The sequence below is a fragment of the Eleutherodactylus coqui genome, chromosome 1 (genome assembly GCF_035609145.1).
Source record: "Eleutherodactylus coqui strain aEleCoq1 chromosome 1, aEleCoq1.hap1, whole genome shotgun sequence".
In the NCBI taxonomy this organism is placed as follows: Eukaryota; Metazoa; Chordata; class Amphibia; order Anura; family Eleutherodactylidae; genus Eleutherodactylus; species Eleutherodactylus coqui.
Window position 1 is genome coordinate 389,355,402 of NC_089837.1, and position 288,358 is coordinate 389,643,759.

A 288,358-nucleotide genomic window follows, 5' to 3' on the forward strand; every position below is an offset into this window, starting at 1 on the left:
TTCCGCTGCAGAATTTAATCTTGCAGTTTTGAAGAAGCACCGATTTTAAAGGTTCGGAATTTAAGCCCCATAACACTAACATTACAACGCAGAAATGTCCGTGCAGACTAATTCCATCCCGTGTGAAAGGTCCCTAACGCACTACATCTACTGGGATTCATCAGCCACCGTGAATTTACTATAGTGTGCATCATCAGAGATACTAGAAACAGAAGACTGACGCAGAAAGAGGCAATGTGGTCCATCTAGTCTGAAAAAAATTGTAATTGCACTAAAGGGGATGTCTGGTGAAAAATACTGTCTTTAAGGCCTCATGTCTACGTGGAAAATAAGAATTAAAATCTGCAGCGTTTTTCCCGCACGCGGATCCGCGCCCCTTAGGAATGCATTGACCACCCGCAGGTAGATAAATACCCGCGGATGGTAATTAAAAAATTTCTGGAGGATGAAAAAAAGTGGACATGCTCCATTTTAGTGCGGATCACGCGTGCGGGAGCTCATAGAGCACATAGCTCAATTGATCTCCCGCATGAAAAATAAAAGACAATTACAGTGCATCCGCAGCCCAAATCCGCGTTACAAATCCGCAGCGGATCTAATTTTCCCCGTGGACATGAGGCCTAAATAACTCCAGTCCATAATCATAAGTTTTTTTTGTATTTACATTCATTAAAATGTTTCTCTCCACAGATATTCCAGAACTAATGTTACATTAGCGCCACCTACTGTTTCTATTCTGTGTCCACCTCAGTAATTGCTTCCCATGCTCAGCCAGCTTCCCTCTCTGCTCCGCTGGGTATTTGGAGGGATCCCTGCTGTGGTGAGTGGCTGCTTCTGAGGTTGTTGTGTCTTCTCTGATGTCAGAAGAGATGTTGGGCAAGTGGTGAGTGAGACAGCATTACTGCAGAGTATGTGTGACCACCTTGAAACGTCTACTGTGGTGGAGCGGACAAAGAAAGGCTCTTCAATACTAACAGCAGATGGCGCTATTCTAACATTAGTCTTGGAATATCTGGGATAGAAACATTTTTTTATGAGTGGGAATGTAAAAATTGTTTATAATTATGGTCTGGATTTATTAGAAACAGTATTTTTCATGAGACAATCCCTATAAGGTTAGTTCACACATTTCCTTGTACTGTAATCGATAACATTAGCTGTAAAAATGAAACTCCATCATTTCGGTCAAGTCAAGGTAAGGCTAAATTTATATCTATGTCAGAAGCTCCAGCACAGATCCGGCATAAATCCCAGATGTCATTTCATCATAGTGGAGGGCAGAACAGCGTCAATGAGATACTTATGGCGCCGCTTGTTTCCATTATTGTTTTCTGCTCTCTCGCTGGAGCATAATACCTACTGGTGGTGTGAACTAGCCTAACAGAAATGATGTGCATAATGCGATAGATGACAACATATGCCATTTAACACCCGCATTTCTGCTTATGTACTGCAGTCCCATTAACTCTAATGTAGGAAAAAATATTGGTGAAGAAATGTACTTTTTCCAATTTATCCTACATCATTAATAAATCTTGAATGGCAAAGAAGATCCTACAGAAAGTAAAGGGGCGTCCATCATCAGATGTTTATTAGGTTGGAGGCCATTAATAGAAAGTATATAAAACATAAACCCACAGAAAGACATCTCAAAATAGAATGTTGAAAGTAGAATTCACAGCTATCACCATCTATCCTCGGAATCAGCGGTCTCTTCTGTTCTGCACTTGGTCTTATGAGAATCAGTAATACAGTATTGTACAGTTGTGTTAGGAAAAATACCGGTCCTTCTGGTTCATTGGTTACCCGATTAAAAGCATAGTGCCACTTCCCCACAGGGGCGACACGAGAAGTGCGAGTATTTCCGGGGAGGGAGGTGGGTTGAAATATAAGCCCTCTCCCGAGAAGAAGCTCTAGGCGTGGTAAAAAAAACAAAAAACATCACCTAAGAAGCACCGTCAGCTCCGGCGCAGGTCTACTCTTCACCTCCAGCACTCATCTTCAGTCTTCTGCCAGCCCTTCCTGGACTGGAAGATCAAAATCCCTGTCTCCAGGAAGGGCTGGCTGTCATTGGTTCGCCCATGTAGAAGTGGCCTCAAACAGCAATCGCACTCCTGGTGTTGATGACGCCATCAGCCATGTTTCTATACATTCTCTTCCTCTAACTCAGTAATTCTCCAAATTTTAAACATACTCTATAAAAAGTTTTGATCAGTGGAGGTCCGAGTGCGGAGACCCACACTTATTGCTGAAATGAAGGAGCAGAAGTGTTCTTCCAAGGGCTGCACCTCTTTGATCATCATCATTCCTTGGCAGCTGAAGACAGATGCATCCATCTTCAGCTGCAGAGAAGAGCTGGAAAGGAATGATGTCAGCCAAAGGGGCACTGCTCTCAGTTGAGCTCTTCTGCCCCTTTATGTCAGCGATCAGTAAGGGTCTTGGCATCTGGACCTCTATTAATCAAAAGTATTTTCAGAAAAAATACAATTATTTTCTGCCACCATCTTCTGACCTCGAGAACGTTTTAATTGTTATGTCAACGTAGTTGTGTGAGGGCTCGTCTTGTTGCAGGACGTCCTGTAGGTTCTATTGGTACCATTTTGGAGTACAAATTACTTTTTGACTGCGTTTTATTACATTTTTTCTCAGAGATGGGGTGACCAAAAAAAGTTTTCCGTTTTTTTTTTTGCTTTTGCTTTCTTTTATTTTTTCTAATAATTTAAAAAGTTTAGCTTTCTTTTAAATTCATTTTACATTTTTTCAGTCCCCACAAAGGACTTAAACTTGCAATTGTTTGATTGCTCCTGCAGTATGATGTAATACCATAGTATGACAGGCATTCTATCAATCCACACCACAGGCATGGCTTGATAGGCAATCAGCCATGACAGCACTGGAGGCCTTCATTTCAATGGAATGGCACCTCACAATTGCATTGCGGGGGGACTGTTCGGTACAGGCTCCCTTTTAGTTTGGCTCCTAACGGGAAATCCTTGCACCTGAACAGCTTCACATCTGGACGGAACCGAACAGCGCCGGGCAGACCCCATTTACTATAATGGGGTCTGCTCACTTTCCACTCAGCTGCATGCAGTGTTTTTTCTTCTGGTATTTGAAGCCGGATCTGTGACAGCACCTCCGGCCGTTGGAACCAATCGAGATGTGAAACACACTAAATCTGATATGTCCGTTTCAGTGTATTGTATTACCATAAGGCTACATATACACGATCAAAAAGCTGAGCCCAATATCACACGTGGCAATGTGCATTTTACGCGGGTGTGAGGCATTTTCACTGTAAAACTCCGATTGACTTTAATAGGAAACATAGCATTGCACTCGCCTGCGCATTGCACAGCATGTGAGTGCCATGCAATGTCTTTAACCCCTTAATTTTTCCATTTTTGTTTTTTCCTCCCCCCTTTAAAATAATCATAACTCCTTTATTTATCCATGGAGGACACTGTATGAGGGCTTGTTTTTTGCGGGTCGAGTTGTATTTTTCAATGGTGCTATTTCATGTACCATATAATGTACTGAAAAACCTTTAAAAAGTTCTAAGTGGAGTAAAATGAAAAAAAAAAACGACATTCTGCCATCTTTCGGTGCGTCTTGTTTCTACGGCGCCCAAACGCAACAAAAGCGACATGATAACTTTATTCTATGGGTCAGTACGATTACTACGATACCAAACTTGTATAGTTTTTTTCTTACTATACTACTCTTTTTTTCTATTCAAAAGACATTTAATTTTTTAAAATTATTTTCTGCCGTCATCTTGTGCGCGCAATAACTTTTTTATTTTTCCATCGACGTAGTTGTGAGAGGACTCATTTTCTGCGGGACATCCTGTAGTTTGCGTTAGTAGTACTAATTCGGAATGCATACGACTTTTTGATCGCTTTTTATTGCATTTTTTTCTGGGAGACAGGGTGACTGAAAGTGCATTTCTGGCGTTCTTTATTATTTTTTTCAGTCAACGTACACCATGCGGGAAAAATAATGCACTACTTTGATAGATCAGACTTTTACGGACGCAGCGATACCAAATATGTATTTTTATTTTATGATTTCGATTTTTTAATTACAGATATGGCAAAAGGGGGGTGATTTAAACTTTTATTACTTTCTTCTTGCAATTAAAAAAACTTTATTGATCTTTTTTTACTTTACTTTTAAGCCCCCTGGGGGACTACAACATGCGATGCTTTGATCGCTCCTGCAGTATGACGTAATGCTACAGCATGACACCTGCACGGCTCCCCCGATCTCACTTGCACACTCATGTCAGCTGCTGCACCTCAAAACCTCTCCCAAATCCGCCCTCTTATTTTTTTTTTTCTACTGTGAAAATAGATAGAATTGTTATTGTTGCTTTGATTCATTGTCATCTTGATTACTATAACTCATTACTAGTCAATCTTCCCCTCACTAAACTCTCCTCCAACCTATCCTGAATGCAGCAGCTGGACTCATCTTTGTTGTCATATATTATTAGTGCCACCTTCAAGACTTTTTATGTGCTGCACCACCACAAAAGTCTCCCGCGCCCACCGAAAATCAGATTACTTCACCGACATCCAGAGTTTTAAATGTGCCCTTAAAAATGCATCTTTTTGGGAAGGTCTATCACCTTTCATAAACTGACTATTGCCCTTTTATTACTATTATTTTTCACAATCTCATTCCTTCATTCAACATTACCTCCACATTTTGTGCGCCCTAATGCACTTTATATCTGCATACACAGATACTGGCTGGGTGACTAGATCATGCAGCTTTATAGATTGTAAGTTCTTGTGAACAGGGCCCTCACTCCTGTTTGAATTCTGAACTACTTTATTAGGGCACATTCAGACGACCAGATATCGTCTGGGTATTCACGCCGGCCGATATACGGCGTTTCTCTCTGCAGGGGAGGAGGCTGGAAGAGGCGGGAGCAGTGCTCTGAGCTCCCGCCCCCCCCCCCCCTCTGCCTCCTCTCCAGCCCCCTGCACTATTTTCAATGAGGAGAGGTGGGATGGGGCGGAGCTAATTCCCAGAATTTAGCTCCACCCCTGTCCCGCCTCCTCTCATTGCAAATAGTGCAGAGGGGTGGAGAGAGGAGGCAGAGAGGGGTCGGGAGCTCAGAGCACTGCTTCTGGCTCTTCCAGCCTCCTTCCCCTGCAGAGAGACGTCGTATATGGTCGTCTGAATGCACCCTTACTCTGTAATGCCTGATTATTTTTATTTCTGTGAAGCGCTGATAAAAATTTGTGTTCTACCAAGTTAAAATAGCTGAAAACCCATATTTTATTAGAGATGCTGGACCTATGACTGCTGAGTACTGTTAACAAGGACCTTTTTGATCTTCTCATGTCTTGTGAAATAAGATTTACTGTGATAGAATGGATGCTTTCAGATATCAGAATCCCTAATGCACATTACTTTATAAGTTAATGAGTTTCTAAGGTGGCAAAGAATATCTGCACCTATTGCACTACATGTGAACGCACTTCAAGTAGAATTTTTAATTCCTTGAGAAGCAGTACTTCACTCTCGCAGGCTTGTGTTTCCCATCCTCCTCGTCTCAGAGGGAGTTTGGCTTCGGATCAAGGCTCATTAATGTGGAGTTTCCAATAGCAATGTGTTCCGGATAACTTGAAAGTAGTTCTGCTAAAAATGTGAGGCTCTTTTATTTGCTGTCGTCTATTGACATCCTGAGTTAAGATTCAGAGTGCACCTATTAGGTTACGGTTACCCCAGTGCTTGAGACTACCACTAGCACCCATGTTTTCCCGACAATTGCCAGGCGGCATCTGTAAGCGAAGGTTACGCCAAGCAATTAGTGCTATTAAAGGGGTTGTCCCGCGCCGAAACGGGTTTTTTTTTTTTTCAACCCCCCCCCCGTTCGGCGCGAGACAACCCCGATGCAGGGAGGTAAAGAAAGCTCACCGGAGCGCTTACCTGAATCCCCGCGCTCCGGTGACTTCTCTACTCACCGCTGAAGATGGCCTCTTCCTCCGTGGACCGCAGCTCTTCTGTGCGGTCCATTGCCGATTCCAGCCTCCTGATTGGCTGGAATCGGCACGTGACGGGGCGGAGCTACACGGAGCTACACGGAGCCCCATAGAAGACTGCAGAAGACCCGGACTGCGCAAGCGCGGCTAATTTGGCCATCGGAGGGCGAAAATTAGTCGGCACCATGGAGACGAGGACGCCAGCAACGGAACAGGTAAGTATAAAACTTTTTATAACTTCTGCATGGCTCATAATTAATGCACAATGTACATTACAAAGTGCATTATTATGGCCATGCAGAAGTGTACAGACCCACTTGCTGCCTCGGGACAACCCCTTTAACAACTGTCTTGAAAACATGAGTGCCAGCGCTCGTGTAATAGTGGCCTTGCTAATTTTATTTGATATGATCCACTTTTAAAGGGAACCTGTGAGAAGGATTACCTACTCCAAACCGGCATGACTAGCCGTTGGATTAGTTAATACTGTAAAGTAGCAAATTTGAAATAGGATTTTGTAACAAATATAAAGTGGCCAATAAGTTTAACGTTTTCTACGCCTTATCTAACCAATACAATAACTTGATTTATCTTCCCCATTCGGATTATAAATTCTTCAATGCTGCAACTTCCCCATACCTTACCCTGTGAAATGCTTCTTTAAATGCGTTTGTCTACCCATAACATTTGTCTACCCACAGCTATAGTGCTGCAATTCAGAAATACATGGTAATGAAGAATTTAAAAAAGCATGACCCACTAATACAACCTATGGCCATATGTCTTAGTGGGGCTCCCCTTCTTTCAGCCTCCATCTACATGCCAGAACCAAGAGCTGCCAAGTATCAGCAGATCTCACACTGGTATTACAGGATGGTCATTTACTTAAATGTTCGCCATGTCATATTATTTTGTAGAGGTATGCTTGGTATAACTTAGCAGACGGCCACCGGGAGCTCAAAAGTGGCACCTGTGGCCACCAGCTAATCACCAGGTCTGCTTTATTTCGTAGCGGAGTTGTCATCTGGGGACGGCCTCTTGGGCCTGCAGATATGTTTTTATTTACAATACTCTTATAGTATGTTGCAAGTTTCTGTTTAACTGGCAATCTTATACTAAACATGCCATATGCAACAAAACTAGTTCAGATGTTTGCTCTGATACAGGAGATCCAACATGTTTTGTTCTTGTTGCTAACATTTTCCGTAAGCCTCTGTATCAAGTACAGTATCATACCGAATGTAAGTTTTTAAGCGCTGTAGACACAAAAGCAAAGACATCACATCTCCACAGAGCCTAACAAGAATAAGCCTCTCATCTTAAAGAGATTCTGTCACCAGGTTCATGACGTGTGACTTGGACTGTGTCGGCTTTTCCCACCCACATCATGCAGACTGACAGCTCTCTTCTCTTTTGTGTATAGGGAGAAATCTGTCAGTCCGCATGTTGCAGGCGGGGAGAAGCCTGCACAGCCTGCCTCCGTGACTAGGACCTCAGCTTACCATATCAAAAGGAACACACCAAGCATTTCAAGAGACAATACTGTTGTGGTTCCTTCTTTACGGGGTCCTCCTAGGCATTATGAATATGCATACATCTAGTCATGGTGCTATTGTTAATTAAATTGAATATATATATATATAAATTTCTGGTATGTGTGCTATTATTTGTAAATACAATTTCAAATGAAGTGAGTCAGGAATGCTATCTTTTCCCTAGGGAGATCCCCAAGAAGGTGAGTGAGTGAGGAGAGTTATGCAAATAAGGAAGAAGAAACAATACCTCTGCAGCGCCACCTATTGGTAGGCAGCATTCCTGTAAGTCAATGTTAGACTCCTTATTTGCAAATGAAGTGAGAAATAGTGTACTTACTTTACAGAAAGGAATGGTCAACTACAGCAATAGTGGGAATATTCAGCTCAGAATGACAAACTCTAGTAGCTTCTACAAAACTGCAATGAATGATGGACAGACCGGCATGTGCCATGAACCCAGGTACCAGTGTTTCACTGCTGAGAGACTTGAACAAATATTACTTTCCATTAGGCGATATAATGTTTATCATACACATTGGGTCTGCTTATAGTATTAGGCACCAAAAACAGCTTTGGCTCCAATCTTCCACCCAACACAATATTACTTTGGGTCATATAAAGCTTTGTCATCTAAGCCTTCATATGATCACTCCAATTATTATTTTATACTTCATGTCTGTATTCGGTCAGTAAGAAATAGGGCCATAAAATACACCTGGGCCCTTAGTGTCAGAGTTCTGAAGGCCACTGGGTGAGAGAATACCGAGCCAACAGATTCCATTGAGTTCAACGGGAACAACGTCTCTCCGTTTTCAGTGTGGTTGATCTACTGTAGCAGTGACTGTGGGCCACCAGAGGTCAGACATACAAGAATTGGAGCTACAAATAATATACTGAGAAATTATTTCAGAAACTATTTAAGAAATTCTATTGCAATAAGAACTCTTGACCAGGGAACACGCATTACTTATAAGAAATAAATTTCTGTTGGAAAATATTAAGAAATGGTACGAAAAAATTTTCATGAAAAAATATCCATGAAAATACATTTTTATTAAGATGTTGTGAAAAATAATTTTCAGCTGCACAGAAATTACACATCAATTACATCATATCTCTTGTTGTATCTCGGTTTAGTCGCATTAGGGCCAAATATTTAATGCCTAGAACGGTTTTGAATCCTGTTGATATAAAGCATGGAAACCTTCCCCGGAAAAAATCTTTGGAAAAGCTTCCCGTGCTTTGTGCAGAATGGATCCGAGGCTGTCCTCAACACTAAATGTATATTGTAAGGGAGCCAGAATATGGTTGTCTGGATTAAACCAGGGGAGTATTCTGGGGATCTGACAATAAAGGAAATTTAAGAGAGGAAACAAGATGCTTACAATTTCTATATTCCATTGTGCAGATGTAATGTGACGTTAGGGTGGTTTCACATCCGCGCTCGGGGTTCCCTTTTCCTGACCCGTTCAGGGAACAGGAAAGGGGAATCCTCACGGTCAAATGGCTCTGTCATAGGTCAGAACCGAACAGCACCAGACCCACTGACTATAATGGGGTCCGTCCGCTTTCCACCGGCTTTTGATCAGAGTGCTGCATGCAGCGCTTTTTGATCTGGTATTTTGAGCCGGATCTCTGACGGAACCTCCGGCCCGGATTTGGTCCTGAGAGCAGATCCTTGGAGCTCATCCACAGATGTGTGTTTGTGTACACATTACGTTAAGGGCTCATTCACACGACCGTGGGCATAAAATGCTGCGTGGATCATGCAGCATTGTACTGGCCTGTGTGAGCGGGCTATCGCTCCATATGGCGAATGCACTGTGCATGACAGCGTATTTCAGGCATGCTGTCATGTGTAGTGTGACTTGTTTCTCCTAGCGGCGCTGTATACGCATCATTGCCCATATGCAATGTATTGCGTATGGACAGCATTGCACGCATTACCCATACAAAAATATTGGGCTGTCCAAATAGAGCATGCTGCAATTTTTTAATGCGCGTATCTACATGCTAATGTGAATGGATCAATGAAAATCCATGTACTATCATTGACTCTATTCACCACGTATCACGCGATTGTGCATCATATGCGTAATATGTGGTGAAATCACGGGCCTGTAATTCCTTATATCTAGATGTACGTTACATTGTGCAATCAAAAGGACCTTTTGCTTTATTCCCCGTTATCTTGCAGGTATTGTATCCTCTCTACAGATTTAACCTTGTATTGCCCGTAACATATAAGAGGTTCTCACAACATCCGACTGGTTTACTACATACAGTACTACGGTGTGGAGAGGGAAAGTAATAAACTATAGATGTAGCAAGTTGGAAATGGTCATTTAATCCTGGCGTAGCACTGTATTCCCCGAAACCTGACCAATTCACCTCTGCTACATCTTTAAACATAATCCAAATGTATGACTTCAGCGAAGATATTTTTACACAACATGTAAAATGTATTTTGCGCTATATCAGTTTTTTTTCCTTCTTGTATTTTATACAGATGATATGTTTTCAGCAATGTCCCAAAGTAACAGTACTTCTAAATATGCACGGCTAATAAGAAACAGTGGATGACACAGGACACGGCACACATCTTGGAGGTCCTGGGGGAACTAGTGGGAGAACACAGGAATTACATGGACAGATTTGGCAACTTACAATGAAATCAGCATTAGACAGAGTTTCTTGAAAAGAAATGAGCACAAGAGAAACACCAGCATGTTCTTTTGGTACCAGCAGAGGAGAGAAAGAGAAAGGAAGATCTTCAGTTAGATGACGTATTGTGCTCCATCAAATATCAACTTCTTGACTACAATATGTAGTAGAAATAATCCACACTAGTCAGTAGTAGAAAACAATGAAAGCAGACATAAACAATAAACACATAATTCTCTGGACGGGGAAATGTACAATGTATCCGTCACACAGTACCAGACTGTGCTAATTGTTCTTTGCTGCAGGGTTTAAAAAAAATCCCCATGATCCCCATGGGGCAGGAGAGGAGCACTTACTCCTACGAGCAGGGGAGGAGCACTTACTCCTATGGTCAGGGGAGGAGCACTTACTCCTATGGTCAGGCAGCAAGGAGGCTACAGTCTTACTAGACAATCATTTTGCTGCATCTCCCAAAGTACAAAATCAAATCAAATGAGTTTGTAAAGGCTTGCAGTGGTGATGGGTCACACGGATGTTTCCAAGCCTGACCTGCTGAGGTATGAGCCCGTGCTGGAGCTATAGCGGGTATTGGAATAGCCAAAGAGGGATGGGAGTTTGAAATAATCATTGCCTTGCCAGTGAGTGAGCATGACTTTTTTAGAATAATAGTTAGACCTGCTGGCCGCAGCACTGTTGAACTCGTTGCTTTGGTAGTTTGGGCTCTGCATGGAGGCTAGAGGTGTGAACTCAGAAATGTGGTCCTGAGACAGGCTGGAAGCATTCTGTTGAGAAATAGAACAACTTTAAGACACAGTAACTATTCCACAATCATAGTAGGCAATGGAACAGATCAAAGATTAAGACGAGACTGCAAGGGCATAGGCATCAGATTATTAGCCTTTATCATAAAAATTGGGAAAACAGTCAGCAAAATAGTTTTTACCTTGTCCAATAGAGGAAGAAAATTACTACCTCTCCTAGTGATGGATCTCATTCTATCTCTGTTTTGATTCTAGTTCCAGTAGGCACCTAGGACAGCTCAGCTCATTAAAGTGTGAGTAAGTTATGCCCATTAACCCATAGGCATAAAAGTAGATGTACGAGTGCTTAAAGTGACCCTCCGGTCCTGGACAAACAATGATGACCACACTGCTTTTTTGACTACCTGATGCAAACTGTGTAGTCTAAGGCCAATTTAACCCAGGCGAGTGCGACATCAGGCCATGAAACTCAGCCCAATGTGTGATTCCCCCACTGATGTGAGGAGTTTGTGTTAAAAACTCCTTGCATCATTTCAAGTAAGTGGTGATCCTAAAAGCCGCGTCGGAGGATTGTGTAGTTTTTCCCAATTCGAAACCTTGCATCACACTCATGTGCATCTTGCATGCCGTGCGATGCTTTGCCGGCCACATTGAAAACAATGGGCGATGAGAGGCATTCTGAGGGAACACGCAAAGATAAGACGTGCTGTGATTTTTTTTACCAATGCCGCAATGCTCCCGTTCAAAGGAATGGGGTTCATATTAGTGTATCTCACAATGCACAAATCTCACGCCATATTCTCGGCTGCTTGAAAGCAGCGTAAGACATTATATACTGCTGTCCACAAGAGCAATCAAAACAGGTGTGGTGTCTTAGATTAATGATGTATACTAGTGAAAAGTGTGCATCAGGGAGTCAGAGAAGTGATGTGGCCATCTTTGTTTGTCCAGGACTGAAGGGTCGCTTTAAAGAGGTTTTGCCATGAAGAATATTGAGGGAGCTTTATGAAACTGTCTAAAAGAAAAAATGTCTTACTTGCCCCTCGCAACCAATCATGGTGCAGCATTATTTTTTTATTCTGCTCTGGTAAAATGAAGCTGCGATTGATTCAAAGCTGAGCAGATAAGACAGTTTTTCTTTTCGACTTTTTTTCATAAATCTGCCCCATTGTTTCCAGTTAAATCCAGCCCATAAACTTTTTTTGTCTTTACAATTATTAAAATGCATGTTTCCATCCCAGATATTCCAGGACTAACGTTAGAATAGCGCCACCTGCTGTTTCTATTGAGGAGCCCTTCTGTGTCCAGTCCCCCTCAGTAAATATTTCAGGGTTGTCATACCTTTTTAATCTTGCTTTCTTCTCTGCTGCACTGGGTATATGGAGGGAACCTTGGTGTGGTAAGCAGCAGCTCCTGAGGTCGCTGCTGTGATGAGAGTGGGACAAAGGGCTCCTATAATACTTTAGTGGGACTAGTGCATGGGTGTCATAAATGGGTCCCCCTTGTATTGTCACCCCACCAAACGTTTATCAGCCAATCCAGCAAGCTGCACTACCCAAAAGTCTTCTCCTGGACTGGTGATTGGCCGTAGAGGTAACACCCATTGATGGGCATGTGACCACTTGAACGGAGATCACAGGGAATGCAGTGGCAGGGGGCATGCAAGGTGGTGAGTATATCTTGTTTTTTTATTCTTGTCATAGCTCCTACAGGTGATTTCTTCCTGCTCCACAATACTTTTCCACTCTATCCACATCCTGAGGATGCAGATGCAGTTGAAAGTGGTGCTGCTAACAGGCAGGCCAATGCAGATACAACAAATTTCTCTATGGTTATTAAAGTGCCCCGGTTAAGACAGTGATACTGTAATTGCTCAGTATGGCCACCTGCACACAGGCGGGTTGGATTCTGCATGCAGAAGCCGACCCTGTGCCTAGCCTGCATCAGTGCATACCTGCTTTTTCTTTTGCCGGCTGTACTGTAGATGGTCCGCATGGTGAGCCATTGAACATGCACAGTACAGGTTTTTCTTTTTTTTTTTATCCCAGCTTTTCCTGCGTCGTCGCTAAGTGAGGACGCAAAATTTGTGACCTTTCTGCAAGATCATTGCAAAAGGGCCGCCTTCCATCGACTTCAATGGAAGCCGTTCGTGCGGAATCCACACAGAAATGGAGCATGTTGTGATTCCTCCCCCTGTGAGCGGAAAATCGCAATCGATTTCTGCTCATGTAGAGGAAATCGCGTTTTGCCATAGCATACTATGGACGGTATTTGCTGCAGAATCTGGAGGTGGACACTGCAAATCCGCCCATGTGCAGCCGGCCTATCTCTACTGACATCAGGGAAGACACTGAAGCCTCAGAAGCAGCCACTCACCACACAGAGATCCTTCCACATACCCAGTGGATTTTTCAGCGCGCGTTCCATTCATTTATCTTACTCGGCTTTGTCATTGGAGGAACAGTGAGACTTTACATTGGGATCTGCACCACAACCCATAATGCAACCAACTCTTGCAGAGGCACTTGGGGATTTGGCTTTTATGTTACCTCTATGTTAAATTCTGCCGCAGAAATAAGCAGGTAACACAGCTTATACACTACTTATCTGCAACGCTAAAATCCGCTCTGCAAGCACAATTACACAGCGGATATTTCTGATCTGTGTAGACGAAAAATCACCAAAAGTCATTCATTTAGCTGGGACTTCAAAACGCTGTGGATTATGCGCCCAAAATTCTGCGGTGCACGTTCCTCAGCGTATTCGGCCTGCAATATCGGAGGATAAAAACATCTTTTAACGAATGCAAAGTCCATAATTATGGGCTAGATCTAACCATAAACAATATTTTTCATGGTTGATTTGGGTATAGATGTTGAAATGAACTGTGCTACTTCTATATTAAGGGATTAATAGGGAATTAGAAACCCAGGCCATTGAACGCATGGCAGCATTATACATCTCAAGAACTAGATAGTGACAAATGGATCTGTCAACAGCAGCTTTTTGATGGTTTCCAGGTAGGTTTTTACCCAGTTTTTTCTTGACTTATGTATTTTCCCAAAATTTATAAGGTCCATAGGAAGATTTAGTCTAATATTGTGCAAGAGATACACTATACGTGGCCACTTTCTTCTGATTATGGTCAGACACTGAATACACATCATGAAGTAGCATAACATGTTGGTGAATACAGATGGCACTCACAGCAAAACGTTTGGAGGAGAAATGTCCAGTTTTAGCACACCAGAAGGAACATACAGAACGCACCATGGTCACACCTATGTAGAATGGTTACCTAGTCAGAGTTTTTGTTGAACTTATCTGTCAACAGCACTGGAATCTTCCAGAAGCCTCCTTTGTATGTCCACATTTTGTTTCAATATCTTCTGTAAGGATGAGGAAAAACACTAAGATCTGAACATGCATGAGGGTATGCTGTATATTTGTATCCACATGGCTGTATGGACAATCTTATTAACAACTTGCACCAAGCAGATTCTCTTCTGAACCCTACCTGATGCTCTTTAAAGGGCTTTTCCCACAACTTAAAATGACTCCATAACCACTCTGCACTTACTGATTCATGCTGACCAGGACATGTGACTGCAGCAGCCAATCACTGGCTATAGAAGGTTGCAGTTGTGGCCAGTGATTGGCTGCAGCAATCACATGTCCTGGTCAGCAGCAACCAGAAGTACTGAGTGGTTGTGGAGCAATTTTAAGTCCTGGGAAAACGCCTTTAAATCTTGTACATACCAAAAAAAAACCCCTATACTTAATTAGTGTAAATTTTGCCAAAGGGTCAGCATGTAAGGTCCTTGATGATTGGTCCACAGCTACCTTGGTGTTAAGGGTTATTGTTAGTTCTTTTTAATTCTCATATTGAATCAGGTTGATGATTATGCATGTTAAAACTAGGGACATTAGAGTTATGGAAAATAAATATTGGAGGAGGGGTCCCAGCCACCGGGGTCTCATAAGCACTACTGGAATTTTACTTCTGTATATATTCGATATGTCAGCTATATTTTAGTACGGTGTGAAAGCAATATTTTACTATTTTGCAAGAGACGCATTTTTATGTGGCCACTGTCTTCTAGAAACATGGTAGTTAGATGATGTTATAAACACCACACATACACAATGTAATTGCATACGTACAGCATTTATTATGCATCCATAAAGCTATAGGGCTCTATAATGCGTAATATGTGGTCAAATAGAACATGCTGCGTTCATTTACGAGTAAATGCAATAAAAAACGCTAGTGTGAGTGGGTCAATGAAAATCAATGTGCTTTGGGTGACTCCAAATAAGGTAGATAGAACAATACCCCCACAGCGCCACCTATTGGAAGGCAGCAATACCTAAAGTCAATGTTAGACTCTTTATACAAGCCTTGCAATAATGACCATGAATGGACTCCATTTACAGTGTATTACACATGCGTACATCGTGCGCATTATACACAGTGAATTTAAGCTTGTGCAAGCTTGTCCTAAGAATATAAGCTTTTAAAACTAGACTTTAAAAATCTGATTAGATTTGCATGTTCACAGCATATTTAAATGACGGTAATTGTATAGTTTAATGTAAAAAAACATGCAAAAATAACATTTCTCTAGACTACTATATCTTTTTCTATATTTATCTCTCCTTTTTTATCAAACTATCCATGATTTTTCATGAATATCACCCATATAGACCAAACATATGATAGTGGAAGCATTCCTGAATTGGTGGAACATCTACACCAGTGTTCCCCAACTCCAGTCCTCAGGGACCGCCAACAGGTCATGTTTTCAGGATCTCCTTGGTATTGCACAGGTGATGTAATTATTGTCGGTGCCTCAGACATTGCCACAGGTGTTCTTACTATAGGATAGCCTGAAAACATGACCTGTTGGTGGTCCCTGAGGACTGGAGTTGGGGACCCCTGCTCTATATCTAGGTTCAGGATCATAAAGTGCAACTCTGTAGGGTTAATAGTGTTTTGTGCTGTTTAATGAACTTGTTGCAGTGTGAATAAGAGGGAAGACCTGCATATACAGTATATGCACCCCGTGTAACATGGTGCTGTCTTGTCATCTATCCAGCCTTCCTAACCATAACTGCTGCGGCTGTCCATGCTGTACAGTAAGTGAGGGTGGTAGAGCCTGTTGCTGAGTGCAGACACTTGGTTTCCAAAAAAAGTTTTCCCTTTTTTTTTTTTTTTTGGAAAGTGAAATGGAAGCTACAAATTTTAGTGCAACCAAGAGGTCAGCTTAGTGTTGGTGATCTACAGCATGAAGTTAGTTAATTTTTTAAAGCAAGCATGAAAAGTGATATAACTTTAGTGCTTCAGCACATTTTTTGCAAGATAGACACAAAGTCCTAAATAAGGGGTTTCGCAGTAGCAGGGCGAACACCTGGATAATTCTTTATTTCGTCACAGTGAGGGTTCTCAGGTAACTCTAAAACGTAACTTTTAATTACAGTCTTACATAAAAAGGATTCTGTTTAGTCAAAGTCCTAGCTTACAGACACACAAACAAAAAATGTTAAAATGTCTAACCCCTAGCAACTTCTGGGGAAAGAACAGCCAATGAGCCACCCTTGAAAAAAGTGTATAGTTACACAGTATCGGGAAATCAGGAATTCCCGATACTTCTCAAGTTTAATATCGTATACAACTTGAGACAGAGTATTTAAGTTTGGCTCAATGGAACTAGCTAGATTGTTCCCATCATAGTGAACAGATAGTACAGCTATTCAATGAAGATGAATGCTGTCAATTTCATCAACAGGCCGTGGTTGTGTCTCTTGGTTGGGATGAGATACACTTTTTACGGCTAGTCGAAGAAGAAAAAAATTTTTTTTTTTTTAAGCTGACAATCGTCAATCATTATGGCTCAACATGGCGTTCTTATAAGCCAATGTATAGCCACAAAGTGCAGTGCATCAACTGCTGAAAAAATGCTTAACTGGGTTCGACGCGTTTCCGCTACGATAAACGCAGCCTCATCAGGAACCATCAATTATGGATCAATAAGTCAGCTATAAAGAGATCGGTAAGTCCCGAAAACGAGACTCACCCCTCTTTAAATAGAAGGAAAGTGGACTGTTCTACCAATTAATGAGAACAAATAAGTCCGCTTCCTGACAGAAAATAAAACTGCAGGATTGGAGATTGAAAGGTAAGTCCCAAGGTGGGGAGATACCCTGCATTCACTCAGAGGAGATAGACGATCCTATCACTAGGTTAGAAAAGATAAGCCCAGTTTCCCCCAGAAAAGATTTTTCAGGAACAAAATAAAAAAATGGCAGCAACCAGCCTCAGTGGCTGAACAAAGTCCTAAATAAGAAGCAGAAACAAATGAAAGTGATCTGAAAGGCATATAAATCCTCCAAAGATTTTGCTGTTGTTTTCAGCCAAGCCTGCTACTCCCACTGGCAATGGTCATGACCTGATGTATTATACTGGCAGGTAGCCACTAAATACTAACCGACACACACCCAAGTACTGCGTGAATTCAACATGGGGTGCAAAGAATGACAAACTTGGTTCTTTTGTTACAGCTATCATACGCCTTCTAAAATGTACTTTATCTATAATGTACTGATCCGCTGGAACAAAGGGATCAGCAGGTAAAAACAAAATGCTGTGTTGACACAGGGCAGGTTTGAATTGTACGTTACAACAGATTTTTGATTTGGAATCCAAAAGGAAAATCTGCCTTGTGTGAACATAGCCAATTTTTGTGATCCATGTTTTCTTCAATAGCAGACATCCTGGAAGGCCACATTTGTATAAAAAAACTAATGGTAGGTATTAGAGAACCATTGGCTGAACAATCACACTCTACCAGCAATGTATATATCATAATATAAACTTAAGGCCCATTTAGACACTGCGATTATCGCTCAAAATTCGCTCAAAAGCCGTCTTTTGGATGATAATTGTTGTGTCTAACTGCATTGACATTGTGTGGTTTCCGTTAAGCCGTCGCTGATTGTTGTCTTTCAGCATGCTGAAAGACAACGATGAGTCTTATCAGGGCTTCACAGCGGGATACAGCTGATACTATTGTTTCAGCTGTATCCCGCTCCCTGATGACAGGCTGGGTATGAAGAACAAAGCGGCCCAGCTGTATTCTTCATACCCCGCTCAGGGAGCTCGGTTATATAACAGCTGGGCGCTCCGAGCACAGAAGACAAGCGGGGCCACCCCGCTTTTCTTCTGCATCCTCCGCTCAGAGCGCTTGGCTATATAACAGCCAGGCACTCTGAGCGGGGAACAGCTGGATGCAGAAGACAAGTGGCCCCACTTGTCTTCTGCATTCCCCACTCCAAGCGCAAAGTGATCACTCAACGTTTGAGCGATCACCTTGCGCTGTAAATGGACACAACGATTAATGCTCAAAAGTCACTTTAAAAGACATCTTTTGAGCGATAATTGTTGTGTCTAAATGGGCCTTTATATATCTGGGCATTTGCTGAGTGCAGATCAGTACTGCCTATAATGCTGGTCATACACCAAAGACATCTATTGAGCAAATAGCTCTTCATAAGCATTCATATAAATGAAGAGAAAAAAAAACATATTGGATGTTGACCAAGAAAATTGTATAAAGACTTCCATGGAATTTGACCTTTGCGTGAATGGTAAAACAGGGTGGGAATGTGTAAAAGTTGCTATAGATCGTAACTTTCTGTGGCTACTGCGCCATTTTGTGCATTTCCATGGACTGCAACTACCGAGTACCCACAGTTGTTGAACTTGTCGTCTGCCCCTACCTAGGACTGGAGTGTTCCCTCACTACTAATCACTTTATTTCACCTTCTTATGCAAACAGCAGATGGTATAATGCCTCTCTAGCACCACCTATTGGAAGACAACACCCCTACAAGTCATTGTCCGGCCTTTTATCAGGCCTTGTAACATACTAAAAGGGAAAGATAACCATGTACAGACAGCCTGTTTCGGGGGTTTTGTCTGTCTTTATTGTGCAGTGTATATCATAGCTAAACATTTGTGTTCTGGTTTCTATTAGTTACGGCTGAACCTAGCACATATAGTATATAAGATCTCCATATGTATTCTGATAAAGTAAATAACAGTTAACGATCCAGGGTGTTCCTGGTCTGTACAGGTATTTATTGATAAACGGATTGCTATTTCAAAGACTGGTACCTTTAGAAATGAAAACAGAAAAAGTCTGGAAATCCATGCAAAAGTCAGAAAAAAGTATCACCTTTAGGTCCATTAGAAAGTTATATTGGTCGTGGTCTGAGAGAGCATAAAGATGGTGGACTGCTCAACAGAGAGGCACGCTTGTTTAGTCTGTGAGTTCCCCAGTAGGTGGCAGCAGGTGCCCACGTGCAATGTGTAAGCAAGTCAGCAGTTATTTAGGCAAAGCAGGTAGGAGACAGGATAGGGAAGAAGCAGGAGAAAGAAACACAAGGGATGTTTCATTAAACACTAAAGCAATGCTAATGCATGTTAGTCTAATCCAAAATAAAAGCTCAATAACACATGTGAATATACTTGTTCTCATTAGTCTTACGGTGTCATTTACTTTGTACGGCGGGCACTTTTTAAGACCCCCGCAGCACTCTGTTTACAGAGAGACTGTAATGATTTTAGATTATCAGACTACTTGGAATATTATACTATGTGATTGTATTAAATATTGAGCTTTTTCAAAGTACAGACACTGGTCACAAATCACATGATATATAAACTTACCAAGGCTAGAAGCAAGTAACAGTACTTCAGTATCAATTGGCTATAGTGAAACATATAATGCTTTTATAGGGAAGCATGCCTGCTAGCCTACATACTAGAGGTACTAGTAGCAAAACTCACTAAATACAAATCATATGGTAAAAAGGTGTCAGAATAATGTCTGTGAGGTGTAAAAACATGTTCCACACTGACATTTTTGCTGCCATGTTCTTGCACAGGCCTGACATGTATCTAGTTACTACATGGAAGACAATGTAAATCATAAAGTCTGAAATAAAAATAGTTATCAACAATTAAACTACTAGTAAATAGGAAAGGGGAGATTACCTGGATCTTTTCTGTTGCTGTAGGCCACAACTGTCTGCATATGATCTTCTTGAGAAGATCAGGGAGGAGGCTGACTGTAATAAGGAGTACAATGCCCAGCCATGCAGGACCACTGGACAGCATTTGCATGAACACATAATACATCCTCTGATAATTGAGAAAAGGCCTGAAATGGGAAGAAAACACATTAGCCAAACAATAACTAAATCAATGATCTTAAAGACAAAATTAAGTTTCTTGCACAAAGCAACAAGCCACCCAATGGAGCAGATAAAGTCAAGAAAGAGTCAAAAAGTTTTCCAGAACACTAGCTATATAAATTATACCTCGCGGCTCATGTTGGACCAAGTCAGCAGAAATAAATACAATAAACCACATCAAAATGATTCATGTTCATCACCATCCAAAGAAAACACATGCACTTCGATGATATGCCCTTACTGGTTACTAATCCATACTAGGACACTTCCCCTAAGGATGGAATTAAGGGAGTCATCCAAGAGCTGCATCAAGGCTGCTAACAGAAAATAGAATCCAACATAGTGTAACATATGGGATTCTTCATTCATCAAACTTACAAAACAATGTGGTAAAATCTGTATACATATTACCATGGCACCATTAATACTACCATGCTGTCATGGTGCCACTAGTGTCGATTTCCTTCCTGTCTCGGGATCGTGTCCAAGGTTGGGTTGGCTGGCTTGATTGACAGTCCAGTTAGAAACATTCTTCTGATATATAAATGGCTCCTCCTTGCTGAGGACGCTGGTTATACTCCTTGTGTTCTGGCCTGTCAGGACTCTCAGCATACACATCTAATTGCTTGCCTTGTACTTTTTCCATTCCTGTCTGTTGTCAGATTGTCTGTGTCCTGCACTCTGCATCCAGTCTTTTCGTACTCCCCTGTCTGATTCTCTGGTTTGGTTCCTCTCTGACGTCAGACCTTGCCATTTGGAGCAAGTGCTATCAGGGAGAGTCAAGGGGTTCTGTTTTGCCCTGTGACCTGCCTAGTACTGTGTCTATAGTCTGTCTCACAAAGAGAATGCAGCAAATAGCGGTTTAATCGTGTAACTATCTGCTGCATTCTCTCCGTGAAACAGACTATAGCAAACCTAAAGCTGGGATCACACAGGGTGGAATTGCCTCGGAATTTCCATGCAGAAATTCTGCCCAGCAATTCCGCCCGCAGCTCCTAATTCTGGGATTAGCCAGCAAAGTGGACAAGATTTTGCAAAAATCTTGTCCACACTCTGCGGCCCAGCCACATGGAAATGGACATGCGCTGCGGAATTCAAAACCGCGGCATGTCAATTCTTTTCCCTTTACCCGCGGCGGCCTCTCTCCTCTCTACGGGGGAAGAAAGCAGTCGGAGAATGCCGACGGCGAACCCACTCCAAAATCTGTGGTATAGGTCTGCGGGTTTTAAAGCTACGCTTATCCCACAGGAATCTCACGTTTTTTCGGTGTGGTCATTCCACGGGATTTCGGTCCTGTGTGACCCCAGCCTAAGTCTTTATTATATACATCATCTGGTCTGCTCCTGTGTCTAGTCCTAGATAGGTTTTTCCCTTTTTATTGACAGTCCTGGACAGACATGACACGTCACACAAAATGTTGACCCAGAGTATCATCTCTCAGTTTCTTCTTGGGCATATAGGCACGTATCTCATACATGTTTATGTGGTTTATGGCACATATTCCTGCTCACTGACTTGGAGCAGTGAGGTACATTATACATTTAAATATGCAATTAATTTTATCCCTTTACATTTTTTGAATGTTTGGTTTCCAAAATCGTGATTTGCAAAAGAAAAAAGGCTGCAATTTTCTGGTGTTTTTCAAGACTTCTTTGTAACAACGGTCTCTAGTGGAGTCAGTGACTTATTTCAAAATGCAGCATGCTCTTGGCATAGTGTTTTTTCAGGTGTTTTTCCTATAGGCTTCTCTACAAGACTTGAAAAACACCAGGACAAATGCATGAGGCCACCTGCAGACGGCCGGGTCGGATCCCGCTGCGAGAATTCTCGACCCGACCCGAGCCCCTGCAGGGACCAGTACGGTGCTCACCTCTCCTGCAGCTCCGTCTCTTTAATGTGCCGGCGCATGCGCAGAGCGGAGCCGGCGGCCCGGGAGTGACATTTCTGTACGGGCCTCTGCGAGAACCGCACAGAAATAGAGCATACCGCAATTTGTTTTCCACGTGTGATTTCACGCGGACAAATCGCGGTCGTCTGCATAGGATTGTGTTTTGTAATGCAATCCTATGCAGGCGTGCACGGGCGGAAATTCTGCGGGAAATCCCGCCGCAGAATTTCCGCTTGTGTGCAGGGGGCCTGACTCTAGAAAAATCACTATTAACAATGGCATAAAAAAATACAGGTTACATATTTAGAAAACATGCTAAATATACTTCAGTGTTCTTATATGTTTGGTGTAATAACAATATATTTTACACCAGCACCACCATCTCCATTATATATGAGGTGGATTGCAGGCTGAAGGCTATGAAAAGTTTAGTCTCTATCTTTGTATGAGAATAAAGTACACAAAGTCTTTGCAGCAGGTTTCAGACGGTGAGAATACACAATTTGAACCACCTGTAACACAATACTGGTTTACAATAATAGCACGCCAGCTAAAGTACAGCATTAATAATTAAAATATGGCCCTCCAGCATTTTATTGAAACCCAGACATCAAATGTAACTTTACTGCCAAAATAATGCCATGCTTGAAGCAGTAAACATATCTTCGCCAAATGATAGCACTGGAGAAGAATGGAGATTTCTGCCACACTAGTTTTCAGAATGTTCTAGTGTGAGGGTATATATATATTGCCATATGTTTTTTTATGTTTTATACCTATATGCAAGTTTTATTCAATTCCAAATAAGAAAAAAAACTTAATCTATCGCCTTAACATCAGATATTCCAAGGCTTTAGAAGGCTGAGAGAGATGTTCTAGAAATTCAGAGAAGATACGGAACCAGACACAAGGCCGCGTGTACTTAGCCGATTTTCCAGAAGCGCTGGAACAAGATATCAAGATGTTCAACCATGTACATAATTTTCACTGTCTCAGGCCGAAAATCCGGACTGCCCATATATGGTTATGAGCCCATCACCCCCTGGTTGGGGATGGGACAAAGGGTATAAGATCTCATGTAATCTGTAATAAAGCACGTCGGCACAGCCGAGAGCCATGTCCCGTGTGAGGAATGATACCAGATCCCTGTGTGGTGTCTCTTCTTACCGCCGGCAACGGGGCAAGTGGGGTGGGCCCGATTGGTGCTGTACTTAGAATATATTTTATTACCCTGATACTAGATAAGCAAAATCCATAGCCGAATGAGAAGCACATTTTTGGAAATGCTAGTTCTGTATAAGTAGACTTACCAGACAATTCCTCCCCAAAGCAAAGAAAAAACAATATAGAAAACCAGTGATCCCCAAATGACAAAGTGGTTTATCCACGTCCAGTATTGTGTATCCAGTGCAAGCTGAAAGCAACAAAACACACATTATTCGAATGGTATGCAAACCAAATTTAATGCATTTAAGGCAATAGTTGTAATGATAGAACTCTTAATTAAGTCACAATATATGATGGGGTACACCAAAAAACCCAGAAATCTTCTTCTGGTGGGCAGGATGTTGGTAGTACCGGCTTCTGTTGCTAGGTGAATGTCTGTGAACCCTTCTGAGTGGGTACACCAGCCAATGTTGTTGGGGAAGGGTGCGATCGGCTCCAGTGATTTATGTTTCAACAAGTTGTTCAGTTTTTCCCCTATAAAGCTTGATGTATGGCGGGTACCATACTACAGTCTATAGAACAACATTTTACACATCCTAAACCCATGATATCCAATATTGACTCTTTGCTTCATAGAACATTTTGACGTTTTCTAAACATTTTAAGGGATTGTCTGCTTTTGACGTCCCCATTTGTTAACGTCCTGTTGTGGTGTGCTCAGCCTCATTTGAGAGGACCTGCAATCACAGCCAGGTATGTCAAGACTGGAAAACTTCCTTTAAAGAACAGATCAAAGTGCTATAGCCCCAAACATTTATCACTCCTTCATAGAGCACTCTCATATTCTTTTTACCACCCTGACCTTCTGAAGCTATAACACATGTGGAAATTCAAAGTTACCAAGACACTAAAATATAACCCACAGTCATGTCAAGATGAATAGTTTTGAAAAAGCTGTCTCACTGCCAACAGGCCCAACTGTACTATATTTCATTTGACTGACCTTTAGTTAATTAACCAATCTCGCACATTACCTTAAGTGTCACTGTAAACACGAGGACAGTAAAGACCAGTGTTCCAAAGGTCCAGTTTCCCAGCATCTAGTGAATATGACACAAAAGAAAGACGTTACTAAAGGAGTTTAGGCTCTGTATCTGATAAAAGCTGCTGCATGCAAACCTCACTCATCATTGCAGACCACACAAGTAATCATTACACTATTATAGATTTCAGGATTCAGAGTCTGTTTACTGAAATTTGATTTGTCTGGTAATAGAAAAAAATTGTTACACAACTTGGCTTTAATATCAAGAGAGATCAGCAACTTACAGTATTAAAGGATTGCTAAATATAAAATCCAAAGTGCTGTTATTGTGAAATGGAAACCAAAAACATCCCTGGAGGTCCCTTCCAACTCTACCATTCTATCTCAGCTTTATAAGTGGTGGGCAAAACACCTGGGAGGTGACCACCAAATGCTAAACATAGCATGTGAAAATTGTCTGTCCTCAGCTGGAACGCTCAGTTCCACGTGCCTTAGGAAGCAATGCTATAACAAGAAATATTCCATGGGTTTCATGCATTGGGTTTCAATGTATGAGCAGCAACACACAAGCCTGAGAAAACCATGAAGGAAACATCCAAAGCATTGGACATAGTAACATACATAGTTACATAGTATGTAAGGCCGAATGAAGACAATGTCCATCTAGTTCAGCCTGTTAACCTCCTTGCTGATCCAGAGGAAGGCAAAAACCCCAAGAGGCAGGAGCCAATTAGCCCATTTGGGGGAAAATTCCTTCCCGACTCCCTAATGGCAATCAGACTATTCCCTGGATCAACCCCTAATAGTTCCTACCTGTCTGTATACCCGGATTAACAATTAACCTAAGATTTATATCCTGTAATATCCTTCCTCTCCAGAAAGACATCAAGTCCCCTTTTAAACTCCTCTATGGATTTTGCCATCACCACATCCTCAGGCAGAGAGTTTCACAGTCTAACTGCTCTTACAGTAAAGAACCCCTTTCTATGTTGGTGGTGAAACCTGCTTTCCTCTAGACGTAGCGGATGCCCTCTTGTTACCTTTGCAGTCCTGGGTATAAACAGATCATGGGAGAGATTCTTGTATTGTCCCCTCATGTATTTATACATAGTTATTTGATCACCCCTTAGCCGTCTTTTTTCCAGGGTAAATAATCCCAGTTTTGTTAGCCTTTCTGGGTATTCTAGTCCTCCCATTCCGTTTATTAGTTTAGTTGTCCTTCTTTGAACCCCCTCCAGCACTGTAACATCTTTCCTGAGCTCTGGTGACCAGAACTGTACACAGTATTCCATGTGGGGCCTGACAAGTGCCTTATATAGTGGAAGGATAATGTTCTCGTCCCTCCCTATACCTCTTTTAATGCACCCCAAGACTTTATTAGCTTTTGCAGCAGCTGTCTGGCATTGGTTACTCCAGTTTAATTTACAATCCACTAGTACCCCCAGGTCTTTTTCCATATCACTTTTCCCTAGCAGTACCCCATTTAGTGTAGATTGTTGACATCCGTTTCTCCTGCCCATGTGCATAACCATTTTCCTATCTTCTATCTATGTAAGGTGACCTCAAAATTAAATATCGGACACCACCTAGAAAATTACTGTGTAGGCATGTTGCTTCAAGCAAGAAGTGGATGGAGTATAAAGTCTACACACAATGCGCTGCTCTGTGTCAAAATTAAATGTTTAAAAAATGTTCCCCTATCACCTCACTCTGAGATAGAATGGATCATAGAATGGAAGTTGGAAGGGAGCTCCGGGGTCATCTGGTCCAACCCCCTGCTCAGTACAGAATTCAATAGAGAGCAAAGCTTCCTTGTATTACAGGATGTACTTTGATGCTGCCATGTAATACTACATTTTCCCTGCCTTACTGGCCACGGCTACCCTAGACAAAATCAGCTGTATTCCAGAGTGTTGGGAGTGGGAGCCACCATGATCAGATGATCACTGCGGTGGCTCCCTTTAAAATTATCTATAGATGGATGCACATAAAATCCCAAGACAAATATAAGAAGGCCCATTTAGACGCAAGTATTATTGCTCAAAATTCACTCAAAAGACATCTTTTGAGTGATAATCGTTGTGTCTAAACGCGCAGCCATCGTGCACTTTTTGTGCATTCTTCGCTCATAGTAAGCTAAAAAATAGAGATAAGCCTTATCAGCACCGTGTGGTGAGTTATCAGCGGGATACTGGTGATAGTATTGTTTCAGCTGCTATCCCGCTACGAGAATACAGCAGAAGTATGCAGAAGACAGCACTCCAGCTGTCTTCTGCATACCCCGCTTGGAGTGCTCAGCTGTATACCAGCTGAGCACTCTGAGAACACAGCAGCTGTATACAGAAGACAGCACTACAGCTGTCTTCTGCATCCCCCTTTGAGCGCTCAGCTGGATACTAGCTGAGCGCTCCGAGAACACAGAAGCTGTATACACAAGACAGCACTCCTGCATACAGCGGAAGCCTTCATTTACACACTAATAAGCTCTTAAGTAGCTTTTGAGCGAATTTTGAGCGATAATTGTTTATAGGGAGAAATATTGTAAATATAATCATTCATCCCTATACTGCTATTCCTGGTTGGCTGCACATCTTCCTGTTTACATGGGAAGACCTGCAGCTGACTATCAAGCATTACTATGCTTGCTAAAAAGACTTCATCAGCTGAAAAACAAACAAAGTTTTACCAAGTTGGATTATGAAGAATTTAAATGGTATCTCTTTACACTGCAGACATATGGGCCCTGTTCAGTGGATGGAGGTCTTTTGACCTCTATTCAGCCAGGATCCATCTGGGATAGTTTTTCCCAGGCTGAAACAGTGCAGCAGACTGCGGTATTCCATCTATAGGTGTTCTGTAATTATATTCTTTAACTGATACCATAAGAGACTGAGTGACGATGTTATAAGCAGATGTCTAACAGTAGCTGCTGTCACACATAGGCTATAACAGTATCCATTTTTTTTTTTTTTTTTTAACAGGATGCCATTATGGCCTACAAGTGATGGACACCACTGTTCGGCATCCATCATAGCCTTTGCTAAACATACGCCGGGAGCTTTTCTGAGTGTTTAACTTTAACTGAAGCCATTTAGCACAGTGACAAATGAGCCTAAACCAGGCAGAATAAGGCTTTCCAGAGAAGCACCTAAAAATGTAGTGGTAGAAAAGCACAGCATATCAAAATGCCAGGTTCTTACCATGTACGTGTTGGTTGTCAAGATCTGATGAAAGCAACAGTGGCAAAAGCAAAAGAAACAGAAACATAAAAATGCACAGCACAACAAAAACGAGAAAATAAACCAGAACATGTAAAAACTGGAGGTCTACATATCAATGCAAAACAGGATCCATAAGAAAACTGGCCAGTGGCTGGGACATAACCACGTAGTCTATGTGTGAGGGATTCTGGGTCCCTCTATATTGTCCTGCTTCACCTAATGTAACTGCTTTTTTGTATGGTGCTTTTTTAACGCTATGTTCTGGATTATCTCTAGTAGTTTTATCTCTAGATAAGGGATATTAGAATGGGGATATTTTTGCCAGGGTTATTTTTTTGTGCAGTTTTGCCTCTTGGTAATCACAGTTATTTATTCTCTATTAGTGCAATAGTCTTGGTAACAACTTCTATTCTGTTTTCATGGGTTTGGGTCTTTCATGATAAGTTTGCATTGTATTTTGGTGGTGGTACATAAATTGGTTATTTTTTAATCAAAATGTTTTAGATTACTAGCTTTCCAATCTTTGGGCCACGGGATTTGTAAGGTTATTTATGCTTTTCGCATTTACCTCTTGGTCTTTACATACTTGTAGTTCAGTGTTTCCCAACCAGTGACTTTGAAGATACATATGACTCTTAAAGGGGTTGTACCAGAATCGCACGTTAACCCCTATTCAAGGAATTGGGAATAACTTGCTGATCGGTGGGGCCTCACCGCAGAGAGACCCATCAATCCTGCAAATGAGAGTCCCATTTACCCCGTCCTCTACACTGCAGGTTTACTGCACCCCCCCCCCCCCCCCAGTGAGAGGAGACTGGTCACGTAAGCATGCTGGCACTCCATTAACTTTTAATATGACTTGCTGGAGTTACCCAAGCAGCAAGTGCTTAGGTATTTCCATCAGCCCCATTGAAATGAATGCTCAACCAGCAGTCCCATTCATTCTGATGTCACTGCAGGCAATAGAAGCAACCCCACAGTAACAGCAGAGTGGCACATGGGTCCCCCGTTCTCAGGATCGGGTCAAGACCCCTGGTCAGCAAGTTTTCCCCTATCCTGTAGACAGTAAAGAACTTTTGATCCTGTTCCGACCTCTTTAAGATACATATTAAATAGCTGCCTGTTGAATGCTCATTCAGCTGATGGCTGTCTTGCCTGACACCCACCATAAATATACATATTTGGCCAAGTGTGTAAGTGTTGTGAAAGAGAAGAAGCTCCTGCCAGATGCCTCTTTCAGCAGCTTATCTCCTTGAGAAAAAAGGCATCAGGAGTGTTGAAATTCAACTATCCAATCCTTATCCCCCTGATACCTGGCTATAGGGAAGAGTCTGAGGCCCTAAATCACATTAGATGGTCAGCTGATCCCACTGAAAAATCGTGAATTTCAGCCGATATGCATCTAACATGTATGGCCAACTTAAGACTCCTTGCATGTGGCTCCTCGTCTACAGATACACTAGTTGTACCAGGGATGTCATACTGCTACTGCATTGGCAGTCAACAATTTTAGAATTGGCTCTTGACTTAGGAAACGTTGGGGGCATCTGCTATAGTAGGAACTATTACTGTAGGTTAACAGTAAAATCATTTGGCTTCATTTCATGACCTTCAAAATACTATTTTTCCCCTTTTTGCTTTGACACATAAACCCAGTAAACTGAAAATGGTTTGGAAATAACAAATAAGGCAAACATGTAATGTCCAAAATTACTTATTATCATATTACTAGTTATGATAATAAACAGTAACCTGTGAAACAAGAAGCAGCGACTACATTGCCTCATTATGTTGATACTTTCATTAGTTTAAAGGGGTGGTCTCGCGAAAGCAAGTGGGTCTATACACTTCTGTATGGCCATATTAATGCACTTTGTAATATACATCGTGCATTAAATATGAGCCATACAGAAGTTATTCACTTACCTGCTCCGTTGCTAGCGTCCCCGTTGCCATGGTTCCGTCTAACTTCGGTGTCTTCTTGCTTTTTTAGACGCGCTTGCGCAGATGCATCTTCTCCCTTCGGCTGGTCTTGGAAGCATCGGCGTTTTGGCTCCGCCCCCTTTTCGCGTCATCGCGTAGCTCCGCCCCCCGTCATGTGCCGATTCCAGCCAATCAGGAGGCTGGAACCGGCACACGTCATGGGGCGGAGCTACGCGATGATGCGTACAAGGGGGCGGAGCCAAAATGCCGAGCGGAGCCGAAGGGAGAAGAAGGGAGAAGACGGATCTGCGCAAGCGCGTCTAAAAAGGCAAGAAGACACCGAAATTAGACGGAACCATGGCGACGGGGACGCTAGCAACGGAGCAGGTAAGTGAATAACTTCTGTATGGCTCATATTTAATGCACGATGTATATTACAAAGTGCATTAATATGGCCATACAGAAGTGTATAGACCCACTTGCTTTCGCGAGACCACCCCTTTAAACACAAAGTTATAAAGTAAAAGAAGAAGAAAACTAAAAGTTACTTTCCAATTAAAAATAAAATAAATGCTGAAGACACAATGTAGCGTGCATGTGACACAAAACACGAAGGTCGGAGGTCATATAGTACAGGATATGGATGGAAATATTCCCATATGTTTTCCCACTGTGTCTTGCTTCATAATTGATGCAATATGAATCTACCACCTTAATTTCCCCAGCCCTTACCTGCCCATTGCTAGTCACAGTGGCATTGTCAAACATGAAATAAGCGCCAAAGAAAAATATAACTGCATCAAATAATCCCAGGAAGGTCCAATAAATAAACAGACGCCACCGCAGTAATGCATTCTTTGCAATGTCCCTGTGTAGGATAAAAAGAATAAACGTGTTAATTGCCGGTCATAGCGGTTTTCCTGCTTGACACATACTGTATTCTCACTGATTTATACTGATTTCATTAGGAGATGTAATCACCGTGAAGGCATACAGTATACTGTACACGGACCGGAACACCAATGCAACATAACAACATGATTTCACTCACACCGCACCTTACATATATCATAAAGCGCTTAACCTCCTTGAGAATCCGGTACGTTTGTTTTTCCCACTCTGCCTTTTTTAAGCCAAATCTTACTTATTTTCTTCACTGATAGGCCGGTTTCACATGATGATATTGTAACATATCTGTAACATGAACCCATAATATGGCTGTGTGACAGATAACATTACAACTGTGTCATTTCATCACTATCTGATCTGTATTTGCCTTGGCATTGGCATTCAGGGGTTTTATTTTCTACTGGGAAAATACTGATGTGTAGCTTCCCAGAAGAAAATTATATCGATGAATGCAAATATGAAACCATCAAAACTACAGCATGCTGCTTTTTTAACCCATTAAGGACCAAGCACTGTAAATTTACGGCACTTGGTCCTGGGCTTTAATCCCAGCTGATAGTAAAAATACAGCAAGGGGATTAAAGCTCCTGCTTCTGTAATCAAACAGAAACAGGTCAGTTAGTCAGCTGTTAGTCACAGCTGAGAACCCATGGGAGAAGGCAAGAGGGGTTTTTAACCTTTTCTGACTTCACCTTTCTTTAGCACACATTGCTTAATGAGTGCTATGTGCTAAAAAGTGAAAGTGGAAGTATAACTTCCACTACACCAGCCGGCAGTCACGTGACCACCAGGATTCCCGGTTGCAGCAGAGCTGCAGGGTTGTAGAAGACCCCGATCAGAACTGCTAGTGACTATTGTCACTACAGGGGTTGCTTTCCTCTGTAACTGGGGCTCCTATGGATGGTCCAGCTACAGTGGAAAAGTGGCAAAAAAAAACAAAAAACCAAAACATGTGAATGTCCCCAAGAGGTCTTACATGACTTTAGGGGAAATAAATGGTGAAAAACATAATTACATACACAAATAAAACTAAATTACAGAATAAAATAAACATATATACATAAAGAAAATAACCCAAAGCCGACGCCAACCAAAACAGTCACCGCATGCGCCCTGTAAACCAAAACCATACATATTTATTAATCAAAACGTCCAAAATAAAATGAGGAACCTATTCCCATACTTTATTTTAGAGTAAATACACTAATTTAAAAAAAAAAAAAAAAAACAAACTATAAATGTTAAAAAAATCTTTTATTTTGCTTTTTACCCCAATAAAACTTAAAAAACAGGAAAAAAGTCAGTAGAAAAAAAAGATATAAAAAATATATCACTATATAGCACGGGGAAAAAAACGCATCAAAAATTATTTTGGTAGCTGAAGGAAAAAAAAAAATGAAAAATAGGGCAGTAAAACCACCACATGGGTAAAATCCCTAAAAAGTGTCTGGTCCTTCAGGTACAAAACAGCCTGGTCCTTAAGGGGTTAAAACACAGCCATGTAAATAAATACATAGATTTACATTAGCTCCCTATTATGGTCCATAAAAGACGGATCAAATACAGAGCAAAACTACATTTGTCTGAAAGTGAACTTATACGTCTACAGGCCTTTACCTTACTACTGTTTACAGGACCTTTGTAAGCCCCATTTTCAGGTACATTTCCATTAACATTTAGTTTATATAAAACTTTTCAGGAGGATATAGAAATAAAGCAATACCACTATTGGTTATTGTTGTTTGTCACAAAGAGTACTAGGTTGAGGAGGTTGGGGAAGGAGCTTGCAGCATCCGTGGGAAATCTTGTATGTAATGAAAATAAGCTCTACTAGCATTACTGGCTAGCGGATGAGAGGGTCATCAGTGGAAAAGGGGGGCGCGAAACACTTGCTGTGTGTCTGGCCCAACTGGCCCATGACTCCCTACCCCCTGACCAAGGAAAAATTTGTGTACCCCTAATTAACAGTTTGATAGCGTGCTGTACCCTGCCGGTGGGTTAGCTGTTTGTAGGCAGAGTTTCCCCAGGACGACTGTGAGCTCTATGCAATAATGGTTTCCTTGGGCCACGTATAACATTGCTGTAGGCAAAAGAGTGGGTATGTGTTCAAGGACTCCTTTCCAGTTTACAATTATCTATTGTCACTTTAAAGGGGTTCTCCGGGACTAAGATATTGATAACCTATTCTCAGAATAGCTCATCAATATCAGATCGTTGGGGTCCACTGCTCAGAACCCTCATCAATCAGCTGACTGAAGAGGCCACGTCAGGCATGTGACGTCACATTCATTAGTCATGTGGCCTAAGAGCTGCTCTATCCAAGTATATGAGACTGAGCAGCTATACCCAGCACAGCTGCTATGAAATATATGGTCTGGTGTTTGGTAAGCAAAGAAGTGGTCTCAGCGCCCACTCAAGCGCTGTGGCCACTGGCAGGGGTACCGTGTGGCATACCCCCACAGAGCTTATTTTGATGACCTGTCCTGAGGTCATCAGTAGCTTAATTCCGGAAACCCTTTTAAAAAGGTTTAAATAAAGAATTTTGCTTTATATTGTTATTTATAAGTAGGTTTGTAATATATGTATCTATGATTACAAACATAAAATAACTAATAGATAGATATGAGATAGATAGATATGAGATAGATAGATATGAGATAGATAGATATGAGATAGATAGATATGAGATAGATAGATATGAGATAGATAGATGTGAGATAGATAGATGTGAGATAGATAGATGTGAGATAGATAGATGTGAGATAGATAGATGTGAAATAGATAGATGTGAAATAGATAGATGTGAAATAGATAGATGTGAAATAGATAGATGTGAAATAGATAGATGTGAAATAGATAGATGTGAAATAGATAGATAGATGTGAAATAGATAGATAGATGTGAAATAGATAGATAGATGTGAAATAGATAGATAGATATAATAGTAATAGGAGGCTGATATATGCGGTATAAAGATGTATGCACCTTGTATTAGGGTCCTTTTACAAGGGACAACCTGTCGCTGAGTCAAAGGAGGTGGAGAGGCTGGAGATCGTTCTGGCCCACCACCTCCATTCACAGCAAACAGGCAGTCTTTCATAAATGGCGTTCATGAACGACAATTGTTCAGATTCTCACTGAATGAGGGAATCTGAACAATTTATCGGCCGCTGTAAAAGGGCCCTTACACTGAACAGAAGCTGTATAGTAATTAGGCCCTAGCAGCATCTGGGATTTTTACGGATATGATAGAGGGGGTAAGTATAAGAGTCACATTCAGGTATGGACATCACACTTTGACACTCCGTCCGTATATACTATACCTGTATAAAGTTGGGTCTCTTTTCAGCACCTCCATACTGACATGTTGCTCAATTAGACTATACAAGAGGATAGGTAGTGAAGTGAAGCTGATATTGTACAGTGTCAGATATGCAGTGTCATATAAAGGCTGGAAGACAACAAAAGGGCAGAATGATAAAGACTTGGTTGGAAATCGATGATAAAAATAGTTAATGTGCCAAATATCTACAGGAAGTAACCTGTTGTATCACTGACCTGTTGTGAAAATCCACAGAAGAACTGGTATAAAAACTGAGGGAAAATAAAACAGACATTCTGAAAGACAAGCAGAGAGGGTTATGGCGTGAGCAATGTGCTGCAAGCTGTGCTACATACTTCAGGGCTTATTCACATGAGCGGGTCCGATTTTGGTTAGTGAAAAATGCACCAGTTTTAATCCATGTGCATGTCCATTTTTTGCACAAAAAAAAAAAGAAGGTGGCCCAATTTTTTTCTAGAATTGCGAAGTAATGATCAGTGAAAAACTCATTTTTTCTTTTGCACATCCATTGAATTGAATGGGTAATTGGCATCCGAGAAGTTGAAGCAGAGTAGAAGATCTTGCAACCTTTTTACGTTCCATATAAAAATGGCATGTCTGTACAGACTCGTTGACAGCTATGGGTCAGTATGCAGTCTGCTACAAATACGAACAGCGCACGGATGTGATATTTGCTCATGTGAATAAGCCCTTGTAATCTGTGATGGATTGTTCTCACCTTATAAAAAAAGTATTGAACAAGCTCTGCTATTCTAACGTAATAAAAATGACCATGGACGAGCAGCATCTTTTTTAAATGCTTGAATTTAGGGATTGCATAGTCACTGTTTCTGGCTGCCTGTCGTCCTTCCTTCCCAATGATGCCTGAAACACAAAAAGGTCATACATATAGGCAGGAAATCTGGCATTTTTACACCTGAAGGAGTATTAATGCCAATAAAGTAATTATCCCGGTGGATTATGACATTTATGTAAAGTAGTCTTAAAGGGACAGTTCATTTGAATTGGCAATATACATTAGATGGAGACTGACTGAACCACCAATTTTGGAGGGATTGGCTAAACATCTAATGTGCATAGAAGTGTTCCAACTTCCCCCAGTAGCAGATATCAGCACAAATAATGACCAGGCTGTTGGATTTCAGCAAGTCTAGTTCTTTTGTTCCCAGTGGAGATAATCTGCAGCTAAGAGTGTCTGGTAGTGAGTCATGTCCCTTTTCACAAGCCGATTCTCATTTGAACGAGCGAATGATGTTACTGCTTATTCGTTCGCAGTTGTTCATGTTGGTGCAGAACGTTTAGACAGGTAGACCATCATTGATAAACGCTCACTTCTCGCTCAGTTCTCACATTCTTATGTGAAACACTGAGTGGGGAGTGTTTAAACGTAACAAGGAGTGAGCGAGCAGGCGATGATTTTTATGCTAATGATTTTTCTTACTAGAACCCCCCACCCACCCCCATGCCAAGTCTGGTTATGAGAATAACTTCCTGGAGCAACCACCCTTCTCCAGTGATCTAGTGACTATAATATGAAATATTGTTATGCTCAAGGAAGGTGTCAGACCCCTCTTGAACTTTTTAGTGAGTTCACTATAACCACGTCCTCAGGCAGAGAGTTCCATAGTCTCACTGCTCTTACAGTAAAGAACCCCCTTCTATGTTGGTATACAGTCTCCTTTTAATGTGCTTTAGAGCAATGGATAATGGAAGTAAGATATCTATAGCCATACCAATTCCAACATGTGCTTCAAGGATCATGCTGACATCATTTGCACCATCTCCTACTGCAAGTGTAATTGGATGTTCTCTTGAGGTCTTTATTAATTTAACAATCTGCAACAAAGAAACCAACTTCATAAAACGGATATGTACACATGCTATTCACAAAGCTCATGGCTGTACAAGATAAAGACTACAAGGTGAGACAGCTTAGTGGTACACTTGTTACAGAGTTTAGTGTCTTTGGAGAATGCATGGGTAATATTGACCATAGTGGGCTGTACTGCTCATATAAACAAGATGATATCTACATATCATGCACATTGCTTTACCTGTGAGACCTATATGAGAGCAGCGAACCACATTATAAGGGCTGGACATCATTCTAGTTAAGTCACCAGAGTTGAACTGTAACAAATTCAAAGTTGATTCCTACCTGATAGATCAACTATTTGTTACTGGGCGATTCAAGAAGAATGGGGCCGTTCAACAGCCACAATGACATTAGAAGAGAGAATTCTTCAAGTTTTTAATGCACTTTACAGATGTTCGATGCCGCTAAACCTAGACAACCTAAATAAAAGATCTCCACTGCAGTGCAATTGATAAGAGAGGATATGCTGGGACACATCTGGGCAGAACTGGACTACTGACATGACATCTGTTGGGTCACCATCAACACCCACATCGAACATCTGTAAGTTGCCTTAAAAACTTGAAGAGTTCTTCTATCTTTTTATGTCATTCTGTCTGTTGCATGTCCATTCATGTATGAATAAATCAGCTTTACTATTGCACCATTTTCTTGCCACACTCTTTATATTTCCCACAACTTAATACAGATTCTGCTATCATTAAAGGGTTGTCCCACTTCCAGCGGTTTAGCTGCAGAAAGCAGACAGCCCTGTACATGGCACAGTAGCCCAAATTGGTACTACAGGCTGATTCCTATTGAAGTGAATAGGGGTTAGCCTGCAGTACCAACCTGGGCCACTGTTCAATGTACGAAGCTGTTCACGTCTTGCAGCAAACCTGCTAGAATTTGGAACAGCCCCTTTAAGTGCTTGTGGAAAAATAGGATAAAATAGAACAAATCACAGTAATAGCTGGTAATGCCAAACATTCTACAGAATGTCAATGTTAGTTTTCATCTTATCACTTTGCATGCACATCACACCTCATATCAGTGCTGCATCACCAAGCCATGTATATGGATGAGGAATAATTGGTTTCAATATTTCAACACTATAGCTGCATATATTAATATATGAGCACGAAAAGCAGAAGCTCATGAACACTTTACGTAGTATTAGCTGTGCTTGGGTAAGACTGCAGCTTTTATGGGATAATTACGGTATACAAAAGGTTCATTCATGAAAATGAGAATGTAAATCTGAATGAGCTGAAATGCTGAATTTGAATGGTGAAATGGTTTGTGCTTATGGGTAATACGGTGTCCGGGCAATGCTCTACATAGTATCACACAGGCTTCATGAATATCTAAAAACACACATAGCCTTGAGATCGATAAGTACCTGTGCCTTCTGCAAAGGGGCCATTCGGCAGCACAACACTGCGCTACAGTTCCTGCAGATCTCCAGGAAAACCTCTCGATAATTTGTAGAGCTCCCATCTTCTCTGGGCTTCATTATTAATGAAAGTGCGGCTCCATCAATAATTAATCCGTAATCTTGGAAATCTGTTGAAAACCTACACCATTTAGAAGAAAAACAAACGGTATAAATTGGATCCAGCAGTCATCTATTACAGTCATTTGTCTAATGAAAATTAGACCTGAGCAGCCGGCGACAAAGAAGAGGCTATTCTTAGGCAATTCCACAAAAGCACTGCAGTGCAAGCGGATGAGCATATATCTGGGCACACACTGCTGCGTCTATAGTAGCAACTAGTGATAGAATAGGTGGCTAGAAGAAAGTGCTTGCAATAGTGCTTGCTATAAAAAAAAAGTGGTGTTCATGATCCCATTGACTTATAATGAAGTTATCAGGTTTCCATCTGTTTTTACTTATTACTAGACAGTGCAACATGCTACGCGATGCAGCCCATCAGAGAGCGACAAAGACCTAATAGAAATGAACTAACAGAAATGATTTATGGGATGTGAAAACTGCAATACACACAGTACCGTAAAATTAGGATGAGCACATTCTCATGAGAAATGAGCACACAATTACAATTCGTATCACAATATATTGCAGATTAGTTCAAATTACCCGTCAATCAGCTAAACACTAGAGGAAGAGCTCTTAACCCCTTTAGTGGCACGCCTGGAAAATCTCCGGGGCTTGCTGCACTAACTATGCAGTTAAACCCCAGAAGATTTCTGTGGACAGCTCTAGTGCTGAAATGTGTAGAGCACTGAGCTGTCATCTGAAATCTTCCAGTGTTGTTACTGCATACTTAGTGCAGCAAGCCCCAGAGATTTCCCTGCCATAATACCAACTGTCAAAGCAGTACAGTACTTTCAAATACTTGCGAGATTAAATTGCATTGTTGACTCATTTAGAAAACCTGCCCTGTGAGGCATGACATGGTAATAATAAACCTGCCACTGAAGGGGTTAAAGGTGTGATAATGGGAATCTCTCTACATTTATGACTTGTCTCGGCTGTTTTGGTACTAAAAGGACCAGACACTTTTTAGGGATTTTACCCATGTAGTGGTTTAACTGCCCTATTTTTTTTTCTTTCAGTTACCAAAATAATTTTTGCTGCGTTTTGTTTTTTTTTGACATATGGGGCTATTTTTAATATCTTTTTTCACTAACTTTTTTTTCAGTTTTTTTAGTTTAATTGGGAGCAAAAGGCTAAAAAAAATATATATTTTCAACAGTTATACCTATTGTTATTTAAATTTGTATATTTACACTAAAATAAAGTATGGGAATGGGTTGCTCATTTTGTTTCGGCCATTTTGATATAGGATATATATAGCTTTGGATTACAGGGTCCATACCTTGACAGGTTTGGTTGGCGTCGGGTCATTTTCTTTTTTTTATGTATATATTTTATTCTGCAATTTTTTAAACCTATTTTTGTAACTATTTATTCAACATCTATGTCCCCCATGATGTAAGACCTCTGAGGGTCATTCGCATTGTCTTTTTTTTTTTTAATTTCACATTTTTTCACTGTAGCTGGGGCATCCATAAGAGCCCCAGTTACAGGAGAAGACAATCACTAATAGAGCTGATCAGGGTCTGTAGGACTCTGCAGCTCTGCTGTAACAGGGGGCTCCCGATGGTCACATGATAAATCACTTCTCCTCCGGATTCTGAACTGTGACTAACAGCTCAGAACCCAACCGGCTCCTGCTTCATTGCACCGTATATTTGTGATCGGGCGGGATTAAAGCCCACTTTCACTTTTTAATACATAGTGCTCATTGAGCGCTATGCACCCGGGGAAAGGAGAAGGCAGAAGCAGTTAATAACTGCTTCTCACTTCTCCTCCGGGTTCTTAGCTGGTACTAATAGTTGACAATCCGACTTGCTTCTGCTTGATTGCAGGTGCAGAGGCTTTAATCCTGCACCGTATTTTTGCCATCGGTGGGGATTAAAGCCCAGAGCTACCCAATCCATGTTACAGTTAGAGTGCAAGATGCAATGCGGTCAGAGATCAATGTGATTGATAACAAGGTCTGCAATAGAAATGTCTACAAATAATAAGACAAGCTACTCTTCTTCTCAGCTCTAAACATTGTGGTGTTGCTTCACTTGTACTTTCCGTCTCACGCACCCTGAGAAGTTGTCTCTGGTTAAGCTCTCGCTGTGCCTCAGGACAGTCTTGCTTAACTCAAAGAGCACATCATGTAAACTTTGCTCCTCGATCTTCTTAGTAGTGAGTTCCAGCAGGTGAGTGTTCCGTCTGAACAGTTTGCAGGCATAACAGGTGGCAGCGGCCGTCTCCATTTTGTCTCCTGTCAGTACCCATACTTTGATGCCAGCTTTCTGTAAAGCTTCAATTGTATCCGCTGCTCTTTCCTGGAGCCTGTAGACGATGATAATAAAAAAGGGGGATAGAATTAAATCAGAGTACACTGAATGCCGAGTATGTGCTAGAATTATTACTGCAATAGTCCATTTTTTAATATACTCTAAGAATTATATTTTCCTGTTAGGGGTGCAGCTATAGGGGAGGTAGAGGTAGCAGCTGCACCCAGGCCCCAAGGATCTTCTGCGGCCCCAGTTTTATACATGGCACATACTAGGTGGTGCTCTGTTACAGATTTGACATCATGGCCCTGGAGCTTCAGATTATTCCTATGCTTCCTAGAATTACTTACTGGTTCATACTCAACAACTTCATTTATAAAAAGTTTGGACACACAGTGCTCTCAGTTGCTTCCTTTCTCACACATAGTTGTTGATCAAAAGTTGTCAAAATTAATCTAAGTAATTCTGGCATCCATCATTAAAATTGACTGCTTTCATAGCAATGAAAGAGCCCTCTAATAAAAAAAAATCCCCAGAAAATGTGTCATTTATTTGTCCTTTTGTGTCAATCTATTAATAAATCTATTCAACAATTTCTAGTTTTCGGTTTCTTATCTTGGAGGCTGATGGCTGCTAACACACCTCCCATAGGGGACACCAGCACCTGCTCCATATCACGGCATGCCAATACTGAGATATTTAGGAGTTCGGACAGCTGGGTGTTAAAACCCCTAAGTAAGCGGTTATGGTGGGCATACGTGTGTGCACGCAGATGTCCCAGAAACAGATGTAGCTAAAAATAGTTGAAATGCAGTAAAAAGAAGCAGATGTGTACCTACAACTTACAAAGGCCCATAGCAAAGTCAGGATTGGCCCCGACAGTGAAATGAACTGCAGTAATAAGTACTGCAGCATAGTTATGTCTAATTGAGCAACAGTCAAAAGATGGACAATACGAGTTATTTTAGAATCTCTGTACAAATAAAAACCTACAGAGTTTAAGCCATTCCTACATTTTACAGCCAAAAGAGTGTCCTTTTGGTAGATCTTTGGATGCGCAGCCCCAAATGCATTGAAAAGAGCAGCTGACTTTGCTCTTCAATGCAACAGTATACATAAGTAAAACATGTCCTGCGTGGAACACTATGTGCTCCAACAGAAAGCAGTTATCATTATAGTTATGGGCATGGGAATGGGATCATTTACAGTATGCAAGGAATTGTTTTCCAACATAAAGGTAAGGCCATATTTACATGGGCAGGTTTCACGTAGGTGTTCCATCCGATAGCGATAAGGACGGCCTTGTGCATAAAAATAACACCTTCATTTTAATGTGATTACTTACATAAGTGATTTTTCCCTTGGACTGATGGTCCAAGATAAAAAGAATCGCAGCATGTCCTATTTTGTGGCGATTCTGTTCAAGAATCATCCATTAGCTTTTATGGGGAGGGGGGGGGGATGCATTGCACTCACATGTAAATGCCAGTTTCATGCAAAAGCAATGTGATTTTTCTGTTTTTACTATTAAAACTACATGCTATTTTCATGTGTGTGAAAATTGCAAGTGCAGCGATGAAATGCAGTTTTTTTGCAAAATGCATCAGAATCACAGGAAGAATCGCTGGCTTGCAACTGAGTTTTCTGAAACCAATATCACATTCACCTGTTTAAATACAACATAAGGGCGCATTCAGACGATTGTATATCAGCTGGGTTTTCACGCCCAGCCGATATACGGCGTCCCTCTCTGCAGGGGGAGGAAGCTGAAAGAGTCGGGAGCAGTGCACTGAGCTCCTGCCTCCTTTCCACCCCCTCTCCGCTCCTCGCCACTATTTGCAATGGGAAGGGGCAGGACAGAAGGCGGGGCTATGCTCTGGAACTTAGCTCTGCCCCCGTCCCGCCTCCTCCCATTGCAAATAGTGGTGAGGGGCGGAGAGGAGGTGGGAGCTCAGTGCACTGCTCCCGGCTCTTCCAGTTTCCTCCCCCTGCAGAGAGAAACGCCGTATATCGGCTGGGTGTGAAAACTCAGCCGATATACGGCCGTCTGAATGCGCCCTAAAGGTGCCTATACACATTAGATGTAAATTGTCTGAACATCCAGATTTTGTCACCCAACTCTCCACCATTGGTAGATTTTTTTGGAAAGGTGGTTCAGGAATGTTGGAATAAATGATGGCTAAATGAACATCCAGTTACCATCTATATAAGTGTATGACCACCTTAACCACAGAATATCACGGATTACAATCTGATATTTGCCCCAAACATTAATAATGTGTCAGTGAACCTGTCTTCTACTGCCGTGGCACCCAGTAGGATGAGGTTCTGCTCTATTTGTTCATAGGCCTCCGCCAGCTTCTTCTCTCTGTCTTGCAGGGCTAGCTGTGCACTCTTGAGCAACTTTTCAGCAACTTCATACTCTTCTTGTGAAAACCTTTTATATGCAACACACAAAGTCCTCAAGCCTTCCTGTAGAGATGAAAAGAACAAGAAGAACATGGGTCTATTGTTAGGAGCCCTGTACACAGGTTTGTTTGGTAAACATATAAGAACAATAGAATAACACTGTATGCATGACTTCCTGCTACAGTCTACCCCCCAGCTACACGCAAAGGTTAAAGCAAACCTATAAATCAACACTGAACGGGCTTCCTTCTTTTCATTACTAAACACCATGGCCTCAGGAATCAAAAATGTCTCGGAGAAAAAAAAAAAAAGACACCGTTGCCGATAGCAAGCAGTCAACATTAATGTTGCAATGCGTATTGGAAAATGAAGCATGGACTTGAAGAAATTGCCAAGTACAACTTTTTTGCTATAACGCTCCTGTCAAACACATCCATAGGGTTCTGTTTACCTGATGAATACCAAACAGTGGTATGTGCCGGCATACCTGCTGTGCAAACAAGTGTAGTCGACTATGCTTTTCAACAAGGAGCTATCCTGCAAAGAGGAGATATGGGCAACATATGCAATGGTATGGCATACACTTGCCTACTTTGGGAATATATTTTTGAAAAACACAGCTTTAGCCACTTTTTTATATCTTTTTGAGTCCTTAGGCCTATAACTGTTACACATACTAGCTAACTGCATGAGCAGAATAAATATTGAGATCATAAAATATTAGTAATCTAATAATTGCATCACTTTACAAGCAGCATGAGTAATATGGGTATTACTAATGGTCTCCAAGCTTTCCCTTGCCAACAGCCATATGTTGTGACTATGCAGAACTATAATAGGATGATGTTACATGCAGCGGCTATGAAACCACTGGCCACTTCCCAACAGGAATTGCTTTACAATCTATTTGTGTACTGTTGTGCTCAGATTATTTTCTCAGTCTTTATCTGTATCACTTTCCTAGCCTCTAGAGTTTCATTAATGTGTTTTCCCGTATCAAACACAAAGCCCTATTTCAAAAAGAGATGTAAAATATAATATATGGATAGCAGCAAACTTTACCAACAAATTTTTATGTACACGGCATAGAGACATTTACAGAAATCTTCAAGCACCCAAATATATGTATAGAAGGTTTCTGAGACCCTCGATTGGGTCCCGATTTGGGGTAATAATTGCATCAGGCAATGGGCCAGATTGGAGTGGCTGGTGTTCTATCTATCTGGAAAATTAGATTTCCCCATATTGTACTTCATGGGGAGCGTCTTGGCTGCCAGGTCGAACAATTAAGCAGAGGAGTTAGATATAAAGAACGTCTCTCTCTGGAAGTGCCAGCATGTCTGCGCATTATATGGGTAGTCCATTGGTCATTCCTGCAGGGAATCAACAGTTGCTGCAACATTATAGCGGGTCACATGATGATCAGTTTATTTTCAGAGGGAACCTTCTAACAAAAGGAGATTGTTCAAAGCGGATGACAGTTTGAATAGTCTTTATGCAGGGCCCTTCCTTCTCCTTTCTGCTGTGTACCATCATATCAATCCCTCCTGTCCGCTTTATTAAATGAAAAATTTATTAAAACATGAATTATATATAACACTGTGTAAAGGTATTTTATGCTTTTCAATGGATTTATGAACATGTAATAAGAGAATGCCAGCATTAAACATATATTACCACAGCATTGCGTTCAACTCTGGCTCGAATTTGATCCACTTTGCCTTCTCTGACTCTGGGAAATATAGAAGAATCTGCTCCTTTGCAAAATAACAGTATGTCACCTGGAAACAGAGACAGAAAGTGAGTAATCTTTATTTAGCTGAAAGCCCAATGAATGAGTAAAGTATGAGTATTTACACGCATAGAAAATCTGTCAAATGATTGAAAGATTGAAAGTTTTAGCAATCTTTTTGCATAAAGTGTTAATGGCCAGTAATGCCCATTAACACTTTATCATCTATTTGCATGTAAAAGAGCCTCGGGGAGCTGTTTGCAGAGGCCAGCATAACTAATCCCACGCCTAGCTGTGCACACAGCTGCATTGTTCTTCACACGGCTCCCAGCAGAATACAATGTAATCTCCCGACACCTGCGGTGAATACAGCACGCGGTCCTGTTGAGAGATATTTTATCTCTCTGCAGCTGAACAATGGATTTTAAGTTCACCTTAAAATCATCGTTCAGATGAAAAGTGCCCGATGGCAGCATTTACACATAACGATTATTGATTATTTTAGGTCATATGAACAAATTTTGAGCAATAATCATTACGTGTAAATGGGCCTTAACACTTAGCGAATTGAAAACAATGTACATAAAAAAAACAGTGTTCTATTTTCACACCTCACTGACTAAAGGCCCTTTTACACGGCACAATTTTTGCAGACTTAAAAATCATCATTGGTCTGCCGCGGCATCGTTCTGTCTAAACAGGCAGTTGTTCATAGATGAACATCTGCCTGTTTACTATGAATGGAGGAGGGCAGCCAGAATGGTCCCCAGCCCGCAGCGCCTCCACTCACTGAGCAATCATCGCCAGGACGGCTGTTGGGTGCTATAGCACCCAACTGCTGTCCCATGTAAAAAGGCCTAAACCCTGAATGTCAGTGTATGATCATTGACTGTAAAGTCACAACTCAAAGCTTTTCATTGAATGTAATAACACGCTTTATAGATGGAACAATATGATATTGGCAAACTGCTATAAGATACACAAGAAAACAACAAAGCATCAGGGAAAATGATCAACGGAAGCCAAAGGTATAAAAGCAGGACATCCACATCTCTTACTAATCTGTACTCCAGACAAGAGGAGTAGACGTTTCGCACTAGTAATTACAGTTACATGTCTCTTTAATGAGATGGAGTTAACCACAACCACCATTTTACACAGATAAGCAAACATAATGGATACGTTGGCCCGTATGTTTCCATTAGTCTTAAAAAGTTACAGTAGGAAGAAAAGACTAATACATAATATGGGTCTTAATTCTACAATTAGGTAATTACAGTAGACAGACGATTCAGCCCAAGGGGATAGCAGTATTCAATGTTGTAAGCCTCGGCATATATTGTTACACACAGACCAATAGAATTATGCATGTTAATACTACAGTGAGTGAGAACCTCCTATAGCAATGACGATGATAACGCTACCTGAAGCTGATTTCACTATGACACTCATACGTCTCCTTACAGAATCAAATGTCAAAACTTCTAGTAATTCAAACCTATGAACCCAAAGGGAAAGAAGGTAACAATGTTATTCAATTACGGGATTAATAAAAAAAAAACAAAAACATAAATTGAAACTATATATAAACATTTATTGTGTGGAAAACCATTTATGGCAGAAAAATAATTGTTGGTTATTATCATGTGATATGGAAGCAAGAACCATTTAGTTGATTGACCAGGTGAAATTTTCTACACCTGTTTTAGCGATACATTTTTACTATTCTCCTGGTGTAAATGCAGTGAGTGATGATTGACTTAGCGCCTAGACAACAAATTCAGAACACTTATTTGGTTGCTTCCAGTAATTGTATCATTGTCTGCTGAAATGAATATCTGCTTGTGTAAATGGGCCTATCATGAGCCTCCTCTACATACGGTCCACTGCTCGGGATTCCCTGCCCATCAGCTGATTCTCAATACTGCTGTCACTATAGACAGTGCAGGAAGCAGCTTGCGCTGACTGTATTGCAGTGGACAAGTTTGGTACTGCATACACAGCTCCCACTGAATTCAATGGGACCTGCACCTGCAATACCAACTCAGGCCACTATGCAACAGTCAGCACAATTTGTTTCCCGCGCCGTCCATAATGACAGCAGTACCATGAATCAGCTGATCGGCAGGGGATCCTGAGCGACGGACCGCTACCAATCATCTACTGATGGCCTATCATGAGTACAGGTCATCAATAGCAAAAATCTAAAAAGTCCCAGAAATCCAGTAAAGTAGACAGAGCGATATAATCATTCAAAAAATTGTTCAAACGATTCTCATTCAGCGTCTTACATAGGGGATGTGAACACTAGACAGCCAGAGAATCGTTCACTTTTTGTTCAAACAGACTGCACAAGCGCAAACGAACTGGTGATCACGTCACCAGCTCGTTCGCACGTGCAAACGAAAATCGTGCAGTGTTAACCCTTTCCAATCCACTGTCTGACCTCTGAAGACATTATGATTTAAGGCTGTACAGCTCCGATGTTGGAAGACGTCCGTCGGGGTTCTCCTACTGTATATTGCCAGCCTCTCTGCTGTCAGAGCCTATCCAATGTGGCTTTAGCCAGCAGACAGCGCCGTTGTATAATAGCAGAAAAAGAGTAAGCCCTCTAGGAAAACCAGGATACAAATTGGATTGCAAAGGGTTAAACGCCCCTAAAACGCTACAGTGTGTTTATGGAGCCTTTCTGTAGATAGACTTCGCTCCAATGACATTACAATGAAAATGGTGGTGGGGAGATAAGCAGCCACATCTATACTAACCACTAAGCGGTAACTAACACTGTCCCTTTAATTCTTCAGACTTGATGACTGTGTGGTCAATATACCTTGAAAAGGTCACAGAAAAAAACACTATATATCCATGCTGAATATACACTTAAGTCTCCATTTCAGACCATTCTTCAGTTTAATATAAACCTATAACTTCTCAGTGCCTTTATTATAAAGGATATATGCGTTTCCCTCTGCAACAAAAGTCTGGCTAGCACAGGTCAATGAGCATCCGGCATGAGAATGTATTAATGTCTCTATAGTAAATGCCTCAACAGCTTAACCTAGATTCATGGTTTCTATTTCTGAATGAGTCTCTGACACTTGCTGTATTATTCATGGATCCTGCTGAACATAAGCTGTACCGTCCACTTGGATCAGTGCTAAAGAGCTACGGAACTGTAAAATTAGATGTCCAGCTTGGGCCATGTTATATAGATCGTCATTAGTATTTTATTCCCTAAATGACTGCAGGTAATAATTCACTCGCCATTTCTCATCATGGTGACCGGTGAATTTGCTGACTCAAGTACCATACCTTTCAATGTCATTTTCTCTATTACAGATTTCCATGTAATTGTCCTTTAGTCTCAGAAATGTATAGCCAAGTCTGAAAGGAGAAAGATAGGTCACATACTTCCATGCCCACTAACTTTAGATCTTTAGGATTTAATTCCCATAAGAGTGGTTGAAAATAACAAAATGTGCAAAACATCCTTATGTTATAAAGAAATCATCCCTAACCTCAGGAGAATGCCATTCCATGGGTGTGAAATACTTCCATAGGCTTCTAGGTAGTTAGATCACATGAGGGTAAGTAAATATACTCTTCCCCCACATATAGTACGTGTTTTCTCCTTGCAAAAACAGCAGCACACTTGTCCGTGGGTTGTGCCTAGTACTGCAGTTCAGCTCCATTGGAGTGAATTGGGTTGAGCTGCAGTACCACACACAACCTGTAGGAGTGGTGCTGTTTCTGGAAGAAAGCATGTATGTTTTTCTAATACTAGGCAATCATTTAACATAAGCATATAATGTTAGACAAATGTCGTATAGCCATGCACTATTTCTGGAGAAACACTTTAAACAGTGACTAACCGCACCATGATAGTATTTGTGTTGCACATCACCAGCTATATTTGCACCACAATGAATTTTCACTTGAAATGCAATGGTTATATAGTATGGATACTTTAATCATTATATAATATGCACCATTGGAAACAAATGATGGACTGATTTTTATTTGAGAGTAATTCTATTTTAAAGCGACCCTCCAGGATCCTTCCTATTAAAGTGATTCTGGACAAGATTCTGTCCCAGGACAGGAGGGGCAGGTGGCTATATTACCTACAGTTGTTCTCTGCTGTCCCTCCAATCCTCTGGTTTCAGGTCCTGTTATCGAACATCCAAGATGACTGCAGCAGTTTTCTATGTAATGCACACTGTGCATTTGGCTCTGATTGGCCAGTGTTAATCACAAGAGCAACTCTGGTCAATCAGACAACAGATAGTGTGTAGAGATGAGCGAGCACGCTCGGATAAAGCAGTTACTCGAGCGAGCATCACTCTTCTCGAGTAACTGCTTACTGGTCTGGGCAGGCTCGGAAGGGCGGTAGGGGTGAGTGGGGAACAGTGGGAGGTAGCGGGGGGTGGGGTGGGAGAGTGAGAGAGATCTCTCTCCCCCCACTAACCAACCCCCCCCCCCCCCGAGCCTGTTTGGACCAGTAAGCAGTTACTCGAGAAGAGCGATGCTCCCTCGAGTAACTGCTTTATCTGAGCATGCTCGCTCATCTCTAGTAGTGTGCATTAGTTATTTAACACTACCAAAGCACTGTGGGGGATCAGGTAATCTGAAGATTGCATTGGCCATCTTGAAAGACCGAAAACTGGCAGTTCGAAGGGATGGTGCAGAGGAACAAGTGCATGTAACCCCCTACCATTTTGGTCCGGGGACAGAATTTGTCCTGAAACCAGAGGGTCGCTTAAAGGCTCATTTGCCTCAGGATATTTCTGGCAATTACATGCAAATCACACTGTGGTGGACTAGTATTTATATGCAGAAACCAATCTGAGACCACAGAGCTGCAGGAGCGGGAGAGCAGCAGTCTGTACCAATGATGAGACAGGGGGTGTGTCTCAGACTATCCCAGATACCCTATAGTCCCTGGATATAAACTGTAGTCACAGATCACTGCTCTGCCTCAACAAAACCTAGGCTCCTTTTACATGGAGCGATAAATGACACTCGTTCACTTGTGCAAACTATTTATACAGGAAAATAAATGGCTGAGAATTACTTCGCTGATCTTTTAGTTGTTTACATTCACTGTAACTGTGAACGTGACCAACTGAATGATCGCAGGTTACATATAACAAGCGAATGAGAATGTTTATGCCTGCATAAAATGAAAGACGAAGGATAAGCGAACAAATTGTCATTAGTTGTTTAATCGTTGGCCATGTTTACAGTGAACGGAATCGTCCAAATTTGCATGATCTAATGATTTTTTGAACGATGATCGTTTCGTGTAAAAGGGTAAATCAGAAAAAAGCAACCATTGAAAAAAATAAGTAGAAAATAAGTAATGCCTCACTTTTCAGCTGATGCTTATGTTGACAGATTTTGGTCAGTACAGAATAACCCTTAGATAACAGGATTGGCACAATCGGTGTGTATTTTCTCCCCATTGACAATTGTGTTTTTTCTCTTACCGGATATTTCCAGACTGAAGCATTATTCTAGAATATACTGTCCATTATTTGCCAAATCCAGTGAAGAGCCGATGATCCTCAGTCCTCTAGGAGGACATATATTTAGTAGTATATGAGAGAGCACTTCTTCAGAAATAAGTTCTTACCGTTGTATACCTTCAACAAGGGCTACTTCATCAGGAGAGGAGGAAATGTACACACTGGATTTGCCAGATTGACTAGACTTCCTCTCCCCGTCGGCATGGTCCTCATCTTTGACTTGCACTGTGTGGCATAGGCAGAGCGCACGAAAGAAGAGGTCTTCTCTCTCCTAGGATAAAAAAAAATATGGTGCATGAATTCATGAATGGGTGTGAGTGAGACCTGCCTCTGATTGGCTCAGGCTGAGCCAATCAGGGGCAAGTCTGAGTCACACCCCCTTCACACCCACTGCAGGCCGCCTGCGCTGAACTCTGGCTGCCGGGACAAGGTGAGTATATATATATATTTTTTATTTTAACACATTTCTGGATGAATTGCAGGGAAGGGCTTATTAACCCCTTAACGACCAGCCCATAGTGTTTTTACGTCCTCCCGAAGTGGGCTCTATTCTCTGAGGACGTAAAAACATGCTTCCTGCAGAGAATAGTGCCCCTCGGGCTGTGGACGTGACAGCTCCATGCTGTCGGTGTCCGCAGGTAGCTGACAGCATGGAGCTGTCATCCCGGGCTGTTCGGAGCCCCCCCCGGCATTGCGATCGGCGCTATGCAATGTATAGCGCCGATCGCAAAAAAAGTAAATAAAAGTACATAAAAGTTAAAGATTCAGCTGCTCTGATGGATCGGATCCATCGGAGCAGCTGAAATTACTCACCCAGGTCCTGCACGCTGCTCCCCGCTCTCCTGCCGCTCCGGGGCCCGAAGCCGGTCTTCTGCGCATGCGCGCCAGGCGGCATTACGTCAGCCGCATGCGCAGAAGGCCCGGCGGCGCGGGAGATTTAAAATCTCCTGGCTCCCGGCTCCTGTAGGTAGCCAGGAGGCAGGAGATGTCAGCGGGGACTGCGGTGAGCGGTCCCCGGTACCGCGATCGCCGTTATCCAATGGTTAGCGGCGATCGCGAAAAAGTTAAAAAAAAGTTTTAAAAAAGTCAGTTTCACCTCCCCTCATGGATCCGATCCATGAGGGGAGGTGAAAATACTCACCCCCAGTCCTCAGCGGTGTCCCGATGTCCCGGGACCCGAATCCCCGTCTGCGCATGCGCGCCCGATGATTGACATCGGGCGCGTGCACAGACGGGCTCGAGCCCCGGGGAATTTAAAATCCCTCTGCTTCTGGCTGCCATGTGTAGCTAGGAGCAGAGAGATTATACCGGGGACATGATCACTGTCATCCAATGGATGACAGTGATCATGTAAAGTGAAAAAAAAGTGTAAAAAAGTAAAAAAAAAAAAAAGTAAAAAAAAGTTTTTAAACGTTTAAAAAGCGTATGTTTCATCTCCCCTCATGGATCATATCCGTGAGGGAGGATGAAAGTACGTACCTAAGGCCCCCAGATTTATCCGCGGACCTTACCACAGCTTCTGCACACGCGCCCGTCGCCAAAATGGCGGGCGCATGCGCAAAAGCTGTGGATTGCCAGGATAATTTAAATTCTCCCTGCTCCTGGCTACAAAACGTAGCCAAGAGCATGGAGATTTAATGGGGGTCCGCGGTGAGCGGTTCCTGGTCACGTGTTCGCCATTATCCAATAATGGCGATCACGTAAAAGTAAAAAAAAAAATTTGAAGTTTCATCTCCCCTCACTGATGCGATCGGTGAGAGGAGATGAATCTTTTTACCGGAGGCCTGCGTATTTGAATCCCGACGCGATCTTCCTCCGTGGACCTTCCAGGATTCTGCACATGCGATTGCCGGCAAAAAGCCGGACACATGCGCAGGAGTCAGGGAGCCCAGGAAACTTAAAATCTCCTTGCTCCCAGCGACCAACGGTCACAGAGAGCCTGGAGCAGTGACGGGTGGCCTCGTTGAGCGGTCCCCGGTCACGTGATAAAAAGGTAGCGATCTACCTTAGGCCGGTCTCACATGACCGGATAGGAATGACGGATTCCGCATGCTTCTGATCCGCGGTAATACGCAGATCAATCGCATTGGATTACACAATTCCGCTCACATTAGCGGGTCAGAATTGCGTAATCCACTCGCAGAAAAGAGAACGCAGCAGGTTCTATTTTACTGCGGAATCGGCAACATAGAGCCCATTGTGCTCCATGGTCGCGGATATACCCGCTGCCCATACGCAACTACCTTGTATCCGGGCTGCGGGTACCCGTGTCATCGCTAAGCGACGGTGCGGGAAATACAAACAAAGGTGTACTGTGCATGACCGCCTGTGTGAGTAGGCAGTTATGCGCAGTACATTACGCAGCCGTACGCAGGGTCACAGCCGGGCTCACAGATGGGATCCGCTGTGGGCCTCCGCAAGCGGATTCCGCCTGCACCCGCGTGAACCCGGCGTTATTCAGACAGCTACCTGTGATACGTATTTTACAAGAAGCCCCGGGAACGCTCGCTTTCCTGCAGTTCCAGGAGCACCTTGTTGAGCGCCTTCTGTGTGAGACCGCCGCACCTCATCAAGCTTACGGAGACTCACGGAACGCCACTTTTTACACCCCATACCCGCCACTGAGGTCATGAAATACCCCCAAAAAGCATGAGAGGGGGGGGGGGATACCCGGTTTTATTGCCCCATGGGCCCATTCCAACCAGCCTCCGTAATTACCCCTGTCTTCGGAAATACTACACAGTTCACATTTTTACTTTTATCTAAGATTTGCGAACGCCAAAAAGGGCGTGGAGGGGGAGGGGGGGAATTTTTAGGGAGTCAATCTTTATTCTGTACAAATAAGCAATGGGGCCTGGAATGTATTCAGTTGTGCCCTAAAATCCAACGGATGTTCCGTCCTTTATAGGCCTTGCCATGCGTCCTGTAAGTAGATTAGGGCCACAATGGGTATGTTTCTGAACTCGGGACAAACGGGGGTATCCATTTTGGGGTGAACGTCTTCATTCCTTTGTACACTGTACAAAAAAACTGTTTTTAAATTGAAAAAATTGCCAAAAAAATTGAAAATCGTAACTTTTTCCTTCTGCTTTGCTTAGATTCATTCAAATACTGTGGGGTCAAAATACGCAGTACACCCCTAGATGAATTCGTTAAGGGGTCTAGTTTTCAAAATGGGGTCATTTGAGGGGGTTCTTTATAGTTTTGGCCGCTCAATGGCTCGATAAGTGGGCAATGGGGCCTGAAATTTATTCAGTGGTACCCTGAAATCCAACGGGTATTCCTTTCATTGTAGGCCTAGCCATGGGTCCTGTAAGTCTATTAGGGCCACAATGGGTATGTTTCTGAACACGGGACAAACAGGGGTATCCATTTTGGGGTGAAAGTCTTCATTTATATGTGTGCTGTACAAAAAAAAATGTTTTTAAATTGACACAATAGCCCAAAAAATGAAAATCCTATTTTTTTCCTTTTGCTTTGCTTGAATTTATTCAAAAACTGTGGGGTCAAAATATGCAGTACATCCCTAGATAAATTCGTTAAGGGGTCTAGTTTTCAAAATGGGGTCATTTGTGGGGGTTCTATATGGTTTTGGGCGCTCAAGAACTCTACAAGTGGGCAATGGGGCCTAAAAGGACTTCAAGCAAAATCTATGTTCTGAAAGCCACCGATTACTCCTTTTATTTTGGGCCCCGTTGTGCATGCGGACATAAGATTAGGGCCACAATGGGTATATTTCTGAAAACAGCACAAACAGGGGTATCCATTTTGGGGTGTAAGTCTTCCTTCATATGTGTGCTGTACAAAAAGCGCTGTTTTTAAAATGACAAAATTGCCAAAAAAACAAAAATCCAAATTTTTTCCTTTTGCTTTGCTTGAATTTATTCAAAAACTGTGGGGTCAAAATGCGCAGTACACCCCTAGATAAATTCGTTAAGGAGTCTAGTTTTCAAAATGGGGTCATTTGTGGGGGTTCTCTATGGTTTTGGGCGCTCAAGAACTCTACAAGTGGGCAATGGGGCCTAAAAGGACTTCAAGCAAAATTTGTGTTCCGAAAGCCACCGGTCGCTCCTTTCATTTTGGGCTCCGTTGTGTATCCAGACATAAGATTAGGGCCACAATGGGTATGTCTCTGAACACGGGACAAACAGGGGTATCCATTTTTGGGTGCAAGTCTTCCTTCATATGTGTGCTGTACAAAAAAAGCTGTTTTTAAAATGACAGAATTGCCGAAAAAACGAAAATCACAATTTTTTCCTTTTGCTTGATTTGAATTCATTCAAAAACTGTGGGGTCAAAATATGCAGTACACCCCTAGATAAATTCCTTAAGGGGTCTAGTTTTCAAAATGGGGTCATTTGTGGGGGTTTTCTATGGTTTTGGGCGCTCAAGAACTCTACATGTGTGCTATGGGGCCTAAAAGGACTTCAAGCAAAATTTCTGTTTTGAAAGACACTGACTACTCCTTTCATTTTGGGCCCCGTTGTGGACTCAGATATAACAATAGGGCCACAATGGGTATATTTCTGAACACGGGAGAAATAGGGGTATCCATTTTGGGGTGTAAATCCTGATTTTCATGTAAACTATAGGAAAAAAATATGTCTTTAAAATGACAGATTTGCAAAAATATGAAATTTTACTTTTTCTCCTCTAAATTGAATTAATTCCTGAAAAAAAACTGTGGGGTCAAAATACTCATGACACCCCTCAGTGAATACATTAAGGGGTGTAGTTTTTAAAATGAGGTCATTTGGGGGGGTATCTATTATTCTGACACTCATGAGCCTTTCCAATCTCGGCTTGGTATAGGAAAACAAAGTGTTCCTCAAAATGCTAAAAAGTAATGTTAAATTTGTACGTCTCCTAAATAGTTAAAAAAAAACGAAAGTTTTTCCAATGTGCGCCCAAAATAAAGTAAACGGGTGGAAATATAAATCTTAGCAAAAATTTCTATATTATGTTTGCACATATTTAAGATATTGCAGTTGGAAATGTGAAAAAATGACGATTTTTTCAAAATTTTCCCAATTTTGGCGCTTTTAATAAATAAACACAATTTCTATCGGTCTATTTTTTCCGCCTAAATGAAGCACAACATGTGGCGAAAAAACAATGTCAGAATCGCTTGGATATGCAAAACCTTTCTGGTGTTTTTCCATGTTAAAGTGACACATGTCAGATTTGCAAAATTTGGCCTGGTCATTAAGGCGCAAACAGGCTTGGTCACTAAGGGGTTAAAGCTTATTTAAGCCATTCCCGACAATTCATCCTGCGCTCGCCCGCAGCGCATTGCTTTCAATGGAGGCGGCTGTATTGCCGGCTCCAGTGAATGCAATGCGCTGGACAGCTCCGGCCCGTTTCTAATGAAACGTGGCTAGGAGCAGATTTTCGGGCGATTTTTGGGCATCAGTCACGCGATTTGCGGATGCGCATCCGTCATGCGATCCGCAAATCGCGCGAAAAAACGCCGTGTGACTAAGGCCTTACACATTTTAGGATGATTTTCAGGTAAGTGCTTATATTTTTAATCCCTTACCGAAAATTCATCCCGCGCTTGCCGGCAGCCCATTGCTTTCAATGGAGCCGGCTGTATTGCCGGCTCCATTGAATTCAATGGTTAGTGCTCGTTTAATCGAGACGAGCACCGCGTGGTGCTCATCTCGAGTAACGAGCATCTCGAGCACCCTAATACGCGAACGAGCATCAAGCTCGGACGAGTATGCTCGCTCATCTCTACTTGTGATTGAAGAACAGTTTAGGTCTTTTAATGCTTGAAAACAGGCAGATTACAAGCATATGAACATGCAGATTAACCAATTCCTGACTGCCTACACACTATAAACATGCTGTTGGACTATGACGTTTTACTTTCCTTCATTACCAAGCAGTCCAGAAAGTAGTTAGACACATAAGGGGCTTTTTACACTGAATGATTATTCTTCAGATTCTCACTGGATTACGGGAATCTGGACAAAAAATTGTTCAGTGTAAATACTGCCAGCAACTGAACAAGGAGCGATAATTCATTAGTTTATCCTTCAGTTTCCGCATGCATAAAAAGTAGAGATGAGTGAGCACCCAAATGCTCGGGTCCGCGTTATTCGAGTCGAGCTTTTCGTAAAATTTGAGAGTTCTACTCGAGTAACGAACCCCATTGACTACAATGGAAGACTCGAGCATTTTTGTATGTGGAAGGCAGGGTCCCAAGCTTTTTTTTTTTTCTTGGTTTTTCTTTCTTCCTTTCTCTCCCTCTCCCCCTCCCCCTTCCTGCCACACCAAAAATTTTCAAATGATGCGCGCTGCGTCGTGGCAGGGAGGGGCCAAAACAGGCAAGTCACAGCAGGGAGGAGCCAAAAGCTGGGGCGGGGTCGAACACAATTTGATGCTCGTTCGAGTAACGAGCACCATCGAGTATGCTAATACTCGAACAAGCATCAAGCTCCCAGAGTATGTTCGCTCAACTCTAATAAAAAGCAAACAACGATTGGCCTGTATAAACAGGCAGTCATTCATATTCAAATGGATGCCTGTTCACTGTGAATAGAGGTGGGCGAGAGGAAGTGATCTCTGGCCCATTCTGCCTCTGCTCATTATTGCTTCTTTTTGAAAGCACAGGGTCGATTATTACTGGGACGATTGTTGTCCCAATCATTCCACATAAAAGAACTCTGACTTGCAGAAGGTGTGCATGTGTTAATAAGGCTCAGCTCACAGAAAATTTAAACTATCACAGAAACTGCCTAGATACTCCTATACTAGTTATTGATGATCACACAGCTCCTGTCACACAGTTATTATAGTGGAGATCACAGCTCATCCTCCTGATGGTATACTTATGGTATAGCCTTTAGCTAATACTGTGCTGATGCCTCATGGGATTGACTTGAAAGTGAAAGTAAAAAAATCTAACTCCCAAAATAGTGCCTGATAAGCATCAGACAAGGCACTCGCACTGCATGGAAGTGACTGCAATACACAGAGGAGAACTCCAAAGTGTGACAGGCAAATCAGGTGAGGGGGCAGGGATGGAAAAATGTGTTTTCGTTGGAGTGGCCCTTTAATCATGTGTTGTTCTTTACTAGAACAAGAGTGTAACACTTATTCCACAAAAGGTCTGCCAAGCTTGGCAGCACTAAATGTATTTCAATCCGTAGACAGACATGAGTATATGTGTAATTAGTAAAGAAACATAGTAATACTTTTCCTCCAGATCCCGGTGATGAATCAATCATGTCAATGCCCATGCAGTCAGGAATGATCTGGCCATTGCAGATGACATGTGGTATGTACACATGACCTTCAATGCAGCATTCAATAAACTCCATGTTGTTCTCTGTTAGCGTTCCAGTCTTGTCCGTAAATATATATTCAACCTACAGTTCCATACATGCAGAAAGATAAAGATTACGAACTTAAATATGCTTAAAAGTAATTAGCTGGTAATTAGTAAAGCGTCACTTCGATGTAAATGATCATATTCTATAAGTTATCATTATAGAAGCGCATTTGATGCATATTGTCATAGAAATTAATGCACTATATAATTTCTTGCTTAAAATAGTTGCAGACACAAGTCCAATTACTGTCTGCGACCGCATTGTTTGAGTATATAAAGACCTACTATTAAGATCAGCTAAAGCGATTAGCAACAGTGATGTTATTAGGAAGATCCAGACAGAAGGTGCTAATTATACCCACACACCCGGCGCTTCCTCCGAATCATCGTCCCTGCGTATTTACAAACAGAGCTCACAATGATACGTAAATACAAGCTGCTTTTAACCATGTGGTTATGGAAACACACTAGAAAGCAGATTTATAGTAAAAGCGCGAGTACAACAGCGCAGTATACACTAGTTATGTCGTACTGATTTTAATGCAGCTGTATGGCAAGTGCGACAAATTGCTCTAAAGAGAATGTATTGTCAGAAAATGACCTATTGTTTAAATCTAGTTCTGGTCAAATATTAGATTTTTTAAAATAATTTTCCATGTCACTAAAGTACAGTATATTACCATCAGGATAGACTGGAGATGGGAAAGCACCCAGCTTTCCTGACCTCCAGCCTACTCTGCTACTTCTCAAGCTATTTAAAGGGGGGGGGTTCAAAGATTTTTTTAAAAAATGAAACAGCTGGCCATGCATCAAAATAACAAAATAAACTATACACAGTTCTCTTCTTCCACGATGACTGGTCACCTGCACAGTCAGGTGACTGCTGCAGCCAATCAGAAGTCATAGCGTTCCCACCATTCTCCTAGCATCAGCGCTCACATCCTGAGCACCATGATACTAGGAGTTTGGATCTGTGACATTGCAGCATCTGACTGACTGTAGCGGATACCTGACTTCTGCAGGATCATCACGGGAGCCAGTAAACTGTTTACCTTGCAGAGATGAAGAGGAGAGTATAGGTTTTCTTTTTGTTATTTTGACACATGGCCAGCTGTAGAAACTTTTTTTTAAACTCAGACAACCCATTTGAGTCACCCTCCACCACCGGAGTGTGCTTGAACAATGTAGTTCCTAGTAATCCACATGAAGGTGTTCCAGTATCTGCTTGAATCTTGGTTTGGCACTATTCCTTCATTTACAGCTTTCCCAACTCTGCCTGTCCTGACCTCAACTGATTCTTGACTACGATTTGCCTGTTTGCCGCCTGCCTTGACCTTCTGCCTGTTTATTGTACTGCATGAACTCCACCTCTTCTCACCTCAGCCTACTATACTGACTATACCCTTGCCTGTCTCTTCAATACCACACGTCAGTCCCTTTCATCCACTTGGGTTATCTGTGACTGAACGAAAACCACTCCTGAAGAGGAGATTTGAGGTATCCCTATAGCAAAGACCATATCCCTAAAAAGGGGATTAAAGGGTGAAAATGAGAGAACCCTTAGAGATATTCCTGAGGGTAACTCTAAGGCCGCCTGCACACAAACGGCCTGCACGGCGTCCGCGCATACTGTATTTATCTGTACTGCAGATGGACCCCGGCGGCTCGCCGTTGGACATGCACAGTACAGATTTTTTTTTTTTCAAATCTTTTTTTACCCCCGCTCCGTTGCCAGGCGATGATGCGGAAGCCGCAACCTGTCCACAATTTCAATTGCGGACAGGCCGCGGGTCGGACGCCTTCCATTGACTTCAATGGAAGCAGTCTGTGCAGACACCGCATAAAAACAGAGCATGCTGCGATCTTTCCTCTGCTCGCGGAAATCGCAACTAATTAATAATGTGCAGAAGAAGGGATTTTCCATGGCATGCTATGAACAGTATTTTCTGCAAAACCGCAGTGGGCCTCCGCACCATGGATTCCGCAATGCAAATCTGTTCATGTGTAGGCGGCCAAAAGGCCCATTTAGACACAACGATTACCGCTCAAAAGCCGTCTTTTGAGCGATAATCGTTGTGTGTAATTGCACTGACATCGTGCAGTTTTCGTTAAGCCGTCGCTCATTGTTGACTTTCAGCGTGCTCAAAGACAATGATGAACCTCATCAGGAATTCACAGCGGGATACAGCTGATACTATTGTTTCAGCTGTATCCCGCTCCCTGATGACAGGCGGGGTATGAACAGAGCAGTCCAGCTCTGTTCTCCATACCCCGCACGGACGCTCTGTGCAGAAAACAGCTGGATGCAGAAGACAAGCGGGGACACTCCGCTTGTCTTCTGCATCCTCCGTTTGCAGCGCAAGGTGATCACTCATCTTGAGCGATCATCTTGCGCTGTAAATGACACAACGATGATCGCTCAAAGGACATTGTTTGAGCGATAATCATTATGTGTAATTGGGCCTTATGTCAAATCAGTCAGTGATGCAATGGGTCCACACCCACTGCATGACAAAGGGCTTTTACCTATCATTGTAATGCTATGTGTGAGGATAATGACATGACTATTGAAGGTCTTCTCTACAAAATATGAAGTGTCAGAATAGGACGAGGCTGGAGTGAACTTCTCAAGACATTAGGATTTTCTTTACATATACATATACAGAGTGACATGAAAACTAAAAGAAAAACAACGGATCACTTTCTGATGACATACTGTCTTTAAGGAGTTGCAGACACGTATTTTGGCAGTAGGTGGGCAACCAGCTAATGACAGTTTATGACATGTCACTTTCACATCCGAAAAAATTAGAATGAAGTTCCCCTTTAAATAAACAAGGTAGCTAAACAAATATACCCCTTGTCACACCATGGTTAAGGCTATAATACAGTGAGGTACATATAAAATTCATACATATTCAACATATAAAATAATATTCAACTGTATGCCAAAAACCTATGTAGCTGTATGGTTTTATATTGCATGTGTTTGCCATGGACTGTCAATGTATAAAAGCTATACCAACTATATTAATTACTAAATTACTTATAAGGTTTACAATCCAGATTTTTTTCTTGTCAAATGCATGCTTTAACATTTTGATCATATATCTAGATCATGCATGATCATACATTCATCTTGCTATAGGAGTTTACTCAATAAAACTTAAAAATGATTGAGCAAAAAAAGGGAAGGGGTTCAGATAAACGGGAAGCGCTTACCCTGGCCTCAATTGCACACTGAGCAGTAGCAGACACTTTCTGAAGTGAAGTTCCTCACTTGGGGTGAATTATACAGTACTTTTTGGGGAAATTCACCTTATGGTCCTAGTGAGATTTGAAGTTTTGCAAAAGTGCCATCTGAACAAAATACTTTTTATATCAAAGAGCCTTTCCAGGCAAACACTATTAATGACCTATCCTTAAGACAGGTCATAAATAGCAGATCAGCGGGAGCATGCCGCTCAGGAACCCTGCGAGGGGCTGATAAGGGCTGCCGTCAGCTGTCTGGAAGTGGCCTGGTTTGGTATTGTAGCTCTCTCCCATTCACTTCAGCTGTATGAGCTTTCAGGCAAGCGAACAGCAGTTCTTTTGAGCTGATCAGCAGGGATCCCGAGCGGGGGACCCCTGTTGATATGCTATTCATGACCTATCCCAAGGGATATCTTTGCCTGGAAAATCCCCATAAAAGAAAAATCCACTGAATTATGTATAGAAATAAAAGAACAGTTTTTGGAATAAGCATAAAAGTAAAAAAAAAAAAAGTATAAACTATGGGGATGTATCAATACTGATGCTCAAAAAACGTTGGAATTGTAACTAATAGAAAGTGTTCCAGTTATAGCACTACAACACACAGCCGCTTGAGCCCGGCCTATAAGAGTAAACCGCTAATGCCACAGCATACAGCACAGGTCTAGATGCTACATTTGTACAACTGAAGAGCTCTGTATAAAATTGGAGGCATACAGAGGTACAGTAGATGGCTCAAGGACCTTTAGTGCAGCCCTATTGTGGCTCTGTTCAAAAAAAGCCCCATAACAAGGCCATGTGTATGAGCCCTTATAGATATGCTCGTTTAAATATGTCATAGACTTGAATGTGAAGGAAACAGTAAGAACCCATGGATAGATCAGCTACTATATGTTAGGGAGGAACAGATTTTACTGTATTCATAATCCAGGTGCTTCACCTGTCCAAGCTCTTCATTTAGATCTGATGTGTTCACAAGTGGGCCTTCTCCTGTTGTCTCATCAAACATCTCCTCATCCCAGGTGAGGAAATAAGAACCCAGGAATTTCTGCATTTCCACAGTGACGTACATAGAGACAGGGATAATGTAGTTGAAAAGGACCATGAAAGCCAGAAAGTCTGTAAAAGCCCTGATAAACTGAAAGGCAACAAAACAGACAATGCTTACAACTCAACAATTATTAGAAAAAAAACACATCAAACATTTGGGAGAAGTACGGGTCAAGGGATAATTTTTCTCCTAGTGGAGAGCAACACAATCATATAGAGAGTCTTATATAGGCCAAGCAATGCTTCCTGGGAAAAAGCCATGTGAATGAGTGATGGAATAATCCTCTACAGTGCCACCTCTTAGAAGTTAGCGACCCTATGTGGCAATATCCAACCTTTTAACAGAAACTCTTTTGACTGTGCCTATTAGAGGATAGGAGGCATACACCCCTTTGCAGCTCTCCTGCTGGCGCAGAATACTACAAGTGGAGCCTCCTTATCTTTTCTACGAGCCCACCGGGATTTAGATGTGCTAGTGGAGGTTCCCTATTCGGTGAACCCCACTAGACACTGGGTAAGTCCCCTATCTGTATTGGTTTTTACAACCTTTAACTAAATGTTTTTTGTTCCTTATATTGGGGAGCGCTGTCCTGAATCCTATGTCTTTATTAATGTGACTAGAGATGTGATATAAACGAGAATATCTATGTGCATCCCTAGTCATATTGCAAGGCCTATTAAAAGGTTGGCTATTAACTCATAAAGTAGCTACCATTTGAACAGGTGGTACTGTGGAGGATTATTCTATCACTCATTTGCATAGCTTTTTCCCAGGAAGCATTGCACGGTCTATATAAGACTACCCACACTCTCATGGTGCACCTTCCTGTGGTGCTCTCCACAAGAAGAATCATTACCCCCTGGACTCACATTGTGGTCACTTACCTAGCCAAGCCAGAATCCTAGTGTACACTAAGGAGAGGCAATAACCTTAAAATAACTGTAGTCATACGGATATTCTGGTTTGGCTCCCATCCCTACTTGATATTGACTCATAGGGTCGCTACCAATGCAATAGGTGGTGCTGTGGAGGATTATTCCATCATTCATTGAAGATGGAACTAAAGAATTGAACTGTTGTTCTTAGCAAATAGTCAGGTCTGTGCTTTAATTTTACATATGCTTTGAACCCTAAAGATCATTAGTTATAACTAAATGTGCATTTGGCCAATAAGAATGGGAATGCTGAGGGAGAAGGTGGAAGAAGAGAGCTCTCAACTGAAAGCTATATTATGATTGTAGGAAGCTCGAATTTGGAAACAGTTACTAGTACTGATTTCTTATGTTGACATGTTATTTCATTGAAGCAAACCTAGTAAAGCAAAGACCTTGGTGTTACATTTCTGTAACAAAATCAAAATCAGGCAGGAAAAATCAATGGGCAGAGATCTATGGTGAATGTTTATAACTAAAAGACAGATACAGTATTAATGGGGTTATCCCACCAAAAACATGTACCATCTATCCACAGGATAAATGTATGACCACTGGGGGTCCAACTAATAGGATCCCAGGTTTCAAAACAGCAGTGCACCCCAGGTCCTTCTTAGTGAATTGCATGGCAGTGTCCATGAGTGACTACTGCTCCGTTTACATCTAGATGACTAATGGAGATAACAAAGCTCAGCACTTATAGAAGTACAGTATATGGAGGGATTGTTATGCATGCACATCACTACTCCATTTACCTGTGGGACTCAGGGTGCACCATTCTTACGTTATAGTCAGCCCCCCAGAAATCATACATTTTCACCTATTCTGTGGGTGAATTGAACAGCAGAGTACATGCATGATAACGACTCCATTTACTTCTATAGGACTGATGGAGATAACCAAATGTACCATTCAACTATTTCCATAGACAGTGAATGAATTGTCACCAATGTGACACTGCCACTCCATTCACTTGAAGGGCTGGAGGTATGTCGTTCTCGTGATCCCTGGGAGTTCCAGCGGTAATCACCCAAGCTATAATACATGTATCCTGTGAGAGGTGATAAATACTTTGGTGTAGTAACCCCCTTAAGCCAACTGTACGCAAACGATTTATCGCTCCGTGTAAAAGCAGCCCAAAGTGGTGCATGACAGAGATTTCTCTCTGGTAATTGGAGTGCTCCTTAAAATAAATAAATAAATGATATAATCTATACATACACTTTGTGATTTAGAGCAATATAACAGTGTTGTTACTATTTATTGCATTTCTTATACAGTAAACTTCCTTCATAGTGTTTTAGAAACCATTACAAGAAAGTACACCAATTAACATTAAGAATGGGAGTTAAATATAGAACCAAAAAGCAAAGGAACGCAACAGAGGAGAGAACAAATAGAATAAACAGTAATGAAATGAGAGCGGCACAGGAGGAAAGCAAGAAAACCCGAGGAGGGAAAAGAGCAGAGCGGAGGAAAGGGAGTACGCAGAGTGGAAAGTGGGACAGCTGAGGAGAACTGTGCCAGATGACAGCTCAAAGAAAAACAGAGTGCTGAAGAAAGGCGGGAGTGAGAGATGAAGGGTCGTCTGCTCACCATGGATATGATAAACTATACCTAAAGAACTATTCCAAAACTAGGATCCAAATAACATTTACCTCTAAAATAAAAACCTCCTTGAATAATCCCTTAGGCTCTCTACACACTTGCTGCCTATGATGTGCATTTGGCTTAAACTCAAGAGCAACTCCTGATGTTGTGACGTGACAGACATTTACCAAATGGCATATGTCTGTCCAATGTTTATCAGCATGCCTTTATTTCAACTATATTAAAGCGTTGAACTGCACAAGTAAGAGCATATATGGTGTGGTGTTGCAGAAGTATACAAACTATACAGACATACAAGCTGTGTACACATAGGGCATGTCTTCGATGCTCTCTTCAAATATCCATGTTGACTGTATGCCCCAAATGCAATGTCATAACAGAGGCTACTGTATCTGACATGTTGTTAAAATTCTGTTTGTCTCTTAGATATATCCAGTTCTGGAAACATTGGGCCACAATTCAAATTGGAGCTCTCAGATAGAAGAGTTTTCCAAAAGTTCAGAATGGTGATTATGGTCAGTTTTGCATTATGCCTACAGCAGAATCATGTGTACAGAGCCTGTATGGCGGTGCAGAGTTCCTATAGCTCTGTATGGTGCTGTATGGGACCATACATACAACGGATTCAATAATAAAACCGTATGCATTAAGCTCCAAGGTTACTAGTGAAGGCTCCGCGCAGACTGAATGCCGACTGCTATAAAGATGCATGACATTTACAAGCACAGAATGTTGGATCGAAGACCTTATTCACACAGCAGAATTTGTGTTGGGAAAAACAACTAATGCAGATCTGCCCAATAATCTATGGCAGAAAACCGCAATTTCATATTGGCATACGGAAAAATCCGCGCCGTAAGCACTGCGGTGCAAATCCTCATAAAATGACTAGGACACTTATTTGAATGGGACACTTATTTGTGCAGATTTCATTCTGGGTTTGATATACAAATAATTTGTGGTGAAAAACGCAATATAAACAGGGTCTAAAAATGACGATAAATGTTGTACAAATACACAAATAAGGTGCAGGATTGTATTTTCTGTTTCATGTACTTTTTTTGCTTTTCTAGAATCTAGGATACTATTCAAAGATGCTTCCAGCCACCAGATGAATGGGCACTTCTCAGTAGGTATTGGTATCGGCACGAGCAGCACAATACTTCTACCGTTGCAAAATGCATCTTCCAATGACGCAGATCAATAACACTTAAATGTGGGACTTGAGTGAATACTGTACTACACGACATCCCAGAACATCGCACACAAGTGACTGCAATGATCAGTCCTACAAGGTAATACAAGATCTACAAACCAGTGCAGTTCTTATAGGCCAAGAAGCATAAAATATTAATTACACTGTTTCAACTTCTTTTTACTATAAAGCAGAAGGCCAGCTTCACAGATCATTGCTTGCTGAATAGGAGGCACTTGTAATGGACATGCTGAATGGATATCTATGGGCAGCCACCTGCGTCATAGCTTCATAATGCAGCGGAGAAGGTATTTCTGCTTACATCAGCTAATCTATACAGGTAGAAGCCAGCTAGAATAAGCAGTTAATATCCAATGGCCAAAAAAACGAATGGCAATGATTACCAGATTCCTTTGTCTTTCAGAGTCGGTCTTTTGGTTGTACCAAGGCTCATCGCGGGAAGCTTCGCTCTGCCACACATACTTAAGCACAGTGTTTATTAAGGCTTTGCTGATCAGAATACAGAGGTACACAATGAGAAAAGCATTCATTGACCTACAGGGAAAATGGATTTTTTCATTAGTCAATTAAATGTATGCCAGGTTTTACATATAAACATCCACTCATCGTCAGTACCCCATCCAACAGGGAAGGAAGCTCTAAATAAGAAAAGATTCACAAGTATCAGCTAGATCCTGAGCAGGTGTTTTTATTTTTCTTCCTTGATCTGGTCACAAATCCCCCCCCCCCCCCCCCCCCCTCCCCCCTCTCCAAAATTACTATGTGTTACTTTCAGGCTGTGGGCTCCTTCACATGAACGTATGTGTTTTTACGTTCGCTCGTCTGCGCATAAATGGACAATTTTCCCTGATCCAATTACGAGTTAATTTGCGTTTTCTCATCCACTTACACGACTGGGTGCAATGTATTAGCGAAAAAATACGTCACAGACTGGAGATACCCCGCTCGGCATAAATCCTCGGAATGACTTCAAATGCCTAAATAGAGGCACCTGTAAGCTTTCCGCAGCGTTGGGTGCTGCTAAACTGCCTTCCCTCTCACTTTTTCCTCCGCTCCCATAGGAGTCTATGGGAACCACCAGCATATATCAGTCGAAAGATAGAAGCAGAACTATTTTTTCACCCAACAATAGCAGTCGCTATTTTTTATGGTGCAACGATTTTGCCTCAGATGGTTGCATATATTGGTCGGGCGGGACAACACGGCTACATAGCCACGTGTATACGCTTGTGTGAATAAAGCCTATGAAGGACATTGCAGATCATTACAGGGCAAGATGTGTGATCATTTTTGCTGCAGCATTTTTGTACACAGCTTTTGCAAAATGCAAGAGTAGGACTGTTAATATGTAATGTTGCCCTTGGAGCTTTCTGCGGGTTTTCGCTCTCAAAAAAAAAAAGGATAGTTCACAATTAATAATAGGGTATTGGTCCTGTCAGAAGAATCTCGCTTTTAAGATATACTAATCAGCAAAAAAAATAAAAACCAAACAGGCACATGCATCTACATAGTTAAAGGGGTTGTCTCTATGATGGCCACAGATCATAAGCCAGAATGAAAACTCACTCTAGCAGAATTGCCATGTAGGGCAAACATCTGGCCAGGTAGGGCTTCAACCGAAAATTTGGCTACCCGCTGGGAACCGAACTGACAGCAGTTTTATTCTGAAGGGGATTGTCTAATCAATCAATATACAGAGCTTAAACAACTTTGTTTTAAACCTTCTAAAGGTCGATTCATCGTTTGAAAGAACGAATGATGTCAGAGTTCGCTCATTCAGTCGGGCAACCGTTATATAGGCAGATCCATCGCTGGCTCATCCAAATGAGAAATAGTTCAGTCATTCACATTCACTGTATAAGTGACGGAGAACGGCTGAATGATCGGTATTTAAACTGAACGCTTAGTGAACGAGCTAGCGAAAAGGAGCGAGGAATGAAAGGCGAATGATTTATCATCATTTGGTCGTAAGGCTTTGTTCACATTGAATAATGATCATTCATTTTCATGATTTTTTTTAAACGATAATTGTTCGGTGTAAAAGGCCTTAACCTCGGTTCTGCAGGTAATCTGTGGATTGCTGAGGCCTGTGACTGCAGCAGTATGTGACATCCCATTTACAAACTGACTGCTGGATGTGCAGTGCTGAAGCTGCAGGGTCTTGGCGTGAATGAATATATGCCATATTATACAAATGACAAAAAAATATATGTTCTTTTATTATTTTTTTCAGCATGGCCAGCCTGTTAAAAAAAACAACTACATTTTTCATAAAACGCCTCTAACTAAAAAAAAAAAGAAAAAAAAAAGTCATTTATTTAAAAAGAAAAGTTTACTTATAATTAACTGTCTGTTACTTGATGAAAGAACCAGAAAAGCCATTTATATGAGAGTACAACTATGGAATTCAATATTGTGTCTTGGAGATTTGCTGGGTGTCTTCCTACATTAAATTGTCGCATGTGGCTGCCCTTATAAATAATGGATGGGAACACTTTACTTTTCAACAGCAGATCTTTTCTGTGATTTGGACTGGTAATTTAATGCCATCTTGGTTTCCATCCCAGTATATATAGCAACACCTGGAAGTAGAAAAAAGCGTAATAGGAGATGGTTACTTGAGAGCAATGAAGTCCAAGATCTGCTCAATTAACTCACTACGAAATTGGCAGTGCAGCATCCTATAACTACTTATATGCTGACGATCCCCCTCAACCCTTTATTTTACATACTCCTCCATTTATGATCTATGCAGTCGTCACACAACAGTTTTGCAAGTGTTTTATTCATCTCTTGTCAGAATAACAAAAACAGCAATATTTAATGGTGATTTCACAACTGCGCTGTAACATCTGATGGGAGGTTCTGCCGAAGATCTGGCAATAAATACCGAAAAAAAAAGCATTGCATGCATCTTTATCTTCCAGCTAAAGGCTGGGCAGCTGAATGGAAAGCGAACGGACCCCATTATAGTCAATGAGGTCCATTCGGCGCTGTTCTGTTCAGTCCTAAGACGGAGCTGTTTGGTCATGTGGATTCCCCTTTTCTGCTCCCCAAACTTAGCAGTAAAGCGGAAATACGAGCGCAGATGTGAAACCACCCTAATATATTACTGTACTGTACCAGACGTTGTTTGGTTTATGTTTTATATTGGGAATTCTTTTTTTTTTGTTTGTTTTGATTATTTTCTGCTGGAGCTCAGCTTTTCTGACACAGAACCGGCATAGACATAGCGATACAAGAAAAAAATTCTGCTTTCTGCATACTGAACTCAATAGTAAAACAGTATGCAGTAAGCTTCTAGGCAACTCCTAGTGGAGCCGGCAGGTAGACAGGTTTTGCAGCACTATATAAATTGAAAAACACAAAGCACCAAAAGTTATATGTCTATGTATTAACAAGTTAATCAGCATAGTACGCTGGATGGACACACACTTTTAGACTCCATGTACACAGTTTATTGGCCCAAATTCCAATGTGGATTCTGTGCTAGAATCTATGCTGTTTTTACATTATGTTGAACTCGATGGGAAGGCGCACCTTAGTTCATATGATGCAGTTATTTCCCTATTCGGATTTTAAAACCTGCATCATGGAAAAAAAAAATTGACACGCCAATATAGTATGTAAGGCCGAATGAAGACAATGTCCATCTAGTCCAGCCTGTTTATCCTCCTGTGTTGTTGATCCAGAGGAAGGCAAAAAACCCCAAGAGGCAGGAGCCAATTAGCTCTTTTGGGGGAAAAATTCCTTCCCGACTCCCTAATGGCAATCAGACTAATCCCTGGATCAACCCCTAATATTTTCTACCTGTCTGTATACCCGGATTACCAATTGACCTAAGATTTATATCCTGTAATATCCTTCCGCTCTAGAAAGACATCAAGTCCCCTTTTAAACTCCTCTATGGATTTTGCCATCACCACATCCTCAGGCAGAGAGTTCCACAGTCTCACTGCTCTTACAGTAAAGAACCCTTTTCTGTGTTGGTGATGAAACCTGCTTTCCTCTAGACGTAGCGGATGCACTCTTGTTACCGTCGTAGTCCTGGGTATAAACAGATCCTGGGAGAGATCCTTGTATTGTCCCCTCATGTATTTATACATAGTTATTTGATCACCCCTTAGCCGTCTTTTTTCCAGGGTAAATAATCCCAATTTTGATAGCCTCTCTGGGTATTCCAGTCCTCTCATTCCATGTATTAGTTTAGTTGCCCTTCTTTGAACCCCCTCAAGCATTGTGACATCTGTCCTGAGCACCAGTGACCAGAACTGTACACAGTATTCCATGTGGGGCCTGACAAGTGCCTTATATAGTGGAAGTATAATGTTCTCGTCTCTCGCCCCTATACCTCTTTTAATGCACCCCAAGACTTTATTAGCTTTTGCAGCTTTTGCTTGACAAAGACCTATAATAAGTTGAAACTTCGCGTCTTACTTGCTGGACGAATAAAGATTTTGCTTTTTATTTGAATGAGTTCCTGAGTGCTGATCCACCTTTTTCAATACATGGTAACTACGCCAATTCTTGTCACAGTTCACATGCATATCGCCACGTCAGGTAGCTGCATGCGATTAATCCCTATTGAATGGGGCTCCATTTGTGTGCGCATCTCCATGCAAATGTGTGGCAGAATTCTCAGCCTTGGAAATCTGGCATAGATTATTGTGGCAGATCCACATTGGAAAAAATCCAATACAGATTTGCCGGAATTAAAATATGTCAACATACCCCAAGTCCCGAAGCTAATAAATATCCCCAACATTAACTTATAACCAATGTCCCTTATCATCATCACTTCCCACAAGATTGAATGGGTCAGACCTCTAAGGAGCATATTCTTAAAGTTTGCTACTGTTTACCAAATATTCTTTCTGTGTTCTTCAATGTAGCACCACGAAGTAACAGATTTTCTGACCCCAGAGGCCTAATAAAACCAAGGGAAAAACTATTTTAATACACACACTTGGATGTATTTAGGGAAACAATTCAGAAGAAATGAAGATTTATGAACAAACTACAACAATTTACAGAACTAGAAGAAATCAGCATGAAGGAAAGTACATTATATTAACTAACCTGGCAACCGGGTCTTCGGTTTCATTATAAATGTTGATCCGACCAACAAACCTAAACAATGAAAGTATCAAGTAAAACAAGTAAGCAAAGTAATATGTCTGTAATACTACTGCAGATACTTTATATTAGCGAATATCAACAGTACTTTAGTGCAGCAGCAGCGAGAGCAGGATATGCCAACGTGTGTCTCGGTGATACAAGTCTCTCACATGTCCCAGATTCAATGGGACAATCCTTGATCACTAGCACTATACTGGGCTGACTTCTACTTATGTTTGTACTGTTAGAGGGACAAGACAGATGCACTGTTATGGTGGGCAATGCAGTTTAAGGCGACTTTGTATGGGCACTTTATAGCTGTCACTTAATAAGAGCATTTTGCTAACTTTTCTGACTCTGGGGGCTCAGAGTTGAGGCCCATTTAGACACAACAATTATCCCTCAAAATTTGCTCAAAAGCAGTCTCTTGAGCGATAATCGTTGTGTCTAAATGTGCCCATCTTTCACTGTTCGGCTGAACAACGGTTTTCAGTTCTACTTGAAATCCATAGTTCAGCAGAACAGCAGATAAGCAGGACCGCATGCTGTGTCCGCTATCCATAGTGCTGAATTCTCCATGGCTGAACAATGGAGCTAATTACAGAGCTCAGACCTCCTGCTGAGTTCCACAACAGCTCCCAGAAGCTCATTTGCATACAAAGGAAGCTAATAAAGTACTAATAGCAATTAGTGCCTATTAGTACTTTATGCAAAACAATTGCTGATCTTTCTATCTTTTGAAAGACATCTGTATGTGTAAATGGGCCTTTACAGGTATATAAATCACAATATTCATTTTATTCTGACCCCACTGACCCTTTACAATAAATTTCATATAAAGTCATAGATCTTTCTCTTCTCTCCAACACCTGTCCTTTTAATTCCATCCTCCCGAATCATTGATTTTCAATGATTGTTCCTTTTCTTGTATGTATACTGTTGTAATGTCTACTATACAATCAGTGGTGTTGATATTAATCATTGAAATGAATGCTTACTTGTAAAGATCTGGCTGAGGTTGTTCACATTCTATGGTAGCGTGTAACGTGTCCATTTCTTGTTCATTGTAAAATGCTTTTGTGTCTTGAACAGAAAAATAGGTCTAGTTTGGGGAACAGAAATATACAAGGTATATATGTAATTCAATAGTGTTAGCAACAGTTATGTCACATACAATACTGCAGAAGACATAGGAAGAACACAGTTCTGGTCTCAGCAAATGCACAGCTTGTTACCCTCTGGGATCGTATCTGGTGTGAATCAGCTGTCCACACAGTTAATACTACAAGCCTGTTTTTAGGATTGGCACAAGACTAAATATCTAGATGGAAACCTTATTTAAAGGGGTTGTTGGAGATGCACTCCCTCATTATTACCCTCACACATATATGAAAAGGACTTGGCCATAGGCAACCACACCTGTAGGACACATCAGTGTGACTAATAATACTGCAATGGTTTTTGTCTGTTTATACATTATGCAGATCTAATATTTGATAACTAATGTGTCTTAAAAATGACTAAACACGAATCAGCTGCCACCGCATTTATGGCAAGATCTGTTCAGCAGTTTCTTAATTTAATCTGCTTTAGGAACACTGAGGCAACCAATATGGAGAACGTTATCCCTCCAATTCCCTCCAATTAAGACTGTCACTCGTCTATCCTTCATTGAAAAATTGCCGAGACACATGGATGGAGCGTAAGGAAGGATATTTTTTTCTAAGAAAGCCAACGGGCTACAGCGACTACCACAGGATATATGTTAAGGAGGTTATTTATGACCGGAAATGAGGAACGGTGACAGAAAGGGAAATCACGATGATACCAGGCCTGACTTTCTAAATATTAGCATTTCTTTGAGGTCTCTGTGAAATGGTTATGTATTTAGGAGTAGATGAATAATGCTAATATTTCACTTTCTCCCAATGGGTGTTTCCTGGGGAAAGAAGGATTGGGCATGCTGAATTTCAACATCTGTCCCTTCTGGAATAAGCCGCTGCCAGAGCTGTGTGGCGGTGACCTTTTTCACTGTCTGCATGAACCTTTGGCTGAACCAAGTATTTGTCCATATGGGGAGCTAGAAGAAATAGTCATTAGCCAAACATGCATTCAGCCAACAACTATTGAAGATCTATAGGCACTTTAACTTGTCAGTCTACTGCTAGATTATATGTCACTATGATCTATTTGGCAAAGGTTTAATGAATACCATAGTAAAGAATAAATAATATATAATAATTGAATGTAACCAATACATAATATATATACACAGAAGTCTCTGTATGCATAAAATGAGGTAGGAGTGTCATAGATATATTAAAAAGTCTGTCAAAAATACACAATATAGTATGTTCTAGCCTATTAATATAGTACAGCCACTATCACCCTCACGATACAAGAACAAACATTTTTGCTTACTTTGTGACTGGATTCCCCATCCAAACTTGCTGTTGTAACAAAACACGTGCCATCTTCCCTACTGGAGGAAAGCAGTATCAGGTCACATGGAAAAACGTCATCTTCTTTAACCATTACAACGTCTCCAACCTACAAAGTAGCAGAAAGAAGTATAATGTAGAACATTTACCATGTGGTACAAGTGTGTGCCCATAAAAAACTGTTGTGAAATAGTTTATTTTTTTATCTATCTTGCAATGACAAACAACATAGCTGGCTCTGCCGTCTGTACCTGAGCCCACCAAATACACTCTAAAAAGGATAGACTTTATTCCACATAAATATATATACCAGTCTTTTGGTTCAAAAGTGATATGGCCATTGTCTGCCATATTAACCCTTTCCAATCCAATTTGTAGCCTGGTTTTCCTAGGGGGCTTACTCTTTTTCTGGCGTTATACATTGGGGCTATATGCTGGCTAAAGCCAGTACTGCATGAGGTGACACGTTGGATAGGCTCCAACAGCAGAGAGGCTGGCAATATACAGTAAGAGAACTCCAACGTACGTCTTCCAAAATCGAAGCTGTACAGCCTTAAATCATAATGTCTTCAGAGGTCAGACAGTGGATTGGAAAGGGTTAAAGGGTTGTTCAGTGGTAGATATTGATGGCCTGTTCTTAGAATAGACCATAAATAGTAGATCCCGACGATCAACTGTTCACCAGGCCATTGCGCTCATGCACTGAGCTGATTTTTGGAGGAAGCAGATAGCTCAGTTACTACTGCAGTGGTCAGGCTTGGTATTACAGGCAAAGTTCCCATTAATTTTAGTGGAAACTTAAAGGAGATGTCTCGAGGCAGGAGTGGATTTTTTTTTTTGCCCAGTCCCCCTAATTAAGCACACATTACTAAGCCCCCCTGTAAATGACGTTTCTAGCTGGTCTGTACTTACCGTTCCAGCGTTTCAGCAACTTCTAAAAAGTTTCCCAAGATGGCCGCCGGCTCTTTTCCCTTCGCTTGCTGCAGCCCGACATGCGCGCTCCCGAGACGCTACCAGCTGTGTCTCCATGACAACCAGACGCCCTGCAGCCGCCGACCGGACCCCTGGAGTGAACACGGCCGACCAGTCACCCACCGCCAGGCAGCAGGTAACTGGCGCAGCCCCCCCCCCCCGGCACAGCGGCAGCCCCCCCATCGCAGCGGCAGCCCCCCCATCGCAGCGACAGTCCCCCCCGGCACAGCGACAGCCCCCCCCGGCACAGCGACAGCCCCCCCCATCGCAGCGACAGCCCCCCCCGGCACAGCGACAGCCCCCCCCGGCACAGCGACAGCCCCCCCCATCGCAGCGACAGCCCCCCCCATCGCAGCGACAGCCCCCCCCCGGCCCAGCGACAGCCACCCCATTGCAGCGACAGCCCCCCCCGGCGCAGCGGCAGCCCCCCCCATCGCAGCGACAGCCCCCCCCATCGCAGCGACAGCCCCCCCCCGGCGCAGCGGCAGCCCCCCCGGCCTATCACTTACCAGGACGGCGGGACAGCTGGACGGCGGGACAGCTGGACGGCGGGACAGCTGGACGGCGGCTTCTCCGGACAGCTCGGCAGCTCTGCACCTTCCTCTAACAGAGGATGGTACAGAATGGCCGCTCCAGCACGCTCCCGAGCAGTGACAGCTCGTCTGCGCATGCGCAGAAGAGCTGTAGCGGGGAGCACACTGAAGCGGCTCGTGCTGAAAGGAGAAGACCGGACTGCGCAAGCGCGTCTAAAAAAGCAAGCTGCCGGCGAATTTAGACGGAACCATGGAGACGAGGACGCTAGCAACGGAGCAGGTAAGTGAATAACTTCTGTATGGCTCATATTTAATGCACGATGTACATTACAAAGTGCATTAATATGCCCATACAGAAGTGTATACCCCCACTTGATTTCGCGAGACAACCCCTTTAATCTGCAATACCAAGTCTGCCCACTTTAGTGAGAAAGGAGCTGTCTTCTTCCTGCAGAAATCAGCTCAGTGCACAAACACACCAGCCTGGTGAACAGCTGATCATCGGGATCCCAGGCAGCGGACCACTGACGATCTACTATTGATGGCCTATGACCATGTGAAACCTTTTTTAAACATAAAAAAATTTAATTGATTATTATTATTAAGAAAATGTCATTATATCTATCTATTTATAGCCAAATTTATATGCCCTTCAGAAATACCATCTGTGATCTGAGATCAACAGAAGTCCAAAATTATAAGTGTACATAGTAGTGTAGGCAGAACCCATATAATCAGCATTGTATGGAAAGTGGAACAACAGACTCTTACCCTAAGTTTTCGACTTTGCTTTCGCACCAATTTGCCATGCTGTATAACATGGACAGAATACTGGTTCATAGCATTATCAGCTTTATGCCTTAGCCAGTCTTCATAGCCCTGTGCAGGTAAGAGAAATAAGAAATGTACAGGGCATGGACTTCTCATTTAAAAACAAGAATATAGGAGTTACACGAATTAGTTACCTGTTTAATTGCAGTCACAGTGATGACAAAGAATAGTGGCAAACCACTGGTTATTGGACTGGTTGGGGTATCAATGATAAGCTGCAAGACACCGCAAAATACAAATCAACCAAAATGTGAATCAAAGTGTAAACCTATTTATTTTTATGGCTTGTGAAAGAAACTTGGAAGTGAACAGTAATCAGAGGAAACTAATTGGGGTCACATAAGTAGATTCTCCAAACCAGTCACTGTTACTGGGTGCAGAGTATCTACAAACCAGCACAAGCCCAATGACAGCACAGCTCTTCTTAATCCCTTAATAGGGTTGTCCAGTACTGAACTATTGATGACCTGTTCGCAGGATTTTCGGAGAGCCATAACTTTATGTTTCCATCAATGTGGCTGTATTAAGGGTTGTTTTTTGTGGGCTGAAGAAAGTTTTCACAGAAATTACAAAGTTTTTATCACTTTTTTATTCTACATTTTGGGAGGTGGGATTAATATAAACAGCAATCCTAGCATTGTTTTTCCAACCACATATAGTGAAGTTTATTACTGGCTGCTTGTCAGTGGTAAAGCCTAACAGAATTCTGTGCATAACAGATCTGGAGGTCATTGGTAAGTCTCCAAGTGTCATAGCAATGCAACTGCACCCCGTGATCATGTCCCGTAGGGTGGAGGCGATGGGCTGACAAGGGGAGGCCCCTCATTCTGTCAAACTCTATAGATGCTGCGGTCAATAATGAGTGTGGCATCTTAGGTGTTAAGCGTCCAGGATCAGCATTACCTCTGATCCTGGCTGTTATAGCAGGGGTCTAGTTGTATACTGCAGCTAACTCCTGATATGTTTGTTGCTTAGTCTTAACTACCTTCCTGCTGCACTGTAAATACACAGTGTAGGATGGAAACGGGTTATACATACACAATGTTACTAAAAGTATGTGGACACCTGACCATAACACCTATAAGTGCTGGCTGGACATTCTATTCCAAAACACAAGCATTAATAAGGGATTTGGATTTTCTTTTACAGTTACAACAGCCTCAATTTTTCTAAAAATACTTTTCACAAGATTCCTTGTAATACAAAGATGGCTCAAGTCCTCCAGAAAGGGAACATACAGAGTGACTCCCCATTCTGGCTCCTAAAGGGGGTGTTGTCTTCAAGAGACAACCCCAATAAAAGAGCAGCTCTCATGTTCCTAAATAATTTCTATTGTATTACAATGCTAGAATTGCAAATCAACATTGGTTGCACAATTAATTTCCTAATAATTATGTAACACTGTTACAAAGTAGCATGAATCAGCCTCCGTCTTGTAGGCAAATTACATGCCAAATGTCTATTCTCCTGTACTGAGGAACAAAGCGGAGGGTGTTTTACAGGAATTCCTGACAACATTAATAGAAACAGCATTTGACGCTAAGGAAAAAGCATTCTAGTCGGTTTCCTGCCTACTTCTGGATATAGTGCACTGTTCACAGAAGTGTTTTTTATATTATTATAGTGAGTGTGGTTAAGGCGAAGCAGCAGACACATCAGGTGCTGGCTGCAATATATCAGTTATTACAATTGTGCACCCAGCAATGTTGTCAATAAATATAATACATGTCGAAATATGATGGATTTTGGGTTGCAGGTGGAATGCTATAGGAAAAAAAAAGAAAGGAGGAAGAAAAAGGAAAACAAAGAGGGAGACCACTAAGGACACACAATTGAGGTTTTACTATTGAAACTCTCATCGACAAATTTGATATGACCGAATAAGAAATAGGACCTACGGACTATATGATCCCCACAGAGGATGGCACGATTTTTGAGAGAGAGACCCTGGAGGATGGGAGGGTGGAGGGAGGGGAGAAAAACAGTTGTGTGTTGTTGTATTTGCTTAATGCAAAAACAAAAAAAGCTTTAAAAAATGTTTAATAAAAAGAAAAAAAAAATGTATTCTATATATATATATATATATATATATATATATATATATATAATATAAAAAAATAGGGCCCAATTCTAGCCATTTACTGGTCCACGAGGCTATGCTTCCAACTCTGCTGTTTGTCTTTTATCGGTCATTGTAAAAGGTCCCTTTTCCTTTTGGAAATATCTTATTGGGCCTTCCTCTCCACAGATGCTGTAACATCTCCTAGCTCTGTGTACTATCAGATGGGTGTAGTCTGCCTGTTGATGTTTGAGTCTAGACTCTATGTTCTGCTGGTGTTTGCCTGGATCCAGATTGAAATTCATGTTTTTGTTGTTTGTTCTCCTCTCGTCCGTAGGCACGCAGACGCCCGGATCCCGCTCCCGTCCGTAGGCGCGCGGACGCCCGGATCCCGCTCCCGTCCGTAGGCGCGCGGACGCCTGGATCCCGCTCCCGTCCGTAGGCGCGCAGACGCCCGGATCCCCCTTCCCTCCTTAGACATTATTGCCTCCAGTTCATCAACTTTATTGTTTGGGCTTCTAGCATTAGTCAAAATACAATTCAGAAAGTTTTGGTTAGTTTTTATTTTAGTTGTAGCCCTACTAACTGGTTTTACAGTGCTAACCCCTCCCACCGCTCCACTCCAATTTTCATTACTTAGTCCTAGGTCACTGTTTATAATATCTTCCCCTCTATCTTTCCGGTTGCCCCCCCTACCCCATTCCCTAGTTTAATAACTCCGCTAACCTTCTAGGAATCTTCTTCCCCAGCACAGCTGCATTCTCCCCATGTGTATATAGATGCGTCCTATAAAGTTTTTCTATGGATTGTTGAATATTATTTATCAGGCTGTTTCTATATAATGAAAATTTTTACCACCTTCTTTTCTCTGCAGACTAATTGTCAGTTTTCAGTGAGCTAGAAGGTGATGAGTAGCTGCTATGAGACACAGAGAGAAACACATCCTCAAAGCAGCAAAAGCATGAAGGAAGGGCATTATACAGCAGTACTGAGCAGTGTAGCTGTAAATCCAGCACAGAGATAAAACACTTACTAGATCTTTCAGCGGTGTTTCTCTGTTCCTCTCTGCTTGTCTCTTAGAGCCCTTTTTCATGGGATGACTTGTCGGGCACAGATGTTGATAATCTTTCCTGTGCTTTTACACAGGAACAATCATTGCTAGTGAATAGAGGCAGAGCAGGTCGGGGATTGTTCTCACCTCCATTCACAATAAACAGACACTGACTGATTGAACAATGAACAAGAAGCGAACAAATTCTCATTCTTTGTTGGGGCATGCATTTACACAGAAAGATAATTGTTCAGATTCCCATTGGATGCAGGAAACTGAACAATTTATTGGACTGTGTAAAAAGGCCCTTAAACTTTAGCTGCTACTTCCCCCTCTCCATAAAAATCTATAGACAGAAATATAGAGGTCTACAATGTCCTCACTGAGTCTACAAAACGTACAAGACATTTTAATACAGTATGCAGCAGGCAAATAGTCCATGCAAAGCTGTTTCATAAAGCACAATGGAGCATTAGTTGCTCTTCAGGCAGACAATGCTATGATGCGTCTGTCTTAGAACTGAAAAAACATATGTTAAAGCCCCATTTACATGCAGCGATTGTAGTTTAAACGAAAAAATGAACTTTTTTGCTTCAAAAGCTGAGCGTTTACACGTAAAGATAATCGTTTGGAATTCTCGACATTTTCCTCATTATCTATGTAAACACTGTATATGTTGTTTGCTCAGGTGTGTTTATGCGAAGAATCTCTGGCCAGGAGCTTTTTAATTAGTGTAGTGTAAAGAAAAAGCCATTGTGTTTAACTGGGCAAACAATCCCCCCTTCCCCTCAAGTCATGTGAAAGACTGAATGAATGCCATTTAAACCAAATGACAAGCAAACGAACTAACAACTATATTTATGCAGGCTGAAACTCAGGAATAAATGACAAGTAAACGAATAGTGCATGATGGCCGCGCGTTTACATGTAACAATTATTGCTCAAATTCATTCATTTGAGCGGATTTTGAGCTATAATTAATCATTGCATGTAAAGGTGCAGGCTGTGTATATCTGAGATTGCATTGTTATAGAACTAATGAGTGTATCATACTGCGGTCCCTGGTGAGCAGGCATTCACAAGAAACTGATAACCTTGGGATATTGAAATCCATTATGAAGTCAAACTGCAGGGTTGGAATTCTTTGCAATCAAACTATTGTATGGCCAAATGATATTCTACATCTATGGCAACCTCTGCCCAACCACATGTGCTGGAATTCTGTAGCACTGAACACTAACATTGAGAATACAAACTAAACAATGACCCTCTGAAATTAAGGTCTTTTTCTGAAATATATTAATTTCTGGGAAGAATGTGAAGACATTACATATAAATATGCGAACATTTTCCTTTAACAAAAAAGAGTATTAACTAAAAAAAAAAATTGATAAGAAATGTAGAAATCTTAAATGACAAAAATGTAAACACAAAAAATAAGTTATTACAATTTAATAAATGTTAAACTTTTCCAAAAACTTACCTGTACAAGGAAAATAATTAGGAAGTAAAAATTTGCTATTCTTCTGAACTGCTCAAATAGGTTCTTCGGTATAAAGTTCCAAAATGTGTACTGAAGTAAACAAAAAAAAGATATATACACATATATAGTATTGGGCTTGATACATTTCAGTTAAAAGGAACTGATGAGGTTGATAATTGTCCGCGGGCTGTGGGCACTATAGGATAGTGACAAATACAGAGATTTCAGTGGTCTGTCACTTATAAGGATCAGTTCCATCATTTTTGATTGCTTACATTTTAAAAATTGTGCAGCGCGGGCAGAGGAGTCTGTATAAGTGAACGAGCGAATTGGTGCAAACAATTTCTTGACCTGTGTAAAAGGACCCGTAGGATCAGCTGTTTTGGAAACCTATCAGTATAAGTAATAGATCCGTGAAATCCGTGTCTGCCTGCAGCCCGGGGATAATTAGGGGACTGACAGATTCCCTTTAATGAAATCATAAAGTCAACATCAATAAGCAAGTACAAACAGAATTCAAAATAAGTGCGGTATGGTACAACGTGTTTTGCATTTGCTATAATGTAAATGTTGTACTGCCTTCAGATGTACGCATGTACCTTATACACCATCAGTTTTTCAGAAGTGAACACAAAAAGTTAAATTATGACAAATAGGTATTTATTTAGGCAAATAAATACTGTGACCACTGCTAAGTGTAAGAAGATCTCTTCTGGCCGCCCGCCTCCATTCACAGTAATCAGGTAGTCATGCATAGATAAATGACTGCCTGTTTACATGGGCCAATCACTATTTGACTTTTATGCCTGCCTAGAGTGAATGACAAATGATAAGTGAATGAATTATTGTTTGCCATTCAGCTGCTGGCAGTGTTGACATTGAATCAAAATTGTTCAGTTTTGCACAATCCAGCAATAATCTGAAAAATAAGCCTTCCATGTAAAAGGGCGCTAAAAGCTCATTTACATGCAAATATAATCTTTTAAACAAATGAAAGATTGAAAGTTTTAGCGATCATTCTGTATAAAGCGTTAATGGACACTAATGTCTATTAACACTTTATCATCTTCATTTTCATGTAAAAGGGTCTCTGAAAGAATCAGACCCCCCTAGCGTTCAGGAATGTTTCAATGAGATCTGCATTTTAAATAGTTTTGAAAAAACCAGAAGCATCTAATCAGGAAAAATGGAAAGATACCTTAAAATAAGGACCAAATGGATTGTATTTAGGAATAAATGAATATTTCGCTATATCCATGTCAAATAGCCACACAATATACTTTTTTACTGGAACATAACATCTTTATACTTTTTGTAATAGATCACAAAAGCAGAGTTTTCCCCAATCCTTCCCTCGTTTCGGTTGCCTTTCCCTTCATTCCTGATCATTTGCATTTTCTGTTTAAGATGTAATATAATACCTTGTGAACTGCATTTGCTCCTTTCTCTGATTATTGGAAAATGTAACATTTTTTCCTCCATCCCTTTTTCCTTTCGGTTCCTACCCCATAATTCATAAATAAAGAATTTATACAGAAAATAAACAAACTCAAAAAGGGCCTCTGGGAGCTGTTTGCAGAGCCCAGCATGTGGGCTACATAGCTACATTGTTCTCGTCAGGGCTGCCAGCAGAATACAATGTAATCTCCCATGAAGAACACAGCATGGGGTCTGTTGAGATACTTTATCTCTCTGGGGCTGAAAGATGGATTTTAATCTCACCTTAAAATCATCGTTCAGGTGAGAAGTGCACGAGGGCAGTGTTTACATGCAACGATTATCGCTCATTTGTGATCGTTTGAACGAATTTTGAGCAATAATCGTTACGTGTAAGTGGGCCTTAAGAGTGGATACTTTGATAAGAGAAACATTTAAGGAAATCAAGTCTAGGCTCAATTAATTTATAAACAATGTATATGAGTACAGGTTTCTTTTGTGCTGACTCCTGCCTCTGCGAACAGCCCTCAAAGATGTACTACACATAAATATGAAACAGGACTACAATAAAAGAGTACAAGTAGTCATTGATGTTACATTACTCAGGTTACTCAAAACATATGTCTTTAAGTGAGACAATTTAAAAAATCCTCTTGTGGCTAGATATGGCTGTTCTATACTTGCTATGGTGTCCATTGCTGTCATTTTTGTCTCCCTGCCTGAACATCCACCTAATTTGCTAAAATCTGGTGAGAAACTGCATGGATTTTTATTATCCGGCCTGCACAAAAGTAGGAATAATTTTGCTGCTCATATACAAGAGGATCTAGGTGGCGACACTGAGCACGTGTGACCACTGGCATTGGACAGACACTTTATGAGGAATGAACGGGGACCCCATAGGAAGTATGTAATAGCAATATCTACTCACATGAGCATACAGGCAGATACTGAACTACAGTAGACAATAACTTTGATGGGAGCATTTACATTTTTTTTCCTTGTAAACCGAGTAGGACACCGCTTTGAATTCACCTTCTTTATGAATCAACTCATTTTCGTAGTAGAGCAATCAAATGTCCACTCCTAGTACTTAAAAAAGGAAGAATAATACCCGAATATAATTTTTTAAAATAAATAAAGTTGCATAATGACTTCAAGGCTCTTTGAAATGAAACAGTGAAATTATATTAATAGTTTTTAATAGTTTCATTTATTGAAAGGGATTTAGTTTTCATCTCTGCTAATTTTCCAGTTCAACAAAGGACACTAAATTGTGTTCTGGAAGCACAGACCTGCACCCTCAAGTAGTATCAATGGCAGGACATAGCAGCACTAAGTGTTCTTACAACGTGCTAGACGCTCTTGGAAGGTAAACACTTACATGTATTGGTTCTGAGGAGTATTTGAACTCTTACCGCACAGGACTCATTTATGGTCCAGCAAATGACAAAGAAGGGACACTTTATTGTTTCTACTAAATCTTAAGTGGTAGACTCTTAGTTAATGCAGTTGAAGGGGTTGCTGAAATCTAGGAGGTACAGCTAAGTAGCAGCAATCTGTACTTTTATCTGATGTTCTAGACCCTCTTTGTCCAGTGCAGCCGCGGATCTGTCGCAATGTTACATAGGTGACTTCCGCAGTAAACACAGTCGGACACCACCAGCGGAATATCGCAGCAGAGTCAGACATGGTGCCCCCCCCCCCTCCCCCAAGGACCCCATACTCATCTCTTCGGATCCGCTGTGCGAGTCCCGTCTGGTGAGCCGGCATGCATGTGCAATGTAGCACATGACACGTCGGCAGTGGCGGATGACACTGCCAGCGGTGGCGCGTAATCACGCGATACTTCCACTGTCCTAACAGCTGAAGTATCGTGTGACGGACGTCTTCCATTGACTACAATAGAAGCTGGCCGTGCGTTTTGCCATGGCAATTAGAGCATACCGCGCTTTCTTTCATGCTGCGGAATTCCATGGTGGAATTCCACAGCGTGAACATTGAGCTATTAGGTTCGATAGAACCTAATAGCTATGGCATACCGCTGCGGATTTCTGCTGTGTTTCACGTGGCAGAAATCTGGCCATGGGCATTAGGGCTCATGTCCACGGGCAAAATAAGAATTAAAATCCGCAGCGGATTTTAACTCTTCTTCTGCCCGCGGATCCGCACCCCATAGGGATGCATTGACCACCCGCGGGGTAGATAAATACCCGCGGATGGTCAATAAAAGGGATTTTTTTAAAAATGGAACATGAAAAAATCCGGACCATGCTCCATTTTCATGCGGGTCTCCCGCGGTGACGGCTCCCGCGGGCTTCTATTGAAGCCTATGGAAGCCGTCCGGATCCGCGGGAGACCTAAAATAGGAATTTAAAAGAATTACTCAACCGGAGCGGGCGGGGAAAGCCTTCTCTTCCTCACGGCCGGATCTTTCTTGCTTCGGCTCGGCGGATGTGCGCGGCACGTCGGTGAAGTGCCGGCGACGTGCCGCCGGCGTGACGAATTAATCCGCCGGCCGGAAAAGAAGATCCGGCCGTGAGGAAGAGAAGGCTTTCCCCGCCCGCTACGGATGGGTAAATGCTTTTAAATTCTTATTTTCAGCGCTCATGTCCGTGGGGCAGGAGGGACCCGCTGCAGATTCTACATGGAGAATCTGCAGCGGATCTGATTTTCCCCGTGGACATGAGGCCTTAGCCCTTAAATAGAAAAAAGTGCACCAGTCAAAAAAGCATAAATATCACTGCTGACAGAGCTCAGGCTACGTTTTTGAAAATATCAGATTCAAAATCTAAATAAAAACTGATATTCTGTAACATTTCTCAAAATCTGCTGCACAAAAAGAGAAGCAGCAACAAATGTTAGTGTGAAAACCCATAAAAACATATAATATAAAATGATGAAAAAACATTAGTAACAATATACCCTTACATATAGTAGTAAAATCTCCTCTGCTCATCTAAAGACAATTTTGGTAAAAAAGGAGGAAATCTGATTGAGACTATTGTGCCTTCAGAGACATTTGTGAATGGAATAGCCACAAAAAACATAGTGTGTGTAACGATAACTACCGTAAATCTAGTAGCTGTAAGTACATCAGGTACTTTTAGATGTGATAGTTTTGGGTCACTTGAAATTATGAGAAAAAGCTTCATCATTTAAAGGGGTTGTCTACTTGCAAACTACTGGCTATCCCCAAGAGAAATCATGAACAGAACATTGGCAGGAACTCCTGAAGATTAATTGTTCGCTGAGCTGGTGCGCTCCTCCACTAAGTTGATATCTGAGAGAAGCAGACAGCTCCATTCCCACTGTAGTGGCCAGGCTTGGTATTGCAGGCCAAGTTCCCATTCGTTTCAGTGTGCCTGTAATACAAAGTGGATGCATTGCAGTGGGAAAGGAGCTATCAGTTTCCTGTAGAAATCAGCTCAGTGCTTAAATGTACCAGCCCAGATAACAGCTAATTGATGGAGATCCCTGCTTATAGACCCTCGCAGTTCTACTATTAATGACCAATCCTGAGGATAGGCCATCAGTAGTTTACAATTGGACAACCCCTTTGAGCCCACCATGCCCCAAATTTTTGTTTCAGGCACATTGGTCCCGCACCAAGGCAAGTTACCGCATTTGGAACACCTGCAGCATAAAGTATTTGTCATATGTACTGTAGTTACACAGGTAAATTATTATTTAACTTTTAAAAAAAGGTCCGTGCTTGTTATAAAGATACAATAATTACAACAGGAATAAAGTTTCCAATTCTAGAAGGAAAGAAAAAGTACAGCAAAATACAGTGAATTAATCAAAGCTTAAAGGGAACAGGTCTTCAGAAAATGACCTATTACAAACATCAAGTTTCTATGTTAAACTTATGTCTTAAGAATTTTGGGGGATTTGTTTTTAATTTGGCGATGTCCATACCCTGATGTGACCATCACGTCCGCCCTACCATCACCGAAGCTTCCAGGCACTGTAAGTGTTCCCTATGTCCTCCAGTGTTGCAGGCCAGCACCTGTTACTTTCCCCGCTGCTCTGCCTTCTCCCCTTCTACTCCGCCGCTCTCCATCCTCTGCTGCCATCCCCCAACGGCTGTCAGGCGCTATCTTGAGCCGCTGTCAACGTAGCTGCGCCCCTCTTAGTCTCCCCGTAGGCCACCTGCTGCAAGACGCTATCGGCAAGGTAGCCAATCAAAGCTCACAAGGCACAGTGGTGGAGGGGCTGCATGGAAACCCATCGGCTACAGTGAGAACCTCCTGCAGACAATCAGGAATGGGGGGGCGACACCTGCCTGTCAAGCAGCCTAACCCTTGTCTACACCCATCACTTCCGGTGTAGACAAGATACAACAGTACATGGCACAGAGCATACCTAGAATACTCTCCCAGTGGGTCAGCTCCTGCTCATTGTGTGCTGTATAGCACATCTCTAAATGCTGTTAACTGCAGCTCAGGTAAGAGGGCAGCCTCCTTAGTCATAAAGAGGCAAAAGAATTTTTAAAAAATCTACAAAATCAGAAAAGAAAAACAGATTAGAAAATGGAATATGTTTCATTATGTGGTTTTAATTTGTAAAAAGCACAGGTGATACGTGCGCTTTGAAAGCAGTCTATAATTACCTTTTAATGAAGGTCAATCTTGAAGACAAGCAACAACAACATTGGAAGCGTTTCTAACCATTGTGGCTAAGTCCATTAATTGATTTCAGAGAACACCCATGAAGACAATACAAGGTCAGGAAGGCCATAGATTACCTCAGAATCCAAAAAGCACATTGTACTCAATAAAACTAGCAATTAATCCAAGCCTAGCTACATACTAGAAAATCTCTCATGACCAACCATTCATTTTGATGTCTTACTGGAAGTATCTTTCTGCTGAGTGAGTGGAAGGATAGCATTTTTGCAATCCTCCTATCTGATATACAAGAAAAAAAGTGAACTCTCTTCTTTGTGATCCTGGCTCAAGTCTTGCTTATTGTGTTCCCTTACCTCTAAAAAGAAGTTGTCGCATATGGATAACCTCCCTCTACATACCCTTTTCGGCAATAAGGACATTGAGCAATACCCACTTTGGAAGACTCATTCATTTCATGGCTGTAAGCAGCTACTTGGCTGTAATGGTGGCCACATTGGAGAGTCATCCAGACAGTTGTAATCTAAGAAAGGAGTGAAAGGAATTTATTGAATCACTGAAGAGACGCTGGCTCCATAAAAGAAATCTTTATTTGTATCAAAATATAAAATCCCATAGCAGAGGTACGGCGTGAGACCATGTCGGTGCCAAGACACATTTGAAAGTTCACTTCTTCTTTAATCACAGCTTTTATGGAGCCGTAGTCTCTTCAGTGATTTACGATTTGTGCCGAATGACTCAGGGCTAGCACCCAAGAATCTTCAAGCTGCGATGCCATGGAATATTTCATTTAACCAGCAGGAGAGAGCGCTAAACTTTTGTATTTGGATGAATTTATTGAATACCTCATGGACTTCTATTTACTGTTTCTTGTAGTTTACAATAACTGGCCTCCATTATTCCAGCATAATTTCCAGTTCTGGAAAAGCAAATATTTTTCAACAAATTATAATTTTTCATTCATTCTGACTTTTATTACCGCACATACAGATAGATTCAACTCATCACAATTTTATATTATGGGACGTGTCAAAAATCAGAAAGTAAAAAGGTATATGGTATTCAGGAATTAATTATCAGATCAAGTTACACCTTAGATACAAGCTATATAATAAACAGAAAGCTAACGAAAGCCCTATAAATATAGGTGTTATGAATCATTGTGATATTATATTGGAAATAGGCTATTCAAAAGTAAAGAGGGAAAGGAAACTATTGGAATGGCAATAAGTAGTGTCTGACCATGCCGAATGTCCCCACAGAGCAGTTTTAACCTATAGTGACAGAGCTTTTATTTAATTTTCGTTTTTTTCACCCCCCCCCCCCCTTTAAAAAAATGCTAACTCCTTTTTTTTTAACCTTCGATGTCGCTGTATGAGGGCTTGTTTTTTGCGGGACGAGTTGCACTTTCCAATAGTACTATTTAATTTACCATAAAATGTACTGAAAAAAAATGAAATTCCGCCAACTTTTGTTGCATCCTGTTTCTATCGCGCACAAACTGCACCAAAAAGGACATGAAAACTTTATTCTATGGGTCAGTACGATTAATACGATACCTAGCCTATAGGTTTTTTTTCTTCGCTATACTACGTTTATTTTTTTTCAAAGATATTTATTTTTTACTATTATTGTCTGCCGCCATCTTCTGCACGAAATAATTTTTTTTTCCCGTTGACATAGTTGTGCAATGGCTCATTTTTTTCGGTTACATCCTGTAGTTTGCATTGGTATCATTTTGGAATACACACAAAAAACTTTTTGATTACTTTTTATTGCATTTTTTCTTAGAGACAGGGTAACGAAAAATGCGCATTTTTGGTGTTCTTTTTTTTCTGACGATGTTCACAGTGTGTTGTAAACAATGCATTACTTTGATAGATTGGACTTTTACGAACGCAGTCATACCAAATATGCATTTTATGTTTTATGATTTAGATTCTTTTATTATAAATATGGCAAAAGGTTTTTTTTTAACTTATTACTAGAGATGAGCGAGCATACTCGTCCGAGCTTGATACTCGTTTGAGTATTAGGGTGTTCGAGATGCTCGTTACTCGTGACGAGTACCACGCGATGTTCGGGTTACTTTCACTTTCTTCCCTGAGAAATTTGCGCGCTTTTCTGGCCAATAGAAAGACAGGGAAGGCATTACAACTTCCCCCTGCGACGTTCAAGCCCTATACCACCCCCCTGCAGTGAGTGGCTGGCGAGATTAGGTGTCACCCGAGTATTAAAATCTGCCCCTCCCGCGGCTCGCCACAGATGCATTCTGACATTAGTTCAGGGAAAGTGGTATCTTGGTGGAGCTGCTATAGGGAGAGTGTTAGGAGTATTTTAGGTTTCAAGAACCTCAACGTTCCTTCTTAAGGCCATAGAAATCGCAGATCGCACCTATGTGCGATCTGCGATTTCTGTTCTCTTCTCTATATGCGCTCAATGGGGCTGGCGGCAGCAGCGCCGACCCCATTGAGAACATATAGAAGACAAATCATTCTTCTCTGCCACAGCTGTAACAGCTGTGGCAGAGAAGAACGATGTTTGCCCATTGAATTCAATGGAGCCAGCAATACAGCAGGTTCCACTGAAAGCAATGGGCTGCCAGCGATCGCGGGATGAATTGTCGGGAAGGGCTTAAATATGTAAGCCCTTCCCTGCAATTCATCCAGAAATGTGTTACAATAAAAATATATACCGGCGTATAAGGCGACGGGGCGTATAAGACGACCCCCCAACTGTCACCTTATACGCCGGCAATACAGTGGAGCAAAGAATAAAAATCATTACTCCCTTCTTCTGGCGTTCTGCGGTGCTGCTGCAGGCTGTCGCTCCCTCCTGTTCCACGGCAGAGCATTGCTTTCTCTACGAAGGGCTTTAAATCCCCGCCTCCAGAAACACACGTGCCTTCAGCCAATCACAGCCAATGACAATGATGTCATTGAATGGCTGTGATTGGCTGAAGGCACGTGTGTTTCTGGAGGCGGGGATTTCAAGCCCTGCGTCCAGAAAGCAATGCTCTGCCGGGGACCAGGAGGGAGCGACAGCCTGCAGCAGCACTGCAGAACGCCAGAAGAAGTGAGTAATGATTTTTATTCTTTGCTCCACTGTATTGCCGGCGTATAAGGTGACAGTTGGGGGGTCGTCTTATACGCCCCGTCGCCTTATACGCCGGTATATATTTTTATTGTAACACATTTCTGGATGAATTGCAGGGAAGGGCTTATATATTTAAGCCCTTCCCGACAATTCATCCTGCGATCGCCGGCAGCCCATTGCTTTCAGTGGAACCTGCTGTATTGCTGGCTGCATTGAATTCAATGGGCAAACATCGTTCTTCTCTGCCACAGCTGTTACAGCTGTGACAGAGGAGAACGATCTTTACGCTGACAGTGCGGGGGGGGGGGGGGGGGGGGGAGCCCACTCTTGCCGCTATTGTGGCTTAATAGTGGGACCTGGGAACTTGAGATGCAGCCCAACATGTAGCCCCTCGCCTGCCCTATCCGTTGCTGTGTCGTTCCCATCACTTTCTTGAATTGCCCAGATTTTCACAAACGAAAACCTTAGCGAGCATCGGCGATATACAAAAATGCTCGGGTCGCCCATTGACTTCAATGGGGTTCGTTACTCAAAACGAACCCTCGAGCATTGCGAAAAGTTCGTCCCGAGTAACGAGCACCCGAGCATTTTGGTGCTCGCTCATCTCTACTTATTACTTTTTTTCCAATTATTAGTAAAACTTTATTGTTCTTATTCTTACTTATTTACAACTTGTGATGCTTCGATCGCTCCTGCAGTATGATGTAATGATAGGCATCTTGCCAGAACACTCCCACGGCTCCCTGCAATCTCATCGGGGGCCCGTACGGGACCCACAATCCTCATTCGGGGTATTCAAAAAGTTAACAGCTCCAATAGCTGCGTGGCCGATTAGGGCTGTTGCCACCAGGTGTCAGCTGTGAGAAACAGCCGTTACCTGGGATGTATGAAGGGAGTTCACCCCGCGATCTCTCTTAATACAGAGACTGCCGACACAGGCCATCAAAAGGCGTATCCTCGGACGTTAAGGGAGAGAAAGGGATATACAACATGTTAGGAGGTCTAAGAAGAGAAATTGCAAATGGAGAAGAGAAAATTCATTTCTCTAACTGTAATGAGTTGGGGGTGAGGGACAGAAGGTCATGCTGGATGGCCGAGGACATAATACACTAACTTAATGTAAAATATTAATAGGTCAGTGCACAAATACATTCCAATACACCTGTAGAGAAAGGATAAGAAAATGTAGCATGAATTAAGGAGATAAAGTTAAGGAAAACTAAATATTTTTCTCCACAGAAAACCAGAAGAGTCCGATAGGCCCCAAAGGAGGAAGTAGGAACCAGATGGGCTGTCCATCAGATCACATAGAGTTCAACTAAGATCTTCATTCCAGACTTTAAAAAAAACAGGAAAGTGATTGAAGACAGACATTGCACTAATCAATTGTAATCCATAAGGAGAAATCCCATCAACATGGGATCCTGAAGGCCTGAAGCTTGTTGGTGAGATGCATAAGAAGAGCCCGCTAATGTAAAGTCCATTTGGTCATGTCAGGGAGAACTTTTAGTCAGACACATTGAAATGTGTGAGGGCCACTGATGTAAAGGTCTTTTAACAGAGATGATCTGTCCATAAGACTAGAGAAGTAGCAGAGGTCCTGCTGTACTGTAAAACAAGTGGAGAGGTCTCTGACCAGCTGGGTAACTGTAGATAAGCTGTGATCCAACTTAACTTCATGCAAGCCTGTGGTCTTCATGGTAATCTGATATCGGACTGTGAACAAGGTGAGGTCTGTCTAAAATGCATCCAGACTCTCAAGGAGTCTGAGCCAATACAGACTTTAAAGAAGTTGCTGTAACGTCAAGCTTCTCACAAAGAAGCATGTAGGGTAGTGAGGTGGAATATGGCCATGCCATAGGCCGCTTTCAAATGGGCGACAAAATCGTGCGATTTTGCCGCAATGCAATAGCATGAGAAAACGCATGTATGTGAAGCCCATGCTTTCCAATGGGTTCCTTCACATTAGAGAGGTCTTCTCTGATGCCATCTTGCGAAGGAAAAAAAATGCGTAGTGATCTATATTGATACAATTTGCGATTTTTTTGTAGACCATGTTTCCCTACAAAGCCTTAGTTTTTGTCATATTGCAATGCACGAAATCGTGGTTTGCATGTGATGCAAGTCTACCATTATAAAATAAGCCCTACCCTGAAAATAAGCCCTAGCTGCGCTCCCCGGAAAGGTATACTTACCTAAAAGTCTCAGGCCAGGTCCTCCTGCTGCTCTCCAGAGCTCTGCCATGAGTCCTGCAGTCCTTATTTGCTCACAGAAGATCACTTCCTGGTTGCGGGATTCATAAATCCCATCTTTAGAAAGCGATGGCTCTGATTGGTTCATCCAGCGCTGCATTGTTTGGTTGAGCAACGCTCGAGAACCAATGTGGTGGCTGTGATTGGCTGAGCAGCGGCCAAAGAACCCATCACAGCCATCGCATTGTGGAGGTGGGATTTATTAATTAGCCAATCAATGCCGTGGCTCAGTCAATTCACAAATCCCGCTTCCACAACATGCTGGCTGTTGATTGGTTCTTTGGCCGCTGCTCAGCCAATCACAGCCATCACGTTGGTTCATCCAGCGCTGCATTGGTTGGCTGAGCAGCGCTAGAGAACCAATCAGAGCCATTGCTTCATGGAGACAAGATTTATGAATCCCGCAACCAGGAAATGATCTACTGTGGGTGAATGAGAACTACAAGATGCGTGGCAGAGCGCCAGAGAGCAGCGGGAGGACCCGGACCGAGCCTGCACAGTAAGTATTCCTTTTTCTTTTTTTTTGGAATGCAGCTAGGGTTTATTTAGGGGTAGTGCTTAGCCTCCTCGCTACGCTGACGTTACAAAATTGTGGGGACAAAGCTGCGATATTGCCGTAATTGTGTAGCTTGTGTAGCACACCTTGTGTATGTCTGCTCCCAAGCTCATCTGGCCCTGACTCCGGACTATTTTTTCTATTAGTTAATTGAGCAGTAGTATAAAGTCAAAAGAAAAAAAAACAGAAGAGCAGAATAAACCCTCTTGTAGAAAGTTTTAAAAACTTAAGCTGTTTCCTAACATGACATCTGATGACTATGCTCATATTCAATCATTTAAACCAGCTCTACTATTATTTAATTAGCTAATCATGACCTCTATGCTAGATAATGCTAATACACACAATGCAATGTGAACCATATGGCTATAATGCTTACAAACAAGAAGCATGTGCCAAATCATAGCATTAGCGGATGCCTGGATGAAAGTTCTTAGTAATAAATTAATTATTGTGCAAATGATATTTTTTTTGTTCGAACCAAATGTAATTATCTAATCCAATAAACATTTCCATGCAACAGAGATGAAATAAAGTAAATCGACTAAAGATGGTGATTTTCTGATTACCTATGCACGGCTAGCGGACTTAATAGTAGCGCTGCAATCAGCTGAGCACGCAGCTGTGCCAGTTTTTATTAACTTCAATATGAAAGTATCTCATTAACAAAACACTGGACAACTTATTTTACTTAATCAATAATTGCTCTAATTACAAAGCTTAGAAAGAACATAAAATCAGGGACCCAACATAAACAGATGAGCAAAGAATAAAGCCTTTGCTACAGCGGTTTACCCACCGGACGCTCCATTTCTGTTACTAACCTCAAACCACAAGTTCTCTTTTTATCGTAAATGATACCAACTGGAACGGCATTCAGAAGTACATATACAGAATTCATGAACTATAGCTGATATTATCATCAGTATTTATGCTTATTCAAATTCCTGATAACATGGAACAATGCTGAGAGTTCGACGGGAACAAAAAGTAAGAAAACTTAATGCAGCGTAAAACTCCAGAATCTGGTCATTAAAATATCTATTATAGTATTGAAAATGTTCACAGCATACTTCATATTATATGATGCTTCATTTTAGGTTTATTGTTTGTGTGCGAGTGTGTAGGGTGGTTTTAGTGTGTGTCTGTGTATAGGGTGGTTTTAGTGTGTGTCTGTGTATAGGGTGGTTTTAGTGTGTGTCTGTGTGTAGGGTGGTTTTAGTGTGTGTCTGTGTGTAGGGTGGTTTTAGTGTGTGTCTGTGTATAGGGTGGTTTTAGTGTGTGTCTGTGTATAGGGTGGTTTTAGTGTGTGTCTGTGTATAGGGTGGTTTTAGTGTGTGTCTGTGTATAGGGTGGTTTTAGTGTGTGTCTGTGTATAGGGTGGTTTTAGTGTGTGTCTGTGTATAGGGTGGTTTTAGTGTGTGCCTGTGTATAGGGTGGTTTTAGTGTGTGCCTGTGTATAGGGTGGTTTTAGTGTGTGTCTGTGTATAGGATGGTTTTAGTGTGTGTCTGTGTATAGGATGGTTTTAGTGTGTGTCTGTGTATAGGGTGGTTTTAGTGTGTGTCTGTGTATAGGGTGGTTTTAGTGTGTGTCTGTGTATAGGGTGGTTTTAGTGTGTGTCTGTGTATAGGGTGGTTTTAGTGTGTGTCTGTGTATAGGGTGGTTTTAGTGTGTGCCTGTGTATAGGGTGGTTTTAGTGTGTGCCTGTGTATAGGGTGGTTTTAGTGTGTGCCTGTGTATAGGGTGGTTTTAGTGTGTGCCTGTGTATAGGGTGGTTTTAGTGTGTGTCTGTGTGTAGGGTGGTTTTAGTGTGTGTCTGTGTGTAGGGCGGTTTTAGTGTGTGTCTGTGTGCAGGAGGGTTGTTTAGTGTGTGTGTGTCTGTGTGTAGGGGGATTTTTTAGTGCGTGTGTGTCTGTGTGTAGGAGGGTTGTTTAGTGTGTGTGTCTGTGTGTAGGGGGATTTTTTAGTGCGTGTGTGTCTGTGTGTAGGGGGGTTGTTTAGTGTGTGTCTGTGTGTAGGGGGGTTGTTTAGTGCATGTGTGTCTGTGTGTAGGAGGGTTGTTTAGTGCATGTGTGTCTGTGTGTAGGAGGGTTGTTTAGCGCATGTGTGTCTGTGTGTAGGAGGGTTGTTTAGCGCATGTGTGTCTGTGTGTAGGAGGGTTGTTTAGCGCGTGTGTGTCTGTGTGTAGGAGGGTTGTTTAGTGCGTGTGTGTCTGTGTGTAGGAGGGTTGTTTAGTGCGTGTGTGTCTGTGTGTAGGGGGATTTTTTAGTGCGTGTGTGTCTGTGTGTAGGGGGGTTGTTTAGTGTGTGTGTCTGTGTGTAGGGGGGTTGTTTAGTGCATGTGTGTCTGTGTGTAGGAGGGTTGTTTAGTGCATGTGTGTCTGTGTGTAGGAGGGTTGTTTAGCGCATGTGTGTCTGTGTGTAGGAGGGTTGTTTAGCGCATGTGTGTCTGTGTGTAGGAGGGTTGTTTAGCGCGTGTGTGTCTGTGTGTAGGAGGGTTGTTTAGTGCGTGTGTCTGTGTGTAGGAGGGTTGTTTAGTGCGCGTGTGTCTGTGTGTAGGAGGGTTGTTTAGTGTGTGTGTGTAGGACGGTTGTTTAGTGCATGTGTGTCTGTGTAAAGGGGGTTGTTTAGTGCATGTGTGTCTGTGTGTAGGACGGTTGTTTAGTGCATGTGTGTCTGTGTAAAGGGGGTTGTTTAGTGCATGTGTGTCTGTGTGTAGGAGGGTTGTTTGAATGCATGTGTGTCTGTGTGTAGGGTGGTTGTTTAGTGCGCGTGTGTCTGTGTGTAGGAGGGTTGTTTAGTGCGTGTGTGTGTGTCTGTGTGTAGAGGGGTTGTTTGGTGCGTGTGTGTGTATCTGTGTCTAGGGTGGTTATTTAGTGTATGTGTCTGTGTGTAGGAGGGTTGTTTAGTGTGTGTGTGTGTGTGTGTGTGTGTGTAGGAGGGTTGTTTAGTGCATGTGTGTGTAGGAGGGTTGTTTAGTGCATGTGTGTGTAGGACGGTTGTTTAGTGCATGTGTGTGTAGGACGGTTGTTTAGTGCGTGTGTGTGTAGGACGGTTGTTTAGTGCGTGTGTGTCTGTGTGTAGGGTGGTTGTTTAGCGCGTGTGTCTGTGTGTAGGGTGGTTGTTTAGCGCGTGTGTCTGTGTGTAGGGTGGTTGTTTAGCGCGTGTGTCTGTGTGTAGGGTGGTTGTTTAGCGCGTGTGTGTCTGTGTGTAGGGTGGTTGTTTAGCGCGTGTGTGTCTGTGTGTAGGGTGGTTGTTTAGCGCGTGTGTGTCTGTGTGTAGGGTGGTTGTTTAGCGCGTGTGTGTCTGTGTGTAGGAGGGTTGTTTAGCGAGTGTGTGTCTGTGTGTAGGGTGGTTGTTTAGCGCGTGTGTGTCTGTGTGTAGGGTGGTTGTTTTGTGCGTGTGTCTGTGCGTAGGAAGGTTGTTTAGTGCGTGTGTCTGTGCGTAGGAAGGTTGTTTAGTGCGTGTGTGTGTGTCTGTGCGTAGGAGGGTTGTTTAGTGCGTGTGTCTGTGCATAGGAGGGTTGTTTAGTGCGTGTGTCTGTGCGTAGGAGGGTTGTTTAGTGCGTGTGTCTGTGCGTAGGAAGGTTGTTTAGTGCGTGTGTCTGTGCGTAGGAAGGTTGTTTAGTGCGTGTGTGTGTGTCTGTGCGTAGGAGGGTTGTTTAGTGCGTGTGTCTGTGCATAGGAGGGTTGTTTAGTGCGTGTGTCTGTGCGTAGGAGGGTTGTTTAGTGCGTGTGTCTGTGCGTAGGAGGGTTGTTTAGCGCGTGTGTCTGTGCGTAGGAGGGTTGTTTAGCGCGTGTGTGTCTGTGTGTAGGAGGGTTGTTTAGCGCGTGTGTGTCTGTGTGTAGGGGGGTTGTTTAGTGCGTGTGTGTCTGTGTGTAGGGGGGTTGTTTAGCGCGTGTGTGTCTGTGTAGGGGGGTTGTTTAGTGCGTGTGTGTCTGTGTAGGGGGGTTGTTTAGTGCGTGTGTCTGTGTGTAGGAGGGTTGTTTAGTGTGTGTGTGTGTGTGTGTGTGTGTGTGTGTCTGTGCGTAGGAGGGTTGTTTAGTGCATATGTGTCTGTGTGTAGGAGGATTGTTTAGTGTGTGTGTGTCTGTGCGTAGGAGGGTTCTTTAGTGTGTGTGTAGGATGGTTGTGTAGTCTGTGTGTGCCTGTGTGTAGGAGGGTTGTTTAGTGTGTGTGTGTGTGTGTGTGTGTGTGTAGGAGGGTTGTTTAGTGCATGTGTGTGTAGGAGGGTTGTTTAGTGCATGTGTGTGTAGGACGGTTGTTTAGTGCATGTGTGTGTAGGACGGTTGTTTAGTGCGTGTGTGTGTAGGACGGTTGTTTAGTGCGTGTGTGTCTGTGTGTAGGGTGGTTGTTTAGCGCGTGTGTCTGTGTGTAGGGTGGTTGTTTAGCGCGTGTGTCTGTGTGTAGGGTGGTTGTTTAGCGCGTGTGTCTGTGTGTAGGGTGGTTGTTTAGCGCGTGTGTGTCTGTGTGTAGGGTGGTTGTTTAGCGCGTGTGTGTCTGTGTGTAGGGTGGTTGTTTAGCGCGTGTGTGTCTGTGTGTAGGGTGGTTGTTTAGCGCGTGTGTGTCTGTGTGTAGGAGGGTTGTTTAGCGAGTGTGTGTCTGTGTGTAGGGTGGTTGTTTAGCGCGTGTGTGTCTGTGTGTAGGGTGGTTGTTTTGTGCGTGTGTCTGTGCGTAGGAAGGTTGTTTAGTGCGTGTGTCTGTGCGTAGGAAGGTTGTTTAGTGCGTGTGTGTGTGTCTGTGCGTAGGAGGGTTGTTTAGTGCGTGTGTCTGTGCATAGGAGGGTTGTTTAGTGCGTGTGTCTGTGCGTAGGAGGGTTGTTTAGTGCGTGTGTCTGTGCGTAGGAAGGTTGTTTAGTGCGTGTGTCTGTGCGTAGGAAGGTTGTTTAGTGCGTGTGTGTGTGTCTGTGCGTAGGAGGGTTGTTTAGTGCGTGTGTCTGTGCATAGGAGGGTTGTTTAGTGCGTGTGTCTGTGCGTAGGAGGGTTGTTTAGTGCGTGTGTCTGTGCGTAGGAGGGTTGTTTAGCGCGTGTGTCTGTGCGTAGGAGGGTTGTTTAGCGCGTGTGTGTCTGTGTGTAGGAGGATTGTTTAGCGCGTGTGTGTCTGTGTGTAGGAGGGTTGTTTAGCGCGTGTGTGTCTGTGTGTAGGGGGGTTGTTTAGTGCGTGTGTGTCTGTGTGTAGGGGGGTTGTTTAGCGCGTGTGTGTCTGTGTAGGGGGGTTGTTTAGTGCGTGTGTCTGTGTGTAGGAGGGTTGTTTAGTGTGTGTGTGTGTGTGTGTGTGTGTGTCTGTGCGTAGGAGGGTTGTTTAGTGCATATGTGTCTGTGTGTAGGAGGATTGTTTAGTGTGTGTGTGTCTGTGCGTAGGAGGGTTCTTTAGTGTGTGTGTAGGATGGTTGTGTAGTCTGTGTGTGCCTGTGTGTAGGAGGGTTGTTTAGTGTGTGTGTAGGAGGGTTGTCTTAAATTCATTATTATATTAAACCCTTGCTACTAAGAATCCTGAACATTAAGCAGTGACTGCAGTAAACCCAAATATCCCTCCATCCACATGCACACTGACGGGGGTCCAAGATGCTGAAATATATGGAGTTATTTGGCATAGGCTTCATCATGTGAAACTGTTTTATGCTGCGTTTAGACTGAAAGATTATCAATCAGAAAATCGTTCCAATGACCGAAATTGAACGAGAATCATTCAGTTTAATTGCGGGCTGACAACTGAATAACGAACACGAATCGTTGGCTTCTCATTCGTTGTTCAGTTTCAGCCAGCATAAAATTCAGTGTTGGCTTGTGCACTTATCATGCAGAACCCATAGGAAGATTGTGGAGGATCCTTGTGGCTGCAACTAGACTTGTACTGTCTGGACTGGGGTACAGCGTATTAAAGGATGCCTGGTTTTCACTCTTTAAGCTTCATATGGAAGTGTGGAGTTTGCCGCAGGGAAACCCCAGCTTGTGTTCCCCAAATAGTCACGATCTGACAGCTGAACACAGCAGCTAGGAAATCTATTGGCGACAAATGCTACTCTAAGGCCGCCTGCAGCCGGCCGGGTCGGATCCCCTGCAAGAAACTTTTCGCGGTGGGATCCGACCCGTGCCCCTGTAGAGACCTGCGGCTCACCTGCTTCCACACCTCCTCTGCTCTTTTATGTGCTTTCTGCTGTCCAGCCAGCGCTTGCGCAGAGCGGAGACAGCGCCTCACTAGTGACGTTTCTGTGTGGGCCTCTGCGAGACCCACACAGAAATAGAACATGCCGGAATTTGTTTTCCACGTGTGTTTTCACGTGGACTAAATCACGGCTGTGTGCATACGATTGCATTATGTAATGCAATCCTATGGCAGTGGGCACGGGCGGAAATTCTGCGGTAAATCCCGCCCATCTGCAGAAGGTCTAAGTTTCACCGATGAGTGGGGTGGGGGGCATGGGGGGACTCCACTGATCCCGCCTCCATCACCGATTTGTCACAGATCCAAGCACTCTTGTTGCTATGACCGCTTGGCACAGCAGAGCCTTGATTGATCACTCTAGCAGGATTGCAAGCGTGTAGTCATTAGAATACAGGAGGATCTGAAAACTTCTTCCAATACTTACGGTACTCTCTCCTAGCTTTACCAGTGATGCCTACTTTAATATCATTGTTTCACTAAAGTTAATTGTCAACAAAATAAGAACGAGGGGGAAATAATACGTTCAACACATAAAGGGGAATAGCCTGAAACATTTACTACTGAAAGACTAGTCTGGTATACTTGCATTCTATTGGCCACATTTTTGAACATAGCGTTTAATAGGTCTTCCTTTATTTATTATTATTCATTATGTCAAAAGCACCCTTAATTCTATGGCACTGTGCAAATGAAAAATAGGGGTATACCTACATATAAAGTATATATACTATTAATGATATAACCACACTAGAAATCTAAAACGTCCAGAACGATAAACAGCTACTACAAGGCTAACAAATGGATATGGAAGAAGAGCGGACCCAGCCCGTGAGGGCTCACAGTGTACAGGGCAAGGGAGAGTAGCAGGCGCTCCTGTTGTGGTGGCAGCAGGGTTACTGTAGGTCATAAGCTTTCATTTTCTTTATTTAGATTTATAGCAAATGCAAACCCTGTTGAAAATATTTCTCCATTATTACACAAAATAACCTGAATCTGAGGATTAGAATATCCTGCCATCAACATATGTCTCACTAAAATTTTCCTCAAAGCATAAAATTCTAAAGAAAACGACACAAGATATTTGTGTAACGGAAGAGACTCAGATGCCGAGCCAGGCAGGGCTTAGAGCATAAACAATGAGCACAAGCAACTGTAGCCATGGCAAGCTCCGGCCAGGTAACTACGCAGGTGACTGGATCTAGAAGAGTAAACAGCTTTACCTTTGAGGAGACGATCCTGTTATCTGGATACCTCTGAGGAATGTAAGCTTCAGTGCCCGGAGGAGGCTCTTTGTGACCGACATAAATGGTTCGATTGTCTACCCAATTTTCTTCTCCAGCACACTAGAAAACAACAAGAGTATATTAAATGCAAATACAACATAAGAAAAACAGATTTAATCATAGCAAAGGGGCTTTGATCTCTTGCAGTTTATAGCACCAAGTGCACTGAACCAGAAGTGCTGACTCCAAGGGCTCCTTTGCATGGGCGTGTGGTTACAGCACATTACGCAAGCGGGTTTTGGCCGTGTAATACGCTGTAGCAATCTGCCATAAACTGCAATGTTGATGCTCACTTATATTCCTTAAAACACATGCGATCACAGAATATTCTATCTTGGCGAGTATTACTCGTGCATACACGCCAAGATAGTGCATGGCAGTTGGCGGCATGCAGTGAATTACACCTGTGTGAAGCCACCCTAATACCTACTAATTTTGCCATTTGTACGTTTTTCTTTGAAATTTGGTAGTGTCGAAAGCATTTAGGCAACAATGTCCAGCTCATCTTTTAAAACTCTTCAAAGTAGCCAATACTGAGTGGCTCCACTTCCTAGCACTAAATTGTAACTGTAGTGTGTCAGGTCAAATCTCAACCCTGATTAGTAAAATAAAAAATTACCGACTGCATGTGTATATATATAGGTCAACTATATAGGTCATCCCAAGAAATTCTACATGAGGCTTGAAAGCAACAGTAATTACTCTAAACTTTCATTACAGCTGGAACATGGAATCCTCCATATATAAATAGTAGCAGGAAGGAAGGCAGTGCTATTAGGCTTTGTTCATACTCTATGGTATGTTAATGTAATAACCAATACTCATTGTGAAAAAGGTTTTCCATCCTTCATGGAAGACACAAAGAAAAAATCCTGGAGCACATAACCGAGACCTACTTCTGGGATCTATGCAGAGGAGAACAGTGCAGCAGGTTGCCATTTCCTGTTGGATGATGATGATTTTAATATTTTTACCACTACAAAGACCACTACCACTAGGAGACCTTAGAAGATTTGGGTAATTCACATGAAATATAAGAAAACCCTCGTCCACCAGAATCTCCAGACCCTGGAGTTTACAAGTGGTTTACCACCAAGAGGCTACAGAGTCATGATGGGCCATATTAGTGGTAGGAGAGAAGGGGGCTCCATTGTAGAAGTAGACTATATTAGTAGTGGGAGGGAAGGTGGGTTCTAGATTCAAGGTGGACTATACTAGTGGTGGCAGAGAAGGAGGCTCTAGGGTCAAGGTGAAGCATACCTCAGAAGTAAATGAAACTTCCCAGTGACAGTCCGTCTTTAATATATGTGTCTATGGGAAGCAGAAAAAATTCTGTGTATGCAAACTAAAAATAAAGACTACTTGCTGACAATTTTGCCAAAGATAAAAAGGTAGGTTGATGTAGTGCACTGCACGGTCAATGATTACTACCTCACTCATAATAAATCATATTCTTTGATAGTTGCTCTACCTTTAATTCCAAAGTAGTGCTAGCAAACTGAAGACATGAAGGAAGTCTTTTAATTTGAAGTTGTAAGGTCTGTGAGGCTGCTAAGTGTAGTCTTTTTGGTGAAGCCCAATAAGATTTCAGTTGAGTCTCTCACAGGATCTCCAAATTCAGAATATCAGCACTGACCAATGGAGAGCGCACAAAGTACACAAGACAGATAGATGGATGGGTACAATGGAGTCAGACCAGAGACAGCTAGTCCCCTTTAAATCATAATAAAGGCAAAAAAAATTAGCACTCCAGAAATCCAATTGTTCAACGACCCCAGGATGTTCGCCACGAATCAGAATATAAAACAACTGGTCCGAGATAGGTGTAAGATGCATACATTATTGCAAAATACAGGGGAAAGAAGCTCACATTTAGTTATTATTGAGTTCTGCTAGCGTACTCTATTGTGCCTGCCTACTATTGATAATGAACAGAGTGAAGGCAATGCTTGAGCTAAATACACTGTGCTAGCTATGCAATACAGGGATAGCACGTAATTAACCCTTAGTGATACTACAAAGCCTAGCAATTAATTTTAATTCTTCAGTTACTCTATCAAGGTCAAAATGTCAACACTTTTATTGTTACATTTTTGGATAAATATAGCAGTCATTTTTTATTCAATTCTTTGAGGTCTCGGTATGGCCGGTTTCTCATCTGAGTCACAACCTATGGTTGGAGGTTCCGTCACAGTTGCAGCGCTTTTTCTTGTATTCAAAAGCTGGGCAGCTGGGTGGAAAGTGGGTGTAACCCACTATAGTCAACAGGGTCTGTCCGTTGATGTTCAGTTGTGTCCAGAGACAAAACCGTTTGGGCATTGGGGATTCCGCTTTCCTGCTCCCCGAACACCCTATCTCAGTGACGAAAACATGGAAACAAGCTTAAGCTCGTTCCACATTACATTTGTATGAACACGGTGTGGATTCCATCCTTCATGCAGAAAACTGCATGGTGATGGAAACCAGAACGAAACCTGGTCGGAACCACTGGGGTAAATTTGTGAGGAGACCTCTTTGGTCTCCAATCTCACATAGTTTCCATCCTTATCAGTCTTTTACACTAGACAGAAATGTGTAGAGGATGGCACTTACATGCTCTGCCCCTAATCACATGACTGACTTCATCAAAGATTTTTTATTCCCAGTGAGGAAGTAACATGCTCTGTCCCTTATCACATGACAGTGACGTCATCACAGGTCCTGCATCCTTGTGCAGATTACGGGCGGGCTACAAACCCCCTGCGGCCTCAGTTGCTATGGAATACTAACACACACCTAGCCGGACAGCAGCCGTGTGCGTACAGGACCTGGGGGTGCAGGACCTTTGATGAGGTCAATGTCATGTGATATGGGGTGGAGCATGTAAGTCACTTACAAACCCTCTCGCTACTCACTCATGCACAGACGGACAGGTAGTCGCTAGCATCTTGATGATGTCAACCCGGTTCCATCCCTATCAAGTTTTTTTAAAAAGTAAACGAAAAGTTGGGATGGAGCAAAGGCTGAAATCACATAAACGTGAAAGCAGCCTTAGTTATTATATTCACCTGGAAGTGCAATTATAGTGATCATCTTTTAGAAGTAATCAGTCAGAACTAGGGCAGTTTTCAAAAAATGAAAAAGAATTGATAAAATAGCAATAAAAAGAATGACATTCAGAGCGGCGTGTCCTTGTTTCCATCTATATAGAAGAGATATCACAACCATTATGAAATATATGAATAATTTACATGCACCTTTGTTAAATGCATTATGTTAATGTATAGTCTAGAGCGGTATGACTGACAAAAAGGGCAAAGTTACCTGCCCTGTTAACAAGAGATGTAAGCAGCACGAGCCGTTTCCCATTACCGTATAACATCTTGTCAGTGTACCATAACAATTGGAAGAGCAGACACAATGCTCAAATTACCCCGCTCCGACTCGCAGAACAGACATGCTGTTTGACCTGAGCGGCTCGCACTTGTAAACAAGAAATTGTTAGCAATAAAATGCTTTCTGGGATGGAGTCAGACAAAGAGCGCATATCAGTTATCATCATAAAGCTCTCCTAGCATGGGCCCTGGGTACGCATTACTGCTGTATGCAATGTCTTAATGTAAATGATGCTATTAAAAAAAACTAAAAAAATATTTAAAAGCCATTACAATGCCTCCCGAAAGCACCAAATCACATTTATTATAGAAATGGTATCTGATGAGTTTGCTGTCTGACATTGATGAGTCTACAGTTACTGGAACAGTTCGAAAATAATCATAGCCTAAGCGGTCTTCTTAAGGAACTATTGTTTTAATGAAAAAAATGCAAAGGTCTGTCATAGCATAAATGGTCTGGGACATAAAATATTGACCCATCCTTTTAATCCGAGACGTCCACTTCTGTAGGTTCCTAGCCATTGATTGCTGTCTCTGTTCAAAGTAGGTTTCTTTTGGAAGTCATCTATTAATGCATACTTGTGACACTGCATGATTTCTGATGGAGAAATACACGAATTTTCACTGAATGCATTTTTAGGGAAATAGTTACCCATGTGAAAGTGTAAGGCTGCCTTCACACACAGCATAAGTGCTATGGAACTTCTGCAGCAGATTTTGCTGCAGAAATTCCTCAACATTAAGGCCTCATGTCATAGGTCGGATTCCGCATGTGGGAGCCTGCAGCGGAATCAGACCCTGCCCGCGGCCGAGGACACTGTGTACCTGTCCGGGTCTTCTATTTTCTGGTCTGCAGATGCATGCGGAACGCCGGCCAGCATGTGGGTGTGCATGTGCAGTACTTCTAACTCCTGCGTGGATTCCGCAAATCAAACCTGCCCGTGGACATTGCGTCTTACCGTACAAGCCATGTGGAAGAGATTTCAGAAATCTCCTTCACATGGAGTGGAAAATTTCCGCTTTTGTTTTTTTTTATAGTCTGCAGTATGTCTATTTAATTTGTGGATTACAACCCTTGCAATACAAGGGTCAAAATCGGCGAGACATCCACTATAAAAACTGCAGCAAGATCCGCACTGAATCGTGAAGACAACTTTACTCCTACTTAAAGTTTACCTCCAATGATGGAGAACTTCGATAAGTCATTTGTTTTCACTGGTGGGTTGTGATCTTCTAGACCCCTCTACCACTTATTAGAACCTGCCTCTGGGTTTCCGCAGCAAATGCTGCCCAGAGCATGCTATGGCAAAATGAGATTTCTTCTCGTGGAGGAGAAATCGCAGCACGCTGCAATTCTGTGCGGCTTCCGTGCTGACGGCTTCCATTGAAGTCAATGGAAGCCATCCGCCCCGCGACTATTCCACAATGAGCATTGCAGAAGGGTCACGGTATCTGCGTCATTGCCTAGTGACAGCATGGGATAACCTGTATTGTGCATGTGCTGCGGTGTGCTGGCCGGCACATCCGCAGCCCAAATTAGAAGACGGCGGACAGGTACGCCGGGGTCACCGGCCAGGCACAGGGTCGGATTCCACTGCAGGATCCCGTATGCGGAATCCGACCTGGCCGTGTGCAGGCAGCCTTAACCAGTTGCACAGGAATTGCTTTCGGCTTCTCTCATGAGAAAAAAAACTGATCACTAGGACCAAACAATGGAACGCTGTATCGCATTACTCTACGGAGAAACTCCCTGTTGCCAAACCCATCTCTAAATTCCCCTCGTCTTCATACTCAATACTCATTCCTCCAACCCCTCTTAAAGGTACAATACTCCAAACAGATTTTCATGGAAACAAACACGATGTAACAAAATATGAACTTCCCCTTGGCATCTATACTACCTTCAGAACTAGCTGCAGGAATACGGGCTAGAATATGATGCCAATGCTTTACAAGGACTTTTACTCCACTCTATGCAAAAATGCGCTCGTTGAAACAGCGTATTTCCACGCACTAACCGTGCATTTCAGGTTCACGACCCTTCAGCTTAAAGATAGATGACATTCACCTTAAGACTCAGACAACACAGACATAACCTTGTTTTCCCTGATCTGAGACGTCTGAGGACAGTCAGGCTGTCCCTGTATACACTAGACTGTCTAGAATTAGTTGACAAATCTCTAATGTGAATATAACCAGCTTAACAGTGCTTTCCTCCATGCTATTAAATATCCTCTTGCCCAGTCTTTTTTATTGTGGCAAGATGAAGAGTAAAATTAGCTGAGGCCAGATAGTCTTGGATACTGTGATTGGAGAGATTTTTGTGACCTTGGATTTGTTTCAGTAGACCAGCAACTCCTAGGATTTACCTCTGTTCTTTTACCTCTCTGTGACTTAAAAGTGCATTTGCTTTTCAAACAACTTATATTTATGTGATAGCCAATGTGAAAACTAGCAAATGTGCAAAATACTTTATTTACACTTAATTATGTTTGTGTGCTGAAAAATAAAACACTCTAATGTGCTGCCCACTAGAAGCCCATTTACACACAAAGACAAAAACGATTAAAAGATTGACAATTTTAGCAATCATTTTGCATAAACTGTTAATAGGCAGCAATATCCATTATCAGTTTATTATCTTCATTTGCATGTAAATGAGCCTCCAACAGTTGTTCGCACATCCCAGCATGTGGTCTGGACTTTTCACTCAGTTGCATTGTCTTCGCATGGGCTGTAAGCTGAATAAAACGTAATCAGCAGCTCCCATAGAGAACACGGCGTGCGGTGCCTGCTATCTCCCTCCGGCTCAATGATGAATTTTATGCTCACCTAAAAATCATCATTCAGCCGAAAAGTGAAAGATGGGAAGCATTTACATGCAACGATTATCGCTCAAAAGACATTGTTTAAAGGAATTTTAGGTGATAATCCTTGTGTGTAAATGGGGCTTAGGAGTCTCCCTTCCTTTAAAATTTACGGTCCACTGTCTGTTGGCAAGTGATGCCATACTCTAGTAGCAGAGATAATAGAACAGGAAGTGGAGGAGTGGGGTGAGTCATGCTGCCTACAGAGGTCTATAGAGAGAATAGGGGAGGAGGAAGGATAGTTCTGAGACACACACAGACGTGCTGGATAATGCTGAGTTATTTACAGTTATTTATTCACATTTCCACTACTCAGTACTTTTCTAGCGTCCTCTTTGAAGGTGTTATATCTGTGCGTGTGTGTGTGTGTATCAGCAAGATTGAGGTAGATCTGCCTTGCCACACACCGATTTGACTTTTGGCTATCTGAGAAGGCAGCACCAAGGGAACCCCAATTTTTATACTTGAACCCTCCAAGCACGATATGGTTTTTGTTGTGGGGTCTCCACACAATTACTCACAAAGTCACTCCCAGTTGTGTGGCTGCTGATGCTGCACTGGGCCAAGGCGCAGTGCTTGATAGTGTAAACAGGTGCGTATACAGAGAAAAGGCTTTAGTCATGGCTGGCAACACAATTGCAATAACTACGTCTCGGCAGAAGGTCAGGGCAGGCAGCTAACAATAAGGAATTACAGGTCAGGAAACACAGTCAGAATCTTCAGCAACACAGGTAGAAGGTCAGAATCAGAATATGTAACTAATGGGGCCTTTGTCCCAATTGACCAAATTCTTAGGCATCCTCCATGAGCAAGGGGTGGCTGATGATTCGTGGGGAACCGGATTGAGGAGTGTGTGCTAGCCTGTTAAGAAAGGTGGTGGGAGTACATGGAGTCCTATGGGCAAAAGACTGGGAGTAAAGCAGGGAATTAAGTGTGGTGTACAGTGAGTGACAGACAGTGGCGCCCGCCCATGGTCCCAGGAGTAGCAGCAGTGCATGCCATGACAAAGTGTGTGCTAGAGTGCAAAATCTGCAGCCTTTGTGCACAGTGTATGGAACACAACATTATAGAAAACTCATAATACTAGCACAGAGACAACTGAGAACTTTACATATAGCCTGCCGAAGTAAAATGGTGATAAATGCAGGATAAAAGTAACACGATAGTCAGAAATCATGTTATTCCTCATGTAGGCACACTCAGCAGCCTATTCTGAAAAGTTATTTGAACAGTCAGGTATATTTCATTAATGGTTCAGACATATATTTTATCTACTTTACCTTCTGATGCATTGTAGCATTGAACTAATAAGGTCATTCTTGACCTAAGGTTTCTGTAGAGATGGTGTTACCACTGGGGGCGCTGGAGCCCGGTTGCTGCGAGCTGCTCATCCGGGTGCTGCGGGGGCCTGGGCTGGCATCTGTCCATGGTTCCCCCACTCTGGTGGTTGTTCGCGGCGGCCGGTAGAGTGTCCCGCATCATGCGCATTTGTCCGCTGGTCGGACGCACGGTGCTCGGGTCAGTGCACGCCGCCAGGGGGAGGCGGTTTTATGATTTCCCACAGTTGTCATGTGATTTCTGCATACAAGCCTGGCTGGCCCAGGCTCTTTGCCGGTGTTTGGTTTAGACTTGCTCTGCCTACACCCGCGTTTATTGACCTGATTTTCTCTTGTTTGAATTCGGACTTCTCTTGCCCCTAGTACTTTGCATGTGTCCTCTGGTTTTGACCCTGTCTGCTTCTCGAAGAATCTCTGGTTTGCTCCGTTTGTTTACTGTCAGTTTCTCAGCGCTTCCTATCAGTTCCCCTGTCCCTCCTCCTGTGGGGTCCCTGCCCCTAGTGCAGCGCAGGGACCGTCGCCCAGTTGTCGCCCTGGGGGCAAGTAGGTAGGGACACGGGAGAGGGCTGGTCTAGGGATCCCCTGTCCATCTGCCCCTACCAGCCTTAACAGTTTAATATGTGGTAAACTTGGATTCAACAATTAATGTGAAACAAATTAGATCAAATTCTAGAAATATTTGATTGTAGTGCTTATTAAATGTAAACTGACTATTGGGTAATTGAATCTTGTGTAATATCCTGAATAAGCCCAGATACATCACATGTTGGGAAATGTAGTACAAGTGCCTACTTGTTGGTCAGTCAGAATATTTTTCTTACACTTAAGGGACATATGGAAGCCGCAATAAGAGAGATTTAACAGGATGTCTGCTTCGGATAATCCTTTTTTGATAGCGAAGCCTCCTGATTGCTGGGACCCCAGCGACTGATGTAATCTGTGAAGGAATCTGGCACGAAGGGTTCAGTTTTTCCTGCAACACCACTGCGGGAAGAATGTGTACAGATATACCAGGTCCTTCAGCGTAAAACTGCCTGCACACGGGTGGATTTGCATTACGAAATCCAGAGCAGGCGTCCACAACTAATTCAGCCTGTAGCACGCTATGGAAAAGCGCGATTTCATGTCCACGAGCAGATATCTATTGTCTGCTTGCGGAGAAGAAATTGAAGTGTGCAGGGATTTTGTGCGAGCTCGCATTGACTTCAATGGAAGCTGTCTGTCCAGCGGTCATTCCGCAGTCATCATTGCAGAATGGTTGCGAGATACGCGTCATCACCTTGCGCCGGCGCAGTGTCATCTGCACTGCGGATGAGTGCTGGCACACCGGCCGGCACATCAGCAGCACAGGAAAGAAGACGCTGGACAGGCATGCAGGGGCCACCGGCCGGGCACCAGGTTGAATTCCGCTGCAAGATCCGACCTGGCTGTGTGCAGCGGCCTACGAGATGCTCTTTGCAGCTGCCGTGACTTCTCAGGGTGCCTTCATGAGAGACATAATGTTACACCATAAAGAAATCTACCTTAAAACCCTCCATGTCTTACAATGCAAAGAACGTAATTCTGCAGCAAATCTGCATCAAAATCAAAAGCATGTAAAAGACATGGACCTTACAGCAAATTTATTTCTGTCGTTAAATTAAGCCCCATGTGAAGGCATCCTATTATCTCTCTAACAGGGAACTTCCCTCAATTAGCTCATAATTCCTTAACAGATCATTTTGGAAAATAAGCTCTTGCTCACGACCTGAAGGTTGCGAATTCAATACCCGCGTGGTTCTGGTAGCCGGCTCAAGGCTGACTCAGCCTTCCATCCTTCCAAGGTCGGTAAAATGAGCACCCAGCTTGGTGGGGTAATAAATAAATTACCTGAAAGTGCTGCGGAATAAGTTGGCGCTATACAAATAACAAGTCCCTAAAGACCACATATTGCAGTAATATTGGCATTGTAAACTTTTCCATACAGGAGGGTCCCTTTAGCTTGTCAGTGAATTGAAGTATTGCAGTCTTGAATATGCTACCCCTTTTCTACTGACAAACAGCTTGCCAAGTGGATCCTGAAACAACCATAGGGACTGGATCGGGTAATTGATGACCAAAGGGAATTGCTGAAAATTATCGGAAAACCATTAAACTTTACTTATTTATGGAGAAAGAAGTATTTATAAAATATATCAGTTATGTCCACCTGCTGATCTATGCATAATCTGTAAAAATAAAGTCTTTGTAGCCAGGATTTGGAATGTCATCATTGCAGTAGAGAAGAAAATCAATATCAGGTATTTTAGAGATTAACTCACGAAAGGCTGTCATTGTTTATGCTGATCAGGCAAGGGACTGTTTGTATCTGTTGTCTGTTATACTTTAAGTGACAGAAGATGCTGTACACAATGAAAGCCAAATAAGAGTCATCTCTGCATACACCCTGTATATTTAGGATTTTGCAATTTATGATATTTTTCATTTAAAGTGCGCAGGTTTCCCTGTGTTAAAGGTATACATTTAGAGATTTTAGGAAATAATTAAGACCATGTGCAAATCTAGGTCTCGTTCACATGTTATTATTAGTGTTGGATCAAAGTTGGAGTTTTCCGCTAAGTTTTAGAATTCTGCCATGGATTTTCATGCAGATCTGTGGGTTCATCCCCAGTCAATAGGGCAAATCCTTGTGCGGCAGACCAAAGCGATTTCTGAGAAAATTCTGCAAAGAAACTGTGTTGGGAATTGACATGTCAATTTTTTTTCACAACGCAAATTTAAAAATGAAAGTAATGTAATACAACTGATGCACTGAGACTCTGACATAGTGCATCAGGTCGCAAGGGAGATGTGAAGAGGAGAAGCTGTATGCAGCACAGAGGATGGCTTCTCCTCACACAGCACATGCATCCAGATTGGAAGCACACAGACGTATGTGATGGGGAAATCTGTACATAAACCACAGCCATTATTCACAAAATATTGTAAGTAAACTGCTGTGCATGCACTACTAATGACAGTACAGGCACAGTTTGAAGACTGCAGGCCTAAAGGATGGCCTAAAAGACTCCATGATGTCTCTTTTGCTTGTCTGTTATAATACTTAGTTAAAAAAATGTATATATTTTGTACGCTCTTCAACTGTTGCCTAGAAACATGCTAGAATGATCCATCTGGAGATACTAATGGGACCACCACCTGTGTTTTTGTCTTAAGATATTTCTTGCTCAAACTTACTAATGAGCTTTATAGGATGTATCTCAAGGCTAACATCTGTAAAGACAAGGACAAATGATAAGAAACTGATATGTATTAAGAAACCGCTATCATTTGTATTTTTAATTGTATTCGGCATAAATCCACTCGCTTTGTAAAATCCTATAAAGATTGAGCGTATGGCATAATAAACCAGAATGCGTTTAACATAGCATCATGTCTGTGTGTGTCTGTATCCTACTGACCAGTCAGTTACCTCTATAATTTGGAACCAGGCAGCGAGTCAGGAAACCGTTGAATTTCCCTAACAGTGAAGAACACAGATCCGTAGTTACTAGGGATGAGCGAGTATACTCGCTAAGGCACTACTCGCTCGAGTAATGTGCCTTAGCCGAGTATCTCCCTGCTCTTCCCTAAAGATTCGGGGGCCGCCGCAGCTGACAGGTGAGTTGCGGCGGGGAGCAGGGGAGAGCGGGCGGGAGAGAGAGATCTCACCTCTGTTCCTTCCTGCTCTCCCCCGCAGCTCCCCGCCCCGCAGCTCCCCGCCCCGCGGCGGCACCAGAATCTTTCGGGATGAATGGGAAGATACTCGGCTAAGGCACATTACTTGAGCGAGTAGTGCCTTAGCGAGTATACTCGCTCATCCCTAGTAGTTACTCTTCCTATTCAGCTGTGCAGTTAGCTGAAGACAGATTCCCTAACAAAGTTGCATAGCTGAGGAAGTTTTCTACTAAAAATGTACAAAATAGGCTGATCAAATACACTGAAAAATGCTTATAGTTTCCAACTCTGTACAGAAAAAAATGTAAATGACAGTTTGAGACTAAGATTTATATGGAGTGAGAAAGCTCAATCACATATACAAACTCAAAAAAGGAAAATTGTTGAGTTTGTATATGTGATTGAGCTGTCCCTACTGCTATAAGTGGTTTATACTACTTCCAAAAAAGGTAGTATAAAACCAGCTAAGCCTAGAGAGTAGTATCCTGTTCTGAAGGCTCTCACCACGACAGCAGAAGATTATGTCGCCTGAGCAATCGAAGGATGTTTCCAGGGGGTTTGGCAGCTTTCTGATGTAATTCCCTGCTTACATTCATTCTTCCATGCCGGTGATACGTTATTAAATGTACATCTATGAGGAAAACCGCACGCATACGCAATTTGCTTCTGTGATAAGTCACAGGTCTTCCACTTCGGATATCCGCAAGCAGAATTTGACCCGTTTATGTGAGCCCGGCCTAAAATCATATTGAAAATTCAAGGGAAATCTAGCTGAGATGGTACTCCAACCCTTTAGTGCAGACAAAATATTCAACAGTGATATCAGATAGCTGTTGGCGAGAGAGAGTGGGGAAAGGGCAGCATGTTATACATGTGGCAGGAGTGTAAGAGGATTCATACATACCAGTAAGTGATATCAGCCCTAATTTCCAGCTTTATGGAAGAAGATATACCCCTGCATCCAGAATTAGAACTATTAAATATTGGCCTAGATATAATCCCCAGAGCCCTGCGATGGCTCACAAATACTGCAAGATCTTAGTGGCAGCTCAGATAGGAATAGCAGCACAAGTCCACATGTACATCAACAGCAAAGGAGATAAAGTAAACATGTACTATCACTATGAATACTGATAGGAAAGAAGGATAGGAAAGAAGGATAGGAAGGGAGATCTGCAGTTGTAATAAGGACTAGATACAATAGCAAGCAACTTCTACAAATACAATGTGCTAAAGATGCATTGATTGTTCATTGTGTTATTTTTTTCTCTTAGTCAGGTGTTTGAAAAAGGTGGGTGAAATTGTGCATAAATTATTGTATACAGTCATATACACAAAATAATAATAAAAAATAACCTTCAGGAATGATCTGCAAAATACATCATGTATGTTACATTATGTACAACATAAAATTCTTGTAACTTCAATACTAAGGTCTCATTCACACGACTGTGATGTCAGCGTGCATTACGGAGAATGGAGTCAATGAAAGTAAATGGACTTTCATTGATCCGTTCACATTAGTGTATAAACACTGTGCGAATATACACGTGAGAAATAGATTGCAGCATGCTCTACTTCTCGGTGTACCACACAGCGCGAGCCCTATACTTTTGTATTGGCAGCGTATGCAACCGCTGTCCATACACAATATATTGCATATGGGTGGCAATTCATACGCAACCCCACTATGAAACAGAGCGAGTCACACTCCTCTGCCCCCTACAACATACAGGAATTATGTATTACGTCAGGACAAAGCTGGTAGACCCTTAGCTAACACTTTTCCGTATGCCATGAAAGACATTGATTCAAGTATATTATATATTACAGGATATAGACATTAAATAACCAGCAGGGTTGTTCAGGTCAAATGGTGAGTAAATCCAATATATAATGTGTGGGTATTAGTGTATCTTGACGCCACCAGGAAGCTAGGGGTTCGACAAGTGAACGCGCCTCTCACCCGCCCAGCTCCCCATAGGCAGACGTTTGTAAGGTCCTAGCAGCACACTGTTTAGAGAGGTTTGCGGGCCCTAGACGTTTAGGGTTAGGGGGGTTTTTTTCTAGGGAGGGTTATAGTATCACTTTTAAAAAATTCAATGTAACAGGTGTTACATGCAAGCATTAATAGTTAATTATGTAAGGCTTACTGCAAAATAACCACTAACCCTAACCGTCCAAGGTCAGCAAAAATCAGTAAACACTGTGCTGCTACATGATGCAGCAATATGCGGTCACCCTTTCATGTGGGCTGCCCAACCGCTGGCTATGGACAGAAAGGTGATGGAGAGCGGGGAGCAGCATTACCCAGGAAGGCTCTGGAGTGCACGGTCCTGGCCCCGCTACATCACCATCATGTGCATGTGTGTAGCAGGCACCGCAGCGCAAACAGTGGGGAAGGAGGCGACGCTACTCTGCTGATGGCGTTGCCCGAGCATAGACTCCATGTCCTGCCGGCGGCACACTGGAGACCTAGCCCCTGCAGCAGCAGCGGGGAGACCAGGGGTGATCAGCAGTGGGGGAAGGGGCACCCAGCAGAGAAAAGCAGCTAGGAGTTAATGTTATGGCCGGGGAGCCAGGAGAAGTGAAAGCAGGCCAACTGCTAAACTACAAGCATCATCGGGGAGTTTTACATGTCGCTGGGGCAGGGGAGCTGCTCACTGTTACAGCAGCAGCGGGAAAGGCAAGTCTTGGCCGTGAGCAGAGGGGAGAATAATACACACCTTCCAGAACCTGAAGGGGAACCATCTGTGCAGCCAATGAGGTACTGGGGGCGTTACCAGGCTGTCAGTGCTCTCTCCAGCACTATTTTCTGGTGGCATCAAGGTACACTAAAACCTAATGTGTGTACACACATACACTCACTCCCAGGAGAGGCAGAGATTGTGGAGATTGTTATCATAGTGTTTGCAGATCTGTCAGCCTGCAGTCTCTGAGTGTAAGGGAACACCCCTGTGAAGATAGCTACTCCTCCCATTGCTAAGAAAACATCAGTGTGTCCTTGCTACAACAGAAGCTCTATACCTAAAGATAGAAAGTGGATTGCAGAAAAGCTGGAAGAGAGACCCCTAGTGGCAGCCACTTCAAAGGTGATTTACAGTGATAAAGCAACAACATTTTTAATACAAGTATATTACAAAAATTATGAGGCTAACACAAGCTAGTGGATGAGCAGTTGTCTGAAAAGTTAGTACCTCTTTAAATTCTGAGCAATGCTCGTGGTTTACTGTATGTATTTATGGGAAGGAACACAGTCCATCCTGTTTTAAACAAAGTAAGGTCACTCTTTAATGCCTCATGCTCTAAGTACTGCAAATTAATCTGTTTCTGGTCAGTGAAGAGCTCTGCTTACTCATATCCTGATACCCATTGGCTCTATTGCATTAGTTATCCTGTTAGATTTTAAATGTTGAATATGGAAGTTGAAAATAATCACTCAGAAGTAGCAAATTCATCTTTAACATGGATATATAAGGGCAGCGTGAAGAAAATAAATATTAATGCTTGGCTAATGTCTATTTCACTTGTCTGATTGACAGTCTCAGCACAAGAGTATGAGGTTTGATCTGCATAGTATTCAAATTTGCATATTGTATTACATATTGTTCTGGGTTCAATCATGTGTGCCACATTTTACCTTGAGGGACACTCAAAAAATCTTTGCACGGGGCTCACAAATATGTTGAAGTATCTACAGCATAGACAATACCTTACACGTTCATCATCATTCTGTTTTATTATGGAAAAGGAACTGCCGGAGCCGAAAAACCCAGGGTGTAGGCGGGAGGCAGGCATGACGGGGTTAACGGGGAGTGAAAGGGTTAATTGTAGAAAGCTGGGAGTAAGAGAAGGAGGGGTGAGTGGGGAGAGAAAAGAGCGGCAAGAAAGAGGAAGGGGAGGGGTTAAAATTCAAAGAGGAGCAGTTGGAGCCGAGACGTGGAAGAGTGAAGAAGCAAGAAGAACAGCGACGACCAGACCAAGAGGGAAGAAAAAGGTAAAAAGGTGAAGAGGGAAGACCGGGAAGAAAAGGAGAAGACTAGGAAGGGAGAAGAGGGAAGACCAAGAAAGGTGAAGAGGGAAGACCAAGAAAGGTGAAGAGAGAAGACCAGGAGCCGGGAAGAGGCAGCGGGAAGTGAGAAGAGAAGCCATAGAAGAGGAGCGGAATATCGGCGGGGAGAGAAGAAAGGCAGCGGGGCGAAGACTGTAGAAGAAAGTCCCGACGTCCACTTACCGGGTGAAGAAATGGAAGAGATGCTGAGGAGGATCCGGGCTGAAGCGGAGGAGAGGGACCTCACCTGGCTGGTGAGGCTGATTGACGGACCCGCGGGAGAGGCTGCGCCGGCCCCGGCTGCAGCTCCGATGTTTCCAATGCCGGAGGAAAGCGGGAGAAGACCGAGGAGGGCTCGGGTGCCGGTCAGGTTGAGCCCGGAGCAGGCGCCTGCTCGGCGGCGCCGCGTGCGGAGCCCCTCCCCCGCCCCACCACGAGATGTTCCTCCTGCAACCCCTACGGGCAGGGGAAGGAGGCCGGGGGGGGCGGCTGCACGCCGGAACATCAGAGCAGCTCCGGATGTAAGGGAGCAGGAGAGGGCGAATGTGCAGCAAACAGCGGCAGCATCGGAGAGGAGGCAGGGAGCGGGGGGAGGTGCACCCGGACATGTGCCGGTCGGGGCACCCGCCAGACGCAGCAACAGGCCAGACAATGGGGGCAGCAGACAGCGCCCCATCAGGCAACAGCAGGCCGAAGATGGGGGCAGCAGGCAGCGCCCCAGCATCACAGAGGCGGCCAAGCGCGTATCGGCGCCACGAAAAGCGGCTGGGACCAGAACAGAGCGGTTTCAGCCAGGAGGAGAGCTACCAGCAGCAAGGATCGACGACCCGGAGGACGATGAGAGTCAGCAGCAGGACGTGGGAGCAGCGGCTGGTGGGTACACAGCCCCCTCGCAGCCAGGTGAGAGATCTATGTCGGTATTGTCCAATGCGCTCAGCCAGGTGGCGCGTACGGGAGTTAGGTCAGGGGCGCAAGCAGGCGGTGGCGCAGCGACGCTTAACGTGCCGGGCGGGGGCGATATGGGAGCGTTGCTGGGTGTGTTGTGTGGGTTACTTATGCGTCAGGGGGGGGAGGGAGTAGGGCAAGCCACGCCGCCTGTGGCGGCGGACATAGCGCCGTGTAGAGCGTCATCCAGCGTCACGAGCGGCCCAAGCGGGAGCTCGTCTGGGGGGACTGGGGGTGAACAGGCGGTGTGGGGAGCCATAGAACAGCCCTCCCCTTCAGTGGTGTCAGCATGGAGCTCGGACATAGGCTCGCAGGGGGACAGGAGACAGGCAGCAAGCGGGGGTGCGGGCGTTAACCAGTCAGTAACGGTAGCGGTGCAGACGGAAAAAGATGGGGACGGGGTTAGATTGGATGATAGAGCCAGGGGGGAGGTGTACGTCTGCTTCGAGGGCCCCCTGGGGGCCCCATCTGAAGAAAGAAGTTAGAGAGAAAATATGGAGGGATGAATATGTCGAAATATTCTCCCTCCTCCCCTTGGAGAAATTTAACCTTGACAAGGGGAAGAGAACCGAATTCAAAAAGGAGGAAGAGGAGAAGCGGAGGTGGCGTCTGATCCCACAGACGTTCACTAACTGGCTCCAAGCGTTCGCCATTCTGGCAAGCGTGATTGGGGAAAAAGCGCCGGAAAATTGTTCCGGCCTTTTTTGCTACCTAGACTCGATTGGCGAAGCCTATCGGGTTTACGGTGGACAGACCTGGCTGCGATACGACGAGCAGTTCAGGCAACGTAAGGCGGTGCGTCCCTCCATTCGGTGGGACCAAAAAGATATCGGGCTGTGGCTGAGGGTGATGGCCCCGGCACGGCTAGGACATCCCTTTCAAGGAGGCGCCGGGTCTTCGGGCTCGGCCTCTACTTCCGGATCAGGACAAGGAGGGCAGGCTGGAGGGAATCGGCCCGGATTTTGTTGGCAATTCAATGAAGGCCAATGTAAATTCGGGGCGACATGCAAGTTCAAACATGCATGTTCCCATTGTAGCGCCCAGTCCCACGGGGCGGTCAGATGTTTCAAAAAAGGTCGGGGTAGAGGTGCAGGGGGTGTTCCAAAAAGGGATGACCCCAGTGAGGGTGGCAGAGATGGCACCCTTTCTAAATAAATATCCAGATAGGGAAAAGGCGGAATTACTGTTGAACGGTTTTTTAGACGGTTTTGTTATCCCACCCCCGGCTCACGCGGTCCCCTTTTCGGTTAAAAATTTGCGTTCGGCGCGGGAGCACCCGGGGGTGGTGGGGAAGAAGCTCGCGAAGGAAGTGAGGCTAGGCCGCATGGCCGGCCCCTTTTCCGAACCCCCTGTTCCAGATTTGGTGGTGTCGCCACTTGGCGTGGTGCCGAAAAAAGAGCCGAATGAGTTTCGGCTAATTCACCACCTATCCTATCCAAAAGGGTCCTCGGTGAATGACGGAATTGACCCTGACATTTGTTCAGTAGTTTATACGTCATTCGATGCGGCCGTTCGGTGGGTTAGAAAATACGGTAGGGGGGCTTTGTTGGCAAAGGTCGATATTGAATCGGCCTTTCGCCTACTGCCGGTGGCACCTGAGAGCATTAGACTACTGGGGTGTTTTTGGGACGGAGAATTCTTCGCGGATCGCTGTTTGCCTATGGGATGTTCCATCTCATGCGCATACTTCGAGGCCTTTAGCACATTCCTCGAATGGGTGGTAAGGGATACCGCGGCAGTACAATCGGTCATCCATTATCTGGATGACTTCTTGTGCGTTGGTCCCGGGGGGTCGCCACTTTGTGCGACCCTACTGGGTACGGTCCAGTGGGTGGCAGAGCGGTTTGGTGTACCGCTGGCCCCGGAAAAAACGGAGGGCCCCACAACCTGCCTTAGTTTTTTGGGCATTTCCATCGATACAGATGCAATGGAGTGCCGACTGCCGGAAAATAAATTGCGCGATTTGCAGGGGGAGGTGCAGTTTGCGCGTTCCGCCAAAAAAGTCACGTTGCGACGTTTGCAATCCTTGCTGGGCAAGCTTAACTTTGCCTGCAGAATCATGCCTATGGGCCGGGTCTTCTGCAGGCGGATGGCGGCAGCGACGGCAGGGGTGAGCGCTCCCCATCATTTTATTAGGTTAGGATCAGGACACAAAAACGATCTGGCGGTTTGGGACGCTTTTTTGAAGCGTTACAACGGCAGGTCGGTTATGATGGCCGAAGTCAGCGAAAACGCAGACTGGGAGCTGTTCACGGACGCAGCTGGGGGGGCAGGTTTTGGGGCCTATTTTCAGGGCAAGTGGTGTGTTGGCGAATGGCCAGAACAGTGGAAGCGAGAGGGCCTGGTTCGGAACCTGGTGCTATTGGAGCTATTTCCAATAGTTGTAGCGGTGGCGCTTTGGGGGGCTCACTTTCGGGATCGAAAGGTGAGGTTTCACTGCGACAACTTGGGGGTTGTGCAGGTCATCAATAATATGACGGCCTCATCTCCCCCAGTTGTTAATTTATTGCGGCACTTAGTACTTGAAGCGCTGGCACTGAACATCTGGATAGTAGCGGTTCACGTTCCAGGAGTCCATAATTCAATTGCGGATGCTCTCTCTCGCTTTCAGTGGGAGCGGTTCCGGACGCTGGCGCCGGGAGCGGAGCAGACGGGGAGGCGGTGCCCTCAACAGCTCTGGAACGTGGTAAGCGAGCAGTGGGGGACTTGATTTCACAATCACTGGCTCGGGGGACGAGAGCGGCGTATAGCGCTGCGTGGACGGAGTGGGAGGATTGGATGGATCAATGTGGGGGGGCTTATTCGACGGATGATAGGGTAGGAATGTTATTGAGTTGGTTGGGAAGGGGTTCCAGGGAAGGGTGGACACTGGGGCGGGTTAACAGGTTTATGGCCGGGGTAGCATTTGGGTGTAAACTAAAAGGGGTAGTAGACGTGACAAAAAACTTTATTGTAAGACAGGCGTTAAAGGGTTTTAGGAGAGGGAAGGGGCGGCCAGATACGAGAAGGCCAGTGTCTTTTGGCATCTTAGAAAGGTTGGGGGGGGCCATAGACTTGGTTTGCGGGGAAAATTTTGAGCGTTTGTTGTTTAAAGCGGTTTTTTCCCTGGCGTTTTTTGGGGCTTTTCGGGTGGGAGAATTAGTTTCACCAAGCAAGGCGGTAGGGGGAGGAGTGCAGAGGGAGGACGTTAGGTTGGTGAAAGATCGACTGGAAATTTTTGTGCGACGGTCTAAGACAGATCAGGAGGGGAGGGGACAACTGGTACGGTTGGGAAAGGTCGCAGGGGCTGTTATGTGCCCGATTAGAGCTTTCAATAACTATAGTCAAGTTGCAGGGGGGGGTAGCGGTCCATTGTTTCGACACCGGGACGGGCAATTTTTGTCGCGTTTCCAATTCACGGCGGTTTTTAAGAGAGCGTTAGAGGAGGCGGGTTTTGATAGCTCGCAGTTTGGGTCCCATTCCTTCAGAATCGGGGCAGCGACGGAGGCCACGGTTCAGGGTATGGACGAGCAGGCGGTGAGAAGGATAGGGCGTTGGGATTCGGCACGATTTAGGTCATATGTACGACCACACCTGTTATAATTAAGAGTTGTAAGGTATTTAAAGAAATTAATATTAAAAAAAAAAAAAAATATATATATACATATAAAAAATATATAAATAAATAAAAAAAAAAATTAAAAAAAAAAAAAAAAAAAAAAAATAATTTTTTTTAATAATAAAAAAGTGGATTTATTTGTCTGTGATTGGTTCTGTTTTGTTTTCTTTCAGGTTGTCCTCAAGCTTTAGTGTGGATATTAGGACACTCTTTTGTTTTTTGGGGGGCTGAGCGGGCTAGGGTTAGGTCTAACGGGAGACAGCTTCGGTTTGCTAGGAGTGAGGCGTTACTCAGGTGGATTGGGATTAGGGGGATGCTGTGGGGTAGGGTGATAGAAGAAGTGGAAAGAGGAATAGAGTTGGATAGAGTGCCGGACGTACTGGTCCTGCACGCCGGGGGGAATGATTTGGGGCAGAGACCGTTTAGAGACTTATCTAGGGACATTAGGTATGACATACTTAGATTGATGTCGTCATACCCGGGATTAAAAATAGTCTGGTCGGAGATAGTCCCCAGAAAAACGTGGAGGGGGGTGAGATCAATTAAGGGGTTAGACAAAGCCAGAATCAAATTGAACAGGGAAGTTTCACGCTTCGTTGGGCAGCGAGGGGGTTTGGCCATTAGGCATATTGATTTGGAACGGGGTATAGGCAACTACTGGAGGTCGGATGGGGTCCATCTGAACGAGATAGGGACAGATTTATGGATGGAGGGGATTCAGGAAGGAATCGAGCGAGCGTTGTTGTTGTGGCGGGCGGCGCAGGCTTGAGGGGGTCAAGCCGTGCTGGCAGTGGAGGGGTCCCGTGGAGTCAGAAAGTGGGGGTAGTAGGGGGTAACAGGGAGCTGGATAGCTTCCGTTCCCCTCGGTAAACTGTTTGTTAGAACTGTCGCCTATGGGAGTAGCAAGGCGGTGCCTTGCAGTGGTTTTGGGATGGGTTAGCCAGGTTATGGCTAGCCGTCCTCAGGGTCCGGATGAGGCGACCTGAGACGAAGTGGAGAGTGCCGGGCCCCCGTGTCTGTCGACTTGCGGCCGGGGCACTTGTAGGGAAGTAGTGTTGCCCGAGTCCGCCATGCGACGGGTGACAGGCACAACTACTTCCAGTTTTTCTGGTAAGGCGACAGTCCGGGGGTAGGGCTCCATGGGATCCCTTCCCAGGTTATCTGCGGTTAAAAATTGGTTATTTTACTGTTGATGTTTGTTGTTTAAATAAATGTGGCTGCTGTGGCCATTAATTAATCCAATATTGGTGTTGCGTGGTTTGTAAGGTATGGAGGTAAAGGGAGGTGGGGATAGGTCACAGTGCCCGGCGACTCCGTAATACCCTAGTCAAGGAACTGCCGGAGCCGAAAAACCCAGGGTGTAGGCGGGAGGCAGGCATGACGGGGTTAACGGGGAGTGAAAGGGTTAATTGTAGAAAGCTGGGAGTAAGAGAAGGAGGGGTGAGTGGGGAGAGAAAAGAGCGGCAAGAAAGAGGAAGGGGAGGGGTTAAAATTCAAAGAGGAGCAGTTGGAGCCGAGACGTGGAAGAGTCCCACCCGCCCGCCCTGGAAGATAGGGGTTGGGGAAGGGGGGGGGGCAAACTGTCATGGCAGCAGGGGGATGGAGGGGTCCCGTGGAGTCAGAAAGTGGGGGTAGTAGGGGGTAACAGGGAGCTGGATAGCTTCCGTTCCCCTCGGTAAACTGTTTGTTAGAACTGTCGCCTATGGGAGTAGCAAGGCGGTGCCTTGCAGTGGTTTTGGGATGGGTTAGCCAGGTTATGGCTAGCCGTCCTCAGGGTCCGGATGAGGCGACCTGAGACGAAGTGGAGAGTGCCGGGCCCCCGTGTCTGTCGACTTGCGGCCGGGGCACTTGTAGGGAAGTAGTGTTGCCCGAGTCCGCCATGCGACGGGTGACAGGCACAACTACTTCCAGTTTTTCTGGTAAGGCGACAGTCCGGGGGTAGGGCTCCATGGGATCCCTTCCCAGGTTATCTGCGGTTAAAAATTGGTTATTTTACTGTTGATGTTTGTTGTTTAAATAAATGTGGCTGCTGTGGCCATTAATTAATCCAATATTGGTGTTGCGTGGTTTGTAAGGTATGGAGGTAAAGGGAGGTGGGGATAGGTCACAGTGCCCGGCGACTCCGTAATACCCTAGTCATGGTACATTGCAGCCAAGATACTATCCTCAAAGATAATAGGATCTTTAGAAAACAACATGTATATTGACTGGCCACACACACAGATTTACCCTTTTAAACATTCTTATCTATATACAATTGTACAAGCACATGTATATAGTATTGTAGAAGCACAGTACTGTATTATGTATTGTACAAACATAGTACAGTATATAGACCAATGTACTAAAACAAGGGTATAGAACGCCAGTCCTCAGGGACCCCCAACAGGTCATGTTTTCAGGATTTCCTCAGTATTACAGGTGATGTAATTATTGTCTTTGCCTCAGCCATTGCCACAGGTGTTCTCTCTATAGGATATCCTAAAAATAAGACCTGTTGGGGATCCCTGAGAACTAAAGTTGTGCACCCCTATGCTAAAACATTAAAACCACCTGCTTAGTACTATGTAAGTCCACTTGTACCAGCAAAATAGCTTTGACTGATCAAGACATAGATACCACAGGACAGCTTCAGAGGTCCAGTTAAGTCCGGCAGCAAGAACTTAGCAGCAGCCTCTGTAAGCCCTGTAACCTGTGGTGGGACCTTCATGGACCAGACTCTTTTTTTCAGCACATCTCATGGATGCTTGATCAGATTATAATCGGGGGAATTTGAAGGCCAAGTCAACACCTTAAATATTTTGTCATATTCCATAGGCTCAATGCACACGGGTGGCTCTTTGCTGCGGAATTCGTGGCAGGCATCAGGCCGCGAATTCCGCAGCAATGTCCATCCATAGCATGCAATGTAAAAGGATTCTTCCATGCACACAAGCGGAAATCACTTGTGATTTCCGCTCGTGGAGAAAAAATTGCAGCATGCTCTATTTTGGTGCGGGACTCGCACAGACAGCTTCCATTGTAGTCAATGGAAGCCGTCTGGCCTTTGGCGATTCCAAAAGGTCAATTTCAAAATCAACACAGATCTGTGATGGCACGGCATTCTCTGCACTGCGCATGTGAACTGGTGCGCTGGCCTGGCACATCCGCAGCACAGAAAAGACAATCCGGACAGATACGCCGAGTGTCACTGGCTGGCACAGGGTCCGATTCCGCTACAGAATACGACCCGGCCACGTGCATTCTTTAACATTCTTGGCAGTGTGCAAGGGGCCACTATCCTGCTGAAAGAAGCCACCACCAATAGAGAATGCCATGAAAGTGGGCAGCCGTCCGGATCCTCTTGTTCCTGTTAAGCAGTGTACATTGCCAGCATTCCCCTTCCTGCAGGTCAATGTACACTACATCACTAGTTACATAGCATTCACTGCCTAGCAGGGAATGCCGATCCTTGGCAGCCTACTTTAGTGCGTAGGCACGGGGTCTCGCCACTATACATACTATATGAACACTAGGGGAGGGACCTGGCAAATATGCACTAAAGCAGGCTTTCCCTGCTAGGCAGTGAATGCTATGTCACTAATGACATAGCGTACATTGACATGCAGGAAGGAGAATGCCGGCAATATACACTACATAATAGCAAGAAGAGGATCTGGACGGCTTGTGGTGAGGTGACCCGGGGAACTTAAGGAGCCAGGAGAAGATCGGCAAGGTGAAGATCTGGTAATAAGACTGCCTGGAGAGGAATGGGGAACTACAGAATTTTATTTTTTTATGACAGGACTCCTTTGTAATAACATCCACACGAATGTCTGGACCTATATGCAGGAATCTATGGTTGCCTCGTTTTCCTGTTCAATATATTAGCAAGAATGGGCTGTAGAGTTGCTGCCTAACATATCCCACCCCTGGTGCAACTATCGCCAGATAATTATAATCAATGTTATTCACTTCACCCATCAGTGGTTTAAATGTTATGGCTAATGGTCTATTGCAATACGTTCTTGGCAAAAAAATGAGGAATGTAGTAAATCCTGTTTACTGCAAAATATGACTGATAACAGGGAATAGGCACTTACATGGAGGTCAAAATAATTTGTGTTTAACTAATAGGCAAGAATACATGTATATTTCAAACAGTGTTCTACAATTGAACAAAGTCTTATTGGTTTCCATTCAATTAGGCTTTGGCACTTGTTGGGCTACTTCTGCGGGATGTCATTTGTGACATAATTTATTTGTGGTTAGAAAATCTAGGAGATGACAGAGCTACAGATAATCCATATATGGACTTAGACTAATGTGTATTTCTGTCCCAGGGAAGGATTGCTTAACAGGCTAGGGACACTTAAAACTGAAAAAAAAATCTTTAAAAAAATTGCATATATAGTCATCAGAAAAACTAAGGACATCCTCTTCGAGTTCTAAGGTTTTACGTATCGGAACATCATTAAAAAAAACATCAAGATCTCATTAAAAAAAAATCAGAACTCCAAATTGTTTGGAAATGGCCCTATAACCCTTCCTAAATTGATGAGAAGCAACAATAACTTCTTTGAGACCATTGCTGATGTCTCTCCTCCTTGGCATTGTGCTAAAATACACCCAAATGCTCCATACCAGTAAATTGCTCAAACTGCTAGGTGGTCACATTTGCTGTTGACTACATACATCCACATATACACTTCGTTACCACTCTTCTATACCTTACTTTCTGTAAAATGGACTACATTTCCGGTATAACAGCTCCCCTTCAAAGTGATTAAGTGGTGATAAGAGTAGACTTTTAGCACCTATCCATAGGATAGGTCATAAAACTCTGATGAGTTGGGCTATCTCACCGAGACACCCACTGCTCCCGAGAATAGGGGTCCCGTGCCCCCTCTCTGCAGTGATCTGAAGATTGAATGGAGCACCAGGCAAGTATGCATAGTGACGTTCCATTCATTTCAATGGAGCCAATGAAAATAGCCAAGTACAAGAGCTTGGCTATCGCTGGCAGTCCTATTGAAGATGAATGGAGTCGCACAGCTCCAGTCAAGCTACTCCTGACTGCGGGGGTACAGTGATCCCGCAGTGAGGAGAAAGGGACACGAGACGACTATTCTCAGATTCAGTGGAGGTCAGAGCACTAAGACCCCAATCGATCAGATTTATCACCTATCCTATGAAAAAGTGATGTCAATTCTGGAAATCTCCTTTAACCCTTTCCAATCCACTGTCTGACGTCTTCCTACATTCTGATTGAAGCTTGTACAGCTCCAACGTCAGAAGACGTCCGACAGGGTATTCTTACTGTATTGCCAGCCACTCCGCTGTCAGAGCCTCTCTGGCGCACACACACTGGCTTTAGCCAGCAGAGGGCACTATTGTATACCAGCAAAAAGAGAAAGCCTTTTAGGAAACCCTGAATCCAAAATTGGATTGGAAAGGGTTAATAGATCAAGGGACAAAAATAAATACTGCTGTAAAGTACAATCTGCTTTTGGTTCCTTCCTCCTAGTACCCGGTCTTACGTTTTTATCCATATGATTATATAATTGGTTTCAATTGTTATTTCTTCCCTATGAGCTCCATGTGCTTCTGCTGAGTAGTGACAACTGGATACTGTATACTAATCCATAATACGTGAAGGGGTCAATTATAAAACTAGTAAACGAAATAGATGGGAGTGTGATTGTCACATAATGTAGAGGAGTGTATATTATGTCCCATATCAGGCTTGTATCACTTAATGTGCACTATATACTTCCACTATTCTTTATACATCATTGATGCATTTTATGTCAGGCCACAATAAGGAAACAGATATTTATTGAAGCAAAATAAGTGTGAGAATTTAACTAAATTGTAACATCATCTGAAAGCCAAGTTCCTCAAATAAGTCTACAATAACATAGTGTGCACAATGTTCTGGAATAAAGTGATATCTGTAGGAATTGTATTAGGCCAGTTTTACATGGGCGACAGCAATATCACTGTGAGAAAAATCGTAGCGATATCACATCTGTATTCCGTGCAAGATCTCAGCTTTTTCTTGCGGCGATATCCCGATTTTGTGTCACTACAAAGTCACGCGACTTTGTAGCGCTCTTTTGCCGGCATTTTCGGGGGGACATGAAATTTAAGTCCTACCCATAAAAAAGGCCTATCAAGCGCAGGCAAAAAACACAACCACACGTGAGGATACGCAGTTACACACCTCGGTACAGCGGTGCGTTTTACCATATATTTGTGTGAGCCCGGCCTTAATGGTTCAGGCTATTCTGAGAAGTTAAATAGCTGCAGTGAAGGCGTTTCACAATGCCTCAGTATGCTCTACGTCTAGTCAGGTTGCCACATTCTGAATTGTTTGCCTATTTTCTTTCAAAAGATATTGGGTTTTTCTGTAAAAAAAAAAAAAAAGACAATATATTATTCAGAGGAGCAAATATTTATTTTCTCTTTCTTGGAGAGGTCGCCATTAGAGATGAGCGAGTATACTCGCTAAGGCACATTACTCGAGCGAGATTCGGGGGCCGACGCGGGTGACAGGTGAGTTGCGGCGGGGAGCGAGCAGGGGGGAGAGGGGAGAGGGGGAGAGAGATCTCCCCTCTGTTCCTCCCCGCTCTCCCCCGCCGCTCGCCGGACCCCGAATCTTTAGAGACGAGCAGGGAGATACTCGGCTAAGGCACTCGCTCATCTCTAGTCGCCATCATTCACATCAGTCCCTATCCCCAGGGGGGTTTGGTGATATATTTTATTCTTTTTATAAATTATTTTATGTGAATTGTTTCACTCTTTTTGGCAAAAAATAGTATTGAAAAAGGCAAAAAACCAAAACCTTCTTTTCACAAGCAGATAGTGAATATTTATATTTTATCAGCTCATCAATATTAAAGCATCCTCATCACATAATGAAAGGCTGATAAGTAAAAGGCTGTCTGTTGTTGAATGCAGGTTAGCACTGGCCATTATGTGGTTTATCAGCGACCTATGACACAAGGTTTATGCTACAACACCAGAGAACAGACTGTGCAGTTGGAACAGCTCACCGGCTCTTCTAAAATTTCTTTGAGACATGCTGAATTTCCTCATTAAATATAAATTCCATGAACTTCAGTCCTCATTCAGACAATTGTAACACAACGACAAATTCCTGACCATTGGTCTTATGACCCAAACCAATAGCATGTTAGGGAATTGTTAGTTTGGGTCATAATACAAAAGATTTTGGCAACTATCAGAGATCTCCACCAAAAAGTGTCAGTAAAAACACTAAAAATCCCATAATCTGCATGGAAAATGAAATTTACATAATTGAAACCCAATAAATTCTAATTTATTTAGGTGTCTAATTACATCAGTGGTTAGATCTAGAAAATAATGCTTTATGAATATTGGCCAACTATTCTATAAAACAGAATAAGATTGTGAACGTGATCCAAAAGCTTTTAGTTTTTTAGCTTTTCGCAATAGAAAATATTTTCACACTTAATTCTCTGGAATTCACTTTGGTATCAATTTAGTGCTTAACAGGACGAAAACGATCCCACAAAATACATTTGCAAGGGGAAGCGTCAATACTACTTATACAATATGTCTCATCGCTTCCCTTATTGATTCAGTGATAAAATCAAAGCTATTAAAAAGGCAAACAGGCAGCTGATTGATTACCTGAACCAGCAGATTGATTTGAAGGCCGCCCTTAAAGGGCTGCGATTGGTAAACGCAGCCAGTGGATTAAAGCTCTATTTCATCAGATTAAATAAGTGCAGAGGGAAATAAGGCCAGGATCCATCAGAATCTATCATTCTGAGCTTCGCAAGCTGCCAATCAAGAGACAAGGGACTTCACCATCCGGCGGACACAGTCTTTATGATATATACATATGTCTCAGTTATTAGAGACACATCCATCGAGCTTCTGGTAGAAATTAACCAAATGTGAGAAATTCATCAGCAGCAGTGTTAGTGAACCTACACCATGTTAGAAAAGTGCATGAATACCAATTCCTTAGGAAAGCTCAAGGACAGGGGCGTAACTATAGAGGATGCAGGGGATGCGGTTGCACCCGGGCCCAGGAGCCTTAGGGGGCCCATAAGGCCTCTCTTCTCCATATAGGGAACCCAATACTATAAGTAAAGCATTATAGTTGGTGGCCCTGTTACGAGTTTTGCATCGGGGCCCGGGAGCTTCAAGTTACGCCTCTGCTCAAGGATTTAGATTTACTAATGATTTGTATGGAGAAATGCACTTCAAACAATGAAAATTGGTATAAAGAATAGACGTAGGGTAAAACGCTGACTGCTGGCAGACGATGCAGCTCCATAATAAAGCTGGAGGACACAGTAGCTTCCAAGTTATTATCACCTGTTAGTGACTCTTATGCGATACAATAGCAGTCGCTGCACTGTGGTAGTCATGGAGGATACATGGTGAATAAAATGTTGCATGTGAATTACAGAAGCCAATGCCACCCAATAGTCCCTATAGGAAGACAGTGGGCATGCCCCACTTTCCCCATAGAGAATAATACAAGTTACAGCTGACTTTTAACCATCATGTAGCCTCAACCATTTGGTGTCATCGTTAATGCGATACTGGTAAAACACTAATAAACTGAACCAACAGTCCATAGTGATGCACATGTCCTTTCCAACAATACAACTAGTCGAATTTGGACAGCTATTAAAACTAACTTTAAATCAACTATAAAGCAGTCTTCCCATTCCTAATACATTGTATATTCCCATTATTTAAAAAAAATAATGTATCCAAATAAAATCCAGATTAGAGCAGGTACAGATAGCAGTGTTGTCTCTACCTCGTATAAAGAAGTGTAGAAATGGATGAGATGGGAGTGAGGGAGATAAGTAATGTCTTACAGCGGATGCAGAGGACCTGTGTCAAGAGTGTTCTCATCACACAGAAAGCAAATACTGATATGCACATCCTATTAAAGCAATATCTACCACAACACTGCCCTCAGGGTCAACTTGTTCTAGACAGAATCCCGTCAAGGCATATTTACAAAGGCTCTAATCAGAAAACTAGATCTGAATCCTATACACGTTCCCAAATTCTAGACAGATCAACACATCTGCTATCAAGGCTCCATATTACAAGTATACAATAAGCAATCATCATCAGGATCTGCTCATCTCCAAGTAAGTGTAACAAGAATAGTGTGAATGCAGGGAAAGATCAAGATAAAACTACTGATCTTAACTGATCTTGTTGCCCGCTATCGGTGACAGGATCTATAGAAGATCTAGTGCATGTACACACATATGGACCTGCAATCTGTTTTATCACATGTTGATACATTCATTGGACTCCTTTTATATTACTAGCAGCTCTATAGATTATAAAACACCACAAGCTGCTAACAATGGCATTGGTATTATGCAGTATACTGATTTGCTTAGGTTTACTATAGACGTACCCATAAATACCAAATAAAACAGCATTCTAGTACACACAGTGTAGCATCCTGTCCCCTTATGCACAAGCCATCATGTTCTGCATTGTTTGGCAATTAAATTCTTGGAAACTAAGCATTTAAATCAAAGGCATCTCCCTGGTAAAAAAAAACCTGAAGTTCTATGATCCAAGTTGTAATTGAAATGGTGGCAGATGTAGAAACATCACTAGCATTACTGAAGGCAGGAAGGAAAGATTACTTCCCTTATCCTTATGAAACATAACTGGCAACTGCTTTACTTGAGTTTTTGTCTGCTTTCTTCTGGATCAATAAACTTCTTCATAGAATAAATATTTCAGCAGATTAAATGGGAGGTTGGCTGAATGCAATGCAAATGCTACACTATTTCTTTTAAGGGTACGTTTACATGTAGTGGACATTCCGCGCCAAAATCTACAGCATTGAAGAAAAAAAAAAAAAAAGTCATTGGTGCGGATTTTGATGAGAATTTTGGTGTAGATCCACAAGGGATTTCACCCTTTTAATACAAAGGGTGATGTCTGCAGCGGATCTGCATCAAGGGTACACTGTTTTTAATGTGGAAAGGCAGCAGATAATCTGCAGCTATGTGTTAGGCTGGCTGCACATGACCGGGTTGGATTCTGGAAGCAGGATGACAAACCGGAATCCGACCCTGTGCCTGATCGTTATGACCCCGCGTACCTGCCTTTTTAAATCTTCTTCTGTACTGTGGATGGGTATTATTGTATCTTGTTACCACCGAAAGCTAGGGGTTTGATAGCCCTTACATGGAGGAATACCCGTCACGCCCCTAGCTGCCGATTGGCTGTATTGTTGTCCGGCCGGCAAGATACTTTGGCTGGGCGGGCTGTCCAAGTGTAGCAGTCCTCTTGAACTGCAAGTGGCGTCCGTCTCACAGCCAATGGGCGAAGTGCTGTGCTGCACTGCTTCTGCTCGGTTTGTAATCAGCTGTAGTCAGCTCCTCGCTTGCCAAAGTGCCATGTGCTGCAGCCGTCCGCCTCGCCGCCGAACTCCTCCTCGCTTGGCAAAGTGCACTGATCCTCCACTGAGCACACTCTGCACCCCTGGCGGTCAGCTGCTCTGCCACTATGTACAGGTGCCAGGTAGCGGTTGCCCAGGGGAGATGGAAGGGGGATACCTGCTCCAGGGACAGTGATATCAGCAGCAGCGTCTATAGTAATTTTTGCCTGCCCTGGAGGGTTAGGGTTAGTTTTCCTGTTAGGCTTAGATTATTACCTCTAAATACTTCCATGTTACAGATGTAACATGGAAGCATGTAGAGCTAATAATGTAAGCCTAACAGCAAAAACCAACCCAAACCCTCCAGGCCAGGCAAACATCAACACAGACGCGGCTAGGACTTTCAAGGACCTTCAGGAATTAAGCCAATTGGGAGCTAGGAGCGTGACAGGTGTGTTCCTCCATACAAGCTCTGTCAAACCTGTAGCTTCCAGTGGTGACAAGGTACAATAGTACCCTGTGGATGGTCCAGATGGATCGCCATTGGACATACGCAGTACAGATTTTCTTGTGCCATTGCTAGGTGATGACACAGATCTCGCGACCTTTATGCGATGTTAATTGTGGAGGGGCAGCGAATCAGGTGGCTTTCATTGACCTCAATCGAGGCAGTCTGTGCGGAGCCCGCACAAAAATAGAACATGACGATACAGTTTAATTATCATTACATTCTCTATTCACTTAAATAATCTACAGACCTTAAATATACAGTCAGGAGGACATGAGCTGTGATCTCCTCTATTATAACTGTGATCATCAGCAGCAACCATGATAGGAGTGCCTGTACCTCCCTCTATGCAGTTTTTGTGGTAGTTGCATGTAAAAGTATCACTAAGACTGTGGAATTGACTTAATTTGAGAACACATAATCCCAAGTAAATCTGAGCTGGCCAGAACTAAATTCACATGACTAGCTGAGGAACAAAAGAAGCCAGAAGTTTCAGGCAGAAAGAAATAACTAACCAACCAAGGTAGCACTAGCCCACTTATACAGCATGTACTGGTAGGATAGCTACATAATGAATGTATAAGGCTGTCTGTCCACAAGCTAGGTGTCATTGCGAGATCCGCGGCGATTTGAGCTTGCATGACACACTTTCCATAGGATAACTATGGAAAGCCCACGAGTGGAGAATCCTATTAATATAGGCTTATCACTGAGACCTTTTAGTGCTCCCCCTCTTCCCCTGTGGCGGAATATCGCTAGCGATATGCTGTCACAGCCAGGGTCAGGCAGCCTAAAAGAAGTCACTGACCCTGTAACTTCTCTTACCACATTTCTAATGGAAGCTGCTTATAAATAATAAAGAAAAATCTAAATAAATGAAGCAGAATAGTACAGCTGGATACTTACAATCTACGTGCTGTGCAGGTTGGTGGAAAAAAAAGAGCAAAACATTGTACATGGGTAACTACCCTGGAAGTGGAATTCCAGCATTACGTTTTAATGGATGGCCTTGCCTACTAGGAATGATGGTTAAAATTTAAAGGGGTTGTCCCGCGGCAGCAAGTGGGTCTATACACTTCTGTATGGCCATATTAATGCACTTTGTAATGTACATTGTGCATTAATTATGAGCCATACAGAAGTTATAAGAAGTTTTTCACTTACCTGCTCCGTTGCTGGCGTCCTCGTTTCCATGGAGCCGCCTAATTTTCGCCGTCTAATGCCCAAATTAGCCGCGCTTGCGCAGTCCGGGTCTTCTTCTTTCCTCAATGGGGCTCCATGTAGCTCCGCCCCGTCACGTGCCAATTCCAGCCAATCAGGAGGCTGGAATCGGCAATGGACCGCACAGAAGCCCTGCAGTCCACCGAGGGTGAAGATCCCGGCGGCCATCTTCACCAGGTAAGTAAGAAGTCACCGGAGCGCGGGGATTCAGGTAAGCACTCTCCGGTGTTCTTTTTTAACCCCTGCATCGGGGTTGTCTCGCGCCGAACGGGGGGGGGGGTTGAAAAAAAAAAAAACCCGTTTCGGCGCGGGACAACCCCTTTAATATGGACATGCACTAGTTTAAAGGGCGCTTTCACACAGGCTGGAGTTATGTCCATGCAGACATTCATGTGTCCCAATGATATTCCTACGGGGATTGAATTCTGCATCTATTAAAATCCGTGTGTCTTTACTTCAAAATCGCAAGATTAAAATCCGCTGCAGAAAAGCTGCTCTGGAATTAATGAGGTCTTGCGAAATTGCAGTGGATTAAGGGCGCAGCAAAAACCGCGAGATTTCCATCGGGAGAAGCACGGCGGAAAAACCTGCGGCAGGTTTGAAGCGGCCCGGCCACTCCAAACTTGCGGCAGGTTTGAAGCGGCCCGGCCGCTCGCTCTTCTGCTGCGGCCGGCGCTCCCATAGAGGAGAGCGCGGCCGCAGCGGAAAGAAAAAAGAATGGACATGCTGCGGTCGGCAAAGCCGCACCGCAGCTTCGGCCGGATTAACCGCAGCGGATTGGCCGTCCCGTGTGGATGAGATTTCTGAGAAATCTCGTGCACATGGCTGGCTAATCCCGAGATTAGCGGCCGCGTGCGGATTTCCGTCCGGAATTTCCGCGGCAAATCCGCCCTGTGTGAACCCCCCCTTATAATACACAGGAGGTGTAATTCTGCAACATAACCTGCAGTATTTGACAAAATCCACAACTGCGCTGCATCCTGCGGAATAATTCCACCAATGTGAAAACACCCTAGGGGCTCTTTCACATAACTGGATTCCAATGCATCAATCAGATCACATAGCCATATTCCTGCGGCGTAATAGCTCCCAGCCGGGCCAATAAAGCACCGGGCGCGTTCTCTCTAGGCCGACAAGATAGTCCTCGAACTATCTTTCTGGCCGGAATACGTCGGCCGCTAGATGGGCTCCTATGGGAGCCAATGACAGCGGCTGGAGAAGGGAGGTGGGAGGGAGTTTAGCAGCGTGACTGCTAAACTTCCTCCCTCTTCTCTTCCCCTCCGGCTGTTTGCAATGGGAGGGGGCGGAGCTCCTATTGCTGGCTGCAGACAAGGGGTGGGTGCGTAGCTCCGCCCCCATACCACCCACTCCCATTGCAAACAGCCGGCGTGAAGAAGAGAGGAGGTGAGCCTGCGAGGGGGAGGGAAGGGGGGGGCAACGCCATTGCGGCCTCGGCGTATATGCTCCGGGGCCCGTGCCGTCTGAACGGGTGCACAAACGTTTTGTGCACCTGTTCACGCATTTTTACGGCGATAGCGCACATTAAAACGTCTACAGCCATGTAAAAGGGGCCTAAGGCTGGATTCACACAAGTGTAAGAGTTTTTTTAGTGCATTGGGCATTGCGTATTTGCGTGCGCATTGGCATATTTTACTGTACTTATTGTTCACGCATGTTGTGCGCAATTGCGTGTGCAAAAAAACATGCACCAATGATCTCAGGCTAACCTCACACAGGCGGGTGCAATATGGAGCTGCCCGATGTTGTGCTTTTAAACATGTGTATGTGATGCGTTTTTCATGCAAAAAGTCTTGCATCTATTTTCTGAAATTGCGATCCTCCAGTGTTTGTTTCACGTGTATCAGAGGATCGGCAATGGTTTCCCACTGATTTCAATGGGAAAACATCACATCGCACTGTATGCGATGTGTTTGATTGTCCCATTGAAAACAATGGGCGATGCGTTCAGAGGGTCACGAAAAAAAATAGGACATGCAATTTCTTTACCTTGTGGCATTGTTGGGAGGGAAAACATGGTTCATGTGTATGACTCCATTTGAAAGAATGCAGTTCATATACGCGCGAGCTTTGTGCGTCTCGCAACATGCGAGATTCGTGCTCTTGTGAATGTAGCCTAACAACTGAAAACAAGAAGATCCTGGAGACTGGCTGGACGTCTGTTCTGAGATCCAAGAGGGACATTTCATTACCAGGATTTTGCTCTTAACTCTTCAGTGATTCATGAACTAGGTAGTATTTCTCCAAAAACACCAGACAACTGGGGTAGCAACTTTATTTATGTAGGATACATATAATGTTGGGGTCCAGAATGGCTGTACATTTCCCATTGGGACTTTTCCTCTGTTTCTATTCCACTCCTGGTTTAGCTTACAAATACTGAACAAAATATTACCATACAAATGAGTCCTAATACAGGATAATCAGATTATTATTATATAGCTGTAAAGGTTTATCGAGGCAGCGCTTACAGGGATACAGTGGGGTCAGAGCGGAAGCCGATGCTCCGAACCCTGTATAGTGGCCTGCGCTTGTAATTGCTCTCACTGATACCAATGGGGAGCTGCGCTTGTAATTGCAGGCTGGGGTCAATAAGAGCAGTACCTGCCATTACCAGCGCCGGCCACTACACAGGGGTTGGAGCATCGGCTTCCACTCAGACGCCAGTGTATCCTGGCGGGCGCTGCTTGGGAAACCTTTTTAAGGCCTCTTTCAGCCAAGTGTATGAAAACAATTCCATAATATGGTTCTGTATTACAGATGTGTTTTAAAAGACATTGCATCTATAGGTCATCAATTTTTAATCTGTATTTTTATTATTTTCTATCAGGAAAATAGATTTACCCAATAGGAAAGAATACAAATAAAAATAGCAAATAAACAAAAAATTGATCATGTTGCGTTCTGGAAAAGCTGTTTAAAAAAAAAAAAAATAGTCATGTGATTAGCCTTGTAGATTTACAGACCTAATACAGAGCGAATCTACACTTGTCTGAAAACAGACTTAAAGGGGTTGTCTCACGCCGAAACGTTTTTTTTTTTTATTCAATAGGCCCCCCGTTCGGCGCGAGACAAACCCAAGGAATGGGTTAAAAAAAAAAAAATAAAAAAAAAGTTTATTACTTACCCGAATCCCCGCGCTGCGGCGACTTCTTTCTTCCTTTACCAAGATGGCCGTCGGGATCTTCACCCATGATGCACCGCGGGTCTTCTCCCATGGTGCACCGTGGGCTCTGTGCGGTCCATTGCCGATTCCAGCCTCCTGATTGGCTGGAATCGGCACACGTGACGGGGCGGAGCTACGAGGACCAGCTCTCCGGCACGAGCGGCCCCATTCACCAGGGAGAAGACCGGACTGCGCAAGCGCGTCTAAAAACGCCAGAAGACAGCAAATTTAGACCCCCGGCTGCCATGACACCCGCACGGCTCCCTGCGATTTTCAAACAGGAGGCCATTCAGGGGACTTAAATGCCACTGTCAGAATTGAGCTGCTGTCCCGCGATCTCCTTTCATACATACCCTGACCTTGCAGGATGTAATTGTACGTCCTAGAGCAGGAAGGGGTTAAAGAGATTATCCAGCCCCCTCTTTTTTTCATACCTGCTTCATGTAATGCAAAAGCAAATTAAAAAAAGGTCTTTCCCTTCCCTGCTGGATACCCAGCCCTCCGCTACGCTGGATCTTCTTCTCTAACGAACATCAGGAACATGTGACTCACTTTAGCCAGTGATTAGCTGCAGTGGTCATATGTTCCATGGTTCGGACATTAGCTCTGTAGCAATAGCAAGTGAACAGCAGGAGACTAGATATCCCTGAAACATGAGCAGAGGGGGATTGGATGACATAGGACTTTTGTTTTTTCCAGGTTTAAAAAAAAATCTGGGGGGTGATAATCCCTTCAACAAGTAGACTACTTTGACTTTAAAAGATCATACAGTTACATCTAGCGCGGGACAGTAAACATATGAACTTCTAGGAATAATGCTATGGAAACAATTAAAGGGGTTGTCTCACGCCGAAACGTTTTTTTTTTTATTCAATAGGCCCCCCGTTCGGCGCGAGACAAACCCAAGGGATGGGTTAAAAAAAAAATAAAAATTTATTACTTACCCGAATCCCCGCGTTGCGGCGACTTCTTTCTTCCTTTACCAAGATGGCCGCCGGGATCTTCACCCACGATGCACCGCGGGTCTTCTCCCATGGTGCACCGTGGGCTCTGTGCGGTCCATTGCCGATTCCAGCCTCCTGATTGGCTGGAATCGGCACACGTGACGGGGCGGAGCTACGAGGACCAGCTCTCCGGCACAAGTGGCCCCATTCACCAGGGAGAAGACCGGACTGCGCAAGCGCGTCTAAAAAAGCCAGAAGACAGCGAATTTAGACGGATCCATGGCGACGGGGACGCTAGCAACGGAGCAGGTAAGTAAATAACTTCTGTATGGCTCATAATTAATGCACGATGTATTTTACAAAGTGCATTAATATGGCCATACAGAAGTGCTGAACCCCACTTGATTTCACGAGACAACCCCTTTAAGAAAAGGAGGAGGTAGCACTGGAGAGATCTGATGGACAGCTTTGAAAAACTACATTCCATATTGACTCAAGCTATTTTTAAAGGTGAGTATTTTATAATTGGGCAAGAGGACTAAGACAGTAAGTCAAGAGTTACTATTCTCATGACATCCACCACCCAGCAAGAGTACTGACATACCCCTGTTTCCCCGAAAATAAGACAGGGTCTTATATTAGTGTCCAGGCAGTTGTACGTGTAAAAAAGTAAAATCTTTTGGAGCAAAAATTACCTTCAAAAATAAATCATGCTAGCGCTTACTTTCGGGGAAAGTCCTATTTTCAGGTAAACTGGGTTACGCTTATTCTTGATAATCATCAGCTGTATAGCATTTTATAGAACAGTCCCCTAGTAAGAGATGTCTATACGAGTTAGACTTTTCAAGCATGATAATGTATAGAACCTGGCTTCACTATAATGAAACTAAGGCATATCTGTAATAAAGTCCCTCTATAATACGTGTCTACATAATTGGTACAGGTCATCTATTTTTGCAGCATCTGCCTTCGCCATACTCTGGAATGTTGACTTTACTTGACAGAACTGACACCCACGTGCACGTTGGACATGATCGACTATGAAAGTTCATCCAAACACTTATTTCTAAATAATATTGATGATTATTTTTGCAAATTGCAACAGATACACTATAGATATAATGGGGCAAATACACAAATATGAGTACCTGTAATGCCCATTGATAGCAGTGCAAAATAGCAGTGAGTGGGTGATATAACCTCAATGGCTGAATACAATAGCATTTGGATATTTATCGTACAATGGTATATTGCATTTTATACAATATATATGTATTTCCACAGCACCAGAAAGGGAACTGATATCTGCAACACATGGTTCTAATGGTAGATAGTCTACAGCTGTATGAAACCTTGGTGCACAAGTGGCAAAGAAGAAAAATCATTGAATCTCGCAGCGGAATCCGACCCTGGCAACAGCGGCGTCCGTGCATACTTGCACCTCTTTTCTTTTCTCTTCATCTGTACTGCGGACGGTCAGCACAGCTCGCTGTTGGACATGCGCAGAACAGATTTTTTAAACTCCTGCTTTTCCCACATCATCGGAATCCACGACCTCTCCGCAATGTCAGTTGCAGAAGGGCCGTGGATCGGATGGCTTCCATTGACTTCAATGGAAACCATCCACGCAAAAATGGAGCATGCTGCAATTTTCCTCCGGGAGCGGCAATCGCTTTCTGCTTGGGTGCAGGAAGAATCACTTTTCTATAGCATGCCATGACCGGTATTTGCTGCGGAACCTGGAAGCGTCCTTAGGGTGGCACAAACACATACTCTCTTTGTACTGTATGTGTGTGCATTATTTAAAACTGAAAAATGGACACCGTGTACAAAAATGAATAAATAAATAAAAATTATATATCTATCAAGCACCTAGAAAGCGTTTTGCCAAAAAAACTCAGCATACTGTTACATCTCAGGCAGCCATGCAAATGATTAAATTTGTGGTGTGATTAGATAAACAGTCTTGCCTCCTGAGGCCCTAAAAGTGGTTTCATCCTTGGCTCTCAGAGGCTACTTGTGTGTAGTGGACCTCTTTTACTGCTTGTGTAGAGCTTGTTGACCGCTAGACGCCTCTATGAAGCAATCAAAGAGATTTCATCCAGTTAATAGAGTTTGAGAGGAGGCGCATTATTGGAATGCAAAAAGCTGGATGGTCATAACAACAAAAAGGCATGCCATCTGGGCCATTCTAAGCAGACTGTTGAGATGTGTTGTGTTTGATGTGTGAGGGCAAACACACACGATGATCGGGCTCAGGATGCCCTCAACAGACCACCAGTAGAGAGGATCATCGGATTGTCCAAAAAGCATGAGCAGCTCCAACTGTTTCATTTTCCACCATCCAGAGACATACGGCACCATAGTTACAGGCCCCTATGACTGTCGGAAGCTTTCTAGGCACTTTGCGGAAGGACATTTGGCCTCACAGCGCCCATTACATGTGCTGCCTTTGACACTCACTGACAGTCCCCTCCATTTGCAGAGGTGTCTTTAAAGACGAAACTGAACTGCTATGGAGTGGAACCGGGTTGTCTTCAGCGACTAATCCAGGTTTAGTTTGGGCACCGATATTGACTGTGTTTGTATTTGGAGACCTAGATGTCAGCGACTCAAATCATATCTTTGCTATGGAGCGGCACACTGCCCCCACTGCTTGTGTGATGGTCTGGGGAGAGTCATTGCATACAATAGTCGGTCACCCCTAATAGTTGTAGGAGGGACAGTGACATCTTTGTCCAAGACATCCTGTGTTGTTTCTCATGGTGGCTTCCAAGAGGCATTTACCAGCAGGATAATGCTCAGCCACACACAACAAGGTCTCCACAGCATTGTCACATTTCTGTGGCCTACCTGATCGCTAGATTTATTGCCAATAGAACATATATGGGACCAGCTGGGACGCCAACTTTCGCATCCTACAACTTTGCACGATCTAAAGGCTCAGTTACAGCAAATGTGGAATGATATACTGTAAGATACCATATGGAACCTGTAAAGGTCCATTTAGATGGGACAAATCTTGGGCAAATGATGCCCGACACTCATCCCTGTGTGTTCTCGCTCCCGTGCTGTAGCAAAGGAGCTAGTATCGCTGCCTCACTTACAAAGCGGCAAGCAGGGGTCAGGAAGGCTGAGGGAGATTTCTCTCCTCGCACTCCCCCACCCCTCTCCATTGAGTTAACATAATGGACGTTCAGTACTGAACGGCTGCTATTTACACTGAACAATCAGCGTTCAGCTTATTGTCCATTGTTTATGCAGCTTTTTAATTATTTTGCAGGCAACAGCACTGTCCCCATATGACTTTGAACTTTATGGCACAGAATGTTCTCCTGTGAACAGGTAAGTTTCACCTCATGGACCCAGAGCAGTATGTCCTAATCAGTTATGTGAGTATCATAGCTGTGGCCTCTCAAGAATGGAAAGCAGATAAGAGGAACTTAAGAAAAGATTCCTGGTGTGAAGGACTAGTTACAGCAAATATTTATGTTTCGATTCCTCTGGTTCAACTTTTGCATAAGAAAGAAACTTATGTCCATAATCCCAGTACCCTGAAGGAAGATTTTTGAGGTTAGTTGGAAATATATATATATATATATATATATATATATATATATATATATATATATATATATATATATATATATATGTTACCTTTAGGTCTTTTCTGGGAATGCTTCATATAGAGTAAAAGGTATTTCCATTTGAATAAGTCAAAGAATGACTTATCCAAATGATCCAGATGAGGGTCCAACTTCCAGTGCCATCACATACTGATAAAACAGGGACCCTGTGAACTCCACCCTGCCATTCATTTATATTATATACAGTCCAATGGGTGGAGCCATCAGTGACTGACAGCTGTGTATGATTGTACAGATAGGGGTAGCTGTTAGTCACAGATAGGACCGGCCATTGGAATGTTCAGCATCAGCATGGACATAAATGAATAAAATACAAGTTATTCTGAATAGTTCCCCATAAAACTATATACAATCTGCTCAGCTCCTCCTGCTCTATAACATCATGCCTGCAGTTTGGACACAATGTTCAAGCTGACAGACTCCCTTTAACTATTCCTAGAACTGCTCCAATAGGAAACACCTACTATAGTAATGGATGCAAAAGTATCATGCGCAATGGCTTTATTTAATACATAATTACCCTAATTTATGTCTAGCTTGGTACATAAGGGAAAAAAATAATCAACACATCCCTATCTATGCAGTACTTGAAAAGTATGGTATAAAAAGGTTTTGCATACAACTTTACATGCGGGATGTCAACAGCCAGGATTATAATAAGCAGGAAACTCATGTCTGTATTCCACCATTGTTGGCAGCCGTCTGATGATATTTCAACAAGATTCACGAGAGATAGTTAATATTTGCTGATTAGCAGAACTATTTCAGGCTTCATTTGAGGCTGGCTTTTGCTACTTTCCCCATGTAATGCAATTCTGAGATGCACTCATCTGTAGCCATACTGAGATACAGACAAATTAAGTTATCTGGTGGCCATTACTCATGTCACACGTAATGGTGATGCCTACTCATCTCTGGTAATATCTTTTAAACAATGTGTAATGGTTAGATTCAGATTTCAGCTCCAAGCATTGGTGTCCAATATCTGCCCCTCACATTTAAGGCCAGGTACACATGAGCGTATTACAGTCGCATTAGTACAGATGTGTCTTGTGCCCAGATCCAAATCGTCACCATCATACATTCCAATGAGGGTAATAGTTGGGGGTCAGTAAACACCACGGTCAGTCCGGAACACGTCTGTATTACAGACAGAGAAACGCGTCGGTATCACTCCAGTGTGTAACTGGCCTAAAGGATATTTACTAGGTTTTGTTGCAATGATAAACCACAGAGGTACATAAAAAGGTAAGGCTTTGTTCATAATGGCCAGGATTCTAGATGGATATAGAACCTGGTTAGGACTACTCATGATCAGTTTGACCAATTATGAATCGTTTTCCCCAAATGACTTACAATGGAGTCAGCAGGTTATATTGTAAGATTGCCCTAGGAATACTCTGGGTTATATAAACATAATACCCTTAGGTAATATCCCCTAAAATATAAATGCTTTATTCTTCAAATATAGACAAAGGACATCAAAAATAAAGGGGCAAATGGTGATAGCAATATAGTGTGACTAACAGTCATCAGTGAGTATCATGTGTGTAATTGTGAAATGGTTGACTTGATAAAGACGGCATGAAGCAGTCAAAACGTTGTCGGCTTATGTGCACTCAATAAAAAGAACAAGCACTTTTAACATGAGTATTGTGCTTTTGGTACCCCTGATACAGCTCTCTCCATGAAGTACTGTGCCTGACCATACGGATCCAGATCCACTTTACGAGTCAGCATCGTTTGCCTGATATTTGAAGCCTCCCCTCAGACTTTGAGGTACGTTCAAGTGCTGCTGCCTTCACACTTTTTACCTCCTTGTGTGTGTAATTATGCATATACACACTTAAAGGAGATGTCCCGCGCCGAAACGGGTTTTTTTTTTTTTTAAACCCCCCCCCCCGTTCGGCGCGAGACAACCCCGATGCAGGGGTTAAAAAAACCACCCGCACAGCGCTTACCTGAATCCCGGCGGTCCGGTGACTTCAATACTTACCGCTGAAGATGGCCGCCGGGATCTTCTACCTTCGTGGACCGCAGCTCTTCTGTGCGGTCCACTGCCGATTCCAGCCTCCTGATTGGCTGGAATCGGCACGTGACGGGGCGGAGCTACACGGAGCCGCTCTCTGGCACGAGCGGCTCCATAGAAGAAAGCAGAAGACCCGGACTGCGCAAGCGCGGCTAATTTGGCCATCGGAGGGCGAAAATTAGTCGGCTCCATGGGAACGAGGACGCCAGCAACGGAGCAGGTAAGTATAAAACTTTTTATAACTTCTGTATGGCTCATAATTAATGCACAATGTACATTACAAAGTGCATTATTATGGCCATACAGAAGTGTATAGACCCACTTGCTGCCTCGGGACAACCCCTTTAAGCCTCATGTCCACGGGTGGATCAGATTCTGCATGCAGGAGCTCGCCGCGGAATCTGACCCTGCCCGCAGCCGAGGACACTACGGGTCTCCAACTTACCCGTCCGGGTCTTCATTTCCTTCACTGCAGATGTGTGTGGAAGCACCGGCCGATGCGCTGCTGGACATGCACAGTGGAGTTTTTTGGGTTTTTTTAATTCCCACTTTCCCGCAGAATCCACAGACCATCTGCAATTCAATTGCTGTCCGTGCGGGTTCCACACTGAAATGGAGCATGCTGTGTTTTTTTTTCCAGACCGAAATGTCCACAAATCAAGTCCACAAATCAAATCCATATGCTTTGTTTCATTTGCGGATGCCCATGTTTCTGTATGAGTGGCTTGATATGCGGATTCCATGATTCAAACCCGCCAGTGGACATTAGGCCTTAAACATAGGCCAGGATGGCCAACTTCAATAAGCCATGTAGAAATTAGTAGGTCAGGGCTAGGTTGCTGTTCCCCCTGAGGACGCCATAAGGCGAAACATGTCAGGGAGGCTATAGGTTAGACTTAATAATGTTCTGGTGGCACTGACCTACTAATTTCTACATAGGTTTTTGGAAGTTGCCCATCCAGGCCTCTGTTTAAATGTGTATATGCACAATTACACATGACAGCTATCACACTCAACATGCCCCATACATGTGCATGCTCGACTGAATGTACATGTGTTCAGAACGAAGAAAGCCGCTGTCAGATGCTTTGGCAGCAGTTCATCTCACCGAGATCGAAAGGCTCAGCCAGCTGAATTCCAATATGCTTGTGAAAGCTCCCCAGTATACCACACCTACTAGAACTATTCCTTTCAAATGTACCTAGAAAACCACCAAGTTACAAAATAACCTAAACATTGAACGTGATTAGATAGGGTTCACTATAATGCAGCATTTCAGAGGTCAGTTCACTTATTTATGGCATGTTAATTACAGCTTTACATCTGCATTTCAGCCCCTAGAAAACTATAACTAAAGAAAATAATAAACATACACTGAACAGCACATCTTAATGTTACCTAATATTTATTCCCAAGTGTAATCTGTATGGGGAATCATTAGATCAGACTGCCAAGTACCGAGGGTTCAAATCTCCCACATTTCAATCCAGCAATATGATAGATTGTAATTCGCACTAGATGAAAAAACTCAAAAAAAATGTAGGCCTTATTTATCAAAGCGGTCTAACAGTAAAATTGTCTTTGTTGTCCAAAGCAACCAATCACAGCTCAGCTTTCATTTTACCATCGCAGCGCAAAAAAATTGAAGCTGTGCTGGGATTGGTTGCTACGGGAAACAAAGACAGACTTACTGCTGAGTAGTTTTGATAAAAGATGTCTTTTGTCTCATTTTGAAGTTCTTGGTCACTACGCAGCACCATATTTGTATGAAGCAAAATGGTGACTCCCCAACACTGTGCGCCAACCGTAGTGTGGTATGCTGAAACAAAACAATGATTTCAGTACAAAGAAATTAGTGGTGAGTGTATAGAGAAGAAACAATGGATGGAAAACAGTAAAGTTGTGGTTCCCAAAGTTTCTTGCGACTGGAAGTGTACTATAACAGCTTGCGGCAGCTGGGCAAAGTGTTTCCAATGAGAAAGCATAAGAAATTTGAGCAGGGCTTCTGAGAAGTCTGGCAAAATCAAATCACCAAGTAGGTACACAATTCAGTGTACCAACAATGACTGGGCATAGAGTACTGCACATCCTTGTAAACTGTGAGTAGTCCAACAATTGAAGCCAGCAGTCACTTTCCTAAGCCCATTTGGACACAACTATTATTACTCAAAATTCGCTCAAAGGCCATCTTTTGAGCGATAATTGTTGCGTGTAAATGTGCCCATCTTTCAGTTTGGCTTGAAATCAGTTTTTCAGCAAAACAGCTGATAAGACAAACCGCACCCTGTGTTCTGCCTGGGGAGAGCTGAAAACAGCTGATTGCATTCTCTCAGCTGTAATCAGCATGGCAGAACAAAGAGTATTTATTCAGAGAACAGCGGGTGATCTTCTGAATAAATTCAGCTCCCAGCCGCTCACACGCCATTAATCGGTATTAGTAACAATTAGTACATTATGCAAAATGATCGCTCAAAAGCCATCTTTTGAGCGATGATCTTTGTGTCTAAATGCACCTTTATAAACATATTGTTCTGAGATGAGGCAACATTTTATCTGGCAGGAAAGGTCAATTGGCATATTGTGTGGATATGGTGAACTGAAAATCCCCATGTCTACAGAGAATGTGTCTAAGATAGTCCAAAATTGAACATTTGGTATGGTGTAGTGAAGGACAGGATTGACGGTCCATGTTTTCTTCTGGGGTTACGTGAGCCATGGACCATGTGTAGTGGCCTTAAGTCTATATATCTGGCCCCTTCATAACTGTCATACATGTCATGTCTTCATTGTGGATGCACTGTGCAAATTGTCTTGTCTCTAGTTATGTGTATTGCACAGCTGCAACATGTAAAAAGTTAAATGTCTGAAAGTGGCTGGGATACGTCTGGAAAATGTAACAAGTTTGTCTTGTCATGTGAGGATTGTATAAGATAAATAATAGTGCAAGGTGTGTTTAGAGAGAGTTCTCTGAAGTTCCATTTTCTGCAACGTTGAGAGTGAAGGGAGAGTGACGGCCACATGGGGGTACCTTAAGTCCTCATGTGGTGAAGGGATGGAAGCTGAGGAAAGGTTTCCCGACGTTCCCAATTCCAGGAACCCCCTTTGAGAAGCAAGAGAAAAGAAGGAGTCTGCTGTGCAGCAATTAAGCTACTAATTCTAAAGTGAGTGTCTGCAGAATGTTGTGTCCCCCTCCGATGTTATTCTGCATCCTGGAGTGTGTCTGTCCAGGAGTGGAGTCACACAGAGTGCAACTGTATGCTCGGTTTCATCCTGTGTCTCCTCCCTGACTGTCTTCTAAACTGCCTTTTCTGCACTGGTGTGTAAAGCTGTATTCTACAAGTGAGAAGTAAAGTTTTCCAGTCGCTGTCCGTTCCCAGTGATTGAGTTTCCAAAGTTAACCATGTGTGGACTCTATTATTACTACCACTGGACAATCAACGGTGTAAAGGAATGGTGGCGTCACGAGTGACAACTTTTTCAGTCCACTATACATATATACAGTTAACTGCTGTCCCAGCGTTGCCTGGATGAGGCCTACTGGTGCCTTGGCAGAGGTTGCATGCGTCCCTCCAGGGAGGAGTTTGGTAGAGCCATCGTGACAAGTGCCATCGCCTCGGCGTCGGCCTTGTGTCTTGGTCACTGCATGTGTATTCGTCATTGCAGTGAATGATCTCTCAGATTTGTGAGCCCACATTTGTGATATGACCACCATTGTAATAGTGGACATGTTGGAGAGGATCTAGTAAGAGACCGAGTACAGACTTGATATTGCTCATGCTAACAATGGGGCTCATATAAAGGTTTATTAGTGTGTCCTACATTTCCTGCAGCTTCAATTGCAATTTCCATTACAATTTATACATTCTGCTCCAATGCAGGAGTGAACAAGATCCTTCAGTGTCATGGTCGGTCCCATCCTGTTGCAGTAAGATATAGTTGTATGCTACAGCAGACACCGGCTGTGGATGGCACAAGCACAGCTTCTGAAGCTGCACCATCTCCATCTTGCATTTACAGCGTTATGCGGAACTACATCCTGCCAGTCAGCACTATAAATGAACCTCTGCAACACCTTCTCCCCTGCAGCCATTTCATTTTTTGTTGTTTTTTTTTATTACCACTTTCCAAGAACCATAACTTTTTTTCAACATTTTTACATTGACATAACTACATGAGAACTTGTTTTTTTTGCAGAACAAGTTGTTTTTCTTTGTTACCATTTAATGCACTATATAATATATTGAAAACCATAACATTTTTTAAGTGGGGTGGAATGGGAAAAAAAATTCCCCTCAATTCCACCACTTTTTTTTGCCATTTTTACAGCAGTCATTGTGCGGTAAAATAATATGTAAGCACAATTACGATTGTACCAAATCAGATATAACTTAAAGGTACACATGCACACAAGTGTTTTATTCTGTCTGATTTTCAGACAAAAAAAAAAAAAAATAAATCGATGTGCTGTCCAATCCATGTTGCACCAAAGAATCTTGGGTGTAACCTTTTAAATGTCTGTGTGCATGTACCCTTTTAGATATGACCTTTGACCACTTTTTATTATTCTCGTTTTGGGAAGAGAGTGGAGCACAAAAAACAAAAAACAAACAGAAATTCTGGCATTGTGTGTTTCTCCCCTCACGCTATGCAGGATAAGTAAAATCCAAACTATTAAAATAGAATGTTAATAGGTGTGACTATACCAATTATTTGTTAGGTTTTTTTTTTTATATGCTTTTATGATATATGGGAAAGGTTTGTTTTTTTTATATGCTTTTATGATATATGGGAAAAGTGTTTTTCAACTTTCAATAATTTAGGTTCAAAATGTTTTATTGAGCATTTTTAATAAACAAATATACATTAACAAAATGAAGAAGGGTTAACTGGGAGGGGGTGGGGAGGGGTTGGGTAGGGGCGGTGAAAAGGGGGGGGGGGGACAGGAGGGTAGTCGTGAACTATATTCAGTACATTGAGTTCGATGGCAATATATGGGTAGGACAGTACGAGCATCTTCTGGGTCGGCTTCCAAAGTCCGGTAGTTCAACCTTTTAGCTGTTTCCCACATATCTCCAACTCTTAAACTTTATACTTTGTTACCTAGAGGACAGCCTTGTTCAGTGCACTCCCACTGAACCTGGTTAAAAAAATCTCTGTACTGGGTTGAGTTCTATCTATTTGATTTTCCAACTGTTGAACTTAATTATCTAGTTCTTTCTCATTTAGCTTATTCAATTCCTTCCAACTTTCAATAATTTGATATAAAAAAACTTTTTTGTGAAGTTTTTAAAAATATATTTCTTTTAGTTCCACTAGGCAACTTAAAGGGGTTGTCCTGCGCCGAAACGGGTTTTTTTTTTTTTCAACCCCCCCCCCCCCGTTCGGCGCGAGACAACCCCGATGCAGGGACCTAAAGAAAAATCCGCACAGCGCTTACCTGAATCCCCGCGCTCCGGTGACTTCTTACTTACCGGCTGAAGATGGCCGCCGGCATCTTCTCCCTCGGTGGACCGCAGGGCTTCTGTGCGGTCCATTGCCGATTCCAGCCTCCTGGTTGGCTGGAATCGGCACGTGACGGGGCGGAGCTACACGGAGCCCCATTGAGAAGATAAGAAGACCTGGACTGCGCAAGCGCGTCTAATTTGGCCATTAGACGGCGAAAATTAGACGGCAACCATGGAGACGAGGACGCCAGCAACGGAGCAGGTAAGTGAATAACTTTTGATAACTTCTGTATGGCTCATAATTAATGCACAATGTACATTACAAAGTGCATTAATATGGCCATACAGAAGTGTATAGACCCACTTGCTGCCGCGGGACAACCCCTTTAATCATACGACCACTTGTACAATACACTGCAATACTTCTGTATTGTTCCTATGCTGTCAGGCCTGGAGGCTTTCCTCTGCTATGACCGCCACAGGCCATCTCGCTGGGAGCCGATTGGGTGATAGAGGGATCCCCCACCTTCTGTCTAACCACAGATGGTTATCTTAAAAAGAAAAACATGTAGTTATTTATAAAAACTAACCCTTTCAATAGCCTCTGTTAGGGCATGTAAACATTGCAGAGCCACTGTGTAATTCAGTGACTGCCATTCTGGCAGACTCAGCTTATTCACGTATTAGACAGATGGCGATTCATCTGAAAGGCAACCAGTAGTACTACGGTATTGCCCTGCAGCAGCTGCAAAATGCCTAGAGGTGTCTAGGACAGCTGTTCAATGGGAGATTCAGAAGCTGGACCTGCTTCATTTTAAGAGGGATCATCATGAGGAGACGTCACTATTAATGGCAACAACGTATAAACATGTTGCAGTATTTTTTCTCACAATTGAGATTCATCACCTTTCCACGATAGGTAATACGGTAGATGTCTGATCACTTGTGGCTCCACTACTATGACCCCTGCCAATTCCTAGAATGGGGGACCCAAGCCCTCCATTCTAGTTTGAATGGAGCAGTGACTATGCATGCCCTGCATTCAGTGCCTATGGGACAGTGCTCGCTCTGCCATTCCCAAATACTTTGGATGAATCAGTACCCACTGTGGGAAAACCACTTTAATACTGGATCAAACACATATTTGACCAACCTATGTTTAGGGTATGCACTCCTTTAAAACCACTGCAGAAATGTACGGCTAAGTTGCCTATTTATGCTGCCTATTTTGCTGTAGATCCACATGCAGATTTCGCCTTGTGTATTATGACTGCAAAAAATGGCCAAATTCAAATCAAAAATCGACAGCAAGGCCATAGAATGTGTGCAAGGCTTCATCTCTTTTGGTTCGAGAATTGATCATGATGGAGAATCTACACCAGAGATAAAACGTAGGATAGCATTAGGGGAGAAGCGCAATGGTAAACATGGACAAAATCTGGAAAAGTAGGGATATCGGCATCACAACTAAACGTAGGCTAGTGCAAAACCACCAGGCATGTATGGATGTGAAAGCTGGACTGCGAAAAAAAAGCCAGAAGGAGGATTTATGCATTTGAGCTGTCGTGCTGGCGAAAGCTGCTGTGTATGCCCTGAACGGCGAGTGTAACAAACAGAGAAGTCCTGAATCATATAAGACCGGATAGAACACTGGAGGGCAAGATGGCCGGACTCAGACTCACATATTGTGGCCATGTAGTGCGAGCAGAGTTGCTAGAAAAATGTATAATGCTTGGACAGATCAGTGGTAAAAGAAGACCCGGCCGCCAAAGAACACGATGGCTGATACTGTCAGAGCGGATACTGGCATGGATATCACACAACTGAAAGAAGCAGCGCAAAACCGAAAAACATGGAGGAAGGGAACCTTTACTGTCGTGAACGATTAAATGGCCAACAGCAGCAATATGGGCAAAATTGCATGTGAAATTTCTGACACAGTTTGCTGCGGATTCATGTGAAGAAGTGACATGCAAAAACGTGTAAAGAAAAAAAATGAAAAGGACAGCGCCTTGGAACTAAAATTTATAAGCCGATGCAGACTCAGAGCTTCACACTGGCGAGACAATCATACGAGATTTATGCATTGCAAGACGCACAAATATGAAACCCATTCTTTTGAATGGGTTCATTCACACTTGCGATCTTTCCCTGCATGGCACAGGTAGCAAATCGCAGCATGTCCATTCTTTCACCCAATATCACCCATTGTTATCAATGGGGCCGATGGGAGAAGATTGCGATCCCCTGCCACGGCTGTGACAGCTGCAGCAGAGATAAAGGGAACCGCCGCAGGGACGCGAGGCCCTTTCCTTGTGAAAACGCCTCACATCCAGGGTTTTTCAGGACTGCGAGAGCGATATCGGGCCGTGAATCACCATTGTATTGATAGCCAAGCCCAAGAAAGGCCAGCTGTCATACCTGCAGTCCAGGTAAACCAACAGATTGATTACTTCATAGATCTAGGGCATCCACAAGCTGGGAGAGCGTCAGGGAGGGTCCAAAATTCACAAAAGAGTTTCGGAATAGTGATGAGAAAACAAAATACAAAGTACAAACTCCCGCGCTCAGAGAGGTCTGTGCAGTGCAAGCAGTTGAAGTGTATAGACGAAAACGGCAATCACTAGAGAGGGGGGGTCTAATACAACTATAGACCCCCCTGAAGTAGGTCCAAGGGTGGTGAACTGGACAAATGGTAGAAATTCAGAGGTTGCAAGACAGAAGATAATTTAATAAGAGCGACATCCGACAAAACAAATGCTAAATACAGAATGCAAGACGCCCTTTTTCAAATATAATACCGGTAGAACATACCTGACAGGCTGTGGAATATATAGGAGAAGTACAAGTAGCTTCAACCTATGGCAAATGTGTGCGCTGATCCGAAAAAGTAGACAACGATACACAGGCGCGCGTGCCAACCAGAGAAAGCCGACGCCAAGCATGCACTCCAACAGGCGCCCACGCATGCGTTCCACTACCCCGAAGCGAGGACACACAAGCCAGAGGCAAAGTCAAATACATGAGCCTTCCTGACCAACCAGAAGTGCTGAAAGCTAATGCATTCCAGTTGTGAAAACACACTGAAAAGTGAATAAAAAAAAAAAAAAAAAAAATTAAAAAACACCCTTTAAAGATGTATAAAGGCAGCTATAGAAATGGAGGCACCACATCCACATGGCACAGCTGAAAGGATGGAAATACTGAATTTATAGACACATTTAATCGATTGACATGAAAACACGTGAATTAACATGGCCTGTACAGGGATTGTGGTTACAGTGCATGAACAGATGTGCAACTCGGGGGATTGTACATCACATCTACATAGAGATCTAGAGAGGAACCTAATTGTCCTTAATCCTCTGTGTAAAATAGGTTACAGCAAATCCTCTTTCCATATCAGCAGGGAGATTAAAGAACCCCGCCAGTAAATAAAACCAACACGTTAGAGGAATACAACTGGAAATAGCACAACTTGGTCTATTAATTCACTTAACTTTCTTGCTATTGATATTCTGATATATTGTATATGCAGTAATTATCCAGAGCTCTATAATAACGAAGGCTGCCCCTCCTTTCTGACTACGTGATGCAAGCTGTGCATTAGTATAAGCCACCGCAGGCTGCTGTGATGGCCATGTGCGCACTAGCCAGTGAGAGTAGCATTTAGGGGAAATGTATTAAGCCTGCCATTTCTATTAAGACTTGCATTTCAAACGCCGGTCTTAATATTTCCCCTGGCACACGATGCAACTAATATATCAAGAAGTGTACATCTTGTCACGTATTAAGTGCATTTTGGCACCTCCATGTGCCTTCACAAAAGGTCCAACCTAGAGTTAATTTCTGGCATAATTTACGCCAGTTTCTGGTGTAAATTATGCATAAATTTGTCGGTGAAGGTAGCCCAACCCCTCTAGACGAACCCCACTCACTTTTTACAAAGGTGTCTAGAGTAGCGCAAAAGCCTAAAAGTTGCATTATTTTTGCACAAAACCCCACTTGCACAAAAATTTGTGACATTTTATGCCAGAAACTGGCATAAGAGACCTTACGAATCTCCCCTATTGTCCCTTAGACTACTAAAGCACAGGGTGCTTCAGGCAGTCAGAGAAGAGATGCAACCTCCCTTGTTTGTCCAGGATCGGAGGGTTGATTTAAGCTCTTAAAACTGTAATACTCGATTATGGAAATCAAATGTTAATTTAATTGGCCCTTTGACAAATCTTTTCTATTGCTTGACCTATAATGAACATTAAAAAAGCCTGATACAGAAGTATGTAAAGGCATGTTGTTGTGGGAGTATGCTGATGTTGCCAACAGTACAATCCTTTTGCCCACTCGTTAATTCCAGTGAACAATTCCGGATACTGGTTCATTAGGGTTCATCTAAGCCTAGAAACAGTTAAATACAAACCATTTCCAGTCTAAGGCGGCCTACACACAAATATGAACCCCATTCTTTTGAATGGGGTCATACACATGAGCGTTGTTTTCCCACATGGCACCACAGCAGCATCACACCACACGCTAGGTGCATTGAAAACAATGGGAGAAACTCTGCAAAAGGTTCCCTTCATCCCCAAAATGATGAAAGGCTGTTTTGCCAGGAAACCGTCTCGCATGCTCGTGGAATTCACATGGTGGCGAGCGTGATATGGGGGAATGGACGGTCCCATATCGTGCTCGCCCATGTGAAGTTAGCTTATAGAACGGCCACATGAAGTTGGTCCTCTGCAGATTTTCCATGCAGAATTTCTTCATTGAAAATCCACAGCATTTCCAGAAGCAGCAAAGTGAATGACATTCAAGTGAAACTTGTTCACGCAACACACAAAATTTGGACGAAATCCGTCTGAAAATTGGCACACAGTGCAAATCTTAAATTTACGGTATTGCCAAAATTGAAAACTAAATAAAATCTGCCCATTTGGTGTGGTTTTTGCCACTGATGACTTTGACCAAATTCACTGTGGATTTTTTTCACTGCAGAGAATCAGCAATAAACCTGCCTTGTGTGGCCGTAGCCTAGAGATGGGATTGGAAGAGTTCACACCTCTCCTCTGATCCTGGATATGGAAGAAAGTGCTTTGTTACAAAGGAAAAGCAGAATAACTTCCATTGTGTAGCCCCAGTGCTTGTTCAGTTGTAAACTATTAATGGCCTATCATCAGGATAGCCATCAGTAGTAGATTGGCAGGGATCTTGGGCAACAGACTCTGCCAATCAGTTGTTTGCTGGGCCAGTGCACTTGTGAAATGAATATCTGCAAGAAGCAGACAGCTCCATACCCACTGCAGTGGCCAGGCCTGGTATTGCAGGCCAAGTTCTTATTCATTTCAATGGGAACTTGGGCTGCAATACCAAGCCTGGCCAGTGCACTGGGAGCGGAGCTGTCTGCTTCCTGCAGATATCAGATCAGTGCATGATACCAGCCCAGAGAAAAGCTGATTGGCATGGGTGCTGATTGACAGAACCCTATCAGTCTACTACAAATTGACTTTCCTGAGTATAGGCCATTAACAATTCACAACTAGAGAATCCCTTTAAAGCATACCCACTGTATGTTTCTAGGCGAATTTTCAGAATATACTGTTGTGTGTAACGTAATAACACTTTCTGACCACAATGTCACTTGTATCATGTATTTGTCATCAATTCCCTCCCCTCTGCAGACTCCATATCCAACTGCAGAAATCATAATACCCATTTGGGATTTTATTTGTGATTCTGTGCGATTTTGCCGATTTCACAGATAATTTGGGTGAAAAAAGTATTGATGCATGTGTTATTTTCATCCTTTTCCACAGATGAGAATAGCTCATGAATTCTGGGGGCCTGTGAACATCAGATAGCATATGGACACTTTGTGCTTTTTGATGTGTACTTCATTGGATGATCACAGGTGCAACATGGACACGGCCGTGTGAATAGAGCCTTACTTGGCTACATGTTTTCAAGCAACCATAATCAATTAAAGGAGATCTGTGAACCAGGGTCTGGGTGTGACTGATACCTTTGTCCCTAGCTCATACACATTAGATCATGCAAACTGACCTCCACTAATCAGTTGATTGAAGGGGCCTCAATGTTAATATCTGACTATGAGGGTTCCCACACACTTGCGTTTGCGTTTTTTGTTAACGCGATTGTCAGTGAGACTAATGTTAAAAACGCAACGCACCAAAAACTGTTGCGCTGCGTTGCGTTTTTAACATTAGAAAGTTTCATTGACAATCGCGTTAACAAAAAACGAAACGGAAGTGTGTGGGAGCCCTGTCCCTGTTTGTACTGAAAACAGTACTTTTCATAGTGACTATTCTGAATACTGCAAATTTGTCCCATTCTCTTCAATGGGACAAGTCAGCAGACCCCCGCGTAACCCTTTAATTCCGGTTTATCTGTGAATTGTCTAACTGGGGACAGATACCCTTTAACAGGAGCTTGTCATGTCCTATGAGCACCATAAACTAAGTTCACGTGCTCAAAAGCACAGAGACTACCTAGTTCAGGGGATGTTTGTTATCCTTACCACCTCCCACTCCTTTCCTGTCCTCTGTACATTGGACTCCTCTCTGCATTCAGTGTGTATGTACATACTCTTCTCTACAGGTGTGAATGCACCGAAGACAGCGAGAAGTCCAACGCAGAGACAGAGTGACAGCGATGGAAGGGGAGTCAGATAAAACCACACCTCTGGACTCACTGGCCCCTGCCCCAAGACCCTATAAAGTTAGTTTATGGTACTTATAAAATATTAATGGAAACCTATAAGGATACATGCATTAGTATGGGTTGTAGATATATCCGCTACTATAGAGAACAATCGGTTCTATGTCGTGAATATCCGCGTTAAAATAGAACTTGCTGCATTCTATTTTCTGTGAGTGGATTACGCAATTCCGACCTGCTAAGGCGAGCAGAATTGTGTAATCCTATGTATGTGATTGAACAGCATATTACTGCAGATCATACGATCACGGAATCCGCAATTCAAATCTGTCGCATGAGACTGGCCTGAGTCAGAGAAGGACTTAAAGGAGATGTCCCGAGGCAGCAAGTGGGTCTATACACTTCTGTATGGCCATAATAATGCACTTTGTAATGTACATTGTGCATTAATTATGAGCCATACAGAAGTTATAAAAAGTTTTATACTTACCTGCTCCGTTGCTAGCGTCCTCGTCTCCATGGTGCCGACTAATTTTTGGCCTCCGATGGCCAAATTAGCCGCGCTTGCGCAGTCCGGGTCTTCAGCAGTCTTCTATGGAGCCGCTCGTGCCAGAGAGCGGCTCCGTGTAGCTCCGCCCCGTCACGTGCCGATTCCAGCCAATCAGGAGGCTGGAATCGGCAGTGGACCGCACAGAAGAGCTGCGGTCCACGAAGACAGAGGATCCCGGCGGCCATCTTCAGCAGGTGAGTATGAAGACGCCGGACCGCCGGGATTCAGGTAAGCGCTGTGCGGGTGGTTTTTTTAACCCCTGCATCGGGGTTGTCTCGCGCCGAACGGGGGGGGGGGGGTTTAAAAAAAAAAAAACCCGTTTCGGCGCGGGACATCTCCTTTAAGGAGCACACATGGATACATGTATTTCATGCTTTCAGTAAGCCTGGTGTAACATGCCCAGCCAAAGACTGGAGACTTAGTCAAGCAAGTTAATAAGTCTGCTAGGTAGAATATTGAAATAGACTTCCTTTACAAATGCAGTAACAAATCAGTTATTAATTGTATCAATTATCAAGGCTTTACATACAGCCCTTTTCATTTTCCCATACGAATGCTACCTGCCACCGTTACCATAGCAACTTCAGTTCATCCAGTGTGACTACCTTCCTGCAAGTCTGCCGCTGGATTTTATATTCCTTTCACTCTGTACATTTTCCTGAATTTCAAAATATGTGTTCTGTCATAGTTCCATCAGGAACATTAGTTGTAGACACACATGGCCTAGTTTCTTGCAGCGTGCAGCTCCATCATGCAGCATGTAAAGGTGCTTATATTTATAGTCCCATAATCAATATATAATGTCACTGTTGTTTCATTAATTGTTAATGTACTGTTCTTATTAAGTTATCCGATAGTGAAAAGAAGGTGTGCAGAGCAGCTAGTATGGCTGGGGAATTGGGGAGTAGTGCTGTGGAGGGAGAGAAGCCTTCTCCCAGATAGACAGTCTTACTGACAGGCTAAGCAAGAAGCCAGCGAGGGAGCAAGGGAGAGAGGGAGAACACGTGCTACTGTGGTCCTGAGGGAGAAATACCTCAGGAGGAGAGGAAGAACAAGGAGAACTACAAGATGTACTGCCATTGGACAGTGTGTGAGGGGAACAGAGGGGAAAAAAAGTGGAGGGGCTAATGGAGTGATGTCAGCTAAGGCAACTCTGTGAGGAGAGAGAGGCTCTGGGGGAGAAGTACCTCAGGAGAGGAAAAGCAAGGAGAACCACAGGATGTACTGCCATTGGGCACTGTGTCAGTGGAACAGAGGAAGAGAAAGTGGAGGGGCTAATGGAGTGTTCATTAGCTGAGGAAGCTCTGCGAGGAGAGAGAGGCTCTGAGGGAGAAGTACCTCAGGAGTGGAGGAAAAGCAAGGAGAGCTCCAGGATGTACTGCCATTGGACAGTGTGTGAGGGGAACAGAGGAAGAGAAATTAGAGGAGGTAATGGAGTGATGTCAGCTGAGGCAGCTCTGTGAGGAGAGAGGCTCTGAGGGAGAAGTACCTCAGGGAGAGAGGAAAAACAAGGAGAACTACAGGATGTACTGCCATTGGGCAGTGTGTGAGGGGAAGAGGAAGTGGAGGGGCTAATGGAGTGATGTCAGCTGAGGCAGCTCCGTGAGGAGTGAGAGGCTCTGAGGGAGAAGTACCTCAGGGGGAGAGGAAGAGCAAGGAGAGCTCCAGGATGTACTGCTATTGGGCAGTGTGTGAGGGGAAGAGAGGAAGAGAAAGTGGAGGCAGTAATGGAGTAATGTCAGCTGAGGCAGCTCTGTGCAGAGAGAGAGGTTCTGAGGGAGAAGTACCTCAGGAGGAGAGGAAGAGCAAGGAGAGCTGCAAGATGTACTGCCATAGGGTATTATTGTATTTTGACGCCCCCAGGAAGTACTCTTTGAGACCATAGTGACAGGCCTGTGACGCTCCCTGTACCTCATTGCCTGGAGAGATGCCTCCTTACAGGTCCTGGCAGGCCAGTATAATTCTCCCGACCTGGCTCCCGGCCCTGATTTAAGCTCCCCGCTGTGTTGGTGTCACTCTCCCAGGCTCCCTGGCTGTTACGTTTGCTCCCTGCTGCTGCTGTTTATTCCCCGGCCCTTTGCTACTGCTGATCCCCGCTGGCATCTCTTCCCCGGCCCTTCGTCCCCGCTGCTGCTGATCACCGCTAGCATCTGTTCCCCGGCCCTTCGCCGCCACTGCTGCTAATCCTTGCTGTCAGTCTCTCTGGACCGGCAGCGGAGCCAGGAGATCCACGGTACTGGGAAACTGATTGCTGCATCGTGTGTATTGATTTTTGCCAGCCCTGGAGAGTTAGGGATTGTTTCGCTTTTGTTAGCCTTACATTATTAACTGTAAATGCTTCCATGTTACAGGTGTAACATGGAAGCATTTACAACTAATAATGTAAGCCTAACAACAAAACAATCCCTAACCCTAACTCTCCAGGGCAGCCAACAATCACTTCACACTGTGCTGCTAGGAATTTAGACACGTCAGCCTATCAGGAGCTAGGCGTGTTACAGGGTGTGGTGCAAATATAGTTGGCTATTTGTAGCCCTCCATTTTGTATCTTATTGTAATGCAAGCCTATATAAATGGCTATTTATGTTTTTTTATCCTCCATTTTATATCATAATACGAAATGCTATGAACAATCATGTTTGGTGTAGGCTTAGTTATCTAAACAATGTTAATTGTATTAACTATAGTTAAAATGTTAATTGAATCAACTACAATTACCAGAACAATGTTAATTGTATTAAGTACAATTCTGTTTGTATGTTTGTTTAAACTTTGTCCATATACATTGTATCACCATGAAACTGTTGAGTCTTGTTAATCCTGTGATATCATCATCATTGTCCAGGGAATTGAGTCTTGTTGATTCTGAACCTTTCATCAATGAAGCTGGCTACTTCAGATGGTGGGGGGGTCTCAGATTGATAACATCTTGGTTGCAAAGCTTGGAGCATATGGCAGAGGACTAAGTAGTTATAGTGTATAAAACAGGAGATGAATTGTAATAGAGCAGAAGCATTTTGGACCTGTGATGGGGAATGCCCTCTCACAATGTCGTTCCCAAGACGCCCCCTGTTTTCTGACTTTGCCATTGCATCTCCGGTTGATGTACAAAGCAGATAAGTATACCTAAGGCTCTTGGTGATGTAACTGTTGATTAAGAATGGTTTACAAAACGTTTATGCAATATCACCTATTTTTATGTAAATTAGTTTCATTTGATTATTTATTCATGTGTATTAATAAATTGTGTTGTATCAACCCACTTGTCCTTCTTTAAAACCGTATCCGAACTTGTTTTCCAGTTGGCAAAACACAGGGACGTTCTTGTATCCAAGACCTGTCAAAACCCTAGCTTCCTGTGGTGACAAGATACAATAATACCCTGCCATTAGGCATTGTGTGAGGGGAACAGAGGAAGAGATAGTAGAGGGGCTAATGGAGTGAGGTCAGCTGAGGCAGCTCTGTGAGGAGAGAGAGGTTCTGAGGGAGAAGTATCTCAGGGGGAGAGGAAGAGCAAGGAGAGCACCAGGATGTACTGCCATTGGGCAGTGTGTGAGGGGAACAGAGGAAGAGAAAGTGGGGGATGACAAAGAGGATGGTGGGGGATGACAGCGGAGAGAATTCAAGCAGCCTGCCGCACCACCGCCGGAGACACAGACGCCGGCTGGGAGGCGAGTATGGAGGGTTTTTTTTTTTAAACCCTTCCCTGACTCGAGTATAAGCCGAGGGGGGCTTTTTCAGCACAAAAAAAATGTGCTGAAAAACTAGGCTTATACTCGAGTATATACAGTATTTACAAAGGGAGCAGTTCTCACATAAAAGTTTTAATGTGGACAACCCCTTGGTAATCTGCTCAAAAAATAGTATGCTATGTACCCTTATTTTTTACAGGATGCAACAGGAAACTTTAAATGCAGTATATTCTGTATACATCGGTTCTATCCATTTCAAAATAGATTAGATTTTCTTTAATTTACCGTACATATCTGTTTATTGAAATTGCGATTTTAGTGAAACAAAAAACTAAACCAAAACCATAACCATGTGTGCACCAAAATGGTGTACGAGGAGGTTACAGGGTGCCCATCTTGCAGCATCCTGTTGCCATAGACTTGTAAAGTACTATTGATTGGTCGGAATCCTGTTCAACAGAACAGAAACGTGTGACAGTCTTCAACTTGTCTGCTCTGTTGAAGAAAAGGGTTAGATTGAAAGATGTCAAACAGAGACCAACCGACACTTTAAAACATGATGGAGGCACCATTGTAAAAAAAACTATAAATCCTGTATAGGATCCATTTGCAAAATCACATGGAGTTTTCAAAAGACTTGCCAAACATCATGTTAAGGGCTTCTACCCACTAGCGGATCACTCAAAAGGTGGACTTTTACTCTAAACAAATAGTCCTTAGAGGCGTGTAACAACTTCTAATTTTTAATTTCTTTGGATTTCACTCTGTGATACAAGAGCTGCTAAACTTAAAGGGGTTGTCCCGCGCCGAAACGGGGTTTTTTTTTTTTTCCAATAGGCCCCCCGTTCGGCGCGAGACAAACCCAATGCATGTGTTAAAAAAAAAAAAAAAGTTTAGTACTTACCCGAATCCCCGCTCTGCGGCGACTTCTTTCTTACCTTAGCAAGATGGCCGCCGGGATCTTCACCCACGATCTTCTCCCATGGTGCACCGTTGGCTCTGTGCGGTCCATTGCCGATTCCAGCCTCCTGATTGGCTGGAATCGGCACACGTGACAGGGCGGAGCTACGAGGACCAGCTCTCCGGCACGAGCGGCCCCATTCACCAGGGAGAAGACCGGACTGCGCAAGCGCGTCTAATCGGGCGATTAGACGCTGAAATTAGACGGCACCATGGCGACGCTAGCAACGGAACAGGTAAGTGAATAACTTCTGTATGGCTCATAATTAATGCACGATGCACATTACAAAGTGCATTAATATGGCCATACAGAAGTGCTGAACCCCACTTGCTTTCGCGGGACAACCCCTTTAAGCAGCATTTGTGCCCAATGATAAAACCTCATAGCCAAAATGGGCAGAGCGATTGCTTCATGTACAGTCCATCACTGAGGGGGTTTTCATATGTGTCACTAGTAGTGCGGCAGGAAACCACAATTTTCTCTTAAACAAGCAATTCTAAGAAATGGTTACAATGTTTGTCTGAGGTATACTATTCCATACTTCTTATGCAATTAAAAAAACCTTCATTTTCTTTATATGCCAAAATGTTACTCTACTGACGGCAATAGAGAAAGAACTGCAGAAAATACTCCCCAAAAGAGTAATGGATAGGGAATAATGCTTTTTGTACTTTTTATCTAAGGCATTACAACTGTGCTTGATATCCTCTGCCTATAATCATACCCCTGCATCAAGCTATTTTTAATACTAGAGTAAAGCTATTTTTAATACTAGAGTATTATTGATTTCAAATTCCTTTGCAGGGTTTCCTAAAATAACTGCTCTTTGTATTGTACAACCGTTGCTCTATAATTCAGTACATACTAAGTCCACTCCAGCCTAAAAAACAATTCAATATGGGTATAATACAATATAGCAATATTAGAATTTTCAGAAGTGTGTTATACTCTATGCAGGCTTTGCGGTCTATAAGCTTACTTTTAAATAACCTTGGTGTTGGTATAAATGTGCCATGACCAAATTAGTACATAGAATTTTTGGACTGCCAGATATCCCAACACAGTTTCCCAATGTGCAGAGATAACCCTGAAAGATTATTTAGGTTAAAATATAAAGAGATAGGCCTCCTGCACACGGGATTTTCCGCCCGTGCCCGCTGCCATAGGATTATATTAGATAATGCAATCCTTTGCAGACAGCCACAATTTGACCGTGTGAAAACCCGCGCGGTAAACAAATCGCAGCATGCTCTATTTCTGTGCGAACCTCGCAGAGGCCTGCACAAAAACTTCACTGCTGGCACATCAGCTCTGCGCTGCGCATGCGCTGGCTGGGTGGCAGCCAGCACATAGAGCGGAGAAGATGCAGGGAGGAGGTGAGCTGCTTTGGTCACTGCAGGAGCACAGCTCGCATCCCGCTGCGAGAAATCTTACAGCGGGATGCGACCCGGCCGTCTGCAGGAGGCCATAATAGCCAATCTTATGCTTTAATCCTAATACAAAGGAAAAGCATGAAAGTTTTTATATGGGTATCCAAAAACGATTGATTCTAGACAGAGAATTCACCCCGTGGAAGATATGAATAGTACACTTTATAATAAAGATATGTTTAGCTCTATATGGAAAATGACAAATGTATTTCATGCCTGTACTAGGAACTTTGTCAAGTCATACAAAGAACAAGTAGTTAGCAGTTATATAGCAACTAAACTAATTGCAAGGTTGAGTTCATAGTTCAAGAGGTGCGTATGTCTTAGTTTGTTGCTTCTTAAGATATCAGAGAGATCCATCAGTGTGCGAGACTTACGGCTAGGTTTTCAGTCCTTATACACTCCTTGTCGAGGAGTTATATTTCTACAAAACTTGGCATGCAGTTAAATCTCAGACAGATCTGCAAATGCTTAGAGTTGTGGCATGATTAGATGAAGGGTCTTTCCACCTGAGAACCTAAAAGTGGTTTCACCATTGGCCTATAAAAAGGCTCTCAGGGAAAACTTATGTGTAGTGGATATCTTTTCCACTTGTGAAGAGCTTGGTGACCATTAGATATGCCTCTATGATGCATTGAAAGTAATTTGGACATCCAATGGAGTTTGAAAGGACGCACATTATTGTAATTTCGAGAAGTTGGATGATCATATTGATGAATTGCCCACCACCTAGGCCATTCTGACTGGACTGCCTCGCCTTTGCTGTGGAGCGGCACACTGCCCCCACTGCTGGTGTGATGTTCTGGGGGGCCATCACATATGACAGTCAGTCACCCCTAGTAGTAGTACAAGGGACAATAACAGCTCAGCGATATGTCGCTGTATATCCTATAGCCACATGTATTCCTCTCACGGCGACTTCAAGGAGGGATTTTCCAACAGGATTATGCTAGACTGCACACACAAGGGGGAGTGGGGGGGGGGGGGTGTCACAGGAATGTCCCCACAACATTGCCACACTTCGTGGCCTGCCTACCCAAATTTATCGCCAATAGAACATGCATGGCAACATCTGGTGTTCCAAGTGTTATGTCATTCACACTCATGAACAAACAAACACCGACGGAACATGGAGACAGCGGACATAACTAACAAACTGGTGACCGAAACCTGTACCATACATACCTGCATACATAACAGATGAAGTTGCTAAAGAATGTACGAGAGATTAATTTGTGAATTGGCCAAGTCACTTAAGCCACGAGGCCACTTCAAGGGTCCACGGTGTCTGGTGGGTCGCCAGTCTAAAGAGACAACTAACCCCAGGAAACCTACCTGCATGCAGGGCGATTGTCCCAATTAGGATGACCACGCACTGGAACCTAAGGACCTCAACTCGCCCAGAGATGGTAAACGATTAAAGCAGCACAGGATACAGTTCACACTAACAGCATACAAAACGGAACAGGACTGTTCACACCAGCTCAGACATACAAAACAACAAGCATGAATGCAAACACAAGGGGGAATGAGGAACACCAGCCATCAGTGATGATTGCCTGGCTGGCGAACACCCAGCTAGCTCAATGACGCCACACCTGTGGAAATGTGCTCCTGGAAACCCATAGTACTACAGGTCCCAGAAGCACAACCTAACATCAAGAGGTAAGTTCAAGCAGGATAACGCTCAGCCGCACATGGCAAGGGTGTCACAGGAATGCCTCCACAATATTACCATACATCCGTGGCCTTCCCGGTTGCCAGGTTAATTGCCAATAGAACATGTATAGGACTATCTGGTAAGCCAATTTTGACAGTCTATGGGTTTGCACTATCCAGAGATTCAGTTACAGCAAATGTGGAGCGATATGCCGCAGGAAGGCATGCAAAGCTTGTATTTACTCCATGCTCGCCCGTATCACATCTTGTATCCAAGCTAGAGGTGTTACAACAGGGTAATAAAGAGCCTCCATGCCCGCCTGTATCACATCTTGTATCCAAGCTATAGGCAGCCCAACAGGGTACTAGAGCCTCCATGCCTGCATCACATGTTGTATCTAAGCTAGAGACGGTACAACAGGGTACTAGAGCCTCCATGCCCGCCCGTATCACATCTTGTATCCAAGCTAGAGACGGTACCACAGGGTACTAGAGCCTCCATGCCCGCATCACATGTATCCAAGCTAGAGATGGTATAACACGGTACTAGAGCCTCCATGCCTGCCCGTATCACATATTGTATCCAAGCTAGAGACGGTACAACACGGTACTAGAGTCTCCATACAAGTGTTCAGTTTTCAACAAAAATGTAAAAAATTATCCTTTTGCTCTGATATTGTAATCACTTACTTATGTCAATATTGCAATCACACCAAGCTTCATTCCATTCCCTTCTAGGTGCTTGAAATTCTTTGACAGTGAGTGTGCTTCCTCTCCTGCACGTTTTATCATCTAATCTATGACTGCAACAAAGGTAAACTTTTTTGTGGTTAGAAATTGGCTGATAAGAATGTGCAGAAGAGCGTGAAGAGGGAAAACAAGGGTCAGTTCAGCTCCACTAACAAATCTTCTATTGAGACTTTCGGCCTGATGTCTACGGGGACAGATCCGCAGTGGGTCACCCGCACATGTGATCCGCACCCCATAGGGATGCATTGGACACCCGCAAGTAATTAAATACCTGCGGATTTCATTTTCCCTTGAGGCGCGGATTGCGTGTGCGGGAAAACATCCGCAGCATGCTCCATTTCAGTGCGGGTCTCCCGCTTCTATTGAAGCCTATGAAAGCCGTCCGGATCCGCGGCACACCCGCAGCTGAATTCCTGCTCTCTGGCGCGGGTGAGCAGGAGTTCAAAAAAAATAAAAAGGAGTGCACGGCGCATGCGCGCAGCACGCTGCAGGCGTGCCGAGCACATCCACCAAACTGAAGAAAGAAGTTCTGGCCGCGATGAGGGCAGATCCACAGCGTCCGGACAAGTAATGCTTACTTTTTAGTCTCATGTCCGTGAGAAAGGAGGGACCCGCTGTGGAATTCTGCATGAAGAATTCCCGGCAGGCCCGATTTTCCCAGTGGACATGAGGCCTTAGGCCCTTTTACACAAGACGATTTGTTGGTAGTTGTTCAAAACCCAACACTTCGGAAGAGTTTTGAACGATAGTAGTCCCGTGTAAATGCATACAGAGACTGGACAAGAGTTGTCCAGTCGTCCACTTTCAGCATGCTTGGAAACCGAATGACTGGCCGTTCAGTGTACTGAACGACTGCTGCTTATAGTGAATGGAGGCAGGCGGTGGGGAGAGCGCTCCCCCAGCTGACCCGCATCCCTGCTGGCCATACTGTGAGCGATCTAGCGTTACTCGCTCCTGTGTAACACCATGAGAGCCAACATCACAGGGACGCACTGTCAGGCATTGTTTGCCTGACACTCGTCCCGTGTAAATGGGCCTTTAGATTGCAGTGTCTATATACAGTGATATGTAGAAGCTGCAGAAGGCGAACTTTGTAAAAATTTTAATGGAACCCTTTTGCAAAAATGATCAGCCCAAAATACAAGCATTTAAGTGAAAAAAAAATTGTCGACTAAAAGGTGCTTTCAAATTACTGGCCTGTAGTTCTAGGCTCATTTTCTGACCCCCTTTTTGAATATTGGCACCACATTTGCTATGCTAGCCCTGAAACAGAACCCATTACTATTGGCTCCTTAAATATTAGAAATAAGGGTGTGTCTATCAGATTACTTAGCCCACTCTCACACAGGCGATAGTATAAATGCTGCTTTTGTAAACGTAGCGTTTTTACTAGGGCAGAGCTGCTTTGTGCAGCGTTCGAGTTTGTCTGCGTTGTTACTTTGCCTGCGTTGTTACTGCACTAAAAGCAAGGCCAGTAGATAACGTCACCACTTTCACTTTCCCTTCCGATGGCATAGAACACCACTTTCGAAAACACTGCTAAATGATGCAAACAGTGTTTTACCACGTTTTTGACATTGAAAATGCTCCATTGATTTCAACGGGCAAAGCATAGCATTTAAAAACGCTTAAATGCCCCAAAACAGTGCTAAAAAAAATGCAGTGTTATAAACGCTTCATTTGCAAACCAGCTCTCGAACGTGGCGTTTCTAACACCGCAATTTTCAAGCACTGTCTGTTCAACGATGGGGTGCAATAAAAAGTGCTGCCAAACACTGTACCATGCGTTCAAAAATGCAATAAAATTTGTTTCAATAATCTCACTGCTCTTACAGTAAAGAATCCTTTTCTACTTTGCTGTAGAAACAGTCTTTCCTCTAGAGGATATCATCTTGTTATAATTACAAACCTGGGTATGAAATGATCATGAGAAATATTTCTGTACTGACTTTGATGCATTCACCCTTCAGCCATCTTTTTTCAAACCTAATAAACTTTCTGTTTACTCCAGTCCACCTATTCCATTTATTACTTTAGCTGCCCATATTTGAACCCATTCAAGGTATATTAGAATTGACAAATATTGACGGCATATTGCTAGGATATACCACTATTTTCAGATCAGCCAGGGTCACACCACCATGCCTTCAATTGCTAGTGTGAAATGGCAGTGTCATTAGGAAAGTGTTATGTCAGATCAATTACTATTAGCGTTTCCACAGGCCACATGCATGGCTTATGCATCCGTCAGAAAACAGCAGATCAGAGCAGGCAGGAGGCAATGTGGCACAGCACTTTTCTGGGACCACAGTCACTTCACTTTAGTAATTAGTGTTAGCAATCAACTGGGGTCCCAGCAGTAGGACCTGTATTAATCAGAAATTGCCACTAGCGATAAAACATTAAGGTCTATACCGAGACGACCCCTTTAAATAACATTACAGTTTAATATTATTTAAATTGTCTGATACCTTAATAAATTGGTGTTCAGAGGCCACAATGGAGACGTAGTGCAACTTTGTCATATACATCAACTTTGTGGAAGGAGAGAGGCACATATTAGATGACCAGAAGCATCTATACCATACAGCATAGACACTTACATGGGTTGGGGACATTTAATGAATGAGACATCCAGCGTGTGTTTTTATACAAAAGTACTCCATAATAATCCAATCAGCGCAAGATTGGCACGAGAGCATGTTAGATACAGTCAACGCTAGCCCAGATTCCCGTCTCTAGCAAGAGAAAAACCTTTTTAGTAAGAAGTGCATCAGGTGAAAGAACATCTAAAGAGTGTTACTCTTCAAATACACAAGCATACGTATTCAGAAGCATGGACAAAGCAAAGCCCTGACAGTAATACAAGTCATGAGACTTTGAAAACCTTGTGAGCAATCACATCTTATTATGGCTGCACAGAGAGGCTACACTGGCTTCAGACACAAGGATGTATTGTCTGGAAGGAATGGGGAAGTTTTCGAAGTTTCTAGTTAAACCTCACTGTAGATTGTGCCATTGTTGTAATGCTCCACTTTAACTACAATTCACCAAAACTTATAAATCCTTGTCCGAGACAGTATCTTGAGCATGTAACCCTTCGTATAAGTGCTACTACACAAACAATAAACTGTATATAAAAAAGGGCTCATGTGTAAAAAAAAAAGTGTCATACAACCATGTAGAAGTGTCAGTCATTATGTAACACACTTAAAACGTTTGTCCGACATGATCATGAACATCAGTGATGGAAACATATAACATATCCCTCATATAACATGAGATATTTTGTATGTGTCGTGTGATCGTGACCAATCTCATTTTATAATTTTCGCATGCTCCTTAAAGAAGTTGTCCAGTTGTAAAACTATTGATGGTCTATTCTTAATAGACCCTAATAGGCCGTTAATAGTAGATCAGTGGGGCTCCGTTGCCATGAATCCTCACTGATAAGCTGATCTCTCAGCCAGTTAGCTTATACACTAAACTGATTTCTGCAGGAAGCAGACAGCTCTGTTCCTACTGCAATGGTCAGGCATGGTATTACAAGCAAAGCTTTTATAGAAATTAATAGGAATTTGGACTGCAATACCAAATCTTGCCATGCAGTGAGAACAGAGATGTACTTCCTGCAGAAATCAGCTCCATGCCTGGGTGCAAAGGCCCAGTGAACAACTGATCAGGGAAGATCCAGGGTGGCAGCCCCCCCCCCCCCCCCCCACTACTGATAACCTATCCTCAGCATAGGTCATCAATAGTTCAGTCGCAGACAATCCCTTTAAGTGCATTATTATCCAAGGTCTGACTGAAGCCTCTAGCAGACTAGCATTTTTTTCATCCATGTGAAGTTTAAGTAGAAAATAAACTCCACACGGACAGCATACGGCACCATATTACTCAATCTAGCAACCTACACCATAGTTTTTTCACGCACACTCGCACTCACCCATTCCATTGGGATAGAAAAAAAACAACAAAAAACGCACAACACTGGGATGCCATTGAGTGCCATCCATATTTTAAGAAATGCAGGGGGAAAAAAAGTTTCAGTTTTTATTTGCGAACGTGAAAAATGGATAGCATACAGAAGTGAAAAACAGACACACTGACCGAATATGGAGGCCACATGGATGGAAAAACATCAGATTTTTTTTTAACAAAAGCGTGCATCTAGCCTTAAAATAAAGGCTTTAAACTAAAGTGACATGTGAACATATTAAAGACACCTAGTAGATTTTGATGACTGCTGTTGGAGATTCCACCAAGTGTCTTTTAATGTCAATGTGAATATTTGCGCATATTTCCACCTGTTTGCATCTTATGTATATATGTCTAACAGGTCATACAAACCAGTCAGAAGTATAATTTAGGAAAAGGAAATCTACATTTCATTAATCCGGGCATTTGAATACAAAGAGGGATGGATATAAAATCTACAGGTGTTGGCCATTTAGCGCCTTGTTAGAAACGTCTATTAGCACGATGCATGCACTAAAGAGTGATGACAGATACAGTTCTGTTACATGACTGCCTGAGTGTCTGTGTATTTTCCTCCAGTCATCATTAAGCACATAGCTCTAGTTCACAGAAAGTATGTAACCACCAATGGAAGTTTAAAGTGCTGCCCTGCAATCTCCATGCTCTTGTGTCCTATGGAGGTACAGACAGCTTGCACCATAATGCTCCCTATGTAATACAGTGAGATGACAATAAGTGAGGAAGACACAAGAGTAGAAGACATAGTAAACAAGCCTGGACTCACATATCTGTTGATGAGGCTTCTCAGAAGGCTGCAATCCATGACTGGTGACAGCTGCCCTGACACCTCCTTCCTCTACTTGTTACTTTCCACATCCATGCACAGGGTCACAACAATCGATCTAGTCGCAGACGATCAGGATGGGGACGCAGAAGTCACAATAGATGGGGCACCTGCACATGGGTTGTTACTTAACAAGTGGTGTACGAGACGAGGAGCTACATTCTTCCCTGTGTGGGGACTGATCGCTGGCTGTGGCATTGGCTTCCCGCAGGTGGTGATCCCTGGCTGCAGTGGTGACTCTTTGGTGGAGCTTTTTGGCTGGCAGCATTCAGCATGCCCCCTCCTGTGGCTCTTCTACTAGATGCTGCTTGTTTCTCTTTGATGATCGGTTCTCTGTCTCACACCCCCTCCCATCTCATGTAATACCAGCCCTCCCTCTCAGTCAGCTCCCAGCCTGCACCTCCCACTCCAGGCTCCTGCTCTCTACCTCTTCTCTCTGATCCCTCCCTGCAAGCCATTCTCTGCTGACTACTCCACCCACCTTCCCTCCTGTCACGACTTGTCACTATACTCCACCCTCCGCGCCCCCTCCTCTTCATCAATCTGTTCTAGTACTGGCATCCTGGGCTATTTATATCTCATCGGGCGATTTACCCAGCTGCCTCCAAATAAATGATCGGGAGCTGAGACCCCCACCCCACCTCCTATTTACAGTAGATTATGTTATGCAGCAGATCTGGATACAATGTATCATAGGTGAAGAGTGACAGGTGAAGTCTTCTACAAGCCCATAGGACTACTATATAGTAGTGTTTATTTATAGTTCTCCTATTGATACTATACAGCAGATCTGGATACAATGTAACAGTTACAAAAGCATAGTGGAATGAATGACAGGTAAAGTCTTCTCCAGTCTATGGTTATTTTTGGATCCATTCCCATATGACTCCTTTTCCTCTTCTGTATGGCTCATGACATGATTGACATGCCCGAGCAGATGAGTCAGGCTGATAGTCACCTCTTGGCAGGAAGGCCCCACTGCCTGTGGGAATAATATCTAATCAGCCTGTGCAGACAAGGTGGCCTGGTTACCTCATGTCTTGTCATGTCACAAGCATGTTAGATTTCTTTTATAGCCGTGTGTGACTTCCCAGATTTATAAGGCTGCTTTTGTAAATAACGCCATTGGGTTCATGCTTCTCCATCTCCTATATGTATTAGGCAGGTTTTCCAAGAATCAAGAATAGCTTTGATTATGCTAACATCTAAACAAATATTTATGTGCCCTCCTTGAAAATTTCTTAAAGGTTCCTTTACACAGGGCGACTGCTGGCCCATGTAAACTGAAAGCCTAGTGACTGTTGGCCCATGTAAACAGGCAGTCATCTATGAACAACTGCCCGTTTACTCTGAATAGAGGCAGGCGGCTGGAAGAAATCTCTAGCGCACCCCACCTTCATTCAGTGAGCTATTATATCTCCTGGGTGAAAGCATAGGAGCGATGATAGCTGGGACAACTGTCGGCACTTAAGCGCCCCACAGTCGTCCCATGTAAAAAAGCTCGGACTGGCCCACAAGGGAACAGGTGAGTCCCTGAGCCAGGAGTGGGTCCCCAAAACTCCACTTTTTATATGAGTCAGGGCATGTCCCTAGGTAATTTCATTAATTAACACATTACTGTCATCCCTTTCCTCTCCATGGGGAACTATAACTCCTAGAATGCTCTGACAGATGCAGACTTTCAGGACCTCCTAGAACAGTGTTCCCCAACTCCAGTACTCAGGGACCACCAACAGGTCATGTTTTCAGGATTTCCTCAGTATTGCACAGCTTATGTAATTATTGTCAGTGCCTCAGATATTGCCACAGGTGTTCTTACCATAGGATATCCTGAAAACATGACCTGTTGGTGGTCCCTGAGGACTGGAGTTGGGGACCCCTGTCCTAGAAACTGCAAATCAGCATGCATTGTAAATTGATTGTTAATGGCAACATAGTTTTGAGGTTAAAATGGTTGCCCGCCTGCAAAATCCCACATCTAGTAAACAATTTTAAAATTGTGCCATTATGCAATAAATCTGCATGCCAATGCACTTTTTGAATATGATGTGGCTGCTACTAGAGATGAGCGAGCATACTCGTTAAGGACAAATACTCGAGCAAGATTCGGGTGCAGGCGGGGGGCGGCGGGGGAGAGCAGTGGGGAACGGGGGGGAGATCTCCCCCCCCCCCCCCACTCCCTCCCGCAACACAGCGCTTACCTCCGCCGGGCCCCAAATCTTTTCTCAAGAGCGGGCAGATACTCGAAAAGGACAATACTCGCTCGAGTATTTGTCCTTAACGAGTATGCTCGCTCATCTCTAGCTGCTATGTGTGATCTCCCTCTTTAAGGGATATTACCTAAATTCCACCTCTGGAACCTCACCTAACAGGTGAATGGGAATACATCAATTCCCTCCAGTACTGGTGTATCTTGTGTCCACCGTAAGCTAGGGGTTGACCAGGCTCAGTTGGAGGGTACGCCCTGGACGCGCCTCTAGCTGGCGATTGGCTGCTGGTGGTATAGTGCTGTTCTGTCCCAATTTCCATGACAGCAGCGGTGGCTGGCAAGCCAGCACACAGTGCAGAAAACAGTTTCCCGTTCCCCCCTGCGGCAGCTGCAGCTGGCCCCGCTGGGACTGTCGTCCCCAAAATGACACGTCGCTCATAGCTGTCCTCTGCTGCAGTTCCCCCTGCGGTCGCTGCAGGGGGGAATGCTGTCACTCTCCTCCCCGCTGTCACAGCTGGCCAACCAGCAGCAGTAGCGGACGCAGCTTCAGGGCCCGTCCCGCTTCTAGCAGTATGTGTGTGGGGGGCCAGGAGGATGAGGCAGGAGGTTGAACTGAGGAGGGCACGTCCGCAGCAGCCAATAAGCTGCTGCGAGGGCGTGTCCTTCAACTCAGGACTGCCAAACCATGTCTTCACCCATTATACTGGCGGAGACATAATGCCTCAGTGCCATTCCCTCCTGCCACATTCTCAATTTACGTCAGCGTAGACAAGTCTGCATGCAAATGTAGCCACCTTTTCATTGAAGTGTATGAAGATTATGGTGGCTGGGAATTTGCTCATGTGTATAAGGTAATATTTGCATGTAGCTTTACAGGGGGCCCCCAGGATAAATTCTACTGGTGGGCCCTATGTAATCCATTCTGAGGGTTTATTGAGATGATTGTATATCAGTCGGGTTTTCACTCCTGACCGATATACGCTGCCCCTCTCTGCAAAGGCAGGAGGCGGGACGGGAGCTAGTGCATTGAGCTCCTGCACCCTCTCTACCCCTTGCCACTTTTTGCAATAGGAGGGGTGGGGTGGGGCGGGGCTGAGTTCCACATTAAAAAATGCACAATGGCATCAAGTTCTTTATAAACACAAAATGATCTGTCAGACACAAGCTATAAACTGTTTTATGTTCTGTAGCTGATAACAGATTTACAAGAGTTTGCACATAATTTAACATCACAATGATATAAGAAATGCAGCTATATGAATCCATTAGAAAAGTAAACGGCTGTGTATCCATATGATATCATGGCCTATAGCAACATGCGGGTGCTAAAGTACAGATCAGTAAAATGTGAAATTTGCAGTACAGCTGTATAAGTAGTTTCTTAGGCTTCATGTACATGGCCATATCACAGCTCTATTATGTACTGAACTGATTAGGGCTGCTACAGAGGGGCAAGAAGCATCACTGTACTGTACCTCAGTATGCTTCAAATTCTATACAAAGTCATACAAGGGTTTAAAGGTAGAAGTCTGACCCAAAAAATAAACAAATTGTGTCTCAAATGCATGCTATTCTTGGAGAATGGTATATTGTACAAAGCCACAAGGGACTTTGGGGCATATTTACTTACGCCGGCCTTTTACACGTTGGTCTAAGTAAAATGTGCATCCAGGTACATTCGACAAATGTATTAAAAGGTCCTGGCAAGTACCAGGTGAAAAATAACCCCAATTCCCCCCAAAATAGGAAACTGTATAAAATGTAATTAAATGTAAAGTAAAAAAGAGTGCAATGATTTCAAAATCTCATATAACCATATTTTGTTCACAATAGAACATCAGAAGGTGAAAGTCAGACATTATTCCATTTCATGTAAACAAATTAACTCATTTAGAAATTGATGGCAGCAACATGTTGTCCCATTCTTGTCTAGATGCTCAACAGTCCTGGGTCTTCTTTGCTGGATTTTCTGTTTCACAATGCGCCAAATGTTTTCTCTTGGTGAAAGGTCTGCACTGCAAGCGGCCAGTTCAGCACCCAGACTCTTGTTCTGCGATGCCAGGCTGTTGTGACAGATACAGTATGTGGTTTAGAATTGTCCTACTGAAATATGCAAGGCTTTCATTGAAAAAGACGTTGTCTTTATTTTTCTAGCAACTCTACTCACATTACATGGCCAAAATCCCTGAGTCTGAGTCTGGGCATCTTTCCCTCCTGTGATATATATGGACTTCTCTGTTTGTTACTCTTGCCGTCCAGGGTATACACAGCAGCTTTCACCAGTACCACAGCTCAAACGCATCAATCCTCCTTCTATCAGCTTTTTTCACAGTCCAGCTTTCACATCCATACATGGCTATTGGGAAAACGTTGGTTTGCACTATCCTGCGTTTAGTTGTGATGCCGATATCCCTACTTTTTCAGATTTGTCTATGTTGAGCAGTGACTTCTTGAGTGGTATAAAGTGATTATGTAGTCCTAAAACCTCTCTAAACTGATAGTGCCTTTCAAGATGTGTAAGCTGTTCATGGCATAGGCACTAATGTAAACCCATACCATCAGAGATGCAGGTTGAACTGTGTGCTGATAACAAGCTGGATGGTCCCTCTTTCTTGAATCTGCAGGAGACGGTGTCCGTGGTTTTCAAAAAGAATTTCAAATTTTGTTTGGCTGATCATAGAACAGTTTTCCATTTTCCCTCAGTCCATTTTAGATGAGCTTTGGCCCAGAGAAGATGTCAAAGTTTCTGGATTAATATATGGCTTGTTCTTTGCATGATAGAGCTTGAACTTGCATATTTGGGTTGCACAGCAAACTGTGTTCACAGGCAATGATTTCTGGAAGTATTCCTGAGCCCATGCAGTGATTTGCATTACAGAATTATGCCTGTTTTTAATGCAGTGCTGCCTGAGGGTTGGTAGATCTCGAGCATTCAATATTGACCGTCAGCCTTGTCCCTTGTGCACATGAACTGTAGATGATGGGATATTCAAAGCCCTCACAATTTTACATTGAGGAACATTTTTCTAAAATGCTAGATGCAGTTTTTCACAGCTTGGTGAATCTTTGATCATCTTTGCTTCTGAGTGACTCTGCCTCTCTAACATGCTTTTTTTTATACACAGCCATGTGACTTGGTAGAAGATTGATCCTCCAGCTGTTTTCCAGTAGTATCCCTTAATTTTCTGTCCTTCTGTTAGGCCCCTGTCCACGGGCGTTGCGGTATCCCGTGGTGGAGCTCCGCCGTGGGAGCCGCCCCCGGGAGCAGGAGCCGCAGACGAATCTCCGCCGGTTAGCCTAATCTGATAGATAGGCTGACCGCGGAGAATCAGAGCAATTCGCAGCATGCTGCGAATTGCCAGCTGCGAGCGGAGAATCGCAATGATTCTCCGCTCGTGGACAGGGACCCGCGCTTTCCATAGCAATGCTATGGAAAGCTTCAGACGGCGTGATTCGCCGCCGGCGAAATCACTGCCGTGGACAAGGGGCCTTACCCATTCCAGCTTCGGTGAGCTGTGTTCATGCATCAATTTCAAAATTAGTTCATTTTTTTAAAACAAAATGGAAAAATGTTTCACTGTCAACTTCGGATGTGTTCTATTGTGAATAAAATATGGTTACATAAAATCTTCAAATCATTGCATATTTTTTTTCTTTACATTTATTTACATTTTTTACAGCGTCCCAACTGTTTTGGATTTGGTGTTGTAGGATAGTTAAAGGGTAATACATTTGTCTCCTATGGCAGTACCGTTGTACGGCTTTTGGCTCGATCATGTGTAGGAGCTCTTAGACTTGTCCTGGAATCTTGCTTCTATTCTTTAGTTTCACTATATAATAAGGACAATAACCTGGAAAAAGCCTGCAGGTCAGAAGTGAAGACTCTACTAGGTACGCATACTGATCCAGGCCAGTGAAGCTAAGCAAAGCAGAAGAAGCAAAGAACATACAAGCAGTTGAGGATGTAAGCTGCTATGGCACTCTGCTGACACAATCTCTTGAAGAAACTGAAGAACACTTAAAGATACCTTTACACGGAGCAGTTATTGCCCGAATAATCACTGAAAACAGCAATTTTGAGTAATAGTCAGCTCGTATACTCACAGCCACTGACAGAGAAGTGAGCGAAAATTTGTTCTTTGCCACTTGCTTTTTAGCTCACCTAAAAACTAAGTGACTATCGGCCTGGGTAAACAGGCAGTCATTCATCTTTGAAAAACTGCCTGTTCACTGTGAATGGAGATGACCATCAGGAAGCGATCTCGGTGCGCTCCACCTCCATTCACTAAATGACTATCGCTCCTGTGTGAAAGGACTAGAACGATAGTCGCGGGGCACGGTACAGTTGTTCTGTGTAGGGTTACCTCAAGGGATCTTTCACCTGGGAAGATTATTTCCACAACACCCAGTGAAACCTGTCATGGGGAAGATTCCACACCAAAATCCTCATCTTAAATGCAAATTTTAATGTGGAATTGCAAGCACAATTCAGGCATTTTCAGTTCAGAATTAAAATCCACTTGTTAAGCTAGTGGATTTTGGTCAGCAAGCACAAGTTAGAAAGCCAGTGGCCCTTAAGATTTGCTGGGGGACCAGCCTAAGGGACTCCTGTGTCTCTGCCCAGTCTGTCTTTGGCCGCCACTCACCTTCAGCTGGTGCCTGGTTCCCTGTTGGTCTGTGTGGCTTCTTTGATGTTGGTACAGCATGGTAGACAGCTTTTGAATAAAAATTGTCCCTGAATAAGAGGGCTCCTTCAGAACTGCGTTGGAGCGTCTTTTGGAGTCTATTGTTTCTAGTGAGTAATGCCTTGCTGGCTGGTGTAAAAATGTATACTAAATTATCCAGTCAAGTATAGTGAGTGTCTTGTAATGAAAATGAGAACATCTCCTTTTGCATTCATTATAATTTCATATTTTATTAATGAACAGGAAATAGTATTTTTTTTCCTGTGGTTCTAATCTAATGTCTTAAAAAGTAGATACTTTTAAGACATTAGGTTAGAACCACAAGAAAAAAAGTTATATTCCTTCCCTATGTTTTTGCACAAATCATGTAAGGAATGATTTAAGATTGTTATCTGGGCAGAACAAAAAAAATTGAAATCAGCTCAGAGTGCAAGAAAAACAAAAAGTAAGCCATGATCACCTGAAACGGTCCTCTGCCACTCCCATTCTGCTGATGCCTGGTCCCAGCTGGTTTTCATACCCGATTGCAGTGAGCCAGCGACACCAAGGACATATGACCGCTGCAGCCTATCACCGTCTCACTTTGGTCAGTAATTAACTGTAGTTGTCACATGTCCTGTTATGGAGACGTCATTGCTGCCACAGTTGGAGGTGAAGACCAGCCAGGGACTGGCAGGGGATTGGATGAAGTAAATAAGTCTTACTTTTTATTTTCTCTGCTTTTTTCTGCTTTTTTTTGCTGTCCTGATAACATTTTTCATAATTATATTCCACACTATGAAAACGTTTTTATCCATACTACATAACTCATACTGTATTCCTCCAGTAAATAATTCTTCACCAGCATTCATTATTGTAGAATACATAATTTAGCAGCTACAATCTGCCAGATGATTGGCCCATCATATGACCTGAAAATCACTTTTGCAACAGTGATGTTGATTTCTCAAACTATCATTGAAGTTCCGGCCTGTAGAATCACAGGGAAACCTATTACATCTCATATGTCATTTTCCTGAAAAACACCTTAATGTAACGTAATTGAATCTTCCCATAGGGATATATTGTAATACACTACAACATTATTTACAAATTTATAAAGGCAAGTGTTTTGTGTGCATTCGCACATAGCAAAGTTTGCAAACCGCTGACGAAAAATCGGTGGATTGAAAAAAATTGTTCTGTGTATCTGGTGGAAATCAGAATAATGATCTTACAGAAGCCATCCTTTTAAAATCAGTGTTTGATCATAGTTCACTACAATATGTATTGAAAATGGAAATGTCAGACTAGATAATTACATTTACTGACACATAAAAATCATTGCTATCATTAGAGGTATGTATAATCCAATCAGATCAATAATACACTGGTCTTTTGGGGCATTTAGACTAGGCAATAATCATTATGACCACTCAGAAAGGAGTCATTGCGATAATTGCTACATGTAAGCATTACTTCACAATGTCCTCTGTGGTTCTGGAGCGTACGTTGCTTCACACTGCTCTCTTGTGTTGGAAAGGATGAACACTGTATTTCATGGCTTTGGTAATCATTTAGGTAATACTTTCTGCTTGTCCACATTAGATGCTTCTTGAAAACGTAAATGATTTTCCAGTTGAAGTTAGTCACAATATTTTCAGTTGTGGTTGCATATTGAATTGACTATATTGGAAACTTTGGCCCACAGTCTGCTTGTCGATGGGCGTTGCGATATCACGCGTCGGATCTCTGCAGTGGGAGCTGCCACCAGGGAGCAGGAGCCAGTTGAGGGATCTCCGCGGTGAGTCTATCTGACAGACAGGTTCACTGCGGAGAACTGCAGCAATTCACAGCATGCTGCGATTTGCTGCCCGCGAACAGAGAATCGCTATGATTCTCTGCTCGTGAACAAGTGGGGCTGCGTTGCTATGGAAAGTGTTCACTGCGTTCCCTGCGGCCGGATTATCGCCTCAGAGAACGCAATGCAAAAACACCTGTGGATAGGCAGCCTAAACTGTCCCAATAATTGTCACAAGTCATTGAATGTGTTTAAATTGTGCAAAAATTATCAACTACACCAAACTTGCCAAAGATTGAAAATGATGTAGAAAGGTGGGTGTGTTTTCAAAGACAAATGTATTAAAGGGGTTCTGTTATTACAAAAAAAAATTAAATACTTACCCATTCTTCCCCAGGCAGCTGTCAGGTTGTGCTGCTGGGATCTGTTGTTCTACTGGGTTCCAGAAGCACACCTTCACAGGTAGGGGTTAATTGAGCTGGCTGGGTGTGGTATTCTCCAGCAGCCAATCTCCTTAAGGCCTCATGTCCACGGGGAAAATCAGGCCCGCTCTGGATTCTCCATGGAGAATCTGCAGCGGGTCCCTCCTGCCCCGCGGACATGAGCGCTGAAAATCAGAATAAATGAGAATAAACTCACCTCCCATCCGCTCCGTTTCTTCTCTTCGCGGCGGCGCCATCTTCTCTGCGTCGCGGCCAGATCTTCTTTCTTCGGCTCGGTGGATGCGCATGATGACGTCGGTGACGTGCCCCGCGCATGCGCCGTCTCAAAGAAAAAAGATCCGGCCGCGATGGAGAGAAGATGGCGCCGCCGCGAAGAGAAGAAACGGAGCGTGTGAGTAAATTCCTATTTTAGGTCTCCCGCGGATCCGGACGGCTTCCATAGCCTTCAATAGAAGCCCGCGGGAGCCGTCCCCGCGGGAGACCCGCATGAAAATGGAGCATGGTCCAGATTTTTTCATGCTTCATTTTTTTTAAAATCCCTTTTATTGACCATCCGCGGGTATTTATCTACCCCGCGGGTGGTCAATGCATCCCTATGGGGTGCGGATCCGCGGGCAGGAGAAGAGTTAAAATCCGCTGCGGATTTTAATTCTTATTTTGCCCGTGGACATGAGCCCTTAGTCTGCAGCACATAAAAACCAGCATCTCTCAGTAATTGATGCTGGTCTTTGTACTGTTTGGATGTATCTGTTTTGTTCCCACTCTGAGAGTTGTGTTTGCATGTAGGTCTGCTGTGTCTCTCTGCTTCACAAAGACGGTTTGGACACCTGTAGTCATTGTCTGTATCGTATGCAGACCCCCTCTTCCCTTCCCCTGACAGGTACGGCCTCCAAACATCTTATGTCTCGTTTGTGTGTCAGATGGGTGATGTTTGACTCCGTTCCCTATGTCAGCACAGTAGCTGACTTTCTTTCCCCCTGGTATGAGGACACTTTAGATTTGCTGTGGAGTTTCATCTGGGTGCATGTGAGCTCTGAGTTCGTGTTGTATGCACTATCTGTTGTAGTCTGGTGTGAACAGTGACTTGTGTTGTATGTTTGTGCAAGTGGCCAGACATGTGGTGTGAGCAGTCCTATTCTGTGTACAGTGTGTGTCAACAGTGTCATGTCCATCTGTGTAAAGTGTCTTGCTAGAGTAGGGACTGCAAGACACGAGGAGCCTTGACGTGGCTTGCAGCTTATGTTCATTGGCCAATGCATGAACTAATTCCTCGTTTTTTATATTCAGCTTTTCCATTCTGCTGTAGACCGCGAGGTTTGTGTGGCGAGTTTGTGCATTTTGTCAGTTCCGCTGGTGGTGAGAGTCCCCCTTCAGGGAGAGCAGGGCAGAGGTTTTAGCGTTGGGCCGCCTTTATTGAGGCGATCGCCCTGCTTTGTTAGGTAGGGCCATGTCATCCTCCCAGCAGTATAGGGCCAATTGTCTCTAAACCCGTGCTTTCGAGTTCGTGTGGACCCTGTGCTTAGTTGTCCACACGAATGTAACAGCAGCCTTCTTACCACATCTTCTCCTTGCCGATCTTCCCCTGGCTCCTTCAGTCGCCCGGGTCACCGCACCATAAGCCGTCCGAATCCTCTTCTTCCTGTGATGAAGCGCATATTGCCGTCATTCTCCTTCCTGCTGGGCAATTTATGCTACGTCACTAGTGACGTAGCATTCACAGCCTAGCAGGAAGTGCTGACCTATTGCAGAGACTGTGCATGTATGCTGTCTCCATGCAATAGTATATGAACACTCACAGCGAGAGTGCATGCGAAGTCTTGGCAATAGATCAGCATTCCCTGCTAGGCAGTGAACGCTATGTCACTAGTGATGTAGCATAAATTGCCCTGCAGGAAAGAGAATGCCAAGAATGGGAGCTACATAACAGGAATAAGAGGTGAGGTGACCCTGGGGACTGGAGGAACCAGGAAAAGATCAGCGAGGAGAAGATGCAGTAAGAAGATTGACAGGGGAGGAATAGGTAAGAATTTTTTTTTTCAGAACTCCTTTAAGCTGAAAGCCAGAAAGTGGTGCATTTTCATTTTCTGACTTTTAGCCAACCCTAACTGCATCAAACTTATTAAGCGGTGTGAAGCTTTGAATAAATTTAGGACAAACCACTTTAATACTTTTTTTTTCTCTCTGTGGGTTCCATTCCTAGTGTAGTGTACAGAAGTTGTACATTCCATAATAGACTGTGGATTCTGAGGTGATGTAATAATGTGTATCTGTAACCACACTTCATCTAGAAGAGCTCAGCCTAGTTTACAGGAACTAGTCAGGAGATAGACAGCCTGTGATAGGTAGAAGGGATCTATGCATGGGTTGGTTAGTGGTGTAGCTTGGTGTAAAATCGAGGGCAAGAGTTAGAAGGAGTTGGAGACTAGTCTAGAGGAGTCAGAGAGAAGTCAAGAGGTTACCAGACAGAGAGATCCAGAGAAAGAGGAAAGCTACAAGTCAGTGCGGTGGGAAGGAGGATAGAAAGTGTGAGCACCCAAAATTCTGTAATATCCACTGAGAAAGGGAAAGGAGTAGATAAACTTCAGCCAGGACCTAAAGTAACTGTAATGCACTAGAGAAGAATCGTGATACTTGAAAAAATGAAAGATACTCAGCAAAGCCCTAAATCAACTTTAATGCAAAGAAAGGAAGCTTTATACTAACAGGAACAAAGGAAAATTAATACTCAAAAGAAAAGAATAATGGAAACAAAAGAGAGAAAAGCAGGAGGGCAAAGCTTAGAGGACATAAAGGTTCCCATGCTGAATTACTGTCAGAGAGCCTGTTTGTTGTTGAGATAGAAAGTCTGCGCTTCATGCCTGTATGTTTTACTGGTACTACCAATTGCTCAAGGAATAATCTACCTCTAAGTAAAAGTAACACTGAATTGTACTAAGAAATGTACAGTAATTCTGTATTGCATTAAAGAAAGCTGAAGACTCTTGTTGTTCTAAAGAAATAAATTGTTCGATGTTTTCACCAATAATTCTGCCTCCTGAAGTCCCAGTGTTATTTTATTTTTCCCATTTTTATATTATTTTGTCCGGCACAGACCTTGGCCTGTATATGGGCTGGTGTCACGAACTTGGCAACTGCCCTTTCCCCCTGTGAAGAGCTGCACCAGAATCGCATATTTTCCAGCAAGTACAGCAGTGGTGCCACCATGACAACTAGCTGCTTTTCCGCTGCTCCCCAATCTAGGTCTGGTCCATCTTGTTGCACTTGTTTAGACTTACAAGTATTGATGCAAAATACTGCCCAGATACTGCTGTGTGAATGGGACCTTATGGCTAAGTTTCCTCTTTGGACAAGGCTTATTGGGACGAGTCTATCTTCTGGACACCAACATTGGAGACCTCAGATACTCAGCTATTAGCAAAAAAGGAAATTTCTAGCGAGTTGGGAAGCCTATAAGTGGGTCTCCTGCAGGTGTGTCCAGAGTGGATTTTTTTGGTGGCACTGTGCCATAATGGAGTGTATTTTAAAGAGGTTACGCTAATAATTACCAGAAGGCTGCTTTGTATTATGAGTGCATTATGGCTCCCTTTTAGAGAAGAATGCCGAGACGCAACTGCAGTTTTATTGACCTGAACGCATAGCACTATGAATCCCTATGATACTGTGAACCAAGATCTAGTAACTTGGATGTCTTTGGACAGCGTTTAGTGTGATGAATGAGGCAGAGTTGGCTGAATTACTGACAACAATAGTTCTTTATGCTCAAGTCTCATCACCTCCTAAAAGTATGGCACAAGATTACCATGTGACCTTTTCATTCATAGAATTTGTTCTGGCTTCAAAAAGTTACAATATAGTATTTGTAACAGAAGTATATTGGACAGATCAAAAACCAACTTTTCATCACTGCAGAAACTGATCCCTGCGTAACATCATCATTTATTTCCCATTATTTATGTAGCCCTGCCATACTGATATGTGCTGTGCACAGTATGTATTGACGATTTCCCTGTCATTCATTGTCTGCCATGACTACGAATAGATATGGATTTCATGTAAGTAAAGAAAGGGGGGTCTGGCTGTTTAGGAGAGAAGGAAAGCTCTGCCAATATGAGGGGGTGATTACTCTGGCAGGCAGATCAATAAATGGAATATAGGATGAGTCTCAGGTAAAGTGGTCTTCTTCACAGCAGTTTAGAAACAAAGTATTGACGACACCACATGGATGCATCTGAAAAATATGTTGCTTGTACACTTAGCGTTAGGCTGCACATACACATCAGATAGCTATCTGCCAATTGCTATCTCCCCAGAACTTCCTATACACAGGGTCAGGAACGCTATCTTTTCTCTTTTGGGAGAGCACTTAGAAGGTGAGCGAAAAACTACCTCTAGGTAGTTTGCAAATAAGGGAGATACCTCTGCAGGGTCACCTATTGGAAGGCAGCATTCCTGCAAGTCAATGTTAGACTCTTTATACAAGCCTTGTACATATGCACACTGGGGCGAGTTTGCATCTGTTTTATATGCAGTGAAGGGGAAAGGTCACTGCCAGACCCCTCTCGAAATAATATGAAGGCAGACTAGATGGAGCATCTTGTCTTTTCTGCTGTCAATCTTCTTTATGGTAATGCAATGTAATCCGCTGCAGATTAGCTATATATATATATATACACGTGGAAAATCTGCAGCATTTCTGGTATGTGTGCATTTAATCCCTCCTCAAAAAATGCGCATGTCTCCAAACTCACATACACACAAGAAAAAAGGGACTTTTCACACGGAGTGGAATGGTTTTGCAGGACAGAACCCAGCAGCGATTTCATTAAATAATGCAGATTTTGTAGGATTTAACTGCAGAGTGCATTTCATGTAACATTTAGCGGAATTTCTTGCATTTTTTTTTTTACAGAATTTAATTGTGGAACGACATCTCCTGTATGTTAGAAATCCAAAAGAACCATTCAGCAAAACATTGTTAATTTCACAGAGGCAACCCTTTGGCCTAATGCACACAGGTGTATTTGCCCTGCGGAATCTGGAGTGAGCGCTCACCTCCGGATCCCGCAGCAAATGCTGCCCCATAGGACATGCTAAGAAAAATGCTTTTCCATGCCCTCGAACGGAAATCAACTTCGATTTTCCGCTCGCAGGGGAAAAATTGCAGCATGTCCTATTTTAGTGCGAGCTTCACACAGCCTCGCACAGACAGCTTACACTGCAGTCAATGGAAGCCATCTGTCCTGTGGCAAGTCACCGTGGATCCGCGTCATTACTTGCGCAACGGTTCTGCACTGCGCATGTGTGGCGGCGCCCCTGCCGGCGCATCTGCAGCGCAGAGATAAGACACCGGACAGGTAAGCTGGGGGTCACCGCTAGGGCACAGGGTCTGATTCCGCTGTGAGATCTCGCAGTCGGAATCCGACTCAGCCGTGGGCATAAGGCCTTTCCGTTGCAGAAAAAAGCTGCGAATATTTGAAATAAAGATGTGTAGATTTCAAATGATGCCAGTTTTTAGCTCCATAAGATAACTTTGAGCTGTGGAATTGTCTATGAAGACAAATTAAATCCTGTGTGAAAGGTCCCTTAGGGTGGAAGACTTAACACGTGGTAAATTCCACACTACATTCCATAGAGCTACCTCCGGATTTTGATGTGGAATTGAAAATGGCTTCAATCTGCAATTTTGCATCCAAATCCAAAGTTAGATGAGCCGAATATCAGTGCAGAAATCTGCAGCGACAGCATAACCCAATAAGGACCAAGAGCTGTAAATTTACGGTGCTTGGTCCTGGGCTTTAAACCCTGCCGATAGTAAAAATACAATGGGGATTAAAGCCCCTTCTTCTGCAATTAATCAGAAGCAGCTCAGGCTGTCAGCTGTTAGTCACAGCTGATAACCCAAAGCGCTCAATGAGTGCTATGTACTAAAAAGTGAAAGTGTCTTCTCCACTACACGAGCCAGCGGTCACTTGACCACCGGGATCCCCTGACACAGCAGAGCTGCAGGCTTGTAGCAGACCCTGGTCAGTGACTAATATCACTACAGGGGATGTTTTCTCCAGTGGAAAAGTGTGCAATAAAAAAAAACGTGAATATCCCCAGAGTTCTTATATGACATCATGGGGGACATAGGCCGCCTGCAGACGGCCGGGTCAGATCTTGTAGCGGGATGCGGACCCGTGCCGCTGCAGAGACCTGCGGCTCACCCGCCCCCTGCGTCTACCGTCTCCTGCTACGCACCGGCTGCCGGACAGCCGGTGCATGCACAGAGTGGAGCCGGGCCGTCACCACTGACATTTTTGTGCGGGCCTCTTCGAGACCCGCACAGAAATAGAACATGCTGCGATTTGTTTTCCGTGTGTGTTTTCACACGGACAAATCGCGGCTGTGTGCATAGGATTGCGTTTTGCAATGCAATCCTATGCAGGCGGGCATGGGCGAAAATTTCTGCAGGAAATCCCGCTGCAGAATTTCTGCCCATGTGCATAGATAATTACATAAATAAGTAATACAAAATTACAGAACAAAATAAAAATATATACATAAAAAAGAAAATAACCCAAAGCCGACGCCAACCAAAACCGTCGCCGTATGCGCCCTGTATTCCAAAACGATACATATTGTATATCAAAACATAACAAAACGAGGAACCCATTCTAATACTTTATTTTAGCCTAAATTTACTAATTAAAAAAAACAACTATAAATTATATAAAAAAATAATTTTTTGGGGGCTTTTGGCTTTTTACACCTGAACTAAAAAATGGAAAAAAGTCAGTGAAAAAGATAGCCCGACATGTCACGGGAAAAAAACAAAAATAATTTTGGTAGCTGAAGGAAAAAAATAGGGCGGCTAATCCACCACATGGGTAAAATCTCTAAAAAGTGTCTGGTCCATAAGGTACAAAACAGCCCCGTCCTTAAGGGGTTAAGCTGCATCTTGTGTTGAAATCCTTGCCTGTGTGAAAGGCCCCTTGGACATTATGTGTATCATGAATCCATTAGGTTCTCGGACATTAATACATTCTGTAATGCAGAAATATTTGTCTGCTCTCCCTCATCTTTTTCTGCTTTTGCACCTTCACTAAAAACATTCTGTACTTGGGAGATTATCAACCATGTATGGAGGCTGCGGCTGCATTAGGGAGGGAGATACTCGTACATTTACAACGAGAACAGGAATTTAGTGATAAATCATGTAGACATATTTGATCTTGCTATGCACAGGTTTATTTCTTCAGATTAATAGCGTTCATGGAACCCCCATAGGGTGCATTCACATGGCCGATTCTGCCACCGAATTGTCTGCATGAATCCTGCCTGTAAAACCGCGGCTATATTGCTGCATTTTTTAAGCCCTGTCCATTGGCAAAATTAGTATGTGGAATTCCAACACATTTCTGTGTGAAGAAATGGCCTCACTCGGAAGCGATCCATGTGCTGTCCGTGTATTTCAGGAATCTGTTGCTAAGAAATGCAGAAAAAAAAGCACTGGGACTGGTTTGGTTTTTCTTGGTGGACATAAAAACAGCATACAGAACTAAAAACGTACACAAGGACTGAATACGGAATTACATATGGATGAAGAAACCTCCGTTTTTTTATGGACGCAATATGTTATTATACATTCCTTTGGCCTTGGAATTATTTTGTTATGAAAGTTCTGGATGCATTTTTTGTGCCAAAGCCAGAAATTGGATCCAGCCTGAAGGAGAAGTAGAAGACTTTCCTTTATGTTCCTCTCATCTTTTTGACCCACCTCTGGCTTTGGCTCAAAAAGCTACATCAAAATCTGCCACATAAACTCTATGTTTGAAAATACCCTCAGACCGCTTTCACACGACCGAGAAAATCGCACGAGATTTGTGCAATAAGAGACGCACAAATCTTACACAAATATGAACCCACAAACGGGTCATGTACATGAGCGATTTTTCCCACATCGCATCGTGGTGAGGGAAAAAAAATCACAGAATGCCCTATGTTTGTGTGTTCCATCAGAATGCCTTGCCTATTGTTTTCAATGGGGCCGGCAAAGCATTGCACGATGTGCGAGGTGTAAGCTAGTGCCATGAGCTGTTTCCCATTGAAAACAATGGGAAACACTTGTCGATCCTCCGGCGCAGCTGTTACCCGCGCTGGGGGATCACTACTTCCCTGAAGTGATGTGGGTCGTTTTTTAACGCCTTGATTTTGTGCACAAATCACACGTTCCCAAGTGCGATATCACTTTATTCAATGCCCGTCTGGGTGGGAAAGTAGGCCCCCTGTTCTGGAGATTAGGATGGATCCCAGAGGTGGGATGGCCACCATTTAGATATTTATGGCGAACCCAGTAGATATGACATAAATTTTTAGAATGGAAATAACCGCTATTTAAGCTGTTCCTAACATCTGCCATGCATGTACGGCAGATGCTGGGTGATTGGGCATGAAGCTGGCTCATTCACTCAAAATGAGCCTGCTCTACACATGGTGCATCCTGGCTGTAAAATACAGTTAATATCTGTCTGCAGTGGCTGGGATCTGAGAGAACTTCAATTCTAACTCTTTGTTAGTTTAGATGCCACAGTCAGTGCAGGCAAATGGCATGATAGAGGGAATGGGCTCACTGTATCCCTCTATCAACCCCACCTGGGATGAGACTGCAGGGTGCTGTTTAGTTTTCACAGCTGCCTGACACCTAGTAAAGGCTCCAAGATCTACCATGGATTTCAACCTATTAATAAGCTAATGTTAACTGCACAATATACTGCAATACTGAAGCATTGCAGTATATTGTAAAAAGTGATTAAACAATAACTAGTTCCAAGTTCCCCTTAAGAAAAATTTGAAAATTTGTTTCACAGAGTTTTTTTGCAATATTAAATATAAAAAGTTACAAAAAAGAAACTTTTCCCATTTTTCATGTAAAACATCCAAACAAAAAATAAGCATAATTGGTATCACCTCACCATGTACTATTAAAATATTGCATTATTTATCCTGCACGGTCATAAAAAAAATACACAATGCCAGAATTGTTATTTTTTAGTAATAGTATCTACAATAAATTCTAAAAAAAAACAGATCGAAATGTCACATGTACCCTGAAATTAACTACAGCTCACCTCGCAAAAAACAAGCCTTCACACAGCTCAATGAAAAAATAAAAAGTTTAACAAGATGGCGACAAAAAGCATTTTTTTTAAAAAGTATTTTAAAAAAAAATAAATCTTGATATTTGTATAACGCCAACTTATTCTGCAGCGCTTTGAAATAATTTATCTATTACCCTCCACCAAGGCTACCCGAACCATGCGGGGATTGAACTCGCAAACTTCAGGTTGTGAGCGAGAGCTTAGGACTGCATTTCTGCAGCTTTAGCAGTACAAGATTAAAAAAATGATATGTTTGGTATCGCTATAATCATATTTACCCAAAGAATAAAGATGACACTTAATTTTTACAGCACTGTAAATTTTGTAAAAAAACCACATTTTTTTCCATTTCATCCAGTTTCGAAAATTTTAATACATTATATGATACTTTACACTAGTGGAAACCTTTTGTAAAAAGTGCATTTTTGATATTTCATGACTAATGACTCCAGTTTTTTGTAAGATAATTTAATGTGGAATATAATGCAACAAATTGTATAAAAAATTCATAGTAGAACAGCAGTTACAGTCAACAAAAGCGAAACACATAGATAAAAGAAACATTCTAAACTTCTCAGCAAGTCAGTCAGTACTTAGTTGCGTATACCGTATGCCTTAAAGTCAGCCTCTAAACATGGAGAAGCAAATTTGGCCACACCAGCTTCTCTGATTGCCTGATGCACACTGTGCATTAGTGTTGTGAAAGTATTAAGATGATTCGGTCTGTGGATTCATTATAGAGTTGTTGTAGATCAGAAGGCTACCCCGACTGACAGACTGGAGGTTAACCTGAGTCAAGGACTCCGAACAACAGATTAAAAGACTTCAGGGAAGTTCCCATTAAAATGCTGCAGCAGCTCATCTGGGATGGGCACTCAAAAGGGATGACCACAGTGGAAATAACGATGCAACAGAGCTAGACTTATACAGTACCCTCCTAATGATGACTACTGTATCATAAATCCCGCCCACAGGAACCAAGGCTTCCAATCCCTGCCTATCCTATGATCACAACAATTAGAGTAGTACAAGGAGATGCAGGGGCAGATGGACAAAGAGCACAGATAGTTTTAAGCCACACTGCTTATAAATCCTGGAGGTCAACAGACAAAATGACCTTGATTAAGGGACTGCCTGATCCCAGCACTATGCATATTGGATTTTCTGGAGAATTGCAAACTATTGTGTTGTGATTCGGTCTGTGGATTTGTTAGAGTTGTTTTAGATCAGAGGGCTACCCTGACTGACAGACTGGAGGTTAACTTGAGTCAGGGATACCTCAAGCCTCCAGCCTTTTACAACCTCTCTATGGTTGCCTGTCACTTCCAAGATTTGAACTGTCATGAGGGAACGCTCATGTGAAGATGCTCATGCCTCTGACAACTAAAAGTTTATCTAAGGCAGGAGTTAACAAATTGGGAAATGGAGTGAAGACAAGTCCTCCCTGGAGGCTAGCTGCAGGAAGGTGATGCACTGAAGTCTCCCCTGTGGAACTAGCCTATGAGATATACCTAGTTTGTGAAAAAAAAGTGTACTCAAAAGGGGAGGGGGAAGATGAAAAAGTATTAAAGTGATCTGTTGCACTTGTTATTTAAGGGGTTAATACATCTTTAGCCAAAGCTTATTAAAACGGTGTGTCCTTGAAATACGGGAGGAAGGTTGAGTGTTTCCTGGGGAAAATATTTAATCATTATGTCCAAATTTTTGTACTTCTTGTCAAAGTAGCGTCAGAAGTCCAAGACACTACACCTGCTCTGATTAACCAGTGCTGCTCACAAGTAGTGTTGGCTCTTCAGCACAGTGTGTAATGTCTCAGATGCATACAATGAACAGTGTGCATGAGGTAGTCAGAGAAGCAGTTCGGCCATCTTTGTTTCTTGGAGGGTCGCTTTAATTAATGCCTTAGCACACCTTCTCATGGAATGAACCACATTTTTTTGTTCTTCAGGTGTTATAATGTACAACCAATATTGTATTATTGCTTCTATTAATTGTGTTTTACTCCTTGGTTGCTTCTGACTAACAGGTTTCTTTATTCGGCTCCGTAGATTCTCAGTGGGGTTACGATCAGGCCTATTTCCAGGCCCTTCTAGCAGTGGAATATGATTATCTTGAAACTACTTTTTGCACACAGCAGCAACATGAGATGGATCCTGCTGAAATATATAAAAGCTTCTTTTAAAAGATCACATGCACAAAGCTTCAGTTTGGGGTCTAGTATTTCATTTATGTATTTTTTTTCCATTTACAGTTCCATTAACCCCTTGATGACCAAGCCTGTTTGTGCCTTAATGACCAGACCAAATTTTGGAAATCTGACACGTGTCACTTTAACATAGAATAACACCGTAAAGATTTTGCATACTCAAGTAATTCTGACATTGTTTTTCTTCACAAATTGTACTTCATTTGGGTGGTGAACATAGACTGATAGAATTTGTGTATATGTGTTAAAAATGCCAAAATTTGAAACATTTTGAAAAAAACTGTCATTTTTTTCACATTTTCAACTGCAATATGTCAAATATCTGCAAACATACTGTACAAGTTTTTGATGAGATATATATTTCCATCTGTTTACTTTATTCTGGAAGCACATTGGAAAAAACTTTAGTTTTTTTAACCATTTAGGAGACGTACAAATTTAACATTGATTGTTAACATTTTGAGGAACATTTTGTTTTCCTACACCAAGCCAGGATTGCAAAGGTTGGTAGGTGTCAGGATGATAGATACCCCCACATATGACCCCATTTAAAAAAATATGAATCTTAATTTACATCTTAATGTATTCACAGTGGGGTGTCATGAGTATTTTGACGTAACAGTTTATTTTCAGGACTTAAAGGGGTTGTCCCGCGCCGAAAGATAAAATTTTTTTTTTGCCCAGTACCTGTAAAGGAAAACCGCTGACATGTGTTATTAAAAAAAAAAAAAAAATTCCCTTACCGGAATATCCGTTCAGCAACTTTAAAACATCTTCTGTCCAAGATGGCTGCCGCTGGTCTTCTCCCACAGTGCACCGCGGGTCTTCTCCCATGGTGCACCGTGGATGTTCTTCTGCTGTCTGCGCTCCACTGCCGATTCCAGCCACCTCATTGGCTGATCGGCACCATGTGACGGGGGCGGAGCTACGAGATGACGCTGAGAAGGGGGAGGAGCCAGGACGCAGCTCGTGAGCACGGACCATCTAGGAGAAGAATCCTCTGTGAGCAAGCGCGACTGTTCCTGCAACCAGAGAAGAAGTTTGTTCGTCGCCATGGAGACGGGGTCGCCAACACCGGGAGGGGGTAAGTATATAACTTCTGTATGGCCAATATTTAATGCACGATGTATATTACAAAGTGCATTAATATGGCCATACAGAAGTGTATAACTGCACTTGCTGTTGCGGGACAACCCCTTTAATGCAATTTAGAGAAGAAAAATAAAATGTCATTTTAAAGGCAGATTTTTTCTATAGTGCACATGAAAATGAGGATTTGCACCCCAAAATGGATACCCCTGTTTGTCCTGTGTTCAGAAACATACCCATTGTGGCTCTAATCTTATGTCTGTATGCACCACGGGGCCAAAAACGAAAAGAGCAGCCGATGGCTTTCAGAACAGACATTTTGCTTGAAGGTGTTTTAGGCCCCATTGCTCAATTGTAGAGCCCTTGGGTATTAGTGTATCTTGATGCCACCAGGAAGCTAGCAGTTTGACAGGAGGAACGCCCCTGTTCACACCCCCAGCTCCTGATAGGGTCAAGCTTTGCAGGTCGTAGCAGCACAGTGTACATTGCTTGTTGTTGTCCATGTAGCCTTAGGGTGAAGGCAACTTTTCCATGTAGCCTTACATTATGAGCTGTACGAATAAAAGGAAGCCTCACCCTAATCCACCAGGGACGGCAAAAAGCAATGTACAGGCTGCACGTGGGACTGTAAACAGTGCTGAGGCACACTGCTTCTCTGCGATGCCTCCCCACCACACAGAGGATGAGCTGTAATTGACGGCTGCTGGCTGTGTCTTAGGTTCCGGCAGCCACCTGCCTGCTGCCACCATGACGGAAATTTAGTGCTGCCTTACGGTGTGTCCCTCATGCACAGCTAATGGCCATGTGCCGCCACGGACTATTGTGCTGCTGTTCCGCGGTGCTCTGGCATCCCTGCTGTCGGGCTGCACCGTGTGTCCGGTCGCCCTGGCACAGTGGCTTCCCCCGGCGCGCTGCGCTCCAAGCTGCGGCACACATCTGAAAATTACAATCGGGGGAGGGGCACTTGTGGACTGCAGGAGAAGACGCTTCACCGCTCATTCTCCTCACTCCTTTGTCGCCGGGGGCTGCAGACGCAGACAATGCATGCCTTTTTCCAGCACTTCAGTGGGCTTCCAGGACTTACAAACTTGGCAGCTAGCCAGCCAATCAGGGACAAGGGGGCGTCACCCATTGTGAATCTTGACTGCACCAGGACTTCCTGGTGGCGTCAAGATACACTAATACCGAGCCCTTGAGTGGCTAAAACAATGGCGAATCCCCACAAATGACCCCATTTTGAAAACTAGGCCCCTTGACAAATTCATCTAGGGGTATATTGTGTATTTTGACCGAACAGTTTTTGAATGAATCTAAGTGTTACGATCGTGTGGGCAAACTAAGCGCGGGGCCCACACGATCGCGACCAAAGAGGACTGGGTACGCACACAGGTTTCTGGCAAACTGACCCTGTGCTACAAGGAGGTTGACCTGGCCCTACCTAAGTGGGGACATTGCCCCAATAAGGGCAGCCCAGCGGTCTTTGGATCGGGGCCCTAGCTGATCCTAGGAGCCACGCACCAGAACAGGACGCATTCACATGCCACATGACAGGGACTGAACCACAGGACACACAGAGCCAGAATACACAGCATACAACAGCCAAAATGCAAACACTAGTAACATATGATAAGCTGAATATAAAAGCGAGGTGTTACTTGACATTTTGTACAAAACGTGAAAGCTAGCAGGTCACTTCACGGCTCCTGGTTATACGGCTAGTCCCTACACTAACCAGGAGTCCAGGAAAACCGGACAGCAAGACACAGATCACACAGCAAACTTCAACGGACAAGGATTCATGACTGCTCACCCTGAACACCAGACAGAGACTGACCAGGACCTGGGTTTATATGTGAGCACAGACCCAGGAGATTGGCTAGCAGGAAGTACCACACCCAGCCAGCTCAATCAATTAACCATGAGAGTGCTGTGCTGCTGGAAGCATAGTAGTACAACATGTCTCAGCAGCACACGTAACACTAAGCAAAGCAGAAGGAAAACAATTACGATTTTCATCTTTTTGGCAATTGTGTCATTTTAAAAAGTTTTCATATGAATGAAGACTTTCACCACAAAATGGATACCTCTGTACGTCCTGTGTTCAGAAACATAACCATTGTAACCCTAATTTGCTTACTGGACATATGGTTAGGCCTGTAATGGAGGGAACACCCATTGGATTTCAGAGCACAACTGAATAAATTCTAGGCTCAATTGCTCACTGGTGCAGAAAAAAAATTGACTCCCTAAAAATAACCCCCTTTTTGGCGTTCCCTAAAGCTTAGATAAAAGTAATGATGTAAACCGTGTGGTATGTTTTAAAACAAAGGTAATTACAGAGGCCTGGTTGGGATGGGCACATGGGGCAATAAAACCGGGTATCCCTCCTCCTCCCATGCTTGCTGCAAACTTGTTACTTTTTGGGGGAATATTTCTTGACCTCAGTGGCAGAGATGGGTGTAAAAAGTGGCCTCTGCAGCAATTTTAAAATGAACATGAATAAGTCTGAGATACTAAACGTCACTCTTCCCATAAGAGTGAGCTCTCAATTAGCAGCAAAGTTCCCCCTAAGATGGCGAGAAGACCAAATAAAATATTTAGGGGTAATCCTATCACCGGAGACAGAGAAATTGTATGGGCTGAATTACGAGCCCATCATGGCAGCAATCATAAAAGACCTAGACAAATGGAGAGCATTAAATGTATCGTGGATCGGTAGAATCAACACGCTCAAAATGAACATACTGCCCCGACTTCTATACCTCTTCCAAACCCTACCCATTAATCTTCCGAAAGAATACTTCAATAGACTCCAAAAAATCGTAACACGCTACATATGGAAAGGATCTAAACCACGTCTTAGCTACAAGTTATTAACACAACGGAAAAATAACGGGGGTCTAGGCCTCCCAGATTTGCAGTCATACTATAGAGCGGCAATAGGCAAAGTTGTCCTAGATCTGACACGGAAAAACCCCACGGAACATTGGGTGGAGCTGGAACGTACAAATAAGCGAGTACAAGGGCTATTCTGGCTAAAAGGAGGATTGGGCAGGCGCGGCACAAAGGTTTCCCCATTTATACACTCTATATTAAAAATTTGGGATAGATTTGCAGTTAGGTGCAGTCTGATAAGAGTGCCGGGGCCATGGACTCCCCTGACGGGAAACCCGGACTTCCCTCAAGGAGATGCCGGGTTGCCATTGATTGAGGGACTAGGTTTGCAATGCCCCAGGGTACGTGACATCCTAGATAAGGATGGGACTATACAAATGGAGACACTGGTTGGAGAAGGGGGGCAGCGGGCAGGTGCGTGGCTCCAGCTCCATCAGATTACACACTACATAAAGACCTTGGGACCAAGTACCAATTTGACAATGCCCTCGACACCCTTCGAGGAGTTATGTGAAGCTCCTCAGAAAAAGAGGGGCGAGATCTCCGTGGTCTACAGTATCTTGGTGGCCGAGGGGGGTCGGGACACCGGGGGAGGATTCAGGAAAGCATGGGAGAGAGAGCTGGGGCGAGCCGTGCTAGACGAGGACTGGGCAAAAGCCCAATGTATGACACACAAGATGACAATATCAGAAAATCACCAAGAGCTAAATTATAAACTGCTAACGCGATGGTATCGCACACCAGAACGGCTGGCAAGATTCTATCCAGGGGTCTCCGAACTCTGCTGGAGGTGTCTAGCGGAGACGGGGACGCTTACACATATCTGGTGGTCATGCCCCCTGATCTCTCTCCTCTGGAAGGCGGTTGAGGATCTCCATAACGCACTGACCGGAGACTCCCTGGCCCTCACACCCGAAATTGCACTTATATCAATGTTACCTGGGACACTGGGAACAAATAAGAAAAGAATTCTTCGCTTTTTTCTGTTAGCAACAAGGGTCTCTATACCACGCTTATGGAAATCACAGGCTCCGCCCTCTAGACTGAATTGGGTGACAGCCCTTGATGAAATATGCCACATGGAGGAATTAAGAGCGGGGGACGACAACAAATACGTGACCTTTCACGCGACCTGGGAACCTTGGTTGACATTCCGTAAGTCGGCAGACTTTGAAGGGTGGCTTCAGAGGGGCGAATTGCCCGCACAGTAATGGGCTCCGAGCTGGGGTCGGCGATCAAGGTAAAAGACAACACGAGGCTTTCTGCATCTTCATCTTTTCCATCTCTTTCATCTTCACCATCTTTATTTCCTTCTATTCATCCTTTCCTATTCTATTTCCCCCTCTTTTTATCTAAATCCAACTATACCTAACCCACTACCTTTCCCCATTCCATTCCCTTTATGTGTGTTTCTAAGGATCAGACTATTAGAACTGTATTTAAAGAGAGTTGCAGCGCTGGCAACCACCACCCACGGAATTTCCCGGAGGGGGAGGGCTGTTGGCTGTTAGAACACAATTTCTGATACAAGGTTACAAAGTTGGTTATTCACAGGAAATTAGAAGAAATGTCAGATATATTCTTAAAGCTGATAAGAAAGCATATCGAAGGTTGTGGATATTATTCTATGACACATTAGGTTAAGAGAGAAAAGACGACCAACAGAAAAGTTTATTAGCTCAATTTTAGTTTAATGGCATTGATACAAACCACCAGAAACAAGAATAATGTTGTTCTGAATGATGTGAAATGATAATGCTGTAAAGTATTTCATGGAAAAAACCAATAAAATACGATTGAATATAAAAAAAACAAAAAACAAAAGGGGCCTCTGTGAGGCTTCGGAAGCTTGCTGAAATGCAGTGGTCTCAAACAGAAGGCGCTCAACATCGCTTAGCGATGGCGTAGGTACACAATGTAGTCGCGTATGGGCTGCCTTCGGTCACTGCTCCAGGCTCTCGGCTACTTTTAGTAGCCAGGAGCAAGGAGCTTTTAAATTTCATGGGACGTCCCCAGCTTCTGCGTTCGCCATATTGCCGAGGGGCGTGTGCGCTGAAGCTGGGGAAAGGTCCGTGGATAAAGATCCCTTTGGGGAAAATCGCTGCAGGCCTTAGGTAAGTAATTTCACCTCCCCTCACTGATTGGATCTGTGACGGGAGGTGAAAGTTTAACATTTTTTATCTTTACATGATCACCGTTATCCATTGGATAGCGGCGATCACGTGATTAGGGATCACGTACCGCAGCCCCTCATGAAATCTCCAGGCTCTTGGCTACGTTTGGTAGCCAGGAGCATGGAGATTTTTAATTACCCAGGCAATCCGCTGCGTTTGTCCATGTATCCGTTTTGGTGACAGGCGTATGAACAGAAGCTGGGGTAAGGTCCGTGGATAAATCCGGGGCCTTAGGAACGTACTTTGATCTCCCCTCACGGATACAATCCATGGAGGGGGGGGGGGAGATGAAACTTTTTTTTCTGTTTTTTACTTTACATGATCACCGTTATCCATTGGATAACGACGTTTATGTGGTCGGGAACTGCATACAGCGGCCCCCGGTGACACCTCCCTGCTCTTGGCTACCCATTCTAGCCGGGAGCAGGGAAATTTTAAATCTCCTGGGCTCCCCGGCCTTCTGCGCCTGACATTTTACGCCTGGCACGCCTTGCGCAGAGGACGGCGTCAGGTCCTGGCACGACCAGAATGCCACAGGACATCACAGAGAACAGAGATGAATAGTAATAGTTTCAGCACCTCATGGATCCCATCTGAAATGTATTATTTTCTATTGTCACATTCAAAGACCCCTAACATTTTTACAGTAAAACACGGTGAGATTTTTTTTTTGAGGGCCGAGTTGTACTTTTTAATGGCACCATTTGGCAATTCGTATGGCTTTTTGATCAGTTTGTCTTTCATTTTGTGTGAGGTAAGACACATAAAATTAGCTATTTTGGCTAGGTTTTACATATATATTTTTAACAGTGTTCATTGTGTGAATTATATAATTTACTTTTTTTCTGTGGGTCATTAAAGTCATAGTGATACCACATTTGGGATTTTTTTGTCACATACTGAAGGGAGCAAAGGTGGGGTTTAGTCTTTATTTTTATTTACATTTTTTTTTGTCCCAGTAGGGGACTTGAGCATCATTATTTTCTATCATTTCTGCAATACTTCAGTTTTGTCATGTATTATATTGGCCTATGAAGCTCCACCAGAGGCTAAGCCTCACAGGCCAACGTAGATGGCAGACCTGGAGGCCATCTTCAATTCTTTGAATGCCAAAGCAACCCATCGGCAGCTCATGATCATATCGCAGGGGTCAGATGGGTGACAGAGAGCCCCTTCCATTAGTCTTTTAAATGCTGAAGTCACATTGACTGTGGCATGTAAAGGGTTATATGGCTTCGGTTGGTGGTTTCTCCGCTCCTAGCCATTAGCGTTCAACCCTGGCTGTCAGACAGCCGAGCCATTGCCCCCGTGCCACGCTTCTGATGCAGCACTGTAAAAGTGTATGCATTGGAATAAGGCCCTTTAGTGGCCATATGGGCGGTCACTAAGGGGTCAAACTGCTGGAGTGAAGTGAAAGTTGCGTTGTGATTGGTTGCTAGGTGACACAAAGAGAAAGTGGTGCAGACTGTAAAATGAGTACCCAGCTTGTTGGGGGGCAATAAACAAAAATTACCTGAAAGCTGCGGAATAAGTTGGTGCTATACAAATAAGATTTATAAATTTCGTAAACAGCTTATGCTAAGCAGGTCTCCTGGTCCATCATGTAATATGTGAGGTCACAGCACTTTTATGCGCGTCTCAAAGAGATTTCACTATCTGATTTACCTATTAATACCTTGAATGTAATAAATGGCCTGAAAAACAGCCCATTTAGACTGCTCGGCAGAGAAGAGAGGCGAGTACTCTGCACTCACACGGGTGTATCCGCACGCGTGATACGCAGAGCATAACGTATTTCACACGCATTTCGGTCCGACACGCTCTACATTGGTCGCATTTCTGTGCACCAAAGGTAACCATAAAAATCAATGGGGGCGCAAATGCATGCCGGTATACCAGATGTGTGATACGCTGCAGAATTCTGCTGCTACTAATTAACTATTTCAAGTGACGCGTCTTGTCGGCAACCTGCAGATAACCATGTCCCTCGGGCGGAGAAGTACATGGCGAGCATTGTCCGCTGCGCTGAGCTGTCCGCCCGTGTTGGGGAGGTCTGACTACTCCCCTCTCTAATTTACACTGTAGTCTCTAACGTATCAGATATCCATAACCCGGTGTAACCGGGCCAGCAGCCACAGGGCTAACAGGTCTGCAGGAAGGGCCACCAGCCACACGGCTAACAGGTCTGCAGGAAGCCCCACCACCAGCGCCGCCATAATGTGCCCCGAGCTGCGGGCTGCACGGACCAGGCCAGAAGGTGGAGCGGAACCATAGTGCGGGGGCTGCGGGGGAGCGCATTCCCGCTGCACCCTTCCTGTCGCAGCCGCCGCCGTCGCCACAGACACAGAGCGGGGCATTGTGGGAACTGACAGCAGCTTTCGGCGGGTTCTGTTAAAATGGCGCCTCTGTAGTGACCGTTAACGGACGAGTTCTCTCAGAACGGCAACACCGGGAAGGAAGAAGGGGACAGCGGTGCCAGCATGGCGACTCCGGAGCAGAAGTCACCCAACGTCCTGCTGCAGAACCTGTGCTGCCGGATACTGGGCAAGGGGGAAGGTAATGCCGCTGCACCGTGCTCGGGCTGTGCCCCCTACTGCCCATCTTACTGTCATGTCACTGGGGGGATCAGTCAGTAGGAAGGACGCAAGCTGTCTGGTGTCATGGAAGGGGATAAGTCAGTAGGAAGGACGCAAGCTGTCCGGTGTCATGCAAGGGGATAAGTCAGTAGGAAGGACGCGGGGGTGTCATGGGGGGATCGGTCAGTAGGAAGGATGCGGAGCTGTCCGGTGTCATGGGAGGGGATAAGTCAGTAGGAAGGACGCGGGGGTGTCATGGGGGGATCGGTCAGTAGGAAGGATGCGGGGCTGTCCGGTGTCATGGGAGGGGATAAGTCAGTAGGAAGGACGCGGGGCTGTCCGGTGTCATGGGGGAAAACAGTCAGTAGGAAGGACGCCTGGCTGCCCGATGTCATGGGGGGATCGGTCAGTAGGAAGGAAGCCGGGCTGTCCGGTGTCACGGAGGGGGACCGGTCAGCAGGAAGGACGCCGGGCTGTCCGGTGTCACGGAGGGGGACCGGTCAGCAGGAAGGACGCCGGGCTGTCTGGTGTCACGGAGGGGGACCGGTCAGCAGGAAGGACGCCGGGCTGTCCGGTGTCACGGAGGGGGACCGGTCAGCAGGAAGGACGCCGGGCTGTCCGGTGTCACGGAGGGGGACCGGTCAGCGGGAAGGACGCCGGGCTGTCCGGGGTCACGGAGGGGGACCGGTCAGCGGGAAGGACGCCGGGCTGTCCGGGGTCACGGAGGAGGGGGAGGGGGGATCGGTCAGTAACATAGATCGTTAGGCCGAATGAAGACAATGTCCATCTAGTCCAGCCTGTTTATCCTCCTGTGTTGATCCAGAGGAAGTCAAAAAACCCCAAGAGCAGAAGCCAATTAGCCCCTTTGGAGAAAAAATTCCTTCCCGACTCCCTAATGGCAATCGGACTGTTCCCTGGATCAACCCCTAATAGTTCCTACCTGCCTGTATACCCGGATTAACAATTGACCTAAGATTTATATCCTATAATGTCCTTCCCCTCTAGAAAGACATCAAGTCCCCTTTTAAACTCCTCTAAGGATTTTGCCATCACCACATCCTCAGGCAGAGAGTTCCACAGTCTAACTGCTCTAACAGTAAAGAACCCCTTTCTATGTTGGTGATGAAACCTGCTTTCCTCTAGACGTAGCAGATGCCCTCTTGTTACCGTCGTAGTCCTGGGTATAAACAGATCATGGGAGAGATCCTTGTATTGTCCCCTCATGTACTTATACATAGTTATTTGGTCGCCTCGTAACCTTCTTTTTCCCAGGGTAAATAATCCCAATTTTGATAGCCTCTCTGGGTATTCCAGTCCTCTCATTCCATGTATTAGTTTAGTCGCTCTTCTTTGAACCCCCTCCAGCACTGTAACATCTTTCCTGAGCACTGGTGACCAGAAATATACACAGTATTCCATGTGAGGCCTGACAAGTGCCTTATATAGTGGGAGGATAATGTTCTCGTCCCTCGCCCCTATACCTCTTTTAATACACCCCAAGACTTTATTTGCCTTTGCAGCAGCTGACTGGCATTGGTTACTCCAGTTTAGTCTATTATCCACTAATACCCCCAGATCCTTTTCCATATCACTTTTCCCAGCGGTACCCCATTAAGTGAGTATTTGTGACACCGTTCCTCCTGCCCATGTGCATAGTCTTACATTTTTCAACATTGAACTTCATTTGCCATTTTTCTGCCCAAGCCCCCAGCTTATCTAGGTCCGTTTGTAGTCGTACATTGTCCTCCGTTGCATTGATTATATTGTAGAATTTTGTGTCATCTGCAAATATTGATATTTTGCTGTGCAGTCCCTCTATCAGGTCGTTGATAAATATATTGAACAGAATGTGGCCTATTACTGAACCCTGTGGCACCCCGCTAGCAACGGTGGCCCAATCAGAGTATGAGCCATTTATTACCACTCTCTGCTTTCTATCATTGAGCCAATTTTTTACCCACTTACACACGTTTTCGCCCAGTCCGAGCTGTCTCATTTTGTATATTAGCCTATTATGTGGCACGGTGTCAAAGGCTTTAGAGAAGTCCAGATATACAAGATCAATAGATTCTCCCAGGTCCAGCCTAGATCTTACTTCATCGTAGAAACTGATCAGATTTGTCTGACATGAGCGACCCTTCATGAATCCATGCTGGTGAGGAGTTATTCCCTTGTTCTACTTGAGGTATTCTTCGATGGCGTCTCAGAATCCCCTCAAAAAGTTTTTCCGTTATTGAAGTGAGACTTACTGGCCTGTAGTTACCAGGCTCACTTTTGCTCCCCTTTTTGTAAATTGGAACCACATTGGCAATGCGCCAATCCAATGGTACAACCCCGGTCTTGATAGTGTCTAGAAATATTAGATATAGCGGCCTAGCTATCTCGTCACTTAGTTCCCTTAGTATCCTTGGGTGTATTCCATCTGGGCCTGGCGATTTATTGATTTTAATCATCTTTAATCGCTTCCGCACTTTCTCTTGCGTTGGGTATGAGATATTTTGTGAGGGGTTCATTTTATTCCCCTGCATTTCGTGAGGCATTTCCTTTTCGTTTGTGAATACACTCGAAAAGAAACTGTTTAATAGATTTGTCTTCCCTCCATCATCTTCAATGATTTCTCCTGCATTATTTGTTAAAGGGCCAGCGCTCTCCCTGCAAATCCTTTTGCTGTTAATATAGTTGAGAAATAGTTTCGGGTTGTTTTTGCTCTCTTTGGCGATCCATCTTTCTGCCTCCTCCTTTGCAATTTTGATCCTATCTTTGCATATTTTTGTTTTTTTTCTCTGTACGATTTTAGCGCCTCTTCGCTGCCTTCCTGCTTTAGTAGTTTGAACGCTTTCTTTTTTTTCGTTTATTGCCTCTCTTACCGTCTCGTCGAGCCACATTGGTTTCCTTTTAGTTGAGATTCTTTTATTTTTAAAGGGAATGAACTGCTCACATGAGGCGATTAGGATCCTTTTGAACTTCTCCCATTTGTCCTCTGTACTGATATTTTTGAGGATTTTGTCCCACTTAATCTTGCCGATAGTAGTTCTAAGCTGTTCAAATTTTGCTTTACTAAAGTTTAGTTTCTTTGTCACTCCCTGATAAGGCTTCTTATTGAATGACAGCTGGAAGTTGGTTATATTGTGGTCACTGTTCCCCAAGTGCCCCTCAACCTGCACCCCCTTTATTCGGTCCGGTTTGTTGGTTAGTACTAGGTCCAGAATGGCTCTCCCTCTTGTTGGTTCCTGCACAAGTTGGTTCAGGTAATTGTCTTTAATTACTCTCAAGAACTTATCACCCCTGTGAGATTTGCAGGTTTCGCTCTCCCATGTTATACCTGGGTAATTAAAGTCCCCCATGATAATTACTTCGTTGCGGTTTGACACCTCTTCTTTCTGCCTTAATAGTAAGTTTTCAGTTTCTTCTGTTGCTTTTGGTGGTCTATAGAAGACCCCGATCAGGATTTTGTTATTTTTTTCTCCCTGTATTTCTACCCACAGAGATTCCACCTGTTCTTCTCCTACTCTTATATCCTCCCGTAGCCTCGGCTTTAAAGGGGTTGTCCCGCGCCGAAACGGGTTTTTTTTTTTTTTCAACCCCCCCCCCCCCCCCGTTCGGCGCGAGACAACCCCGATGCAGGGACTTAAAAAAAAAAACAGCACAGCGCTTACCTGAATCCCCGCGCTTCGGTGACTTCTATACTTACCGGTTGAAGATGGCCGCCGGGGTCTGCTCCCTCCGTGGACCGCAGCTCTTCTGTGCGGTCCATTGCCGATTCCAGCCTCCTGATTGGCTGGAATCGGCACGTGACGGGGCGGAGCTACACGGAGCCCCATAGAGAACAGCAGAAGACCCGGACTGCGCAAGCGCGTCTAATTTGGCCATTAGACGGCGAAAATTAGACGGCAACCATGGAGACGGGGACGCCAGCAACGGAACAGGTAAGTGAATAACTTTTTATAACTTCTGTATGGCTCATAATTAATGCACATTACAAAGTGCATTATTATGGCCATACAGAAGTGTATAGACCCACTTGTTGCCGCGGGACAACCCCTTTAAGTTCGATTTGACGTACAGACATACCCCTCCCCCTTTCTGGTTCCTTTGGTCTCTTCTATGGAGATTGTACCCCTGCAAATTCGCCGCCCAATCGCACTTATCATCAAGCCATGTTTCCGTTATTCCGACTATATTATAGTTTTCATCAGTCATTCTCGCTTCAAGCTCACCCACTTTACCGATCAGACTTCTTGCATTCGTGGTCATACAATTTATACAGTTTTTTTTGTTTTTTAAATTCATTTTGTTGTTATTCGTACTAATGGCTGATCTAACAGTTCTAACTGTACTAACCCCACCCCCTGCTCGACCCCCATTCCCCTTGCTTGGACCCGGGTCGCTAATTACACTGGCTACCCCACTATTTATCATTTTACCCCCCCCCCAGTTCACGGGGGAGAGGGGGGGGGGGACGGTCAGTAGGAAGGACACGGGGCTGTCCGGTGTCGCGCGCGCGGCGTGCCTATGACATGCTTGATAGAAGCCGGCCCGATCGCTGTCTAGCATGATGTAATGCCGTAGGAGGACAGGCTTGTTTGTATCTATTGAAGTTCGTAACTTGGGGACTATCTGTACATATAATTATTACTGATGATCTTCCCGATGAGAAACACTCGTAACTTCCTTTTATTTATTTTTTTTATGTGCTTCTGTTCAGTAGTTCCAAGGAATCCACAATGCACTTTCCCACCCAAGATAAATAAGAGCTGGGGAGTGTGCGGGTGGCTGGGAAACTGGATTGGAAAGGGTTAAAGTGTGTTATCCAAATATTACATGCAGTTTTATATGTGGTTTTTCCCAGGTGATACTTGTAGTTGTTTTGCATTAATCACAGAGTTGGACACACACAGAGATGGTCTTTTTCCTTCCTTTGTACCTTTCCTTCTTTGTGGCCCCTCTCCTGGCTTTGGCACAAGAGCTGTGACTCCAGCCGTACTACGTGCCGGCACTCGGGGCTGGTGGATTAGGAGTTGACTTCGTACTTTTCTTCCGTTTGTCGTCTTTGTCTTAATGTTTACTTATTTAACGGATTCCTGGCAACTGTATACTGTAGCGAGCGGTTTCCAGCCTCTGAATTTAGCTTGTTTTGGTGTTTTATGTGGAGGAGAGGTAGCTACAAAGGTATAATTGTTTCTGTTTGGCATCTCGGTTTGTTCTACTAATGAATTATGCATCAGTGTGTATCCTGTAATGTTACTGCTTCCTGCTCAGTCTATAGCACTTGGTGACAATGCTTTATATTAGCTCAAATGACAGAAACTAATGTGCAGCCTTGTGAATGTATAATATATATAGTCTGATAGAACATTTTCATGAGTTGCGGGAAGGCTTGTGGCAAAAAAAATAATTTAGGAAACCACATGATTTGTGGTTGTGCAGGTACCTTATTTTACGTATTTTCACTTTTTGTTATCCCGGAGAATTGAGTATCATTTTCAGCGCAGCTTTTTCTTAGCGCCGCGAGCCTTGAGTGAAGACATCACAAATGAGAATGAAACCATTGAAAATCATTGGTTTCATAATCATGCTTTTTCACTCACTCTCACATCGCAGGAAAGTCTATTGCCAGTGGGTACGGGCCCTAATACTTATTAGAGTCAGCGCTCTAGGAACCAATCGCAGCCATTCACCGAATGACTGTGATTGGTTCTCAAACGCCGTGGCTCAGCTAATCAGAGCCAGTGCTCAAATAACCAATCAGAGCAATCACTTGTTGGAGGTAGGGTTTACAAACCCCGTTGCCAGCAAGCGATGTTCTCTCGGCAAGCAAGCCTACCCTTAACTGCAAAGACTAGCAGGAGGGACCCGGGCGGCGCCTGCTAAGTATAAGACATCCCCTGAAAATAAGGGTATTAGTGTATCTTGACACCACCAGGAAGACCTGGTGGAGTCAAGATTTGACAGGGGGGGTGACGCCCCCCGTAGCTGATTGGCTGCAGAGGTCGATGGGCTGCAGGTTCTGGCAGCCCACTAAAGTAATGCAGCAGCTCCAGTGATTTCTGACAGGGATGGAGGGTTAGGATGAGGGCAAAGTGTAACAGTTAGTCTTAAAGATATAATATAAGGCTAACTGTTAGGCGTACCCCTCACCCTAACCCTCCCTCTCTGGCACTAATGCTCGGACAGTGCTTTGCCTCACACCTGACAGGTGTAGTCCTGACAGTTTAGTCCGGCGGCCTCTCCGCCTTCGGCCTAAGTAGCTGGGAGCGCAGTCACTAGTGTACCCGCTGCTGTGCCCTGCTCCCGCTCAGGGACCACTATGACTGGCGTACTCGCTGCTCTGCCTTGCTCCCGCTCAGGGACCACTATGCCTTGCTCCCGCAGCACTTCCACATTACTCTTGAGCTGCCACTCCACCTGCGGCGACAGCGTCTGGGAGAGGTTTAGTGTGATCGGCGCTGCTGTCACCGAGTCCCACTCCTGCAGCACTTGGATAGATGCTAGGCGCTTCTGCTCCCACAGCGGGGCCAAGCAGCCAGCAGCACTGTGACAGATGTCCCCGCAGACGTGCACCACTGTACACTTCCTCTTTGCATTCCCCCTTCGGCCAAAGCAGGCGGCAGCGCTGTGACTGGGTCACACTCCTCCGGCAGCATGGGTCCTGATTCGGCTCCCCCGCAATTCTCCTAGGTTCCCCGGCTTGTAGCTATTTGCAGGACCTTTGCTTCTTGAGCCTATCGGGAGCTGGGGGTGTGAGGGGCGTTCCTCCTGTCAAACCCCTAGCTTATGGTGGTGTCAAGATACACTAATACTGAAAATAAGACCGTGTACCTCTTTTGGGGCAAAAATTAATATGCTAGGGTCTTCTTTTCTTTCCTTAACAACAATTTTAAAATATGAAATTCACTTCATTTACATGTAACCAGCAGAAAAACTCAGTAAGATAATTGTACCAAAGCCTCTGTATAGTATATATACCTCAACAGCGCTTTAATTCCGTTAACTCCCCTCTGTCCTCTTTTTCTTATATGGGGAAATTCAAGATATAGAATTAGTATTGAAACATTACAGCGACCTAAAGACTTAGCAGGTATGGCTTTACTAGACTTTATATTGAATAGCAGGGCAACTACGTTATTTAAGATATTAGGTATCAAATGAACCTCTACCTAATGCTGAACATCATTGGATACACTATTCCTCTTCTACTGTCCATGGACAGTATTAGGCTGGGTTCACACAGGGCGGATTTGCTGCGGTTTTGTCGCGTTTTTTCCGTTGCGGTTTTGCCACAGAAGAAATGCTTCTGCGGCAAAACCGCTTCAAAAGTTAATTTTGGCTTGCGGATTTTCTTGCAGAAAAATCCGCAAGCGGTTTTTTCTGCAGCGTTTTTTACTTTTTGCCGCGTATTTGGCTGCGTTCATAGAGGTCTATGGACAAAAAACGCTGCGAAGAAGACAGAGGAATGGACATGCTGCATCTTTGCAAACCGCGCCGCAGTTGCATTTCTGCACTGCGGCTGTGCGGAAACAATTCGCCCTGTGAGAACAGCTTTTTTGAAAAACTCATTTGTGCTGCATTGCACTGCAAACGCAGCAGTTTTCCCGCAGTGCAGATATGCAACGGCAATCCGCGGCAAAACCGCAGCAAATCCGGCCTGTGTGAACCCAGCCTTAGAAAACCAAAAGTTACACGCTAAACGCATAAACTTGCTATTTGAATATGGAACTTGGCCAAACAAATGACAGGATATCAAGAGATTCCATTTGAAACTCCCTCGTAGAATTATGGAGGTCTTAAGGCCCATTTACACGCAACGATTATCGCTCAAGCAATGGCTTTTGAGAGAGAATCGCTGTGTGTAAATGCTACCATCCTTTAATTTTTGTATTCAGCTAAAAGCCTCATGGCAGAACAATAGAGCTAAATGCATAGAACAGACAACCTACTGTGTTCTGCAGACAGCTCCCGGAGGCTCATTTACCTGCAAATGAAGCTAATAAGCTACTAATGCACCAATAAAGTGCTACAGGACTGAAGTGACAGATTTACTTAAGCCTCATTTACACGCAAAGATGATTGCTCAAAATTCATTCAAAAGATAAGATGATTGACAGTTTGAGCGATCATTTTGCATAAGCTGCTAATGGGCAATAATTCCCATTAGTAGCTTATTAGCTTCATTTGCACGTAAATGAGCCTCCAGGAGCTGTTTGCAGTTAACAGCGGATGATCTGTTATCTGCATACAACCCTTTTGCTCTGCCATGGGACTGTAGCTGAATACATTATCAGCGCTCCCCGTCGAGAATCACAGCGCACAGTCCCTGCTTTCAGCTTTTCGTTGAACTATGGATTTTAGACTTAACTGAAATCATCGTGCGGCCCACAAGCAAAGGATGGAAGCATTTACATGCATGGATAACCACTCACAAGACATTGTATGCTATAATCATTGTGTGTAAATGGAGCTTTAGTCAGATAGTCGGACTACCAGCTCCAAAAACTCTAGAAATCTGTTTACCTCCTAGATCAGGGGTGTCAAACTCATTTTCACCGAGGGGCACATCCGGCTTATAGTGACCTTCAAAGGGCCAATTGTGAGACAGTATAGTAAGGGCCTGTTCACACAAGCGTATTTGCGTACATAATATGCAGTGACTAGAAGCCATTGATTTCAATGAGTTCATTCACATGATGTATATTCTCACACAGCATGACCTATTTTGTTGCGTACTATGCACCCTGATAGGCCATTGCAGTGAAGGAAACCTGTGTCTTCACTGCATATTTGCGCACCATCTCAGTGGGCCCATCTGCGTTCTTTTTTGCGTGCCCAAATATGTAGGGATAAGCGATTTTTGATTGTGCAAATACGCAGCGCATTTGTGCGACCGAAATATGATTACGCACGTGCGAACGAGCCCTAATAGTGACCCTGATAGTGGCCCCAGTAAAAATAGTGGCCCCAGTGGAAATAATGACCCCCACAGTGGCCCAATTAGTAATATTAACCCCCTCAGTAGCAATACAACCATTGCAGCATTAACCTCCCCTCAGTAATAAGATTAACCCCCCTTGGTAATAATAAGCCCCACCTCCGTAATAATCATAAGCCCCCCTCCCTGGTAATAATCACAAGCCCCCCCCCCCCTGGTAATAATCATAACCCCCCCACCCTCGGTAATAATAATAAGCCCCCCCTCCCTCAGTAGAAATCAGTAGTAATAATAGGATCCCCCTCGGTAATAATAAGCCCCACCTCGGTAATAATCATAAGCGCCCCCCTCTCGGTAATAATAGTTCCCCCTCCTAACCCATATACTTACCTCCTCCTTGCTGTCAGCGCCACTCTCCCTCTGCTCGTGCTGAGCCAGGGTACACACTGACGTCCATGTGGGCGCCCGGCACGCTTCCTCTCCGAATCCCCTACTGCGGAACTGAAAAACAGGGGACTCGGGAGGAGAATCCCGTCTGCACACTGACGTCAGTGTGTGCCGGGAGATCAACGCTAGCAGCATGATTACCAGTGGGGAGCTGCGGCACCCCAGCTGGTAATTGCAGCAGTGGTGAGCGGCCGTCGGCACGCCGCGGGGGCCTGTGTTTGACACGTGTCCTAGATGTTGAACAATGGCACCACCATATATGAATATTACTTCCTAAAACCCCTTTTATGCACATAAGCCAACAGTGATGAAATGGAAGGACAGGCTCACTAGCAAAATATGGTAAATACAATCCTCTCCTATGAAAGAATTGTTTCTAAAAACCAAAAAATGTCCTGAAAAGAGCATCTATCCTATCGGAAGCTTGAGGAGGAAACCAAAACCGTTTTGAAAGCTCACTGTGACGTTATTTCTTTTGGTTAGCCATTAAAGGGTATCCTATCTACACTGGATTACTGTTACTGACCACCATCACATTACGCTCTTTATAGAATGCACATGACAATGATCTTTACTGTTTTCTTACTCTCAAAATGGGTATAAAATTCTTCTTTTTTTTTTCTCTCTTCTTCCCAGCGGATGTCGCTCAGCAGTTCCAGTACGCCGTCCGTGTCATAGGCAGCAATTTTGCTCCAACTGTTGAACGGGATGAATTTCTTGTTGCTGAAAAAATTAAGAAAGAATGTAAGTGTGCAGAGATGGTGCCTGTAACACTAGTGTTAACCCCTTCGGTGACAGGCTTATTATCACCATGTCATGCTTCACAGCGCAGTATTTACTAAAGAATGCAACAATCACATTACAACATTTTTTTTTTGTAATGAAAGAATACATTATAACAATTTTGGAAAATAATTCCCAAACTTTAGAGGCAGGAGATTTTCCGGGCGTGTCATTAAAGGGGTATTCCCAAGATCTAGTTCTACAGGAGATGCCATAAAAGTTGGACAGATGTGGTTCCCGCCTCTGGAACGCAGTTTTCTCCAGAATGGTGTTCCCCTGTATCACCTGATGATGCAGCAGCATTATCTAGGAGGAGAATGAACAAACTCATAAAATTAACCCCCTAAAAGGACACCGCCCTCTTTTTTTTTTTTTTCCATTCACCCCCCCCCCCCCATCTAAAAAAAATTGCAACTTTTTTATTCTATCCATTGACGTGGATGTCTTAGGTCTTGTTTTTTGCAGGCAGAGTTGCTTTTTTTTCAATGGTACTATTTAATCTATATATATATAAAGACGAAAGCCCTCGCTGGCTGACTGACTGACTGACTGGCCAAAAGTTCTCCAACTTCCCGATGTCGTAGAAACATGAATTTTGGCACGAGCATAGATTATCTCCAAAATAGGAAAAGTAATTGGGTCCCAACTCGATTATTCAATTCTATGCGCAAAAGAATTAGCGTCCAAATTTTACGTACATAATCTAAATCTGTAACTTCCCAATGCCATAGAAACTTAAAATTTCGCACGGGCATTGATTATGTCATAAATTGGAAAAGTTAATGGGTCTCAACTCGATTATTCAATACTATGCGCAAAAGAATTAGAGTCCACATTTTACGTACGGAATCTAATTCTCTCACTTCCCGGTGTTATAGAAACTCAAAATTTGGCACAAGCATTGATTGTCATAAATAGGAAAAGCTAATGGGTCCCAACTCGATTATTCAATTCTAGCGCAAAAGAATTGGCGTCCAAATTTTACGTGCGGAATGTAATTTTTTCACTTTCCGGTGTCATAGAAACGCAAAAAATTGGCACGAGCATTGATTATGTCATAAATAGGAAAAGTTAATAGGTCCCAACTCGATTATTCAATTCTATGCGCAAAAGAATTAGCGTCCAAATTTTACGTGCGGAATGTAATTTTCTCACTTTCCGGTGTCATAGAAACGGGAAATTTGGCACGAGCATTGATTATGTCATAAATAGGAAAAGATAATGGGTCCCAACTCCATTATTCAATTCCATGCGCAAAAGAATTAGCGTCCAAATTTTACGTGCGGAATGTAATTTTCTCACTTTCCGGTGTCATAGAAACGGGAAATTTGGCACGAGCATTCAATATGTCATAAATAGGAAAAGCTAATGGGTCCCAACTCCATTATTCAATTCTATGCGCAAAAGAATTAGCGTCCAAATTTTACGTACATAATCTAAATCTCTCACTTCCCAATGTGATAGAAACATGAAATTTGGCACGGGCATTGATTATGTCATAAATAGGAAAAGTTAATGGGTCCCAACTCGATTATTTAATTCTATGCGCAAAAGAATTAGCGTCCAAATTGTACGTGCGGAATGTAATTTTCTCACTTTCCGGTGTCATAGAAACGTGAAAATTGGCACGAGCATTGATTATGTCATAAATAGGAAAAGATAATGGGTCCCAACTCCATTATTCAATTCCATGCGCAAAAGAATTAGCGTCCAAATTTTACGTGCGGAATGTAATTTTCTCACTTTCCAGTGTCATAGAAACGGGAAATTTGGCACGAGCATTCAATATGTCATAAATAGGAAAAGCTAATGGGTCCTAACTCGATTTATTCAATTGTAAGCACAAAAGAATTAGTGTCCAAATTTTACGTATGTAATCTAATTCTCTCACTTCCTGATGTCATTTTATATGAAGGAAACGTCGCATTGTTGCCTCCCCGTGGTATTTCCTGGGTAACGCAGAGAACCATGCAAAATGGTGAACATATGTTTTTCCTCAGTATCTCTAAAGTAACCACGGCTTCATAAGATTTTCCATGTGAACACCAGATAAACACCAGTGCCAAATTAACTCGGGCGAAGCCGGGTATATCAGCTAGTATAACATATAAGGTACTGAAAAACATTTAAAAAATTCTAAGTGGAGTGAAATGGAAAAAAGCTAAATTCTGCCTTTTTGGGGGGGGGGGGGGAGGGAGGGGAATCTTGTTTCTATGGCTTACACACTGCATCAAAAATGACAAAACTGTATCCTATGGGTCAGTACCATTACGATGCTACCAAATTTATAGTGTTTGTTTTTGCGGTAGTTCTTTTATTTTTCTAAATTATTTTCTGCTGCAATCTTCTGACAGCCATAAGTTATTTTTTATTTTTCTGTCAACCTAGTTGTGGAAGGGCTCTTTTTTTTTTTCTTTTGCAGGACAATTTGTAGTGTCTATTTTGGAGTACATATAACTTTTTGATTGCTTTTTACTACATTTTTTCTTGGAGACCGGAAAATTGAGAGCTGCTGGTAAAGCTTTAATTTAAGAATTGCTTGTTGAGATGTGACAAGTCTTTTTAAGTACCTTAGGAGTAAGTTTCTGAAAATTGTATAATACAGCTTTGTACAAGTGTCATTTTGCATTAATGTACCAAATTAAAGTTGGCCATTGTTATATAAATCATGAAATATTGTATATCTCTACATATATCTTTCTTTCCAGTAATGTCTATACTAGATTGATCAGATATATCCAGGGGTTTTCATGTGGAATATATCGCACTGTGTATTGGCAGAAAGTAATTGGAGTTGTCCAACTGTAGTATTTCTGCTTCTTATGAATGTATGCTACAAGTTCAGATTTGTTGTGTACATTCGTTTCTTCTGTTAGCTATGTGATACTTGGCTCTGGTAAACACTTTGTTCTCTTGTAGTTGTGAGGCAGAGAAGAGAAGCGGATGGCGCTCTGTTTTCAGAGCTTCACCGGAAGCTCCAGTCTCAGGTATGTAATTTACTGACTGTTTAATATTGACCATTATAACGGTTTCCCACAGGACTGTCTATATTTAAGTCTCACACGCCTCACTATTTTTTGTAATCTATCATAATAAAAGGCAGTTTAAAATACTGGTATTTTTTTCAATTTTTATTTGCCCCATACGATCATTGTGGGTTATTTTTTTCATTACATTATTGCAGGTGATGACTAAGGCTGCCTGTCCATGGGCAATAAAGCGCCCGCGGATTACGCTCTGTAAAGCTTTCCTTAGGATTACTATGAAAAGCGCAGCGCCGGCGTCTGAGAGAAGAATCATAGCGATTCTCCGCTCAGGGGATTTAAATCGCGGCATGCTGTGATTTTTGCAACTCTCCGCGGTGAGCCTATCATCTCAAAGACCTGTTGGTGCTTCCCCCTCCTCCCCCGCGGCAGAATATTGCTAGTGATATTCCGCCTCAGCTGTGGAAAGGGGGCCTAAATATTGTAGACTTTGAGACCCAGTTAGATGTCTACAGGATTCCACTTGAGTTCTTCTTTTGAGAATTCCAGAGCAAATACATTTTATTTGTGTGTCAATGCAGCAGTCCAGGGTCCCACCAAAGGGCCTTGCCAGTCTGTTATAGCAGGGCATAGACATATGTACAGGTACCTGTTGAATGAGGGCCCTTGTTTGGACTTTAGCGGTAACTGTAATGGCTCTGGCAGAGGCATTAGTGTTGCCTGAGTAATGTTTGATTGAAGCACTGAACTGGTTATTCTGTCGGGATCTGGGTTGCAGAAAGAGTGTGGCTGTGTACTACAGTCGTTGTACAGCTGTTAATTGCACAGGTCCATTGGCTGTGCCTATGTGATCACCTTGATTTAACAGTAGGCCAAGGAGCCTTCACTGCGTTAAAGTCCGCACCTGTATTCATGATGCTGGATTCTCCTGCTGTTGTCTTGTTTCAGAATAATAGCATTTTGGGCAGAAAATGGCATGGAATAATCTGTATAAGGGCTCTTTTATACAAGCGAATGCGTAAACGGCCCGGGACTCCTGTGCCGTGTACATAGACAGCCCTTTTGCTCTGCCAACAGAGAGCCGGCACAGACTGCGCATGTCTGGGAATCTGACATTACAGACATGCTCAGTGTGATTTTTTTAAATCACTGTAAAGAGCAGGTATGCGTATCGAAGCGCTGCCCTCTTGCAATGCCTGCATAGGGACAGTGTTTTGGTACAGAACCCAAAGAAGGGCTGCAATTTATTTCTCTTGCGTCTGTAAATGCTGTGTCCACACGCTCGTGTGCATGGAAGATCGAAAGTCCATAGTTTTTTATTACCTCTATACATTGTGTATCACACATGCGTAATGCGCAGTGGAAAAATGCCCATGGAGATTAGTCCAAATGAATTGGGTGTAGGTGATCTATGGGTATGGCATCAGAGCTGCTGCCTGTAGGCAGTAATAATGATTTCTACAAGACCTATGGCTATATTCACACGTAGCGGAATTGGTGTGAATTCTTTACATTGAGAAATCCACCGCAAAAACGGTTTCAAAATCTGCACTATTGGTGTGGATTTAAGGCCCATTTACACATAATTATTATCGCTCAAAATTTGTTCAAACAACCCAAAAATGAGCGATAATCGTTACATGTAAACGTGGGCATTCTGAACTTTTTGTTTGAACAATGACTTTAAGGTAAGCATAAGGCCGCATCCACACGGGCGACAGCGATATCGCTGCTATGTACACGCGATTTTGTAGTGTCAGTGATGTTTTTTTCTTGGGAAAATTGTAGCATCGTGCCGCTGCTACACATGGTTTTTCTGCGATAAAAGCGCACAGGTTAATAGGACTTTTTTAATAATAAAATCGCATAGCATAAAAATCACAAGTTCATGCTATGCAATGCAATAAACAAGAACGCTCCATAGGGAAACGTGAGCTAGAAAACATAGCAAATCGCGGCTGTATGGCCTCGTTCACACGGGCGACACTGCATCTCCACGAGAAAATCACAGCAATATCGCAGCGCTGGTCCGTGCGATATCACTGCAGTTTCTGACGGTGATGCCGTGACTTTGTAACACCGCATGCATGGATTTTCAGGGTGGGGGCTTGAAATATAAGCCCTACCCTGAAAATAAGCCGTAGCTGAAGACAAAAAAAAAAAAAAGTATACATCACCTTAGAAGCACTGTCCGTGGCTCCGCTGCAGCTTCTCCCCAGGTCCTGGGCACTGGTCTTCGTTTTCTCTTCTGGCCGGGGATTGAAAAATCCCCGCCTCCTGAAAGCCCTTGCTATGATTGGCTGTCACTTAGCCTATCACAGCCAGCACTCGATGAATGGCTGGGATTGGTTCATCGAGTGCTGGCTCTGATTGGCTAAGCGTCAGCTAATCACAGCCAGCCTTTGCAGGAGGCAGGGATTTTTCAATTCCCGGCCAAAAGATAATGAAGAGAAGTATTGCCGGGACCCAGAGAGAAGACGCGGCCGGGCTGACGGCGCTTCTAAGGTGATGTGTGTATATTTTTTTTTTTTCCTGCAGCCAGGGCTTAGGTTAGGGCTTTGACAGTAGAATTTCTTACTGTCACAGTTGCATTGCACCGCGCAAAATCGCGTTTTTATGCAATGCAACAGAGAAGAAGGCTCCATACGTGGGCTACAAAACTTCACGAGTCGCGGGCATATCGCCGACCTCCAAGGGTTTTGTGTCAGGTTGTGGCATTCTACAAAACATCGCACATGTGAAGTAACTAGAGATGAGCGAGCGTACTCGGATAAGCACTACTCGCTCGAGTAATTGGCTTTATCCGAGTATCGCTGTGCTCGGGTCTGAAGATTCGGGTGCCGCTGCGGCTGACAGGTGAGTCGCAGCGGGGAGCAGGGGAGAGTGGGCGGGAGAGAAGGAGAGAAAGATCTTACCTCCGTTCCTCCCCGCTCTCCCCTGCAGCTCCCCGCTCCGTGCCGGCACCCGAATCTTCAGACCCGAGCACAGCGATACTCGGATAAAGCCAATTACTCGAGCGAGTAGTGCTTATCCGAGTACGCTCGCTCATCTATAGAAGTAACCCATAGAAAAGCATGAGCTTCACGTACATGCGGTTTGTAGCAACGCGACAAAATCACACGACTTAGTCGCCCATGTGAACGAGGTCTATAGAGCATGCCCCGATTTTGTAGTCTCACAATGTAGCAGCTTGCAAAACATCGCTCATGTGAAAGAACCCATAGGAAAGCATGGGCTATACATACATGGCGATTTGTAGCATTGTCGCATCGCTACAAAATTGCCCATGTGCATGCAGCCTAAAATCCATAGTACAGCTAGTGAGAGATAAAGTATCTCTCAATAGACCGCATGTTGTTATCTCTACGGGAGTCGGGAAATCACATTGTAATCTGTCGGGAGCCGCAAGCAAAACAATGCAGTTATGTGAACAGCTGGGCTTGTGATCACATCCTGGACTCTGCAAACAGCTCATGGAGGCCCTTTTACATGCAAATAAAGATGATAAAGTGTTAATGGCCCTTAACACTTTATTCAAATAGATCACAAAATCTTTCAATTTTTGCAGGAAGTAAATTGTAAGATGGCAGCATATAAATGGTGACAAACTATTACTTCATATAAACTTTATTGTTTGGCATATGGACTAGCCGTTTACATGTCAGATGCCGGCTTGATAAAGACCTAGTATGGTTGAAACGTTGCCTGGTTGACATGAGTGTGGAACAATAAAGTCCTCTATATGAAGTGATAGTTTGTCGCTATTTATATGCTGCCATCTTACAGTTTACTTCTTGCATGCTTGGATCGTAGTTTGTGGGTCATTGACTCCGTGGGTGGCTTTGCATTTTGTTTCTCTCCCGCCCTGTTGGGTATTGCTTTTGTCTGAGTGCTGCTGGATTGTCCTTTTTCTGCATAAAGTCTTTCAGTTTTTCAGTCGTTTGAAGGGTGATCTTTGCGTGTAAATGGGCCTTGAGCTGTGGAGTCTGCTAGAAATACGCATCACACTTCACCCCTTTAGTTGAAAGGATGAAATCTGCTACAGATCCGCAGCCAAAAGTGTCAAAATCAGCCCCAATGATGCAAATTTTGGTGCAAAGTTTCAGCTGCGGAAAATCCATACCACTTTGGCTACATGTAAACACAGCTTTTAAGGGTTTTTGATTAGAAAGTCTGCTGACAGGTCATTCATGCTGTAAGTGGCAGACCTAAAGATGGGACTTTCCTGATGTTATCAGCAAACCTTTCCTAGCATTGACTGCAGTGGCAAGATGACCGTTCATATTGTGTCTTGTGTTCCAGTTAGATCATTTACACGGGTCTGTATGTGGACTGCACCAACTTAATTGTTTAAAGGTCTTTCCCACAAACCTTGTAGTGAAAATTATACTTTATATACATTCCCAAGTGTGTAAATATCATTTCAGCTGCTTATTTGCACTGTGTGTGATACATAGGAGACATATATATATTTTTTTAAAGGGGTTGTCCCGCGAAAGCAAGTGGGGTTATACACTTCTGTATGGCCATATTAATGCACTTTGTAATGTACATCGTGCATTAATTATGAGCCATACAGAAGTTATTCACTTACCTGTTCCGTTGCTGGCGTCCTCGTCTCCATGGTGCCGTCTAATTTCAGCGTCTAATCGCCCGATTAGACGCGCTTGCGCAGTCCGGTCTTCTCCCTGGTGAATGGGGCCGCTCATGCCGGAGAGCTGGTCCTCGTAGCTCCGCCCCGTCATGTGTGCCGATTCTAGCCAATCAGGAGGCTGGAATCGGCAATGGACCGCACAGAGCCCACAGTGCACCATGGGAGAAGACCCGCGGTGCATCGTGGGTGAAGATCCCGGCGGCCATCTTGGTAAGGTAAGTAAGAAGTCGCCGCAGCGCGGGGATTCAGGTAAGTACTAAACGGGTTTTTTTTTTTAACACATGCATCGGGTTTGTCTCGCGCCGAACGGGGGGCCTATTGAATAAAAAAAAAAAACCGTTTCGGCGCGGGACAACCCCTTTAAGTTTCTTTTTTGTTACCGGTGGTTCTACTTCTAGTTGCTGCAAATATGAAGTGGGCAGGCATGAAGCAACCTCCAGTATGCACTACAGCTCCCCAAAGTCCTGTCTGAGCTCTACCTTATATAATAAAGTAATTGAGGTTGCCAATCCGCTATGACCTCTTTTAGGCCAGTTTCACATAAGTGTATTATAGGCACATTTATATGCCCAAAATGCAGATGAAAGTCCTGACACCAACGCGGGTCTACTGACACACTCAGAGCATCTTGGGGTCTATACCAAAATACTATACCTGACGTGAAAGAGATATTGGAGCAGACGCAGAGTGGCCATAACGCTGCTCCTGCTGTATTGTGCTGCGTTGCCTAGGCTTGTACGGCCTACATGCACAACCATAGACTGACAAGTACCCCGCTAACTAAGCGCAGGTATACTGGAATATTTGCAACAATGCAGTCTTTAATTATTCTAAATTGACGTTATGTTATTTTGCTATACTTTCAAATCTATTCATGTATATTAGAAGGTCTCTTTAATGTTTACTGTGTCATTGCCGGTGTTGGTAAATATGGGATGACGTGGTTTAATATGGCACTTGCAGATGGCTGGAGTATGTATATTTTATATTAACAGGTCACAGGACCTCCATTGCTCCCAACAGTTCATTGATTCGATGCGGGGCTTTAATGCACAGATTGATGCCATCATTTGGCCATTTTTCTAGCTTGTATCTTTCTGCTGTGTAATCTAATAGGCAATGTCTTCTGCAGACGTAGGAAGGGCAGCGCTGCCATTAGAAAAGCAATGGGTTTTAGTTGTTATTTTTGAACCTTCAAACCCTTTTAGCATCCTTGATCATAGGAAACTTCTTGCAAGGAATGGATTTTCTTCTTTGATTTTTAGCATTATGGTCTGCGCGGAGGAGGGAAGGTTTATTTTAGGATCATTTGGTTTGCCGTTCAACAGATTTATTGAGCTTTTTTCACATACAAGCTTTTTAAGTTCCTTGTGTTTCTGGTTGAAGGTTAAATACACTATTGATTCTCGGATGGTGACAGAAGAAACAATTAGTTCATCACACTAATGGATAATATGGTTTGTCATGCAAAATAGTACTTGCAGTATGTTCTAAAGTAGGCTTTTTTGCTTGCTACATTCTGTAATAATGATCTGCACACGGGGCTATAGTTCTTATAGGGATGTCCTTTTAGTTGGTGGCTTTTATTGACAGTGAATTCTATGGATCGCATTAGTCAGACTTGGGCAGTCTTTGTAATCCATTTGATGTGAAAGCTAGAACTGAGTAGCTATGATTATACATGTATCCGACATGGATTTGTAGAACTGCCGTGTAATATCTAACTAGGCATATCTACAGTATATTAAAAGAAAAAGTACTGTGGGGGGGGGGGGGGGGATGCCTTTACTGGTTAATGAGTAGACTTATTTGCTGGACCCGTCATCAGGCAGGTTTACAAAGGAAAGACTGAGCGGAGCACGATATTTACATTCGTAAAGTTGCCCGATTTTTAAAACAAAACAAAAAAAAAAAAAAAGTGGTAATACTCCGGCACTGGAGTTGTCCTCCTCGTAACTTTTGATGACCTGCTAGGCCGTCAGCAAGTGATTGGAAGGGGTCCGCCGTTCAGGAAATCCAGAGATCACCTGTTTGAAGCAGTGACTGCCGTGCCAATCTGGGCTGCTGCCAAGTGCATGGGGCAGTTGGCATTCGGCTCCGTGTACACTGACAACAACCCAGGAAACAGTCCTAAGCATCCGGTAATCAGAGAAGCGGTGCGGCCATCTTCACTCGTCCAGGCCCAGTAGGCTGCTATAGAGGGGCTGTTGAAGATTAGAAATGCATGGCTGTTTTCTGCCTTAAAACAGCACCACACCAGTCAAATGGTTGTGATTTGGTATTGCACTTCAGCTCTATTTACTTCAATGCAGCTGAGCTGTAATATCGCACATTTCCCATGGACAGGTGTGGTGCTGGTTTTGGATGAAAACCTGATTTCCTAATCCTGAGCAGCCCCTTTTGATCTAGTACTCTTGTAGGATTCCTGCAGTTGCTACATCCCTGACGGCGGTAATATCACCATAACTCCCTTGGAGACTGCGCTGTATGCTGAGAGCAGCGGTGGCATCGGTAACTGGATTTCTGTGGTAGGGGAGCCGTTGGCTCCTGTGTTTGAGATAATTCTACAGTTGTCTCTTCCTGACTCCCCCATAATATATTCCGTGATACAGGGAGGTGTAACTGGCTTTGACACAATTTATCTCCTAGGCTCAGCTACATTCAAGACAAGTCTGCAAATGTCAGGGGGAAAAGAAGGGTGAGGCAGTTGCATTTGAGCATGCCCGGTCCTTTTGTATCTGGCAAAATACGCCACCACCAGATCGCTCTGGCAGCTCTCCTTCCCATTCAAAACACATGCATGCTTGGCCAAGCCGAATGTAGGAGGGTCAGGAGAAATGGCTGTCTGAAGTGTATCACCATCCTAAATAATGTAGCTGTGATTAATAAACCTGACTACTAGTATATTGATAGCAACGTATTCTCAGTTTTCTTAGGAGTTTATCTGAAGTGTACAATGGGATTGTTCTCAGTAAGAGAAACCAAGTAATCTTGTAGATATGATACCTTTTTATTGGCTAACAAAAATACATGATGCTATAGTGAGCTTTCAGACCTCTTAGGATGCGAAGCCCTCAGGCTTAACCCTTTCCAATCCACTGTCTGACCTCTGAAGACATTATGATTTAAGGCTGTACAGCTCCGATGTTGGAAGACATCCGTCAGGGTTCTCTTATTGTATATTGCCAGCCTCTCTGCTGTCGGAGTCTATCCAACGTGTCACCTCATGCAGTATCGGCTTTAGCCAGCATATATCGCCGTTGTATAACGGCAGAAAAAGAGTAAGCCCCCTAGGAAAACCAGGATACAAATTGGATTGGAAAGGGTTAATGAAACAGATAAATAGATTTGGATTTTGTGTGTGTGTGTGTGTGTGTGTGTGTGTGTGTGTGTGTAGAATATATATATATTCTACACACACACCAATTTCTACTTAAAGGGGTTGTCTCACGAAAGCAAGTGGGGTTATACACTTCTGTATGGCCATATTAATGCACTTTGTAATATACATCGTGCATTAAATATGAGCCATACAGAAGTTATTCACTTACCTTCCCTGCGCTGGCGTCCCCGTCTCCATGGCTCCGTCTAATTTCAGCATCTAATCGCCCGATTAGACGCGCTTGCGCAGAAGGGTCTTCTTCCATCTGTTCGGTCCGGCACGAGCGGCATTCTGGCTCCGCCCCCTTCTAAGCGGCAACACGTAGCTCCGCCCCACCACATGTGCCGATTCCAGCCTCCTGATTGGCTGGAATCGGCACATGTGACGGGGGCGGAGCTACGTGTTGATGCGTAGAGGGGGCGGAGCCAGAATGCCGCTCGTGCCGGACCGAACAGATGGAAGAAGACCCTTCTGCGCAAGCGCGTCTAATCGGGCGATTAGATGCTGAAATTAGACGGAGCCATGGAGACGGGGACGCCAGCACCGGAGGGGGTAAGTGAATAACTTCTGTATGGCTCATATTTAATGCACGATGTATATTACAAAGTGCATTAATATGGCCATACAGAAGTGTATAACCCCACTTGCTTTCGTGAGACAACCCCTTTAAGACAACACCAGAAAACATGAGCAGAGAGGTAAAAGTTTAATCAGTCCACTGGAAAGGGACGTGGCTGTTTTATGATCTCTGCATTGGTGCTAAGAGGTGGCAGGCCTGTATGCTATCTCTCCTTCAGACCTGCACATAAGGCCACTTTCACACGGGCTACAAAATCTCGCTACTAAATCATCGTTACAAAGCGCATGTATGTGAAGCCCATGGTTTTCAATGGGTTTTTTTCAGGCTACAAAACATTGCTCATGTGAAAGAACCCATTAGAAACCATGGATATTGCATACATGCGTTTCCCGCTCGTGTCATTGGGGTACACAGCAAAGACTGTGGGATATAGCTTCTGCCACTAGGAGGCGACACTAAGCACAAAAAGTTAGCTCCGCCCTCTGGCTATATCCCTCCTGCCGACAGCAGGCTAATTAGTTTTTAGCTTAGTGTCTCATAGGAGGACGGTCGTGCCCATTAGGGCTAGTTTTAAGGGCCAGGGTTAGACGGAGAGGCAGGACGCTCCCCATCAAACCCGAATGGAGAGGAGGGCGAACAACCTCGGGTTTGTCCAGGTTGCTTTTTGCCCGGCCCGCCTCAGAAGAAAAGGTGGCACATCCGGATCATATATATCTGCATGTGGCCCGCCAGCGAGAGCCCCCCATTTGGTGCAAAGGTCCACATCCCCTACCCGTTGAGCAGGCGATGTTACAGGGGTAGGCTGCTGGAACTGGGGAGCCGCTATTTCCACCAGCAAGCACGCAGGAGGTGAGTATGCGCTGGGAACCTCTGTGCAGCCCTGGGCGCGGCAGCAACACTCTGGGCCGGAAGGGGGCGTGGCTTCACGGGGCGAGCGTGGCCTCACTGCTGGGGGTGTGGCTTCATGCCGCCGGGGGCGTGGCCTCGTTGTGATGCACTCCGTCCCCTCCCTTCCTCCCTCTTTCCCTTCCTCCCTCCCTCTCTTAGGATTGTGAGGAGGGATGATGTAGTGAAGCAGCATATCGGGAGACAGCGCGCCAAAGATTGAGACCGCCCTGCGCCTCCACTCCTTGCTGCTGTGCTTGCTCAGGCTGGAAGCTCCAGGAGGCCTCTTCAGCATCTGCAGGCTCTCGACCCAGCGGCTCTCCGGACCTCTTCGGACCTCGACAAGGACCCAGGGTAAGCTGCCTGGCGGCTATCTCTCCCCTCTTGCTGCTCATCCCTCCTGCCGGCGGTTGGCATACTGGAGGATAGTTTGCAGCTTTTTGCCAGGTCGAAATCCCAGCACCATGTCCGACCCCAGAGTTCTGGAGGCTGGACCAGGGACAGCAAGAGTAACGCACTTTGCTTGCTCACGCTGTAACCTAGAGTTCGCATGCGGACAGGCTGAGACGTTTCGTAGAGACTGTTCCCCAGCGAAACAAGTGACAGTGCAAAGCACCCCTCCCCCGTTCAGCCCCCATTTATGGCCGAGCTGGAGTGGGCCCGCTCCTTGTCCCTTGCGGTGTCAGTCCTCACTCGGGCGTCTGGTGCGATTTTGGAGAAGTTGGCACAGGACGCTTCCGGTTCACGTGAGAGAAATAGAGATGGCTCGCAGCGCGGCCGTCGGCGAAGACTGGACAGGCCCCCGGACTCACGGCGGTCCTCCCGATCTCCATCCTCCTCGTCGTTTTTGCGCTCCTCGGGTATGAGGTCGCGTCGATCCTCAAAAGAGAAGGTCTGTTCGGACGAGGATTGGTCTGAATCCTCCTCAGACTTTGTCATAGAGGAGGATCAGGTCCTTAGATTTTCGGCGATGGTGGAGAGCTTAGGGGATGCGTTTCAGCTCACTGAGCAAGAGCCACAGGCGTCTGGGATATTGTTTTCTTTTAGGCAGCCCAGACGCTTCCCGAAGACCTTTCCTGCCCATGAGGCCTTTGACTAGGTCCTATCTAAGGAGTGGAAGGCATCGGGATAAGCGTTTTTTCCCCAAGTTTAGTTACTTGGACGGGAAATACCTCTTCTCACAAGAGTTAGGAGAAGTGGTCGATCCCACCGCTAGTTGATCCGCCTATCTCTCGCCTGGCTAAGCCTATTATGCTGCCTATGGCGGAGTCCTCCGATCTCAGGGATTCCAAGGATCGAAAGGTCAAGGCGTTGGCGAAGACCGTTTTGAGGTGGCTAGGTCGGCTCTTAAGCCTGTTTGCCTCTTCCCGGGTCAGTAAGGCTATTACTGACTGGGCAAAATGGTTACGAGGGGGAGTCCTTGAAGGGGCTTTTCCCGGGAATTTGCCGGACACAGCACAGCAGATGCAGCTAAACGGGTGGCTCAGGCCTCTGCGGCATCAATGGCAACTCGCCGGAGCCTATGGTTAAATTCGTGGGATGCAGATGCTTCTTCAAAAGGGCAATATGCCCTTGGGAGGATCTTGCCTTTTTGGCGCCGAGCTAGTCGGGCTCATCTCAGAGGGTCAACGGGCATTCTAAGCTGAATGTTCCTGCTCTCGTCAGATGGCGGCCCCCAGCCAGCTTGAGGCCTGGCAAGTACCAGTATGGATGCCCGCCTGGGAAGCCAAGGTCCCGTTGACTTCTACGGGTGAAAAGAGCTTGCTTTTGCCGCAGAATCGTCCAAAGCGGTCATCCCCGCAGCAGAGACGTTCGCTCCTGTCGCCGGACGAGTCCTCGCAGGATGGAGAGGAAAGGTCCACAGGAGCGGGAATAAAGGAAGAGGCCTCCCTTTAAACCAAGGTCTCTTGGCGTGGGCCTCAGCCTACGAAGAATTCCAAAAGCCCTCCGCATGAGGGACTGCCCCTAACTGTTTCGGATAGGGTGGGGGCTCGGCTTCTCCAGTTAAGCCAGGTCTGGTCGACTCATGTCTCAGATACCTGGGTGCAGGAGGTCGTGTCCAGGGGCTATGCGATAGAGTTCCTGACACAACCACGCGTCCACCCCTTTTTTCGGTCCAGAACCCCGGGGGACCCAGGGAAAGCGGCAGCTTTCCTCAAGGCGGTCCACACTCTCTATTTTGCAGGGGGTGGTGGTGCAATCTCTTCCCGAGCATCACTTCGCGGGGTTCTACACTAATCCTTTGGTGGTCCCCCGAAAAGGATGGCTGTCTGTCCGATTGTGGATCTAAAGAAGTTGAAGAAGTTGATGGCGGTTCGTCATTTCCGCATGGAATCTGTACGGCCGGTCATCGCATCCTTGGAGGCAGGGGAGTTCCGTTCCTCGATAAATATCCAGGATGCATATTTACAAATCCTCATTCGTCAGCACAGGGAACCTGGTGCAGACAGGAATCCGGTCTCCATATAAATGTATTGGAGCTGCAAGCAGTATTCCGGTCCTTGCAGTCCTTTGCACATCGGCTGGAGGGAATGCCAGTGCGACCGCAGTGGCTTACATAAGCCATCAGGGCTGGACCTGCAGCAGAGGAGTCACTTGATCGGATGGCATCCTGCTTCAAACAGAAGCTTCCAGCCTAGCTGGCCAGGTCAAGGGACCCCAGAGCACTAGCAGCGGATGCGCTAATGGCTCCCCGGACGGGTTGTCATTACCCCTAGGTCTTCCCACAAACTCCTCTCATTTCCCAGCTGCTCAGGAGAATCAGGAAGGAGGGCTACCTGTGATTCTCTTAGTCCCAGATTGACCGCGAAGAACATGGTACGCTAAACTCATGGACCTGGTAGCAGTCGTGCCCTGGTGGTTACCCCTGCAAAAGATCTTCTCTCTCAGGGTCCCCTCTACCACCAGAATATGGCTACGCTGCGTTGGACGGCGTGGCGGTTGAGGCCACGGTACTGAGGGCACGGGTTTCTCAGACCCAGTTATTCAAACAATGATTAGGGCTAGAAAGCCATCGTCATTGAGAATATATCACCGGGTAATTCCAAAGAACAAACACTAGAATATGGTGTGCTGTGCTGTCAGCTTGCTCACTTCACTACCACTGACAAGGGCTCTGTGCAGCCAATACGTGTCTGGTTAGAGATGGGTACACCTGACAATTTTAAATATGACTAAATAGAGAGGATTACAAATTTTGCTCTGCAGGCAAGCGTGGATTACACTTTTTCCTGCATGGAATTTTTTTGCTATATCACCGGGTGTGGAAAACGAGGCATTTCTCGTTGGCCCGCCTCCTGTCTTTTCTCCAGGACGGGTTGGACTTGGGCCTGAGCCTCAGCTCCCTTAGGTTCCAGCCTTTTCGGTCTCCGCTGCCACCCTGGGACCTAAAACTGGTTCTGGATGCCATACAGGCCCATCCGTTTGAACCATTAGCGGAGATACCGCGGCGGCTGATGTCTTGGGAGGTCGCTTTCCTGGTGGCGGTTACCTCCTTTCGCAGGGTGTCGGAGATTGCGGCGCTGTCTGCAAAACCACCCTTTACGGTTTTTCACCAGGATAGGGTGGTGCTGCGACCGGTCTTTTCTCCCAAAGGTGGTGTCAACCTTCCACATTAATGAAGACCCCCCCACCCCCCCCCCCAGGGGACGGGCTCTACATACCTTAGACCTAGTCCACGCCTGAGGACTTATTTGGACCAGACCGCGTCCTTCCGGCGCTTGGGTTCCCTGTTTGTGATACCGGATGGTCCAAGACGTGGTCTTGCAGCATCAAAGGTGACAATTGCTCGCTGGTTTTGTTCGGCATTGGTGAAGGCCTACCCGGTTAGAGGTAAGACCCTGCCATTCCAGGTGACTGCACACTCCGCCAGAGCAGTGGGGGCTTCATGGGCGGTAAATCACAGGGCCTCAGTGTCACAAGTGTCTAGGGCGGCTTCCTGGGTGTCCCTGCACGCCTTTTTCTAAGTTTTATCAGATGCATACGTTTGCATCAGCTGACGCTTCGCTGGGTTGAAAGGTTTTACAGACGACTGTAAACTGACCGCATGAATTTATGATTTATTTGTACCCACCCTCGGGGACGGCTGTGGGACGTCCCACGGTCTTTGCTGTGTACCCCAATGACACGAGCGAGAAAAGAGGATTTTTTTACTCACCGTAAAATCTCTTTCTCGTCTCGTCATTGGGGGACACAGCACCCACCCCTCTTTCTTTATATGACACAGTGGTGGTCCTGATCGGACTCCGGATTCTGTAAGTCACACATGGTCATGTGTTTTTTTTCATTACAGTTAAATTTTGTTGATGTGTCATATTGCTAACTATTGTTGTCTCTCGGTTCCCGCATGGCTACTTCAACTGCTGGCATGACAAACTAATTAGCCTGCTGTCGGCAGGAGGGATATAGCCAGTGGGCGGAGCTAACTTTTTGTGCTTAGTGTCGCCTCCTAGTGGCAGAAGCTATATCCCACGGTCTTTGCTGTGTCCCCCAATGACGAGACGAGAAAGATTTTACGGTGAGTAAAAAATCCTCTTTTTGTAGCCCGTGTGAAAGAGGCCATAGGAGGATAAAACAATACCTCTAGAGGGCAGCACCACCTATTGGATGACAGCATTTCTTCAAGTCAATGTATGAATTTTTCAAAGTCTTTAAAACAATGTTTGGGAAAAGCACCCCTTCAGGGTGCCCCTCCACCCCCCCTCTCTCCCCGGGAGAGACCATGCCATCCTTCAACCCACCCACCCCCTAGAGGTTCCCTACACACACACCCGGGGCGCCCTTCCCAAGGACACCCCTCTTGACCTCCTTCAGACCGTTCATAGTCTCCACTGATGCAAGCACCCCACTCCCGAGGTTCATTCCATTCTTGAGAGTATCAAAAATGGTCATAAATTTATCCTCCCAAATTGTCCTGTGACGCTGTGACTTGAAGTTGGCCTTCAGAACAGATGAGTTATCATACTGAAGTGTATATCACAGAGTTCTTTGATGGTACCAAACTTCGTCTAATCTGTGGAAAATAACAAAAAGTTGAATGAGCTGTCTTAGTTGAAGTAACTGACTTTTTTGTGGACTTGCCTGTGACAAACCCTATTTTTCTTGCAGGGTGTATTAAAGAACAGATGGTCTATTCTCTACCTCTTGCTTAGTCTAAGTGAAGATCCACGCAAACAGCCAAGCAAGGTATGCAGTGGTAAGAATCAAAGGGGACGTTTAGCTGTGCCGGCTTTATTATGCTTCATCTCGCATAGATTCCAATCACACATGGGGTTTCTCAGGCAGGATGTTTGGGGTAAAAGACTTGTGTTTCTTTTCTTGATCTGGTAGAGTCTTGGCTCCCTATTATTATATCCCTACTGAACCTGCTAACCCAGCCTACCATCTTATGGTCCTGATGGTGCTTATTCATAAAATTGGTGGTTTGACTATTTCTCCTTGAGGTCATGTTATATGTTGTATACACATGTGCTTCTCATTTCCTAAGAGAAGAAAGCTGCTTAGTAAACTTTGGCCCAATAAATTTAAAATATTGCCTAAACCTGTCAAATACTAGGTTTTCGAGCTGAATGTTTGGCATAATTACCCATAGAAATTCTAGCATGGTATTACTACATCTCCAACCACCTGAATTTGACCCATGCGCCATTTATACCATTCAGCTTTGTCCTACTAGCAGCTAAGCGGACCAAAGCTCGCTGATGGAAGAGATGGAGGGTGCCATTCCATGAGATTAATTCATGCACAGACAATGGGGAATTTCTAAATACAAGATGCTAATGCTAAATTTTGAAAATACGTGACAAAGATCAAGTACGCTTATCCACGAAGTGTGATTTAACCCCGAGGTTGCTGCGACCCAGCAAATTCCCTTAGTATGGTGCCTATTGTTCTGAAACATTTTATACAATGTTCCTTGGAAGCATTTATCCTTCTGAATTCCAATGCAGCCTTTTTTTTAAGTAGATGTTGTGTTCGGCTCTATTAACATCTATGTTGGAGGTTTCGTTCACAGCTTCCATTTGCAGATCCAGTCCCGAATCCTGGATAAAATACTGCTGCTACTTTGTGTAAAATATCAGGCGGCGCAACAGAAATCTGACACATCCTTTGCAAGTCAGAGGGATCTATTGGCACTGCTTGTGCCGAATTAAAGGGGTTGTCCCGCGCCGAAACGTTTTTGTTTTTTTATTCAATAGGCCCCCCGTTCGGCGCGAGACAAACCCAATGTATGTGTTAAAAAAACAAACGTTTAGTACTTACCCGAATCGCCGCGCTGCGGCGACTTCTTCCTTACCTTACTAAGATGGCCGCCGGGATCTTCACCCACGATGCACCGCGGGTCTTCTCCCATGGTGCACCGTGGGCTCTGTGCGGTCCATTGCCGATTCCAGCCTCCTGATTGGCTGGAATCGGCACACGTGACGGGGCGGAGCTACGAGGACCAGCTCTCCGGCACGAGCGGCCCCATTCACCAGGGAGATTACAGCTGTAATGATTGTATTAATAGTGAACCCAATACACATATATATTGCCTACTGGTTCAGGTTGCCAGTGGTGTGATGTCTGAGATGCCACCTTCCTGTAGTATGCTGTCTACAACCTTTTTGAGTCATTTAGGATTTGCGTTTGAGAGTACATGTAAATGTGACTTTTTTATTTTTTTATTTCTATGTTCATTTTTATATATTAATGTAGCATGTTGTTTTCATTTTAGGTTACCAGCTATCCATCCTTGTTTGCTCAGGCTTTGCCACGTGATACGCATTCTACGCCGTATTACTATGCCAGGCCACAGAGCCTACAGTTGAATTATCAGGATCGAAGTATGCCATCTGCGCAAAATTCTGCCAGCTTGGGAAGCAGTGGAATTGGCAGTATACCGATGTATTCCCTAAATGGGCCAACACCTACACCACAGTCATTTGTTCCAGGGTAAGTGGTCAACTGACTGAAAAGAACCTGCCCTGGACATGTGCTACTCACAAATGTTTGTGGCTCATTTAAAGGTACCTCCACATGAGCCAACAGAGGAGCCGCACAGCATGCTATGCCATATGCCCAGCCACTTTTGTGTAGGTTGGTTATCCAGAAAAGTGGCTTATGGGGTAACCAGGAAATGGCAAGCTCATGCACTTCAACTAATCACTGGGAAACTGACTTCAGGTCACGAGGGGGAGGGGGGTAAATAAAAGAAATGTATTGAATGATCACTGCACTGGGGACACCTACTTAAAAACAGATTGATCCACCTTTTGGGGCAATCATAGTTGTTTTTTTTTTGTTCTCTTTTACGGCCCTAATCAGCTCTGCTCATGCAACAGCTCGCATCCTGGTATTTGCTGCATGCTATTGATAACTCATTGAATAGTTAGTAACATGTTATAATTACATAAAAAGTTACAATTAAGAAATATACTATGGTACTTTGAAATTGGGTTTATCGTTTTGAAACACCCTGTAGTTCTCTCATTCTCTTCAAGCACCAAGTATTTTGCCGGATGCATTCAGCATCAGCTTTGAGGGCATGCAGCTGGCGAGCTATAAGGAAGGGGAGTATGACTCGTGTTCCCGAACTCAGCGTGTCTGCTTCTTTGAGCCCACAAGTTCCACTTATGGGGCTGATTAGACTCCCTTTTTACTTGATCTCATTTATTTATATGTTTCCAAGAAAATTGCAGCAGTCTTTGTCCCACCTAGAATTGTATATATTTGTATTGATATTACTCAGACTTCCTGTACATTTCTTGATTATATTTCATTCTGTACTTTTTCATTTTTTCCCCTTCCAGACAGCCTTATCAGACTCCGATGGGAGATGCTCTCCGCCAGCAGTTGGGCACACGTCTCGCATGGACTTTAGCCACTGGTCAACAGCCAACATTGCAGAATGCTACCTCCAAAGCACTTCCTAATGCACTTGCCCGTGGTGTGCCAAGAACAAGAAGAGAGGGCGATGCAAGTGGTAACTAAGGAATTGAAAAACTTTTTTTTTTTTCTGTAAGGATTAGTACTATTGATGTGGATTCAGTAACAGTTGGACCCCCTTTTGCGAGCTCACCAGCCATAGCATTACTACTTGTGAGCAATTGTTTACAGTGGCTGACGGCAAAGTGTAGTCGTCTTAAAGATATGACTTGGCAAAAAATAGGCGTGTATGGCATAATTAGTCAAGCTCTGACGAACACTTGCCACTTTGCACAGGCCTGGTGTCCCTCCTTTTTTCACACTTTTTTTTTAAAATTGTGTCCCTTGTTGCCCTTTTTAGTCTGGCATATTGCTGGTGGGATCATTTGTACAAGTGATACCACAGAAAATTTATCAGCAGAATGGCCAATCAAAGATTTGGGTGTAAAGCCAGTTTTGGAGTAGTAGCCCACTCTGACCAAACTGTGTTCTCCAAGTTTGAGCCCTGATTGGGGAATACTGGGCGTTAATTCTCAGGTCCCCACTCTTTTTGAGCTGGCTGCAGTTTCAGAAGATTCTTTTTTTCATTATTCTGAAACCTCCCGACTGATTGCTTGTAGGTTTCTCTTTATTCCCCATAGAAGTTCTTGAATCCTTTTGTTTAGTACACTTCACGGATTTACCTTGAAACATGTTGATTTTACCCAATTATCCCTCATGGAACTGACAACCGTGAAATGTGAAAAAAAATTATTCTTTTCCAGGGTCCCTGGAAATAACAGAAACCGCTCTTGTCAGAGACATCTTGTATGTGTTTCAAGGAATTGATGGGAAGTATATCAAAATGTGCAATTCTGAAAACTGCTACAAGATGGACAGTAAGGTAAGTACACGTTACGTGATCTGTCGTTTATGAACACTGTAGTGTTGGACATTGCTATTTTCTGATTTCTTTTCTTCTCTATGCACTTAGAGATTTCATGTGTTTTTTTTTCCTGTGTTATTCTACCCCTACCTGCGCTTTTTTGCTTCCTGATTTTTGTAGCTTGGGTTATCGTTGGAACCCTGTTAGTGGTTGTAGGACAAAAAACAGCCTTACAGAAGTAATTGGTTATTGTATCCTAATCTTTTCTTTTTTTTGAGTGACGACCTTGATGATAGTAATGGCACATACTATCCTTTTAGTATATGTACAATGGCAATAAAATTGAGCGCCTTTTTTTCTTTTCTTTTTCTTCTATTACAGATTTGTGCTGCCATCTAGTGGTCATAATAAAGCACTTCTTTATAGTTAGGAAGCAAGATGCCGATTTAAATCTAGCCTGTTTTTTTTTTTCTATTCAGTCATCAGAGCAGAACTTAAAAGAAAAAAAATAAGAGGAATGGACCTTTACCCTGTGTGTTTGTGTGTCCCCCCCCCCCTTTAAAAAAACAAAAAACAAAAAAAAACTCTATGCAGGATGGACACACATGAAAACCATCCATTTACATTCCCTTTTTAACAGAACCATTTAACACAACTGTGCATGTGCAGTTGTAAAACAAGTCTACATTTCAAACAAAAAAAAAAGACTTGTTAAAAGCTGATCATAACACAAGCGGCGATCTATTTGTGTGCAAAAAAAAGCTAGTTTGAACACGGCCTAAATTAAGACAATACTGCATTGTCAGTGACTTAAGATGAGATCTCTTGTAGAAAGTTATCACTATCAAGTTAAACTATGCTGTATCATCTGAATTTATACTCAAAATGTTTTAAAACCAATTAAAGTATTTGTAACTGTTCTCCTCCCACACTTATACTGTCCAGCTGTCACTGCAGTTGGAGGTCTACATCCTATGCAAAACCAGTCAGACTGACTAAGGGGTTCAGCATCTGGGGAGGGGAGTTCTTCTTGGTTGACTTATTTCGGGATGGAGAGGATTTTACATATAAAAGTATACTGTTGGGAAGGGGGAGGTTGAAGATAAAGTGGCTTTTATTATAATGGATTATTTTTGTTTGATCCAGCTCTGTCCCAGTGTTCAGCACTCCTGTATGCTTGTACTTACAAGCACAGGCTGCTGGGGTTCTACAAAAAGGTGTCCATAGCCTTTAATTTCATGTTTAAGTATTGGGAGTTATTAAAAAAAAAAAGCTAAAAATTCTTAAGATTTCTCTATTTTAAGGGAAATCTTGTTTTTATTGATATTTCTTTAGTACTAGAAGTCCTAAGTTTAAAAAAAAAAAAATTTTAAGTACACACACACACTCAAACTTCTCTGATACCTTACTTATATCGGCACGCTTGACCCCTGGTCAGAACAGTAGGAGGGTATAACCAGTATATTAGTCCTATGTAATGCATGCATAGGCTAATTGATTTGGACTAAATATGGCATCAGTGATGTGACTGATGTGGGAATGTGCGCTGTAGTCTATATGATGCAGATTTAAAATCAGCGTTCAGAAAAATGAGCCAATACTTTACAAAGATTTCTTGCCAAATCAATGTTCGAAAAACTGAATGCCGTTTTCTGCCCTTTCGCTAGGCTAAATCTGTGGCTTAAACACATGAAGATCTGCGGTAAACACACCAATCTCTGATGTGGATGTCCAGGCATCTACGATACCTGGACAGTATTGCCTGGATGCCAGGAGTCATGTAACGCAGGGGCGCCCAACTCCAGTCCTCAGGGACCACCAATAAGTCATGTTTTCAGGATCTCCTATAGTATGAACCCCTGTGGCAATGTCTGAGGCACCGACAATAATTACATCACCTGTGCAACACTGAGGAAATCCTGAAAACGTGACCTGTTGGGGGTCCCTGAGGACTGGAGTTGGGGAACACTGATGTAACGTGTGTAAGAGGTCACGTAACTGGTGCCATGTTTAGTCCTATTGCGTTATCCTATGGATGTAGTACATGGGGCTTCCCCACAGAGGTTTTCCAGACACAATGTTACTTTTGTTTCTGCGTTGCGTAGTCCCGCCACATTCAAGCCAATGGAGTTGGGCTGCAGATGAATAACAAACCCTTTACATGGATGAGAATGGGACCGCGTCCAAAGTATTTTGAACAGAAGGGGTCCTAAAAGTTGGACCACACAGGTCTCATGTAAACGTGCCGGTCCTTGGAGTTATGTTGTTTTAAGCAACCATCTATTCTTTACCCACCCTTCGTTCCTCCATAGCTCCTCTTTGGTCATCCTTGTTAAAAATAGAGCCACCGACAGGTGGTTGGGAGTCATGTTGCCAGCAGTACCCATCTGCCCCATTCGCTTACTGTGCTGAGTTCCATTACACACTATTTTAGACTAATGCGTTATATTGATTATCGTAGTAGGGTTTAACCAATTATGATTATTCTGAAAGTTATATTCTGTCGTTATGAAATTAAAACCTCTACTGCATAAGTAATCTTATCACTAGGACTTCTGCAAGAATTGGGGTTCTTATTGTCTAAATTGCTGCAATAAAATATTTATTTTTTAAGATGAAAAATGGAGAAAAACCCACTTGGAATGAAATAATGTAATGAGTTACCATTTGTTGTAGAAAGTAACCATACAGTGGGTCCAGCAAGTCTTCAGACCCTTACACTTTTTTTTTGTTACCTCTTACAAAGACCCTTCTCCCCTGATGACTTAGTTTGGTGGGTTGCCAAGCTCGGGGGTGGGGGGACTCCAGCAGGCTGTTCCAAACTTTTTCCATTTAAGAATTATGGGGGCCACTCTGTTCGTTGGAACTTTTAGTGAAGAAAAATTATTATTTTTTTGTAGCCCTCTCCAATCCTGTCTCTGAGCTCTATATATGCAGTTCTTTTCTCCCCATGGTTTGGTTTTGGCTCTGATATACATTGCAAGCTGTGACACTTTACATAGACGGGGTGTTTTTTTTTAAAATGTCCAATTAATTGAATTTACCTCAGGTGGCTCCAATCGAGGTGTAGAAACCTCTCAAAGATGATTAAGTGAAATTAGAGGCATCCAGAGCTAAATTTTTAGTGTCATATCTTTGTTAATTCAAAATGATAGTGTGGTTGTTTCTTTTTTTTTTTTTGCTTTTTTTTTTTTTTTTAATTATTATTTTCTAAAAGAATTCTAACATTCTTTTTTCACATTGTCATTATGGGGTATTAATGCAGAATGATGGGCATTTTTTTTTTATTTGCAGAAAGCCCACAGCATAACAAAATGTAAAAAGAGTCATATGATCTGAAGACTTTATGGATTTGCTTTAGAACATTTTATATTTGTGTTATTACATCATGTATTTATGTTAGCCACTAAAAGGCATCATATCTACAAAATTACTTGGTTTCTCTTGCTGGGAGCAATCACATATTTGTGTTACACATCTTATGGTATTTTTTTATTTATATAGCTGCATTATTACAAATATTAGAATATAAAATACATATTGTATATAGCGAAATCCAGATATTCAGCTAAGACAGTGTCATAAAACTTAAAAAAAATTAAATAATAAAATGCTCAAAATTAAAGAGGTTATCCGGGGACACACTATTTTCCAAACTGGCTCAGCCTGCTCTAGTAGCTTAATGGAAGACCTACTTGCCTTCTCTTCTTGAAGTTTTAGTTTCACTGGTGCCCAGTCTCCGCTGGTCTTCACTCCTGGATGTAGGGAGCCACCAATAATGTCACTGACACTGGGTTCATGTGACTGCTCTAGCAAATCACTCTCATCCCAGAAGTTAAGATCAGCGTGGACGAGTGGAGTCAGAATGAAAGCTACGGGTGGGAATGTTAAGTATGGCTTCTGTTATGTTACTAGAGGAGGCTGGGGCAGTTTTAGAAAAAAGTGTGTCCCCCAATAACCTCTTTAATTTTTTTTTTTTTTTTTTAATTTTACACTTTTTGTGGAGATAATTATAAAGTCAGCCATATATTATTTTTACGTTATATTTTTTATTTTGCAGGTTGCGCTGTCTAAATCTTTAAAAGATACTACTAGCAGACTTGCAGAGTTGGGGTGGCTTCATAATAAAGTAAGAAAATATACAGATCAAAGGAGCTTGGATCGAGCGTTTGGACTCGTTGGACAGGTATGACTTATATATAATATATGTTACACACCCTCATTGTAAATAAAACAAAACAATCGAGTTGTTGGAATCGAATGAGACTTTGTGATTACAATATCAGAGCAAAAGGGTCATTTATTGCAAAAAACTGAACACTTGAGGGGAGGCTCTAGTACCCTGTTGTACCACCTCTAGCTTGGATACAAGATGTGTTAGCAGCATGGAGGCATACAGGTTCTGTATGGTACCCTACGGCATATCGGACCACATTTACTGTAACTGAGCCTCTAAATCATACAAACTTGTAGGCTGTTGTAGTTGACATCCCAGATGGTCCCATACATGTTCTATTGGTGATAAATCTGCCCACTGGGCAGCCACGGCAGTGTGGCATTGTTTTGAAGGCATTTCTGTGACATCCTTGTGTGTATCCTAGCATTATCTTGTTGGAAAATGCCTCTTGGAAGTCCTGCCATGACAGGAACAAGTGGCTGCAGAATGTCCTGAATTTATCGCTGTCATTATCCCTCGTACTACTACTGGGAGTGACCAAATGTCCTATACGATGGCCCCCAGACCATCACATCAGCGTAGGGCAGTGTGCAGGACTGAGGCGCTCACCCCCCAGGTCTCCAGACACAAAGGTCATCATCGGTGTGCAAACTAAACCTGGATTTGCCGCTGAAGACAACCCAGTTCCACTTCATAGCCGTTCAGTTTAGTCTGCCACAACAACACTGCAAACTGAGACGGTGGGTGGGTGTCAAAATCATTACACGTAATGGACACCATGAGACCCAATCTCATTCAGCCAAGCTCCTGGAAATAATTCCGACAGACCCAGGGGTGTAACGATGGTACCACTGGTCTCTTGATGGTGGATAATGAAACAGTTGTAGCTGCTTGTGCTTGTCGAACGATCAGGTGATCATCTCTACTGGTGGTCTGTCGGGTGCGTTCTGAGCCCAGCTGCCATGTAGGTGCCTTCACGCTTCCACTCATCCTAACATCTCATAACAGTCATGTGAGAACGGCTCAGGTGGCGGGCATTTCGTTCATATGACCATCCGGCTTCTTGCATTCTAATAGTGCGCCCCCTCTGAAACTTGGTAAACTAGGCAAAATGTCTTTCATTGCATCATAGAGACATCAGGTCATCAACAATATGTATGTGTGATATATATGGTGAGATGGAGACAGGTGTAGTCATAGAAGTAATTTTTCATTAAAGATACAAATGTAAACCTCAGTTTCCTTTAATGACATGAATGTAAATTACCTGTCCAATGTTTTTTGTGTTGTTTTTCTTTTCAGGGTAAAAAAAAGTGTTTAACGCTCCTTCAGACATTAATGACAGTAAAATAGCAGCCGTAGCTCCAGCTTTTGAAGTTGCTTAATTTAACATTTTCCTAGAGGATGTTTTCTAAGCCTCAGTCCACATTTGGCTGTAATGGGGTTGTATCACTACAACAATTAATTTTCTGACCGCTGGGCCCGGTGTAAAATGTAAACAATGGAGTACAGTGATCCCTCATTGTTCCAGAGACCCCCGCGGTATGTGAAAATCTGCGAAGTAATGGTGTTATATTTACGCAAATCAGTCTGTCAGGGGAACTGCCAAACAATCGCAAAAATGAACAAATCATGCGCTTTTTAACAATGGAAGTTTATACTAAACGAACCGCATGCTACGATCAGTGAGCCAATCAGCGCCCAGGATACACAACACCTTCAGTCAGCCAATAATGTGCCGTGTACGATCTCACATTTGCAGGCAGTAGTGGCGTACTGTATTTACCGCAAAATTCCGCGATATAGCAAAAAACTCAGCGAAAACAGAATTATATACGATCTATCTTAAATCCGCGATGCACTGAAGCAGCAATCATTGAATTGCGATATAGTGAGGGATCACTGTATAATCCCTAGTCTTCAGCCCTCCGGGATGTAACTGAGTGACTATCGTCACCTCAGCTCCGAGTGTCAGTGTCCGCGAAAGTCAGGTGACCACTGCGGCCTATCAGAGGCCGCAGCTGCACAGTTTCCAACTCCTGGCAAAATGGTGCTCACATCCTGGGCACTATGATGCCAGGAGTTGGGGACTGTTGAAGCTGCGGCCTCTGATAGGTGACCTCTGCGGTTTAACCTCCGCCGGACTCACTTAGGGTCGTGGGAGCCGGTCAGCTGTTTCCTGGAGGGCTGATGAAAGGCAAGTATACCCTTCTTATTTTACACCGGGCCCAGCTGTCAGAAATGTTTTTGTTGTGATAAAACCCCTTTAATGGTCCGTTTTATTTGTGTGTTGCCATCAGATGTTTGTAGTAATATAGTGTTGTATTGTTTTACTATTTGCACTCACTATTTATATCGAAAAGGTTGTTTTTCACTTTGCTCATGCCCAAATCTCTACAATATCTTTTAGGGATGAGTAGCTGTACTAATATAATGCTATGCATCTCTCAACAGAGTTTTTGTGCTGCTTTGCATCAGGAGCTAAAGGAATATTACCGACTTCTGTCTGTTCTACATTCTCAGGTAATCTATAAACAACGGATAACCCATTGTGTAATGCTGATAGACACTTCGGAGTCAAGGCTTTGGATCCTATATTTACTTTAAAAAATAATGCATTTCTGCAGAAATGTAAAATTAGTCTTCTTTCCTTCTGATGTGTTAATTAATTAGACCAAAAAAAACCCCAAAACATTCTGTTGTATTGGGGCTCCCAACGGTTTTTCTATTATAGCCACACCAGCCAGAACACCAATGGCTCACCAATGGCCGAAGTCCATACCAAAATTAAAAATGGCATAAAAGGGGTCTATTGTGATGTTATACCAAGGATTGCTAGGCTCACATTAGAGCAGAGAACTGTACCTACTTGAAACTTTCTCCTTCTAACATTCTTAATAAATATTCTTTAGGCCTCCTGTCCACGGCACGCGCGGATTCTGTGCAGGAAATCCCACACGAAATCCAGCACTGCCCGCAGCCAGTGAGCCCTGCGATTCTCTGGCAGCTGCTTCTGTGCGGATTCCTCCGCTTTCACGTTCGCTGTACTGTGCATGGTCCTCACGGACATGCGCAGTACAGCTTTTTTATTTTTTTTTTCTTCTTTAAATCTCCTGCTTTTCTGCGGATCCGTGGCACGCCCGCAGTGTCAGCTGCGGATGTGCCACAGATCGGATGTCTTCCATTGACCTCAAAGGAAGCTGTCCCTGCGGGAACCGCACAAAAATGGAGCACGTTGCAATTTGCTTTCCGGACCAAAAGGTCCGCAAATCAAATCTGCATATTTAGTCCTTTTAATGGATGCTCATGCATCTCTATGGGCAGCTTGATTTTCAGGTGCCCCAAATCAGATTTGCCTGAGGACATTGGGCTGGTACATGGGTATGTCCTGGTAAAGTCAGAGTGCACGCCCACAGCTGCCGATTTGCTACCTTGACGCTGGCTGAAGACTGCGGAGGACACCTAGTGTCGGACAGGGAAACGGTGAGCGGACCTGTCTTTAGCTTCGGCAGTGGACAGGAGGATTGTGGGGCCAGCTTCGGCGGTGGACAGGAGTAGACATTTCAGTGGAGATTGGAGGCTGACAGGGAGAGTGACAGCAGGGGACGGGAGCGCAGCTGATCCACTGCTTACTTACAAGTATCCGACAGCGGTGCCGGCTTAAGCACCCGCTGCGTCCTCAATCCATTCACCGGTGTGAGAGCAGGGTCGGCCTCAGCACTGGAGCAGGACAGGAACACCGATTGTACTGGAGATGAGAGGGCTGGGGAAAGACTGACGGTGACGGAGGCTGCAAGGGAGAAGGTAGAGTGGCAGGGGAAAATGACACGAGCTGGGAGGGGAGATGATTGGACAACACCTGGGACAGTGGCGGGAAAGGAGAGGACACAGGCTGGTGGAGTGCCAGCAGAGTCGGGAGTGGCGAGGCCACCGGAGGTCAGCACGACAGCGGGTAGACGTGTGAGCTTGCATCTGGCCAGGAATGTGTGCATCATCCAATCCGCATTAGTGGCCGACACTTGCCCCTCCCCTATAATTAAACCCATCCACCCATGTCTCCACCTATTCTTCTAGTGGAGACAAGATGCACTTAATTCATAGTGTTTGTTTATTTTCTTTTATGCTTTGTGTCTCAATTTGACAGATCCCATTCTAATCTAACATGGAAATCACAACAGAGCCTAATCAAAACATTGTCCATCTTACATAATTTACAATTTAAGGGTTTGTCCTAAGAACACAACCATTTTCCATATGCCTTATTAGGGAATATAATGGGTGTTTCCCACCGCTCGGGACCCCACAGTGATGATCTGGAACACTTTTGCCAACTTTGAGCCAAACTGAAAATACATCTGTTTGCCAGGAACAGAACCCAAGATGATCAGCTGGTTGCCTTGGGGACTGCATCCTGAAAGGGTTTTTGTCTGCTACTCAACCCCCATAAAGCATTCAATATTTTATTTCTGCTAATATTTATTTTTTCTTTAAATGCAAAATACGTCACCTGCACTGACTAATTGCGCATATGTTCTTTCAAATCAAGTTGCAGGTGGAAGATGACCAGGGTGTAAATCTAGGGCTTGAAACTAGCCTAACTCTTAGACGACTGTTGGTGTGGACGTATGATCCTAAGATGAGATTGAAGGCTCTTGCAGCGCTTGTTGATCACTGTCAAGGTTAGACGATACTTCGTCCTCATGCTGCTCCTTCTTCAGTGGTATGATTTGTAATTGAATAATGGTGTTTATTTAAGGCAAACTGAATCGTGTTTTTGTGGTTTTAGGAAGAAAAGGAGGGGAGCTAGCATCTGCAGTGCATGCATACACCAAGACCGGCGACCCCTACATGCGGTCTCTAGTGCAGCACATTCTTGGCTTAGCTTCACACCCTATTCTAAATTTTCTTTACCGCTGGATATATGATGGAGAGTTGGAGGATACTTACCATGAGGTAAGGTGTAGGTATTCCTAAAAGACATGCATAGTGTATGTGTAAGTAGCTCTGATTTACATCTTGGTTTTCAACTGTTGCTTTAATTAAGTTTAATGATGCTTTTTGGCCAACTACCATTGATGGGCATTATTTAGGTATGTTTGGTGTGGTCGGATCATAAAATGCACACGGACTATTTCAAGTGAATGGAAATTTATTTTCTTTCCCACATAGCATGTGGTCAGAAGTCCTGTATTAAAAAGGGTCCTCTATGCCGTACCAAATGTCGCAGCTTTCTCTGCATTAGTCAGATCTTAGAGTCCATAGGGCCTGGTGGCAGCTGCAGGGATTCTTTTGGAGGATGATGAGAGTTGTTTGGGCGCACAAGGGACAATGGGGGTTTGTGTATTTAATGTGTGGACTAAAACAGCTCCTCTTCTTCTAATGTGGCCCAGAGACAACAAAAGGTTGTCACCCCTGTTTTAACTGATCTAAACTAATAAAGGGATTTGTTAATTGTTTCCATAGCGTTATTCCTAGAAGTTCATATGTTACTGTCCCGCGCTAGATGTAACTATATGTTCTTTTAAAGTCCAAGTAGTCTACTTGTTAAAGGGATTATCACCCCCCAGATTTTTTTTTTTTAAACCTGGAAAAAACAAAAGTCCTATGTCATTCAATCCCCTCTGCTCATGTTTCAGGGATATCTAGTCTCCTGCTGCTCACTCGCCATTGCGACAGAGCTAATGTCCGAACCATGGAACATATGACCACTGCAGCTAATCACTGGCTAAAGTAAGTCACATGTTCCTGATGTTCGCTAGAGAAGAAGATATAGAGTAGCGGAGGGCTGGGCATCGCCAGTATGGGAGTAGCAGGGCGAGGCAAGACCTTTTTAATTTGCTTTTGCATTACATGAAGCAGGTATGAAAAAAAGAGGGGGCTGGATAATCTCTATAACCCTTTCCTGCTATAGGACGTACAATTACGTCCTGCAAGGTCACGGTTTGTATGAAGGGAAATTGCGGGACAGCAGCTCAATTCTGGTCATGGCATTTAAATCCCCTGAACGGCCTCCTGTTTGAAGATCGCAGGGACCCGTGTGGGTGTCATGGCAGTCGGGGGCCTTCTGAAAAACGGGTGGCTTGATAGACTGCCTGCCTGATAGCAGTATGATGTCATGCTATGGCACTACATCCTACTGCAGGAGCAATCAAAGCATTGCTAGTTATTGTCCCCTCTAGGGACTAAAAAAAAACCCAAAACTAAAAATATGAACAATAAATTTTTACTAATTATTGAAAAAAAAAAAAGTAAAAAAAACCCTTTTGCTAAATTTATAATAAAAGAATCTTAATTATAAAACAAAAATACGTGTTTGGTATTGCTGCATCCTTAAAAATCTGATCTATCAAAGTAACGCATTATTTACCTCGCACGATGAAAATCGTCTGGGAAAAATAATATATATACAAATAGTGCCGGAAATGCACTTCTTTAAGTGACCCTGTCTCTAAGAAAAATGCCATAAAAAGCAATCAAAAAGTCGCATGTATTCCAACATGTACCAATGCGAACTACAGGATGTACCACAAAAAATGAGCCCTCGCACAACTATGTAGACTGAATAGTCGCTGCACGCAGAAGATGGCGGCAGAAAATAATAAAATAAATAAAAGTAGTATAGCAAAAAAAAAAAAAAAAGGCCTTAGTGCATTCGCCTTGCAGTTGTAAGGGATTGGATTCTACAAGACTGAAAACTATAGAGGGTTGCTCAGTACCCAGACTCTGGACCTGGTGGTCTTAATCTACAGCTGAATAGCTTCTGAGCCCCACACCTACGGCTTAATAGCTATAGCTTCTGTGCTTGGCTCTACCATTCATGTCTTTCATTCAGTATGGTTAGTAAATGTCAACACTGCAGGGAGAAAAAAATAAATGACTCTAATAACATGTAAGTTCCCCCTTTAGCAGCCATCACCTCCACCAAACATTTCTGGTAGCTGCAAATAAAATTTGAACAAACTTGATAAGGCATTTCAGACCATTTGTCCATATAAATGTGACTGATCATCAATATTTCTGGGATGCATTGCATTCACTGCCCTCTACATGCCATGCCACAGCAATAGGGTTGATGTAACTTGATGTTTGCTTTAATGTGTCTGTAACATGGAACATGATTTAGATAGCAGATAAGGGACCTTTTCACACAGAATGGATTATTCTGTAAGCTTGATCCTTCTTTTCTATGATGTCTACTAATAATGGGCTACCCTCACACAGACAGGTTCAGCTAATGTGTATGGCTTTTAATGTCTCTTCAGATCTCACCATACTCCTCCCAAGTGTATGTTACTGTGCTTGCAGTACCATTCTACGCCACTGCACAAGGTTCAAATACACTGCAGCTCCTTCAAACAACTGATTAATGGGGTGCTGGAAGTTGAACCGCCAGCAAACTGATATTGATACCCTATCATAAGGACAGGTCAGCAATATAAAAGTCACAGAATACTCCTTTAAACTTTTTGGATCAGCTGCTTTATTAGAAAGTATACTAAAAAAGTGTAGTGCAGCAACAGTCAAAAATGGTGGTGTTTTCCACCTTATAATAATACCTTGTTACAGTTGGCGTATGGAAGCCAGATTTCAATTAGAATCATAGACTGGTAGAGTTGGAAGGGACTTCCAGGGTCATCGGGCCAACCCTCTGCTCAGTGCAGGATTCACTAAATCATCCCAGACACATATTTGTTAAGCCTTTGTTTGAACACTTCCATTAACTGAGAACTCGCCACCTTCTCATGGTAACCTATCTAATCTGTATCTCCCCCCCCCCCCCCCTTGGTTTATCCCATTGCTTCTAGTCTTACCTTGTGCAAATGAGAATAGGGCTGATCCCTCTGCACTGCGACAGCCCTTCAAATATTTGTAGACGGCTATTAAGTCTCCTCTCAGCCTTCTTTTTCGCAAACTAAACATTCCCAGAACCTTTAACCGTTCCTCATAGGACATGATTTGCAGACTGTTCACCATCTTGGTAACTCTTCTCTGAACTTGCTCCAGTTTGTCTATGCCTTTTTTGCCGAGAACTGGACACCGTATTCCAGATGAGGTCTGACTAAGGAAGGGTAGAGGGGGATAATTACCTCATGTGATCTAGACTCTATGCTTCTCTTGGTGATTCTGCAATAAAAAAAAATTAGACTTGTCTGACATAACTTGTTTCTTACAAACCCATGCTGCTCTGGTTAATTACTCCATTTTTATCCAAGTACTTGCATACATGCTGCTTAATAATTTGTTCAAAGATCTTTCCCAGTATAGAAGTCAGGCTCACAGGCCTGTAGTTTCCTGGATCCACCATCTTCCATTTTTTTGAAGATGGGGACATTATTTGCCCTTTTCCAATCTTCTGGGACTTCTCCTGTTCTCCAGGAATTTTCAAAGATTATGGTGAGAGGTTTAGCAATTACCTCTGCTGCTTCCATTAGTATCCTAGGATGTAATTCATCTGGACCTTGAGACTTGAATTCATTTAAGTTAGCTAAGTGTCCCCTCTCCATCCCTCGGCTTATAGATAGCCTGCATTCTTTTATTTCCCCAATAGCACAGGGAAGATCAGTTGATGTTCCAGCTACTTGTTGAGAGAAAACAGATGCAAAATGGGAATTAAAAATGTTTGGCCTTCTCAACATCATTCTTAACCAATTCACTATTTTCATCTTGTAAGCATCCAATAGCATCTTTGACTTTCCTTTTGCTTCTGACATACCCCCCCACCCCCCACCCCCCCAAATCCTTTTTTATTGCCTTTGGCCTCTGTTGCAAGCCTCAATTCATTATTAGCTTTAGCTTTTCTGACACTTGCCCTACAGTTTCTGCAGACCCCATTATATTCTTCTTTAGATATCCCCCCCCCCTTCCATTTGATAAACATATTTTTCTTCTTTTTTAACATGTGTGCAAGTTCTGTGTTCATCCATCCTGGTCTCTTTAAATGCTTCCCATTCTTCCTTCTTTTAGGGATTGTTAATAATTGTGCTTTGAGAATCTCATTTTGCAATATTTCTCAACTTTCTTGGGCATTTCTGTCCTTAAGAACATCCAGCCGTTGCATTCTTCCTACCCTCTTTCTGAGTTCATTGAAATCTGCCTTTCCGAAATCCAACCTTGAAGCCTGCATTTTCTCAGGTCTTCCTCCCCCTTTTATCCAAAATTCAAGGATCGCATGATCACTGCCTCCTAAGGTCCCAGCCATCATTACTTCCTCAACCATTTCCTCCCTGTTGGTAAGAATTAGGTCTAAGATAGCAGGTTCACTTGTTTTCTCTTTGACCTTTTGGAAGATAAAGTTGTCAGCAAGAGCAGATAAGAATTTGTTGGATCCATTACTTTTGCCTGAGAGAGATTCCAAACAAATGTCTGGATAGCTAAAATCTCCCATGATCACTATGTCATGCTTTTTTGAGAGCTTGGCCATTTGATGTAGAAAGAGTTCATCAATATCTTCTGCTTGTCCAGGTGGCCTATAGTAAATGCCTATAATAGCGTCCTTTTCTGTTCTCTCCTTGTATTCTTGCCCAAACAGTTTCTACAGAACTACCATGCTCGGAAGCTTGAATCTCTGTGGAGATAAATGTTTTCTAGAGATGAGCGAGCGTACTCGCTAAGGCAAACTACTCAAGCGAGTATTGCCTTCCGCGAGTACCTGCCCGCTCGTCTCTAAAGATTCGGGTGCCGGCGGGGAGCGAGGAGGAACGGGGGGGGGGGGAGGAGATCTCTCTCACTCTCTTCCCCCGCTCTCTCCCGCAACTCACCGCTCTCCCCCGCCGACACCCGAATCTTTAGAGACGAGCAGGCAGGTACTCGCATAAGGCACTACTCGCTCGAGTAGTTTGCCTTAGCGAGTACCTGCCTGCTCGTCTCTAATGTTTTCCTAACATACAACGCAATACCTCCCCTCCCCCTTTTTTTTAGCTCTGTTTCTTATAAATAAGTTGCATCCTTCAATTCTTCTCTTCAGATGCAAATACCTAGTCCTGAAATAAGCCGCCAGTGTTCCTGACAATTGTGTTAGAGACCAGAACGGCAGGTTTCATGCGCTCCGGATAAATATCTGCTCATGCATAAATGGTTTCCCATAATCATGTCAAGCAGTAAGGCCATTTTTGGTATTTAATAGCTGACAACAACGTGAAAATGACTGCTATTTACATTTTACTTGCTTGTCCTTGGCATTTACCCAATAATTAATGAGAAATCATAGTACAATTATCTTTTTTGCTCTTGAATTTTTCTGCATGTTATGATGAAAATCATACAGCCTTGAACAGGAAGGAAATTCATCAGTACATCAGCGTATACTAACCTTGATTGCTTTGTATTTTTTCTTTTTAAAATAAATTCACTAATAGGACCGTATTTTTTTTTTCATTTTTTTTTTTTAGCCTGGAGTTGTTTTTTTATGATTTCTAGGTGAAACTACTGCGTTCTCAGTATAATTAGTTCTATTTTTTTATGTTTCTTTTCAGAAGGCGGTTTTCATTTTTAATTTAGTCCTTACCCATAATATGTTCTTTGTGTAACAGCGGTGCATACAATATTTGTTTCCTGTAGTCCCCACGAATTGAAACCTCAGAGGTTCTGTTTGGAATTGGTGTGTGTACCACACAAGCCTCATAGGAGACCCTGTTGTTGATATTGCATAAAGGGGCAAGAAAAAAAATTCCGTTTCACTGGCACAATGTACATTTTACAGAATCTGTGTACGTCCCCACGTTGTAAATGCGGGTGCAAACTCCCATGTAGAAGCCCTGTTAGAGCTCTGCCTGACACATAAGTGCTAGCTTTAAATGGCCATATGATGTACTTGGGTATGTAGACGATTTACCAATAACTAGATATGAGAATCTAGAAGTGGCAAGATTACTTTATGTCGCAAGGAAACTGATATAAGATCAGGTGGTTGCTTCCCTGGGAAATACGGAGCACCAATATGACACGATTTAGATGAAGTGGATGTTAAGGCCGCCTGCACACCGGCATATTTGCATTGCGGAATCCAGGATGGGTGTCCACTTCCGGGTTCCCACAGCAAGTAACGTCCATATCATGCTATGGAAAAGCTCTTTTTCCTGCACAAGCGGAAATGAGTTTCGAAATTCCCCTTTTTTTCCCACTCGCGGAGGAAAAATCGCAACATGCTTTATTTTTGAGCGCAGTCCACTCGGACAATGTACATAGAAGTTAATTAACATTGCGTAAAGGTTGCGGGACCGTCGTCATCGCCTAGCAATGATGTGGGAAAATCTGTATTGCGTGTCTCCGACGGCAAGCTGTTTCGACCATCCACAGCTCAGAAAAAGAAGAGAGGACGGGTATGCGGGATCCCGCATTCAGAATCTGACCTGTCCGTGAGCAACCGGCCTAACGTTTGAACTGACACCTCTGAACCGGTTATTATCAATGAAAGCAACATAGACACGCGGACTTAAGAGAGAACGCAACTAGGAGTGGACACAGACAGTGGGGTACATAGATAACCTTGTTGCGGAAGCTAGTAGTTTGACAACACTGGACAGATGTAAAATGTCACTTTGGGACACAGCTGAGTTGGGGATGATTATATTCTTGGTTATTATATAAGATATTTGGCAACGTTATTATATATCAACAAGAGTGGAACAAACAAAAGGGAGTACTATGGAAGGGAGGAAGAGGAGCAATGTTCCCACTATCGGGACCTCTTGTAATGGATTATTGAGGACCGCTATGCGGAGAAGGAGGACTCCATAATTTATGAACTTACTAGCAAACAATACACCATATACATTGTGTTGGGCATCGTGAATGGGGATAGAGTTGGTTAGGTTGTTAAAAAATTGAAAACTACAGAGCATTTCATTTTAAAAAATGGCCATACAATATACAATTTAGAGGCCTGGAAAAAAAATGTTTTTTTTTTTGTAAAACAAATTTCAGTCTAAAATCTGATGTGCCATATTGCTTTTTTTCTGGTTATTGTCTGATGCGGTCTGGGGCAATATTTGCAAAGTGGTTCATGCCAAATTTGGTTGGCAACTTCTTGTTTTTACTTAGGACATTGTCAACCAGTGCAACAGAACCACTGTGAACACATGTCATTCAGAAAATGGCTGTCTAAAATCCCTTGTGTATGGCAAGCTTAACCCCTTAGTGTCTTAGCTTTTTTTCAGTCTCCCCCCCCCCCCCCCCCCCACTTTCCCTTTAAAAAAAAAAAATCGTAACTAGACGTTGCTGCATGAGAGCTTGTTTTTTTGCGGATCAAGTTGTATTTTTCAATGGTGCTATTTCATGTACCATATAATGTACTGAAAAACTTTTACAAAATTCTCAGTGGAGTAAATTGAAAAAAAACCAAACTAAATTCCGCCATCTTTTTGGTGCGTCTTGTTTCTACGGTGCACAAATTGCAACAAAAATTACATGATAATTTTATTTTATGGGTCAGTACGATATTACTACGATACCAAACTTATATGGTTTTGTTTTGATGCTTTTGGGATTTAGTTTTTTTTTTTTTTTTTAAATCTTTTAATTTTATAAAATTATTTTCTACCACCATCTTATGCGCAATAGCTTTTTTATTTTTCCGCATTCAGGATGGATTGGAGAGGGTAGAGTCTGCCGCGGGGGAGAGCCAGCAAAGTAGACGCTGAAGAAGCGGTCAGATAGGAGGAGAACCAGGAGAGAGCATTGTAATTTGGGCTAATGGAGCGAAGCATACTGAGGAGGAGTTTGTGGTCAACCGTGTTGAATGCTGCAGAGAGGTCGAGGAGTATCAGTAGGGAGTAATCGCCCCTAGATTTGGCTGTCAGGAGGTCATTTGACACCATTGTAAGGGTAGTTTCTGTCGAGTGTAGGGGTCGGAAGCCAGACTGTAGGGGGTAGAGTTCTCTGATAGCTAACTTACAAGGCGGGAGTAAACCAGGCGTTCTAGTAGTTTGGAGATAAAGGGGAGATTAGAGATGGGTCAGTAGTTGGCAGCATTGGTCGCATCAAGAGTCGGCTCCTTTAGCAGTGGGAAAATGATGGCGTGTTTGAAAGAAGAGGGAAAGATGCCAGAGGTCAAAGAGGTTGAATATAGTGGTGAGATGGGAGATAACCACTGGGGAGAGGGCCCGGAGGGAGGGGGGGGGGGGGGGGGTTTCTAGGGCAGGTGGTGGGGCGAGCAGAGGAAAACCATTTGGAGACTTCTTCCTTAGTTCTTGGTCTGAGTACAGACAGTGAGCAGGAGCTAGATGCAATATTGACCAGGGTCAGGGCTAGTCTGAGATTGGGAAGTTATTTCCTGACGGATGTCATCAATTTTCTTTTTGAAGTAAGCAGCCAGCTCTTCAGCACTGAGATCCGTCATGGGGGCTGCAGTTTAGGGCTGAGAAGGGAGTGAAAAGTATCAAGGAGCCGTTTAGGGTTGTGCGATTAGTGAGCAGATGAGAGAGGTAAAATAAACTTGTTTGGCATGGTGGAGGGCGAGCTTGTGGGTTCTGAGCATGAATTTGTAGTGGAGAAAGTCTGCAGACGTTTGTGACTTTCTCTATAGCCGTTCGGCACTTCTCGAGCACTGCCGGATGACATGTGTTTTGAGGCGTGAGCCAGGGTTGCCACGATCTGCATCGGATGGCTTGGGTCACAGGGGGTGCAGGGCACAGTTAAGAGCAGTGAAGTAGTGTGCAGCAACCAGGTTGGGGCAGGAGAGGAGAGAGATAGGGGACAGAGAGGACTGTAGGGACTCAGCAAAGTCCTGGGTGTGAATGGCCTTAAGGTTCCCGTAAGTACGGTAGGTAGGAGGGTCTGGAGAGATGTTAGGGAGCTTGACAAAGAAAGAGAGTTGGTTATGGTCCGAGAGCGGGAATGGGGACTTAATGAACTGGGAAGCAGAGCAGAGCTGGAGGAAGACCAGATCGAGGGTATTGCCATCCCTATGGGAGAGGCTGTGAGTAGTGAGAGGCCAAGGGAGGAGGTGAGCAAAAGAAGCTGAGAGGCAGATGGGGAGACGGGGTCATTAGTGGAGATGTTAAAATCACCTAAGATGAGGGTTGGAATTTTGCAGGAGAGGAAGTGGGGGAGCCAGGCAGCAAAGTGGTCCAAAAACAGGCGAGCAGCACCTGGGGGTGCGGTAGATAACTGCTGGCGGAAAAGCCGTAGCATATGTACCTCTAACGACGGGAAGGTGAGTGAGGGTAACGGGGCGATGACCTGGTAGGTATATTGCACAGAGAGCAGCACCTACTCCTCCATCACTCCTGTCATCCGGTCTTGGAGTATGGGAGAACTGCAGGCCATTGTAAGACAATGCAGCAGGGGAGGCCGTGTCAGACTGCTGTATCCACGTTTCTGTGAGAGCTAGCAGATTTAGCAGTAAAAAAGTCGTGGATGGTGGGGAGTTTATTACATGCTGACTGGCAGTTCCAGAGAGCACATTTAAATGAGTCAGGGGAGGGTATGCATGGGCTAGCAGTTGGGCTTGAGGGTTGTCTTAATGAGTTAGGTGGGGGGTAATGGTTAGGAGCAGTGTAGGGTGGGCCAGGATTGGGGAAGATATCCCTAGCTGCTAGTAGCAGCAAGATAGTGAGGGTAAGCAGATGGTTAGGAGGTTTACGAGGGCGACTGTTATGTATGTTAGTGGCATTAAGGGGTTTGAGGCCAAGTAAGAAAGTAAAGAGTGCATGCGAGCTGTGCATGGGTGAGGGATAGGAGAGAGGAGCTGATGTGAATAGAATGCCTCAGAGGCGGATGTTGGAAAGAGGTTCTGAAACTGAGAGCAGAGGTGACAGCATTAGTGATAGCTTTGAAGTGCAAGGCATTTAGGCAGAGTTTGTGGCCTACCTGTCTCCTGCCTTGTCGAACTGCCACGGTCAGATTGCATAACATACTTGATAAAGTTCATACTTCATATAGCTCATATTCGTGAGGCAGCCACTCGCGTGCCTATCATGCTTACACTGATTTTTTTTTTTTATGAGGCCTCATGTCCACGGGCAAAAGAAGAATTAAAATCCGTAGCGGATTTTAACTCTTCTCCCGCCCGCGGATTCGCACCCCATAGGGATGCATTGACCACCCGCGGGTAGTCAATAAAAGGGAATTAAAAAAAAATGGAGTATGTAAAAAAAAAACACGACATGCGCCATTTTCGTGCAGGTCTCCCACAGGCCTATGGAAGCCGTCCGGATCCGCGGGAGACCTAAAATAAGAATAACTTACCCGCAACGGGCTGGGCACGTCTTCTCTTCCTCATGGCCGGACCTTCTTGCTTTGGCTCGGCGGATGTGCCCGGCGCGTGCGCGCGGCACGCTGCCAACGTGCTGCCGGCGTGCTGAGTACATCCGCCAGCCGAAGAAAGAAGATCCGGCCGTGAGGTAGAGAAGACGTGCCCGGCCCGCTGCGGGTAAGTTAATTCTTATTAATTCTCCATGTAGAATCCATAGCGGGCCTGATTTTCCCCGTGGACATGAGGCCTGAAAGTTAAGGTACAACTAGGAAACAGATAGGAGTGGCTAATCAAGTTCCAATTGACTAGGCAGCTGACTTTAGCATTGCAAACCTACTGACCATAGGTGGGGGGGAGAATTTATTGCTCTCCTTAGATGTTTGTGTATATGTATATATAATAAATGATTAGCAAAAAGGGGTTTTCAATTCAGATTTTTTTCCCATAATATGTGTATAGTGAAAAAAAACTGAATTGAAAAACCTTTTTGTGCACTTTTTCTTTATTTTCTAAAAAAGCATTACTAAAATACATATTTGATATTGCCACATCCTTGAGGGCCATACAATTACCTGGGTGCACTTGTTTTATTCCACTCAAATGCTTTAAAAAAAAAAAAAAAAAAAAAAGGCCTAGTATCGTTTGTTCATTTTGCATACCCCCCCGCCCCACCCCCCAAAAAAGAAAGAAATGCTAAAATTATATGTACCCCAAAATACAGCCTCCCACACAGAGAGTAAGCCCTCATATGGCTATGTTGGCAAGAAAGTAGGGAATTTCTATTATTCCTATAGTTATTGTAAATGAGGAATTACTGACAAAATGCTTTAGTAGAGAGCAAGACCCTGCGAGTGTCTGATTTTGACCTGTTGTTCATACGTGTAGTGAAGTAAATGACCCTGTAATGCCTTTTTAGTTTTTTGTAGCTTCAGATCCTACAGTGAAAACAGACAGACTTTGGCATGACAAATATACTTTACGGAAATCTATGATTCCATCGTTCATCACCATGGATCAGTCTAGAAAGGTAAAGTATTTATTTTGATACTTAGTACTGTCGAAAGTAATTTTTAAACCAACTGAATACTAATTTCCTCTTTTGGTCTTCAGAACCTTAGGGATGTGTTTTTTGTTTTTTTTTGTTTTTTTCTTCTTTCCTGTGTTTGTGTTTTTTGTTTTTGGTGTTCTCCGCTGTTCACTAATACTTTTAGATTTTTTTCTTCAAATTTTTCACCTTTTAATTCCTTTTACATTTGTTTTATATTCTTCTGCAGTTTTTAGCCCCAGAAGGGACAAGAATACTGTATTTTGAATATGAGGTGTTTGATATATTTTCTTGGGACAGCGATTTTACAGTCTACTGTAACTGCGGCTGTCAGTCATAACTACTTTTTCCACTTTTTTTGTACCTCTACCTTTTAAGGCCAGGTTCACACAGGACAAAATTGCCGCGGAATCTCAGTGCGAAATGTCAGCAAGGCAATTCTGCCTGCGGCTCCTAATCCCGGGATTAGCTAGCAAAGTGAACAGGATTTTGCAAAAATCTCGTCCACACGCTGCGGCCAATCCATTGCAGCCATGCTGAGCGGAAACTGACAAATGCATGCAGAATTCAATTTCGCGGCATGTCAATTCGTTTCTTGTTTCCACAGCGGCCTCTCTATGGGGAGAGAAAGCTGCAGCGGAATGCCAATGGCAAAACCGCTCCAAAGCCGTGCGGTTTTTCGGTACAGTCATTCCGAGAGAATTCCGCTAAAATTCCGTCCTGTGTGACCCCAGTTTTAAGGGTAGTGTAAGAGCGCGTTTTTTTTTTTTGTTGTTTTTTTTACTTTTTATCCAACTATTTTTTTAACTTTATTTTCTTTATTAAGGAAAATTTGCACAGTACATAATAAAATCATATGGTAAACAAACTCGGTATTGCAAATAGTACATACTGTGTTGTAACTTGCTTGAACGTAATAACATAACATTTTCCTTGTACATTTTTTCTTTTGGGTTGCGATAAACTTAAACAATTAAACTCAAACCGTCTATGCCTATTGGATAAATTCTTTATGAGATGGAACTCTGCGTTTGCTATTTGCTTAGTAAATGGGGGCACAGGAGAGCGAATGGGGGGGGGGGGGGTGGGATGGAAAGAGGGAACATGAGTCTGGGAGTTCATTCTACAGATAAAGTGGAATTGGCATCCAGCCAGATATCCCATATTTTTTTAAATTTGTTTGGGCAGCCTCTGTTTTGGTAAATAATTTTTTCGTAGGAGATTACTGTGTTCACCGACCGAACCCAACATGAGATCGTAGGGATTCCCGCAGCCATCCAATAAGTAGCTATTGTTTTACGCGCCAAGAATAAGGTCTTCTGCAGGAAGGTGCGGGTGTGGTACGGCCATTCCTCTTCCTCCAATAGGCCAAATAGGATCGTCTTAGGGTCCATCCCAATATTAAGGGGGGATGGTAGTAGTGAGTTTATGAAGGATACAATCTCAGACCAGAATCCATTTACCAGGGGGCAGTCCCAAATCAAATGCCAGAAGTTAGCTTCTGGCTGACGGCATCTATGGTAGGAGTTTGAGGAAGAGTTGCCCATTTTATATAGACGGCTGGGTGTGAGGTATGCTTGGTGGATAATATATAGCTGGATCAGTTTATTGACGACTGCAGGGGAAACTGAGAGATGGGATTCGGATATATCTGTCCAGTCCTCCGGTGTTAAGGACGGAATGGCTGTCTTCCATCTATCGTAGGCTGAGGGCGGGTTATGGTCGGTTTTGGCTGAAAGGAGGTGCGTGTAGAGCACCGAGATTAGGCCCTTGGGTCCCTGGGATCTGAGGATACCAATTGTGGGGTATTTGGATATGTTTGTGGAGGTAGGTGGGAATTGGGAGTTCAGGGCGTGCCGCAACTGAAAGTATCTAAATAGCTGAAGTTGTGGGGACTGTGTTTTTTCCCGCAATTGGTTAAATGTTAGGAGACTCCCGTCTGTATATACGTCTCCCACCGACACCACTCCAAAAGACCTCCAATATTGGGGGTCTGGGACTGACTGGAGGGCTTTAAGGCCGGGGTTGTTCCATAAGGGAAGTTCGCACATTACTCCTTTGTATTGTTGGATGGCCTTAGCCTCCCTCCACACCTTTAAAGCTAGTTTGTGAAGTGGCAGTATATCGGGAGGGTTGGTATGTTCTGGGAATTCCAGGAAATTTAAAAGGTTGTTACCTTTTACTTGTTTTGCCAGGTATTGGTCAGCGATGGGCATTTCCCGTTCTAGGAACCAGCTCCGGACGTTGCGTAGCTGTCCGGCTAGGTAATATACATGCAGGTCTGGGAGCGCCATTCCAGCCCGCTCCTTCGGTCTTTGTAGGGTCGAAAGACTAAGCTTGGATCGTGTGGAGTTCCAAATGAAAGATGTAGTGAAGGAATTGAGGGCTTGAAAGATGCGTTTGGGTACAATTATTGGCATATGTTGTAGTACATACAGGCATTTAGGCTGAATCGCCATCTTTATCAGGTTTATACGGCCAGCTACCGAAAGCGGTAATTTGGCCCATCGCACTAGTTTATTTTTGACATTTCCGAGCAGTGGGTCGATATTATCTTTTATGGCGTTGTTTGGATTTCGGGACATATATATTCCCAAGTATTTGAAAGTGGAAACCACGGCTAGGTTATATCTGGCGACACAAGGGTCTATTATTGGGTCGAGATTTGTATATAGAATTGTGGACTTGGGCCAGTTGACATGTAGACCCGATAGGTGGGAAAATTTATCAATTTGGGTCATAGCGTGGGAGAAGGAGGTTATAGGGTCTGACAAAAATAGGATTGTATCATCCGCATATAAGCCCACTTTACTTTCAAGGCCCGCCCATTTAATGCCAGTTACTTCAGGGGTGCTTCTCAACCGGATTGCCATGGCTTCAATGGCCATGGCAAATAGTGCCGGGGACAGCGGGCAGCCCTGACGGGTGCCTCTTGCGAGGCGGAACTCGGTGGATGGTATGCCGTTTACTATCACGTTGGCGCTTGGCGATTTGTAAATGGTTTTAACCCATTGTAAGAATTGGGGGCCAAACCCAAAGCGAACCAGGCAGGCCTCGAGAAAAGTCCACTCCAGCGAATCGAAGGCCTTCATTATGTCTAATGAGACCAATGCCCAGGGCATGTTAAACTGTTTGCCCAGTTGAATTGCTGTCTGTACTCTCCGTATGTTGATTGTTGTGGACTTTTCTGGCATAAAGCCGGTCTGGTCAGGGTGTATAATAGATAGGATTACTTGATTTAGTCTTGTGGCCAGGAGTTTTGTTAGGATTTTGTAATCGACATTTACCAGGGATATGGGTCGGTATGAGCTGTAGTCTGTGGGGTCTTTGTCTGGTTTCAAAATAACTATAATAGATGCTCCGTAGAACGAGGGCGGAAGGGATTGGTCTAATTGGGCCTGTTGCAATGTTTCTAATAGCAGCGGGGCCAGTTGTTCATCATATTTCCGGTACATTTCAATCGGGAGGCCGTCCGGGCCTGGGGCTTTATTAGATGCCATGTCTCGGATTGTCTGCCGTATTTCGTCTAGGGTGATTGGGGCCTCCAGGAACTCTACCTGTTCTACGGACAATGTTGGAAAGGTCAGGTCACTCAGGTAGTCTAGGATATCTGCCTTTGTAAAATTTGTGGGTGAGCTATATAGGTTAGCGTAGTATTCTTTAAAACGATTTGTGATGGCTGGGGCGTCAGTCAGCTCCGCACCATTTTGATCTTTTATCTTAAGGATTGTGTTTAGGTGTTTCTCGTGTTTAATCAGATTGGCTAACAAATGGCTGGATTGGTTACCTAGTTCGAAGTAATATTGCTTCGCAAAGAATAATTTACGTTTGGCCTTAGCGTGAACTTGGTGTTTGTAAAGGCGGGAACAACTGAGCCATGCTTCTTTATTAGAGTCCGTGGGGTTATCAGTGTAGGTCTTTTCTGCCTCAAGTGTCTTGCTTTCTATCTCTCTGTCCGCCTGGGCTGTGGTTTGTTTGATATATGTAATGGCTGATTTAAGGAACCCCCGAAGGTATGCTTTAAGGGTATCCCATCTCAGGGCCGGGTGGGTATTGTTATTGTGGGCATCTAAGAAGAGGGATATATGAAACGGAGTTTGGTCATCTGGGCCCAACAATTTGAGCCAAAACGGGTGTAGTTTCCAGGTAGGCAAAATTTTGAGTTGGGGAAATTTCAGTGTTAGGAGTATCGGACTGATATTCCCCGCGGACAATGTGCTACATCTGAAAGATACACCGCCACTTCCGCGGAGCTGAATATATAGTCAATTCTCGAGAGGGAGTTCTGGCCGGGGGAGTGGCAAGTATATTCCAGGATGTCGGGATGATGTAGCCGCCAGAGGTCGACCCAACCCACACTCTCGGTTATCTGTCGGAGGGAGGAGTTAGTGCTTGTATTTGTGTTAGCTAGGGCGTAGAATTTGTCTTTGGTCGGGTCCATTACCAGGTTAAAGTCTCCCATGCAGAGTACTCCTACTGAGGAGTATTGGTGTGCGAAGGACACAGCCGTCTGAAGGAGGGAGAGGTTATTGTGTGGTGGATTATAAATACATAAGATGACATATGGTTTGGAATCTATTTCTGCATACACAAATATCGATCTACCCTCCGGGTCTTTACGGACATTAATAGGGTTCCATCTTATGGATCTGTGTATAAGCAATGTAACGCCTCTGGAAGAGGGGGTGTGAAAGGAGTGGGCCGCCCACTGTACCCACGGCTTCTTAAGGGTGTCGACTCTGTCCCTAGTGAGGTGGGTCTCCTGCAAACACACGATATGGGGGTTTGTTTGTTTAATAAAGGAGAAGACTTTCCTGCGCTTAAGGGCTGTGCCGAGACCACGTACGTTCCAGCTAAGATATTTAAAAGACATTGGTATCGGTGTAAATATAGGTCTCAATCGGCGCCCCCATAATTGGGGGAGGACGGGGGGAAGGACTTTGCAAGTACAGAGCAGTGGGGGTCATTGGCATAGACAGTTCAAAACATATAACAACAATTGTCTCAAAACAGTTTAAACCATTGGTTATTAGCATCCTGTCTGAATATAAACGTAGGAACCCTAAATTAGGGTTCCGGTAAATCTAAAGACAGGAGTCGATGAAAACCTTAAGCTACCAACTATCTGTAGGTAGCTGATCTTACTGGGGGGGAAAGGGTCCCAGTGGCCTATGGGTGGCTGACTTTGTCTGGTGAACTTAAATTATTAAATTGAAGTAACGTTGAGACACGGGAGGTCCCGGGCTACAGGTCCGCGGCATGGACGGCCGGCACACCACCAGTAGGTCAGGGGGAGTAGTAAGCTTCTCAGCCACATTTCAACTTAGTATACATATTTATACATGTTATGGATTGGCGCCTCTTGGTGACACCGGATGCATTCTGAGCCATTCCAGAGCTTCAGTAGGAGAGTGTAAAAAAATTACTTTTCCCTCTGCGGCAATGCGCAGACGGGCTGGGTATGCCATTGAATAGGGGATATTTCTATCCCTAAATTTCTTTTTAACCTCCACAAAGGTAGCTTTTTGTTTTTGCAAGTCCGCAGAAAAGTCAGGGAAGATAGATATCACTGAGTTGTTGTGTTTGAGTGGGCCTTTTAATCTGGCTTGACGTAGGGCGGCGTCACGATCCCTGCAGTTAAGAATTCTTGCTAGAAACGGGCGTGGGGGTGTGCCCGGCTGTGGTGGTTTCGCCGGGACACGATGAGCCCTCTCCACGGCGAAGTGGGCAGAGAAGGTGTCTTCGCCCAACAATGATTTTAGCCAATTTTCCGCAAAGAGTTCTGGTTGTGAGCCTTCTGTCTTCTCAGGTAGGCCGATTATGCGTAAATTATTGCGGCGCGCCCGATTTTCAAGATCATCGGTTTTTGCTTGGCAATATTCCGCTGTTCTCATGGCTTTCTTGACTGTTGCGGGGATTGGACGCAGGGAGTCCTCCACATTCGAAATGCGGTCCTCCATCTCCCTCACCCTGCCGCGCATATTTTGTAAATCTTGTCTCAGGAGGACTACGTCTGATTTGACCTCTTCTATCTTATCTGTAAGGGCGGACTTGCAGGTGTTAATTGCCTCCAGGAGTTGACGCATTGTTGGTTCTGGTGGCTGCCCAGATGCATCTTCGGTTTCTTTTGTTTGAGCGGGTCGCGTCACTCGAGGGGTATGCTCCGGAGTTTCAGTGTGTGAAAATTCTTTCAGTCTCTCTGCCGCAGGGCCGCTTTTTGCGCGCGTGCTCATGTTCACGGGCAGTTATTTAACGTGTTTGACTGAAAGCGCAAGCGGTTTCTTTGGTGATGTGAACGTGTGGGTATTTCTAAAGAAGATTACTTGCTTATGGGGCTGGTTAGTCGATCCGGTAGCTTGTGAGGGTTCTAGTAGAGAGTTTAGATTGTTATTATCTCTGGGGGCCTTACTGTCACAGAGTCTCGATCGTCTTCCGGAGTTTAGCGTACTGGTAAGATGAGTTATCAATATAGGGAGATATTTTATTTTGGGCTCCGGTCAGTTCAGGTAACACAGCCGGATAGTCGTCGGGTCTTAGCGGCCTCCTCTGTAGCGGTTAGGGGGTCGCAACTGAGCCGCAGAGGGGAGAGTCATAGAGTGGGGAGGAATTTTATGTTTTGCTGGCTCAAGTCCAAATTAGTTCGGAGGGGATGGGGTTTCTCCTCTCCAGGCGCTTGGCGTCTAGCTCGGCGGCGTGCCGCTGCTAGGTGTTGTCCCCCGACCTTTGTCCCCACTTACGATTTTGTCGCCGGCTCCGCTGGGCCGGATCACGGTCGGCAGGTCGTCTTGCCCCCGGCGTCCAGCCGGGTGTGGTGAGTTGTGTTCACTGCGGTGGTGAAAGTGCCGGGCGGTGATGAAAGAGTCACGGTTCTCGGCAGCTCCGCGGCAGACGAACCGCTGCAGGGGAATCGGGAGTTCTGTCTCTCCGCGGCAGCAAGGGGGCTTTGTTTCGCCGAACAGCCAGGAGCAGCGCGTTCCCAGGGATCGTCAAGCCCAGTAACAGGTGCCGGGACCGCCCGGACGGCCGTTCCACCAAGCGCAGTGCATCGTGTCTTCACGGCAGCGGAGGAGAAGGCGCCAGCCGGTCAGTCAGGCCGTTCAGACCGTCAGCTCACGGTCCTCCGCGGACCTCGTGTCGGCCGGGTTATCTCAGGTGGCAAGTAGGTGGCGCAGCCGGGTGCAGGAGATCTCAGTCCCTCAGGAGGTGTCCGGTCTCCGGGCCACCGGTCGCTCAGGAGCGCAGGGGTTAACGTTCATTCAGTCCCCAGCAATGCGCTCCGGGAGGCAAGGAAGCCGCTCGCGCCCCCCCCCCCCCCCCCCCCCCCCCCCGCGGTCGGGCTCAGGTTTTCAGCGGAGGTACTCTCCGCGGCGGCAGGGAGGGGGCACGGGAGGAAGCTCGGAGGCAGCTGCTCCTCAAGACACAGCAGCGCCTGTCTCTCCGCAGCGCCCAGCCGGGACGGCGAGCGCCCGACCCGCGGGTAGGAGGGGAGGGGGATTTGCAGCAGGAGAAGGAGAGATCGCTTATATCTCCTCCGCGGTCGGGCTCAGGCGCTCCGGCGGCGGCGCTCACAGCGGCGGCAGAAGGGGCAAATCTGGGAGGAGATTCGGAGGTGGCTGCTCCACAAAGTGAAGGATCGCTCGTCTCCTGCAGCGCCCGGTCGGGACGGCAAGTATGTTCGCCGCGGGAGGGAGGCTCCAGGCGGCCGCCCGGACGGCCGGGGCCGACGGTTCAGCTCCGCAAGCGCCGACTTGTTTTTCGGAGGGAGAGGAGAAGGGCAGCTCTGTCCTCCAGAACGGTGCTCGGCGGGGTAAGTCTCTGGCGCTGCCACTCTGGACGTCGGCAGCGGCGGGAAGCAGACAGGGCGTTGGCGCGGTCTCACCTCCGGGCCGGTCCACGTCGCTTCACAGCACGCTCGGCGGGTCCAATCAGTCCCGGTTCCGTCCCAGCCTCTTGCAGCAGGTTTTAGAGGACTTTTTTGTCCTATTACGGCACCCTAAGGTCAGGATTCTTGCAGGATTAGCTTTTCCCCTGGGGAGCACCTCTCAAGTGCGACTTGCCATGTTGGTCGCTGGCCACGCCCCCCTTTTTATCCAACTATTTGATGGAAAGAAAAGTATAAAGGTGCTAGACAATATTATATGATTTGCAAGGATTGTACAGTTCTTTCTTAGGCATGCACAGCGAAGTGATAATTTTATGTTAGTTTAGATAAAACTTGTTTTAAGATCGCTGACGATATCCAGCAGGTTGACGTGTTTTATTTTTAACTTATTTTTAGGTCCTTTTGATTGGGAAATCCATTAACTTTCTACATCAGGTGTGCCATGATCAAACTCCAACCGCTAAGATGATGGCAGTCACTAAAACAGCTGAGTCCCCCAAAGACGGTAAGGCGAAAATAGAATGGCATGTCACATTTTCAGAAGTTGTAAGATTAATGTAGTAATTTTGATATTTCTGGTATCTAGTGATAGAATTCTAGAACCAACGGCCATATTAAGGTCTAATGTTCAGACCACTTCTAACGGTACATATACTGATACTAGTTGGGGAAGTATTGAAAGTAAATCTTCACCTAGCTATATGATTAGCACAATTCAAATCTATCATCCTTGTAATTTTTTTATGTATTCAGTATGATTTTATGGGCAGTCATACTCACCTCACCCAAAACCTTGAAGTTTTCATTAAAAATGCTGTTGTCAGATTGGTGATTCTTAGTTTGTACCCCTTATTAAATACAAAATCCTCATTGGGTGTTTGAATTATTAACTGCTTAAGTACTACGTGCGTCATAAATTCACAAGCAGCAGTCCTGATCCTTAAAGTGGTTTTCCAGCACTAAAATGTTGGATTGATTGTGGTCTGACTTCCAGCATCCAAGCCAATCAGCTGGCTGAATGGGCTGTGGCGTTCTAGCTTTCCCATTTACCAGGCATAGCTTTGTAATTTCGGTAGTAGCAGTGTCTGGTCTTACAGCTTGGGGTCCTTTTACATGGAACGTTTATCGCTGGATCGTGCAAAACTGAGCGATAATCGTTCAGTGTAAACCCTGCCATGGCAACCAGTCAGGCTTTCTGGGATTATATCGCGAGAGCCCGGCAACTTCACAGAGGATGTGCGCTCCCTCTGTATACCCTTCCCATGCCGCGATCTACATAGATTGTGGCAGGGAAGGGGTTAAAAGTGGGGGGCGCATCTCTGATGCACCCCCGCTGTTGCAGCATGAGGGCCGTCTGTCACTGACAGCTGACTCCCGCTGCTGGATAGCGCAAGATCGCTTATGATCTCGCGCTATCCCCAGGACATAAGTTTACGCCCTGTTGTGGGAAGGGGTTAATAAAGTCTGACAACTATGTCTAGTAAATAGTGGTATTTTGATTTATGGTGCAAGATTGGCCTTTGTGTTGCTTTTTCCCCTGCTGATATCCACCACCAACTTTAACTTGTGTCAGTACAGCACAACCTGCAGATCAAAGTCCGGAAGGTACAAGACCTTGTTCACACAGCAGGTTCCAACACGGATTTAACACAGAATCCTGTGGGCATCATGAGCTTAATGTGCAGATTGCTACCGCCGCATCTTATAATCCACAGCAGAAACCTGCACCTGTGAACTGCCTTAAGGCCACTATCACACAGGTGCTTGTAAAACACTGCGTTTTTTTAATGCAGCGTTGACTGCGTTTTCAGCGGCGTTGATATGCATTTTCTGACAGTGGTTTTCGGCTGCATCTTCAGCACAGTTATAAAAGCAGCCAAGGAAGCTGATGATGACAGAACTAAAAAAACGCGTCAACCAAGTTCTACCGCGTTTTCAGCAGCACTGAAATTGCACCCAATTCATTTTAATAGGCACACCATCGTGTTTTAAAACACAGAAACGCATGAAAATAGAACAGACAGCACTTGAATAACGCTGCGTTAAAAATGCAGCATTTTAGCGCGTGTCTGAGAAGCCCCATCGAAATCAATGGTAGCGTTTGACAGCATTTAGCATTGTGCTGAGAATGCTGCGTTAAAACACTGGAAAACCGCCTGTGTGAGAGCGGCCATAGGGTGCCGTTACACCACTAATCCTCACAGTGTCCTGGTAATTGCCAAGCTGCATCTGGAGTGAGCTCTAGTAGTGGCTGCTAGCTCTTGCTTAGGAGCACCCTAAAATAGTTTACAATCACTCTAACATTTGGGGAAACGCTTGATGCTTGGGGTGTATGTAATGGATGTTGTACTACACAGTAGTATGTCATTAGTTTATCTGACATGTTTCCCTTTCACAAGTATTGTATTTCCAGTCAGCCTTGTGATGATGATCTTTTTTGTTGCAGCTGCCGACTTATTCACAGATTTGGAAAATGCATTCCAGAGTAAAATTGATGCTGCATATTTTGAAACTAGCAAATACCTGCTGGATGTCCTTAACAAGAACTACAATCTGCTTGAGCACTTACAGGCCATGAGGCGCTATCTCCTGCTGGGACAGGGCGACTTTATACGCCATCTGATGGATTTGCTAAAGTAAGTGGTATGTGTAATGATATGAATAATAAAATGTGTAATAATAAAATAAAAGATTGAACAATATCTTTGCAGCACGACCTATTGGATGGCAGCATTCCTTCAAATCAATGTCTCTTTAAACAAGTCTTTAAGACAATGATTGGGAATGGGAAACTAAGCTAGAAAACCATACACATACAGCTGGGGGTGGGGGCATCCAGAAGTAGTGTGAAGACACCTAGGAGGTGGGTGAGGAGATTTACGAGGCCATGCATGCTCCTCTGGATAATATATGCAAATAAGGATGGCAGCGTTCCTGCAAATCAATGTACAATAAATCATCTGTAGAAGTTTGTTGCATCACAACATGTCAAAAGTATTGAATAAAGATGTGTCCATCCATTATATACATTCCTTCATTGTTCGTGAAGTCAGATTTATTATCCAGATCATACCCAAAAGATAAAGAAAGGAAAAAGCTTAGTTCTACTATCTCTGCTCTGCTTTTCTCCCATCTGTGAAATACATGTACATTGCAGAGATACGGGGTGGATAAGCAGGCTCTGGAAGTGAGCCTGCTGCATACCCAGTGTGTGCCTGACAGCCGCAGTCAGAGCTAGCTGTGTGACAGCTTACATGCACGGTCAGTGCTGACCATGGCGTTTAAACTGTCAACCATAGGGGTTTGCCTCCTTGAACTCACTATTTCACCCCACCCATAAATTGATCGTACAATGCCAATGGTTGCCATGGCAGCTCAGAGCTAAGTGAAGGTTCACAGGGCTGCCATATATGCAGACATATTTAGCCCTACCTATGGCAGGGCGTAATGTGTGAGCATGAGAAATACAATATACTACAATACTGAAGTATTGCGATTTGTTTTATCACTTCTACAATACACTTCAAGTTCATGTCCACGAAGGGGACTAAAAAAGAATGTAAGAATAAAGTGCAATAAAATAGGAAAATAATTGAAAAATATTAAAAATAAAAAAAATAACTTTTTATCCAATTTTTACCACAAAACAATACAACAAAAAAAACATACTTGCCTTAGCCGTGTACAAAAATGCTTGAACTATCAAAGTATTGCGTTATTTAGCTCAGATGGTGAGTGCTGCCAAAAAACAAAAAATGCATAATGCCAAAAATGAGTTCTGTTTTTGGTAATTTTTATTTCCCAATAAAAAGTGATCAAAAAGTTGTGTTTATGCAGAAAATGGTTGCAAAAAGCAAGGCCTCAAACATTCCATTCGAGAAAAAAATAAAAGTAATAGCCCTCTAAATGGGAAGAGGAAAAGCATTTTCTGTTTAATAAAATAGTATTTAATTTTTTTAAGTGGTAACACAAAAACGCTAGGCATAGTAACAGAACAGTAATGGACCCATAGAATGAAATGAGCATGTAATTTTATTGGCAATTATATGGTACATTAAATGATACCATTAAAGGGGTTGTCCCGCGCCGAAACGGGTTTTTTTTTTTTTCAACCCCCCCCCCCGTTCGGCGCGAGACAACCCCGATGCAGGGAGGTAAAGAAAGCTCACCGGAGCGCTTACCTTAATCCCCGCGCTCCGGTGACTTCTCTACTCACCGCTGAAGATGGCCTCTTCCTCCGTGGACCGCAGCTCTTCTGTGCGGTCCACTGCCGATTCCAGCCTCCTGATTGGCTGGAATCGGCACGTGACGGGGCGGAGCTACACGGAGCCCCATAGAAGACTGCAGAAGACCCGGACTGCGCAAGCGCGGCTAATTTGGCCATCGGAGGCCAAAAATTAGTCGGCTCCATGGAGACGAGGACGCCAGCAACGGAGCAGGTAAGTATAAAACTTTTTATAACTTCTGTATGGCTCATAATTAATGCACAATGTACATTACAAAGTGCATTATTATGGCCATACAGAAGTGTATAGACCCACTTGCTGCCTCGGGACATCTCCTTTAAACACAACTCATCCCACAAACAACAAGCCCTTATACAGCTATGTCGGCAAAAAAGGGGCAATGAAAAAAAGTGAAATCCGAAAAAAGGCTAGTTAAAGCATTAAATCCAACATACTATTGCACCTCTGTGCTGTATACAAGGGCTGCATTATTGGATTTCAGACTAAATTCGCTTTATTTCATATTTAATGAAGTTTTTTTTCCTCCAGTGAGTGATAGCACTGGAAGTTAATGGCAAAGTACAGGATAGATTATGGGGTGAGGAGGTATGGTAACAAACAAGGAGTTGTACATGTGAGTGTAGTGTAAATGGGGGCACGGGTATACAGGAAAAGCTCTATGGGGTTTATGAGATTGCAACAAAAAATGAACTTCTTGCCCCAGAAATGACAGAAGTTTTACACTTTGGTCCACCGCTGTTGCAGCTCAGACCCATTCACTTTTCAGATTTACAGAGGTTGGCTGGGAAAAGCTAATGGCAAGCGCAGATAGGTGGTGTTTTTTCTTTCTCTTCTTTGTCGTTCCCTGCTCATACTACTATATCTCATGGTAACTTATACAAGCTGGTTCTCTCGCTAGGAAACCCAAATATTCCTCACTATCTTTATAATTTTTGTATGCTTTGCCCGGTTTCATCAGTGGTTGGGTTTCCTAGCAAAACAATCTCTCTGTATTTAGGCTGGTGATTTCACGTATACCTGTCCTTCCCAACAAAAACACTTAAGAATAATTTTGGTGATAAATTGGATCAATTAAGTTATGAAAGAGTAGTGACCTTACTGTAAGAGGGTGTTACATATGACACATTTTATTAAAATTACTGGCTTTTATTGAATGCAGTCAGAATCTTAAGGGGGATGGAGTATTTGGATTTTTCCAGTATTAAACTATTTAATCCATTGACAATTAACATGTTTACATTTACAGTTCTTGACGGAATGAGCAGTTTCATTTTTTTTAACATTAATTTCTGCTCATTCTGGCCTAAAAAGTCCAGTGGGCGGAGCTACTCACTGATTGACAGCTGTTTTATGTATATTGATACAAGGAAGGCTGTCCATCACGATTATGACCGCCAGCAGGATTTTGTTAGCAGGAAGTGAGCAGGACTCAAAAGGAATGAAATAAAAGTTATATAGTCTTGTGGAAGAAGGTGTAGTATATCAGCTTGCTCAGCTTCTCCTGCTCTATTCTGGACTGCTCACAAATCAGATTGCATGTTCGACATGACCGGTTAATACATATATTTGTTTTTCTCCTGCGCCCCCCCCCCCAGACCAGAGCTTGTTCGTCCAGCAACAACCTTGTACCAGCACAATCTTACTGGGATACTTGAAACTGCAGTCAGAGCAACCAATGCTCAGTTTGACAATCCTGAGATTCTCAAGCGCTTGGACGTCAGGCTTTTAGAGGTAATGTGCATTTGTAGAATAAACTACAATTAAAGCGGGTTTCCAATGAAAATACTTTTGATAACCTGTCTTCAGGATAGGTCATCAATAGTCAATTGGCTGGAGACTACCTCTGATCAGCTGATCAGGTGCCTGCTGACCGTGTCAGAAATGCACAGGGGTCGGAGCAGAAGCCCCTTCTCCGACCTCCTGTGAATTTCCAGCGCTTATACCTGAAAGTACCGCTCCCATTGATTTTTAACGAGCCCCTCTTATGTGCCGACCCTTGTGTATTTGCAGTGCTTGCAGCTTGTACTCGGTCGCTGGGGTTCACAGCAGTGGACCCAAGCTGATCGGCTATTGATGACCTATGCAGAAGATATCTCTTCAATAGTATTTACCCTGAAAAAACCTTCTAATATATAAACTTTTAAATTCATTTTATATTGTAGACCTATTTAAGTAGTGTATTCCCTGTAATTGAAAACTTCCAGTACATAAAAGTTCTTAGGTTGTACTTTTCCGTCACAATATAAGAAAAAAAAATTTTTTTGCTTCCATGCGTCAGTCATACCTGTACCTGGGAAAGCTGAATGCTAACCAACATGGCTTCGAATAGGGTTGTAAGCCGGGAATGGCCAGCCAGGTTATGCAGTTCAGTTTCCCTATACAACTAGGTTGATTAACTCTAGGAAAGCTAGTTGACAACACGGGCTAACTGGTTGTCAGCCAGAGGAGCTTGACAGACGCATTTCTGTTTATTGGCCATTTTCTTGATTTTAGGAGAAATGCACTTTAATTTTCTTTTAGATGAAAATGGACATGACTTTGACTAATTCTAGGGCCTGGTGAAAACGGCTTTATTTTCAAACCGTATTTAATTTAATTTCAAACCGTGTTTTCATTAAAATGTAATTCTTTACAACGGCGAAGCATGTTTATTTCTAATCTATAGCCAGGCACCATTGAATTTTAAAAGAGAAATTGTACAAATATCACTGATCGAGCGCGGCTACGGTGGAACGTTTTCTTCTAAAGTTGCAGAAAAAGAAGTACTTATTAAACGAACAGAAACAGGATGTTTTTTGGTGCATAATTGGCTGTGTGTCATGCAGAATACCCATGTATTAAATGTAATTTTCTTGTATTTTACTGTGTGAAAATGCACTAGACTAATACCTAGGCAATTGCATACAAATGCCTGCATCCTAAAACATTTATAGTGTTTAATTCAGCAGTACCTCCCTTGCCAATATAAAGTAATAAACAAACATCCTTAGAGCTGGCAACTAAAGTGCTGCTAGACAGAGCACATAATAACCTCAATTTTCTTTTGATGATTCAAATGGGGCCATTTACGAGAAATAAGAAGACATTATTTATCGCATTCATCTGCACTGTAAAAATCAAAATAAGAATCAAGGCCTCCTCTTTAAAATAAAACACTCTTGTTATTGAGAGTGCCTGCAAGCTAATAACTCAGGCGGGCCTTTAACAAAAAGGAGACTGAAATATGTCACAAGTCCAATCAGTTTCCCCCCCCTGTGCTTATAGTGTATATTGTTTATACTGTGTCTTTGTCAAACATATTTTTTTGTTTGTATTTGAGATATTCTTTCCTGCCATCTAATTGGCCACTCCAGAGCTTTCTGAGCAGACTTTTTATTTAATTTTTTTTAAATTCTGTTTTGGTGGAATTAATAGCAGAAAATGTGCTTTGTATTACACAAAAACAGCACTTTATAAAAGCTTTGCGGTTGGAATATTTTTGCCATCTAGCGTTTTAATAATTTCACGTGTTATTTGATTGCAGGAATACACTCCGAATGATTGCGCAAATGTGAAATACAGAAGCCTTTTCACTTCCATAATTAATAATGGTTTATGCATTCATGCTCTGCATCGATCACGGACATTTACAGTTTGCTTTTATTTCATATACTTCTCATTTGTGCTCTTCCAATATTGAGGATGAGCTCCAACATAGCAGCTATGATGCCGCCAAATCGTGACGTGTAGGTTTAGCATGAATTGCCGCCGACTCGAATTGGTTTCTAATGGCTGTCCGGTTTTGCAGGGAAACGGATGTTTTGCCCACAAAACTGTCAGGATTTGCTTTAACATTGCAGAACAACCAGTTTTGGTTTTTTTTACAGTCGCTCTGTGGGAACTCACACTTATTCTCTCCCTTTTATTAGTTTTTAGTTGCAACAGGCTTATTATTTTTTTAGGGGGGGGGGGGATTTTCTGGTGGGAATTACTTTTGGAAGAAGTTGAACTCGAAGACCTTAAGCATGGTTTAAAAAATGCAGTGTTCTTGGGTTTTATGTACTACAGTTGGGAGAAAAGAATGAGTGAACCTTTTGGAATTACCTGGCCTTTGGCATTGATTACTAATAAAATATGGTCTGATTATTACCCAGATCACAATTTTAGAAAGACACGATCTCCCTAAACAAGTAGCACCCAAACCATTGATGGCTTTTAATGAGCACATTCTGTAAACATCCACCGTGCAAAAGCAATACCCCAGAAGGTGTGTTTTTATAGCGACCTTTGAAGTTGGAGAAGCATTGCTAAAGGCCTGGGTGTGCATCATTCATGGTTAGGCGTTATTTACAAGCAGAGGAAATTCAAAACAGTGGCTGCTTTCTCTAAGAGTGGGCGTCCTGGTAAGATCCCTCCAGCATCCATACAAGAAGCAAGAACGTCTGGTCATGTGTTCATTATTCACTGAACACATGATATTTCTAGAACAACAGTATGAAGTAAACTGCCGCTGTCCAGAAGGAGAAAAAAGTATAAATAAAAACATTGTGGTCTGTCTTAAGTTTCCACTTGAATGTCTGGCTATTCCACAAGGCCATGACCCAAAACACACAAGTAAATCAACCAATGGATGGTTGAAGATGGAAACGTAAACCCTGTTGAAATGCTGTGACATTATTTGCAAGGCATCCCAGAAATATTCCTCAATTGGAACATGTTTGCAGGAAGTAATGTTCCAAAATTCCTCCTTTGCGTTTTGCAAATCTTATTTGCAGCTACTAAAATCATTCGGTGGAGTTAATTGTCTCTGAAAATTATTAAAGAAGCACTGCAGGTTTTTTTTTCTTCTAATTTTGGGGGAAATCCATCACAGTATCACTGCTGCGAAGAATCCAGTTCTGTAGCTCGTCTCCTCTAGGCTGTTTGCTTAGCATTTTTCTTCCATTCTCTAGGTCACATGACCAGCACTGACATAAAGCTAACCCATTAACTACAGGGCACAGAACGCTGTCAAAAGTCATAAAGAAAGACTTTCTTGCCCATAGCAACTAATCACAGAGCACCTTTCATTTTGTACACTGCTCTTCAAAATGAAAGCTTTGTTGTGATTGGTTAATGTAGACAAGAAAACAGGTTTTTCTTTATGGCAGTTGATGTAAAACTGACCTATTAAAGGAAACTTGTCACCTTGGAAGAACACCAAAAGCCAAGTTATGGTGCTGTTTGGGGAGGTGACTGGGAGCTGGAGAATGCTTTATTTATTTATTTTTTACACTTCTTCTCTCCCCCTTACCCTCCCTGTCCACAGACGAAGTCTCCGCACGTCTGAAAATCTGACTCTCTCAGACTGCTGTGTACGTGCTCTCCCCTAGATTTCTACGGGAAACTACGATCGCACAGCGGTTTGAAAAGAGTCCGATTTTCAAACCACATGTGGACTTCATTGACAGACAGTGGGAAGCGGGTGTGTATAAAAAAAAAAAAAAAAATCGCCCACCAGCTCCCTGTCACTTTCCTGAACAGCACCGTTACTTAGTTTATGGTGCTGTTCGGAGATGACAGGTTCCCTTTAAATCTGGCCCTTAAATTCTGGCCATTTAAAGTGAAAGCTATATGCTTTTAAAAGGCGATAAAACCTAAATTTGCAAAATAACTCGTCCTACAAAGCTTCAGAAATATCGCTTCACTGTTTTAAATAGCAATGTGTAAATCTGAAGTTTAACTAAAAGCAGCATTGGCGCAGGTAGGCAGAAAAAGGTACTGGAGTTCAGTTTGATGATTTACATGGACATTTGGAATCATGGCAATAACTGCAGGACACAGAGCAAAGTCAGAGTACTGCTCATGTGACCTGTAGGTTGGAAAATACAGAATACACCGTCTGGATAGCACTAGCTACAGAACTGGATTCTTCACAGCAGAGGTCAGTGATGTTGTGATGGATTTCCTCAAAATAAGAGTGCTTATTTAAATGTTTCTTATTGGTTTAGTTAGATGGTTTGCCTATAATTATGCCTTGAATAATAATCAGACCACATTTTGTTGGTAATCTATGCAAAAATCAAGATACTTCCAAAGAGATCACTTTTTCTTGCAACTGTATGGTCATTTTGTCTGTAAAGAACTCTTCCCTAATTTGTTGTGTTTTTTTTTTTTTATTCATGCTGTTTCTTTGTTTTTTTTTTAAATGAGTGACGCCACAGTCAAATGTTATAACTTGGCTCTTATGTTTCATCACCTTTTAGGTTTCGCCTGGCGACACTGGATGGGATGTGTTTAGTTTAGATTATCATGTAGATGGACCAATCGCCACAGTAAGTTACAAATAATCAAGAGAAAAGTAGATCCCTGTGCGTATTAAAGTTTGGATGCTACTGGAGGTCATTGGTTGCCTTACCTTTTTTAGGTCTATCTATTCCCCAGACATGTCTGTTTTAGTAAACATTTGCATTCCCCATAAAAAGCAGAACTGCTGGTTTATATCCTCTTAGAACTCTGTGTAGAGCCTTTCCCCTGCTTCTAATAAATAGATAACAGAGCGTTCTCGCTGTCAATGGTGCGTACCTGTATAGGCTGACAGTGTCTGACAGTACAAGAACACCCCATTGATTAGAATTTGTCGATTCCAACAATGGAAATCGTAGCCAAGCCAAAGCGATCGTGTTTTATAGTAACTTTTTAATTTGAAAATTTGGTGTAGGTCCAAGATCACAGAATTTAGCAATGTCATCTCTCATTTATCTGTGATTATGAAGATCGTTTTTGCCCTATAAACCTTATACATTCTGGTGCCACTATTTATCTGCAATTATAATCAAATATTCTCTAAAATGGCCATATTTTACAGCAGTGTTGAGTTGTTGCAGAATTGTTTCAATTGTTGACTTGCGCCACTTTTTACACCCCATCCCTGCCACTGATGTCAAGAACTACCGCCAAGAAAAGTATAGGAGGAAGAGAGATACCCGGTTTTATTGCCCCATGTAACCATCCCAACCAGACCCCCGTAATTACCCCTGTCTTCGGAAATACCACACAGCTTACATTGTTACTTCTATCTAAGATTTAGGGAACACCAAAAAGGGCGTGGAGGGGTAGGGGGGTGGGGTGGCATTATTTTTAGGGAGTCCTTTTTTTTTCTTCTTCTGCCCAAGTGAGCTATGTGGCATGGAATTGATTCAGTTGTTCCCTGAAATCCAATGGGTGTTCCCTCCATTATAGGCCGAGCTATGTGTCCTATAAGCAGATTGGGTCTACAATGGGTATGTTTCTAAACACAGGACAAACTTTTTAAAAAATGGGGTCACTTGTGGGGGTTCTCCATCATTTTGGCTGCTCAAGGGCTCTACAAGTGGGCAATGGGGACTAAATCACCTTCAAGCAAAATTCCTGTTCTGAAGGCCATCGGCTGCTCCTTTCAGTTTGGGCCCCGTTGTACATAGAGACATAATATTAGGGCCACAATGGGTATGTTTCTGAGCACAGGACAAACAGGGGTATCCATTTTGGGGTGCAAGTCTTCATTCATATGTGTGCTGTACAAAAAAACCAGTTTTTAAAATGAAACCATTTTTGCAAAAAAAATGAAAATCATAATTTTTTCCCTTCTGCTTTGCTTAAAGTCATTCATAAACTGTGGGGTCAAAATACACAGTACACTCCTAGATGAATTTGTTAAGGGGTTTAGTTTTCAAGATGGGGTCATTTGTGGTGGGTCTCTATCGTTTTGGCCGCTCAAGGGCTTTACGAGTAAGCAATGGGGCCTAAAACACCTTCAAGCAAAATTTCTGTTCTGAAAGCCACCGGCTGCTCCTTTCAGTTTTGGGCCCCGTTGTGCATACAGACGTAATATTAGGGCCACGATGGGTATGCTTCTGAACTCGGGACAAACGCGGGTATCCATTTTGAAGTGCAAATCCTCATTTTTATGTGCTCTATAGAAAAAAAAAGTGCCTTTAACCCCTTAACGACCAATGACGTACCTGGTACGTCATGGAGCGTCGGGGTATGTATGAAGAGAGGTTGCGTGGCAACCTCTCTTCATACAGTGCGGGCATCAGCTGTTTATAACAGCTGACACCCGCGGGCAATAGCCGCGAGCGGCCGCGCGGCCGATCGCGGCTATTAACCATTTAAACGCCGCTGTCAATTCTGACAGCGGCATTTAAATCCCCCGAACGATGTTCGGGGGTCCCGCGCGGCCCCCCCGCGGTGAGATCGGGGGAGCCTTGCACGTATCATGGCAGCCGGGGGCCTAATGAAAGGCCCCAGGGCTGCCTTAGCAGACTGCCTATCAAGCCGTCCCCGTGGGGTGGCTTCATAGGCTGCCTGTCAAAAAGCAGTATGACGTAATGCTATAGCATTACGTCATACTGCAGGAGCGATCAAAGCATCGCATCTTAAAGTCCCCCAGGGGGACTTCAAAGTAAAGTAAAAAAAAGAATCAATAAAGTTTTTTTTTAATTGAAAAAAAAAAAAAGTTGTAAAAGTTTAAATCACCCCCCTTTTGCCATATCTATTATTAAAAAATCTAAATAATAAATTAAAAATATGTATTTGATATCGCCGCGTCCGTAAAAGTCCGATCTATCAAAGTAGCACATAATTTTTCCCGCACGGTGAACGTCGTCCGAAACAAAAAATGAAGAACGCCAGAAATGCACTTTTTTAGTTACCCTGTCTCCAAGAAAAAACGCAATAAAAAGCGATCAAAAAGTCATATGTATTCCAAAATGGTACTACCAGAAACTACAGGACATCCCGCAAAAAATGAGACCTTGCTCAACTACGTCGACGGAAAAATAAAAAAGTTATCGCGCGCACAAAATGACGACAGAAAATAATTGAAAAAAATTTTATGTCTTTAAAAAAAAAAAGGAGGAGTATAGTAAAAAAAAACCTAAACAAGTTTGGCATCGTAGTAATCGTACCGACCCATAGAATAAAGTTATCATGTCGTTTTTGTTGCCATTTGTGCGCCGTAGAAGCAAGACATACTAAAAGATGGCAAAATGTCGTTTTTTTTCCATTTTACTCCACTTAGAATTTTTTAAAAGTTTTTCAGTACATTATATGGTACTTTAAATAGCACCATTGAAAAATACAACTCATCCCGCAAAAAACAAGCCCTCATACAGTGACGTGGATGGATAAATAAAGGAGTTATGATTTTTTTAAAGGGGGGAGGAAAAAACGAAAATGGAAAAAGAAAAATGGCCGCGTCATTAAGGGGTTAAACTGACACATTTGCAAAAATATGAAATTTTATTTTTTTCTCCTCCTAAATTGCATAAACTCCTGAAAAAAAAAACTGTGTGGTCAAAATACTCCTGACCCCCCTCAGTGAATAAATTAAGGGGTCTAGTTTATAAAATAGCATCATTTGTGCGGGTATCTATCATTGACACCTATGAGCCTTTGCAATCTTTGCTTGGTGTAGGAAAACGAAGTGTTCCTCAAAATGTTCAAATTTTAACATTGATTATCAACGTCTCCTAAATGGTTAAAAAGGAATGAAATTTTTTTTCAAATGTGCGTCCAGAATAAAGTGAACAGATGGAAATGTATATCTTATCAAAATGTGTACAGTATGTTTGCATATATTTGAGATATTGCAATTAAATAAATAAAAAAAATTTCAAAATGTTCCCAATTTTGGCGCTTTTAATAAATTTACACAAATTCTATCGGTATATTTTTACCACCTAAATGAAGTACAATATGTGGCGAAAAAAACAATGTCAGAATTACTTAGGTATGTAAAACCTTTAGAGTTTTTCTATGTTAAATTGACACATGTCAGATTTCCAAAATTTGGGGTGCAAACAGGCTTCGTCACTAAGGGGTTAACATGCACAGCAAGTACGCATGTTAAAGGGGTGGTCTCGCGAAACCAAGTGGGGTTATACACTTCCGTATGGCCATATTAATGCACTTTGTAATGTACATCGTGCATTAAATATGAGCCATACAGAAGTTATTCCACTTACCTGCTCCGTTGCTAGCGTCCTCGTCTCCATGGTTCCGTCTAAATTCGCTGGCAGCTTGCTTTTTTAGGCGCGCTTGCGCAGTCCGGTCTTCTCCATTCAGCACGAGCCGCTTCAGTGTGCTCCCCGCTACAGCTCTTCTGCGCATGCGCAGACGAGCTGTCACTGCTCGGGAGCGCGCTGCAGCGGCCATTCTGTACCTTCCTCTGTTAGAGGAAGGTGCAGAAACTGGAGCTGCCCAGCGGAGAAGCCCAGCCCAGCAGCCCCGAGAAGCCTCCCAGGTAAGTGATTTGTCGGGGGGGGGGGGGGGCTGTCGCTGCGCCGGGGGGGGGCTGTCGCTGCGCCGGGGGGGGGCTGTCGCTGCGCCGGGGGGGCTGCCGCTGTGATGGGGGAACTAGCGCTAGGCCGGGGGGGGGGGGGGGGGCTGTCGCTGCGATGGGGGGGCTGTTGCTAGGCCGGGGGGGGGGGGGGCTGTCGCTGCGATGGGGGGGCTGCCGCTAGGCCGGGGGAACTAGCGCTGGGCTCCGGGGCCTTCACCTGGGCTGAGGGTCTAGCGCTGGGGAGCCGGGGGCTAGCGCCGGTTACCTGCTGCCTGGCGGTGGGCGTCTGGTCGGCGGCTGCGGGGCGTCTGGTCGGCGGCTGCGATGCGTCCGGTTGCCATGGAGACACAGCTGGCGGCGTCTCGGGAGCGCGCACGTCGGGCTGCAGCGAGCGACGGGGAAAGAGCCGGCGGCCATCTTGAGGAAACTTTTATAAGTTGCTGAAACGCTGGAACGGTAAGTACGAACCAGCTAGAAATGTCATTTACAGGGGGGCTTAGTAATGTGTACTTAATGGGGGGGACTGGGCAAAAAAAAAATTTAACTGCTTCCTCGAGACATCTTCTTTAAATGTGTACTAGCTGTGTACTGCATATTATGCGTGTGAAAAATACACTGGCCACATACACGTGCGAGTAAGCCATAAAAACCAACCGTTCTGTAATACTTTGGGTGCAGGGAGCTATGCTTGAGAACGTGGTCCATGCCCACAGCCATGCTCTAAAGCATATGTATACAGAGAGATGATGGTTTGAAATGACACATCCAAAACTTGTAAAGAGATGACTATGCCCCCTTCTAATTTCTGTCAGGTGCAGAATATCATCTATTTTACTTTCTATCTGGCTTAAATAGTGGCAGTAATTTATGTTTGCATGGTGAGAATAGTAGAATTTGCTTCAATGTACACACAGTCTCTCGTAAAGCACCACCAGAAAGGAATTGGAAGAGCAGATGTGCAAAAACCCTTTTAACCCCTGTACTGGGAATTTAAAAGAAAAATGACATTACGTTTTTTTTTTTTACTTGTTACCCAAAATATTAAAAGGTAAATTTAAAAAAAATCCCTATTTTTCCGTTTAAAAAAAAAAAAGAGAGAAAAAAGTAATAAACATTTGCATCACTGCGTCTGTAAAAGTGAAAGCTATTACAATATCCCGTTCTGTTAATGCCATCAGAATCAAAGGTTTTATTTTTTTTGTTTGGTTACCCAATCTCCCCCTAAAAAGTGAATATAAATGGTTTAGAAAGTCGTATCTACCCCAAAATGCTACCAATACCAAAATAAGTTTGGTGACTCCCATAAATTGTACTGATCCACGGAATAAAGCTAAAATGTCATTTTTACCAATTTTTGTCAACTGCGTAGAAACATTCCCTCAGAAAAAATTGCAATTTGTGTATTTTTCCTGTTTTCACCCCACTTAGGAATTCCTAAATTTTCAACACATTGTTACGTTTAATGATATACCATAGGACACCAAGACCCCATATGGCTGTGTTGACAAAAAAGTAAAGTTAGGATAGCTTGAAAGCAGTGATTTTTTTTTTTTTTTAGTGTCCTCAAGGGGTTAATTTTATGGCATGCACCACAAATCAAAACCCAACATATTGAGATCAAAGAGGCCCCCAGGTCACTGTGATCGGCACACATGTGGACAGGGGGCCCTTGAGTGTTCAAGATTCTTCTAAAGAGAAGTGATTAGGTCCTAAGTGATAGAATCTTGAATGATGGCGCTATTTGGTGGTTAGAGCTAAATTGCCATTTTATAATCCCAGTACATAATGATAAAATCTGATTGGAAGAGTAAAAATACTTAAATAGTTCAGATTATTAAATTCACAATATTTTCCATAATGTTACACAAGACATTGTATGCCAGGAATGTTCTTCCTTTTGGCTCCTTTCCTCCTTTGATATACAATAATATGGAGGTTCTGATTAAAGCCATCGCTTGGCATCTGCGAGTACTCCAGTTTCAATCTCCCAATTTCTAAATTTGTAATGTGCAGATAAATGCCTTTTTATTTAAACCATTTCTTATATATTTAATAATTCATTTGTTCCCTTTCAGATTTAAGCATGTCCTTAATGAAATAGTGCATTCATTGTGTTCCATTATTCATAGACTATCAACTAATTTGAAATAATTTGCAAGGCACTGTAAAATGTATTTAAGTACTATCATATTTGTACTATTTAAAATAAAATATGATGAAGGATTCATTAGGTTTGATTAGAAAATAGCTGGTTTATTGTTCAAAAGCATTTTATCACATAAAATCTGTATTTTACTTAATGAACGTATTATAGCGCTTTGTTCAAGGAGCAAGTGGTATCTTCTTACTTGAGAATGTTTGTACTGATGTAATTTGTATGTGCATTTACCAGGAGTCTACTAATATATAGAGATTATTTTTGGGGTGTTTTTTTATTTTTATTGAAACGTTGTACACGCCCTCCAAACTGGAAGTGACCTTATCAGACCTGAAAGGGGGGAGTGTAGTACATACAAGCGAATACAACATGGTCCAGAGAAGATGATCGACTGAATGGCCGCCTTGTGATAACCATATAGTAGAGTGTTGGCCCTACTTAAGCCCTCAGAACTGTAGCAGTTCTTTTAAGGCATAGATTCTATTAGGTCTTGAAATTGTTCTGCAAGAATATTGGCCCAAGCAGACAAGATAGCTTTATGCAGTTGCTGCCAATTAGATTGAGGACTAACCAGCTCTGAACAGCTGATGAGAAAGGTTCATCAATTCATGCTGCTTGCACCAAATTCTGACCTCACATCAGCAGAGTGCAATAGATATCTGGATTCATCTGACCAGGTAATGTTTTTCCATGGCTCAGTGATACAATTGTTGCGCACTCTTGCCCACTGTAGACTTGTCTTTCTGTTTTTCTTAGACCGCAGTGGCACTTAGACTGGTTGTCCACTGTTATCTCAAGGAATGACTAGTTTTGTATTAATACACATTAGGGCTCTTTCACATGGGCTGCTCAGATTTCAGCCTTCTCGCATAAGTGAGAAGTAGCCACGACCAAGTTGCGGTTGTGTCTCCCGTTTTCTCACCCATTCAGATGGCCGGGTGCGGTGTATATACGCCACAGCCCAGATTCGTGTGTGTGTGTGTGTTCATCTTCTAAACTCCCTTCTCCTCTATGCCTTTTGCCGACATGCCGGTAAAGGGTGGTGGCGAAAGCTTAGCAGAGCTAGTGTTCTAAACTTCCCCTCCCTTGCTGTCTGTCGGCATGGGGAGGGGGCGGGAGCTTAGCAGAGCTGGTTGTGCTAAACTCCCTGCCCCCCCTCTCCCAAGCCTATGGGAGCTGCCAGCAAGGGGAGGGTCTTTAGCAGCGATAGCTGCTGCTAAACTCCCTCCCCGGCACTTTCCTGATGGCTTCCATAGGAGTCTATGGGATTGGCTGGCGTACTCCAGCAAAATATTGGACAAGTCCTATCTTTTCCAGCTAGGTATGAAAGCAGACGGTCAGAATGTGCACCATATGCACTTTCTTTTCTGGGCGGCCAATTTTGCACACAGGAAAATTGCCCATCTAAACAATGCATTGGGGTCCAATATTTTAGATGGTCGAGATTTTCGGTCGTCATTGTATCGTGGCAAGACCGCCGTGATAAAACGCTCGTGTGAAATTAGTCAGAGCAAAAACATTGTATACTGCTGCAGTTTGTTTGTCACTGCATCGGCTGCTCAACAGAACAATTCTTGACATCCTCTTCTGATGCTTCTTGTCAAGGAGCTACTTATATCCACAGGATTCTCTTTCTCTAGATGTTCTTTTCCTCAATCACACCATTCTTGGTATTCTCTTGGACACCACAATGAAAAAATGCCACAAGCTTGTCGGTGTTGGAAATTTTGGCTCCACCTAGTCTAGCACCAATGACCATGCCTCGTTCGAAGTTGCTTAAATTTAAATTTGCCATTCTGATCTGGAGTCGCACTGAAACTGATTCACAGAAAACCTGCTTGATTTTGTGCTGCACTCCGGGGTCACGAGTCTAATGTGTCATACAGGGAATGTCCAATCGTGGAAGGGTATTTGTCTCTAATAGGCCTCATGTCCACGGCCCGCACGGTTTCCCCGTGCAGAATCCCACAGCAGATTCCACCAGGCCTGCAGATATGATGCCGAAAAATACATTTACTCATCTTTCTGGACACTGCTTGGCTCTTCTCCGTTGCGGCCGGATCTTTTTTCCTCTGCACGGCGGATGCGCTCAGGACGCTGGCAATGCGCCGTACCTTCTTTTATTTTTTTGTTAAACTCCTGCTTTCCAGCGGTCTGCAGCACCGATGCAGTGACAGCTGCGGACTTGCCGTGGATCCGGACGGCTTCCATTGACTTCAATGGAAGCCCACGGAAGCCGTCCGTGCGGAAAAAAAACGCAGAAAATGGAGCATGCTGAATGTTTTCCCGCGCGTGCAATCCGCATGGGTAACAGATGAGTTGCGGCCATGAGCAGGGGGGGGGGGGGGGGGGGGAGAGAGAGAGAGATCTCCCCTCCGTTCCTCGCCGCTCCCCGCCGGCAGCCAAATCTTTGTTCCCGAGCGGGCAGGTACTCGCTAAGGGCAATGCTCGATCAAGCAATTGCCCTTAGCGATTATGCTCGCTCATCTCTAATGGCTACCAAATAAAAAAAAAAGGCACTTGTGATGTGATATTTCTTAGAGTAGATTTGTCTACCATAGCCTTCCAGCGTTGTATAGAAGAAGCAGAATCCGTTTTCATTATCCTTTTCGCTGACTGTTTGAGTCACATTATGCCAAAAATGTCTCCATTTTCTTCCATAGGCCATCCCTAGCCTAGGGTCATAAATTACAGATCTGTTTAGGTTATCATCTTTATGGGTTCAGCGGTTTGTAATTCTGCTGCCTTTTTTTTCTGTTTTTAAATAGACGACTTTTAATACCAATTCTGGGTGACAAAATGTGTTCCTTACATTTCTTTCTCTCTATATTTAAATCCAGGTATTTACCAGGGAATGCATGAGTCATTATCTCAGAGTGTTCAACTTTCTGTGGCGTGCGAAGAGGATGGAATACATTTTAACAGACATTTGGAAAGGGCATATGTGCAATGCAAAATTACTGAAAAGTATGCCAGGTATGTCACAGAAAACATACTTGTGAAAGTGTCTGGGTGGTTATTAAACATGCAATGAAATATCTGGAAGGGGAAAATGCTTCGCTGGAAAATGAAGCATTAATTTTCTAGTAGTTACGAGGTGAAAATGGAGGTCACATTGCAGTAATCAAACAAATTTGCTTTGTTTACTTGGGGCCAAGCCTCTGACTCTTTATGGATCAACCCTCTCCACGTGTTTCTGTTTGGTATGGCTTCTCTCAGTTCGATCATTTACATGTGGGTATCAGCTTTTATAGTTTCAAGCCAGCGCGTTCTTTGGCAGCCAGATCTTCTTTAGCCGCTGACAACTCCAAGCATTATCGATGTTTAGAGTGAATTATATGGCACTATATAGCTAACGTATATAAGTCTGTTTTGTAATTTTGCCCTCCAATTAAGACTTTGGTTTACGGCAGTTTAGGGCTGTTTTGCTTGTGATCTTGGTCGGTTGAAGGAATTTTTAGAGGTTTCCTCCAGCACCAAAGTTTGGTGGCATGAATTTTAATCTGGTCCATTTTCTTTAGTGTCCAACATTCGCAGCCGTAAGTAATTGGAAAGATGATTGCATCGACTATCCGCATTTTATTGCAGTGCTTATGTCTGTTTTTCCAGATCTTGTCCATACATACTTTTGTGCTGCGACCTAGAGTGTTTCATCGTATCATTTTATTTTGGGTCCTTATTTTCCGTTGCAGTCGATTTCCTATCCAAGGAAGATGAAGTCTTGAACTGCTTCAATTTCTTCTTCGTTGATTTTAGTTTTTTTTTCCTGTACTTTTTTACTGGCGGCTGTTATGAGCTTCGTTGTCTTGATAATCCCGTATAGGACTTCTTTTTCGCTTCCTTCTTTAACTTTTAGTGTCCGTTGTTTAAGAGCTTCCTGACTTTCTGCCAGCAAGGTTGTATCATCTGTATATCTGAGATTGTGGGTGTTTTTTGACTCCGATGCTGTCTTTATTCTGATATGAATCTATTTAGATGAATCCATCGAAATACACTGGACAGCTTTTCAGTGGTGAATCCTGTGGGGTTTCTCTTCTTCTCCTTTTTACTACTTAAGGCTGCCTGTCCACGGGTAAGTTTCAATTGCGTTTCCCCGCGGCGATAATCCGGATGCGGGGAACGCAGTTCAAGCTTTCCATAGCGTTGCTATAGAGAGCGCCCCCCCCCACCCTGCTATTCTCCACTCGCAGCCGGCAAATTGCAGCATGCTGCGATTTTCCGCGATTCTACGCGGTCCACCTATCTATTAGATAAGGCTGACAGCGGAGATCCATCTGCCGGCTCCTGCTCCCGCGACGGAGATCCGCCGCGGGATACCACAACGCCCATGGACAGGCAGCCTTAAGAAGCGGACAATTGTTAGCCATATTTTCCATAACCTGTGGATATTGTATGCCACAGAAGTCCAAAATAGGAAAACGCCACTAAACAGTAGGGCAGTGTTTTGCTTTTGCACATTTCTGATTCTTACAGCATGGTCTATTAATGTCTAGAATGATATCTAATATTCTTCATGGAATGGGGGTGGGATTCCTAAAATTCCAACCAATGAAACTAGGTTTTCGAAAACTTTTCTTGCGAGTCAAGCAAAGACATCAGGCCTTCCTTATGCTTAGCATTCTTTATGTTGGCAAACCAAATCGATATAGTCAGAGCAGTCTGTTTCCATAGTAATGAAATGCATGCTTTGGCAGTCCTAACAAAGAAACTAAGGATGGACTGTTTATATGACGAGAGGGGAGCCTTGTGATGGAGAAGGGAAAGAGCCGGTCCAAAGTTAGACATCGAAGCAGTAATCTTTTTGGGCCACCTATTATACCACATGCCTAAAATGACCAAGGATTAGGCAGGACCGAAAAATGTGAAGAGATGGTCCCCTTCTGTCCCACATCTCCAGCAGGCCTTACTGACCCTTGGGAAAAGGGTATGTAGGTTGGTTAGGGACCCTAAAACAAGAAAAGAGTATTTTATAGTTAGTGGGAGCTGATAGAAGATTTGTGGGCAAGTGTAAAAATACAATTTCATCTTTCTGGAGTAAATGATAGACCGAGATCTGCTTCCCATTGTGGTAGATGCATAGGAGGGGACTGATGCAGAGGGGATAGCACGAACTTGGATGATGGGGTATATCCAAGTAGTTTGGAGCCCAAGTTCAGTTGTTGAAATGCCGTGTTCCCTCTAGAAAAAGAGAAAGACATGAACGTAAAGTTGTTTTAATTTTGAAAGTTCTGTATCTACAAGATAACTTGATGGGGGGATTGGCTGCCCTCTCCGATTATGTTTTTTGCAAGAAATAATTCCTGAGCAGCTTTTCTTAGAACTCCTTTATTGTGCTATTCCTCTGTTATTGCTTTTGGAAATGTAATACATTGACAAATGAATGTTATCATTTCTCGAGTCAAAGGTTGTGTCCCTATACACTGTCGCTCGTCAGTCAGTACTGTCTGGCTGTATAGACTCGCACCCTAATGACCAGGCAAATGTTTTGACCAAGATGTCAATTTATTACATTCATTAAAGGGGTTGTCCCGCGGCAGCAAGTGGGTCTATACACTTCTGTATGGCCATAATAATGCACTTTGTAATGTACATTGTGCATTAATTATGAGCCATACAGAAGTTATAAAAAGTTTTATACTTACCTGCTCCGTTGCTGGCGTCCTCGTCTCCATGGTGCCGACTAATTTTCGCCCTCCGATGGCCAAATTAGCCGCGCTTGCGCAGTCCGGGTCTTCTGCAGTCTTCTATGGAGCCTTTCGTGCAGGATGCCGGCTCCGTGTAGCTCCGCCCCGTCACGTGCCGATTCCAGCCAATCAGGAGGCTGGAATCGGCAATGGACCGCACAGAAGAGCTGCGGTCCACGGAGACAGAGGATCCCGGCGGCCATCTTCAGCGGTAAGTATTGAAGTCACCGGAGCACGGGGATTAAGGTAAGCGCTCCGGTAAGCTTTCTTTACCTCCCTGCATTGGGGTTGTCTCGCGCCGACCGGGGGGGGTTGAAAAAAAACCAACCCGTTTCGGCGCGGGACAACCCCTTTAAATTTTAAGGTTTACTTAATCTTTACTTCATATTCTCTCTGCTTTTATATATTGATCTGCTATACTTCTCCTGTTCCATAAAATGATGCAAGTACAATATTTTAATGTAAGTTTGTCACCCAGTGAATTGTTTTTCATTCATTATGTAGCCATCCCCAGTATATATAAGTCAGCTAGTATTACCTTTTTTAGTAATTCCTGGAGTTTTTCTCCTCAGGTGGATCATGTGATCATTCTAACATCATGAGATTTATTTGGCATTGTACTCTCTCAAGAAGTCTCTTTTTCAGTCAGCATAATTCCTCTTTGACCACACACACTCTTCACAGGGGAACACAGAGACTTCTATCACAGTTACTGCTAATGATCCTTTCAGACACTTATAATGGCTGAGATCACAGTTCATCCACTTGACTGTATAGTTATGGCCTAGCTTATTTAAGTTAATAAAGAGGGTAATGATGTCCTCCCAGCAGGCTGAGGTGGTACTGACTCAGCTGGTTATGTGATGCTTTGCTGATGCATTACAGGATTGTTAGCACAGCTTAGGGCCCTTTTTTACATGGAACAATGAGCATTCAGTTAATCACTGGGTTGTGCGAAAATGAACGCTAATCCTTCAGTGTAAACACAGCCAATGACTGAACGTTAAGGCTGGGTCCACACGGGGTGGATTCCCGACAGAAATCTCGCGGTTTGGCCGCAGCGAAAAAACACAAGATTTCCGCCGGGAGAACCGCTGCTTCAAAACCCGCGGTGGTTTTGAAGTGGCCCAGCTGCCTCGGTCTTCCGCTGCTGCAGCGGAAAGAAAAAGAAAAAATGAGCATGCTGCGGTCGGCGAATCCCTGCTGCAGTGGTGGCTTCTGCTGGCTTAGCCACAGCGGTTTTACCGTCCCGTGTGGACGAGATTTCTGAGAAATCTCGTCCGAATGGCTGGCTAATCCCAGGGTCAGCAGTCGCATGCGGATTTGCCGCGGCGAAATTCCGTACGAATTTCCCACGGCAAATCCGCCCCGTGTGAACCCAGCCTAACAGTAATTTATTTATCATTTTGGCTTTTAGCTTATCCAGGCATAAAAATCAAATGACTATCGACCTGTTTGGGTTTAAATGGAGCAGGAGTGGGAGCCGATCCTAAGCGGGCCTTTAGATCATTTTGTGCTGTAAAAGCTGTCAGGTTCTAATGCGCTTGACAGATGTCCCGTGTAAAAGGACCTTTACCAGTGTTTCCTGGGAGGAACAGATTTGCAGAAACCAGTGTTTCTATGCCTTCATCTAGTAGGCCAAGCACCTGTGAAACCCAGACTTCCAAACTTCTGTCCATAATTAAAATGCCTTTGGCCAGTTAGTCCTTGGAGAAGTCATTAAACTTGGGGGTTCACTTTTTCTCCCTGCATTGTGAATGTCTACATTCAGTGTCCTCCAATAAAATACAATAACGGTAAAACAAATTATTAGTTCAGTTGGTTTGTCTATTACCATGACTTGGATGACAATTCACAACAGTTGTAGTAGTAATCCATGCTGAAATCCAAGTACTTCCAAGGGGTTCAGTTTCTTTTTACGTGCAGCTGTATGTTACAAAGTTTCTTGTACTATTGATTTATGCACAGTTTAACATGTACTGTATGTCATCATCCATATTTATACTAATCGTTTACGTTACAGAGTTCTCCGGGGTGCTTCATCAGTGCCACGTCCTGGCTTCAGAAATGGTGCATTTCATTCATCAGATGCAGTATTACATCACGTTTGAGGTACAAGTTTGCATTTTTTTTTTCCTCCCAGGTTTTTACTTACTTATTGGAGACATTTATGTTTTTCCTAAAACTGTTGTCCGCTGGGATCTCTTAGGTTCTAGAATGTTCTTGGGATGAGCTATGGAATAAAGTACAACAAGCGCAGGACTTGGATCACATTATTGCTGCTCATGAGGTGTTTTTGGATACCATCATTTCTCGTTGTCTTCTAGACAGTGAATCAAGGGTAAGTTGTTTTTGATGAGATTCCTTTTTATTATAGTTTTAATTCACAGAGGCAAAAAAGTCTCATATTTAATCAAATGCCCTTCACAGTTTAGACAGAATTAAAATATTATACATTTTATTAAATATCATTTAAAATATATCTCAGGGGTACGTGGGAAAAAGACATAAGGACAATAACAAAAACTTCAATAGAGGGATTATCAGGATATCGAAGAAAATGACAAACACGCAGTTAGTACATGTACGGTTTGCGTTAGTGTACGTGGATGGTCCTCCAAGCAAATAGTTAATTCACACAAGTTATACTGTTCCTGATTATACACTTAGCATGTCTTATAGTCTGACGCCATAATTTAGGACTCTTAGATTTATCGATATAGAATGATAATGCGGCTTATCGATAGAGGAGACAAACGTGTGAATCCTGACCACTACACGTATCAAACGTGCAACCAGTATATGTATATCAAAACTCTGATGATATATTCCGCTTTCTCATACAGAGCGGATAACCAATAATATTTACTGGGTTTATCTTCTATTGATTTCTCCCAGTTAGGGCTCCTTTCCACTGGCGATAGCGATATCCCTGCGAGAAAATCGCAATGTTGAAATTGCATCGCAACGCTGCAAAATTGCAAGCTTTTGCGTTGGGAATGCCAGAATCTGCTTTGCCATTGCACTGTATGGGTGACAGAAAAATGCAAAACGCTGAAACAATCCTCCTGCTGTGATTATTAATCCTCGCATCGCAGCTTGCCCTTAAACATCACTAGTGGAAAGGTTGTCATAGAACAACATGTGTGGGACTTTCCTGCGAGAGCTCGCACTGTCGCATCACAGCGGAAAGGAGCCCTTATGTTTCATTCCATGTTTATTTACTAAACAGAGAATGAGCCCTTCCAATAAAGCTGTCAATGCCTGTTGGTAACGTGAAGTTCTTCATGTCTTTTGTTTACATATAAACGTGGGCTAATTATATGTTCACTTTCCATTCACGATAAAAGACCTTATGGTAAAGCTTTGATGTATTAAGTAGCAGTATCGGGGTACTCATATATATTTCTAGATATTTAGTAGCTTTTTGGAGGTTTCCTAATAGTAAACGGCTCTTTTGTATACTTCGACGCGTTTCCCCGCTACGTATCAGCGGATCATCAGGAACAAAGGGAGCTAGATGTTATGAACAAATCAAAGAAAAAGATGTGTTTTCATCTATTAATAGTCTGGGAATACCCACATTTACCCAGAAATAGACAATGAGGGTAAAGATGGATATGGTCAAAAGATGTTTGTCTATCTGTTTAATAGATATGCATAGACCCGTTCCGCAAACATTAATTGCATTACTTGTGAAAAAACGATGTTGAGAGTATAATTGATGTTTCGAGTACCCCGATACTGCCACTTAATACATGAAGGCTTTACCATAAGGTTTTTTATCGTGAATGGAAAGTGAACATATAATTAGCCCACGTTTATATGTGAACAAAAGACACAAAGAACTTAGTGTTACCAACAGGCGTTCACAGCTTTATTGGAAGGGCTCATTGTCTGTTAGTAAATAAACATGGAATGAAACATAACTGGGAGAAATCAGTAGAAGATAAACCCAGTAAATATTATTGGTTATCCGCTCTGTATGAGAAAGCGGAATATATCATCAGAGTTTTGATATACATATACTGGTTGTACGTTTGATACGTGTAGTGGTCAGGATGGTCACGTTTGTCTCTTCTATCGATAAGCCGCATTATCATTCTATAGCGATAAATCTAAGAGTCCTAAATTATGGCGTCAGACTATAAGACATGCTAAGTGTATAATCAGGGACAGTATAACTTGTGTGAATTAACTATTTGCTTGGAGGACCATCCACGTACACTAACGCAAACCGTACATGTACTGTGTGTTTGTCATTTTGTTCGATATCACGATAATCACTCTATTGAAGTTTTTGTTATTGTCCTTATGTCTTTTTCCCGCATACCCCTGAGATATATTCTAAATATTTAATAAAATGTATAATTTTCCTTTTATTATAGGTTTTAATAATAATATTGGAAGTTTCCTTTTGTGACTATTGCATATGGAGTACATATGGGTATTCAGCTATATGATATTAAAGGGATTTCCCATCTTGTAACAATTGTAGCAAGGACCTTTTATATGTGCCTTAACACTTAATGATGCCACCATAGCTTAGAAGTAATTATTTTTCATTGTCATTCTCTTGCCCATGTCTGTGTAGCACCAATGTTTTTGATGCTATCACAGCTTGCTGCTGGTGGGATTACCAACGAAAAGGACTGAAGCCCTAGATAGAACCTCCGAACGGAGATGTAACCGCAAAAGCCGGAGATAAATGCCAGATGCATCTAATCATGGTCATGTGACACTGGCTTATAAAAGCATTTCACCTACAGACCGATATTGGTGTCAAATCACACTTCTACCATTTACACACAAGAGCCGAAAACTGTCTTGGGATCCATACTGCTTTGTCTGCAGTAAATGTCGAATATATATATATATATATATATATATATATATATATATATATATAATTTTTATATATATTTTATATATTTATTAAAATTGTGGCATAGAATGGGGATATACATGTCTACTGCACAGTTGGGCTTGATTATAATAACTTTTTTAGGGTCCTTAGGACTAACACCAACTACAGCAGTCTCCTAGCAATGTGTCCTCACGAGGGGAGTGCTTACTGTGTCGCCTCCCGCCTCTCCAGTGACGGATGTGCTGCCATGTACAGTATCTAAATGTGTACATTGAAGCCATCAAGTACTAGTGAGGAGAAGGGGAGCCCCTTATGAGGGTACTGCAGGTAGCCGATTCCAATGTTTTCGCCATTACGTTTTAGCATCCAAAAGGGAACATTTTGCAGTAGACTTGTCCCTGTACTATCCTATCCTCTTTTTAAACAGGGAAGCATAACATGACAGCTCTGCCTTAAATTAAATGGGATACTCAAGCCCTCTGTGAAATGTGAACTAGGTGTGGGGAAGCCAATTCAAAGTTTTGTTAGGGAGACTCGTGTACTATAGATATAGGAAGTTTAAGGTATGTATGAAAACGGAGGAGGAGTCCATCAGTCTCCAGAGGGAAAAAAAATACAACTTCATGCCAAATCATAGCAAAAATGTCACTATTCTCCACACTCCAATTTTATGTCAACACAAGCACATCTAATGTTCTGGGTGGAGATGACCATTAACTATTCGCACTTAGATACGGTTTTATGTATATCACTTTAACATATACATTGGTCTCTCCTCAGGCGATGCTAAATCAACTTCGTGCTGTATTTGACCAGATAATCGAATTCCAAAATGCTCAGGAAGTCATGTACAGATCTGCTCTGGAGGAGTTACAGAGAAGGTTACAGTTTGAGGAAAGGAAAAAACAGAGGGATTCTGAAGTAAGATCCATCAAATTGCTCTGTTTGGCTGCCAACAAGAAACACCTTACATACTTTTGGCCTATCACTGGCCTATCATTGATGAGTTAATGTAATAAACACATGATTAATCCATAGTAACATAGAATTTAATGCTTAAAAAAAGACACATGTCTATCTAGTTCAGTCTTTTCCTCTTCCACCACCCCCTTAACCCCCAATGTTGATCCAGAGGAAGAAAAAAAAACCCAATGAGGTAGAAGCCAATTTTCCTTATTTAAGGGGAAAAAATTCCTTCCCAACTCCAAGTCTGGCAATCGGAATAATCACTGGCTTAACAACTCTTCTAAACTAATTAGTGACTATAACAAGTAGTATTGTAATGCTCAAGAAATGCGTCCAGGCCCCTCTTAAACTCTTATTGAATTCGTCATTACCACATCCTTAGGCAGAGAGTTCCATAGTCTCACTGCTTTTACAGTAAAGAACTGCCTTCTATGTTGGTGTAGAAACCTTCTTTCCTCTAGACGTAGAGGATGCCCTCTTGTTACAGTCACAGTCCTTTGTATAAATATATCAGGGGCCAATACATAGAACTCTCATGATCTACCTATACATAGTTAATAGGTCACCCCTCAGCTATCTTTTTTTCTAAAGTGAATAATCCCATTTTTGATAACCTCTCTGGGTATTGTAGTCTGCCTATTCCATTTATTAGTTTAGTTACCCGCCTTTGAACCTGCTCATGATCCTATTTGCCTTGGCAGCAGCTGCCTGATACTGGTTGCTCCTGTTAAGCTTAAGGCCCATTTAGACACAACGATTATGGTTCCAAATTCGCTCACAAGCCATCTTTTGAGTGCTAATCGTTGTGTGTAAACATCATTATTCAGCCGAACGATAGAATTCAGTTCTGCCTGAAAACCATCGTTCGGCAGAACAGCTGATAAGCAGGACCTTGCACTGTTTTCTGCCCAGGGAGAGCTGGTAACAGCTGATTGCTTTATCTCAGCTGTCAGCCCTGATGCAGAACACAGCAAAAGTAATCAGGGAACAGCGGGGCGGTGTGTTTCCTGATTACAGCTCTCGGCAGCTCACAAGCTGCAACTTGGTACTAATAGGCATTAGTACAATCTCAAAGCCATCTTTTTAGCGATCATCTTTGCAGCATAAATGCACCTTTACAGTTAACTAAGTCTTTTTCCATTTAGCATGTAATGGTGACATGTATTTCCTCTGCCCGTGTGCAGAACTTTACATTTATCAGTATTCAACCTAATTTGCCACTTTTCTGCCCAAGCCCCCAACTTATCCAGATCCTCTTCAATCATCTTGCTTCCTCTTGTGTTAATTTTTTTACATTATTTTGTATCCTCTGCAAATATTGATATTTTACTGCACAATCCTTCTACCAGGTTATTAATAAATATATTAAAAAGAATAGGGCCCAGCACTGACCACCGTGGTAACCCACTAGTAACAGTGACCCAATCAGAGTAGGTACCATTAATAACTACCCTCTGCTTTCTGTCATTGAGCCAGTTACTTACCCACTTACACACATTCTCCCCAGACTTGCATTCTCATTTTATATACCAGCTTTTTATGCGGCACAGAACCAATCTCTTCGGAAAAGTCAAGATATACAAGATCCAGTGACTTTCCCCGGTCAAATCTAGAACTTACCTCCTTGTAGAAGTGGATCAGATTGGTTTGACAGGAGTGACCCTTCATAAACCCATGCTGATATGGCTAAAGTGGTCTCTTACTACACAGAAAACCTTGAGTTTTACACAGAGATAAAACCTCTTCATGGCTGTTTGTCCCAGCACAATTTGTTTACATTAAAGGGGTTGTCCCGCGCCGAAACGGGTTTTTTTTTTTTTTTATTCAATAGGCCCCCCGTTCGGCGCGAGACAAACCCGATGCATGTGTTTAAAAAAACAAACCGTTTAGTACTTACCCGAATCCCCGCGCTGCGGCGACTTCTTACTTACCTTACTTACTAAGATGGCCACCGGGATCTTCACCCATGATGCACCGCGGGTCTTCTCCCATGGTGCACCGTGGGCTCTGTGCGGTCCATTGCCGATTCCAGCCTCCTGATTGGCTGGAATCGGCACACGGGGCGGAGCTACGAGGACCAGCTCTCCGGCACGAGCTGCCCCATTCACCAGGGAGAAGACCGGACTGCGCAAGCGCGTCTAATCGGGCGATTAGACGCTGAAATTAGACGGCACCATGGAGACGGGGACGCTAGCAACGGAACAGGTAAGTGAATAACTTCTGTATGGCTCATAATTAATGCACGATGTACATTACAAAGTGCATTAATATGGCCATACAGAAGTGTATAACCCCACTTGCTTTCGCGGGACAACCCCTTTAAGATTACATGAAAAACATTTTTTTACTGCAATTAATACAGAAATGGCATACACCTATTTGAGGAAAATAGCAATGATGTCCATTTTTTTTTCAGCAAAAGCTAGAAGGGATTGGTGTGGCTTTATTAAATGAATAGAAGTGTTAAATTCGAGGCAATGCTAAAATGCTTTCATGGCTATTACATGGGACTAATTACTGATTCATAATGGGATTTACATATTTAAGGACCATTTAAACACTGGAGCTATATTTAACAATGTATCGTACATAGTTACCATTTCAGTAACTGATTTTATAAGCCTAATTTATTTTTGTAGGGTGAGTGGGGAGTTACAGCTGCAGAAGAAGATGAAGAAAACAAGAGAGTTTTGGAATTCCAAGAATCAATACCAAAAATGCGTTCACAACTGCGAATTCTTACTCATTTCTATCAGGTAAGAACACATTAAAGGGCCACTCTGGCAAAAACACATTTTTCCATCCTTGCCACCCCCACCCATTTGATTGCCTGTCACACTCCTGAGGTCTCCTTTGTTTATTGCAGCCACTTCCCTGTAGTGTAGCCCCCCTATCTGATTCTTATCAGGCATCACCTTGAGGCTGAGATATTTTACTATCTATCATTCCCATGATGCTTCAGTCCAGCATTAGTTAAGGCCATACAATTTTTGTCTACAGGTGGGAACAGTTAATTATCATTACATTATATATTGACCCTAATAAGCTACAACCCATAAGTATAATAGAGCAGATCACAGCTCAACCTCCTGACTATATAACTGTGTGATGGGATTTATGTAACTGGAACAGGAGTGGCGATATTCCCCTGCAGACAGTTTTAGTGGTAGATCCAGGTAGCCGCATTACACAAACTGAGAAACTGACTAGAAAATGAATCCATGACCCCTAAGCAGATCTGAGCTAGTCAGAATTGAGATCACATGACAATATGAGGGGAAAAATGGCTGTGCGTTTCAGACTAACCAAGGTAACACTTTTCACTTATATATACTAGGGGATAGCTACATAATAAAAGGATTTTAAAGGACATATAAAATTAGGATAGAGCCTGTGAGTTTAAAAAAAAATTTTGTACACTGTAGAACTTTTTTTTTTTTTTTTTTATTATTAAAGCAATTAACATTATATAGACTCTTAGGCTGGGTTCACACAGGGCGGATTTGCCACGGTATTGCTGCAGTTTTTCCGTTGCGGTTTTGCCGAAGAAGAACCGCTTTAAAGCTTATTTTTGTCTTGCGTATTTTGTTGCTTTTTTGGCTTGGAAAATTTGCAAGCATTTTTTACCGCAGCGCTTTTTACCTTTTGCAGCGTATTTTAGTGTGTATTTTGCTGCGTCCATGGAGGTCTATGGACAAAAAAGTGCTGCAGAAAAGTTCAAAGAAGTGACGTGCTGTTTCTTAAAAAAACGCGCCACAGCAGCTTTTCCGCACTGCAGCAGTGCAGAAAAATTCCTACCTGTTAGAACTGTTTTTTGCCAAACACATTGACTTTGCCTTGTAGTGTAAATGCTGCGACGGAAAACCGTAGCAAACACGCCCCGTATAAACCCAGGCTTAGAGACTCGTGTTTTTTAACCTGGGTCATAATTGTTGCATATATGACAAACCAATATGTTCACTAAATTAATGATACTAAAAAAGCACCCATCTGACAAAGGCAGTACAAAATGTGTGTTGTGGCTCTGAGGCATTTTTATTTATGGTCACAAGATGTCTTTGGGATTAGTCATCACCTTCTACAAAGCGCTGCGAAATAAGTTGGCGCTATACAAATAAAGATTATTATTATATTGTGGCCATAGTGATTGAATTGTAGTATAATACTTTTGTGGTTAATGGATCTCCAGTGGAAGGCATCTAATTTTATTGCGCATACTTGTCTATCTAAGGGAAATTATTCACAATGTGACCTCTGTTTATATTTTGTAAGTGAGATTTTATGTAGCCTTTTTTGTGATTAAACACATTCCTGCACTGGGATGCACTATTTACATAATGAGTGGGTTGGGCTCGGCATGCAGTAATGGTTCTGAATCAAGAGATGAGCTTGTGCCATCAGTATATCATAGCTGGCACACTCCTGCAATGACTGCGATTGGAGAGAACTTTGAGTCATGCCTTTCTAACTCTCCAGATGCCATGGTAAATGGTGACAGTGGCATCTAATGGGATTGGCAGAGGCACCTCTGTTGGAAAAATGATTTTTGTATAACTGATTGGTTGTTGAGGTGAGTGGCTTAACGAAAGTCATTAAGTCTGCCATCTTTGTAGAACTATTAGGCCAAAGGCATTGTCTAATAGGTATGATATACTGCAACACAGAAAAATTGCAGTGTATTAGGCCACTTCCACATGGGCACGTGATATCGCTGCGAGAAAATTGCAGTGATATCTCATCAAAGTTGTGTGTGATATCGCTGCATTTTCTTGCGGAAACAAAGTCGCGTGACATTATAGTATCGCGTGCAGGATTTTGGGAGGGGAGGGGATGGGATGGGAGGTGGGTGGTGCCTTGAAATATAAACCCTCAAAATAAGCCCTAACTGCATAAAATGAAAGGCTGTGATTGGTTCCTGAAGCGTTGGCTCTGATTGGCTGAGCGATGCGCTCGGGAACCAGTCACAGGCAGAGCTTCCTGGAGGTGGGGATTTTCAAAGGATTCCCTACTGTAAAAGTTGCATCGCACGATGCAACACATAGGAAGGCTCCATAGGGAAACATGGGCTACAAAAAAATCACCC

The 288,358-nt window shown here is 43.5% G+C and overlaps 2 protein-coding genes across 4 annotated transcripts in view; one reads left to right on the forward strand and one right to left on the reverse strand.

Moving 5' to 3' along the window:
* Positions 1 to 8,568: 8,568 nt before the first annotated feature.
* On the reverse strand, positions 8,569 to 166,514 carry ATP11A (ATPase phospholipid transporting 11A). Of its 3 annotated transcripts, none has more exons than XM_066579712.1 (30): positions 166,104 to 166,514; positions 98,306 to 98,428; positions 78,949 to 79,038; positions 74,490 to 74,570; positions 74,296 to 74,403; positions 72,000 to 72,128; positions 70,577 to 70,680; positions 69,540 to 69,590; positions 69,323 to 69,387; positions 66,961 to 67,042; positions 64,844 to 64,994; positions 60,591 to 60,788; positions 56,262 to 56,435; positions 49,167 to 49,330; positions 46,844 to 46,915; positions 44,956 to 45,029; positions 43,477 to 43,580; positions 41,681 to 41,862; positions 39,194 to 39,445; positions 36,971 to 37,145; positions 35,447 to 35,549; positions 34,432 to 34,577; positions 33,929 to 33,988; positions 33,694 to 33,821; positions 30,194 to 30,329; positions 24,307 to 24,372; positions 23,416 to 23,519; positions 20,018 to 20,183; positions 14,258 to 14,348; positions 10,847 to 10,980 (listed from the first exon to the last, which is right to left on the reverse strand). In XM_066579712.1, exons 1-29 carry the CDS (start codon positions 166,140 to 166,142, stop codon positions 14,280 to 14,282), a joined length of 3,396 nt encoding a protein of 1,131 aa, XP_066435809.1. In that variant the 5' UTR covers positions 166,143 to 166,514; the 3' UTR covers positions 10,847 to 10,980; positions 14,258 to 14,279. The 3 variants fall into 3 exon arrangements, with proteins under 3 accessions (XP_066435794.1, XP_066435809.1, XP_066435803.1); XM_066579706.1 differs by lacking the exon at positions 14,258 to 14,348 and adding an exon at positions 19,197 to 19,285 and having other exon boundaries at positions 10,903 to 10,980; XM_066579697.1 differs by lacking the exon at positions 14,258 to 14,348 and having other exon boundaries at positions 8,569 to 10,980.
* Positions 166,515 to 195,083: 28,569 nt separating this feature from the next.
* Positions 195,084 to 288,358, forward strand: part of TUBGCP3 (tubulin gamma complex component 3) — a 95,255-nt gene continuing 1,980 nt past the window's right edge. The window contains exons 1-21 of the mRNA XM_066579722.1: positions 195,084 to 195,340; positions 205,370 to 205,477; positions 208,436 to 208,503; positions 223,108 to 223,185; positions 224,717 to 224,934; positions 225,792 to 225,964; positions 226,671 to 226,789; positions 230,832 to 230,957; positions 233,403 to 233,471; positions 235,495 to 235,627; positions 235,735 to 235,901; positions 247,058 to 247,168; positions 255,465 to 255,573; positions 257,515 to 257,704; positions 260,911 to 261,046; positions 265,540 to 265,608; positions 274,599 to 274,734; positions 279,466 to 279,554; positions 279,652 to 279,783; positions 283,090 to 283,230; positions 285,915 to 286,031. Of these exons, the coding sequence (XP_066435819.1) occupies positions 195,265 to 195,340; positions 205,370 to 205,477; positions 208,436 to 208,503; positions 223,108 to 223,185; positions 224,717 to 224,934; positions 225,792 to 225,964; positions 226,671 to 226,789; positions 230,832 to 230,957; positions 233,403 to 233,471; positions 235,495 to 235,627; positions 235,735 to 235,901; positions 247,058 to 247,168; positions 255,465 to 255,573; positions 257,515 to 257,704; positions 260,911 to 261,046; positions 265,540 to 265,608; positions 274,599 to 274,734; positions 279,466 to 279,554; positions 279,652 to 279,783; positions 283,090 to 283,230; positions 285,915 to 286,031 (2,565 nt within the window). The 5' untranslated portion in view covers positions 195,084 to 195,264. The remainder of the gene's footprint in view (positions 195,341 to 205,369; positions 205,478 to 208,435; positions 208,504 to 223,107; positions 223,186 to 224,716; positions 224,935 to 225,791; positions 225,965 to 226,670; positions 226,790 to 230,831; positions 230,958 to 233,402; positions 233,472 to 235,494; positions 235,628 to 235,734; positions 235,902 to 247,057; positions 247,169 to 255,464; positions 255,574 to 257,514; positions 257,705 to 260,910; positions 261,047 to 265,539; positions 265,609 to 274,598; positions 274,735 to 279,465; positions 279,555 to 279,651; positions 279,784 to 283,089; positions 283,231 to 285,914; positions 286,032 to 288,358) is intronic.

Bases quoted from the DNA above. Each gene is read 5' to 3' on its own strand.
- ATP11A (XM_066579697.1), bottom strand. From the start codon at position 166,142: ATGGATTGCAGCCTTCTGAGAAGCCTCATCAACAGATAT. The intron at 41,863-43,476 runs GTAATATATGTT...TCATCTCTACAG, and splicing joins GAGTTGAACGCAATGCTGTG to GAAGGCTTGAGGACTTTGTG. The intron at 30,330-33,693 runs GTATAGTATATA...TATCCTACACAG, and splicing joins AGAGACCCAACTTTATACAG to GGACATTGCAAAGAATGCAT.